General features: G+C 37.8%; 2 protein-coding genes across 2 annotated transcripts in view; one reads left to right on the top strand and one right to left on the bottom strand.

Annotated features, from left to right (window-relative positions):
* Positions 1-26,679, top strand: part of COL9A1 (collagen type IX alpha 1 chain) — a 63,087-nt gene extending 36,408 nt beyond the window's left edge. The window contains exons 22-38 of the mRNA XM_057368669.1: positions 240-293; positions 479-532; positions 639-692; positions 906-959; positions 2,058-2,102; positions 2,906-2,959; positions 3,055-3,108; positions 11,182-11,235; positions 11,978-12,049; positions 16,045-16,080; positions 16,183-16,227; positions 16,845-16,877; positions 19,015-19,161; positions 19,827-19,881; positions 21,757-21,945; positions 24,753-24,830; positions 26,038-26,679. Coding sequence (XP_057224652.1) covers positions 240-293; positions 479-532; positions 639-692; positions 906-959; positions 2,058-2,102; positions 2,906-2,959; positions 3,055-3,108; positions 11,182-11,235; positions 11,978-12,049; positions 16,045-16,080; positions 16,183-16,227; positions 16,845-16,877; positions 19,015-19,161; positions 19,827-19,881; positions 21,757-21,945; positions 24,753-24,830; positions 26,038-26,222 — 1,263 coding nt within the window. The 3' untranslated portion in view covers positions 26,223-26,679. The remainder of the gene's footprint in view (positions 1-239; positions 294-478; positions 533-638; positions 693-905; positions 960-2,057; positions 2,103-2,905; positions 2,960-3,054; positions 3,109-11,181; positions 11,236-11,977; positions 12,050-16,044; positions 16,081-16,182; positions 16,228-16,844; positions 16,878-19,014; positions 19,162-19,826; positions 19,882-21,756; positions 21,946-24,752; positions 24,831-26,037) is intronic.
* Positions 26,680-35,057: 8,378 nt separating this feature from the next.
* COL19A1 (collagen type XIX alpha 1 chain) lies at positions 35,058-208,003 on the bottom strand. Its single transcript, XM_057368851.1, has 50 exons — positions 207,884-208,003; positions 199,723-199,797; positions 199,131-199,230; positions 179,331-179,454; positions 178,660-178,935; positions 176,859-176,939; positions 174,477-174,602; positions 173,948-174,010; positions 165,600-165,653; positions 149,471-149,524; positions 144,352-144,396; positions 123,772-123,825; positions 116,659-116,712; positions 115,932-115,967; positions 103,672-103,719; positions 90,327-90,380; positions 82,521-82,574; positions 77,982-78,044; positions 77,165-77,209; positions 76,171-76,206; positions 75,237-75,272; positions 75,076-75,129; positions 73,083-73,136; positions 69,646-69,699; positions 68,314-68,403; positions 67,677-67,721; positions 67,493-67,570; positions 66,577-66,612; positions 66,424-66,477; positions 66,282-66,335; positions 64,662-64,703; positions 63,567-63,620; positions 62,671-62,724; positions 60,111-60,164; positions 59,137-59,190; positions 57,014-57,058; positions 56,340-56,390; positions 56,208-56,252; positions 55,344-55,370; positions 54,378-54,431; positions 51,759-51,803; positions 49,602-49,646; positions 49,435-49,497; positions 47,959-47,994; positions 47,767-47,811; positions 45,187-45,357; positions 44,201-44,267; positions 42,254-42,409; positions 35,738-35,815; positions 35,058-35,501 (listed from the first exon to the last, which is right to left on the bottom strand). The coding sequence occupies exons 1-50, from the start codon at positions 207,972-207,974 to the stop codon at positions 35,365-35,367; spliced, it is 3,411 nt and encodes a 1,136-aa protein (XP_057224834.1). The 5' UTR covers positions 207,975-208,003; the 3' UTR covers positions 35,058-35,364.
* Between the last annotated feature and the right edge of the window lie 17,331 nt (positions 208,004-225,334).

Here is a 225,334-nt window from a genome sequence, read left to right as displayed (position 1 = left end):
TGCATTAAACAAACAACATCCTTTGCTCAGACACTCCTGAAATCCCAGCTGATTGCTTGAGCTCTGTTTTCTGAAATGCTGCAGTTTTAAGAAACCGTTTTTTAAATATAGTGTGATCTTTGAGATGTCTTCTTTCCCTTAATGTGAATTGTACTTGTTGATTTTCTGAGAGTGATAGCTACAAAATAGAAGAAAATTTATTCTGGTGTTATTTCTAAAACATTAATTTTTTTCTTTAGGGGGATCAGGGACAGAGAGGTCCACTAGGAGAGACAGGTCCGAAAGGAGAAAGGGTGAGCACAGACAAATTTTTACTCTTGCTGACTTGCAAACATATGTTACTTAAGAGCATATAAACAGTGTATAACTGGTACTCTCAAAATTATACCTGTCTGAATGAGTATGTGTTGATACCCTTTTAATCTGTCATTTCAATATCTTTAGCCTAATTTTTAAAAATTATTGTTGTTATTCTTAGGGTCCTCAAGGTACGAGAGGAATAAACGGCCTCCCTGGGCCTAAAGGAGAGCCTGTATGTATATTTAATTTCTTCATTTGCTTCATGTGATGCTAATTTGTATACAAATGCTTGGGCAAAATCTCTTCAAAATTTACATTAATTTTTTTCTTTTTTCAAGGGCCTGCCAGGAGTTGATGGCCGTGAAGGGATTCCTGGAATGCCTGGAGCAAAAGTAAGGCACAACTGGCATATGTCTGAGCTTTGGTARTGCCCTAGATTTGTTCACTCATTTGTGGCTGCTACTCATGGCTTTATGCACATTATTAGGGTAATTGAATTAACATTCCTATACTAGAKATCCAAAAGTATGTCAACTCTGTGTTCCAGAAATAAAATTTTCCCTCATGTTTGATTTGCATAAATTACAACTTAAAATGTTTTACAGGGTGAACCAGGAAAGCCTGGGGCTCCAGGTGATGCAGGGCTCCAGGGATTGCCAGTAAGTGTCAGGTATTTTACCTTTGAAAGGTGGGCTCAGTTTAAACCATAGAAAGGGTGTGTATAGGTGATTTGACTGATATTGGAGTAATTCAAGTGAAAATATAAGCAAAAGGCCCAGGGGGTGTGCATAATGCAAGGGGAAATTCTGCTATGTGCATGGAAAACCTTTGTACAAAATTCTGGATTTCATTATGGTGCCATTGCGAGGAACTTGGTCTCACAAAACGTTTGTGCCAGGAYATGACTCCTGTGGTGTTTCTCCTCTCTGAGACCCTGTGGATACTGTGGTGTGACTCCAAAAATTAGGGCTGGTCTCATTGTGTTGAATAGGGCCAAGCCATTGCCAGGCTGAGCAGGARCAGCTGACCTGCCAGTCTAACTAACACATCTTACATCAACAATCATCCTCTGATGTTTCTCTGGCTCAGAACCTCTGGAATGCATCACGCTCGTGCTTCTTTCTGTGTGTGGGGTGGTGTTCTCCAGTGCATCCCCCTGTGGTGTACTCACAGGGAATCAGTGGTGCTTTATGGGCTCTTGCAAAAGGTAATCCTTGTGCATTCACTAAGGAAGCCTGAAAACTGTGCCAATTATCAAAGATGAAATAGAAACCTCTTTAAAACACTTTGCTATAGGAGTAATTGCTGTGAGGAATAGTGAAGGAGCTGTTTTAAAACAGAACTGGAAGTAAGTTTATAATACTAAATGAACTCTTAGGCTTGAAGACAATTTGGTAAAAACTTCCTTGCTATGAGCTGTTGCAGAGAACTGAGGAGGGAATGGAGAGTGTCCAGAGGCATCTGTTAAATTCTGCACCTCCTGTCTCAGCATCCTGGGACAAGCATGTATTTCTAGTCTGAGCTGGAAAAAATGACAACTCCTCACTTTCCCATGCTTCTGTTGCAATTTGTGAAGAATAATACTCCTTATCTGTTACTCTGTAAGCAGAAAGAATTCAAGCTTGGTCCGTTATTGAATAAAAGTGCTTCAATATCAAGKTAAAAGGATTAGAAATACTCAAGCATGAGATAGATGTTTTTTAGCACCATTTCCAATCCTCTTAACAACAAATAAATATAAATCTTAATTCTTTCAGGGTTTGCCAGGCTCTCCAGGTATGAAAGGCATTCCTGGCCCAAAGGTAAAACATCCTAAGTATTGTCTTTCTTATAATACTGTATTTGTACTTACCAAGTTCTAAATTATTCAATAAAATTGTACTTTCTCTTGTGCTAAGAGACAAGCCTTAGGCTGAGAGAATTGAATCAATTTTTTTAATCAACTTTAGCTTGTGCATTTTCCTTATTCTTGTGCTACATRATGTGGTTTTCATTATTCTAGGCATTAAATAATAGCTTAAAAAGGCCATTTCATTTTAAATTTGTGGAAGTCATTGCTAGAGGAAGCTTGTGACATGCCTACCTCMCTACAGTTTGGAATGAATGTTCTTGTAATAAGAATAATATTTATAGCCACCCTAATTTGATTCAATCACAGAGGTTGTTATCTCTATTTAGGTAGCACCAAATTGCAGCATCAATTTCAATTTAGTTTAAAAAATTGTTGTAAGATTGAGACTGGAATGTTTCAGACAATGATGTTTGAGTTTAGYTATAAGTAATTGAAAAAGAAAACTAGACTGAGACATGATTTTTGTCTGAAATTACATGGAATGATATTGCCTTCTGTGATTTGAAAGCAGCAATCAAATCTATTTGGGATTTGTCAGCACATGAACAGCAAAGGAACTGAAATACGGCTTTTGAAAAATTAGATAGAAGAGTTTGGTCAAAGTTAAAAGAACACTAAAAATAAGGCAGAAGTTAAAAAAATAACACAGGCTGTTTTTTTAGACCTTATTGCTTTCCTTTTTAAAATTTTTTCTTTGAAAATGCATGAGGAAACCATTGTCTTGGCTAATATTTTTCATCTTCTGTCCAACAGGGTARTAGAGGTCCTCCTGGGGTGCCAGGGTTAATGGGAAATCCTGGTAAACAGGTAAAACTATTTATCTTATACGAACGATCTCAAACAATGTGTAAAAAATATCACTTTTCAAATTTGTTGCATTTCAAATTTGTCCCCCAAAACAGGGTCAACAGGGCCCAGAGGGAGAAGCMGGTCCAACAGGACCCCGAGGACCACCAGTAAGTATGGAATAAATTTCTAAGTGAAAATATGTAAAATTGCAGTGTCTCAAGATAGGGTTGTTGAAACTAACCACAAGATAAAATTATTATTCATCATAAGTTCTAATTTTTGAGGTAAATAGGAGTTCTTTAGCCCCCTTTAGGAGGATGTGCATCATCACAGAGAAATACAGTCCTCTGTATGTCTGATAATGTCCTGTGATTGGTTTTGCCTTTGGTGAAAAGTTAAAATTTAAACCTTTGTTTATATTCTCCTTATCTTTGTTTTTAAATATGCTGAGYAAAAGCCCAAACAGAGGGAATGAGTGTGATTTGTGACATAAAGCTGGAGCCATACTCCTGTTCTTCCACTGCACCCCTYTGGTTGGCATTATGAACATAGATATTATGGCATGAAGGATAGCATTTATCTTTAATTGAAAATCCTGACGTYGTAATTTCTTTCCCTGGAGATTTTCCTTTACACTAGAAAGATTTGGAAAACKGGAGAAATTGCTTCTGGGAAGGTAGCTTGCTGCAGGAAATAAATCTGCTAACAAAAGTGACTGATGGCCTTTGCTAAGGCTCAGTTTTGAAGACAAAGGACAGCTGGATACTGGGGAGTGTTGGTTACTGCTTTCTGATTCTCTCWAGAGGGGATCTGACATGATTTGAAGCTCCATAAGGCTGATCTAATTTCCCTTTGCTGTTAATCTTTCTGGATGGAGAGGGATGAGAGGGTCAGTGATTTGAAGAAAATTTTCATGCACAAATATTCACTCTGATGACATTAACAAGGCTCCAGGCTCTGCAAGCAATTGCTTTTTCAGGCTTCTCTCTCACTGATGCCCTAGGAATAGTTTGCTGGAATTTTCTGAGCTTCTGCTATCATGACACAAGTTTTGCTCAAGCAGTTGTAGGGTTATTCTCATACAAGGCTTAGTGAGCTGTCTGTGATATACTTCTAAGGGTCAGGAATAACTTTAAATTACCTCCTACACATGCACCAGTAGTCAGCCAAGCAACAGATTCCATTTTCTTCTAGTTTTCTTCTGTGGTTTGTGCTACCGTGTGCTAGATGCATTAATTCATGAGATCACATTTATTTTGGACAGTCTTTGCATGACTGCTGTGTCCGCAGCTGCCCAAGGACGATACAAAAAGAGGATTATAAGGACACTTACCAGGATAGAATTACAGCTATCTTCATCCTCCCAAATACCCAATTTGCAAACATTTATTTTTTGCTTTTTGAGTTTAAAAGTGTTGGGTGCACTAGGAAAATTTTTCAGCTTTGTTCTTAGGCTGATGTTGTACACTTGTGACAGGAACAAGAATTATAATTGAATCAGACCAAAGTAATTGCCCACTCTGATAATGCACTGTAATCTGCTGAACTATTCTTTTAATCCTTTCAATGTGAGCATGAATTTACAAAATCAGCAGTCCGTAGAACAGAGGTTGACACACGAGGTTAATTATAAGTAACCCTGTAGATGGACAGAAATGCTTAATGCAGAATAAATACAGTGATTTTTCCCTTTATCACTCTAGAGACCAGCAAGACATCTGGATTACTTGCCTTTATTTTCTTTGTGTTTACCAAGTGCAGTCATTTTAGAAAACATGTAAACATTAGGACCAAAGCATAGAAAAAAAAAACTTTTGGTCAATACCACATGGAGAAAGGAAGTAAATGATTGATTATAAAGTTTGTATGAGATGCATCAAACAGTAATCAACCTCTCATCTGTAGTTCCCTTAAAGCCTTGAATAATAATAGTAATAATATATTGGCTTCCATTACTTTAAGACTACAGGCAGCATATGACTAGAATAACTTTATTTTTTGGATTTTTTTGAGGAACACTATATCTACACAAAAAAGGGGGCTGATGAGGGTTTTTTTTTTTTGTTTAGGAATGACAGAGGATTGAACTATTGAACTTAAGAAAGCTTTGGTCTAAGCTGAGTCAATATTTATTTCCAGGGCAGAATAAAGAATGTTTTCTCTTTCTTCTGCAACATGCACAGGTAGCAGATACATTTGAACTTCAGCTTTTTGGATTCTGCCCTGCATTTCTAGGAAAAATAAAAATTCTGCTGTTTAAACAATTCTATGTGCCGTGATTTTCCAACTCCTAAAACTAGAAAATTTGACAATAAGTCAAGAAAAGCAATTACAATTGTTCTAAAGAAAATTTTTCCTTTTTTTCTTTACTATTTTGAAATTTCCCCACAGCTTTAATGCTTGCTGGTTTTTGACCAAAGCTACATAACTAAACACTTACAAAGCCTGAGAACTTGTAGTTACTATTCAGGTATTTTTCTTGGCCTATTCTTACTTTGAATCATCCGCTTTAGCACTCACTTCAGTTCTTTTCTTTCACCTTTACCCCTTTGTTCCATTTCATTCTTGGAATAGAAGACTTATGTAGAAGTCAAGAGTGGTGGGGCTTATTCCTTTTGGAAGGAAAAAAACCCTTGATATTTTGCAGGATATGGGGAATTTCAGTCCCTTGATGTATTGTTTGCACAGCRACAGCCACACGAAACCCTTTTCACTTCCCTATTTCATTTACCCCCGTTCTTCGTGTTGCAGCTGGGTAAGGCAGCATGGCTGGTAGCTCCAGGAGGGCCAGAACTCCAGAGGAAAGAACATCTGGTGGAGATTTGTGGGGGATAACAAGGCTGGCTCTCCTGTGGCCAGCAGGCTGGTATCTGCATTAGGGAAAACCAACGTGCCTACTTTTGTGCTATATTTAAAAATCACATGGTTTTTCAGTGTAATCTACCAAGAAAAGACATTTTTGGAGAGATTTTTTCACTTCACCTAATGTGAAGTTTTTTAAAAGTTACACAAGCGAGCGCTATCATCAGCGACTCTGTGGGACAAATAATGTTTCTGTACTGTTTGCCAAGTAACTTGTGGAGCCCTCTAGCCTAAACCATGATATTTCAGAGAACTTTTATTGTTTAACAACTGTTGGAATGTAGTTGGAAAGATGTTGTTTCTAAACAGCAGATGCAGATTTTGGCCTTTCGTGAGTCTGTAAACATTTACGATTTCACAGGGAAAATACTAAATATTTGAAAACAAGATTGATAACTCTAATTAAAAACTCATGGCAAGCTCATTTATTGGAAGACTTTTTCCTCACCTCTGACAAAAATCGCTAGGAGAAAATGGCTTAAAATAGTATGTTATTGCTTTTCCTTAAAAACTTCAACTGGCCTCTGAGTGGGTGGGTGGAAAAGGAAGTTTTTCTGTTCATGTGCTCAGTAAACCAAAAAAACAACTGGAGCTATATGAAAATGTTGCCTTTCATTTCTAAATGAAACATATTCTCCACTACTCGTATTGTTGGTTAACATTATATGTTTGCTTCACATTAGTCTAACCAATCCAAGTAATGACCAAACTCATTTGTGATTTAAACCTTTCTAAGTCAGTCATCATGGCAGGTGGTCCACAGGAAGGAATTCTCAAATCAGTGGAATTTAGTCATTCTCTCTCTAAGCTGCTTAACCATTTTCTTTCATATTTGCTGAGTAATCTAATTTAGAGTCTGCAGAAAATACTGACCCCTGCCTCTGCTTTTTCACCCCTTCCTTTTCTTCAGCCATTTGACCTACAAATTGCCAACATTTGGAGAACCTGCACTGCCCCCTGTGGTTTTGCAAAAAGCTTGCAATATTGAAGTAATCATTTAAAGTTCAATACTTGTCTAACAAATTGAGCAAGCTTGATGTGTATGCAGGCCAGCACTGGTATATGTTATTTTGTAATTAGGAAGTAACAGATGTTTTCCCAACATTAGCAACAGAGGCTAAATATCCAGCTGCCTAAGATTTGGTACCATAGCCCCTCTGAGAGACTTCTGAATCAACTGGACTGGCTTCCTCTCCACAAGTGCCTTTGTCTCATTATAAAGAGGTAGTCTGGAGAATACCTTGGATTTAGTGCTCAAATGTCAGACATCTTAAAGTTAGAGGAAAATGCTGTTTTCAGCATCTTAACTTACTTTCAGCTAAATAATTTTCTAGTCTTTAAAGATACTTTTGTCCTGCCTATGCTGAAATGCAACTTTGGTTACTCTAACACTACAATTAAAATGTAGCTTTTCTAATTTTTTTTTTTTACATGACTGCAACTGGATTAGTGGGGCACTTTTCCTCTCACACTTGCAGACTACAGACCCCAGTAAAACTTGATAAGCTGCAAGCCTCTTCAGTTCTCATAGTATCCACCCCTGTCATCCTAAAGGATGTGGACATTTTCTTGTCTGATACCTCTTTGTTTACCCCTCCACCTCAAATAACTTTCTTTGACTTTTGGGCATGGTAGACCTGTGGATGTCAGCAGATACCACAATGATGGCTTCTTCTAAGCAGTGTAGGGAGTAASCTGGGCAAAAAATGGATTTATTATGGAGCTAGTGTACCAAAGCTGTCCTAGACTTCAATTAACGCTGTAGACRTGGTCAGAATGAAAAGGTCTTTGTCCTCTATCACTTTTGAAGAGAATGGCAGCTAGTGGGTTGCTGCTTGTGCCCAAAGCATGGCATGGTAAGAGGAGAGAGCATTTCATGCTACATCTACCTCTTGCCACTACCCTGAACAGTATAATTTAATTATTACCCTGGAAAAATTGCGAAGGTACATTTAAAATCGCAGAGAAAGTTACTTGTATATTTACTCTTCTATGAAATAATAGTTTGCATTCTTGGACACTTTTCAATAGTGTATTGAGGGTCAAAGAGTCCTGTTGATGCTTCTATGAATAAATCCTTGAACTTAAATGAGTATTTCCTCTGAGATTTTACGTGACAAAAAAATTGGTAAGTTTAAATCTCACAAGTATATAATTGATAAATGGGCTACATTTTGCAAAAAACTTTGAATATGAAGTTTTAAATAATCCAAAATATACTTTTTTATTCTTCTTTACTCTGCACAGATTTAATTCTCTATTGGCACTGCTATGACATATATTATTAAAACAAKTTTTTTAAGTAGAAAAGGGTTATTACAATATATGCTGTGGATTACCTCTCAAGTGATTCTAATTAGTGTTTCAATTTTCTGGGCAGCTAAGTTAGATGCAAATTACCTGGGGTRTATTTTCATTCTTATTGTTCYACTCTTTTGATGAACAGGAAATCAATAAGCTAGTGAAACTGATTTAGCATGCAAATACATTCTGTCACTGTTTGTGAGAATTCTAGAAAAGAATCAAGTCTTCAAAATTTCAATGAGGATGAAAAGYATCCCATAAAACCTAAAGGAAGGYCTGCTGTAAATTCTGTRAGGGTCTCTTATRTATGGTACATTCAAAGGCTGAAYGTAGATCTAACASAACTGTGAGAGAGGCATGAAATCTTCATTTAAATATGCCRAGTGGTCCAGCAATTGTGCTTTGGAACAAAGGGAAGGAAAAATTTGTTGTAACCACAGTCTAGCATAGGAGCTGTGGAAGGGCTGCATTCTGGTGATGTTCAGACTTGCAGCACTGTGCTACCATTTCACACAGACCTTTTGCATGTGCCTTTTCCTAGAGGCATGGGATGTTCACCAGCATGCATCCAAGCTGGTCTGTCCCAGCTCAYTCCAAACTGGAGTGGCTGCTTTCCCTCCTTAAGCGTTTCACCTCTAGGAAAAGTAGGGATTTTGAAGTGTGTCAAAAGTGTATAAAACCATGCAGATTCTGGCTGTTTTTGTTAAAACCAGTGCAGCATGCCTGTTGATGTGTGGGTGGCCTGAAGCTGTGCACTGGTTCACAGAGGGCTGCTGTACAAGAAAGGCAGGCTGAGGACATGGCCAAACTGCCCTCTGCTCTGATTATTGGCTGTAGTGGCMTCCAGCACAGAGGAACATTTCATCTGACCGAGTACAGTTGTCAACACCTGAACCAGTTATTACAGAAACCCTCTTGTAGGCTGTGGGGAAAATGCGGGTGCTTCCAGGACATGTCTTGTATTTTAAACGTTTACATGACGGCATTTCAAGATGCCTTTTTTCCTTCAGATCCATGAGTAATCAGCTTCATGTATATCCTATCCTAAGGCCATTTCAATCAGCTGTAACTTGGAGGAAGCTTTACAGTCTTTCTAGTTATGTCACAGGCCAATGGGATTCCTRTTTCTTTGGGTCCCAGTTGGTCTCTTACTTGCTAAAACACAACTGCAGATCTTGCAGTGGTGGCCSATAGTTTGAAGCAGTCTGTCCTTGCTAACATAACATCAATGTTTACAGCAAATACTATGCATTTGTATTCCTGTTTTCTGCATACTAACCTCTATTTTGACTTCAAAAAAGCACTGTGTTTGACAAAGTGCCTGTGATGTGCATTTGACAAAAGATTTTTTCTCCATTTGAAACAAAATGAAAGAGTTTTCTTGAATTTTGTATGACCAGCAGAGCTTCYGATGTGCTTGAGAGGTTTATTAAATTATTTTAACTCTATGAATGTTATACTTCTTTTGTTTCATCTTTGTATACCAATGACTGTTGTGACAATGACGTGAGAAGACAAGTTTCTAATGCTGATCATAATTTTAGTCTTCCACTTYCCTGCATCAGAAATGTAACAGTATTCCAGGTCAGAGATGTAGTTCAGAGTTTTGTGATTAAATAAAATGTTAATTCATGTTCTGGGTTGTAAGATGAAGGTGAGTTAAGGGACATTTTTCCTTTTTTTTTTTTTTTAATATATAAAAGCTTTTAGAAATTATGCAAAGTGCTTTCAAGTAATAGTTATTCTAAYACTGTAGAATATTTTGAAGGAAATGAATGGAAAACTCTATTTATGTTTGGTTCTGTGATCTCTCCAGGATACCTAATTATTTCTTGAATTGTAGAGTTAGCTTTCCTAAGCTTGTGTGAGAAGCTGTCACTGCATTTATGGCCTAGTGTAAAAGGCCATGTCTGTCATCTCCGTTTATTTAGTATGGTACAACATTTCTTATATTCAATAAGAATATTGTTCTTATTATGGAAAAAAWTCTATATTTAAAATTATCCCTTGCATACTGCACTCAAATGGATCTGTTTTTATCTAAAATTTTCTATGTTGTATAATAGTTTATCAACTTACATAGCTARTAACTTCAATTCTCAATGTTTTATGATCTTAAATGTTATATCTTGCTTGTATTGCAAACAGCCCTTATGTATTCATACACTGAAAGTAAGAGAAGTTTCTCAAGTAAGACGTAGACTTGTGTTGGGACATTGTTTAAATTTATCTGTCCAGGGATATGTCTGTMCATGTGAGAGTAAAGCTATAAAACYTATTGAGCTGTTCTGAARAGTTTWATCATAAGAGACAAAATATTTTGAGAAAGGTATTTTAGTTCAAGAATTGCTTAAAACCYTTGAAAGTTTGGCTCAGTGTCAGATTTATGCAGAATATATGTTCAAATGGCTGCATTAAGGAATGGAGTTGTAACACTAATGTGAATATGATGATCTGAATGGATAAACATGTCTGAAGTGAAGATATAAATATGCAGTAAAGCACACATTTATGCTTATCACTATTATAAATGGGGCTTTTTAAAGTTACCCTTCCCTATAACAGACTAGAAGTTTTTTAAACCTGATTAAGTTTGTCAAACATTATTTCTACATTTATTTTTCACATTTGTTCATTGTCCATTGGGGATCTGGTGCTTTAAATATGTGGTCATATAGGAGTTCAGGTGATGAAACTAAGCAAAAGCCCAAAGATAACTGTGCCTGCCAGAACTGTCATAGTGAAGTGAATGTGGTTGTGACAGGTAACTCTCAGCTGTGATCCCATGAAGGGAACTTCAYTGTGCTTAATCACTCAGCAAAATGAATTACTTGAATTATTTAMTGCCAAATAAATATTATATGCCGTTGTTGACTAAAAATGTTTACTCAGAAAGTTTCACTGGTTTTCTAGCACATGGTATTTTTGCACTATGAAAAAGAACTTTCAATTAAACCCAACTGCTAGGCAGTGTAAATCACTAAACATGAAGGAAAAAAAAAAAATCACACTTTGTTCCCTGATCACAGGAAGTATTTCAGGAAATAATGTTGTYCTTCTGTTTCTGCTTCCAGGGTAGCAGAGGGGAGACAGGTCCTGCAGGTCCTCCAGGTTTGCCAGGGAAATTGGTAAGCAGTTTATTTCCATATTCTGCACTCATATTTACTTTTAAGGAGCTGTGGTGTCGTCTGGAACTACACGTACCCATGTATCCATGCAGGGAACTGAAAATAACATTGAAATGAATGCTGGTTCAGTTTCTTTTTCAGTCCTCTGTGACTGTGCTAATATTAGAAAATGCTGTTTTAAAGTACATGAAGATGTGTGTGACTTCTTCTACTTAATAAACCCATAAATGCTATGATGTGCAAAGATGAGTTGCACATCCCTGTGTGGGCTGCGTGTACCTGGGAACAGGAGCRGGGAGAGCCTGGCTTTGTGCTGGCAGCTCCGTGAAACTGATGAATGGAGCACGTTGTAAATGTCCCCTTTTACTGGAGCTCCAGCAGTATTTACACAGTATCAGTCAGAAGTGTAGCTGGGGAGGTCTTGGCTCAAAGAACCCACTGTTACAGAGGAATGTGCAGATCRCAGAGTGCAAGACCTTGGGAACTGTTTTTAAGAGAAGCAGACTATCGTTCTGAGCCCTGTAAGTCATTTCTGTTGTGATTGTCAGCAATAAATTCATAAAAAGATTCTGTTTAAAGTGCTGAACTTTGGATCAGCCCTATTTGCATCAGATAATCCTCTTTCATCAWGTTAAGTCTGTTCTGGGAATAAGGTTCTGCCCAACCTGCTTCAGGGTATGACCCTTACTTGTTCATTCTAAACAAGACTGGCTAAGTTRACATCTTTGATGTATTTTCACAGGGTCCCCAGGGTAATATCGGACTTCCTGGACTGCCTGGTCCGCCGGGCCTTCCTGGTGGTAAAGGTGAYCGGGTAAGAAATGCACTCACATATGCAGACTGCAGTTTGATGTCAGTAGACATGATAAGTTGAGCACTGTTTTCAGTTTTTTCATATGTTTTCTGTCTTTTTTCTTATTTTGTATGTAGATATCTTAACTRCTTGAAAGTGGTACTCTGCGTGCCCATTAACTACTTGTAGCTCATAAACGTGTGCAGGAAAAGTCTTGGCAGTGTCACTTAAGGAGCTGAAATAAGATTATTGGTGTAAATATTGTTTTGGCTTGTTAAATTTGAGTCATTTAAAGACTTAAATTGTATTGCAGGTCATTGACACAGCCAGATTTGAAATGGTCAGTCAGGATTTGCAGTCACTGTAGAGCTTTGCAATACCAGCCTTCATCTAGAGTAGAAGTGATGCCTGCTACATGTCCTAGGACCTGCTATGGAAATGCACATGCTAATGCAACTGTTGAGACACCTATGCATACAAGCAGAACTGCAGGATATAAGTACTTCTAGTGTTTTGTTAAGAGGGACTAACTGGGCCCTGGAGGCCTCACATAACTGCAGAATATATCTAGCTTTGCTCAATAAATGTCAGTGAAGAGAGTACATAGAGCCAAAGATGTTTCTTATCTTCTCTTGGTTATAGGAGGCTGCAAAGGATGGAATACCCTTGCCAAACTTCTGACATCCTTGTTATAAAAATAGTCCCTTCTCTGCTGTGTTTCACCTATCTTACTTGAGGCACATGTACTTCAGTGTTAAATGAATCACACTTGTGAAGTGCCTCTTACATTCCCCTGACAAACAGGAGTTGACTGTCAGTCAGACAGGAGTACAACTGCTGTAGAATGTCTTAGTTGAACAGAGGAATCCTTGGTATGGTCCCAGCATCCATCGTAGGGTTTCTGGATAGGGCTTGCTGTCATCTTTGGCACTTTGGTACTTAAAAGCAAGCTTCTAAGTCTTCAATGTTGTTGAGGTGTTTTTTCATCTTTGTTTGGTTTTGTTTGGGTTTTTTTTTTGAATGCTGAGATCAGGAATACATGTTTCTAGTCACATGTAAGTATTGGCATAAAGCAGTCTCTTTTTATTAGATTTGTAATGATTCATGCTTTAGACTTCTCCAGAGAGAGATTGAAGGTGCTGAGGAAGCAAATGTGGAAGGAAAATAACTAACATTTGTTGCAGTGCTGACAACTTCCCTCCAGAGGTGCCTGATGTCCCTCATTTGCCATATRAAGAGTCTTGATCTTTGGGATAAAAAGTAGAATGTAGCTGTTACAACAATGTCTGTTGTAAGCAGACCTTGAGAGATTCAGGCTACAGCCAGGAGGTCTCTAGTTACCTAGCTGGCAGATGACAATAACTTGTACCTGGACTTTTTAAAAAACCTGAGGTCAGTTTAACACTCTGTGCAAATAACTGGAAGTTGAAAATGCTGTGCAAGGAATTATCCTGTGATTGCTTTTTAGCTCTCCAGTTGTATCTTTGATTCATATTTTGTTTTCAGTTGCATAGAGGTTGGAGTGAATTTTCTGGGGCAGGCTTAGCATTGCTGCAGCCTTGCCAGCAGCCCTCACTGCAGTGTGTATTCTAAGTCACAAGCCTGGAGAGCATTGGGCTTCCTCTTCCCTTCAGCTTTTGCAACTGCATCAGTCTTACACAAACAGCTTTGTCAGGTTGGAAATAGGCATCTCTGTAGCCTGTTAACCCCAATCTTTGAGTCAACCCCTTCTAGGAGTAAGTTCCAGGCTGAAGTAACCTTTTTTTTTTCCTTTCTGATTTCAAAACTTCATGGTTTTACACACAGGGATCCTATGAAGTTCTGTTGTGTAACTATATCTGCATGATAGAAGTTGATGTAAATAGCAGCCAGAAGCCAGTACAATTCATTAATTTGATTTATCAGTAGTCATTCTTGATCCCAAAACTGTTAAATATTGGGTACTATCTGTTGGCACCTTGTCAGCCTGCAGGTAATGACCATTTAAAGAATGAAACACCATTAAAGACACCAGCAGAAGTGTTTTTATTGAAGCAATATATAAAAGTGAGAGTTGACAAAATTCGATGGATATGATAATGACTGAATGTTACCAGCACGATATCATGTGCTAGTTGCAGGGTTGGTGTTCCTCTTTCCAAGCCCACATGGRTCAATCCTCATCATGTCACCCTGCTCCTGTGTGGGTTTTTGGGTTGGAAAAGTAAGTCACAGCTTAGGGCTTTGGCTCCTTTGGAACCTGAAGCAGACTGCCCCTGGTTTGGGYGAGGAGCTGAGTGCATCAGTGGCACACCTGACACAGTCTAGCAGGGAGAGCGGTACAAAGAATGGAAGAGCAATGCCTTACACTTCAGTGAACCTTATGGAGCAGTTACACCCACACCACACGGGTAATGGCCAAACCCCAGCATTCACCACTTAGGCTGTTTTTCATTCATGTATTTGGAACTGGTTTCAGACACTCAGGTTCTGTCTGTTTTAGTAAGTTAAACAGCACCAAGCTACATGCTAGACCTTGGCACTGCAGCATGATCCTTTATGCTGCTAAGCAGTTACAGTGGCCCTGATACAGTTTTGGATGATGCTGAGAGACAGGTTTGCAAACAATTCTTGGATATGATTTGAGAGGGATTTTTGGAAATAGATACTCACTAGGTCAAGAAAAGTGAGTATTTTCATGGATTGATACCTTGCCATATTTCCTCCATTGAAATTTTTTGAGTCAATAAAATATAGATTCAGATCTTTTCAGYTGTGGTTTTTATATTTGCTAATACAAACATTACAGGCCAAGGCTCACAAAAGCAATAGATTCCTCTATGTCAACCTTATCTATTGAAAGCTTCATTGCTCCAAAGGAGAGTAAGGGGAGGAAAAGAGCTCCCAAAATGATGTTAGGTTGGAAACAAATGTCTTTTTTGTGTTATTAGAAAAACATAACAAGGCACAATGTTGAGAGCACTTCAGACAAAATAGTTTCAGTGTTGTTTGACAAAGTCAGAATGTTAATAGTTCTGTGATTTATACTGCTTAGCTTTGTGGATAATTTAGTATTAGCTCTTCATCTTCAAGAACATGAGAACAAGTCAGAATTCATTAAATCTGTAAAAGTTTCACCAGTCTGTGTATCTATATCTTATGTGAATTTAATGGATCTCTGAAATGGGAGAGACTGCTGCATCTCTGTCTGTTTTACAAAAAAATATTACCATTCACAGTGATAGTTCTTTTGGAATTCATATCTTTGAGCATGTAAAGACTGAAAAGAATATTAAAAGAGTGGTATGACTGGTTTTCTAACAGAATACAAATACAAAAATGTTTTCCTAAAGGATATACTGTTCTACAGATATAATCATTTTGCTATAGAAAAAAAAKTACCTATGTTTGAAATTAATTAGGTCATTAATTTATTACTCTTTGTTTTCTGCCTGTTTAAACAAGTATGTTTTGTTAGAGGACTCTAGGATGAAACATAATCTAATTTCTTTTTAAAAAGAAATATTAACCGTAAGGTACAAGACCTTCAGCTTTGACTACAATGATCAAAATTCTAGACAYAGATTTGCTAAAAGACATTGAGAATTAAACAGCACACAAAACAAGATTGTGACTGGACTTGTGGGTGTCTCTCTGCTTATCCCACATTAGCAGGGCTAGTACASCCTACAGCAATATGGAAGGCATAATAGTGCTACACTTACTGGATTTATTTACTTATAGCTTCTAACTGAGCAGCTGCAAGAGCATTTGTCATGTAGAGGGGAGATCTGCTGTTTGACTGTCAGAATCTGTACTGTCCAGTGGATTATATATTCCATGCTAGTACTCACCTTCAGTCTGTCACCTAAATTACACAGGAAGATTTAAGTTCTTTCACTGTCGTTCTTAAAAATTTGCAGCTTTAAAGGTGTCTTGCAATAATGTGAGATTGTAGGATTGAATAACGTTTAGTATGTCTTTGAACCTGCAGTTTGAAATTCTGAATATATTTTTAAAAATCTTTAACCTTTTAGGGTTCGGTGGGTGAACCAGGACCAAAAGGTGAACAAGTAAGTCATGTTAGAGATCATGGGACTTTGAAGTCACAATATGAAATGCCACATCATGTTGACTAAATCTGAATGYTGACAGTATGTCTTTCTTTGATGTAGGGTGCACCTGGAGCAGAAGGAGATGCAGGAGAAAAGGGTGACTTAGTAAGGCACTTTTTTTTTTCTTTACCTGATCAAGTATTTTGTTATTGTTGTARATTAAAAATAAAAAGCATTGTTGGAGTGGTTCAAGCATTATCTTTTCATCATTGAAGGGCACACTTCAGTTTTGTACCAACTGTCCRTTGCAGACCACAGCAGCTCTGTTGGCCTAGTTACTCTTTCCTGTTGTTTGGAAAGCACTCTGAAATATGCTCTCTTAGGTGTACAGTGTTGTAGAGACTGCCTTGAAGGAAAGGATGTATCTCTGTGTGTGTAGGTATATGTATGTAGATGCATCCATAGAGAGAGATTCTATATGTATGTATATATATATATTTGTACACACACACACATGCATACACTGACAAATAAATTCTTGGTTTTCAAGGCAGTTGGGATGAGAGAGTAGTTTAATTCAGGTGAAACAGGAAGAGAGTTAATAGATATCCTTAATAACTCATACTTAAAAGGACTTATTTTGCATTGACTTTCCCTTTGGAAATACAATCTGCAGCTGGCTGTTAAGAGGAAAAATGGGCTGGAAGGAGGCTGTGGCACTGTGGTATTGCATATATATATATGTGCAGGCTCTCTTCTAATACAGTTTGTCTTATTTTTAGGGTGATATGGGATTACCAGGAGCAAAGGGAACTGTAAGTATAATGAATAGCATTGCCACMGAAATACAGAGAYCTTGTAGATCATATAGATGTTTTTYYKRWTYWAAAGGGAAAAAATGCAAGTGACAAGTTGAGGTCTTTGTCTTAGTTAAATTGAATGAATTTTATCAGCTTTTCTTCTGTTAAAATTTTGTATACAGTTAATATTAAAATGAATTAGCTTTGGAAATGAATTAGTTTCCTGAATTCTAACTMTGTAAAAGAGAACCATCATTCAGCAGCAGTTTTCTGGCCAACCAAGTTTTTTTTTTTTTTTTTAAGGAAAATGAATGCACTCTTTGTACAGAAGGTGTTGTATAGAAAGGAGGCTCAGTGCAGTGGCTGCATGCCACTGTTAAAAAGCTGGCAACAGTATTGTGATGTCTGTGAAACCAGAAGTATTTATGGCCCAGATTCCTTTAAAARATKATTAYTATTRTTTTATTATTTTTACTTASTATTTTATTTTATTTCAAAATKATAAYCTTGATGTGGAAGGTGAGCAGAAGCTTTTATGTCACAAGAAAAATAACYGGAGAGCTGAACTCATTCTTTTATTTCAGGATCACTGAAGAATTGGATTATTACAGCATCTGACAGTATGGGCTGTGACACAAAAATACCAACAGTTCTGCCTATGGGGAACTGGGGCTGAGCATAACAAAAAAACTGTGCTTGTGTTCTTAGTGTTCTGGGTAACTTYGGGGCTAAGCAAATGCAAGATAAAGAGTGTTTACTGCCAATGAAGATCATACAAGAAGGACATGAGGGATAGATAGAATAGGGGAGAAATCCATAATTTTATGCACCTAGATTTTTAAAATCTTCTTGTCTTGATGAGACCTGGGAGTGCTTGTCATCCCAGGGAGTTCGTTCACAGGAATGAGTAATCTGTCTGGGAACCTGATAACTCACCAGGCTGGGGGAGAAAGGAATGATGCCTTCCTGGCTGSATAAAAACAATTATTCTGTCTTAATATATCTATCGAAGCATATTGGATTTACTTCTGATAGGGATAGCAGTTAGCTGTCTGGAATGCAGCTCAGGTGGAACCGAAATGGCTCCATCTCGTGGTTTTAACTAATACCGCAACTAATTTGTTCTTCATTGCTTTCAGCAGGTGTTGCTCTTTTTTTCTTCCCCCAGTAGATTTGGAAAGTTGTGAGTGTGTAGGATTTTTTTCTTGCTTGTTTTGGGTTTTGTTGAGGTGACTTTTATTTTGTGGGGTTTTTTTTTTTGGTGTGTATTTTTTTTGTTTGTTCGGCTTGGCTCTGCTGGACATGGGGGAAGCTTTTGGCAGCTTTGCAGAGAAGTCATCCCTGTAGACCCCCTGCTGCCAGAACCTTGCCATGCAAACCAAATACAACAACTCAGAGGTGCCTGCTGGCACAGGTCTCACTCTACATGATATTTAACTCTTGGTAAATTTACCAGAGCAGAAGCTGTAGCTTTGCTCAGTGTACTTAAGTGGACATATTGACGTAGTCACATCAATCCCTTCATTCCCCAGGGGTCAGAAACAGCACTTTCTACCCATTCCCTGAGTGAAATAAGGAGGTACTGCATCTGTTCAGGCAGTTTGTCAATGTCAGTTGTGTGAGGATGTTCCTTCCCTCTGCCAGCAAACTCAAGCATCAGCACTAGAACTTGCTCTGGCTCTGACAGAGCAAACAAAGCAAAAATGTGTGTTCCCAAACGGCCTGGGGCTGCACAGTAGATAAAGGCATTTGGAGCAAACAGAGAACTGGAATTTATGTAACGTAAGCAGCACTTATGTCTAGAAATGTTGCATGTTGACTTGCATGAGGGCAGAGGTAGCAACCAAGTTCTAGAGATCTGTTCCTTGGCAAAAGCCCATCTTGAGTATGTCACTACATATTCTCATTTACCTCTTTTGGCAGAACAGATTACTTTTYCACTTCTCCCCTTTCAGTGAACAATACAGAACTCTTAAAAATCACGCAACTACCGACTCCACTTGCTTATTTAAAAGAAACCACCATTCAACAAGTGTACCTTTCAGCACTCATTGCTTTGCATTTGTGAATAGCTCCTGTTACCATTTGATGTGTAAGAATGAGTCTATCACTATGGCATCAGTCCATTGGAATTCCTCTCTTTCATTGTCAGGTTGGTAATCCTGGAGACCCTGGCTCCCGTGGGCCTGAGGGAAGTCGGGGACTGCCTGGCATGGAAGGGCCACGAGGCCCCCCTGGACCGCGAGGTTTGCAGGGTGAGCAGGGTGCCCCAGGCCTGCCTGGCAGCGAGGGCCCAGCTGTAAGTACTGTTTTCATGAAATTGCTATCTTTTGAGCATTTATCTRTCACTCACACCACTGCACTCCTTGTTTCCCATGTACACGTGCCAAACTGCAGTGCCACAGCAGTCTGAGTACAGGGTACCTCTAATCAGACACCTCTGCACACCAGAGYAATCTCAGGTTTAACACAGCAAGCCTTTCTGTGGTGTTTCAATTACTCATGAGCAGGGTTTACACAGCATCAAAACCTCTTCTGCTCCTTACACTGCCCCMTCAGTGAGTAGGTTGGAGGTTCACAAAAAACTGGAATGGGAGAGCTGACCCTAAGTGACCAAAGAGATATCCCAGACCATATGGCATCAYRCTCTGCAATTTAACCAGGGGAGASGTTGTAGGAGTGGTGAGCAACTGCTTCCATTTGTATCACTTCTCTTTTTGTTATTTTACTTTCTTCCTCTTCCCTTTCTTCTAACCCCTCCCTCTTGCTTTCCATTTATTAAACGTTTTTTCCTTCCTCCATCCCACTGGTGCAGGCTAAGGGTGTGAACAACTGTGTGGTGTTTTGCTGGCTGGGGCTAAACCGTGACAACTGGCCACCATTTTTTTTGCAGGAGGCACACTTATAAATGTAAGTGGGACATCAACTCTTTTATTGAAACTATTTTTTTTTTTTTAATCCTAGGGAAAAGAACCAAGCGATCAGCACATTAAGCAGGTTTGCATGAGRGTCATGCAAGGTAAATATGCTGAAAAGTATTTGATGTTCCTTGTGCATTTAAATTGGGATAATCTATTTCTGTGAAGATAATCAAGATTCTCCCCACTCTTACCCAGAACAAATTGCATGGCCTCAACATGGAACATGGCAGAAAATCTTTCCACATGYGGATGTGGACATACTATGAGGAAGTCCCTTATTTATACATACTTTGTAGTCTTACTTGTTGTGTTTACATACATGAAAGTATAAGCTTCACTGAMAGATTTTTAACATTTGTAATCACTGTTAGATTGTTGCAAACAAACCATGCAAAATAGGTAATGAGAGGAGTAATCCAGARAGAGGCTTTCTGGAGATAACATACTTTAAAATTAAAGCAATACAGAGATACTCAAAATCCTAATTATGTTTGCTGAGCTCTTGACATACACAGAAATCTAAAGCTTTTCTAATACGTTTGAGAGCATGGAATGTACTGAGCTGAGAAATTTATGCTGCCTTGTAAACACAAAAGAAACTTTCCACTACTKGCTATTGAAGATGCCTTTTGGGCTATTATGCCTCTGTAATGTTAAGAGTTTACAGAAAGATATTGCTGCTCATGATTTAAAAAATTTTCAGTAGTTGTCTCTGTTCTTGATACAGCTCAACAGGGTATTTTTTTCCAATTGTATAAGCAGGATAAAAAGGCCTTTTAAAGTGGTCTCTTGAAAGACAGYAATATTGAGGAGGCTTATTGTGAAATCAGATTTGGTGCTTGAATTTATTCATAACCATCAGAATTAACAGTGAAGACATTGGTGTGGGGGAAATCTAGACTGTCTTCATTGCACCCCTTTTGAAAGCTCCTGTAATTGTCCATACTGCCACATTCAAAAGAGAGAAAAACATAGGAATAGGAATCAATCCAAGTGAGTCCTTGGAACCTTGTCATCTTAAAGATAACTGTAGGTGAAGTTCAGCTGCTCAGGCTTTGCCTGCAGAGAGCTATTCCTTGTAAACCTGCTGGCTGTAATTCCTATTTAAATTCAGATCCTAACCCCCTGCATCCCATGCCACATCATCCTAATATTTCTCAGCTGTGGACACAAAGTAAGTAGTCTTTCCAAGTCCTGCAGACTTTAAAGCAAATGTCATATGAGTTGTGTGTGGCTGTATCCAGAAAAAATTATCTCTAAAGCATGTTTGGAAGAAGGATTTGAAGTCTAGAACAGAMACATTAAGGAAAGAGAGGACTGCTTTTATGCTGCTGGAGCAGTGGCCTGCAAGAAGGAGGAGCAAAAGGGAATAGCCAGCATAGACAGTCCTGAGGATTGGCAGGCTGATGCTATGGCTGCTGATTAGCAGCAAAGGTTCTGCTGATTTACTTTAAGAAAAGATCAGAATAAAATGGTCAAGTTTAAGGGTTTCTTTCCTTTGAAAAAAAAGGCCTGCAGTTACCAGGCAATATACATAACTGGCCTCATACTTTTCCCTTCTTGTGAAAATGGATCTTGGCAGGATTAACRTGTAGTAATGAAGAGAGCTATTTGCTCATGAAATTGCTGCCTCTTAAAAGAGTAAATTTCTTACAAATGGTTAAAATTCAAATGACATAGAAAATTATAGAGACATTTCTAAATGAACTATATTCATTTAAGTCATTTCACCCTATAAACATTAAGTTTATTTTGCAGAAAAATATTGCAGTCTTCCTGCACAGTGTGCCTATGCAGTTTGCCACTGGTAGTCCTAAGATAATATCTTGTATGTAATAAACAGAAAGTTTATTAGAAGGTGCTGTAGTGCAATCTGTCCGTTCCGTAGCAGCAAACACACATTCTTTTTCAGCGATCATGGGATCATTCCAATGTTCACTTACTCCTTAACTCTGACTTCCTTCTCATTGCAGAACAATTAGCTCAGCTGGCAGCCAGCCTTAGGAGGCCAGAATTTGGTGCTCCAGGTCTTCCTGGCCCACCTGGGCCACCAGGTGCTCCAGGACCTGCTGGTGAAAATGGKTTCCCAGGACAGCTTGGCCCCCGTGGACTGCCTGGCCTTAAAGGTCCCCCTGGTGAGATTGGTCGTAAAGGTCCTAAAGGTAAGGAATTCTCCAACTGGCTTTCATTTGGTGACTGCTTCCGTTTTGCTTTTTTGTTTTGCTTGTTTGGGTTTTTTGGTTGTTGTTTTGTTTTGTTTGTTGTTCCACTCTATTCTTGGTTTACAGGTTGTGGATGTACAGTGTAGACGTGAGGTCCAAAAAGATCCTGAGTTAGGAATGTAATCTTTTTGCTGTAACTTTGTGTCAGTTACCACAGTGATTAAACGTTCGCCTGGCCTTAGCAAGACTGGTTTAGAAATTTGGGTTTTAGYACATGAGAAACATGAAACCTCTAGAGTCCATGAGAGTGAGAATCAATATTAGGACTCTGACTCAGCTGCTTACTTCTAGTTCAGGGCAGGTGCCTGTCCTCTCACATTGTAGAAGCCATTTGATGACAAAACCCACTTGTGATTCCAGCGCTGATTCTCTTTCCTCCACTCAGCCTGGTTGTTGACCTCACTTCTGCAAGACTCATGGTCCTAAGAGCTAATGTAATCAGTCAGATTCATTCACTAAAATCTAGTCTACTTTTCTAAGTTCACCCAGTTTATCACATTACAAGGGACTGATAATAATCTGCCTTTTATTTGGGTATAATATTTGAGCCATTTAACATCATTGCACCAGGTGCTAGAGTCTATTGATTCTTTGGAAAGGACAATTCCATRATAAAATTGAATTACATTTTACACAAAATCTTTGATATAAGTTAATCTCTTCTATTCATGTCTGAGACATTCTATTCTCCTCCAGAGGATTACTGGGTAGAATTTTCTGCAAAGTCTGTGGACTACCATCTTGTATTAGTTTCTAWTCAGCAGTGATTTTGATTTGTTTTCTCAAAAGAAGGTCATATTTGAAAATTGTTTTCCTGCACAAAGCTGGTCTGTTGCTGGAGTAGAGTGTTTACKTTTGATTCAAGGTTTATTTGAAAGTAAAATTTGGAAAACCTTTGAGAGAGGGAATAGAATACAAACAAAGCAAAACTTAATAGCATCATTGGTGGGGCTTTGTTACTGTTTTAATTCCACATAATGTCATCTGCAGAAGAAATAAAAAGCAGAGAACAAAGGTGATGTATGGGGTATGCAAAATTCGATTTAACACAAAATTTGATTTAACACATCAGGCTATGTTGTGTTAATATTAAAAGAAAAAAATATACAGAGCATTAAATCCCCCCAAAACAAGATACTTAGTTTTGGTAGCATAACTGTCATCAAATTTCGAGCTATCTTACAGTAAACCTTGAAATACCATTAGAGATACGGGGGAGGTGGTGAATGCTCTCATATGCATGAGTTATCATGATGGTACATGGCAGACCTGAAAAGCCTCCCTGCTTCACTCCAAGTTCGTGGTACTTACCAGAGTTCCACAGAAGCCACAGGGATCAACTGATTCATCATAAGTTTGGAGAGCTGTCTGAGATTTGGGGTGAGTGGAAAAGGGTACTTGGACATTTSATAAAAAGGAAGAGGAAGATGTTGAGAATGGTTTAAAAAAAGATTACAATAAATAGGAGTTAGAAACACAGCAAAGTGTAACCATGGGGCACAGCAGAAGACATGAAGGTACAATGATATTAACAGCTGCAACAATGGCAGGATCAAAAAGAGGTGTCTCAAGGAAGGAGATTTAGTGATGTTAATGATCAATCTGGGTGAAGGATTATTTCTGTTCAGAAACAGAAACAARAAGTTGGAGATGATTGGGATAACAAGGAGTAAACACTATTCCACAGTGTGAGGTAGCTGGAAAAAGCAGAAGTACGTGTGGGTAACCTGAATCAGTGCTTCAAGTAGCTGTATTTGTAAAGCCAGATTTGATCTCCATGATGAAGTAGTCTGAAGCATGGAGATAAGATTCCTCCTCTAGTACCCTGTGTGTATCTTTTAATAAAACCTGGACTCTTGTGCTGACTCTTGTGTTCCTTTGCAGAACTTTCTTATTTTCTGCTGTGCTCTTTCTAGGCAAGCCAGAAACTCAGCAGTCTAATCTAACTTTCCTCACCCCAGTACAAGACAGTATTGAACTAAAATAAAGCTCACTCAAATATTATTTGGCATAAACTTGAGAGTTCTGACTTGCAGAAAAAAAAGGTAAAAAAACCCGCCAAATCAACATAAGGTATTCACAACTGGGAATATACATAGTGTTACAAACAGATACAGTGAACAGAATTGGAACTTTACAACCCAAGCAACAAAAATCCCTTCTTCTTAGTAAGATGATTCAGGTTTGGAGCAAGATATGGGCTTGAAGAAATGCTGGGTGTCCACCAAAGGAAAGTCTCAGTGATAATATTATGAGGAAAAATGTATTTCATGAAAGTAAAACAATGTCTTGTGTGGATATCAACAGAATACTGTTATCTGTGCAGCCACCTTCTCTTTTCTCCTCTGCACTGGCTGTCTCAAGGACGAACACTTGAGAATTTTTACTTCTTAGCTGAGCTTGTGTAGTTTTGCAGAAGCCACTAACCTCAGTCTGTATTCCAAAGAGCTTCAAGTCCTGGGACTGTGGTTTATTCTTGTTATATAGGCTGTGACATATTTCATGTAATACTTACTGTCCAGCTTTGGATGGTTTCTTTCCCCTTCCATCCTGTCTGCTTCTGAATATGGCTCAAATGGGTGAAAAAACCCAATCAAATCCGAAACATTTCACAAGGATTTGTCAGGACATCACTGAAAGATGCTAAGCTGAAATCTCTGCTTATTAACTGTTCACTTCTGAAAGAGAATTTACTGAAAATGATACTCCAGGCAAACTGTAACTAATGTTTCATGAACTTGCTTTAGGTGAACCAGGAGAAAGAGGAGATAGAGGATTTCCCGGCAGAGGCCTGAAAGGTTATCCTGGACCAAGAGGTCTTCCAGGTAAGTATAAGAGAGTGAGGATAAAGAAGAGATGTGTTAAAAATTGATTCCGAACTGACACCTCAAGTGCCTTGAAAAGGTAAAAGGAGTCTATTAAGCAATAAACTTCCCAATTACAGTGCTTCATAATTTTTATATCATAGGTGGTGATTCAGTCAGAAAGCATAATTAAAAACTTTTTTGCTAAAAAGCCAAAAGCTGCCACCTAATTTCTACACTGATATAAAGATTAGAAAAAAAGGCAAAGGAAGCATTTAAAAACCGAGACAATTACACACACATGAATAAAATTTGCCTCTTTTGATATAAATATGTATAATATATATAATAGGCMCATATGTAAAAAAGAAACAAAGGCCACAACCTCCAGATTATTTCACTGGCACGCAAAACAGTCTTGAAAATCGCCACTCATAATTTAGGGTATTGTTTTATTTCTGTGTTAATTAATGGCAGTGCTATGTAACAGGGCTCCAGGAGCGATTCCTGCCGATGGATGAAGCACAGCTGGCCTCTAGTGGCCAGGGAATGAACACAAACATGTTCTTTCCAGCGGTATTTCTACTAAGCACGTTTCTGCGTTTATATAGTGAGAGAAACTACCCAAATTTGCTGTCGTTGTGAAAAAGGGGAAGAAGTAGTTTAGTATTAACGGATTCACAGGGATTTCTCTGTGTGTAACTCAAGACTGTATTCTGTAGAAATCTATCATTGGAAGAAGCTTCCTGAAATCAMTGTACTTCCTTTCTTTGCTGAAGATTTAGAAGTAAAAAGCTACTTTGGATCTGCTGAGCACTAATCTATGCCTCTATTTCCCCAACCATCTGAAGGGAGAATAAAAATGAATTATTGGTATGTCCTKTTCCAGAGAGCTAATGAAACTCTCTGGTAGCAAGTAGCATCTGCCCTGCCCTGGGGAGTGGCAGCAGGGTTGGCTGAGTGCCCTGCAGAGCTTTGTACAGCAGCAGACCTTCACCGRTACAAGTGGAGAGCACTGGGACTGAAATGTCATTGCTGTAGCTGTGGAATCGCCCACTGGGGGTCTGGTAGAGGAAAACTGTCCCTGTRAGTTGGCACCCCCTTGAGAATCCCTGAGGGCAGTGCAAAGCCATCTTCATACAGCTTTTAAGGACAGGAGGTTCAGCAAAGCTAATTATGCTAAGCGAGTACATGCTGCCAATGTTTAGACCTGCATCCACTTTTTCAGGTGAACCAGGCAAAGCCAGCTACGGCAGGGACGGCCGCGATGGGGACCGAGGTCCCCCTGGGGTGGCCGGGCAGCCTGGAGTTCCCGGTCCCCCCGGCCCTCCTGGCCCGCCCGGGTACTGCGAGCCAGCGTCCTGCAGGATGCAGGCGGGACAGAGAGCGGGGAAGAACATGAAAGGACCCTGAGTGGGCAAAGTGCCACCCGGTGTCGGCATCAATTCACATCCTGCACAGACAGCTGAGGACAAAGTAACGAATGAAGGAGAAATGCAGATAAGGACAAACCTTTTAACCAAGGTTACAATAAGGTATTTTTAACACAGTGGTGGTTGTACGCTCTTCCAGAAGAAGTACTTAGCAACACAAGCTGGAACAATGGTGCTTACAGAAATAACCAGGTGCTGACTTCTGGCTCTTTCTCCTTTTGGGGTAATTAAAGGTATTTGTCTATTTTRTTTTGATTTTTGATTTTTTTTAATAAAGAGTTTCTGTGATTTTTTTTCTCCTCCCCTACTTAATTCTTATGTATGATGTACAGTGAAATAACATGCCTTCAGCCATCAAATAAAAAAAGGATAGTTTATTTACTGCAGCTGTAGCTATTCTTTTATATTTATRAAACAAATTCTAGCACATACCCTTCATGCACAGTCATAGCAATGTACGCATGTCTTGTACAGAATATGCTAATGCTCCTTCAGTTCTTAATTCAGTTACAGAATTGGGGGGTTGTTCTTATGAAACCTGCCATCTCTGGCATCATTTGTCTCTGTAAAGGTACAATCACTGGGTTCTCATGAATAACCCATGTGGAACAACCTCTTTATTTTTTACTCCAATTTGTGTTGCATTTGTAATTTCATACGAAGCCCATTTCAGCCTGCCTCCTTCTGTGTGAAATGAGAAGGCTTGCAGGCCCTGTGAAGGGAATTTTAAATATTAGAAATATGTAAATCTTCTGTAAAAGATTACAAACCTCCAAATAAAGAAATAGTTTTGTTTKKTTTTTTTTTGTGTGTATGGTTACATTCGCTACTGATAGCGAGAACAGCCAGAGGCAGCCATTAGATGGCCCAACTTACCTTTTTAGATACTCAGTTTTTAGATGAAAATGTGCAATGTCGATATTCTGCTCCCCCCGTATAAATTAAACTATTTGTGGTTTGACTTTACCTCTCTGAAGTTTATTCTCTCTCCAAGGCAACAGTGAAACCATCCTATGATATTTCTTTTCATTATTAGCCATCCAAATCTTCCCATATAAGCTTTGGCACACTTGTGTTAAGCATGGATTTTTATCCTAGCCCTGCACTCTCTGGTCATGTTCCAAAGAGTTGAGTTGTTTGCCATGTGGCAACAGAGAGAAATACMACAATCCATGGAGCTCTGCATTTTCGATGTAACATATAAGATAAAACAAAAGAGAAAAAGATGTGGTATAATGCAAACAACAAAAGGAATTACTGAAAAAAATAGTACCTAAACCTTCCTCAAACCAAACTGATCTCCTACATTAATATTGCAAGAAGTCACCAAAACAGGCAAATGCAAAGCATTTCATTCTTGGTGAAAAAATCCAGAATATTTCACGTGAGGTAAGTGGCTAGGGAACAMAAAAAGGTGTTTTCAAGAGTTTTTGAATTGGGTCAGTTTTTACTGACTTAGGGCATAGTCTTCAACAGTACTCCTTATGTAGTAGAACAAATAAAACTCCAGTAAAAAACTGTAATTTCACCAGCAAACTTTTATTTTTGCTATAAAGTGTGTAAAACCATTGAAAAGAAAAAAAATCCCACCTGATAACAAAATGAAAATACTGTTTTCTATATGTAATGGACAAATAAATGAATCAAAAGAAGCACCCTGCCCCCCCCATTTAAATACAATTGTGAAGTGCTTTAGAAAATACAGTCTGAATAATGCATGAAATTCCACAACGGAAGGAAACTCATGTAGGAGCAAAAATATTCATATCCAAAACCCAAACAAGAATTATKACAATCAAACAAATTCAACACTGAGAGTCAATTCAATGCAGARTCATTTTAAGCGGACATCTTAAGATTGTGACAGATTTTCTGCCTTCAAGCTGACTCACAGTTTTAACTTAAAATATAGAACTGAAGAAAAAATCCTCAGGCCCATTGTAAATCCCTATAGGATGTGTAGGTTAATCTAATTCTCAGTTACAAATCTTACATAAGAATGGAAAAGAGGTACTTGACAAATGGTAGACTGGACATTGTAACATATTAGAGACTGGATTTTTAGTAACAGCACATTCAAAGAAAAGGAATTTAGAAAATAAAGACAGGATTATGAATTTAAAACAAAGATGTATTGACTATGGCAATACAGAAAAAAAAAAGCTTTTAAAATAAATTTTGAAGAGACATTGCAAAGAGATTGAGAGGTWTCACAAGCCACTGTCAGCGTGCCACCAATTCTAACCAGATGCTCCTGGAATCTCTGTGAAATCCTGAGTAAAATCTTGTTCTCATCTCTTCCAGTCAGCATCATAAAATTCTGTGAGATTTACTGAACAAGAGACTAGTGAAAATCCCTTTCACCCATTATGATTTCTGGCACCACTTCCTATTCTGGAGGTTTAATTGTACTGTGAGAAATACGTTTTTTTAGCTACTCACTTCAGAAAAGACAAGAACCCAGAGAAAACTTATGATAACCAGTTCATAGAATTGTTTAGGTTGGATCCTTTAGGATCATTGAGTCTGTTAACCCGGCACAGCCAATAAATGTGATAACCTTGTGGGGTTACAGGGTTACCCCAGGTGGTGGATGAGGGAAGAGGGAATGACATCATCTATCAAAAGGATTTGATAAAGTCCTGCACAACATCCTTGTGTGTAAACTGGAGAGCCATGGATTTCACAGATGGACTTGGGTGGCCACACTCAAAGAGCTGGGGTCACTGGGAGCTGGGGTCACTGGCTCAGTGTCCAAGACCAGTTCCTCAGGGCTCCAGGGACCGGCACTGTTTAATGTCTTTGTTGGTGCCATGGACAGTGGGATCGAGAGCACCCTCAGCAAGTTTGCCAACAACACCAAGCTTGGTGCAGTCARTACCTGGAGAGAAGGGATGCTCCAGAGGGACATGGACAGGCTTGAGATGTGAGTCCAYGGGAACAAAAAACTCTTATTTTCAGAGACAACAGTGTTAGTTCTTCCTGGCAGAACAGGGCAGTTGTGCTCCATATACAAACACTGCACTGTGGTAAATATTGTTAAATTGCTTAGATAATTGGGTGAAATGTGTTTGCTTGACCTGCTCATCACTGTATTATTACTTGGCCACATGGCCTCTGCTTTCTTTATACTTAAAAAATGCAGCTGCTGCATCTCCTCTGCTCATGGGTCCCACATAGAGAAAAAATATCTGTATATTCTAGGGCATGTTACCTCTATATGATTTGCTACAGCTTCAGTTTTATTCCCCTCCTTCAATCTTTGCTTATCCCTGTTCTGTTTTGYTTGCTGCCTGTGCATGCAGGACGAGTAAACCCGGCAGCTTCAGACAACAAACAAAACAAGCTTGCTGAAGTCACTATGAAACTGGAAGAAAGCAAATCAAGTTAGTGGTCAAATTATTAGYTAGCCTCCTTTAAAATGTCACTGGCATTTTTCCTCCTGGGAGAGCTASGCAGCAAGAGAACAATGGAAATATCTGAAGTTCCCTAAAGTAAAAGAGTCAATTGCTTGAATAAAAGTGATTATCTCCTACTCGGGCAGGAAATTCATCTGCATTCAGAGAATATATTAACTTCCATAAATTATGTACATATTAAGACCAAGTTTTTTCACTTTTTTTTTTTTTTTTCCCTGCAGATTGAAGAGCCCTAAGTTTACCAGGCCTAGAAAGCACAAGCCTGACTTCAGTGTGGCCAAAATCCAACCCCTCCAAATTCAGCCAATCCACTCTGACCATTCCCCAGAGCTCACTGCAGTGGCTTTGTGTCTCTCCTTTCTCCTGTTTGCAGTTGCATCCTCCCTCTGGTGATTTGACACAGAAGGAAAAGCTGACATTTTTGACAGAGCCACAAACACAAAGTATGAGAAACATTTCCATTTCCATCCAGAATCCTGTTTTAGATGTACATGGCCACATAATAATGCAAAAAGCTACATTCCATCCACTTAATACATTTCCATTGAATCGAGCKTTAAATGTTGCAAACCAAAAATATAAAGAAGAAAGCAACCAGTCGGCATGTTCTGTGATTCATTCAGTGACATCTGCATACAATTCAGAAATGAAACAATACATAAAAGCAAGGTATGTCATTGAGAATCCTTCAAACATTCTGACTTGAAACAGAATATACTTACGTTAAAACTGCAGTAATTAATTAAATGAATTCATGTTTATAGAGTATCAGACTCAGAAAGAACCTGCTAAAAGACATGTACACTCCAATCTTTTTAGCCACAAACTTACTTTGATCTTGAATCTGTAACATTTGTCAGTGATTAGTATTTGAAACTCACATTTCCTTAAGGTAACCTGAAGCTTCAATTTTCCACTTCAATACCAACCACAACAAGGTTAGTGTTAAGCTTGTTCTCTGTGGCCTGCACCCACCTACGTGCATGGATGTGATTTAAACATCCATCCAGTACAATCAACTTGTAGAGGACATACCACATTTCAAGAAAAAATTTGCATGATTTGGTACATCTAGAAACAATGAAAAACTCAGCAAAAACACACCCCAAACCAACAATGTATTGATTTCTGAGTTACTTTTCTTGTACTAACATCTCACATTTGAGCAGCAGCTCTACTACAGTGGTAAAAGTTAAGATTAGGGACTGGTTTTATGTAGCCTATTTGGAGAAACAAGTTTATAAAATGTTAATTTAGCCAGTGGGATTTTTACAAGGTTTTCATATAGACATTCCAGAAAAAGACGAAAAAAACTGAGTGTACATAGACATGAAAAATAACATTTCACTCTTGCGAAAATGATCCAAAATATTTTGTGTGATTATCCATTAATTAAAAAACCCACTTATTTAACAAAGCTGTGCATATCTAATATCTACCATAACCCACAACTGTGAAGCGTAAGGGAAGGATGGATAATCAATCCTGTTTCTGTAGCACAGTGCTCTTTTAGCACTGAAACCAAATCCAGTTTAAGATAAGAATATTGGCTCTCAAAACCTTGCMAGGCTGCACTGCTGCCCAGCTGCACACAGGATGCCGCTGCAGTTTTTGCAAACCATAGGCGAGTCCCTCCTCCCCTGGAGACAAACATCATTGCAGGGGACATAAATGATACCTGAATGTGAGATGTCCCACCACTACATGTTGTTTTGTAACATACAYAAAGCAATATAATAATAAACACAAATAAAGTCTTAGCAATATTATCTGACAGTAATTACCCAATAAAGGCAGTGTTTCTGCAAATACTGCCATGCAAAATTAAAGAGATTTTAAAAAAAGAAAATAGAAAGAAATCTCAAGAACAAAATCAGAAAGACTGATTTTTGTGCTGTGAGGATATGCATGGCTGGATCAGCTCCTGCACTGCTGGTGACAAGCCTGGGCTGTAACCTTTGTACTGAAAGGATGCTTTGCACTCCACCGTGTGGACAGCAGAAGGTCTGCTGCAGCCTCGGGAAGCTCCCTCTTAGCCAGTTTCTTTACTTTCTTTAGGCAAACGGAGTAGTTCTGTACATAGCAATTTAAAGAAAATCCCAACACGCGCTTAATAGGTGATAAAGCAAATTGCCATAAAATACAATAGTCTGACGCTGAACCAGGATAAAGCTTAGAGAGGTTTTAAGAAAGCTTTAAACATTTTGTCAAAGTAATTTCACTTCTGAGTCTTGTTGCACATAAACAAACCCTAAGCCGAAAAAAAACACCTTTGCTACTGGAAAAAGTAATCCCTCATGTTTATTTCCTTGCAGGCCTTACTGCCACGTGAACTGCTCAAAACAGATACAAAACTGATAAAGCAAATTGCAAAATAGATTAGCATCCCCTCTTCCCTCCATGGCCTCATGCCCAAAATCTAACACCAGTCTGAAACCACGAAGAAATTTCAGGAGCCAAATCTGAAAACCATGCAGAAACATGTTTCCAGCTACACTCCACTTTCAATTCTAAAAATGTGAAGTAGGAGCAAGCCAGTGTGAAGTGAAGTTAAGCTGGGATTAACTCTGTTCTACCCTAGTGAATAAAGTGGCATCTTAAAATAGGTATTGAGATAGCCCATATAAAAATTACCCGTTTTCTCACATGAGAAAATGAAAGTGGGCTTTTAGTAAAATAAAAATAATGCAACAAGATAATTATCAAAGTTACCTACAAATCAACTGAAAGCATTCAAATACATTTTAGAAAGACCTTTATGTTTGAGCCTATAAAAAGAAAAAGGCATCTGTAGGAAACATAGATGAAAAAATAAAACTTCTTCAAATATAAAAAGTGTTCTGCTTTCCAATAARTTCAAGTAAATTAACATACAGCAATCGCATCTGGCAGATAACAGATGCTGGATTTCAGCAACCTAAAAGCCCCAAAATATACAGATACCACTAACGCGGTGCAAGGGTCTATGTACAGCCTTCCAGGACGGGGCTGCTTGGGAACCTCTAAGTCACCCAAGTTCTACCACAAGACAGCACCCTTTTCAGTATAATCACAGAAAATGAAGATTAGAACTAACTTATGAAGTAAAAAAATGTTTAGATTATTACATATATTGGAATTACTAGAGAAGTAGCAAAAAAAAAAAAAAAAAAAGAAAAAGGAAAATGTTCATGCAAGATACCTGACCAGCAGTTCCTTTTAGAGAATGGAAAGCAGTGTGTGGGGCTGTTCCTCCTGTGTGTCCATGTTCAGACACCGAGACCAGAGTTGTTGCAAGGCTGTACCCTCAGGGCAGGCAGATCCAGGGCCCCACAGCAGCCTCAGGGCTCTGTTTGCAGCGGCCTCGCCATTGCCGGCCCTCCCTCAGCCYCGGCTCCGAGGAGCAGGCCCGGAGAGGCCATCAGTGCCCAGAGACAGCCAGAACACGCTCCMCGGGCACAGCGGCTCTGCGATGGCAGCAGCGTGTGCTGAGCTGAGCTCGGGCAGCAGCGCTTGGCCCAAACACACCTTCACTCCGGAGAGACAGGCRCCCGCAGTGCCGAGGGTGTGCTGGCATGGAGAAGGGCAGCCATCGTCTCCCGAGGAATGAGGAGGTGAGAATAGGACGTGTGAGGGTTTGCCTGTGGGCTTTTCCCTGCCTCTCCCCATTCTCAGAAAGAACAGACAGCACCCTGGCCCCCCAAGGGCTTTGCCCTGCCTCTCCCCATTCTCAGAAAGCACAGACAGCACCCTGGCCCCCAAGGGCTCCCCAGCTGCAGGGTGTACTGCAGCTCCTCCAGGAGATGCTCTCACTGTATAAACACCGGTTTTCTGATGTCCTCTTTGCTGCTGTCCTCTCCCGTCCCAGGTGTTTACTCTCRGCCTGCCATCCCTATGTTTCCTTTAACATCCTTTTGTAGCAAGCACCTCCCCTGCTCCAAACACCTAAACACTGAAGGGGATGTGTGCTTTCCCTCTCAGAAATACCCTGAGCACCCCAGCTGCCTGGGTTAACGCTGTCACCTCTTGCTCTCACCTTGTTCCTCCACTCTATTCAGTACAAATCTCAGCGTGCTTCTTTTTCTAAAGACTACCCTCAGTCATTCCTTAGCTGTTTTTAAGCAAAACCCAGAAGTCAGTCAGATTAATGTATCACAACAATTGCTCTGGAAGCCAGCACTTCAAATTTGAAAATGCTTCCCTTGTCCCTCAGTACTGCTTGAACACAAAGTCATCAAAGCCACTTTCCTGCCTGATGTGGGTAAGTGACTGACTTCCTAACAATGGGGTAAGAGCCCTCAGCGTGGCTTTGTGCCACAGATGCATTTTGAGGTTGTAGGTTATAGATGTCTGTGTTCTCTCAATAGCACCTTCACTTTCTATTGTAYTGTACAAAATTCCACAGGGCTAACCCAGGATCTTCTAATAATAATCAGAAGTGAAATTCTGGCCACCCCTACTCCTTCCTTTTCAGAATCAGCCTCTGTGTGATTGATTTTTTTCCAGCTTTTCTTTTGCTCAACCCTTTGAGCTTTGTATTTTGTTCATCATTGAAATTGTTCCTGTAGCATTTACTAAACCCCTGAAAACTGGATGCTGTTGTTCTCTTGCCTTTCAAGGAGGGTTTTGCATTTTTTTCCAAATTTCTCATGAACTCAAGAAATTTTCTGCCACCAGTCATCAGGATCTGTGAGTTTTGCTCTCTACAGATTCCACGTTCTTCTCAAGCTTATTTCAGTATGCGATTATTGCAGGAGGAAGAGGAAAACAGTGCCACCACCAAGATTAGAGGCTTGAAGTTCCATCTTTGAACAATCTACTCGCCAGCCTCTGTCCCAGAGCAAGGGGACACCTTTGGTGACCAAGGCAGACTTCATGGCAAAGTACAGTGATTACAGGCCTTAATACCCTTCCTCAGCCCACATAAAGGCTGGAAGRTGTGCCAGCTCTCAGTCTGGAACACCACCAGCAGCCTCTTGCGGTTTAATATCTGGGGTATATGTAACCAAAACTAAAGAAACATACAAGCCCCGAGCTGGGACAAAATCCAGTCAGGRGAGGCACCTCCTGGAGCTATGCCTGGTGATTTTCCAGTCAGTCCGAAGCTCATCGTTGGATGGGATAAGGAGATCATAAACAMATCTCTGTTTCCTTCTTTGCCATCTTGATGTAACTGAAGTTGTGGGCAGCATTCCTGGAGGATGGCAGASCCTTTCCAGAAGGTGTGCTGGAGCCTCCTTGAGGGATATGAAYGTTTTTAGTCTAAGCAGAGTTCCCAGTGCTCCAGCTCAGGTCCTGCATTCGCCATGAACACGTATGCTTTGCAACTTCAGAAATGTATTTTTTCCCTTTCAAATTCACCACCAGCAAGAAAAATAAAGCCAGCTTACACATGGAGGCATACATAATGTCTTAAGTTATAATAAAATAATTTTTTTGTTTGAAGAAAGAAGTTTATGAAGATTATTTGGGCCTATTTTCTGTTCTAAGCAAAATAAATATGAGAAACAACACATGGAATGCACTCTGGAAAATAAATTGACATCATGTCATCATTATGACACTGCAAATAACAGAAAAAGGCTCAATTTTGTGCCTTACAAATTATCTATATTCGATGCAGTGTCAAGAGAAAAAAATAAAAATGCACCAAATGTTTCAAAACTTAACTTATTGGGAAGAGTGAAAAGTGACGGTGAACCCAAGTGTCTGGGGAGAGGGTTTTTATTTCCTGCTGGTGCGTGACCGAGTCTGTGATACGTGGTAATAGCAATCTGCKGGATTGCATCTCCCGTTGGGTCCCGGTGGCCCCTGCGGTCCCGGTGAGCCTGGTGTCCCTGGTGGGCCTGGCAGGCCAGAAGCTGGTGAAACAAAGGTAGAATTAGCAGAGTCCTCACCAGAGCACGCACAGTGCCCTGCATTTCATCACTGACATCAGCTGCACTCTAGCACATCCACGAGAAGGCAGGTGGGGGTGACCTCACGCTACAACCCAGCTCGGCAGGAAAAGCAGGAGTGCAAAACCCATGTTAAAAACGGGAGAAAGGCCTGTTAGTTCATAAACAGCAATAGCAGAAATAAATCTGGAGACTTGTACCTGCAGGGCCAGGTGATCCAGGGTTACCAGGCAGTCCAATTCCAGGCTCGCCTCTTTCCCCTTTCTGTCCTCTATAACCTACACAGAATAAAGATATGGAAATAAGAGCACCCTCTTATTTTAAGCACTGATCTCCTGTATATCTTGTTGACAGGAAATTACCAAGACAAATATAATTGGGAAAGCACATGCTCTCTCCTCCTTTTCAGAAAGTTTGTGGTTTTTTTTTTTTTCTTCTGAGACAGCTCTTTAGTTTATAAATTCCTTCTGGAAAATATGAGCATTTCTAGCAGTAACTGTCGCATCCTCTGTCAAAAGACTCTTGTTTTGTTCACTAGCTGGACCTTTCCCCAAGATTTTACGTTACCTTCCAGAAATTTCTCTAACAAAGAGCCRAATGCAGACTTTACCTTCTCTGTTCTGCATAAACCCTTACACTTGCAATTTTTAGACTGTGAACTGGTAGTTTTATGCCTATGTGAAAGAAGACCCACTCTGTGGCCAGCGTTGTCCAGCTGCCCTCATGTGAACTGAGGCATCTTTGGAGATTGTGCTGATTTTGGCTTCGAAGCTTACTTTGACCTAAAGAGCTGCATCATTAATAAGCTGTGATTACTAATTATATTTTGAGTACTTGAGTCCTTTTCCTTCACAGCCCATAGTTTTGTATTTACCTAAGCTTCCACCTTCTCAGGGGCTGCAACTCATGCCCAACCTGTTACTTTCTCCTTGAACTGTTTTAAAAAAGTTTTATTAGTGGTAAACACTCTGGCTCTTTTAGAGCAGAGGACTCGAGGCTATTGGTTAAACATTTTCCTTGTTATTTCAAATTAGGAATCCATATACAAATGTACCTGTTCTGTTCAGATAATGAAAATTACGCAGGAGAGAGGATGAAAGCTTTTTTAAAGGAACAAGCATGACACCTGCCACAAACCCTTACTTCCAAATGGCTTACTAGGAAACCCTCTTCTGTCCCCAGTCCCTGAGATGCTGGCATGAAGGTGACAGAAGTTGAAGATTCATTTGCTGATTTCTGGTCACATTTGGAATGAAATTTGTCCYGCTTCAGGGACCAGTATATTTCTAGCATCATCTATGTCATGCAGTAAAGTATTGAGTTCTTGCTCTTGTGAAAAACATAGTTTGAATTAAAAGAGAAGAGCACAGCCAAAACAATCCACCTGATGTCTTATGAAGATTAACTGGCACTGGCAGGTGGATGGCAAAGGTTGTCTTGTCAGTGCTGTGGTCTAYGGCATCATTGCTATCTTACAGGATATTCCAGAAGGAAATTACTTTGAGGGCTGTGGGTTCCAATTCAGGGTTGTTACAACAGACATAATGCAATAGGAATGTACACAGAGAATTCAAGCTTTCTATTACACACAAACTCATTATACACTTTRGTAGAAAGTCTGTTACAATCATTTCAGCTTTCAAAACAGAGCATCAATCATCTTACTCTTCTCTCAGCACCGCAGCAAGGAAAATACAGTGAGGAAAACCATCACAAAAATGCATGCAGAGTGCCACACGACATAACTAAAGGAAATCAACAATTTAAAGCCTCACAGAAACCCAAATGTAAATTAATCATGCATTCTGGTCACCAAGTTGTGTTAAAATTATACAAGGCATATAAAAACACACAAGGTATAAAGACTCAGGAAAAGGAATATGCAGGCATTTGTGTTGGATTTTCAATCTTGGATTTACTCTCCAATGACCACAGTAGTATTTACATCTACATCAAGTTGGTTTSCTCTGAAAAATCTTGTGCAAGTTGTAATATTGCTACTTTTTWAAAGCTCAATCATACAACCACAGGATCCATTAGATATCCTGTTTATTTTATACTTCTCAATATTTTTTAACTTACAGTCAACAGTTACATTGCATTTCTCACTACAAACCCAGTTAACTGTAATTTTACAAAACAGTGCTGGCACTAATTATTTGTTTTGCATTTCTTTAGTTACGATGAAAAGAGGGAAATCACAGCATATATCACATTTACAATCTCCATGATAACCATTACTGCAGATCTCTGACACACAGCAATCAAAAATGAGCGAGATAGACTGAATAATTCTGTAAACATCACTGGAATACAAGACAATAAGGAAAAAAACCACCCACAGTAGGACAAAGAGCAGCCTGCCAATGCAAATACATGGGCCAGGGCAGTGATAAACCATTACTGGCTGTATCCAAACACACATGCAAGGGTGGAGTTTATACACAGTGGCAGGTAAGCTCTGCTAGCACTGAAGTTCAATACAAAAATTCCCAGATATCTTGTCTAACAATAARGCTTTATTTGACAGGATGCAAGGATATTAATAAGCAGACTTAYATGTAAACAACGTGAACACTGTGAAAAGTGTCATGTGTCATTCTGGCAGAAGAGTATTTAATTTTTAATGAGGTATATTTTACTCAGAAGCAGGGCCATAATTGCACCTCTAGAGGATATCACCTTCTTTCTGAGCTTAGACTGACAAAGTCATACAGTCAAAGGAAAATATTACCATACACATAAATCAGATTTTGATTTATTGTTTTTAATGTAAAGGCACATATAAGATGCTATCTACTTTTCTTGGTAGAATTACAATTCCATAAGAGGCACCTGCTTAATTCAAAAGGTAATTGYTTTAGCAGAGCCCTTCACTCGGGTTCCAGAAGTTTTGTTTTGATTTCTGCAACCCCAAAGTTCTGTTATTATAAACATGTACCCAACGTGGGTAGTATGACAAAGACTTGGTAGCAGTATGTAGCAAGTTTGTGTTCAAAGAGGTGAGCTGCTGCTCACAGATGAGTAGGAACAGCTGGAACACAGCTCTCAGTTTGGTGCTCCTCACAAACATCRTGGTCAAAAGTGTCACTTTTGAAAAGTGTCACCACAACACCCTYGGCTCTATATGGAAATGACACAAGYTCATGTGTATGAACTCAGAGGTAAAAGGTATTCAAACTGCTCCAGAAGGTATTCCACCTATGCCATGGAGACCCTCTTCCATCAGCATGGACAATGCAGTACCTGAAGCGAACATGTCAAGTATCCAGAGAAATCTGAAGTTCTTTAACAAAAATAAAAGGAAAAAATATGACCCCAACGGGGAACAATAAGAACAAAGTATCCACTGCGTTTCACTGTGCAAATACTTTGTTTTCTTAAAAAGACTTCGAGGCAACAGAGAGGATGCCAAGATGAAGCCCTCTCAATCAGCCACCAATACATGTTTTGAATTCCTTCTATGTGTTACATTTCTCTCAGCTGAGAGGGAGCAGCTGGGTTTCAGATTAAAATAAAAAAGTTTAATTTCAATCTCCACAGCAGAGAACATTTCACAGGAGACATCTCATGAAACTAGTGAGGATATCTCAGAAGAGTGATTGTGTCTAGCCAACACCAACTATAATGGGTTCCTGATGTCAGCCAAGGTTTCTACATGCTTCCACCATACAAATTAATAATTAAAATAAGAAACATAAATTTCACAATAGACAATACCAATAAAGATAAGAAGCTTTTGCTGTTCAYTGCATGGTATTTTTATTTTCTGAGCTGTGATGTCGGATTCCTTGAGGCTACCACAAGTTATGAGTACCTATAAAAATTAATTTCCTTAATTTGCTAGAAAGAGTGAATTTTAACTAGGATGAAATGTCTTCTCTATTGAGGAAAAAAAATYAAGTCATATTAACATAAAGGATCTCCGGATTGCTAAATTATCCCAAGAAACATTTCATCTAATGGACCAAAATTCACTTACAATTACAATTTGAAAAATCCAGTTAAGTCAGTGGAGATAACTGAGCTAGATCCTCTAACACGACAAGTGACTGTTTAACTCTAACACCTGACAAGCAGAGAGGYGACATTGATACAGCTTGTTTGTAAAGTCTTGAAATAAACTTACTAATTCTCTGGGAGACATTAGCATACTTTAAAACTCATACTGAATAAAGTTTCCCTGTTCTCCCTTAAGGAGATGCTGTACATTTCACTAGTAACACTACTCAAATTATCAGCTTGCTGATGCATATGCCATAGGTTATTTTTAAAAGGAATATACATTTATATATGTAAATCTTCCATTTGCTATTTGAATACCAATTACGTGCTTCATAATTTAAGCTGCAATTCTCTGTTGTGTTTTGCTTGCATGCTGTATTTTTAATGAGACCATCCTACAAATTATATTTACCTGAGCCACTGRAAAGTATCTGAGGAACGCTATGAACAACCTTGCTGAAGCTCAGCAGGTAAAAATTCTGGACTTCCTTAGAAAGGAATGACTCCATGTGTAAGACTCTAACAATTCTTTAAATACTCATTTTGAAAACCATGCCTACACTTCCAAAATTAGTATCTATGTTGTCTGCTTCTGGAGTAGCCCTCCACATATTGGGTTGCTGTGCAGAAGGAGATTCTGTTGGAATCCAGCTAAATCCTTCCTGACCAGTTTTCAGGGGCAGTGGCACCATGCTCAGGGGGGATGGAGGGACCCCTGTGAACCCACAAATGAAGTTGAATGCCTCCCCAAACACACAGTAGCATCTGCCTTTCCAGCTGGCTGGCTCTAGCAGGCTCTGCATGCAGCATCATGAACAGGACATGTTCACAGAGGTCCAAATGCTCACCAAAAGCATCTAYGGCTTCTCGCTGTCTGTGTGGCACAAGTGACTCACTGCCAGCCCAGACACGTATTATGGCACACAGCAAATCCCTGATCCCTGCAGCTGGCAATCTGGGCTGCACCAAGTAAGGAGTGTCTATCAGTCAGTACCACGTGTGTAACAGGACTTGTGCACACAGCATGCTACCTTGGTGGCCTCAGCCACACATGCACATAATGTGCTTCTCCAAGAAGTCTTGTTTGCTATGTATTTTATGGCTGAAGACAAGCTGGAATATAAAAGAATACTTTTCAATCTGCTCAGCGATTTGAATTTCTTTTTACTCTTGGCACAAAGCAATAACATGCACAGGCACAACTGAGGAAGGTGTGAAAAATATTTGTAAGTGTGCTTCTCTCACAGGACTGCCTCTTATTCTCAGYATAAAAAGGAGGCAAGGTACAMTTTYGGTTTTCTTTCCTTGGAAGTRTAATTTCTTTTGATGCATTAGAAAAGTAAGGGCTTCTCATTTAGCTTACCTTTTACTAATCAAAAAGAAGTATTAAGAATATCTGTAAAACAAATGGAAATCCCGTGTACATGGGGCATTATTTTACTTAAGCATAATGTATGGAAAAGCATGGTTTTTTTGTTTTTTTCAAGCATAGCTATCATCTTTTAGTCTTGATGCTCACTAGCTGGAAATGAAACCTAGAACATTTCACTTCCCAGAAGCATCTGAGACCGTCCAGTACAAACATCATCATTGAACAATTTTGCACTGATGTTGAAGGTGACTRTTTGCAGTGATCTGAATATTTAGGTAATGATGAAGTCAGTGTTGTAAGATTCTAAGCCTTTTATTTTTTTCCTTGATCCTTTATTCTTGTTCTTCTCATTCTGAGCTCATCACATTTTTCAAGCTTCTGTCAGGGTTTGCGCTTATCAGTGTTAGTAAGTCCTTATTCTTCTGATAGCTTTAGGATCCACACATCTTCAGCTTTGCTCTCATGTTCTTCATTCCAGTCTGACTTGCTCTGACTCCAGAGCAGACCAAACTAACAAAAGATAATAAAGAACTACCTACAGATCAACTGCAAATTACATATTACCCACCCACAAAATATTATTCATCAATAAATTCTATGTTCCTTTTAGTCTGTTTTCCATTTCCTTTTAGCCTCTGAAAGGCTGACTCTCCAGCCGAGCACAACTACAATGAACCTGCATCCCTCAAAGCTGCTTTTGCAGTAGAAGACAGTTCAGAGAAACAAGAGTCCTATGCTGTCCAAGTGCATTGCAATGCACAAAYTACTGTTTGGGGTATAATGAAAAATTGATTACTCTTTTTTTTTTTTTGTGACAATAGATTTCATCACTGTAAGAATTAATTCAGYAATACTTCGGTTTTCACTGCTTCTTAAAGAAGAATATTTGCCTTCAGTTTTYCCTTCCCTGTATTGTCTCAGGATCAAAGCTGAAAGCACTCAGACTAGGAGATCAAATCCTCTTTCTTAAATAAGATGGTCTCAATATGGAGCTGGATCTAAATAACTAGAGTGCTGACATTGTTTTTCTTCCTTATTCAAGTATTTTGTAGAAAACAAGTAACTGTTACAATAGTTCTGTCACATTTAAATATCTGTCAATRATTACCTTTATAACTGATTAGAATCAAATGCACTGATTAGGAGTTTTTAATCAATAAAATCCACACATTTACTATGGGTTAATATTTAGATCTGGTCTGGAAAAACATAAGTACATAAGTTTAAAAGTTAATTATTAGAAAGCTAGATAGGTAATCCTTGTCTTATTTAATAATCATTAGCAAGTGTATAAGAATTTCAAGATACAACTAACAGGAATATATTTTGGAATTCCTACCTTGAATTCCACGTTCGCCTGGTGGCCCTGGCAAACCATCCTTTCCTGGTGGCCCTGGTGACCCATCTTTTCCTGGGGGCCCTGGTTTTCCRTGAGCTTGGGAGGCAAGCATTGCAGCAGGCAGCTTCAGCTGGGATACAAATTGAGCCATCCTTTCTTCATTAATCAAAGACAAAAAAAGAAGTGGGTAAGAAATCTGCTAGCAACACATGGGAAAAAAATCCCAAAGCCCCACCTAAAGTTTCTGGAAGTGAGGTATTTTACCCTTCTTAATGTCAAGGTATTAAATGCTCCAAAAAACACTGGCAACTTCAGTTCCAACTCAGATTCATGTCTGAGTCTTTACCCTTTGAAACAATCAGAATGAATTTGYATTAAAATTTCTATTACTACTCTCTGTCACTAAAGTATTCCAATATTTCAAAYGACTTCTGACTCCTGTTCATGGAAGTTAAAACAGACAGAATGATCAGTACTTAACACACTGATGGAAAGCTACCTTATGTGTTTGTAGCTCATATTAAGCTGCAAAATAGAGATTAAATACTGCGAGCAGTTCTTGGAATGTGCTGCAACCCCAGAAGCAATCATAAAAAATCTGAAAGTGCTCAGCAAAGATTATTAATTGTGGATATATCAAAATAGAAATGTTCATACTGCTTGGATAAAGCACCCTTGGTAACATTTTAGTGTTCCTTAGAGGTAGATARAAGAGGTACTAACCTTGGCTCTGTCACATTTATACCACATTAAACCCCTAAACATTCCACAATTTAGTGGGTATTTACTGCGCTGGAGCTTTATGATTTAAGAAAAGAATTAGACTAGAGAAGAGTGGGCATCAAACAAAAGAGAAAGAAGTTGGTAGAAAGTAGGCAAAATGAAAAARTGCCAAAAACAGAAGATCTGTGGGAACAGTAGTGAGGTGTAGAAAATGGAAMAGCTATGAAGACAAAACTCCAACATTCCCTGAAGGCAGGACACTTTCTAACACTYTATTTTTGTGAATAAAAATACTTTTTACCATTCCATCTGAATGGGAAAAGGAGGTGACTTTGTTCAACAAACTACTCCTGAAATACATAGTAGGTTGAACTCCTGAGGGGTAGCACCCTGGGGAAGGGTGCAAATACACAAAATAATAACCTTGTTATAAAGAGAAAAAGTGCCTGAACAGACAAGAAAAGTCTCAAGCTTTGTATCATTTCTTTTATCCCTAAAAGATGATTTGTATTGACAAAATAGCAAAGCATATTGAAGACATAAGAAATACATTTTGCAATGGAAAAAAGCTACTGTTAAGGGGTGTTCAAGCAGAATCTTGTGTCAGAGACATCTATTTGAGCCACAGCTAAGGAATGCTGGGGAAGAAAAATATTCCTTTTCAGATTAAGGACTCATTTAAGAAATCTTACACAATACCAAGACCTTGGCTGAATCTGATACTTGCCTAAAACTGTGCAGAAGATGGTGGTCTGACAGGGAGCTCTGGAACTCTGCAGGGATATTTGCTGAGAAAACTGCACAGCAATTTAGACCTATATGACTGAAAGCTGTCAAGACTTTCCCTCATTTAGACAGTCAGRAACTAAGTAGGCAAAATAATTAGGTATTTCTATGGTCTCTGCTTTTCAGTAACTCTTCAATGCCCCAATGGTCTGTTGCATATACATGTATGTGCAGTGATATATGATACAAATCTGTATCTACAGTGATGCACACCTATGCTTGCCATCATGATTTGGAGGAGACTGTCTTTCAACGCTAATCTTTTACATAAAGCAATACTCTGGTGAACAGATACTCTAACTTCTAAYTGAACAAAACTATGTGAAGTAGATTTTTAAACAGCTACAGCAACAAATGCTAAATCCAACACAAGTTAAATGATATGTAAAGAAATTTTCAGCAGAATTTAATATTTAGTTGTATGATACCTTTTCTTACCTTCAAAAACCTTAAGAACCTCTTGTCTGATATATTTTTTTATTTCTTCAAGTGAAAATGCATCAGCCTGATGAGGAAAAAGAAAGGTGATATGTATCAAAAGAACATACAGAGGGCACTTGATGATGCTACGAAGATAAGAAATGCTCAAATTAGCATTACAAATAGAAACCTTTCACCAACAAATAAGTATTTTGATATTTTTTTATGCTATTTACTTAACTGCAAAGGCCACTTTACTGCAACATTACAATACTGTAAAAGACACTAATGGCCTGAAGCGGGAGAGGCACTCCCAGCTCCAAGATGAGCAGGATGTGATGTGCAAGGAAATTAACTTGCACAAGGCAGTAAAGGATGTCCACGGACACCAATTGCTTTASTCCCCTTTTGCACTGCATCTGCCAGCTTCTCACCTGCCCTGGGGACTGACTGCTCTGCTGCACAGCTGACCAGGGCAGAAACACAGCACCAATAAATTCACTGCAAAAGTGTTTTAGAGCTTTACCTTTTCTGAGTGAGGTTAAAAAGGACCCATACCACGGATGTGTGTGCCTGTGTGCACAGGCAGACAAATTGAGACATCTAAAATGGACAAACAGCATTTCATTGTCTTTTTAAATGCTGATTTYTGTTCTATTGAGAATTAATTTTGGCTGCTTCCTTTCCATTTGGAGTTGCAAAGGCTTAGACTTTAAATCTTATGCATGTGGAAAATGTGACAATTAACTATACTGAGTAGCCATATTGATATGCAGAAACTAAATAATTAAAGTTTATCCATAGCAGATGTTTAAAAAAATAATTAAAAATAACTGCCTGATCACCTGAGTGTATTTGTTTCCACCTTAACTGAACACTGAAATTATCTGAGCAAAATCCTCAGTTTTTCTAATACTGTGATATTGCTCAGTTGAACTTCCAATGCTCAGCACATGCTACCTTCACACTGTCTGAATTCACAAGGCAAACCAATATTTACTTACTGGAAACCCTGGGGGTCCTGGTGAGCCTGGGGGACCTTGATGACCTGGTGATCCTGGGTAGCCTCTGTCTCCTGGAGGGCCAACAGGACCCACATCCCCCTTTTGTCCTGATGGGCCAGGTTTCCCTCGTTCACCCTGTGGACCTCTGTCGCCTGGAATACCCTGATCTCCCTGTGTAAAATAAAAGCAGAAAGAAAACAATTGCACATAGTGGAGCAAACTTGAAAARTCACTCGAGAATGCTAAACAAAAAAATTCTTGCCTGTTCAGAAACTGATTGAGTCAATGCAGGGAAGATGATTTTACAGACTGAACCTTCTCTTTAAAAATACATTTTGTTTTCTTGCACTTTTGATGTTGAAGTAAAAAAAAACTAACTTGAATCTGTAACCCACTTTTCAAGGACAGAATTTGAGTATAGAAAGTTTYTAGCTCTTGTAATGGTCTGGAAATGTCAATTACGGCATAGGTAAAATTTAGATGCTCAAATTCACATGGGCACAAGACACCAGGATTTTTCCTCTTTCTCTAGAAGCCCACTATTTTATGTTTTCTTTCACACAAAATTTTTCTTAATCAAAGTTTGTACCTGTACCTAAAGGCAGCCTAGGAAGATGCTGCAGAGGGTCTTTTAACAAGGGCATGTAGTGACAGGACAASGGGGAATGGCTTCAGACTTAAAAGGAAYRGGTTTAGATGAAATAYTCAGAAGAAATTCTTTGCTGTGAGGATGATGAGGCACTGGACAATTGTCCAGAGAAGCTTTGGATGCTTCAACCCTGGAAGTRTTCAAGGCCAGGCTGGATGGGGCTTGGAGCAACCTGATCTCATGAAAGGTGTCCCTGCCCATGGCAGGGTGGGTAGAATTGATGATCTTTAAAGGCACYTTCCAGCCCAGGCCTTTCTATGATTCTGTGAGATATAATTTTTCAGGTTTATAACCCTMCAGAGAGGTGGAGACAGCTCTTCTGTTAGAGATAAAGAAAAAGGCAGATTTCTTTAGAACCATGGTGCGATGGCAGAGTGAAGCTGATGTTTTTCTTCTACACAGTCCACATTTTACAGGCTGCCAATGTGTAGGAGTGAAATCAAATACTACAGCAACTTTTCAAACAAGCATTTTTAACTGCCTCCAGTGTTTTCTTTGTGTTTTGAAAAAGGTCCTTGTAAAAATTCATAAAAGTAGGACATATCTTCCTCCAGATTTCTCTTTAAACTGTCCACTCGCAATTGTACAAAACTCAGGACTTTTGCATTTTGTGATCGATGCCTAAGATACTGATTTATTCAGTCCTTCTTGTTTCTAGTGTTCTCCCACCTTTTGTAGTTTATCTTGTACCAAATTCAGTGCAGAAAGAACTGCTGTTTTCCCTGGGTTTCTACCTGCTCTTGTCCATCAGGTTCACATCCTGTGATTGAGGTATGCAGATAACRGCAATAAATGAGCCAGGCATTAGTACTCTTATCTGTTGAAATTAYTTGAAAACTAATTGGTATAAACCATGTTTTCAGCTAGCTTATCACTCAGTTTATAAAACAGTAATAACAGCAGTGCTTGGTCACTCAAAKGATATATAAGATTATTTCAGCCCAGGTGGCTTATTCCTTCTTAAAATKGATTCTATGAGGGCATTCAWATATTAGACAAGAAAACCTCAAGCRTTTTATTCTGTCCTTCCAATTTTSATGCTTCTGTTTTCTRCAACAGCTGGTCTCAAACAGAAGGAGAATGCTGTACAGCAGTAATAATAACGGCTGCAATAAAACCTTGACTTAATTTCTGTAATCACTGCAATTTCTTTCACAGATGGAGACCTGTGTCCTTAGAGGCAAAACCAGAACATTGTAAACAGTTATTTTTTAAGGGATGATAGTTTTTGTAATAATAGTTAAACCCTCAGTGTCTCTTTAATGTCATAAAGCAACATTTCCTTTTCCAGATTAAACAGATTCTTTTCTGATTCATCAAATAAATGTGGTATCCATTGGATTAGGACATCATTACTCTAGCAGCATTATAACAAGATCATCTTTCATACATTTTTATATATATATATGTATACACAAATATATACACACATATATATATATAAAACCTCACCTCTCACTTCCTGTAATCATTCCTCTTCACCATGATCTTGTTACCATGAACAGAACTGTCTGAAGGCTTTGGGAAGCAGTCAGGTATTGCACTGGCATTGCTGCTGCCTAAGTGTGACAAAYCTGTTTTATATAATACATGATTTGTCTTTGTGACATTGAAAGGATGACAACAGGGCAGGTTTGTAGCTTTTGTGAAGTCTGACAACACAACAGGATTAGCTGCTTTCCAATTTTCACCTATTGATCAATTTACACTGTCCAGCCCAACTGTGTTAGAAAGTCTATAAAATGTGTTTTTCCTCTAAATGCAGAAGCCAATTCAACTCTAATTACCTAAAATAGTGTCTAGGACTAAACGTCTTAGATGTCTGGATGACTACCTGAAGTTCACAAGAGAATTACTGATTTTGCCTAAGGGAAAGATGCTGATGAGGTGTTCAGATGCTCAGTAAAAAAGTTATCATGATAGGGACTTACACGTTCTCCTTTGGGTCCTCTGTCTCCTGGCCTCCCCACAGCACCCTAAAAAATGTTGTTTGAAAAAAGATAAACTTATTACTTAAAAGCTTTGTTGCATATACATGTGTTAGCAGAATGGAAAGCAACTCTCAAGGATTAACAGCTATAATATCCGTGAAGAATAAAATATATAAAAGCATGTTTTCTTACCGGGGGACCTGGCAATCCATCTTTTCCATTGATTCCCTATGAAAAAAATGCAATATGTTTATGTATTTTAAAAATATAAAGGGTAAAGCTCAATGTTTAGTGCCATATCAATAAGTAYTCTGAAGCTGCAGAAACAGCACTTTGTGTGGCTACAATATAGAAATACAAACAGCATCAAGATGTRCATGAAATCTAATGAGCACCCAGCTTCAAATGACAGATTATAGGGAAATTTTGCAAATGTGGAATATTTGTGGACATGTACATGCACATTTTCAGTCCCAGCTAGTCATAACCATGGGAAAGATTTCTTTTACTACCCTTCTGCTGTTACAGAGATTATGCCTTACTATTCTGTGTCCAGATCCATTCTTTGGTCATGAGGACTTGTAGCATGGCAAGGTTTTGGTCTCCTGGGCTATACCTATTTCCTTCCTAAAAGAAGGTGGTTGYACTCATAGCACCTGCTGGAAACCATTCCAGGCCCACGTTATCCTCCAGACTGGAAYGTGGCATGATCTGAGAGTCCTAATTGGAATGGGCCAAAATAATGTCAAAGTGTATATTAACAACTGCACAAGGCCAGATAACTGCAAGATAAATGCTCTGGCAGTGTTTAATTTAGCAGGTTGTTTATGGATCTGCACACGTAGCAAACTCACAGCTGTTTCCCTGAGTGAGAAAGGAKGACTTGCATGAGCAGAGACATCACCAACATTTCTTTCCTCTCTTAAACAGCAAAGTGGAGTTTTGCACAGATTAGGCACCTTGGGTTAATTTCCTGCTGTAGATACAGAACTTGGCTCATCTTTCAAGGCAGAAGGGTAACTTGCTGACAAGCTGCAAAGGTCTGCTTCTAATGCTCATCCCCAAAACACCAAGGTTCAGGGGAGATAATGAATTCTGCACTACCCTTGCTGAACCCCTTCTAGAATATAAACTCAGTCTTTTTAAAGCAGTTCAGACAGTGCTGACTACACTGCTGTCACACTTYTAGTATATAAAGAGATCAGATTAGACATCTCCTAAGTGAGCACTAAATGCCTCAGCTGCAGTGTTGCATCACCTGTATACAGAAGAGTCACAAAGTTTACTCAGTCATGAAGCACACGCTTCTCTATCTAAACTGAAACTGAGAACCTGTCCAGCCATCCCATCCTTTACTGACTGTGTTGAGTTCCTGGGTTCAAACTCTCTCCCTGGAAAAAGTACAGGAGGAACCTTTATGTCAACAAGATCCAAATGACCTTCATAAGACCTTTCAAGACAACAGCTCAGTACATTAACTATTAAAAGACCACAATACCAGGAATTCTTTTCTGGATGACTGATGTTGAGCACTGCAGCTCTGCATGTTCTTCACACGTTACCTACTCCAACACAAAGCAAGATGCAATGTCTTTCTTTTGTAACTTCTGATAAACTAAGACACATCCTTTTGTAACAAACACACATATTCAGTATYAAATTGCTTACTGGTTTTCCTTGTGGCCCTTCTGGACCAGGGAAGCCTATATCTCCTATAGGCCCTCTTTCACCCTACGAAAGAACATAACACATGTATAAATCTGCATGAAAAATSTTGTATTAGGTGACTGAAATATTTGTTATTGTAAGAATCCAGAACTGAAAGCTGTACTTACAGGTTCTCCTGGCATCCCTGGCGACCCAGGAGATCCCGGCTTCCCCTGCAAAAAGAGAACATTACAGATTCAAATCAGTAGGAAGCCAAAAAAAATTTGAGAGAATAGCTATATGTGAGTGAAATATTAATGTTATTGTTCATTAATGCTTTGAAATACAAAAATGAAATATTTTACCACTTTTTTCATATTTAATGAAGAATCTGGCTCTTGTGTTAAATATTGCTCAATCCTTTGATTTTCTTTACCCTTCCTGAACACTGAGGTATTTTAATGAAATTTTCTTTCACAACACCATGATTTCCATCTTGAGAAGTCAGTCAAATCGAAGTTTTTCCCTGTATATGTAAAATCAAGAGTTTTTTTCCTTCAGATATTTTCTAGTCCTGATTTTTTTTTTTTTTTTTGCATGTGACTTTACTACTGACTTAATGCCTTTTGTAAATTTTCCTCATGCTCTTTTTTGGCCACTTTTTATGTTCAGCCTGCCAGAAGTCACAATCTCTTCACTTATGACATCATTTAAATGCTGATTTTAAATACCTCTTTTAATTAGRATGCTTTTCTTTTAACAATTTGAATCTACATTTCCTGGAAATATCCTTAGACCAGATCCTCAGGTGACTTGTACAAGTGAGGGACCAAACCCACCAACACCAGAGACAACTTTGRGAACAGCAGGACTGAGGGTTTGTGTTGAGGAAATAGGCATTGGTGGCAATGCTTGCAGAATCCCAGTCCAAGCTTCCCTGACAATCCCAGTAATCTCAGCAAAACACCACAGAGAAAATAAGAGATTTATATTTTCAGATGGGAAAAAGGGTTCACTATTCAATCTAGAGAATAAGGACAGGTAAGGAAGACAAATTGTTTTCCAGTAAGATATGTGGAGATGTCTCAAACTTATCTAGACTACTGAAAAAATTTCATCTCGCATGTCTACTACTTTGTTGATCAAAACTCCTTAGCATAAAATGTAAAAGTAAGCAATTTATTTCAGGAGAAAATATTTTATTTCAGTGGATTTTACTAGAACGAAATATAATCAACAGAATGCAACTCCATCAGTGATGGAGAGACCTCATTAAATATTTCATACCCAACTTGAATARAGAACAATAGAGATCCAATAATTTGGAACATATCCAGCTGGAAATTCATAGGAAGTGAACAAATGTGATAATTCTAACCAGCTACAGCATTATTACTATTAACAGTGTAAAATCTGTTTCAGAATAACAAACTTTGAAACTCTTATATCTGCTATGAAACTCAGGGAAATACTTTTCCCCTTACATGTGCATTTTTTTTAGGAGAACCCAATGAAATTAGGCTATTGAAGATGATGTTCTCTCTTGGAACTCACAATAAATAGACTAAATCAGTGGCTAATGGAAATGGGAGTGCATAGACACAAACTTCTCTTTRTTTCATGAAACAGATATTTATAATTTAAACAGCTCCGGAATGTATTGGTAGCTGCCAAATTTAATAATAAATCTATTTGCATATAAATAACTCCATATTGCTTCCTGAAATATAGATAAACCTTTTTATTAAACTGTGAATGCAATCTAATATCTTCATTTCCTTTAAGAACACAAATGAATAATTACAATTTCAATTTATCATTAGTTACATTTACTTTCACCTACAACAAAGTTTCTCTGTGACTTTCAGAAACTTCTCTGAATACCACATGTAAATAGCTGACAAACTATTCCCCTAAAGCAAATGTTTGATCGACTYGATATGCAGATCCTTGTGGACTGCAAGAACTAATATTCATAATTYTTCTTTGTGATAGAAAGATGCTCAGAAATTTGTGCATGCCCAGGAACAYAGAAAACAACTTTATCTGTATTAAGCAGAAGCAATGAGAAGAATCTCATAATTTCTTAACTAAACATACGCAGATTCAAATTCCAGCATTATCATTTATTCACACAACTCACCCTTGTCATTTTAATAATAATATGAACACTTGTGCTATTAAAACTCTAATTTCTTTAGGGAAAACATATAATCTTCATACCTGCCTCTAAAGCATGGTCCAAACTCTGGTTTTCCATAATGATTGAGATTACAGCTTGGCACCTTGCCTGACCTGGTTTTTAGCTTCTAAAAACCTGAGTTTTCTTTAATGTATATACTTACCGGTGTCCCCGACACTCCTGGTGCGCCGGCTGGTCCTCGGTCACCCTGAAGAAAAGATAAATCTATGTTTAAAYGACAACAGTCAAAACAGAAGTTTGTTGGTGGATTCCCATTAAAACCTGAGGAAGGATTATTCAGTGAACTGAAAATGAGGACAAGAACCAGACTAAATGCTAATATTTATCTGTGCCACTGGCTCATTTTTACAGACTTGAAGAAGTAACCAAAATCCTTTGTTTAGGTTCTCTTATATAATGTTTCCCTTTAACTCTGCTTGAGGCCTCACTAGAAAAGGGATGGAAAGTCCCTGACTAATCTGTAGTTCTCCAAATAATTATAATTTGTGGTCATGACAATGACCAAAATTTACACAGGGTAATTCACTTTCATATCAACAYGCCCATATTTAAGATGTACCTTTCAAAGAAGTTTCTGCTTTCGCACTACCCAGTCATCCATTTACTACAAGTCAGTGTTCTCTGTTTGCTTGTGCCATGGCCCTTTCAGGACAAAATTTCTCTTTTATAGCACACAGCCACTTTCATCTGTGCTTTAAGCTAGGACAGTGTTGTTTTTTTGGGTGGAACTTATGAGTCACAAATTCATCTTTCTTGACAGAACTGTAACCCAAAGCAGACAGACAGAGCTCAACAAGTGCTACAACTCTACACAGAGGAATCTACCCACTGCTGACGTGTTGGTCTGCAACACTATGCTCTGTTAGTGTAATGTTGGTAAAAATGTCAGAAAAAAATCCATCTCCTTGTTTCCATATTCATAGCAGAAAAGTCCTGGCACTGTTAAAGCTATTCTAACATGAGAATATTTTTCTGAGATGAGTTTATGTTACCTGGAGCAGATTTGCTAAAGCTCTGTAAAGRTAGCCACAGCCATGTTGTGCTGTGCAGAAGTGTTGGGAAGTGTTGGGATTTCTGGTTTCTGTTCTTATAAGGAATTATGGTTTGTCTCATCCTCACCATTTCATTCAGGTGCACAATGACACTGCTGGTGACTGGAGACACTTCAACTGCTTTACACAAGGTGTAACAGGTGACAAGTTAAATATCTGACCTCGTGTCCCAGGGAAGAGCTCACAGCACACAGCTCCACCTCTCGTGCTYTGGAGGCTGGCAGAAATCACTCAGAGAGGAACCCCACACACACCTCTGGAACACTGAGTGGGATCCCTGAGCAGCTGCAGCAGGCAGGGCACGCTGTCTGGAGCACTGCACTCTGCCTCAGGGCTTATTCTGGACATAAACGCTTTCTCCCTGTATGCTGGCTAAGACAGTGAAACTAGAAATTCCGAACACTTCTCTTGAAACTCTTTGTTTTTTCTTGTCAGGATTATTCTGGTCCTTTCAGCAATGTGGCTTGCAGCACAGCTGCACAAAMCACTGTCAGCACAGCTGAAGGAAGGGGCACTTAATCCACCGGACATAAAATTCTTAGGGCAGTTCATGAAATTATCATGAAATTACAGCCAATGTTGTCTGTTGAAGATGGCATCCTGCTACACAGAGGTGCATAACAGCTCTAAATTAAAACCCATCATGCGCTATCCGGCTGGTACTGCCAGGCTCTGAGATTCTGTTAATTTATTTGTGCCAAAAATGTGGAATTCTGACCAAATTTAGTTAAGGAAACGRTATTTTTACTTTGGGAGAGGGCCAAACACTGACTTAACTGGTTTRTGGGATCTGATCCATTGCTTATTCCCTTTATTTAATTCCTGTCCCTACTTTGTCTCAGTTAACCTGTAATGTCTCCCTGTGTTTGTTCATTCTGAAATAAGACTAGTCTTTAATTGCTTGTAAATTGTAGACTCCCAGAGCAAGAACCATCTCATGTAATTTAAGCACCTAGTATATACCCATCCTAGATCTTGTCACTGCCCCCTCTCTGAGCAAGTGGGAATAATCCACAGTGATATTGAGAGAGAAACTTTTAATTTACATTGCTTTGTGATGAAAAAGAAGTTTCAGTCAACTGTTTTTGTATGAAGTCGCTGAATAGCATAATTCAAAAAGCTGAAAATATTTCATTTGCAAAAAAGGTTGACTTTTTTCCTCTTCAGTTTAGCAGACATGGGCAAAACAAAACTGGTTTTGTTGACAGAAAACATATACACACATTTTTAAAAAAAAWTATCTGCTAAGTGTTTTGTACTTTGCTATATTTAGAAATGAAWACCAACATCTTGACTTTTTTAGCCTTTCATGAAAACCTTTCTTTAAATGCATAATCAGCCTCCACAATTAGAAAGCAAAAGGCTGAGAATAAGACAGATGGACTGTAAGCATAAGGTGATGTTCAAGAGACAAGAGGAACTACACACAGAAAACTACTAACTATACTATCACCAAGTATAGTAGAATTCTACCAAGAATATTACAAGACCTCCTACACACAWTTTTTCATTTGCAGAAAATGAAATTTTATGTTCAGTGAGTATATGATTTACACCCACAGCAAAGCAAAAAATGAAAATATAAATAAAGATTTTTCACACAGAATCATTAACTTACACATGAAAAATAAATCAAACAAGGCTTCAGAAAATATTTAGTTGCAGATAACGGCCACTAAGAAGTCATGACTTCTCTTTAAGAATCTTACCTTTTCCCCTGGAAGTCCTTCCAGTCCTGGTAATCCCATCGGTCCTGGATCTCCCTGTTTTTTCATTTTTTTTTAAGTAAAAGATTGCATACATTAGCATTTCTGTACTCTACATGGGAAATGTTGAACAGCAAGCAACAGCAGATTATTATTTACCCATTATTAGGTAAACAAATTTTGTTATGCCCTGTTTTACTGATTTGCAAACTAAGCTTTTCCCAGAGGCTCTGGGTGAGTATTTGKCTCAATGGTTTAATTTTGATGAAAAATGTAATATGGAAGACTCCACTCCAGGGCTCTTGCAAGCCATKGTCACCTCTGAAGCACCTCCAGGCAGCAGAGCCCTGGGGTGTGAGCAGAAATTGCCAACCAGAGAATCAACCCCCAAGCAATTTGGTGCTCTGCTCCCCAAACAAAGGCTGCTCTGCAGCAAGGGACAACAGGCTGGATCTCTGGGTAGCTCCTCAAGTTTTGAACGAAAACTGTAAACATTCTCTGCTGGAGAAATCAGCTTAACATGCAGAGTAGGGACRTCCTTTTCAWTTTTTTTTKAAAGGAAAATGATAATTTAACATGGACATTTAAAATACAGCCAACAATTSCAGTATTTCAGCAATTCTTAGTTAAATCAAAAGACATGGCAAATTGCTGACTGGATTTCCTGAAGTCTGACAGATCTCACTTTTCACACATAAACTCTGTTAGTTGGTGTTTTCTGAGTAGGAAGGGGATGCTRGTACAGAAAGGTGTATTCAGCTTTCAGGCATTACGGTGAAACAAAAAAAGAGGATTTGTGAGTTTTTTTGAAAACAGATTATTAAACTGCTTCAGAAAACTGTCTCACAACTCCATGTTTTGCTGTAACTGCTGAGAGGTTTTGGTTTGGGTTTCTTATTGTCCTTAAGAAATACCACGTGTCAAACTACTTGAGGAATTTTCTAACAAGAACAAAAAATACACACATACCACTGTTCCAGGATCTCCTTTTGGACCCTGMAAAAATAACAAACAAACACCAAAACAAGCCACATTTAAAGAAGAACAGTTACACAATCAGATGGGTTTTTCAAAGGCCAGCATTATGAGTATACTTTGCTAATGCAGTTATTTTAGAACCATTATTAATTCCTGYCCTCTCAGCTGATTAATTTAGTACAAAATCTTAGTAATATTTTGGGTTTTGTTTTGCTGTTCCAGAATACAGACAAAGGCAGCTCTGTTTTTTGGTGCCAGCCCATAACTGTGCTTACCAGAGAGACAATAATCTCAAAACAGAACTTGCCTATGATGCTAAAAAAGGAGGAGGATGTAAATAAGTGCACAGCATCTTTGGCTCCACAGAACCAAAGCAACAGTGTCCAGCTGCAAGGTGCTRCATCTGCAGTGTGAGAGACACCAGCCCAAAATATAATTCTTTGGTTTACACATTTTTCTGCCCTGTTGTGACATGTAATGACCCAGATCAGAATTTACGAGCTTCTCATTTCTGGCACCAAATTTAATCCACTACAAACTATGCCTCCATGAACAGTAAGTACAATATTACACATTTTTGGATAATAAGACACTTTCACTAAAGAGTCCAATACCAAATTATGTTCCATTTCTGCAGTCTTTACTTTGTGAGGATGAAATGCCTTAATCAAAATAAACCACTGTCCAAAATGGGCTAAAATGGTTGGTAAACACATAAAATCACAGACTTTTCTATACAACAATCATATCCTTGTTTTTTAAATCTTTCACAAATAACCCAAATTCCATGCAGCTAACCAACCTCTGTTTCTGTGTCAATTAGCTATTAGAAATTAGATTTCTGAGAGCACTTACCGGAGGCCCTGGTGGACCTGGATAACTAGGGACACTCACACCTCCCTGTAACAGCAAGTTTAGAAGTTGAGTTGGGCCAAAATGAGGTGGGGATTGAAAAAAAAAAAAGCAATTAACATTAAAGAGAAATACCTGCAGTTTATATAAGCTGCTCATTCCATTTCTTTCATTGTAAGGCATACCCTTTAAAGCATAAAAACCAAGTAAGTGTCATTTATGAATTATAAAGGCAGAACTATCGTCCTGTTCCAAGTCCTGTCGTTCAGCAAAGCTGTGGTATCCTTCTTGTTCTCAGTTTATAAAAGATTCAAGATTTCAGAAGAACATAAGATACACACAAACACAGCTTGACACTTCTTTTTTTTTTTAATTATAAAGCCAGAAATCTGTGAATTTCTCAGTGAACATTATATTTTGAGATTTATTATTAGAATTCTCTAGGATACATTTTTTTTAGGTACTATTCCAGTTAATTTGAAGTCCAGTGACCTCCACAGACTTTCCCTAGGTTACCTGGGTTCTCTGATATAAAGTATCCAATCTGWCAATTTTACTGTAATAATATTGGATACCAAGGTTAACTAATTTGAGCAGGTTTCTAAGATGGCTTTAGTGATCTGAACTCACTCAGTGATGAATTGCAAGAAAAGAAAATATGGAAAAGAGAAACCTTTAGGAAAAAAGACACTGTCACCTTCCAGCAATATTAATTTTTATTAGATCAACAGTCAGTTCTTTATATTACATATTACTCACAAGTATGTTGTTCCTAAAATAAATTCAAGATATAAAACAAAATGTCTCACCGGAGGCCCAGGTGGTCCAGGTTTCCCAGGAGAACCTTCACTTCCCTAGTACAGCAAGAGATTCATGTAACTCATTTACTGTAACTGCCCACATCTATTCCACACTCAAGCTATGATGACCATAATGACAATAAACAAGAGATACAGTCAATAAGAGCAGGTAATATCAAGAATAAATCCTCCTGCAATGTTCCTGCTTAAGCTTTAGGGTGGGTATGAATCATTACTTTGCACTAGTTTTTATTTTAGTAGTTACTTTAGCTGCTTTATGTGTAGTAACTTCCTTATGGCAAAATAGCAGTGATAACCTGGGTTGGGWAACATTTCCTATGTACCACGAGGGAAAGGAAGGAAAAAAAAAAAGAGTTGTTAATGTGAATTTCTAAGGAAACGGCAGATAAAAGTTAACATTCATTCTATGCTTTGTAYATTATTTTGCAAAAGCCAGTCCTCAGTTGATCATTCATATGTAAATAAGGAATAGCTATGGTTTCAGATGCTCAGTTTCCTTAGAAATATATTGAATATTAACTAAGATTTTTTTTTAAGAACCTTCTTTTTAAGATAAATAATTAATATCTTTTTGGTTTTTATTGTAAAACATTAATCTGTTGTTATCTGTATTTGTGGCCTATTCTGCTGTTGTGTACTTAATTGCTCATACAGAAAAAAACATAGCTTCTGAGATTTTTCCCCAGCAGAATCATGGGGTCTGTGAATACTAGAGAGTTACAAAGGTTTCAGTTTAAAATTTCCCAAACAATCTTTTCAAAATCTCACCACTACAATTCAGATAAATACACTGTGTAATTTAAAACAAGTCTGTCAGAATTTTTCACATCTGACTTTGTTGGATCTTATTAAATATATGTCAGTGAGACACTTAAGTCACAAATTTAAAATTACTAAGKTGGCAGAAGTCAAGCTAAGTGTTCAATGCCAATAATTAGCAGAAAAATATTATTCTGATAAACATTTATACTAGAATAATTTCCAAATGGCCCTGTTAATTGATAGAAACTGTCAGCCTCTCAACAGTGGTTTGGAGAACTTAATGGGGAATTRAAATACTATTACTTTAGAAAGCACATTATGTGACTAGTTCTCAAGCGTGTCCCAGATGAAAGAAGGAGGAGAAAATTCCTGGGGCTATATTTCAATTTACTTCATTTCTCTACAGCCATCTGAGTTTTGCCCTTTTAGAATGATGASACAAAAATTGTAGAGCAGGAGCTTCTCATTGCTTCTCATTGTGGTGAATTGTGAACAAGGAACTAACAAAGATCTGTGTTCTGCATTCAGTTATATAGAAAGGAAGTAAGTGGAGTAAATTTTTGTTACTGTGATCTGCAAAGATTTGATTGTCATTCAAATTTTGCACTGAAATAATTTTAGACCTTTACAAAATAATTTTCTTTATTATTCATACCAAAATTTTGTATGGTATTAGGAACCCACACATGGATGTGGTTTTGCTATGYCTGGAACATTCCAGAGCACTATTGAAAAGAAAGCTGTATTCATATGCTAAAYGTAGAACATGTCCCAGAAAGTATTTTGCAGCAAAGTTTGTCTCTGCTTTACTGCACTGATCTGAGGTACCTAAGAACTGAATTTGACCTTTTAGTTATAACGGATAACATCAAGCTCCTGATAAAGAGCGTGTAAGAGTTTGAAAAAAGCAGTGCTAGAAGAGAGTAAATTAAGTATAAAGGAGGCTTACATATTTTTTCAGAATAACTGAAACCCAGTAACTGTCAGTACTTGTGCAATTACTTTTGAGTATAATACTGGTAAAAGAATGAGAAGCACAGCAAGCACTTGGTAATCACATTCTATTTCATAAATATATTTTCACTTTACTGAAGTTAACATAATGTGTTATACTCAGAGAAAACTCTCTGCAAGTTACGTATACCACAAGGGCTGCACTTGAAAAATATAAGCCCACATGCACAGCACTGATTGGGGAAAGCACATGTTTTGAAACACAAATAAAAATTTGAAATGTATGCCACATTCTTGTTTGCACTCTTGCGTTTGTTTAAAAAAGCCCCAAAACAAAGTGTAATGGGATGGCAAAACCTTCACAGACCTTTACTAAGGACAAAAAGAAGGAATACCTTTTCGCCTTTTGYTCCAGCTGGACCAGGATGTCCAGGTCTTCCTGGGACTCCCTGCACAACACAGATTTGTGTAAGTTAGGAAGGAATGAAACACAGTATTTTTGCAGTGTAACTAAGTTTTTCAAACTTGTGCTTTTTGAAGGTTGTTTAAACTTCATTATGCTTCTCCTTCAGGTTTAAATATTTCTCTTCTCTTTGATACAAGAGCTGTGTTCTCCTCATAAGTCTGTTGAAGGGTAAAATTGTGTTTGCTGTTKCATTTTCACCTTGGCAAACTAACTGTGCTGACCCTAATTGGCACATCTTCACACTGCTCAAAATCATGTTACTKCTAAAATGCCTATTTATACATTCCACATTAAACTTCTCAAATGTGATACAATATTTGAAAGAAGTATTGGTATTGTCATGAAAGTTAGGAATGAATAATGATCAAACTAATGTGATTCCATCCCATATGAATAAAAGARTATTTTAAAAAGTTTCAGAGGACATTTGCCGGTAATACCAGCAATTTTAATGATATATTTCAGTGTCTTTAAATATTGTCAGCTTCTYCTCATAATTTGTCTTTGAATTGTGAAGCCAAGTAATTACTTGGTTTTGGCCCTAAGTTTCTTTTCTCAGAATGACTAGCTGGAATTATTTTTAGGTTTTATTACTAACATGACTCTAACTTGGGTAAAGATGCATAATTCACTGCAAGTTTGCATGCCAYAAATCATGTAACCACACAGATTCTCCAGTAATGCCAAAACTTCAAACCTATTTAAGTTATATAAACTTTGAGACCAGACAATTACATTGTATTTTCAATAATATCAACACCAGGATAATTTACTTTAGAAGAGTCAGAATGGGTAAAAATTTATTATTACTCTCTTAAAAGACAAAAGAAAGGACAAGAAATCAGGCAGTTGTAGCAATCCCTGCAGAAATCAATGAGATCAGAGGTGAYACCCCACACTTACGGATGGGCCACTGGGTCCTGATAGGCCTGGCAGTCCAGGAGCACCTTGAAGACCCTGGAGAATGAAAGAGCACATGTATAGTTTCTTTTCCTCTTACACCTCAAAAATAATTATATTCAGCATGTCCAGCAGTACTACAASTAAATGACATYGCATTTTCTTCTAAAACGTAGGCATTATTTTTAGTAAAGGCTGAAAAAAATACCCCACCAGGCAGCATCACTGAGCCAGGTTAAAAAGGCAACTTCTTGCTTGAGTGATAAACACCACTTGTCCTTCAACCTTTCACATTGTTAGAGTRTATTTTGTAAATATTTTTGTCTTTAGTTGTGCAGAGAAGAACAGATGTCTAGTTTTTTCCTCAGAGATTAATCTTCTATTTTCTTTTACTCAAAGGCATTTTTTTTTCTGGTGAGAAGACATTTACTCAGGCTTCTCAATATTACCTGATGCTATCTAAATGAAATTATGCTTTCTGCCTCATTTTTGATTTGTTTTTTTTTGATTATTGAACATGACAGTTTRCATAGCATTTAATAATCTGCTTTCCTGTTTGTATTCTATTTGATTGTCTGAAAATCAATGGACTCTGGTATCCACTTACTAAACATAACAGCTCTGCAACTCATTACAGTGGACAGAGGTGGGATTTGAGGCAAACCTGTCTGTCACTGGAAGTCTTTCCTCTGCCACACCAGGCTTAGGTACAATTTTAGACATGAAAGAGTCATGTACTAATGAGAGGTAATTGCTCCTGGTTCTCCCTATAATCACACAGGGAAACAGATAATTCTAAGCAGTGATTAATTTCCTTTGTCCATCCTCTGACAAGAAGAATCGCCTCAGAAAACCTTTATTTCTCATTTTAAATGCAGTGTTGAAGAAGGAATGGCTAAGGAAGCAGCCTAGAAAACCACAGAGGTCAGGAGCCCTGAAATAGGTGCTCTGAGGGAGAGACTGATGGAAAAGTTTGAAAAAGAAATAAATCAGCAAAAATATAGAGCTGGAGAGACATTGATTTTCCTTTCTTGCTCCTATACACAAAGGACATTGATTCACCTCTGCAGCTTTTCAGAGTGGCAAGATAACTGYTAATGTGCTCTCCGTGCCTTTCCAACTACTTTACTCTGATGGTACATTTACATRGAAAATTAATGTGAAGCCAAAGAAACATTTTCTCTAATTCTTACTACTGGTATTAAGAAAACCCTCCCCTGAAAAAAAGAGTGCTTTGAAAATGAAGATAACAAGTTCAACAAAGATTAAAGGGGGATTAGAAAGCAAGGAAGTTAATGAGCATATTTCAAAGGGCTAGAGGTGGGCTTCCCAATCTTTCATCTGATTTCTACCCATTCCAACTAAATAATAAAAATTAAAATTTTAAAATTTGTAAAAAAAATTCCATTTAAAACCTTTTCATACATGTTTCTGAAAAAATGATTCAGTTGCACCCTCGTGACATCATAATCAAAAGCTGCTGCAGAACATTGAAAATATCAGAGCTAAGGCAGCTCACCAGCTCTCAGATGGTGAAGAATCATTAGTAACTAACTTATTAACACAACATTAATGAAAAATGTACTATGAATTTTCCATAGACTCCTTTAAAAAATCTGCCAGGGAYAAACTTGCTGTTACTTTATTAGTTTTTAATTGCCTGGAATATCTTATTTGGGTCTCAGCCTTTTAACATTATTTGAATTGTCAAAATTGTTTTGCTAATGCCTCACCCTGCTAGGGGTAACTCCTAGAGGTGGCCTATAGGGCACATAATGTGCTACTTTCCCATTTATTCTTTAAGTAAAATTCTACATGAAATTTTAACTCCTCAGTTGACTAAGGCCACTTGGAAATTCATTTATTTATCCAGATTAATTTGCCTAATGGCTTCTGCTGTGGTGATGTTCTCTTTTGTTGCACAGATATCGCTTTTGAAATGTTAACTGCAAATATTTCAATTTAAAAGGAAAGCTGTACCACCTATTTAGGCTTTGGCATCACAAGTAATTTGGCTTTTTTCCCTTCTCCATAAAGACATAAAAATAACTCTAAAAATGCACCATACAATGCAAAATACTGTAAATACTTTAAATTCAGCCTATTTGAATATTTTCAGTTTCCACTTAATAGTAGCTGCTGCTATGACTGTTCCCATCAGATTATTTTGCTTAATGAAAGGTTTTCAAAAGTGAATTCYAAAGGGGAACCAACAAAATGAAAGCAAATATGTTACAAACATGAAGTATTTTTGGAAAATATTTGGCATTAGCCTATTTATTGCTCTATCCTATATCCTTAAAATTTAGCATGTAACRTATGTGAGGCTTTAAAATATACAAATCAGCAAAAATTCACAGATAAAAATGAAATAGATGTTATTTAATTGAATAATAACATTTAATCTTGTTGAAAAATCAGAATCAAGAGCCATTTATGCAATACATGACTATCTCAGCAATTTAAAATAACTAAATAACATTCTGTGCATTTCATTTTCAGTCTCGGTCTTTTCTTAGGTTCAGGTAAGGATGCAACCTCTGTAGAAATGAAGTAATTTTACCTCATCRCCCTTCTCTCCTGCAAGCCCAGGAAATCCACGTTCACCTTTGCTTCCCTATGAAAACATAACATTCAAGCAAATATTTTGTATTAGAGAACAATGAATTTCATGCTCTGTAGGGCATTTTATGACCCACGTTTTATATATGCTAGCACGATGCCCTTATATCCACAGTGCCTATAACCTGAAAACAAAGGCTCAAAACTATCAGAAAACTTTAWAATGCACCTCCCAGCAAGGTGAAARGAAATGAGTCGTTTGTACCTCGGAGGCAAATTGGTCAAAAGGCCTGATGGAGACATTAACCCCAAAGAGCTTTAATGCTTGCTGAAATGGAGAAAGCTCACTTCCATGGGATTAGGCTCAATGACAGGAGATATCTGTGTGCTGAACCATGTGGTTTTTGATCCAGTTTCAGTGAATCAGGATTTTGATCGATGTCAGTGACACTTCAAGCCCCAGGGAAATGGCTGTGTCACTCCCATGGGAACAGGGTGCAAAGGGACAGGGTGCTCCAGCTGTTCCACACTCGAGGGAGACACAGGAAATTTGCTTCTTCACTGCAGGATTTTCATTTGACTGGCTCACCTAAAATGAGCCTATTGACAGCAATGCACTACTGGGCAGTCAGACCTGTCAGCTTCCATGGAGGCATGACACAGAAAAGCTATCTGGGCCTGGACTCAGCTCAGGCTATTCTGCTCACTTAACCTGGAGAAAAGGCAAACTGACACATGAAGAAGCCTGAAACAAAAAAAATCATTTCAACCTCTAGGCTGCTCAGATGCCACAGGGATATGGATCAGACAAAAAAGTCAGGATTGGCAAAGGTAAGAACCTGGCCTTTGCTCTTAACAAGAAATGAAGAAGTGAAAAGCAGTCTCTTCAAAACTTACCTTTGGTCCTTCTCTGCCAGGAATGCCTGGAGGACCTCTTGTGCCAGGATCACCCTGAGGCAGATAGAAAGCAAAGTGACAAATATTCTTATGACATAGATCTGATCCATGCAGACTGACAGATGCACATGGTTTCCTTCCTGCCATTCTGACAATCCCTTCACTTTACCCCAAAGCCTTCTGTTCAGCCCTTGCTTGATTATGAGCCATATACTTGTTCAAAGAGTGTTCCTCGTTTTCCTCCCCATCTCTCATACTCTCTATTCAAACCATGCTAACATGGATAACTTCATTTTGGATATTCCCAGATACAGCTCTGCTTAGGTTTCAGCAGACCATCTTCCTTTTAAGGACTAGGGAGAGATGAAGGCTATTTGTTACCCTCTCCAGTTTCAAATCTATAGTTATTTAAAAGTAAATGATCCCGGCTTTGCTGAGAGAAGCACTTGCCAGCTAAATTACAATCACACAGAACTGCAAACCACACAACACAGAGAAATGAAGAATGAAACATAAAGAATCAGCAAAGAGGTAGAAGAGCATGTACASCAGAGAGACAGTCAAATTACAAACAGAAAGACCTAAAACAAATCAGATTTGGAAATGAGAAAGTCAATAAACCCTAAGTACATGTATTAATAAAGGACAGTAGAAATGATGTGTGCTTTTCATACCGAAATCCTCCAGAGCACAATTTTAATTTCAGGATATTGCGGAACACTTCAAATTTCATTATTTTTCAAAATAATATCTTAGACATTCTGGACTATTTTCCCATTTGGTATATTATTGAAATYAATGCTACACAGTAAAGTGAACAAGGTATATTTGTAGCAATTCATACTGTGGACTGGGTGTGCTGARTAGGCACTTGCTGCCTACTATCTCACATGCTGTTCATACAATATTTTGCAAAATTTCCAAAAAATACATTTCTTGAGTATTTTTAAAAAACAAAACAAAAATCAGCAAAAACCACAATTCTGTTTTAGGTCAGCCCTCTAAGTCAGAATCGAACCTAGAGAAGCTTTTAGGTGCACAGTTTTGTTTAAAAAGAAAAAAAAAAAAAGGTATTTAATCGCTGATAAAGTTTACCTTCAGTATAGCACCCATGTCTCCCACAAGTGGAAGTGCAACCTGAAATTAAAAAAGACAGCTGARGTTAATATTTTACATAGCACTATTACTTCTGATATGTACTCATGTCTTCTAAACTTTATATTGTTACACATAGAGCTGATCATCTATGTATTGGTTGAAGTTATTTTCTAATAAATACTCACTCAAAAGAAAAAACATGTTTTCAAATATGATTAAATATCACAGTCTATCCAACCTCTCAACTGTAATTATTCACCACAATTTCAATGAAGTTTCCCAAACCACGACAACAGCATAACTCCTGAACATACTAACATTGTTGTTTTTATAGCATATTGGCAGCAACTTGATGTTACTGGAATGTCTCACATTTTCACMTGATTATTTTCAATTGTTTTTCTCCTCCTTCCTCCTAGGTTTTGACTCTACTCTCAGCTGCAGCACAAATTCTGGAGATGCCAAAGCTAACTTGACCAAAGTAGCTCAGATACTGGAAATAATCCAGCTACACCAACACAAACAACATATACAGTATTTTTTCCTGCCAATAAACATTAATAATTAGGGTTTATCTCCTCGGTCTCTGTTACATTGCTGCCAATACTAAAGCTGACTCTTTTAAAGATCRATGAATCTACACTGTACTGAAGCACATCCCAGATTTCCAATATCTGCCATTAAACTTTTATTTCAAGACCCCCTGTAAAAAACTAATTGCACAGAACCCTAAGCCCTCAGTGTGAAAGGGTCCTAACCCCAGCTGCAAAGAGCACACGTGTACAAGAGCAAGCTGACTGCCTTTTTGCATTCCAGCCTGACTGCAAATATCCTCTGTCGAGCCCTAACTCTGTGTGCTGATCTCTGAAGAAGTGTGTGATATATCCTAGAACTTTGAAAATGTTAAAWTGGCCTTAATTCTCCAGATTCACTCTTGCTTGCTACATTTTCCTTCAAAAAAAGTTCTTTCCAAAGAGAAGAATATTTCAAGAGAGCAAAAGGCAATAATTATCCAGTTTGTGAGTTTTACCATTTAGACCTGTCTGTTTAATAGCAGCATCTAATATTTTACTTACATTTAGTTTACAATGCACTGTGCCTTCCAGACATATTCTACTTATGGATTTTGGTTTTCCTTATTAAGCACTTTATGCTCATCTGTCTCATGTTAAATCTTGTTGACTTCAGAAAGCCTCTGAATTTTGATTGTATCTTCAAAAAGTCAGCAATCTTTCCCACTCCAATTTCAGAGTTTGTGTATACTTTCCCAAATCAAATTATATCACTGACAAGAACTGARAATGGGACAGACCTCTCTTTCCAAGTTTGATCATTATCTATTGAGAGATGCTCAGATCCATGATTTTTGATAAGCATTAACTACTTGGTATCTAATTCTAAGCATTTTTTTCTTGCTTAAAGAAACATCATGAAGACAGTCTCAGTTTTATCGAAGCCAAGGTATATAACATGACTGTTTTCCTGTCTTTTCCAAGAAAGTATTTTGACTTTATCTTCATTTTACTGGTTCTTCTAGATTTGCTATGCCATCYCACCTCATATAAATCTAAAATATTTGCACCAAAGCAAATGCAAAAGCTTGCCCTGTATACGTACAGGATCACCTGGAGGGCCTGGTAGTCCTGGTTTTCCATCTCTTCCTGGAGTGCCCTAGAAACAAATATAAAACTTGATGGCATTAAATCAATGACGAGGGACATACTACTTTTTCTTGTATATAGAGAAAACTGTCACTTACATTAATACCAGGGGTACCTGGAGTTCCTGGTAATCCTGGAGGTCCCCTAGGGCCCTAAGRGTACAAAAGGTCATTTAGGATGTAAAAATATTATTCCTGTAAAATTCTTGAACTAAATTAATCTTTTTGTATGGAAGAARACTTATACTCTACCTGCACACCTGCTGATCCAGTTGGACCTTTGGGACCCTGCAAGAAAACTCCAAAGTTTCACTTTCTGGGATAAGGGAGATGAAGTTCATTAAAAAATGATGAAYGTAGGATATTTATGCAGTTTTCACTTCAAAAAACACTTGTTCTAAAGTGTGGCTTTAAATCCAAATCTAATTTTGCCATAATTAGAGACCTCAAGACTTCGCGGATAYTCTTTTTTAAGCAATTCCAAAAATTAATAATCTTTGGATGGTGGTGAAACTTGATATTTAGCAAGGAGAGCCATAAAAAAAGCTAATGAGCAGTTGAATAAAACCCGATTTTTATAGATACACATAGGTAACTTCTAAAATTCAGATTTGAAAATATTGTAGCTGAAAAAATTATCTTAAGGATTATTATTTTAGATTAAGAACTGAGGGTCAATATCTAGTCACCTTTCAAAAACACTTTCTTTTTTTCCCAGGGTACTGTCCCTAAACTGAATTGTATCAGCTGATACACTTTGTTCAACTGAAGAGAGATTGCCTCAGTCACTGGAGTAAAAGTCTTGTAATAATGTACCACCTACAAGGTACACTGTCAGTATCAGCAAATTTTTTTTACTGAATACTCTGAAGACACTGCAGATGGCTTTATTTAAAGGCATTAAAAAGCAAGAAACCTGGGACACAAGCTGAATAATCAAAACAGTTATTGCTGTACAAATTATTCACCATCAATGCTTTAGATGTCTGCATAAACTCGCTTCATGTTTGAATTTGAGCTGCACAGCAACCCTTGAAGCAATCTGGGAGTTGGGAGTCAAGCCAGAAGAGAGTTCAAGGCATGGCTTTTAATGATGCTTTGTTTGCTTATTGCAGTTTGTCAATGATGCACAGTGRGAAGCCCAAATTGTGGGTGTTGATTTACTTACTGGTGATCCCTGAATGCCTATTCCAGGGGGCCCCATCTCCCCAGGTGCTCCCTGCACACCAGGCAGTCCTCTTTCTCCCTGTGAAAGGTACAAGGCTTTCCATCACAACAGCTCTGGAAAGATRAACTACCATATCAGCTTTTAGAAAATATTTTTAGAAACAGAAATAAAGTATTTTGTATACCTTTGGTCCCCTTGGACCTGGGTTTCCAGGAACACCAGTGGGACCCTAAAAGAAACCCAAAACAAAATAAAACAAARAAAGAAAAAAAAGTTTTGAAATCCAAGAGACTAGCTGCATTTTATTGCCAAAATTAGCCATCCTTTAGAAATACATTATGACAAGTTTACCTGTATTCCCTGTTAGTGTCAGTGTCACTAGGATCATGTGTGAGTCTTGCACYGTTTCTAGACTATATTTTAATGCACTTATAATACCACTGAAACATACGTTTCTATTTTGAAATTACAGTTAAAATACTTGCTTTGTGGCTTTAAACTGGAAATGAGCAGATGTACATTGGGTATTAGGAAGAAATTCTTTACTGTGAGGGTGGTGAGGCCTGGAACAGGTTACTMAGAGAAGTTGTGGATTCCCCACCCCTGGAAGTGTTCATGACCAGGCTGGATGGGGCTTTGAGCAACTTGCTCTAGTGGGAAGTGTTCCTGTCCATGGCAAGGGGTTGGAGCTGGATGATCTTTAACTTATCTTCCAACCCAAGCCATTCTATGATTTCTTTCATTGCAGAGTGAGAATCCTTTCACAGTTCCCCCTGCAGGAAATAAAATCAGATTATGAACCTTCCAGATTATGAACTTACTGGTGTTCCAGGCACACTTGGTCCAGGAGGCCCCATATCACCTTTTGGACCTGGATGTCCAGGTGGTCCCATAATTCCACCAGGATCACCCTACAAAATAAATCTGAATCACTAATTGAAATGTGAGAATTTTCCCCTATGAAAAAGCTCTAAATATTATCAAGACATGAATACTATCATAGAAAGTGACAGTAGTTTGAGAAGATATGGAGAAGAAAAAAAAGCCCCTGATATTTTCCTTCAAAAAGTTTCCRAAYTGGAGACAYGGACCATMTAACCATTAAYAGTAACCAGTATCCTCTTGGTTTTCCATGCTTGCAATTCAGCTGATCCMCATTTCTGGTTCCCCAGGCCCCTAATATGCTGGTTGTCATTAAACCCTGCCAACTAATTCATAGCAACAGCTGGACCAACAGCTGTCTCTCCCCAGCAATCAACCACTGGTGCTAAACCTGGGGTCTTCAGTGTGTTCCTTTTCACACCTCTGTTCCCTATTTCAGCACAGGCAGTGTCTCTTGCACCGTATCTCTAAGCTCCTGCTGCTGACACAGTGAATTTGTGCCTTTTATTATGCTGTCCTCTTGCYTTTTGCAGGCTCCTGCAACAYCCTCTGTGATTYTTTCTKAATCCTCTACTTCCCATTTTGCAAGAGGAGTACATTTTTGTCCTTGTTCTAGTTGTTTTCTTTGCCTTTCGTTCAGTTCACTTCTTCAAACTGGATTTTACTGGTTTCCCCTGTACCCCACAATGCATAAATATCACAACACATCACACAGCTCAGAGCACACCTGTACATCCTCTTTTCTCTCCTTCTTTACATTCAGTACATACACACATAACTTTTAGCTCTTGTTGATGCAGCTGAATTCTAAGGGATTTCWACACAGCAAAATACAATGTCCTAAAGAAATCCAGCTTTGGCTCACATCTGAGACARTGTAGCTGCCCTAGAGCTCTGCCAAGATGAACAGGTCTCACTGTGAAGTGGGATTTTACACATTAGTCTGGGTAGGAAACCACACTGAAATGCTTGTTCTGTAGTCAGGACATTTCTGCACTGTACAGATTCAATGTAAGGTGCAGTCCAACCTCCTTGAAATATTACTTAAATTATTAATCTAAAGAGCAAATGGGTTGCCAAACTGGCCCAAAGCATCTCCAAATGCAGAGATGTTTCTCCTTCAAGACACAGGGGGTTGCTGCTGGTACATTTTAAAATCTCTTCATACAGCAGCCACACAGATACACTACTGAAGGATGGAAGGTTACTGTTGAAGTGACAATTTAAAATGCTTTAACATATCAAGTTTAATTAAAACACTTWAAACATACCTTGTCTCCTTTAATTCCTGGGTTTCCTGGTACCCCATGCTCTCCTGGTACGCCCTGGAATTAATAAAAACAGAACTGTACATTTTTATAGCCATTCCCTTAATGGTTATATAAAAATACAGATGCAAATGAGTTTACACTGGATCATTTGCTTTGCATTAGTATTGACCCCAAATGTTAAAGACTGTAAGTTAATGAATGCATCTTTAATTAAATATATGAATCATTTTTCTTTAAGTGAAAATGCAATCATCAAGATTATTTTTCTAGACCCTCTCATGGCAGAATGGCAGAGACCAAAAGGTTTATTTCTTGTTTCAAAGTAATTCCAAGTSTTGAAAATAATTTTTTCAAGCAAGGCAGTAGCACATAAAAACTTGAATTTTAAGTAAGTGTCTCATCTTTCTTGCCCATGGAGGGCTGTATGATTTCCTGTACTAGTTAATTATTCAAACTGGTATCTTAAAAGCCTCAACAAATTCCTACTCCTTCACATTATTTAATCCAACAAATCCTTTTAAATATTTTARATATGTAATGGACAGTCAAACATTTTCAGTAAATAAAGTGGATTCCAGCCTTTCTTTTGTTTAAATCTTCTCATCTTTCGCATTTTGATTTTAACTTCAGTATTTTTCCTTGTTCTTTTCATGAAGGATTTTTATAAATGCAGAGAACTAAAGACAAATGAAAAAGATTAAAATCTAAATAGAAGCTATTTAAATAAGTAAGGCTTAATTAAGTTCTCTTACTATACTGTAACAAATACAGTAAACTTTTTCCATGACCCTTCAATGTTATTCAACCAAATATTTAGTCGAGTGYTTTATTAAGAATACCAGAAATTTTCACAGTAAAGGACAAAATTGCTCAAGCTGAACAGTAAAATCTAAGTATTAAACTTTAGCTGGACTGAAAAATGAACTTTCTAAGAAAAAGACAGGGAAACACATACTGTTTTAATTTTCCTTCACAGCGTAAAACAGTTTTGTGAACACTGACATATGACAGATGACAAYATTTTCATGCCAGCAGTGATTGTTTAGCAGCTGTGTTTGCTTTCTCTGCTGCCTTCTGTACTTAATACAGGCAGAMAGCTACTTGTTTCACCCAGTCATCCAAACTAAAAGCATAAGAAAGAAAAAAAAGTATCCTAATGAAGAATATTCTGCTTATACCAACAGAAAGTCATTATAAAAAATGGAAATTTAAATTGTCTCATCATGACCAACCCTATCCACTTTGGATRTTGGTATAAAATACATACAGTCTCTTTTCTCTCTCTTCTTTCCTAAGGATTTATCAATCTTTTTTTGTTTGGTTGGACCAAGCTCAAGTGGTTTCTTAGGAAAAAAAAATTAAGTAATTCTTATCTGCTAGATGATTCTCCAATGATGTATATTAATGTAAAACAATTTTCAAACTTCCATAATTGTCAACATACTGCATTAAATGAATTTTTAGTCTATAATGTTTCATCTTTAGATGATAAAACAAGGAGCTTGCAGGTAAGCACAGTGTCTCTATAATATATTTAAATTTATGTTTTTACACACTAGAATTTTATGCACAAGTAAGAGTTCAGGATTATCTACATCTAGGACTTACATATATTATATCTAGTATTTATCTGTTCATAATGCCACTTGATCAAAGATCCATCAGAACAGCAGTTTCAAAAGAGACAATTCCCACTCAAGTGGGATGATGGCAACACAAGCAAGAGAGAAATGCTGTATTTTGTTATCTTTCACAGTAGGATTGGTGATTTATATRAAAAGAAACACAGCAGATGAGGCTTACAAACCAAGTAAGGTAAATCTAAGATAGGTAAATCAGACATAATTGAAAAAAAAATGGGCCTCAGCTGAGTAGGAAAATAAGATACAAAGAAATGGTCAATAAATGACACAGTATAAAAAGGCTTCATGCAGATTTAAATGCTTGTGGTTTTTTCCCTTGTCAAGAGCTGAAGATGCTGAACTCCACTGGTCACCTGGCTTATATCCCTCAGACTTTTAACAGGCCAACAATAAAAAGTCTGCCAGCTGTGTACCACTCAGAAGGTATTTTAATATTAATAAGTTATATGACTTAAAAGTCTGTTCAAATTAAGAGTTCTCTTCCACAATGTAGTCTCAGAGCACGTGTGGAAGCGCCTAAGACAAAATGCAGCAACACCAACCTCTAGATGCTTCTGYTGGTAGAGAAAAGATAAAACCAAACCCACACACACAGAGCAATGATTGAAACCCCAGTCCTTTTCAAGTGAGTGGCTGAACTGCTAGGCTAAAGCTAAGCTTTTTATTGTCTGCTTTTCTTGACCTACTTCTCGGATTGAACCACTTTTTCCTCCAAGATGCTMTTTAAAAGCCATTTTATGGTTCACGGAAGAAGGGAAGTACAAGAACCAAGATGAAGGGGTAAGTGCTCCATGTGACATCAGTAGTGTTGTGGACTGAGGCACGGGGAATTAGACAGAACATTTTTTTTTTCACACTGGAAGAGGAATTGTGCCATAGTTTGGAAGGGAGACAGGCAGCCACRGCCAGAAGACTCTTCTGCTATATGTGGGTGTCAAATCAAATGCACAGGGCACTTTCAAGCTGAGTATAACAGTGATTAGCAGTTTAAGGTGTTTCCTGGAGAAGCCAGACTGGATTGACATTTCACCCGTGCTCTTCCTGCCCAGAGGCACCAGGGTTAAAGGTGTGCTGGATTTTGGGAGAGGTGCCTACCAGTTTGAGAAACCTCAACCAGCCAGCAGACACATCAGCCTCCTGACCAGTGGCACAATTGTTACAGGTACAATAAAATCCTCATGAAGGAGACTCCCATCACCTTGACAACCCCTAATCAGCTGGCAGACCTGAATGTGGGGCACCCAAAAATGCTGTAACTACAGGAACATTCAGACTCTGCTGAGACACAGCACTGCTTGACACTCCCAACCCAGCAGTTTAGCAYCCACAAGCACACTGCACCTCTGGGGAGCCTTGGCCAGCAACCTCTGTGCCTGGCAACTCTGAGCAGCTGCACAACACAAACCAAAACACCTTGCTGCTCAACCAACCCAGCTCAACAATTGCCCTGCTGGAACGGGAAGTCAGGACCCAATGAACAGAATGATAACAGGGCAGTGAGGGAGAGATAATCCACAAGGGTAAAATCTCCCTTTTCAGTGGCTTTTAAATGAACCCTAATATCCAGATCCACTTCAGGCTGTCAAACCCTGTCAGAAGCAGGACATTCATGGTTTGCTGAAACTCATGATAATGCCTGTTGAGGGAGGCATCCCATCCTAAAGTGCTTCATCACCTTATTGCTACAGCACCACCCACAAATGGAGCACCTATGGGAGTTACTGTGGCACTGCAGCATTGGCTAACTGCTCACACAGCACACTGCTACAGCTGGAGAAATGGAAAAATACATACAACTTCTCCTGGCAGTCCCCTGGGTCCAACAGGTCCTGGAGGGCCTTGCAGTCCCTGTGAAATGATAAAAAACACACCTGAGGTAAGAGTTAATATACTGTAATATGGTGCAAAGTATTCTTATATATAAATTTATTAAAATATCCGGCATTAAGAATTACCTTCCACATGGAGTAGGAAGTACAGAGTTTGCTCATTCTCCCTTACTCGAATGTTAAGTTCAAAAAGTTGTGTGGACTGGTATGTACACAAAGTATGTACACAAAGCAAATACAAGTAAATACAAAGGGAATACCTAAAAGGAGAGACATAAGAAAAGAATAAATCAAAATTTCAAGAAAAATTTTTAAGACAATTATTTTGTGGCTTCCATAGCTATGTTCATTCTCACAGGGCCTTCTTTTCATGGTCTAAAATCCAGATACTATCCAACACGAATAGTGTTGGGCAGCAGCCAGATTTAACAGTTTCTAATTCTACATTTATTTGGTACAATTGAAGGCATCCTGAGAGATGCTTAAGAATGCTTGTGCTTCAGTTACTTTCTTCACAGAATCACACAAATGGCACAATGGGTAAAGCTGGAAGGGACCACAGTGGGTTAGCTAGCTCAACTTTTCCTGCTCAAGCATTCTAGATCACATTGCAGAATCTCTTCAATGTCTCCCGTGAGGGAGACTCCACAAACTCCCTGGGCTATCTGTTCCAATGCTCAGTCACCTGCTCAGTCACCTTCCTCACATTCAGGCGGAACTTCCTGTGCACCAGTTTCTGCCCATTGCCTCTTGTCCTTTTTAGCACCACTGAGAAGAGCCTGGAAATCTCAACACCACTGTTTAGATTCTTACAGACATTGATGAGGTCCCCTTCCAGTTGACTTTTCTCAATCCTGAACAGGTCCAGCTCCTGCAGCCTTTCCTTGTAAGAGAGATGCTCCAGCTCCTACTGGACCCACTCCAGGAGCTCCATGTCCCTCTTATCCTGAGGAGCCCAGAACTGGACACAGAACTCCAGATGTGCCTCACCAGGGCTGAGTAGAAGGGAAGGTTCACCTCCCTCGACCTGCTGGCAATGCTCTTCCTAATATAACCCAGGACACCATTGGCCTTCTTGGCCACAAGAGCACTGCTGGCTCTCAGACAGCTTGTTGTCCACCAGGACCCCCAGCTCCTTCTCCACAGAGCTGCTTTCCAGCTGGCTGYYCCCTKGGGTTMTTCCTCCCCAGRTGCAAGACCCTGCTCTTCYSTTTGTTGAGTTTCAGACAGKTCTCCAACCTGTTGAAGACCTCCTGAAGGGCTGCACGGCCCCATGAGGAATTCACCACTTGTCCCAGCTTTGTGTGTAGGGAACTTGCTGARGAGGGCTCTCCTCCTTTTTGCAAGTCCTTGATGAACAMATTAAACAATACTGGGCCCAGCATTGAGCCCTGGTGGACACCACCAGTGACAGGCCTCCAACTGGACCCCATGTCACCAATTACGACCCTGTGGGGTCTGCACTTCAACCAGCTCTCAGCCACCTCACTGTCCACTCACCCAGTCCACACCTCCTGAGTTTGCCCACGAGGACAGACTCAAAGCAAAATGATGACTGCTTTGACATTACAAGCTGTCTCACAGGATTAAACAAAGGAACTGCTAAGGTACTGACACAAGTTACTCCTTGCCTCACGGATGGAGGTATTGGCACTGGTTACTCCTTTGCCTCACTGATGGATAAAGACAATACACCCAGCTACCGGGAAATACGTACTTCCAAAATGGGTGATTGTMTTTTTAAGTGACAAAAATCATACTTGAGCATTGCTTAAATATTCCTTTCTGAGTAACAGAGAGCAACAAGAACTTTATGTAAAATGTAAAGTTTATGTAAAATAGCCATGATCCAAGCATAAGCTTTTGATATAAACTACTTGTGTTCTTTGACCATTACTACTAGCTAAAGAGTTGATAGCAGCAGAGTCCTCTTACATAACAGGATAGAATGCAGTTACCTTTAGTCCTGGACTTCCAATAAGGCCAGGTGGTCCAGGGTCTCCCATTTCACCCTAATGATATTGTTTGAGAAAACAAAAAAAAGCTGTTTACTGCTGTGTCTCCCAGTCTCAGCTATGCACACTGGCAGTGTATATAGCGTGTGTAAGTAAAAAAATACCTTATTTCCTTTTGATCCTTCCATTCCAGGCTCTCCCTGAAAATAGTAAATACAACTGTAAGAAGTTAGAAATTTAACTAAGATCAACCAAGAGTTTAATCTGGTATTTTAAAATATTGTAAATACAGTTGGCAAACCTAAATATTGAAAAAACATCAAGAATTTCTGATGCCTTGTGCATACTCTGAAAGTCATTCCTCTTGCAACCTGATTTTGTTGGCAGGTTTTCCCAATGCTTTAAAGGAAAAATGTTTGAAAACACTGCATTTGCTTAAGAGCTTTCCCASACAAAAGCCTATTCTTCACCATTACATCTCTTCTGGTGCACAGYAGTCACCTCCAAAACCACACATTATTACAATAGAACATATTACAATATGTTAATCACAAATATCTGAGCAACCTTGAGTTTTAGATTAAAAAACATAACCAGCTTTTGTCAGATATTGTAAGAGAAGAYAAGATTAATTAAAAATAACTAACAWAGGTAAAGAAACTCTTACAGAATGAGTGTTCTGAAAACACAAAGAGTGTTCTCAAATAACAAAGAAGTTCAGCACACATAAAATGGCTATATGAGAACAGCCTGATGTTAGATGACACACTGGTGGCATCAAAACAGTACAGCTCAGGCCACATAAAACTTTGTGAGAAAGCTGAAAAAAGAACCTTCAGGGAATAAAAAAAAAAAAAGGCATGTGCTTTAAACTCAGTTCATGGACCATACCAGCAACAGAGATGCTGAGGAACAGGGCATCTCTTATTTATAACCCATGAGACCTTGATGCACATGTAAGGAGACATACATATGCTATCCCACATAACCCTTGAATCTAATGAATATGTACAAAGAAAAGAATTACAGAATGAATACAGTATGAAAGTTATCCCAAATGTAMATTATTCACATCAGTTCAAAACATGCTATACTTACTGGATCTCCCTTATCACCTTTCTCAGAAGGTTCTCCCTAAGGAAATATAGGGAAAAGGTTAACACAGATTTTAAATAATATGGTAAATAGTCCACATTTCTGGTTTAGATGGAGAGTCCTGGAAAAAGTGTCTATTTAAATCTGTCAAAAATACAAATATATGGGCTACAAAAGTTTACTTGAGGGATGATGTTGATTTAATTCCAAGACCATGACACCTGTGATCCTTTTAAGCAGGAGCACAAGGGAGGATCAAGAACAGAACTAAAGAGAGTGATCCTGCATCCAAATCTGAACAATTCTTAAACACAAGTGCTTTATAACACACAAAATCATAAACCTATGATACCAACAGAGCAAAAATAACATTTCTGTCTGCATGAAAACTATTCATACACAAGGATATGACCAAAAAAAACCAACTGAAAGCCTCACAGCTGAATGGCAAAACACTTGTTAATCAGTAKATGGAGAACTGTACATCACACGTTCCAAGAAAAGAAAAATACACACCTGTTCCTCAGTAACAACCCCATCTCAATCATACTGGAAAATTTACGCTTAAACTAAAAGACACTMAATTAGAATGTTTATTTGTAAATTTTAATCATTTAAAGATTTATGTTTTTTCATATAGATACTGAAGACGGCATTAGTAACTTGAAAAAGTATTACTGGCACCTAATTCATGAGGCAGTCTCTGATGATAAATTTATATAAAATAATTTTGAACKGGTATTATGTAAAAGTCTGAATGTTTTGAAAGCTAAGGACTTTGTGAGCTGGTAGAACAGGGAAATTTACTTGCATATGCATATACCATCACCCCCCAATGAGGGGCTTGAATAAAGTGCTAAGGACTTTTAGAGATTGACAAGTTCTCCAAATATATTTTCTTGATCCCCTCTGTATTTTACAAGATTTCATTCATAGTGAGTACATTTAGACAACTTCTAGTATAATACATGAGTACAGAGGTGAGGAATTGACTTACCTTTTCTCCTTTTGCTCCAGTCATTCCCAATTCTCCTTTTGGGCCCTTTTAACAAAATTAATTGTATTCAGAATGTTTCTATTCTGGTAAATGTCAACAAACCCCTCCTCTTCTTTAACTGTACTTTGTTCTGTGTGGGCCACAAAATCTTAACTATTACAATGGAAATCAAGCTTCAAACATCTGCAAATGAATTTAAATGACCATTTTCTACAGCAGATCTGCAGGCTTCTCAATAAAATCTTGTCAATCCGTCCCAAATCCAGAGCACTTGTCTGTTCTCTTACAAGTTTGAAAGGCATGCAATTGTTAAAATATCGGTCAGCTATTTACACAGGACAGATTACTACAAACCATATAGTGCCATATGGTGTGGATTCAGAATTTGACTTCCATTTAATTTTTGGAGGCTAAAATTGTAGAGAAATTTTGCAATTATATTGCTGCTACAGATAAACTGGTTTAAATATTAGTTATTTACTATTCGGCATATTTTTTGAATGTCAACTTTTTCACTCTTTCCCACTTAACTGGCAGYGCAGCTCATTTGACTCCTCAGACAGCATTATAGAAACCAYACATAAYTCTTTCAGCATTTTCCTTTTCTATYTATACTAGAGGAGAAAGGATCAGATGCTGCTGTAGCAGGACAGTGCAATGAGCTGGCTATTGGACCACACAGATCAAAGTGACAGTCATCTCAAAAASCTATTCCCTCAAAGCCCATTGTGATAAATCAAAGACACTGTGTTAAGGGTGGTAGAGACAGGTTAGATGGGCACTATGAAACATCTCCAAATTCATCCCAAATGCTTACAATGTCTCCCTTCTGGCCTTTAAGTCCAGGAGTCTCAAGTAATTCTAGTAGTTTTGTATCACTCTGGAAAGAAAAATCACCACAAAGATCAGAAAACAGAAAATGTCACCATTTACTTACAGTAATTTATTTATTTACAGTAAAAATTTCTTGTAATTTACCAGCTTCTGTAAATTCAGAAATCCTAATTTACTACTAGAAAGGCATAATAAATGCCTATGCAGTACAGCTAGGTAGTGTTTTGCAGAACACATCCTTTATCATGCATATACACTCTTGCCAGACTAGCAGAAGATGAACAAAAGCATAAAAAGGAAATGTCTGTGTTGAATATTGCTATGCAAATCTGTGATTTTTTAAGCTCAACACAAAGAACATATTTTTATGCTCATTGTTACAATACATTTCTCAATTATGTTAGAAAAGAACAAAAAAACCCAAGAGCTTTTTACTTTGGAACAGCATGAAATGCAAAAAAAAAAGGCAGAGCTAATTTAAGTCTACCACAATAGTAAGACAAAGGAGAGGGATTGAACACGATCAACAGGCTCCTCACAGTGCTCTTCAGACAAGCCAGAGAGATTAAAGGAGCAGGGGTTCAGGTTGTATACTTGCTCAGATGATATTGCACTGCTTTTATTTACTCTTCTGTACAAGGTAAAGACACAATAAAATACAAAGCAAACCCTTTCCTTTTTACAAAGTCACACTCAGACTTCCTAAGGGGAACATGTTTTTTTTTGTAACAACAAAGGAAAAAGCAACAAAAACCCAATGAGCAGAAAAACGAGCTCCAGTCTAGACCCAAGGAATCCAAGTCCTAGAACMTGTGCCATTGGGCTGAGCAGGAACCCTGAGCTGGCCAAATCCCCTMGCCATGTTCCAGCTTCCATATCTCTAAGATGGGAAAACATCCTGATGAATAAAAGTGCCATTTACAACTTTATCTTAATTGTTGCATAAGTCTAAACATATATATTGAATAAAATCAAGAATTATTTTAGAAATTCTGATTTCCTGATGGATTTTAGGGGTCTTTAGGGTTTGTACCACTGTTAACACACTAATTATCAAAACCAGCTTCAGAGCAAGAGGCAGATACCCAGACACCTGAGTATTGAGGAGAATAGTTGACTTCCAGTGGACAGAGAACAATCCAGGTGTCTGTTAGTATGAGTACACTACAAATTATGATTTATAATCAGTTGGGGATTTTTTCATGCATACATAGAGGAAAAAAATTAAAAAAGAAAAAGGCTATTAGACCAAATACCCACCTTTATGGCCTTTGCATTTTTATAGGTAACTTCCTCTTTACAACCAAATGTAAATGAAATATACCAAAGCAAAAAAAAAAACCCAAAAACCAAAACAAAACAAAAAAACCAAGAAGAAAACCTTACAAAGTTAATAATGAGTTATTCCAGAATAATCTAAAATTRCTATGAATTATAATGATCTTAAAACATTTCCTGAACAGATTGTGCTGTAGTTTCAATTTCTTTGTGTTGTGGTTTACTTTTTATTTTTATGCGTTGGAGAACATTTTAGATTAAACTGATCTGTACAGCCTTTCCAAAGATGTTTAGAAATAAGTTTGGCTAAATGACTTAATATCCATGTATGGAAAATTGGTAAGTAAGAAGGCTGACAGAGGCCTTGAGAACCCAAGTAAAGGATAACACAGGACTGAGAGCACATAAATGCAAATCATGAGCCATCATTTATCCATCTCTGAAGGAATGTAACACACAGCWCAGGGCAGAACTGGTTTCTTGGCAAAAGGAAGAGAACAAAATGCATTTATCGAACACATGCAAAGCATCTCATTTACGCTGRAAGCACAAAAGGCATAACAAGAAGRAATATAAAAATAGTCYCASGCYTTGYAGGAGCAGGCACAAAGGAAGAATGAGGGAAGCAACGCTCCAGCACTGTCTCCCACCCTATTAAGGATCAATGCTACCACTTATCCTCAGCAGGTTCCTCTCACCTTCATTAAACAAAGACTGCTGATCTTGGTTTGCTGTTCAGCACAATTTGCTGCTGCAATCAGCAATTGTATTTATAGTGCTCTCTTTCACTGTATACATRGATCAAGTAAATTATGCTTTTAAAGGCTTGCACTCCAGCCTCCTTAAAGATCACTCTGATAAAGTGATTGATGCTGACCCAGAAAAGTCCTGGTTGCAATAAATTATTTAAATWCATTGTGCAATTACCAATACTTATCACAGCCATCAGAAATTACAATTCACAAATCAAAAAAATTGAAAATATTCTGCTAAGAAAAAGAAATTAGAGAAACAGAAAAAAATGTTAYTAATTATGATGTGTCTTAAGAGCCACTACATTTCTTGGTATCAGTTTCTCATGGTTCCTAGAAATACCCACACGAAGAAGCCACACTAATATCTTCAGGGAAAAAAAAAGGTGTTAAAATACCTATAACAATTAAAATGTGGCCAATATGTAAACACTTTAAACACCAAACCAAAATAAGACCTTGTGAGATTCTTGAGAACATAGAAAAAATGATGCAAAATGACACAACCATTCCCTGTGCTAAAAGGAATCTCAAAAACCTCCAAATATCACTCAAATACCATTTTATGATTGCAAATGACTGAGGCACACTGCAAACTCAATACTGGGATTTGAAAGACTGCTGGATGTCTCCAAGGTGATGTGGACAGAATCAGATTTTGTCATACTATGCAACAGCATGGGGGGAAAAGGCAAGTTAGTGGTGCATGAATCTGTCTAAGTGAATCGAAGGCAAAGCAGAGAAGCTGTCCTTTRCTTTGAAGCCCTCTTTGTCTTGTCCTTGATGGGAATATCCCATTCCCATCATAAAATGTAGAGGAATTAATACATTTGTTGTAGCAGTGGAGTCTTAAGTTGACTCTTGGAGGCCCTGAATATTTAGTCAAATAAATTTTGCATGTTTAAAACCTTCTACTTGAATCAGAAAGCCAACTCCTCTTTCATCTGGAATCAAACAGCATTTCCTGGTTGAACAGTTAACTGCCCATGACAGTCATTAAAATCGTCAAACTACACAGCTGAAGTAAGAAGAAAGTTGGTAAGGTGTACAGGATTGAAAAGATTGTTAATTTACAGACACGGACCAGCTGGTCTAAATTTTTTTCCGGAATATTGTTAATTAGGAAATATAAGCCACCTTAAAATACTTAGAGCCTTGCAATGATAAGAAGCGTGATTTTTGGAGACAGATGTGRATCATTTCCTGAAGATCACCACTGTCTGTATTTCCTCTTGCAAAATTAATCTTAAAAGGACTATAAGGATAAAGGAGAKTCATAAGGCAGAGGTGGGGAATGAGTTACAATAAATATGGTATTGATAAAGGAAACAGTGCCAGGAAAAAGAAACTGGTAAGGAAACCAAAGGTGAAAACCGAAATACATAAAACTTCAACACATTTGTATGGAATAGCAGACCAAATACAGAAACTAAGTCTCCAGGCATGAAAATGCTCTATGCTTAATTCCAAATACATGTATCTAAGGTGATACACTGATTTGGAATGGATTAAATACCAGAAAWAACAGACAAATCCCTTCAGTGACAAAAGCAGCTGGAAGGGTATGTTTGATCTGAATTTAACTCCAGAATTCCTATTCAAGGGAAGATTTTACCACTCATCTGCGAATGTTATGTAAGAAAAACACCCTGAATASATGTGCTCTTTATAGTAATGCATTCCAATATTGAAAGAAATTAATGTCCTCCAGGCTTGACCTGCMTGACTTAAGTTGTGATACACACATTAACCATTATACTGGGTAAATAATGCTGTAATAGTGCATCATCAATCTTTGAATGAAATAGTTTTCTGGTCAGATAGGTTTCACACTCCCAAATCAATTAAACAAACTTCTGTATTCTCTTACAATGGCAGGCACTACCACTGCTTAAATAATTTTAAATATCTGCAGTAAGAATGTAAAAGGTCTGTCCCGCTGAACACCATCCTGTGCAATTTTAACTTTTTTTTGCTATTAAGTTCTTTTAGCTGCAGGTGGTTTTATAATTAACACAATATTTTTATCAGTCCATAATAAAAACATAAGGAAAATTCTTATGGACTGCTAGCAGATCTCTTCAAAATTGTGCCTCCTTGTCTTTCTGTTTTATTCTTAGAATCATGAGAGTTGGTCAAGAAAGAAATGCCAAGCGCAGTTTAGTGCAATTAGGTTTAGAAATGGGGAGCTGGTGCTTCATGCTAACAGCTAGGTGGTCCACACAGCTCCTTTTTGGGTTATACCGGGCAAAAATAAGTGAGTAGAGGATGGATGGGTGGCAGTACACACGGTAGCAAGATAGATGGCACACCAGGAATGTGACTGGATTGTGGATTGAGATTGTAAAGGAATGCAGACATGGGGCAGGGAAGAAATCACCTTTTGAATTAATTTGGAATTAATTTGGTTCACGCAGATCAAAACTGTAGTAGTTTGTACCTTAGATACTTAAGTTATAAACTCACACAGACATTAAATCAAGTCTCCATACCTCATTATAATGCATGCTCAATGATTCCAGAATTCCTTTTAGTCCAGAAGGACCCTATATGGAAAAATGTACATCAGAAGGTCATTTWAATTTAACTAATTTTACTTTACATATCTGTATTTAAAGAGCAATGAGTATGTAAAAGAGCTTTGATTTTTATTTGAGTGTAYGGTAAATTATTTTCTGTAACTCCATTATTTCTTTTCTTCTGGCCCAGAGGAAGAAGAAAGTTAGTTTTTAAATCTCTGGTTTTTGAAAACCAGTGACTTAGTTCCAAGTGATTTGGTCTATCAGAGAAGGTAGTAGTAAAATCCATACCAATTTTAATACAGTCCCTTCTGGTATGAACAACATTCTTGTTCTGCAGCATTTTAAAACTCTTTCTGCTAACTCAAAGCACAAGTTCTGATGTAGAAGCAGTGGCTAATGTGAGTAAACAGATAGATTTTTAACTTGAGAGTACAGTAGCTGAAATTGAGGAATGCCAGAATTCTCCAGAATGTTAACTTCCTAGTTTTATTAGCATTGCAAGTTTGTATTAAACTGATACCTTTCATCAAGAAATTCAACAAACGAAAAAGGAACTTCCTGCTCAGATGAACACTCAAGACAGAGAGACTGAAAAATGTGCTGGGAAAACATTTTTGAACATTAAACCCCCCACTTTTAGACACAGTCTGCCAAAAAACATGCCCTAYATGACATTTTTTAAGTTTGATGGATACAGCAGGACACAAAGTACAGTCAAGGACATGCAAACTAAGACTCAATTAAATTTACAAATTTAATTGTAAATTTGTAATTACAAATTTAACTCTCTTTGAGTTGAAGCTTTCACATAATGCAATATGAACTACAGCTAGTCATGATGGCTGTAAAAAACAGTTGCCTGTATTAATAAGATTACAATATATTCATGTAAGTCATTTAACCTGATTGACCAGGGCACAAAAGCAACTCTCCTCCTCTGGGGCTTCTTATAATTACAGTTTACGCTCTGCAGCTTTTGTCTTAATGAAGACATTAGGAAAATTTGGAAGCCACATGAAACATCTCAGGTGTCTCACTGCCTCCTTCCTCCTGACATCAGAAGAGATACAAGGCCATAAARTTTTACATTCATGTTATTTGGAAGTGAATTGTCACTTCAAATTTATGTCAAAAATTAGATCAATAGAGTCATGATGTTTTCACTGAGATCTCACTCTACTCTGATTTCTGAAGTTAATGGCAGAACATTTACTTTGATATCCATATTAAAGCTAGCAATCCAGAACTGGGACTGAAGTGTGACTGCCTAGATGCCTCAACTTCAACACTGTAAATCTGCTGTGTTGATTCCTTGAACCCAGGATCCTTGCACAACTCTGAAATCCTGMAAGGAGTCAAAAATAACAACTCATTCTCCCTTTGCATTTGACACCTTGTTCCATGGCTCTTTTACTGTTTTTCCACGACTGAAACTGCTACAGTCACATAACCCAGGAAGAACTCAATGCTGTATCTGTCATCAAACACAAACTCTCAGATACTCTTTGAACATAAAATAAATATCTTTGACAGGATTTAAAGTGCATTGTACATGCCACAGCTTTGAAAAAGAGACATAACATTAAAAGGCCCCAGAATTGTGTCATGACTGAGACAGTCARAGAGAACTTTAGGCATTTGGGTTGCATTCTTGACTATGCCACAGCCCTTGTGTTACCAGTTTAGTACTTCTGTTTTCAAAAAATTGACATAAATTCAATAATTTTATCTTTCCTTCATTCTTTCAACAATAAAAAAACTAGTAAAACAAGTGTACAACAGAAAATATTTTTATTCAAGACTTTTTCTTTCCCTTAACCATAGTGTCTTTTCTTCCACAGYTTCACTGCACTAATTTAGTTGAACAATCCACTCTCAAGTCTCTACAAAGAAAGAACCAGCAGCATTGGTTCGAAAGTGGAGAAGCAATGAAATTAACAGCACTTGAAGAATTATTGTACCAGCAGTTTCTAGCTTGTGAATGAGAATTTTGCACATCTGCCACTTTGAAGCTCACTTGAGCGGGGTTTCCTTTTTCTTTTTTAATATCAAGTTGTATAATTGAGAGAAGTGAAGCACACAGAGAGTACAGTTGCATGAATAAGAAAAGAACTGAAAATGTGTCCTGATTGTTTTCCAAAATTGCAAACAGGTTTCAGATGTTATTTCYACAGACAAGGCGAATAGAAGGGAATAGAAACACAGGTGCTTTAAGGGAAATTGCTCCAAACTGTGAAATTACTGGGGTTTACAATATATTTTCCTCCCTTAACTTTTATAGTTCATCTGCATTTCTGTGAAGATGAGACTGTTGAAAAAGTCTAGCCAATCTCACAGTCCATGCATAAAATGGGTAACAAGTAAATTGCACTGTTTGAATCTCAAGAATGGGCCATTTCRGAGAACACAGCCTGCAAGTGACTCAGCGCTGTTACTTTATCCTTGTATTTCACATTGGTGCCTGCCCATTAAAATAAGACTYTGCTTTTCTGATTATTTTAATGCAAAACATCGTGAAACTCATCAGTGCACATGACCAATATCGTGTAACTATTGCAAAGTGCAAATGGAAAGAATGATGAAGGCGTGATGTCTGCCAYGACAGAATACAAGAAACAAAATTACATTTTGATATGGATAAAGAAAACTTAATGCATAGAAACAAGCAATATTTCCAACCTTTGCCAGCCATTCCCACACTATYATGTAAGCATTTCCAATATTCTTCTAAGAAGCCGATGAAAGTCCAGGAAAACCAGAAATGCTACTGACAATTTTAACTTATCATTGCTTTGATTTATTCTTTATTATAATTAAGTGATAACATTCACTCRCTTTCAAAATAGTGATAGAGAAATGACAGTATTTCCTGAGGCAGAGGAAATTAAATTTTCAAGGTGAAGTGCTGGCTATTTAAGATTACTAGTTTGGTGGCACTGACATATGTATTGAATCCCAAGACCAAAAGTGCATGCAATTAAATGAAGTTCAAGTGAACTTCTCTGCTGAGTCACGTGTAATACAGGCAAAAATGAAACCCTATTTTAGTTTAAAACTTTAAGGAGCAACACAAAGTTAATCTTCCAAGCAAAATACTTGAGAAGATAACAGATACAAAGTTGAGCCTCTTGCAAAGGTAAATGATAAACTGAATTATGAACTTCAAGGGGTATAGCAATTGTGAAATTAATCCATTACAACCATCCATGGTTGAAAACAATAGCTTAGCTTGGGATATATTGATTTAAGAGCATGAATAATTGTAATTATAGTTTACTACCCTGTGATTTAGCACACTCTGAGTTTCATTCCCACCTCTGCCACAGACAGGTTGAACAGGCAGTCCTTACATTTCTCACCTTTAGAAATCAGTGCTGACAACTGATTTCACTTCAGCCAGACAACAACTGGRCAAAAATCAGACTGACCTCAAAGAATTCAGTTATCCTGGTGCAAGTCTGTAGCACAACTCTAGCTTAGGACTCTTTTGATTTAAAAAAAGGGTAAATCACTAAAATGGGARCTATTGAGAAATGGAATTCCTCCAGTCATAACAGTTCCAGTAGAGACAGAGAAAATTCAGACAGAAACAATAAAGTTAACCCTCAATGGAGAGATGAGTATAACTACTTTTTCTGTYCTCTAGCCCACCTATGTAAATATATATACCTGATGATTTGTGCAAAGGTATAAATAAATMAATAAATAACMCTCCAACCTCAACAGTGACAGACATTRGTCAGCCATTTTCCTGGTAGAACAAACAGAAAAATAAATTATCTCATCTTAAGAGAACTCCACACAAAATGAGRCAGAAAGTAATTCTACAACCCAGGACAGAAAAGCACTTTGCCTAAGTGAAGAGTACAAAATTGGGCCTGTASCACCTTAGGCTGAGGATATCAAGGTGAGATACATTTCATACATTGTAGTGCAGGTGACAGAATCCTGAAAGAGACTGCCCWGAGAGGTGGTGGAGTTTTYCTTGCTGGAAGAATGATGCTGGAAGATGATACAAGAATCAACTGGACACAACCCTGAGCTTTCAGATGACCCTGCTTGAGCAGGGARGTTGTATCAGATAACCCACACAGACCCCTTCCAATCCTACTCATKCTGTGATTCTGWAATTCTGTAATTTKCTTTTAAAATAAAAAGTTGTGGTATCTAGAAAGTCAATGCATTATACATAATGCAAAACAAGCTGTGGTCTGCTGGGAACCCCTTCTCTGTTGCTGAATCCTACAGGCTTTTGTTAGCAGCTATGGCAGAAGAAAGCAATCAGCTCAGTTCTGAAGTCTGATCAAAATGCTGTTCTTACAACCTCATAGMATCCTATTATCATAGTAATTCTTTTTGTTTCATAAAATCAGCATTTCCATTTCAGTGAAGAGCCAWGCCGAGCAGGGYRACAGMRTATGAAAGASACAGTCTCTGTTTCAGAAGACTTTAGAAGAAAATGGAAGTAGGCAAATATATAAAATACATTTGAAGGGTACAGAGATCTTGATTTTACAATTACAATTTTCAGAATGCTTGTGAGAGCAAAGTGAATGTTGTGTTTAACAGAAGATTTTCACTGCTATCCAGGCACTTTAAAAGTGGAGAAAGGGTCAAAAAGCACTAGAGGGAGCTGCTGCTCCACTTGTGTTCTTGCGTTCAGCACAAATYGCTACGCACTGGATTGAGACAGGTGTGATCACACATCTCGGCTCTCCTGCGCTGAAATAACAGAACAGTACTCAAAACCAACATCAGACAGCAAGGATGAAACTGCGAATTCTGAACCAGAAGGGAMTCAAAGAACACTTTAAAAGTCTATAATATATAATAGACTTAAAGCAAATACTCAAAGGAGGAATACATTCTGTAGGTTTACAGAAATATTTTTTATAGCCGATCAATAAAAATCTTCATTGACTCCTTGCCTTTTGTGAGCACAGGATTTGCTCCAAAGGGAAAAAAAATGACATAAAAGAAAGGATAAGGGAAAAATGACACAAAAGAAAGGATATCTGGAAGAAATTTCATGGAAGTCCCACTTAAACTGAGCTGTTTCATTACCAGGTGCCAATCAATCTGTGTTTCTGACAGTGATACAGGTTTTTAACCGAAGCTGTGCAGATGATATTAAGGGACTAGAAATTCACTCCAAGCATTAATTTTACTAAAAGAAAATCCCAGAAATTAGGTTAGGAATAAAAAGAAAAGAGATGAGATCCTGAGAGAAGGTTAAAAAAGTCTTAAATGCTGCCATGACACAAGTTCATTTTTGACTGTTAGAAGGAGAATTTACAATCCTGGCACATGAAGGCACAGCATGCATGCTAACTGCAATTTTCGCAACTTCACATTTTTCCTTAATTTTATCCYTGGTCTTTCCCCAGAAAAATCCCTACGTGCACACACTGTTATTTGGACAGTCCTTCATAAAAAAAAAAACAAACAAAAAAACCCTGCATATTGTACCCTGTCCTGTACAACGTCTTCCTCAAAGAGGCAGAACTTTCCTTCTCGCAGTTTTTGCATTTTTTTTTTGCCAGTACTGAGCACTTAACTGTTCTAATATCTAAATTAAATACTTAACATCATGCCATAAACTGATAAACAAATTAGGTAAATTTATTCATTTCAAACACCTACTGTATGCTGTAGCCACCCTAACAACTAATGACTGAATCTTCTTTTTCTCAAAAACAAATTTCATCTTCTTTTGAAACATCAGTGAAAACCATTTATAGTGGAGAATCTAACTTTTATGTTTTCAGTCAGTCTGTTAACCACTTTATACCCTGTGTATGCCAAACTTGTGACAGCAACCACCCTGCAGGTGTGACTGTTTGCACTTTGGAAAGGCCAAAGCAAAGGCTAACAATGCACGAAGAAGCTGCCTGCTGTTAGGAGAGAAGGGTAACTGGAAGCACAGCAAAACTGAATATGGCTTGAGCCTTGAAAAGGAGAGGGGAATGATGGATCACCTTGAAGGTTTTCTTGGTGCACACAAACTGTGGCAATAGGAAATGGGAAATATGGGGATAGTGCCAATGCATGTTAGCAGGCATTACTGCTTTAGAGTGGGGCTTTTCTGTGTGTTCTCAGTGTTGGAAGAGGAACASGGGATGGTGGTATAGCTGTATCCAAAGAGGGGAGTGCACCAAKATAGTCACACCAGAAACAAATACTTTTAACCAATATTTAGGCTGTGGCTGCTTKAGGAATGCTTTTCTGTATGTAGTGCTAGGCTACAGTGCCCAATACAGAGCTCCTTGGAGTGATGTTGCCATGCTGACAAAGTTGAGCTTTCCACTTGCTGTAAGAAAATCTGAAACACGTCCCAGTAATAAAAGCGCAATTTAGCTTCCACTCAAGATTTCTGGTGTATCTGTCAAGGATCATACAGCTCCACAAGCCTGACCTGCCAGCAAATCTAGGATGGCAGAAATCTTTAACAGAGAAACAGCTTTTCACTGGCTCACAAAAAGCTAAGTAGACTAGGGCTAACACTGACCTCTGCTACAGTCTGCTTTTTTATCCTTTAAAGGTTATTTTTGGCACTTGCATTAAGGAAGATCCTGCATCACTCCTTTCCTCTGTTTGGCCTCCTCCAGTCTGCAGGACCATTTCAGTACTAGGACTGCAAAAGAACTCAAACAAGCAAGGCTGGTCAATATGACTACACCCAGGGGAGAAGAGTGAGAGGGAGGGATTTTTAACTGTTTGGTTTTACGCAGGATAAATTAATTCCATCATAAAATACTCTTTTTGAACACATTTTGAAAGAAAAAATATTTATGAAATTTATGCAGTTTTTGTTTTCGATGAGGGTAGATGACATCTGCTTCATTTTAGTCATTTTATCCCATGCAGCAGTGCATTATTCTGCTCTCTACATATAAGATGAGATTGAAGAATATGAATCACATGTTCAGATGCACAAACCACTAGCCTTTATCCATTTCAGGTAAGCAAAAGAAGGGATTATGAATTTTTTGTTTATATTAAGAATGTAAAGCAGCTGAGGTTTACTYAATCCAAAATGTTTTGTATTTGTGCATGACAGCATTTTTACAATAAACATATAGAGAGATTTTACAAATACAACCAAGTCTTTCTCTACCAAAAGAAGGCTGCATTCATTGAAGACTAATATACATCCATGCCTGACTTGAATTTTAAATCCTTTATCTTAAAAAAAAAAGAAGACGAAAAAGAAAATCCCAAACCTCTTAGATCTGAGCTAAACCCTTTAGTTCTTCATATTACAAATCCTTTCATAAAGTCATGTATTTCTTAATCTTTTTAATTCTTCAGTCAACTCATTTGAACTACAGCTGAATGCTCATTCCAGTGCTGGCTATAATCCTCTCCACCATTCAGACAGTTGGCACATGCTTCACACAGTCCTTCATCTTTCAAATTACCCCTCTGAGACAGAAATTATCCCTTCTTCTACAGAGCATCACGCATTTTGCAAAGGGAATGAATGCAAAGTATTCACAGCATACATGGCCAGTCTTTCTTTGAAATGCCAATTTCTGTTTCCTCTGCTGAAGTTTCCATCTTGTTTTTTCCCTCCTGTGTAGTCACACATACTTGTGGACGCAGCTTTTTTGTTTTTGTTGTATCAAAAGAGTACCAGTAGGCTGTTTGATACAGTAGAGTACACACAGATCAATTATTTGCAACTATAATTATGATCCAGTAACCTGCTATAAAAAAGCTAACAAAATCCGAGGACAGAGTGAAAATTTCCCATTCCCCTTGTTAGTTACTCACAGGAGGTCCTGGTGGCCCGGGTTTTCCTGGAAGGCCTGGTTTGCCTCTTCTCCCCTGGAAACAAAAAACATTTATAAATGCTGTGGTTAGGGCTTACTTGGAATAAGAATTTTAAGAAAAGATTTATTGCCTTACGTATTAGTAAAAAAAAAACCAAACAAAACAAAACACATCCAAAATGAATACTCTGTATCAGTCGCTGCAACACTATCTAATTTGAGTAGTTCTAGGATTGCCTTTAGTAGTTATGACAAACTTTATCTGCATCCCTGTAACATTTMTAGTCACATTTTAAAGCTTTGTCTCAAATGTCAGTGCACATTCATAAGCTATTAAAAAAGCACCTTGATGAGGTGCAAAGAAATTGTATTTRTCTGAATACACCAGAGCTTGGGATGCTAAGCTGTGCTCCAGCAGAAGGACTTTGGCAGCAGAAATCCGTACATATGTGCAATATAACCCAATTTACAAACACCCTTACCCTTCCCTGGGATGTGAGAACCAGCACAAAAGGCAGAGATTTATTTGCAAAAACAATCCACCTTCTTTGTGCAATTACTACCATCTGTGTATACATAATGCACATGCAAAACCATTTGCATTAAAACTTAAAGTCCATAAACGTCTACTTAAGGGAGACTTTCCACTCAGTTTCTAAAAAAAACATGCATATGTAACTATTACAATTTTTTAGTACAGAGTTTGCTTGAACAACTGTTTTCACACWAGCTTTTTTTTAGGAAAATAACCATAAAAATGTTAGTAATTTACATCTTTATTGTCAAGCTGAAATGTGATGCACATTTTTTAGAAACAACAGCTGAGAACAACTAATGTCTAGGTGCAAATGGTAAAGAAAAAAAAGTATTATATCCATTAAGAGCAAAGTCTTCCCTTGCATATGGCAAATGTAAATTAACATAAAGCATTAGGGGGATGTCCTGGTGAAAACTTGGCTTTAAAAGGGAAATAATTAAAATTCTTGCTGACAGCTCACAATTAACACAYAGGGATATTTCTGCAAGCTATGGTCCCTATTCTAAGTCTGTTTCTGTATTTTATCTAATAACAGTCTCACACAGACTGCAGAAGTAATCTCAGGAACAGTAAGTGAAATTCAGTTTTGCTATTTCCTGATGAGAGCCCCAATCTGTAGGAAAACACTCTCATGCTCTGCATTTCATTAATCTTCATCTATGCTGAGGCGAAGAAGATGATGAGAGAAAGGGTGGAAAATCCCTCTCCCTCACACCCTGCAGCTCTCCAGGGTAACCTCTTGCCTAGAAGCCACAAAAAGGTAGGTATTTAAAGCCCTTCAAGCTGAAGAACAATCAGAGCAAAGRCGGTGTGGATGTGTTTCAGCCACTGGGTTGTGCCACACAACCTTCACACTGCCACCACGCTTTTATCAATGCCCTCAGTCAGTCACTGTGTTTTAAGGGCAGCGTGAAACAAAACCACCTCAGCATATTTGGAGTGCCAAATTCCTGGGTCTTAACTAGCTGAGACATATGTTATGTGCTGAGCTGTTTAATCCCACCAGTACTTGCACATGCAGGGCTCGWACTGGGGCAGCTCAGGGTAAATTTTTAGAACCAAAATACAGTACCAGGTGCCCAGACTGGGCTCAGGGCTGTTCTGGCCTTACCACCCACCCCCAGCGTGTCCTCTGCAGCCCTGGGACCAGCTAGAGCTGGGAACCCCATCTGGGCTAAGGTGGAGCAGCTTCTGACTTKGGTCAGTGCAGTGAGAAATTGAGGAGATTGCCTGGCCTGACAGGGCACAGCACAGGGAAAGGCACACAGGCACAAGGAAAGGGGGCTGCAGGTAGCTACATCTACACCTTTGGGTTGACCTCCACTCTGGAAATACAGGTGGAAATATAATATTTCCTGCTTTTTTTTTTATTTATTTATTTTTTTTTTAAAGTAAACTTCCCTTAGAAAGTATGAAAAATAGATTGAGTGGTAATAATGGAATAAAGAGAAATTGCTCCATAAAATTTTAAAATAGTACCTCTGAGTTACAATGATCTACAGAGTTGACTTCTTGAAGCACCTTCCTTTTCCTGTTTGAACTTATTTAAAGTATCCTGAAGATGACACTTAAAATCATAGCAGTCTAAACAAAGTATCAAGGAAGTGTCAGGATGAAGAAGGCAGGGCTTTGACTGGCAGACACAACTGTGAACGAGGTGTTAATTACACAGGAAAACATGGAATATGTTGGGAAGGCAATTTTATCTCTGTTTACAAGACGAGCTAAAATGTGATTTATGACATAGCAAAGACAAAACTTGAACTTCCTGAAAAAACAGTTATAAAAAAAAAAGAAATTGCTGGTTGTTATTTTTCACTGTCATTTATTAATTACTAGAACACACACCCAGTGAAACACAGAAAAAACATTTGACCCACTTTTTATCAAATTATTATTTTTATCTAATTATTTTTATCTAATTATTTTTATCTAATTATTTTTATCTAATTATTAGTCATTATGCAATGTTGCATGTAAAACAACCACACAGATCAGTATGAGGCATAAGCTTTTTATAGAGTAATAAAAGTACTTTTTTTGCCTCCGAGAACCTTTATAAACTGTCTGGTATTTTAAATTTAATACAGAAATATATGAAAGGCCACTACCTATCAGCAATGCCTTTCAGATACAGAGCCTGCAATGTTAGGAATACCCAAGGCTCCACCCACTTGTCAGCACTACTGCTTCTCTAGGACTTCTCAGCATCAGCAGGGGAAAAATATATATATATATATATATATATATATATATATATATATAATGGCAACAGTGGAAGTAGAAAAAAAAATAGTTTTTATTTTTGTTTAGGGTAATTAAAACAATTAGAAGAATGTTTTTGACAAGCCCATTACGATGTTGCCGTGAGCAGACCCTGAGCCAGACCATGACTAAATATTTACAGTTTGATTTTGAGCCATGCTTCTGGCAAGAAAGAAGTGAAAAACATCTCAGTGTCCTCTCTGGTTCGCAGAGTGGGCTTAGCAGAGAGCCACAGCTCCCATCTCCTGCTCAGCAGAGGRTCCTGGCAGCAGGGAGAGATGGACTCAGTGCCACACTGCTGTGCAAAGGGCTTGCAGCCTGCACAGGAGCCATGTTACCTGTATTTAGCTGAGAYTACTGAGCAAATATTAAGGTCATAAAACCACTCAAAATAGAAATAAATATCCTGAGCATCACATCCTTCTTTTAACTAAATAAAAAATGCAATACAACCTAACACTAACTTAATAACTATATGTAGTGTCAACAAGTTGTTTGATGCTACTTAGAATATCTGATGACCAGAACAGTTGCTGGTTATCTCCTTTGTACTACACACATTTTTGCTGGCAATGAATGTGGTAAGTTTTCTAAATGTTACTGATATTGTATGCTGTCCCCTTGACTCCTGAAATGCCTGCCCCCCACTAATTGGTACAGCTGGCTACTTCCCTCTTTCCCAAAGGACAGGCTTGAGCTAGATCGTTCAAATAACCAATCATTCAAATAACAACTGCTTGGTTAGGGGCAAAAAGAGATAAAATACTAAAAATAAAGTAAATGAGAAATCATGTGCTTCAGGAAACCCAGCTGAGTGCCTAGCCGAAGTACATGGTCAGCTGCATTCCTTATTCCTCTCTTTCTTCACCCCCTTTGTAAATTGGAATGACTTGATGAGCTTTGGAAAGCTGCTGCTCCTTGCACAGGCTTTGTGCTCTGGTTCTGACTGCTGCCCCTGGGCACCGCTGCAGGTCCAACACACAGTGCAAGAATTAAAAAGCTGAATGGTAAACCCCTGCTGCATYGTGTCATATCCATCTATTCACATCCCTCTAACTTTAGAGGAGTAAGATCTCTAATCGTGGTGTTTAAAAATAAACCAAGGATTATTTAAGGATAAAATCAAGCAGTTACGTAGGAACGCTGGCATGATTTAGGGAATTAATAATTTAAAGAATCTACACTTGAGTATGAAGGAAAAAGTTCTTAGGATAAGCTCATGTGAATTTTCAAGGGAAAGTGCTAATTAGTGGTTCTTGAAACACATCATCACATTTCAAAACRGGAACTAGTTCTAGGGAAAGTAGAAATCCGGGCTTTAAAGTCTTAACTCCTGTAGTGTTGTGCAAGATTAATGAGGTTTATGCAATTTGTTTTCCAAGCTAATCTAAGATTCTCTTGGTTAATCCTCAAAACCAGAGTGACAAAGGCACAGACAAAACCAAAACAGGAGGTAGGTGGGGAGTAAAGACCCCAAATCTCAGAGTTCCCAACCGACAGCACCCTGGGTACCCAAATGGAGCCACACAAGTGGAGCTCTGGGCACTTAAGGATGTTTCTCCAGATGCCAAAGTTGCCCGAAGTTGCCAAACAAGTTCCAGTGCCTACACTAACTCAGATCATAGCAAGGGTTTGGATATTCTCTCCCCTAAATTGAAAATCTATGTTGCAGACAATGAAACCTTTTTAACTTCRGTAATACAGTGTTAGGACTTGAATGTGCAATTCATTCTTCAATCGTATTAACTTTGGCCTTGAGGACATATTATGGTAACCATTATATTCTAAATTAACCTCTGTATTAATGTTAAACCTGAACAAAATGACAAAAGGAAATAAGGCCAGAAGGCAAGAAATTAAGCAGTTTGCAGAAATCAAGTGCAAGTCTGTTCCTCATATCCCACTAAAGCCTTTCACAGAAACACGGCTCACAGAAGAATGGAGCACACAGAGCCTAATCCCCTGTTTTGGGAGAAAAGTCAGTAGGGAGCTCCTCACTAATGCAGTAGCACTCCTGCATTCCATCTTGGGTTTCCAAAACCATTTTAGGAATTATTTACAAAATCTCTAGTTTCTTCATTGTGAAACTAATACAATGCTAAAAGGGAACGYCTAGCCAGACTACAGAAAATTCAAATGCATTTAACAAACAAACAAACAAAAAATCCTTTAAACAGGCATAGCAATGTTAAGAAGTCAAATGCCACAACCTATTTTGCCAACAAATCACAGTTATGGACAAAATCCATCAAAATTTTTCAAGTATATCCATAAAAGCCCAATTTTAAATCATAATAATTGAAAGAAATAGTTTTCAACTATATTTAGATAGTTTATACCTTAATTTTTAATTATGAAATATAAGTTCTTTTTCTCTAAGGTTTCTATACCCTTTGCTAAAATACATTGAAAGAAATAACAATAGAATATTTGGAAGAGCACCTGAAAATTCTAAATGAGCCTCTTAAAAGTCAAGCCATTTCTGCTATTACATTAAAAGTTAGATTTTAATCTCTTCAGTGGAAATTAACAGGGGAAAACCCAGAATTTTTATAACTGACAAATCTCTTTTTAGCATTCTAAATCACAACCTTTTCATTCAATTTTTAAATACCACCATGGGAAAAATAAATATTTTTAAGCTGTACCCTATTTTACTGAATAGATACTTCAAGGTATAGACATTGTGGGAGAAAAACTGTTTTACATTAAGAATTTTTGGACGCTTAAATGTCAGAGCAAAGGAACATACAGAATTCTAACTTCTAGATTAAATCAGATYGGAGCTTTGCATGCCTAAAAACAACTTACACCAAAGTCAAGAAGGACTGAGAAGATTAAAAGAGATTCCAAAACTCCAGAGCTTTAGCTGTGAAGAAAATGTTTTGCATTGTGCCAGGAGGCTGACCTGCAATGCAGACATTATCACTGCTCTGTAAAGTTTGTTTTACAATTGGTTAAGTACAACATTTGCTCACTGAACTAGAAAACAAGTTATGTCAGAGAAATATTTAAGTTYGATAAATCAGATAAATGAATAATTCAGATAAAACTGAAGTAATTTTGATATCACTCTAAATAATTATGTTAAGAAAATCTAACAGCTCTCYATCCATTTATTTATGAAGATTTTACACTCTGTCATAATAACTTTATTCATGCTTGATTAGGAAAACTTGAAATCTGAGAGAGTAAACTGATTGTTAACATAAGGCCAAAAAAGTTGCAATTCCACAAGGTCCCTTCAAAGGTGTAATTTTAGTGAAATCAATGCTGAAATGCTAGATTTGACAACAGACTCTCAATTTTATGAGGTGTTTAATTTATTGCTAAGATAATGCTAAAATAACTTCCTCTTAAGTGAAGTATTTGGTATTATAAACACATCTATTGGAAATAAGGAAGTTATTTCAAAAATATTTACTTCAGGACACCTGCAACATCCCAAGGAATACGGAGTCAAGAATACAGATGTGATGTTGTAGAAAGATTTGTAAATACTTGAACTCAATTCACCACTGGAGCCAGAAAAACTACCATGATGGAAAAATGATCTGTTTAAATACATGTAAGAGATTTAAAAAAAAAAAAATCGTATTAATCCACAAAAATGAGRTTGTTGGCAGCTCTGCAGAGAATAAGCTAGAGCTAGTCAAACAAAAACCACAGAATTGTCTGGATTGGAGGGAACTCTTGAGCTCACTTAGTATAATCCCTGTCCTCAAGCAGGATCAACTGTCCAGCACTGGGTCTACTTAGCTTCTGAATATCACCACAGATGGACACTCCATAAATTCTCCCGGAAACCTGCATCACTATTTGATGAACTTCACAATAAGAAAGTGCTTTCTTGTGTTCAGACAGAATTTTCTGGGCCGGGGTGGGGGGGGGGTGTGTTGTTTTGGTTTTGTTTTTTTTTAAATTTTTTTGCTCATTGCCGCTCGTCCTGTCACCAACTACTACGGAGGAGAATGTGTCTCCCTCTCCTTATTCCCTCGCATCAGGAATTTACACAGAGGGATTAGATTCCCACTGRGCTTTCTCCAGGCTGAAGAGTCCCAGCTCTCTCAGTCCCTCCTTTCAACTAAGTGTCTCCAGTGGCACTTTGTGGCTCTGTGCTAGACCCCCCCAGGATGTCTCTCTTTCATGAGCTGGTTCCCTGACCTGATGGCAATGCTCTCTCAAATGCAAGCCAGGATATTGCTGGCCTTTTTTATGCCACAAGGATGTGCTGCTGGCTCATGGTCTGCTTTTTGTCCAAATCGTTCTACACAAAGCATTCTTCCAGACAGTTTGTTTCCAGTGTATGCTGACACCTGGGGTTATTCCTCCCTAGGTGCTGAATTTTGTATTTGCCCTTGTTGCATTTCACGTGGTTTCTCCTGTCCCAGTTCTCTGCTACATTCTGTCCCATTTTCTACGCTGTTAAGGAGGACACTGGACAGTTTTGGCCCCAGCAGTAGCCCTGGGATACAACTCCTGTCTCCACCTGGACATTGTGCCACTACAGACAAATCTCTGGACCTTGTTCTTCAGGTGGTTTTCAATCCACCTCACTATCCACCCATCTAACCCGCCCTTTGTCWGCTTGTCTACAAAGACAAAATTATGGGAGACAAAGTCAAAGGCTTTGCTAAAGCWGAGGCTGACATCCCCTGCTCACTTCATCCACCTAGCTACTCACATCATAGCAGAAAGCAGTGTATTTGATCAAGCAAGATTTCCCTTTCCTGAGTCCATGCAGACCATCCCAATCACCTTCTTGTCCTCCACGTGCTTGGAAACAGTTTCCAGGAAGATTTCCTGTTTCACATTCCCAGGGATTGAGGTGAAGCCTATTGGCCTTTAGTTCCCTGCACTTTTCTTTGTGATGACAGAAGTGATATTTGCTCTTTTCCAATCTCCAGGAGCCTCTCTCAGTCACCAAGACCATTCAAAACAACCAAGGGAGGATTGTAATGTGTGGAGCCCCATGGACACAGACAGCTGTGTTCTCTATCTGGGTRCAAAAGTCTGACAGCAAACAAGTGTCAGTGCTCCTTCAGCAGCACTTGGGTCCTGCCTTGTGACCACCATCTCAAGAAAGTTTGCTGGCCTCTTCTCTGTGCCCTCCTGCACGAGCTGCTGTGCCACCTGCTGCATCCACTGCCACTCGTGCCACTGCTCCAGAGGCTGCTCTGTCACAGTCCCCATCCCTGCACGGGTCACAGGGGTGCCTGACCCTCCCTGCTCACAAGGAACAAGGGCTGCAGGCACCCGCTGCTCAAAAACAGTGATGGAGTTTGGTRAGAGCTGCTAGAGCTACCCTCACCTTACCCTTACCTGGAAACCACAGAGGCTTCCCAAAAGCACCCAAATCCTAGCAAAAGTGCCCAGGAGCTTAAGAAGGCATCAAGAGAATTGTAAAGGAGCAGAAACTGCTGCAMAAACTGCTGGGCATTTTAGCTGCATGCTGGGCYTGGCTCTTCCACAGGCCAGCTGAAAATGAAAAATGACCCTGTCTAGATTTCATAGAATAGCTGCCTAGCAAAATTGCCTTGATCCTTCACATGAAGAAAATTTCTGGAATCCAGTATTTTAAAATATGTCATATTTTAAAAATGGAATAATTTTCAGAAAAAGCAATATCTGTAAGTATGCATCAGGTTCAGGGAAAATCTAATGGCTGCTAAAAAGATATCCAGCTGGAATTAAACATTGTGAGACATTTGGAATTTTATGTTGGAAATATAAACTTCACTGCATAGYAAAGGCAGAGTCTGGAAAAATCCATCCAGCCTGTAAACTATAGGTAGTAGAAATTTTTACAAATACACAGCAACATGATAAAATTATTTGAAGACTTTAGAAATTTTTTGCATGGGAGCTGAAGGCTCCTAGTTGAGTATTTTCAAAAAATTAATGAAATAGTGATTTGATTATAGAGAAAAAAAATCTAAATACCATTCTAATATAAAGAAGGCATTAAAAAAATCAGTTGTTGGAGGGTAGTGGAGGATTAGCTACATTCTCAGTGTAGGCAATACATATACAAAATGCATATTTTGAAATGTGGGATTGACAGGAAATACTGGAAGAAAGAAATCAAGAAGATGTACAAAGAATCTGTCATTGATGCTCTTTCAAGTGGAAACTGGACTTMTGCAAAAGATGTGCTCACCTAGAAAGAGCAGGATTGTTGAGAAAAATAATAGTTCTGCATAACACAGGGATCTATGAAGATGGCACAGGTGCCCAGTGTGGTTTAAATTCCATGCAATGCTAGGTTAGTACCTGATCTTAATATTTCTTGTGAGTCAGTAATATCGGAACAGGGACTTTTCTGAGCAATGTGCAATAACCTTCTGAAGCTCCTGATGTCATTCTGAGCACTTGTGCAATAGGATCAAGTTGCTGCAGCAGTAACATGCCTGACTGGAGCCAATGTGATGGACCCTGAACTATGGATGGACGCAGTTCCTGCCCACAGAGTTGTCTAGAATTTCTCATGCAGGAATGAGAAGCTGTTTCTGGCCCACTTCTTTCAGTGACCAGAACTAAAACCAGAAGCTCCCACTGAGCAAGGTCTCATGTCTAACAAACCACTTCAATCAGGATAAAAAACCCGAAAACGTTATACAAAGTCACTACTTTCAGAGCAAGAGGAAACACTGACCTTTTAAAAGAGCAAATGCTTAAGGGCTCCTTGAGCCCACAGGAAAGCCCAAGAGCTCAGCATTGACTAACAGATGTGAATGGCAGGGGGTATCTTGGCCAAGGAGAAACATAAGGGCACTACAAGCTCATAGTATCTTCAGCGAACAAGGTCAAATTTTCTATCACAATACAGATGCCCTTTAAATGAGAATTATATAAGTCACAGGTTGACTGAAGAATCCGAAATAAGTTCACTGTGTGTTCTCGGAATATGGCCAAGTTGTAATATAAACCAATACTCTTGATAAACGCTAGACTATTGATCTATTTTCTTATTCAGAAAAGGAGTATTTATGCATTTTGCTACTAGAGCAGTATGGGAGAAACAAAATGCTTACGAATCCAATTTTTATTTATCATCACACTAACTGTTCTCCATGACTCCATTACTTCAACTTTTTAGCAAGTTCACAATTTTCTCTTAAAGAGAGCCAAAAAATATAACATGCATCCTGACACAGGGTCCTTTAATGCTGCACAAAACCAGTCAAAGAACTCTAAGGGCTTCATTTCTCTCCTTCTGAATGATCTCCCCACACTACATTTCTGTAAACTCATCATACTAGTATACCACTTTCTGCAGACCTGTTTACTCTTTAGGACATCTGAAAGGCATCAGGGAGACCAACTAAGAAAATATTTCTCTCACTTCTGCCATCAATTTCCATTGCTGACCATCATTTAAAACAAGTAAGAACTTAAACTGCTCTTTGATGCAGGAGCAAGATTATAACCCAGGGTGATCATACAGCAGTAATACATCAGATCACCAAGACACATAAAATGACATAATCAGTATTTTAATAACCATGCACCACATAACTCTTATCTACAGTGCATCTATCAGACAAAAGCTGTTACCACTTTATTACAAAAAAGGTATTGATCCCCCTTTCATTTGAAATAAATAAACCACTGACATCATCTAATTAAGTGGTGATGTAAATTTGCTTTTCTAAACCTATTTGATGTATATGTCAGTAGGCATTTTAAGGTTGACGTAACTTTCGACTCAAAAACTACAGTTAGTTATCTTTATGTTTATTATAACTACATGTATTCTATTTCCATATTAATTATTATATGTATTTTTATGATCTAATTTTTAATGCGGATTACTCCTGTAAGGTGAAAGAAATACTAATACTCAGACTTATTCCKCTTAATAGGGGTATAATTTTCCTAGTTCCCTCTTTAGTGAATGCAGGGAGATGGGTACCTGCTCTGGGACAGGGCACTTTTGGTATTTCTTAGTTGTTCTAATATTAAACCCTTATCTGGATTGATGCAATACAACCTCACTTAAAACCCTCTGAAAATTAAAATGCATGCTGTTTTCCTTACCTTTCTATTCATTTTCTGTTACCATTTACCTGTTACTAGCTCTTACATGAACCTTTTATGTTTCTTCAATTACCCCCTTAACACTCTCCTTAATTCTCTCCAGTTCTTTACATCTTGCTTCAACGTGTMTTATGAGGTCTGTAGGTTACACACTTCATGATTCCCCTCTCAACTCCTCACTAACCTAAGACCAATTTTCAAAGGAGTTGAACACTTAAAAATGTTCCTAAGTGGAAATTAAAATTTTGAATATAGCAAGTACAGCATGAATGGAAATTAGTAAAAAAAAAAAAAAAAAAAAAAAAAAAAAAAAAAAAAAAAAAAAAAAAAAAAAAAAAAAAAAAAAAAAAAAAAAAAAAGTTGATGTTCTCAAAGTGTGGCATCCAAACTGAACAGATACTCTCAGGTGTTTCTGAAGTGGCTTCTTTTTCCCTAATATGTTACAGTTCCAGTCTTCAGAATGGACACAATATCAATTTCAGGTCTGAATAATACTTGGAGAAAAAAATATTAGCTGGCTACACACTCAATAACATGCTTTAATCTTCAAAAGACAGCCCATGAGAAATGCAGTAACTTCGTATAATGTGAAAGAATTGGAGGATCTGYTGGAAGTTGAACAGAGGAACACGACATCTATAATTGAATAAAAAGGAGCATTTAATAGCCATTAGATGTGCACTGTCCTGTTTGTCATTAAACAGAGCAGAGATCTTGTTACAAATGGTATGTTATTGTGTAATTAAATGTATTGGAAATGGAAAAGCACATGGGAGTTGAATTAAGAGTGCCAACAATGTTGTTAATGGCTGGGCGGGAGCAGCCAGAGAAGGAGCATTGTTGTGAGCATCTCACTGGCAGAGAGATAAAGACAGATGCTGAGGCTCCACCGCCTGCTGCTCCCCTTGTTTGGCTGAAGGCAGCTGCGTGCATGGCGAGATTACAAAACCATCAGCGCTCCTGTTTTTAGAGATGCTGCAGTGTGACAGCAGCTCAGTTTTATGAGTGAGCAGGAAAACGCCTRTGATGAGTGTATCAACCCACAAATTTCTACCGCGAAATGGAAAAAAATTAAGAAGTGTTTCCAAATCCATTTATCCACCATTAAATATAATACAGTGTGTTAACTGAATTTTTCCATGAAAAAATGAAGATGTTCCAAGAGTGAAGTTTCTGACACACAGGAATAGTTATGGCTGTTCCTAAAGGAGAAGTATGTATTTTTTGCAGATTCAATACTCCACAGAAAAATTCTAAAATATGATAAAACTGGATACAGATATCTTTTCATGGTATCCTGTATATTTAATTGCATAACTGTAACAGTCATGGTAATTATAAAATCCTTCATAAGGATGTTAATATGGCAGTAAATATGCTTTAATAACATACTCATCACACAATTTTGGATTCTCCATTACTACCCTGACTTTTTCTGAACAAGTTCTCAATCCTTAATGAGAGACCTAAATAAACTCAGCTTTCATATCTTCATGTTCAATTTAAACAGAATTTAGTACTGTTTTCAAAACTTACAGACCAACATTAAACAYAGCTTTGGGGCCTAGGCATCATTACTCACTAGTCTTCTGTTAGTTTTAATACTATATTGGAATAATTAAATTAGCCTTTAAAAATTCACTGTAGTTTACTGAGATCAATGATGAGAAACACTAAATCCTTTTACTTCAGATATTTAAATTGAGATACTGAATATCAAGGTGCCTAAATAAAACAAGAATTATTATTGAGACACAACCGCAAAACTGAAAACTGGACATACGCTTAACTCATAAAAATATTTAAATCCTAAAGTCTTAATATCTTCCCTAACTTTTAGGAACATACTAGATCATAAATTTACAAAACTTCATTAATTTTTGCAATCATGCAATCATAAACATTTGTTATTTGTTCTAATGTATTATCAAATTCCATAAGTCAGGGCAAATAAGAACAGAACATGGAGAAACCAGTTAGCCAATTACTTACTTATATTAAAATTCTGAATAACCAAAGGTTTATTTCTTATATTTGGCATATTCTTCCCCCCCAATCCCCTTTACTGTATCATATGCTTTTATGTTAGGCACTGACACTTGCATAATGGCATCTAAAATACCTGGGTCAATAGTACTGGTTTCTGTTAATATTTAGACAATAACCCTAAATTCGTATTTTTATATACGTTRGATGTTGTAAGGTATAGTTCATCCGTGCTAAAAAATGAAAACTGCAAAGTTTATTCCACTTAAAACTACAGCAGAAACAGACCGCACTAACACAATATAATACATCTGTGCTGCCAGTCATTAAAACACTTTAGATGGTTGAAATTGTTAAATCTCCTTCAACTGAGGAGAAACCTCAAGTGTCAAGGCTCAGTTTGTTGTCAGCATGCTTCATACTCAGCTGCTACCTTCCCATTTTTTATTAGTGCTTAGGCAGAAGTTGCACATCAAGCTGTTAGCACACTCAGCAGTTGTTCACCAAGTTTACTCACCCTTTGACCTTCTTTGCCAGGTGGACCTTGGGGACCCTCCAGCAGACCCTGAAAATACAAACATTAAACAATTATAACATTCAGTGCTATTTTCATCCTCARTTTTTCTATAGGAGTAAGACTAATCCAGAGATCCAGATGGCAAGACAAGGAATTTATTTCTAATAATAAAAATTGGTTATTCACCACTATTCATTCATTGTCAAATTAAGGTGCAAGAAAAAGTGCAAACAGTAATTATTAATCACATTCCATCATATAAAGGCTGAATCCTTTGAAACAGAAGAGGTAAGTCAGAACTAATTAAGCATACTTATATTCAACTGCAATACAAAAAGTGATTTATCTTGTTAAGTTAGGATGCCATAAAAAATGAAAAAAAGTTATTTTAAATGAAAGACAACTTACTCTACAACTCAAATTCAAATATAGACACTGAAGGGGGAGGGRAAGGCAGGGAAATGGAACTAAATATAGCAGAAGGCCTTATGCTTGCTTTATCCTAAAAATCAACCCTGTGCTGCTTCCTCTGCAGGTCTGGCTTGGTTTTTCAAAACACTTCAGTCCCTTTTCTCTCTGTCCCCTGACCAGACACAGGAGCTTTTGAGTGTTTTGAATATATCCTTGACTTGTGAGCCTTCCTTCGGAACTCAGTGCAAGGATCTGCCTTTTTCAGTCACAGACCAAATCACAGATCAGGCCTGGTGCTTTGGGGCTTTAATTTTATATCTGATTAATGTACAATATAATAATAAAGCCTTCAAATAACATCTCAGAACAACTTAGAACAGTCATTCCCCCCACTCCCTCTTTACTTCATGAGTCACCTTGGAAAACAATTTAAAAAAATTACTCTGTGGAAGCAATCCAATTTCCATTATAGCAACAAGAAATGTGAAATCTGTTTCAATGTAATCAGCAAAGAATATGTAACAGTTCTGCTTTGTGTAATTAAAATGTCTTACATGTTATATTGCATATGCTTACAGGATGTCACAAAATTAAAGAACTTGCATTTTGTTTATTTAAGAATTTGAAATATTAAAATATTAAAATCTTTAAAATTACTCAGACTCATGTATTGCTTCAGCTTGAGTTATATCTTCGGTCAAAATCAAACTTGTAATTTAGAATCAATTACATGTATTTATTAGCCCAATAAGGGTGAACTGAGGCCCCAACAATCATGATTTTTAAAAGTACCTAGATTTCTAGAAATGAATTTAAGAAGTTCATTTATGATCTCTAATTCCCAAGATAAACTTAAGAAAGTAAGTAGGCATTCCAAAGCTACTAGCTCAGATATCTTCTGTAATGTTTTAAGTCGATTAAAATGTAGTCTGACTTCAATTTCAAAAAGATGCAGTCACTTCAAGAGCTTTTCCACTCCTGTCATTTCCACACTTTCARACACTGAAGCTAAAATTATATCTCAGACAGTATTTCACTACAGGGTGTTTCTCCTATTATTTCAATTTATAATGTAAAGAGGATAAAGTTTAGGATTTTTTGCAAAGTTTATGCACACCATTTCCATCTTTCACCGYAAGTTTATGGAACTAAAATATGCATGAGAATGTTGTGTCCAGCAAATAACATCACGGTAAGTTAATTACGTGCAAGCTATGTAGCTTATACGTACAAAACCCCATACAGCAGTATGTCAGTGTGACCTCTGCAAAGCTTCTTCACTTTCTCATCAAGGTAGTGTGGAACTTGCAGAGTGTTCTGTCTAACTGTGAGCAATGTTCTAATTAGGTAAAGAAACTCTGGGAATTCAGGAAGCGGTGGAATTTTGTTTTGTTAATCTTTCATTTTAGTGACAACTTTATGCAGATGAATGAGATGAAAACCCGTAATGTCTGTTTTATGGGGGAGGAAATACTTAGCTTCACATATCTGTACAATAAGGCTCCAAGGGGACAAGAATTACACAAGAATGTAACTGCACAATAGTGATAATTAATAGCCAACATTTTTATCCAACAAGTACTTTCATTCTTTTACTTCTCTCTGAAATATTATTGTCAAGAAAAAGGAACTAGATAAGGAGATTTATCTTCAAGGAAAGGGAGGAGAGCTGTGTACAATTGGTGGCCAGGCAGGGAGGACTCCCCTGTACAAGGAGCCACATCCTGATATTGTAACTGATGTAAAAGTTCACACCAGCTTCAGTGGGATCTTTGGCTTAAAAAGTGATAGGACAACATGGGCCATGGCTAACAGCTCTAAAACTGGACTAACGTGGCCAAAGTAACAACTTAGCAATGCTATCTCTGCTCAACACTCACTGAAAGAGAGCCTGGAAAAATAACTGCAGAAGAAACCTGCAGGAGAAATCAAAAAGAAACCTTCTGCAGTGAATTCTGTTCAAACACATGAATAAAACATCTATCACTGAACTCCTATAGTATTTGGCAACAAATAGAAATACATGTTTGTAGGAAGGCAGACTAAAGTATCTAGTAAGGTCTCATTCCTATTTAATTTCTGGAGATCTTCCTTTGGAGATGAAAGATCAGATTTGACTCCCTCAAACCATGGATAGCACAGTTGGTCAGAGGAGCCAACCACTGCAGATAAAGTGCTAGAATATAGACTGAATACACTATTTATATCTATCTGTGGTAGATGGGATATGCTGGGGATTGTGTTCAAAGCATTTATGTCAGAAGGCACTCTATTCCACATGTACAATCTCCCCAGGAAAACAACATCCAAAGCAATTAAAATCATAGACACGATGGCTTGGGTTGGAAGGGACCTTTAAAGGTCATTTAGTCCAACCCTCCTGCAAAGAGCAGGATTATCTTCAACTAGATCAGRTTTCTCAAAGASCCATCCAACCTGGATGTGAATGTTTGCAGGGAAGGGGCAGCACCCACCAGCTCTATGGGCAATCTGCTGCAGTGTTTTACCACCCTTGTTGTAAAAAAACTTCTTTATCATATCTAACCTCCTTCAATTTAATACCCCCTGCAGTTTCATCCCCTGTCCTACCTCAACAGGCTCAGCTGAAGTCTGTCCCCACCTTTACCCTTCAGATATTGAAAGGCAGTTGAAAACATTCACTGTGTGCCACTGTCACTCAGATACTCTAGAACTGTCAAGAGCATGGGTATGGCAATGAGCAAAAGAAAATATCAGAACTGCACAAGGCATTGTGAGGTACAAAACCAGCTGATTCGTGTGACATCTGGCTGGCAGGAAAATATGATGCATCCTTCGAGGTGACCTAACATGGGATTTTCCTGACTCTACTAGGCCACCTTTGAGGCTGGAAGGTGGTAGCCTTCTACCTGCTTCATGGAGCAGCGAATTAAAATAACTTGGACAGTCTATAAAGCTGGTTCCTGTCATGGACCAAGCAACTCCCTTGGAGTTACGTACCTGAAAAAGCTTGAGAACCGTGATGTGTAAATGTCTCAAACATTACCATATAACTTGGGTAAAATAAAAGTCAGTGAACTGGAGATGCTCTTAAGTGCATCTGAAACCTAGCAACTCTATCACAGTAACTGAGGATGGCTATGAAGAGACATGAAACATGGGTAGGCACAAGAGGGTTGTACAAAATCTTGAAAATGAAGAGCAGAAACTTGTGAATTCCTTTCTAAGAGGTAAACTGCAAGGGAAGTGTTGACAAGGGAAAACATGCTGGTTAGAATACAGAATAGAAAAAGCAAGCACACTATGAAGAACATGCAGACAGATATTTAAACAAAACATCATCAAAGCTTAGTCGTATTTGAGGGAAACTAGGAAAAAAGAAGTTTAAAAATGCTATATTAGAATGTTTGCTCTTAAAAGAACTCGTACTGAAAATGTCTGTCAGAATTAACATTTCAGTATTTGAACAGCTAATATTATTTCAAGTATCAGAAGATAAAAACTAGTAAGAATTATTGAACTTGAGACAGTAAAAGAAAAAGATGTTAAGAAGTGATAGAAAAATCAGCTAACAGTTCAGCTGGGTAAGCTGCTTCAAGTTTCAGAAGCTGTTCATCTAAAGTGTATGAGCATGGAGCTATCAGGAACCGCTTAATGTAGAAAGGCTAAAATCCYGTGATGTGACTCTAGAGGTACAAAAACATTTTTAAAAACCTGATACATCATAACAAGAATCTGCAGAGACAAGGTGGAGGCATCGTTCATAAATTTAGTAGTGCAGAGTAATTGCCTTAGAACCAAACCCAACCGAAGGTTTTATTGTGACCCCGGAGTGAAACAAATTAAAAAAAAAAATAAAATCCAGTTGAAGTGGAATAGTGAGGTTACTTAAAGCTTTTATCCATGTTACTTTTCATGAAAGATAATGGTTGATGCCAAGAGAGCAAAGTATTAGACAAGTACATATATTTTTGGTATTCTGAAAGTTGCTTCAAAACATAGCTGGTAGTTTTTTGAAGCAGAAGGGTAGACAGCTACCTTATGTACTTGTTGTAGTGTTGCTGGAATACATTCTGGGCTGGAATATGTTTCCTTCTCAACACAAATTAAATACAATACGAATGCTAGCAATAACAATGTAGGTCTAATTAAGGCATAAAAATTATTTCATTTATAGATTGGGTTTTGTGTTCTATATGCAAGCTATTCTCGTCCAGTTTTTCCTCACTATGAATTCCAGCAAACACATGACCTCAATTTTTACAGAATAAATGCTACTAGACAGGGAAAAAAATGCATATAATTTAGTGAGTTAAACAAAGACAAAGTCTAAATTAGGTATGCAGAAATGCCTTGTGGTAATTTGTTAACCATTTGAACATGGGAGCTTTTTTAATGATATAACTTGCTACTTCAAAAAGACCTAGCTATAAGAGAWACGATTTTGCCAAACTATTCCAAAACATTATTTTGATAAAAGAAAGGAAGAGTTCCACTGAAACAACATCAACACTAAAACATTTTTGAAAGCAAACTGGCAGACAATTCCCACTGCAGGGGATTTGAGTTCTTTAAAGTGCAGCTTTCATCAAGACAAAGAAAAGCCATCAAACTGTTGAATTACATATTCAATGGCCCCACTGTAAACTCCACAAGTATAGAGCACAGTAATCAAGAGTCAAGTAAAACGTGACCACAGATTTCCARATTCCTGACATTACACAAAGGGTGGTGACAGTGAAGAACTGCAGCCTGACTTGAAGAGCACTCCCCAGCTGCCCAAATACTACTTATGGGATAGATGGCACTGCTGTGGCTGCACTGATGCTGTCACAGCATCCCAGACAGGATGCAACAAGGTGCAGTTCAGTAGGTCTTAAACACATCCCCTTATCTGGAGCTGTTTGTTGAGAATAAGTTCTGGAGGTATTTGTAGAGAATAAGTTCTGCTGTGTAGGTGGTGATTGTCACTATGATCCTTCTACCCTATTTTGACAATATTTTCCTCTTTGGCCTGTTTGTACCATACTGAGAGTAAATTAATTCCTTCCTCTCTGGTAAAAACAGACTATCACCCTCAGCAAGCAGAGGAACTGAAATATGAATAACTTCCCTGAGTCAAGATGGGCAAAGTATTGGTTTTTCAGGTATCTTCAAAGCAGTTTACTTGCTCCTGTGCTTCTGTCCTAACTTGAACCCCAGACAGGGAAGACCTTAAAATACAATAGTTTCCTTTTCTTGTCCAAAAGACTGTCCATCACCACCCACACGGAAGCCCAGAGAGCTTGCAGACACACCTCACTGTTACAAACATGTTAGAATGGGGAAAATGGCACAGGAAAATCACAGAAGGATGACTAATTTCCTGTTGTATTACCATTTATGAAGGAARTTAAGACTATCCCTATCTTAAGCATTCCAAACATGGCCTGATCTTGTTCACATCCTTACTGAAGTATGATGGGACAGCAAGTGGAAACATTTGTACACCATGCTTGGCCTCTTAAACTTACTGCAGTGACAATACTGTTTTGCTGCTACACCCCTTTTATTTCTGAACTGCTTTCAATTCATTTACTTCCATGGGAAAGGAGACAGCATTCAGCAGAAGTATTTCAGTCTGCCAGAAAGCATGATAAGCTGCATTTTCATGATAATTTATTACTGGAGAAAACAGAAAATATGTTCCTCACTGATGGGATTATTCTTTGGGCTTGGCCATTTCTTTAGCTCTCTCTATTACTTKAAATGTACTTTCCTTTAGAGACAGTAATTTCAAAGGGAAATCGGAAGGTTAATTTCACACCAGTTCACACTTCATGGACCTWGTACTTTTAATGAAAATAGTTCTATTTGCTAAGCAAAAAAAGTAGCATTTAAAATTCTGAGGAGTAAATCAAAATTATTCATTACATTCGTATCTACCGCATATGGGACAATTCTCAAATCACTGTTSTAATGAAGGACATAGAAGTCACATTCATGCCAGTTTATCAGAGTAGGACTTTTTGAAAAACAAATTTGCTGTAAGGTTAAGACTTCCATCTTCACTTGTGCCTTCAGCATCAGTATTACTGCACAAAGAAGATAAAAACCAGACTGTAACTGCTAAAACATCTTCTATTTCACTAAAGAGGTAATCTTAATAGCATCTTCTTCTGYAATTAAAAAATGTTTTTTGAAAAAGAGAATATTTGTAAGTTATACCATGAGAGTTAGAGATCACTATATTTTATGTAAAAGAASTGAACAGTTTAGTACTTTCAGGAAATACAGCTCCATTAAAAAAGCTTAGATAGATAAATTACAGATTTTGCTTAAACTAAGTGTATGAAAAGAAGAGATTAAGAATTAAAATATAATTTTGAGTCTTTACTTTCTTCAGTTAAATAGAATTGCTTTCCTTTACGTCATTACACGAAAAGGAAGTGGGGGTAATATTATTTGAGTTGCTTACTACTGGAGAGCATGTGTCCCTTCCTTTAGCTTCACATGAATAAGTGAGGAGAAAGCTGTGCAATCTGTTGCTGATGTTTGTTTAGGAAGGGGAGAGCCAAAAGTTACAGTGGAGCTTGCCCAGACCTGAATCTGCAGCTCCCTCCCACAGCCGCCTCCACACGGCACTTGTGCGCCAGCTTCCTTGGGATCGATTTAACCAGCCCTCGGAGCCAACATTCCAAATATCTGTTTAGTAAGCAACTCCTGGGGACTTCTGTCTGTGACCGACTTAAGCCTGGGCTTCTGAGTAAACACTTGGTGCCATCTGGGTGACTATTTTATAACTCCTGAAAGGGATAGGTTCGCAGGAACGTACGGACGGACGCTCGTTTTCCTCAGGAACTAAAAGCAGCGTATCGAGTGTCGAGAGGAATAGTTCCCATATATTTTACAAGAGATGGCTGTGCTACCTTCCCTCACCTGTCACTCTTGTGACACGGCACGCACAGGCTTAAGCTGGGGATACCAGAGGGGGCAAGCTGCAGAGCCAGCTGTGACCCTGCAGAACGCAGGCCCCAGCTTCTGCCACTAAATCCCGCATCTTGACAAAACCACACTAYGGAGCATTACAATCCCTCCTTTTTATTTTCACTCCCTGAAAGTTCTTCAGCTACAGTGAAATTTATCAGGGAACTTAAATCTTAAACATTCCCCACATATTGCTGCATAAAGTGGATAATAAAGGAGAAAAGTTCAAAATATATTCCCAGAATTTAGTCACAAGACACCTGAAAAGTACTAAAGAAAAGAGATATCTATTACTTACAGAGCAATTCAGAATACAGCAGAGAAATTGAAGGCATCATAAAGAAAGGGTAAGAATCAATCATGACTTTGGATTACTCCCATAAAATTACCACCATGACTGAGAAGGAAAAAATAAATATGTATATCTGAACTTGGGTAGTGTTAACTGACGCACAGAAACACAGGGAAACTTTACATCCCTAATAAAAGGGCTCAAATACTCACAAATACATGTCAAATTTGCATGAATAATGCCCAAGTCAAACAAATATACTTAGAACTATTAAAATTGTTAATTTCATTAGGATCCAATGTAAAGCCTATAAACTTTGTCATATATTTCTTCTTAGAGTTTAGCATATTTTGTGTTACAATGCTGTTTCTTTTCYCTAATTCTTCATGCATGATTGATGAAATTGTATTAACAAGACTCCCATATGTGYCTTAAAGAAATGCAGAGACACATGCAATTCTAATCCCATCTCTTGCTGAATTCTCTGCTATAGCTGCAAGTGAGAAGTTTTGTTAAGTGCTCATGTTAGGATTTCAGTGTGAAATCTTCTGTTAATTCATGTCAAACAGGAAGATCCAGAGCTCTATATTTTTCAGATGCACTTTCTGAGGTATGAAATTCCAATTTCAAACTCATAAAATAATTTTTGCCTCTTAAACGCAGTGGTATTGTTTTGCCTGCWTTGCAGTTTGGCATATGCTCATCTACCTAATAGGTTGTTACAGCTGTTAAGTATTCATGAATACTGCCTTGAAGTATCCCTCCTTCCATACTATAATGGCTATATCTGTCAGTTGAACATTTAAATATACTTTTTTTTTTCTCCAAGTACCAATCAATTCATTCTCTTCTATATTTTCTCATGTTTCCCACGCTTCTGAGCCGTGGGGGATTTCCTACTCATCAAGGTTGCACAAAGGCTTTTAGAACCAGAGTCACTGACATTTTTCAGACTTTTGCAGGTGCCAATAGCACAGACAAAAGAAGAAACAAGACTTTCTACTGCTTGCTGTGCCATAAATGTGTATATTGCCTACAGGCTGCTCCCCTTGGATCAACCAGCTGCTGCAGTGAAGGAGTCTCAGTCTTTAGCTGAGAATTCACACTCCCTGTGCTAAGGACACAAGCATGGTACAGGTCRGTGTTTGGGGAGAATATTCTGAGCTTGAGCAACACCACCGATTGTCATGTTTGTACTGAAATCAGAATATATGATAAACCTCATTCAGCCAATTCCACTGATGCATGATTCCTTTGGAAAGAGAAAGGGATGGAAAAGCTGCACAGGGYAGTAGAACTCTATCGTGCCATCATTTCACACCTGTCTCAGGATGCAATTGCACTGGGGCAGAAGGTCGATGACCCAGGCCCAGCTGTCCAGCTTGAGCAAAACCAAGTCCCTTTTAATATTCTCTCTCTTCCTGCCCAAAAGTCATATTTAGGACTTAGTTATAACAGTGTGTCATCATTTTCATTCCTCTTCCCACCCTGCCCCCTGACATAATTATTCATTTATCTTTTGGATAAGAATAAATAATTTTCATATTAGGAAAAAATAAAAATTACTAGAAGCAGAAGATAAATTTATGACATTATGCCTGAGTCCCAAATRAATGGAACATGTTAAAACTTTAACAGGATTCATAACTGAAACACTTGCGTCATATTTTGGCTATAACAGCATGAATGGTTCTGTCACAGCAAGTTCTCATTAAGTGACACATGAACCATGATATTATCTGACCTACTATTTATTCACAGCAAGATATGGCATCTTCCTTTCACGTTTATATATTGCAGGATTCACTGCCACACAGAAGTCACACAAATAAAACCACTCTGAAAACTGAATTTTCCCYTAGCCACCATCACTCATGTCATTCATGTTCTTTTAGCTCCTGCCAACAGAAGCGCACARCTATTTACAGTGGCAGAGGGAGAAAGCCTTCCTGCTGGGCCRTATATTCCCACACTGCTGTAATCTGTCTTCAAACTGCTAAACCCATTCACACTCACTCTTGTCTACATCAGCTACTAACATCCCTCTAAACACTGTGTCTGCTTTCCTATAAATTTAATTCTTTACTTTTAAAAAGTGTGAAGATGACCCTCAGTGAATACATCAACAAAGAGACATCTTGCTGTTCTGGAATCGACTGAACTGGAACATTCCCACAGCATTCTGTAATCAAAGAAATGCAATTCTTTGACAGTCCTTTTTATGAAATTGTATCACTTCAGGTCAGAAGAAGTAAGTTCAGTCAGTCTGAAAACAGCCTCTGATTCAGCTTCAGTGCCCTGGCAGGCAGGAGGGCCACCCATGTCCTGGGGGGCATCAGGCACAGCATCACCAGCCGGGCAAGGGAGGGGATTGTCCCGCTCTGCTCTGACCTGGGGCGGCCTCACCTCCAGTGCTGGGGGCAGTTTTGGGTGCCACAAGGTAAGAAAGACATTAAACTGTTAGAGAGTGACCAAAGGAGGGCAACAAAGATGGTGAAGGGCCTTGAGGGGAAGCTGTGAGGAGCAGCTGAGGGCACTTGGTCTGTTCAGCCTGGARGAGACTGAGRKKAGACCTCAGTGCAGTTACAACTTCCTCATGAGGGGAAGAGGAGGGGCAGGCACTGATCTCTTCTCTGTGATGACCATTACAGGACCAAGGGAATGGCCTGGAGCTGTGTCAGGGGAGGCTTAGGCTAAGCCTAAGAGAAAAATTAGAGATAAATTCTTCCCCCAGAGGGTGGTTGGGCACTGGAAYAGGCTCCCCAGGGAACGGGTCACAGCACAGCCTGACAGAGTTCAAAAAGCTTTTGGACAATGCTCTTGGGCACGTGSTGTGACTCTTGGGGAGGGGCTGTGCAGGGCAGGGATTTGGACTCTACCCTTGTGGGTGCCTTACAATGCAGCTTTTTCTGGGATTCTTGATATCATACTACTGACCTCTGAATATGATTCCCAGGAAATCTTAGGAGAAAGTGTCCACAACTGCAACTTTAGACAAGGAACACATTAAAAAAAGAGACCTAACATACCCAGGTATTTCTATCAAAACAGATGTACTAATTGTTCTGTTTTTTACATAAAAGTATGCTCACAAGGATTTCCTATGGTCTTACAGCACACACAGATATTCTCAGGTTTTTTCCCTGCCTTGCCTTCAGTCATGTCCTATTCCTATTTCAGTGATCCCTTCAAGGACTGTAAGAATGTTATCTAAAGCAAGATATACTCCAATGCATCTATCTATTRCAGTAAAAATCCTATTGCAGGTTACTAACAATATTTTGATAATATATTAACTCTTCCAACACAGTTTGTACATTCAAGAACTAATGAACATAAATGGACCTTTTTACCTCTAGCAAGACATGAACTGCTGCAAAGAGTCACTGATCTTGGGACACAACACCAACTTCTTCCCAGGAAATCAAGATACAGGATGTTAGATTTCATAATCCAAAAACCAAGAACTCTAAAATATTGTAACCTAATTTTGACAGCTTAAGTGCAGAATTTATCTTTATCGTAGGGATCTCTGGTTAAATCCTTCAGTGTTTGTAAGATCTAATGGAGATCCTTGATGCTACAGTCTTGGAAACTGAGAGGAAAAAGACAATATACAATCATTTACACTATGAATGATAGTTCTTTTGAAGTCTATTTAGGATTACATGGGTAATAKGAGTAGTGGAGATGTAGTTCTTAACACTAAGTCTGGGGTAGAGTTACTCATGTTGTGAATGTACAGCCTGGGAATTTGGAAGCTTTAGTCTTTTTTTTTTTATTTTTTTTTTCATTTGTACCACACTCTTTTGCACTTTGAATTGCATTTTGAATTGTTTTTGCCCAAATACTGTTCTGTTCTGAATGGGAGGGCCTTTCACCTCAGCTCATAAGTGAAACCACTAGAATTCAAGCAGGATTTATTACTTTAAAGAAAACAAGACATGTCCTGGAGAGTTTTGGGGACACTTTTCTTCAGGCTTTGTACATGCTTGGGGCCKGCATCTTTACAAGAAATTAACATATTCCACCATCTACACAGCACTGTTTAGCCAGAATGCAATACATGAGTCAGTTCTATTTTCTGGTGTACCAGAACCATAGAAAAACCCTGTTAAATACACACTTGAGAGGTCTTTTCTTGATGCTTAAAAAACAGCTAATCATCATGTCTGACATCATACCCCCTTTGKTTTTTTTCAGTAAATCATAGGAAAGTGAATAAATTAATTAATGACCAAATTAGTGACACAGTCCAACACAATATTGTAAAAGCATTGATCATTTTTGCAAGCTTTTACTGAAAAATGTTTTTCCCTAAAAAACAAGAGAATTTTTCACTTTAACAAGCCTATACAGTTTATACTCAGAATAAACAACATCATATCCTTGTTAGCATTTGGTGGGAAACAAGATGTTTTAAACCTGCTTATTTTTTTTCATATTTATAGAATTCCCTTCACAAGTCCTACAGAAAATGCAGAGGCACTCWGAAGAATGAAACTTGACTTTTAGGTTTATTAGTGGAAGTATTTACATCGCAAATAGGTGAAAACCATGCAGCATTTCTTAGGGATTTTGTTTTGGCTGATTTTGTTTTACATGTACTCACACTCARTGCAGCTGGTCCTGGAGGTCCTGCATCTCCCTGGTTAAAACAGGAGAGGAAATAAATTACAATCTCTTCAGTAATACATATTTAACCTCTAGACCTTTTCRAGAATATGCAGCACTGCAGAAGTAATTTCAGTACAATCATCAAACATGTTGATTATGAAAATATGCAAGTAAAGTGATATTCTTCTCCAGAAATGGCATCGATATACACAGTTCACTACAGGTTAAAGGGAAAAAAAATGCCAGGCCTCTGCATAAATGAATCACAGCTTAAAAAAAGCAATCCTTCAAAACACATTTCCATATGTCAAGTTACAAGATGCAGCTTACATGCACAAGGTGGATGCTGAAGTCAGTGTGACAGCTCACATATGTAAAGACAWCTGACTGTGTAAATATTCACAGGATTAGGTCACTGAGGTACAAATCACATCTGAGACCTTCAGGTTTGGTTCATGGGAGCAAATTAGTGCACCCAGAGAGCATTTTAAAACACCAAATTTAGGTTCTTGCTCAGAACTCCTTTTAGAGTTTGTTGTGATAAAGCTTTCTTGTCTTTTGAATTTACTGGTAGTCAGCCTGTCCTCATATTCCTCAACTCTTCAGCTGCACAAATGGCAGCAGGGGGTGTTTGCCACACATAGTCATGGCAATGTGCTCAAAATTGAAGAATATCATACTCACTCACATATATATACATCTTCATAGATCAAAAAAGGTACCTTTTCTCCTTTTGGACCAGCCAGACCAGGACTACCAGGATCACCTTTTAGTCCCTGCGCGAGAAATGCATATTTCTTGTCATCAATAAAAAGCGTTGGACAAAATTCTATAGTACTGTGAATTAGTACATGCTAAACAAATAAATTAGTATATACTAAACAAATAAGACTTAAAATTCTATCCCTTTATTAGTACTATCTCAAAATTCTTTATTTTCATTACTTTGTGAACAGAAAAACATCTATYCAAGACCACCTGTCTTCAACATATAATTAAACATATGAAGCCAATCTACTTTATTGTACCTCATTATGGTAAGTAATGAGTAGAAATGCAAAGATCCTTTTCAGTCCCGGTAGGTTTTTGTCTTGTGTGGCCAACAAAGATAAAATTGAATACTAGACAAAGTGCTAGCACATTCACTTGAACACTGATAAAATTGGGAAAGAGGCAGAGGTGGCTRAAGAACTGCAGATTCTGTGTTTCAAGCAGCAGTGCTGAAATGGTGAGCTCCAGGAAGGTACAGCTCAGAGCTGCTGCACATCTTCCAACACTCTCATTTTCACCAGTGTTCAAAAAGGCAATTTAGAGCAGTAATCAATTCCTTCATACATCCTTTTTTACTTCTGCCTTTAGCTGGAGAAGCAAATAGCACTGCCTAGCCTTACACATTACACACACAGCCCACAGGATCAGAGTGGTTTGGGTTGGAAGGGAYTTCTAAGGAYCATCTGGTTCAACCTCCYSTGCAGCAAACAGGRWCATTGYCAATTGGATCAGGTTGTTCAGAGCCCTGTTCAACCCAATCTTGAATGTTTCCCGGGATGGGGCATCTGCAACCTCTCTGAGAAACCTTGCCCAGTTTTCACATTTTCATTGTAAAGTATTTTCTACTTACGCCTAGTCTGAACCCACCCTCTACAATATTTCTTATACAATTCTCYCCCCCAAGAAGTTCTCACCAGAAGCACCCAAAAAACCACCCGTAAAATATCTTTACTATCCAGTGCAAAATGTTTGTTGCCCTCTCCTTGCTGCAAAACAAATGGAAAAATRAGCGGTTTCATAGTATGGCCAGCAAATTCAAGCCATTCTATAGCAATGAATGAACTTAATTYTCATGTTAGGACAAACCTACCAGGAATTCACTTTTGCTTAAGCCAAGGGATTCGTTCTGTGCCTTCTTTTTGATCACTGCTTTAGTGGCATGAGAGACCATGCACACTGAAAGTCAGAGACACCTCTACAAGTTCAAAGATTGTACTGAGAAAAAAAGTGACAACAACAATAGGCAAAACAGGACTGAATCATAACAGGATACTCCACAAGTAGGCCACCACCATTATTATTCTGGAGGTTAAACAGGTCAAGGATAGAAAAGATTCATTYACATCTGAATTAGAGTTTACAAACTGAAGTTCTTCCCGCATCCCTTTTTGTCCTTGCAAACTCTCTTCCTCAGTTTGCAATTATTAGGAAGATAGAGACAACTGGCACAAAAATGGTAACTAACATCTGTGCCTTGGTGGGTACAGAAACATGAAATCAGTSAGTGTTCTAAATACTGCGTATTTGTGCAACTTCACTTCCTGCTAAAATTACATTAATTCACCATCTGGAAGGAACATCATTTAGAACTATATGAGCATTTAAGTACCCACTTTGGATTAAATTTGTGGTTGTTGTAAATACCCCTGATTTAGCTTTGATTTGTTCTTTATTARGCTTGCCAAATATGTAATAGTTAAATCAGAAGTAGTTTTGCTGTTTGAACTTAAAAAATGTAATAGGCAGATGGATTCAAAAACCAAGCCAAAAAATTGCTTTCTTTCTACAATCTGCATATTTATGACAGAGCTTTAATATTGTCTCCATTTGCTACATTTTACTTTACACCTCCTTCTGAAAGACTGCATAAAACACAACCAATCCATATTCTTAAAGCCATTTTAAGGAATTTTCAGGTATGCAAAGGATATGGATTTGGTTCAAAACCAATATTAGCAAACCAGCAGTGGAACAATAGTTACAAGTTTAAGAATTAGCTCTTAGGCTCTATRTTTACAGAAGACAGAAGATAAGGCTAAAAAAAAAAAATCTGCAACTCACAGATGGTGACATATATCTGTGTCTCCACTGAATAGAAAAGGCAACTGCAGATCAAAAATACTGAGCCTAAGCCATCCGTTTTCAAGATATGAACCACATTTTTTCCTAACTGCTGTGTTTAAGCTTTTAGTAGGGTTCCTGCAAGAGCATCTCAATGAGGTGAGCAGTCTGACAGCTACTGCAGAGGTGATGACCCCAGCAATTGACCTCGAATAAAAAGGACAAGGAGAAATTAYATGCTTTACAAGAAACCTTCCAGTGTTTGAAGGAGGATTTTTAAGGACCCAGTGTTACAGATGAATTAAAAGTATTTCTTGTTCTCCTACACATTATRTATGTATTAAAAAAATATTATAATGCTGGTAAGTTCCAGACACAGTGAATGCTTGCAAAAACCACATCTGGGATCGCACCATGCCTATTCTTCCCTACAGTCACCCTTTTGATGCTGCTGAGAGGTTGAGCTGCTGCTCGCTGTCCCTGAAATGCCACAGGAATTCCTGTGCCAAGTCAAAAGTGCAGCCCCTTTTAGCATRGTACTGTAGGGTATCCTGTCTCTGGGAGACCAGAACAGGATGCTTCAGTAAAATGAATGTGGTTATCCAAACAGATATAATTTGGATGATTTTAGACYAAGCCTTAAGTTAGAAAAGCTCATTTTCTGCAGTGTTGAAGGAGAACAAGGTCAGTTTTGAAAACAAACAAATTTCTATTGATCTAAGGAGTCTGTTACCAGTCTGCCAGGAATTCAAGAACAGATTAAAAATTCCAGCTGCTCTCAAAACAGGGAGTAAATTAATTGGGTATTGAATTCTATCCCAGTCTAATTCTAGCTTTTTGGGACTAATATAATAATATACATTTGTGAGTTCATGAACAGTCTTCAGCTGATTCGTTTTCTCATCTAAAAGGACAACAGCTTGGTCTTTTTACAGGTCACAATAAACTTACATTATGGCTCCTCTATGGAAGCCAAAAGGTAAAGTAAGCACTAGAATATGCATGTATAAGGCAAATTTAAAGTGTACTAGATAACAACACTGGAAATAGCAGAAATGAGAAATTTCATACATATATATAAAAATTAAGACTGATAACTACAACATGATTTCCAGCCAATAGAGAAATTAGTGGAACAAACCAGAGGACTCCATCCTCCAGCAGTTCCTTGCAGGAGCCAAATGTTGCCTACTGGAATCGCACCTATTTGTACAGCATAAACTGCACATATGTGGCAGCAGAAAATGTAGTAAGATTGCCATAATATTTTTAGGAGAACTGGTTTTTAACTCTAAAAGACACCCTTTGGGGAAAACTTCATTTGTTATTTGCAATTCCATGGCCTTCATTAGATTAATCTAGTTCAATGTCGCATCAGGTTGAAATCTCCTAGAAAAACATATATTATCTAATGTATTGAAATGTAGAACACAACCCAACATGAACAACAATGTGCAACTACATTATTATAGATCAGGTCGCTTATCTTGGAAACACTCCAACCACTAAGAACATATTCTTCTCAGAGCAGCCTTAAAATATTAGTTAACAACCTCTTCAAAGTCAGGCATTGTACAATGCCAACTTGTATATGTTGGGATAACTTTTCTCATTTAGCAAAATGTTTTCATAGCTACAAACAATACACATGTTTCAGTTTCTGTCTCATATACTTTTAAATATTGGCACTGCTATTTTCTCATTAATGGAATTCCAAAACTTCAAATTGGTACACTACTAGAATCTTGTACTACTTTTGTTCCTAACAGAATTCTCAGACTGTAAAAAAACATAATCACAAATTTCTTTTTCTCAAGCAATAGGATTCTTCCCTTCCTATCCACATATTTCCTTACAATGCTAATACTAAGAGAGTTTCAGTGATAAAGATTTTATTTTCATTTCAGTTCCACAGTCAGACATATGAATAAAAAAGAGAACTTATTCCACAGATAGTTTCACGGATATTTATATTGCAAATTTGTCCTTATTCCACACAGGATATGAGTGTTTTTATCAGTTTCTTTCAGACAGTTTATCTAGGAAGCTCCACTTGCTACAGTGATATAAATGACAGCATTATTACAGAATCACAGAATCATTAAAGTTGGAAAAGACTTCCAATATCAAGTCCAACCTTTCACTGATAACCAGTTAGCTTGATAATTAGCTTTCACTGATAATCAGTTAGCTGATAATTAGCTTGTCAGCTAAACCAGATAATTCGTTACTCCTCAGCTACAAAAAGTAGACAGGTCTCACACCCAACTGTAAACAAAATATCCAACTGAATGGGAAAGGGAAACCCCAACTGTAAACCAAAATATCCAAAAGAATGGTGAAGGGAAACAACATGTAATAAAATTACAGGATTATGTGGCAGCAACGTGCCCCCCGAGKTTAATGTCAAGTGGCTAAAAGAGTCTCCAGGGATGACAGAGACACATTCAAGAAAACTGGCTTTTCATCCTGTAAAGGCAAATACCTGCTTACAGACATGTACTACAGAAGCACTATATCAGTAATACACCAAGTTATTTATAACTACTCCTCAAGAAACTAAAAACACAATGGCAAACACATTAGTAGTATTTATAGAAAGTATTCATGTTGTCAGATGGATTTTGAATCATGTCCCAGGCTGGGACATGGCATTGTAGATCTTGGCTCAGATTACTGGACTGATAAACTGGGAATGTGTAGAACAGTTAAATATATTCACAGTTCCCACCTCCAAACCTGGTTCTCAATGAGATTAACTGAGCCACTTAGCACAACCAGTGAGAGAAGAGGGAATTAAAACTTTCTAGGTATATCATCACTGCAGCCTAGTTTACAAATCAGGTCTGGCTCTCCCTCTGTCATGTTACTTCTTTCTAGCAAGAACTTTCTGTATCGCTAAGAAAACACAAGTAGCAACAGCAAGCAAAAGTTTTCTGTGACACCTACTTTTCTGATTCTGATTAAAATACATTCAAATATGTTTCTACCATTTGTTCAAGATAAAATGTTCAGTCATCAACTTCAAGTTCTTGTGAGGATGGAAACCCTCACTCCCCCAGGCAGAGACAACAGCTGCCAGCAGGCAATGCCACCAGCTTTAAGCGTTTTTAGGCTTTCTTTATAGAGCACTGCAGATTACACCAATGTAAGTAGATTATTTCAGAAATATCAGATGTTATATTTCTGTATGCAGAGCAAGTCAGAGAGACTCTGATAGCAACCAGGAGTCAATGACACAGAGTCCAAGACTGGCATCTCCATGCAYAGTGATAACTGACTTTAAAGTATTTAACGTAAGTGTTGTTAAAAAGGAATCATGTGTGGATTCAAACAATACAATGTCATACTGYCATGTGCAGTTTTACTTCTGTTTTAATGTTTTAATGACAGTTCCCACAATAATAATAATAATAATAATCTACCATTTACTGACACATTACAACAGTTCAGTAAATATTTAAAAATATAAATGATCAGTAATTTTTACTTTCACAGTGCCACTATGTTAAATACGTCCTAGAGTTAATCAGATAYTTGGTATACCTTGCTCTTTCTAAAAGGTTGATGGAACAAGATCTCATGTAGTAAAGGAGATCATGTAAGACCAACATAGAAATGTCACCAGAGCTATGGAAAGAACCACAGATGTGTTTTTTCCATGCTGTCAGCATATATCCATGCATGAGAGAAGTATATGGTTCACCTTTACAGACAGGCAGGCTACAAGAGAATACCTCTTCAAATACCTAAATGTAGTTTCAGTTTAGTACACAGTGTATGTTCTCACATAAAGGACATCCACTGTTACTTAAAAATAGCCTGATTGAGCCAGCATTAAAATATAATAACCTAGAAGAGGGAAAATATTTTTATGGTTACAGTGTGTGCAGAAAGCCAGGTGATGTAAAAAGTGTTATGATTATGCAGTTTGTTCTACTGCATTTTCAGTAGACTCAGCTAGACTGCCATAGAATTTGCTGACCCTTTTATTCTTTTGGTAAAGATCTTTAAACAAGTATTGCTGAATGTTTTTTTCCAAATCTTGTATGGATTCTAGTCCTAATGTCAGACACTCCCCATCTGCAAGATGCTCTCYGCCTTCAACAATGCACTGCAACCAGAGAGCCAAGAGCATCCACCATTAAAATCTAAAGCCAGGGTAASCCCCAGAAGGAGAACAACAGGAAGAGGGTTTAAAGAAAACAGCTTGCTTGTCTTTATTATTATGGCTTTAAAAATCTTTCTTTTTGAAATCATGCTGGTTGTCTATTTTAGTATTTAATTGAAAAAAAAATCTGATTTTTTCCCTTTCATCTTGGTTTCATATATACAAAAATAAATGAAAATTTAAGAATAGGCAAAAGTAAGATTTATTTTATAGTCACACCTACAGTGCAGGCACAGGTTCAAACTTGAATGTGAACTCAGTCATCAGGATTATCCAGTATTCTTAGATACAGATTTATGCTACCTTAAATATGGACCAGTCCAATTAACTATGTAGGCAGTCAAATCTGGCAGTGAAAAAAAATTTAAATTTTGATTCTATCACAAGAGACACATGGCACAGTGGCACAGAGCCACCCAGAAGAGGCTAACAGCTTGTGTATTTTCTTTGTCAGAAACCAAAGCTACCAAASCATAGCTTTACCCTGCCTGTAAAAATACCATTTTTTTCCCAGCAGATTATCTAACAAGGAATGAGTCTCATCTATATTATGTTTAATCCCCATACTCACTTCAGTTTATCGCATGAGTCATCAGCAGAAATATCATGGAACTTACCAGATYCTTACCCACACCCCTCCTAACATGAAGCCCTAAGAAATCCTGTGTCACATGAATGCATCTCTTCTTCCCAAAACATCTTGTGGATGTTAAATCTCCAGGCACAGACAATTTCTAAATCCATCACTCTCCTTACAAAAAGTCTGAATCACATTTCTTAACTATCCACCSAGAAGTTTGTTGCTTGACTGTTTCATTATCGTTCTGTTTACCTCTGTTCCTTGAAGGCCTTCTGGTCCTGGTTCTCCTTTATCTCCTTTTTCACCCTAAAAGAATGAATATTTATTTTATTATATATACTCAAGGCAAATACTAACCCATGGTGCTTTTTAACAGGAAAAGTATTTTACCACTGTGGTTTGTTCTACAGATATATTGCTGGTTGCACAAGCAAAACAATKTCTTACATTCCAACAGAAATTCTTTACAAATAAATATCTGTGAAAAAAGTCTAGCACACAGATAGATACAGTTCTCTATACTTCATAGTGTCATTGAACAACCATAAAGACTCACCACAGAAGAAAAACAGTCTTGTTTCTTGCTGTATTTCAAGAATGTGGTGGTAAAACAGAAATTTATACCAGGGAATTTAGTTTTTGAAAATCATAATCTTGATATTACAGTATTTTTTTTTATTCTGAGACTCAATTTTGTTTTCAGATACTTAAAATAAATGTTTATTTTAAAAGTCCTCAATATTGTCATCTGCCTTTGACTCATGCTGGTATATGGCTCACTGTTTGCATTTGAAGAATGGAAACAATTTTCRTTCTGAAAATTTTCTTAGAAGTATGAATATGAACAACATTATTAWTCAAAAGAAAAAAAATGGTTAGAAGGTTCCTTCAGAATTGACTATAGCTGGTTCCTGAGTTTAGTCATGAAACACTGACTGCAAAATACAATATTCTTTGTAGCATACATGAAAGAATTCAGTTCCATATTGACTCCAACAACCATGCTATTCTAGTTAACACATGTTTCATCAAAGTAAATAAAATACACCTAATGTAAATAATGCTAAAGAAGCATATTTAAGGGAAAAATCTCTTCCACAAGCAACTAGCTAAAAAGCTCTATAACTGCATCTCTGTTCCTCAACTGGTGTTTGTAAAATCATAATAAATAATCATAAAGTAACATAATTCTGATAGAAGTGCAAGGATTGAATTTTAATTAGAGTCCAAGCTCTTCATATGAACCAAAGAAAATAAAAATATCTTCATTGAMTTTCCATTATCTCCAGGGGACTACATTTGTCTGAGCAGAACCTATTCATTATATCAGCATCATCTTCATAATTCTGTTAGGTAAATGGCATTGAGCTGAGATCATTCAGCTAACTCCATTTGTGACACAGCCCTGATTCGAAACTATTCCTCCAGTGGCAATGACAGAGGGCATTTCATCTAATAATCAATTTTGCAAAATGAGTTTGTATGAGCTTTACTGGACAACTGAAGCCTACCAACAAATTAGCAGCAGCAAACTGTGAATTTAATAATCCCACTCACAAGATGGCTTTGCTGGTTCATTGTTTCCATTTTAATACATCTTGTTGGTAAGAAACTTAATGCTACACACATTAGCTTGAATCATAGTGTTCAGGCTTTCCCTCAAGTATTCTCTTTCTTGCTGGTCAACCCCCCCAAAAAAACCCCACCAGATAAATCTGCATTTACCGCAAAATTCAAATGACACCAAACAGTTACAGGAATTTAACAATTATTATTTTAGTATGTTTAAACTATAGAGTCCTCTTTGTTCTATGGATTAAGACACTGGTTAAGATAATAATTTTCTTTCACTGTCAGTTAAAAAAAAAGCCAGCTGAAATCCCAAGCGTATGACTCTTTTTAAATAGCGCACTTAAACTTTTAGAAGAACTGCAAAAATGACATTTTACTTTTCATCACTGTGACACACTGAACATTTAACACTGCTTTTGGGATATTTCAACTAGTAGCAGTTACACTGCCACAATCTTGCAACAGTTATAAAGGCACAATCATATATTTGACACCTATCTCCTCATCTGAATATATTTCTAGAAGATTTACAAATCATTTCAATTTATGGAACAGKTTTTTTTTCTGTGGCTTGTGTATCTGCTTTCACATTTTAAGAAAAAATGATGCAAATATGTACAGACTTGCTTCAGAAGTAATAGCATCCTTTAAATGCCTTCATGCACAGGTRAAAACCTAAGGTAAGAGCATCTTGTCAAAATCTGTTATGCAATGTCTCCATTGACAAAAAAAGCTAAACAGAGAGTCTAACTAAAAGATGACTGTCCCCTCACCCTCCCTGATCATTTGCCTCGATGTGATTGGAGCAGGATGTGCTGGTGGAGGTGCCTTTTCCTCTACAGCAGACAGACAGTAACTTCAAAACGCCACCAGGCAGCTCTGGATACACACAAGTGTGACTGGTGAATGCAGGGAAGAAAGAAACCTCCCTTTCCTTATGATTTACACAATATTTGCATTTAAGATGTTTCTCAGCTTCTTCGACAAAATGACAAAAAGCACCCCCTGTTAATGTGCCTTGGACCTCTGCAGAGTCCATGGCTTTCTGCCAGGTGTGAGACTTTGCTATGAACATATTCTGATTTTTTAATGGAGTACACAATTTGTACTTGCCAAGCCTGTTGTATGGTATGTCTGTGTTCTCAGTGAAGCCAGAATTCAAACCAAGCAGAGGTCCAATTTTAACAATTTATTCTCACGAGAACTAAGCCAAGTCATGCTCATTTCTGTCTTTATGGAGCACACTATACTGCATAATTAACAGCTTCAACTCCAGCCAATTTGCAGAGTTGATGAAGCCACTCTGCAGTGTAGAGGAGGCTGGTAATAATCAACACTGTGGCTTTGTGGCATTGTACCTTAAAGATTAACAAAAAAGAGAGAAACGTRTTAATTTTGTTTTATATGAAATGCYCCTGCCTGCTTATACTACATTCAGATGAGACAATTAAAAACTATTTATTGCAAAAACAGGATGAAAAAACTCTGAAAGTGTCAAGCCTTTTTTATTAGTTAACTAAAACCAACCCAATGTAACACTGAATTATTTGTATTTCTTCGGGTGAATCCTGCATTCCATTACCCTGATAGAACAAGCTGATGGGGTTGCTCCAGAATAAGTGCTGGGAGGGATTCAGTCTGCTGTATGTAATCGTGGATGCATTGAATTCAGTGATAGCATTCTTTAATTAGAGCCAGGGGTTCATCCACAGCCTCTGCAAGATGAGAGCACCAGCCTCCAACTCACTGTCCACCAAGACTGCCTCATTCTCCTTGCCCGCTATTTCCCCCAKGTTAGAAAGGCAAAGTATTTGTAAATACAATACATTAATACCTAAATCTGACCTAAAAAGATAAAAATTTATCTGCAACATTACCCTGTTAATGGTATGAATCAAAAATTCCTGGTATCATCTCTGGGAGCAATTTTAATGTGCCATTGTTAACACTTGCTGAATTCCTCTCTGAAGTATGCAAGCTATATAACATCACTAAGTCAGTGCAGACACCTTGTACTTTTTAATCTCTGAAACTCCACGATTTCACCTACATATCTTTAAGACAGTTATGAACTGTTATTTTATTAATACATTTTTGTGTAATGCTACAGCTCTGTCTCAGCAGAATGCTCTACTTGAATTTTCTTTTCTTGCAACCATTTCTCCATAGTTTCTTTTAAACTGATCTCARCTCATAACAATGCTTATTGATTTTTCTTGAGAAAGTTATCAATTAAAAAAATCTAAATCTTCAGTTAAAAAACACCCAACCTTTGTTTCTTTTTGATTTTCTGATAGATGTCAGAAGATGTGCACCCCAACAATATTCTTACTGTCAGACCTGTAAATCTTCAGATCATTAGACAGTATGCTTTAGGAAAGCAGCAAACAGAGAGTAAGAACCTCAGGACTGCTGAGACACTGTACCATGTAAAAGGAGCAGAAAACAAAGCAAACTAATGATTTTGCTTCAGTTCAGACTGGGAAGAATTATACAAGAAAAYGTAAGAGTGATTCAAGAAGCTCATTATCAAACAGGCTGTAGCTCTGCAGTACATAAGAATATTTCCTAAGCAGGGTCAGAAAGAGATAGCACGATACACTGCAGAAACACTCTTCTAGAAAATTAAAATCAACAGCAATCATTAGGAAGGATGTCACCTTGAAGCCTGTGTCTTCCCAAGCCCCCTTATTTAGGATACTCAGAAAAAGAAATAAACCAGATCACAAAATTTCAAAGGGATCAGACAGCTCACTAGATACACTTATCAAGAAAAAAAATGACCAAAACCCTTCTGATTCAAAATTGTTCCACCACTGTCTTGTGAAAGAGTCCTAAACAAATGTTATGCCTGAACACACTGGATACCAAGTCAGGAGAATGATCTTTTCTTCCYGCTCTTTTTATGTTAGACTGAGCAATACTGAAAATATTCAAAATAGCTAATTACTGCTTGGTGTCACGTGTCACATTCCATGCATCACAAGCAGGCTCTAACATTTCTAACCAGAGAGAAAGGCAAATCACCACCTCAGCTGAGGGCAAAACCTTAGGCACAGGACAATCTGAATCTAAACCAGCCCAAGGCTCCAAAGCTGCACCAATGAACTGCCTTCTTCTGCCAGCAGGAATGAGGCAGCCATCCATTTGAATTCTTTGTAGAAAAATCTTAAAATGCAAAATTATTTGGATCAATTAGAACATCAATCAAAAAAAGAAAAAAAACAGCCTAAAAAAATCCAACTCAAACCCACATCCAATAAAAGTTTTAGTGTAGGGCTCTCCAAATGGAGAAATCTAACGCCTAAAAACCAAGAATAAGCCCTGTAGCAGTACTGCAGAAAAGCATCTTGGTATTGCTATGGATCATACAGTGCACGGAAATCTATAACATAAAGACATTCTTAAAAGGCTAAACTCCATTCTCCATTTGTCAAATGCAATTTGAAAAAAACCTTAAATATTCTAGATTACTTGCCACTGATGAGAACAGTGAAAAACAGTTAGTGCTGCTAGGTCAGGGCATCATATTTTCTGCTCTTCCCCAAAGTAGAATGATGGAAAGGGTGAAAAAAAAAAGTTAGGACAAACAAATGAACACAGGAGATGCTGATGGATCTCAAATATGGGAGAAAATGCTATAAATGGGACATCAATGTTTACATACTGCCAATATAAATAATAGATTTCACTTGTAGCCAAAAGGAATTTTAAGGTATGGGAGATCAAATTTGTATTAAAAAGACAGAGAAGTACTGTAATGATCTAAGATTAGAGTGAATTTACCCTGACTGTAGATTTTGCTTGAGAATGCTCTAAGACTTGATGATACTCCATTGTAGGCATGTCTGCATGTGGCTGTGGTAGTTTAAACCCTAAATACCCTTCCAGGACAACATTTCCTCTCAACTGCTCCTTGGTTCTGCTATAGTTGTTCTCTCTTGAAAAATGTGTCAAAGTCACATGACAAAATAGTTTCAGCTTTTCTTACGATCATGTCCTTGCTAAATAAAGATTACAGTGTTTGCACGAGGTGCATGTCTTAAGTAGCCAAAACTCTCTCATTTATTAAATAAATTATCTTTTTGTCATGAAGGCATGGAAGGACAGACAAACATTAATACAAAAGCCAACAATATAAAGAATGAAAATATGACTGAGATGTATGTTCTGTCCATGTGCCATTTTTGCCGATAGTATGAGGTCAGAGATACAGAACAGCAAAGTAAAAATTAAACCAAGTAATACAGATGAAACGGGAGTAGACTGATAAACCCATTCTGAAGAGCTAGCACCCTCTTTGGACTGAAGGACTCTATCCACTTTCATTCAAGTAGTTTAGGTATACTTTTCTTTCTCATATATTCTTCATGGAAGTTCAACTCTCCCATTGCAACATGCAAAAACACTGATTTCTATAAGAGTCTGCTAATTCCATGCCACCCTGACAGGCAATAAAGTGTCCTCAGTCACTGTCTTAATKAAAACATTTATAACTTAGCCTAGAAAACTATGATTGAGAACTAAACCTTAAAGAATGTCCAATTTCATTATTTCATATCTGGAAAATGCCACAGCAAGGCCACCAGCAATGCCTTATTGAAAACACAGRTGAACAATCCTATGATCTCTTGTGTGTATTCCAGACCTCTGAATCTCGCCTTGGTTCTTCTCTTCAAAGTAACTCTGTCTTGTGGAAATGTACGAGACTGCCTAACCTTCCCTAGTGCTGAGCAGAGCTAGTAAAGAGCATTAATGAAATGAATACTAAAAGAAATTAAAATATACTGTGAAAAGTGGAAAAAATAAGATACACATACACCTTTTCATCTAAGAGACTTGTTAAGGTAAAAGAAACATAAAGACACAACTTCATCCTTTTGGGTAACAGATATTAGCCAGCACAAGAAATAAAAATACTGAGAYTTTGGCTAATCTTGCTTGCTACATTGTATGCAAAACTGATCACAATCTCACATTTAGTTTGTTTTTCAACAATAAATGTCCCAACATAAATAGTAGTGTGTGTTTGTCCCAATTGTGCTTAAGATGTTTACATTGAGTTTTCTTTCTGCCACATGAAATTTAGTTGTCATCTTTTGCTAACTTTTCTTTGTATACTATCCTGCCATGGCTCATCCTGTCATGACCRTTTCAATTACTTTTTCTTTTCCTTCAAGCCTTTCAATGTCAAGGAGAAAAATATTAACAAATTCAACAATCAAAACTTTACTCTTTATAGTATTTATTTGATCATAGATTCCCAGACCTAACTTTAAAGAAAAATTCTTAACCCAAGATTAAGTTTTATTCATGGAAATCAGAAAAATAGTACAAGCTAAGGCTGAGCTATCTGAAAGTGGAGTTTCAGCCTCCTATATAATGTATTCCTAACATTCACTTGAATATATTAGTACTCCCTTAAGAAAGTATCATCAATTCAGTAAAATGTGTCTATAAGGAAGAGTTACTAAGCTTTTTCATGGTGATCTTCATTTGCAAATGATACTTGGTATTCCTGTGCAGAGGCTTTAGTGGGCGCAAGTAGCTTTCTAAAATAACTCAGGACTTCCCAGAAAGACCCACTATATATTTTAAAAATTCAAAACCCTGCCATTCTGAGTAGTAATGGATGTTCTGGTCTTTACTCACTCCATCTGGCTGAATTCTACAATGAAGTCTACACACAGAATATAATTCCAAATTAAAAATGGGAGTACTGCACATCCTTTATCGTGCTACAACTTTCTCCATAATCCAAAAGCAAAAGGCTTTCCAAACTAAAGAGAGTCCTGAATTCAGTCAGACAGCTCCTGCATGCATGTTTCTATGCAGAGGCCATACAGGGTACACTCATGGTCCAGTTTTCCTCCCCTTCTGCAGTGTCTCTGGCTAATCTCATCTGCAAATATAAAATCAACAATCAGTTCTATGAGTCATCAGTTACATCCAGACCTGACTCCTGGCCAAGAGCATGTCTTAACTTTCCAGTACCTCATATCTAATCTATGTTTGAATTGTTTAAAATATTGCTTTCAACGTTTTTAACTTGAGAAAGCTTCCTCTTTTGTCACTGTAAAAATACACTAATTCTGTTGGTCAACAAGAACTGGAATGAACTTGAAGTGAATGTCTCAGATATAAAGCACATCCAGACCATAGCAAAAACCTTTTCTTCTCTCTACACAGCTTCCACATTGATCCAGGCTATTTTCACAAATACTCCCTCATCCTGCTCTCACCCATTAGGAATATCATCACTAAAACATTGTTCACCATTTATCTTCTCCTTTGATGCTTCTCATGCACACACACTTAAATACCAGGACATCAAATTGCAAACTTCAGTGCACAAGTTGGCATTGCAAGGCTTACACGAGATCATACCATTTATCCCCATTCAAAACCATTCTCTTCAACCCAATTCTTCTCTGGTGTTATGAACACAAAATCTGCCCAATAGGTTTACATCACCTTTCATATTATTTAATTTTTAACTAGCCAACCAGCTCTGTTGTTCTGTAGATAGCCAYCTTCTGTCTAAATTCTTACATTTTAATTATAATATCCTTTGGTTTAAATAAATAATCTGCTTTTTGTACATTGCCCAACACAAGGGAATCAKAATATGATTAAACTTGCACAAATACCTGAGCTTTTGTAGGATTTTTTTCTTWTATCACTCAGGAACAAAACTAATAGCTAAATTTGGCTCTAAGTTTCCCTCACTGGATTCCTCWGCAATTTTAAACTTAGATATCTTGTGTATCTATCAATATAATAAAAACCTTGAAAGAAAAAAACTGCCTCATTTAATGAGTATGTTATTTTTCCATCTCTTAAGTAAATACTAGAAATGGATTTGACTTTCAGTTACAATTGTTTAAAAATTCTATCTGCCTTTTAGTGGGGAGGTTTCTGTTTATACCGGCTTAGTGTTAGTATTGAATGAAGGTTTTTCCGTGGGAGGAATAAACCAGTTTCTTTTCAGGGCTTGTCTCCTACAGCAACCGAAAGCCAATCTGTTCTTGACAGCAGTTGACAAATAGTATTGCTTTCACAGAATGTAGTATTTTTTAGACACAGAAGCTTTCATGGTTTTGGCAGGGTATTGCTATTGTTATTTATAYTCTAAAAGATGTTCTGCAGATGGTTAAAAAGCCACGTCAAGTGCACAAGCTGATGGACTGCTATGTCTTTTCTGCCAAAGGTTACCCCTCCAGCTTTATTTCTGTCACATGATAACCAGAATAGTCTTTTCTGTAGCTGTGACTATTAACCATGTTCATCAGCCCCACACAGACAGCARTATCAGTTATCTCTATTTTCCTAGACTACAATGAGTAATTTATTAAGGTCACAGAAATGCATACTTTAGACCAGGAAACTGGTGTTGAAGCTCTCACAAACCCCAGTACAGTTTAAAGACATGGTATGTTCAGTATTCTGATGGATATTTATCTGAGATAGAGACTTGATCTGTGTTCAAAATAAACACACCTTGCTGAGTCAGATTTCACTAAGGTCTGTTCAAAATATGATTAGAAAAGYAGGAAATTTCTGCCCTTTGCACAAAACTTAGTAATAGAGATTTAATGCAGGAAGTTTTTTCTCCTTTTGAGATGATCAAAATCAACAGCTCCCCCTTTCCTGGCAGATGTCTTGTATGGGTTTCAGCCCAGATGTGTTGTATGGGTACCATACACAGAAACAATTCTATTTCTCTTCTAGCAGAATCACTGTGCAGCGAAGTGCAAACAATCAACACGTCTAGAATAAATAGGTGTGACAATGCTCTGCAGCCTACTGAATGGACAGAATTATCATTAGAAAGGTCATCCTGGGAAATCTGAACTGCATCTACTGGCCATCTRCCAACAACAGAAGGAGTTTTACTTGCTGCTGGTCTTCAACAAGTACATAATACTGAAAAGTGTACCAGGACAAAGCCTTTTCTTCATCTGTGCAAAATACATACTGGCCTTGCCACACCAGGAAGATCAGTGATATGGTCCCTGTAGACATCAAGACAGTTCAGTCTTCACCTACTGTCACAGAAAGTCTCAGCAGCTATCGCAAATTAGTTGCTCCTCTAAGCCAGYTTTTTTGGCTTCTTATACACAAGTTTAAAAATACACAAAGACGATGAATGAGCATACTGCAAAAAGTAGCATCCTAAAGCTGCTGATTGTGTTAGCTTCATTAGCACATCCTTCTGTACTATTTACCATTCTTGATCTTCTGTGCAGATCCTTTATAACAGTCTTAACACCCTTGACTTCCACGTTGTATTACATCAGATTTTCTTCAAAGTATTTTTTACATGTGTCCATGTGAGCATAGAGAGTGTCACAGAAATGATTTACGGACAAAATGGCAAGAGTCCTCAATGTTAACACCACATTTTGTTGGAGCTATTCCAAACTGACACTGAAGGAACTTTAGTCAGGTTTCATGAATTCAAGAGCCATTACCTAAGCTACTTTAGGCTTGTTTYCAAAGTACACCTTCCAGTGTAGCTTTATCCAAAAGGAATCATAATGCTCTTCTCCAACYCAGAAACTTATCTGTATAGGTCTGTAGCACCTTTTAGYTACTAAAACATGCCTATTATTCKGAAATACCYTTGTTGCTGAAGAATAGGCACATAYCAGTCTACAGAAACAGAAAGTGCTGGGATACAAACCCAGTAAAAAGAGGTACTTTTTTTGGTCTAAACAGTTCCCTGACTTGRTTATTTTACTAGGAATCACACAAACAGTTGCAATAGCAGCGCAYAGGGATCCTGGGGATAGGAAGAAGCAACTGGAAAGAAGGAGACTGGGAAGGAAGACYATTTTTATCACTGACAGTATTACGYTAACAAACATCAACTACTGCTAAGTGAAGAAAAAAAGAAGTGCTTTGGAGACTTAAATATACTTAAAGATGTATATTGTTGACTTGTAGAAACATCCACATTTGCCTCTGCAGGTTGTAGAAGATTTTCCTGCTCACATGGACACACTGAGTTCTATTTTTAGTATATTAATGGAAACAGTTCTGTCATCTCCTCTTCTACAGTGACCGATGTGTAGAGCCATTTTATTGTTTCTTCTTTAATCAAACTTCTTTCAACAAGAATTCGAATACTTTTCATTGTGAACAGCTCTCACTCATAATTGCAAAAGCCGATATACAGAGCCCATTGACTTTAACTTGTTTAAGAAAAAGGGGATAGACTTAGATKACGTTAAAAAAAGAAAYTGTTTRCTATCARAGCAGTGAGSCACTGGAACAGGCTACCCAGAGAAGTTGTAGATATCCAATCCCTGCAAGTGTTCAGGGCCAGGTTGGACAAGGCTTTGAGCAACCTGGTCTAGTGTAAGATGTCCCTGCCCATGGYAGGAAAATTGGAACTAAATGAGGTTTAAGGCTCTTTCCAACACAAACCATTCCATGATTCTGTGATTYCACCTACGAATTTAGGTTCTTACACTCATGCATATTTTAGAAATATTGCTCAAAAGAATTTTTAAAGAGCTCTCACAATATGAGGCCAAACAGTAAGAATTACAAGGCTGCATTAGCATGTATGCAATTTATGTGAAATGGTATTTTCACATATTGCAACATTAATACTCCTTATTAGATTATTCTATTGGTTCTTCTCATTAGATACCTGTCACTACACTCTTTTCCATAAAGAATAATCTTCTGCAGCAGTACRTACAACCTAATTTCACTGACAGTTACACTGCAGAGTACTGATGGCCTCCTTGCTGTGGAGCCTCGCCAGCTCTGTCTCACAGTGTATTTTTGCTCCTCAATTGCCAGAAATCGCCTCCCTTTTGAAAGAAAGAAGACTCACATGTCACAAGATCTCATTTTGGTATGTTAAAGTGATGCAGTGCACCTGCCAGAAAGGATTCAGTTGTGCTTAGTCTCTCTTGCTGCAACACCTTCCTTCACCAGAGCCTCCTTGCTGGCTTGAAGTTCTGGTAAAAGAAGCATTCCTTTAAAAACTGCACAAGAATTAAACCAGAAGTGATTGAATTTAGAAATCTATTACTAGGTAGGTTACTAAATATTTTCATGATTGTACTCTATTTCCTGCAAGGGGATGACTTATTCTAGTACACACATAAATATGTGTGCAAACACACAAGTTTAATAGTGTAAATGTACATTTTCAACTGGAAATTGAGGAAATACACTCAAACTCATCACCAGATTTGCAACTAAGAAAAAAATATCCCACCGAGGTTACTTTGCAAGAAAAAAAACAAAAAGAGAATTACAGCCACGTTAAACAACATTAATTTGTTGTCCTGGTTAACTATAAGACAATATCAGTGATATTACCTAGTGTTATCCAGAACCCAGAAGATGTTTAAGGAGCTGAAGTATTCATGTTATGGTACATTGTACCTGCAATGACTCTCACAGCAGTTCCAGTTAAAGACAACTCTTGCTTCAACATTATTATTTAAAGGCATTGGTGAAATCTAAACAGCCTTTGAAAAAGTCAAGGAGGCAAACAGAATGGACAAATCTGCCTATGGGTGGGTGTCTGTGCAACAGGAAGGGTAAATTAAGAGCCAGAGAAAGAAAGTAAGAGAGAAGGAACAAGTAATCCAGAACATGTAACAAAAGTAGCAAGCAGATAAAAGAAAATACAGAAACAGTAATATGAAAATAAGTTTGAATAAAAATGACTGGAACTTCAGTTTGAATAAAAATGACTGATTGAACTTCAATCAGACCTATTTCTCTGACACTACCTTGTGGAAACACTCATATGTTTGGCTATTTCCAGGCTTCTCTCTAATCCAATTCAGGGCACATTTAATTTGCAAATTATTTCCACTCTGGCATTTCTTATCTCTTGATTCAGCAATCATCTTTTTTAAAATTCAATTCATATTAATAAATGGTAAACAACAAAAGTAATCTGTCATAATGAATAAGGCCCTTCACCAAAGTTGATCTGTGGAGGCAGAAGACAGAATGTTTTAATTCACCACAATAAACTTTACCCCTCGAGCTAAAGGACTCGGTAGCTGAGGCAGATGATGAACACTCTCTCTGGTGAGCCAAAAGCACAGCCTGAGCTGTGGGACACCTTCCACTCACCACAGAATAAAATCAATTCACTAGCCAAGTTGACAGAAAGCAAGGAAAACAGAAATTCTGTATTCTACTTTTGGTTCTGAAAAGGAAGAGTTCCTACTTACAGACCCCACAGCTCCTGGAAGGCAGCACAGTCAAATTGAGRAGTTAGGGTGCGCCAGAAATCTCAGGTTTATTCCTAAATATTGCTGATGTACCTCACTCTGTCTTCAGAATTACTCTCAGTCYCTTCCATCTCTCTCCGAAATACACACATGCATGTTGTCCATTCTTCCTGCTTTTCCCAAGTCACCCACTTAAGATCCATGCCCATCCCCACCGTCCCTCCTGCACAGAGGTGCCCTGACCCAAGCCCCAGCATTCACCCTACTGGTGCTGTGCAACCCTCACAGTTATTAAATGGGAACTGGGAGGGACCTCAAAATGTCTACTTAGACAGAGGATGATGCTGTGCTCTCTACCAGTGCCAATGGACATTTCTCTCCTCCTCCAGAATATTTTCTCAGCTGTTAAATGTGCATCATTCCATACAGGAAAGAATTGTTACAATAACTTAAAATTTATCACCAGGCTCAAGAAGTGTTTAGGCAGTTGTACTCAACATGTGCAAACGGCCATTTTCAGAACCTATGAGTACCTTTCTAATGCCAAAAGTCCTCCACACCTGTCAAATATTACATTTCTAATATAAGGCAGAAACAGCTTGAGAGTCCACACCAGCATTTATGTATTGGCAAAATCAGTTTCCCACTCATGTCATCCTCAGCAAGATTTGGAGTGTTGACACTCAAACCTCAGAGAAAACCATTTTGAAGTACATGACAAGCAGGTGAAGATACCAAATTATACAGGATAAAACAGATGAGGATGAACTGTGAMAAACTCAATACAGGGATTATAAGATGAAATGACATGGCAAAGGGACAAATGGAGTTCAATGTAGCTATACAACAAACAATGAAGACTGTGAAATCCTTATATTCCCTGTGTAGCCATAACCTGTGAACCCAAACACAACTTCCTAAATGCAGTGACTGGTAATGGCCAGCTCAAAAGGATCTTTTAAGTGAGATCTTGAGGCCACACTCAAAGCTAAAAAGAAGGATAGAAAAGTCCCTGTGGGGAGACATGAAGGCACAAAGAATAAACAAAAGCATTTCACTGTGATATTATGTAGACTGAAGTTCTTGTCTTTTCCGCCTTTAAACACTGGAACACAACTAAGTAATACAYAGAAGCAACTAGTAAGGGTGATCTAATACAGAACATTTTTCATAGCTGGAGATACCACACAGGCTGGTGTTCTTGAACTTGAAAGAAACAGCTCAGGAATGCATAATAGAAGCTTATTGGTTCTCAAYTGGTACTGAAAAGAACAGGGATCTTCCAAAAGAAGTCGGGGACACCAAATAAAATTAAGAGGAAGCAGGTTCCAAATAAACGAAAGGAAGTATTTCTTCAGACACAAAGATAAACGGTGTAATTCCTCACCACAGGATATTGCAGATGCTCAAAGTTTACATGAATCCAAGTGAAAACYGTACTTGCTAGTGGGAGAAAAGTCCATTGAAGACTACTAAAGTCACTGAAAGCACATCTGCTGAGATGCAGTCTCAAATAATTGAGGGCAGGAAGAGCACTATATTTGCTTAGTTTGTCCTCATGCTTTTCCCCAGGGCACCACTTCTATCATTAGAAGCAGGATGCTGAGCTTGCTGAACCTTTAATCTGACCAAATGGGCATGTGAAAGTGAATTAAACAGTGATACAGCTTGGGACCTGGAGCTTGGTCATCTACAGCATTTAATYGACAGATCCCAGCTGAAGGTTTTTTGCAGACATTTTAATGAGCCCAATTAGCRTTTCCTCATGTAATTCCCAGGCAAAGTTCAAAAGTTAGCACAGGCTAGGGACTATTCCCCACAGACACTATTGATTAAGCCTGTTTTAAAGGGAAAAAGCTTTAAWCAATAGGAAGATGGCCAGATCAAGCCAAATACCACAGAACTGCTTGATAAGCCCTGGCAATGTTTAGATTAGTAGGATGCCAATGTGACTGCATTTATTTCAGGGATAGACTTCCTGTAGAATTACTAAAYTTTTCCTTTTGCCCAGAATATCTCAGATTACACATGATCTGCTTGGTAACAAAATAAATCTCAAATAAAAACTCAGCACATTTAACCTCGTATGACTTCATGAAAAAAAAAAAAACCCATCTAAAATGCTACCCAAACCAGGGTGCAAAGAGGTGACTAAATCATCAGAGGATGAGAAAGAGAAAACTCTTATACTTCCCTATATAGTATTAGGAGAGAAGTATGAAAAAAACTGTTCACATTTATATCCAGCTGGTAAAGCACTCGGTCTTGCCTGCATGAAATAGGATTTCAAGGTTTTCAAAAGTTCTTCTCCCTACCCCAAAGCAGTAAAGTAGCTGCTTTGATGGTTAGCACAGGTAACYGCCAAATTTCAGCACGCTGGCACCAACTTCACCTACATCCAAACAAACTAGGGAATAGGACCCTAAATCTAAAATGCAAATTGCACATTATTCCATTAGTCCAAAAACATTCCGACCAACAGGTAGTGTCTATGGTTACACCAAGACTTGCAGCTTATGGAATCTACTCTTCTAATCTTTTGCTCAGACTGAAGCATTTCTAGCAGAATATACAGCTCATAAACAAAAGCACTCATTAATAGCCAGGTTTACTAACTGCTTCTCTCAGTTGTAGTTTTTGATTGTTTTTAATGGTTGACCTTTGAGGTTCATGAATTGTCTCCTATCTATGCCCAATAGCTTCTATTTTTCAAGTAAATTGGAAGCCTCCCCAGTGCTCGAGGTGTCTGGGACACGAGAACAGAAACACTAAATAACGGCTGATTTCAAACCAGCATGTTAGACCTAGGAAAGGTGATTGCTTCTTCATTTACTTATGCTTATTTAAGAAAAACAAAAGACTGCACCTGGGGACACACTGGAAGTTTAAAGCCTTGTGTGTTCTGAATGGATAGAAGATAGACAGAAGCGTATTTTATTAAGTGTGATAGGATGAAGTAGAAAATGTTGAACCTCCAGGAAATCTTCTTGACACTAAGATCTATTAGGAATTGTCTTCTAAAGGAAATGGATGAAGCCCTATTTCCTGGGATAATTCAAATTGTACTTCAAAAAATAGTAAATATATACAAAGAACATCCTGCGTTTAGAAGAAAATTAAGCAGATGAAATCTTTTTTTACATTTAGGCTGGAAAAGCCCCAGACTCTTCCTTTCTTTTCACATGTATACACAGGCAAAAGCACAATTAAGACATGCAACATGTAAAGATAAGATAATGAAACTCTGGACATAATAAATAACTATCATTATGGTTTTATTCTCAATRTTTCCTTTAGCCTAATACATGTAACTTTTTAATTAATATTATTTTACTGAGAAGAATTAAACATAAAATTAGAGAACTTTACCAAAGATCAAGTGAATACAGGTGCATATCACAGCATATAAACTGCTACATAGCTCAGGTCCAGTGACATCCAGTTTTAAAATCCTCAGTTTCAAGTGCGAGATGAAAGGGAATATTCTTCATGAAGGAAAGCAGCCAATCCAGCAAAACTGCAATTGAAGAGTCCCTCTCCAGAGCACAGAAATCCTCCTACTGTCACAGCTCCTGAGTATTCTGAGATAMCAGCTAGTCCTGTGATTTCCTCACATAACAGCATACCTTACTTGCCTCTCTGACTTAAAACAGAAAAAAGGATTTTATACTAGAATTTTGAAATAGYTAAGCAAGGCAAGGAATTTAAGATTCCCAGCTCCATGAAATTACTATTATCTATCAGTGACAAACCATGTTTGCTCAGTTATAACTGACATGTAAATGTGTTGGCTGTTTTATCACCACTATTTCAAATAAAATTTAGATTTGTTCCAGACATGCTGACAAACGTTAATGAAATCTATTTGGCGTTCACATTCCATGTGTTCCAGAAAATTGAATTCTCAGTGTTCTAACTCACTGACACAAATAACAATAACTGTGAGGTGTAATAAAGAAAACACAGATTCTAACCAAAAAGTTGGACAAGATGATAGAAAAAACGGGGAACTTGGTTAAAGAGTACAACTGGAGTGACCAGAGGAAGCAATAACCAGGAGGAAAGAGAATTAATTCCAGATTTAACAAAGGGAAAAGTCAACTTAGAGGTTATTTGTTTAATTRGTTGTTTAGGCTGGACATTAGAAAAAGGTTCTTCACAGGAGGAGTGACTGGGCATTGGAATGGGCTATCCAGGGAGGTGGTGGCATCACCATCCTTGGAAGTATTTAAAAAAATACTGGATGTGGCACTCAGTGCCATGGTCCAGTTGATGAGGTAGTGTTAGGTTATAAGCTGGACTCAATCTCAAAGGAATTTTCCAGCCTAGGTAATTCTGTGATTCAGAATTTGGGCCTGTTCCAACTCCCAAGAGATGCACATACTTCTAGTATCAAAATAAGTAATAATAATAGGTCTCAGGTCTTGAAACCTACAGAGGCTGAAATCCAGATCCAAACCTGTTAATCAGGCCAGGTTGCTCAGGATTTGTCTTGAAAACCTCAAGGAAAAGCTGCTGCTGCAAAACTGCTTTGGGCAATTTGTTCCACAGCTTCACTGTCCTATCACAGGAAACTATTAACTGGACATCAAAAACAAGTATATATGTTCAAAGAGAAACGGTCTTGCTGTTCTCTGTGCTTATCCAATTAGAAATAAGTGTGATTTCTTGCATAATTTTGATGCTATTAACAGAAAATGGCAAAGTCATTTAAGATAATCTCATTTCCYGTGTTTTCATGAAGCAAGCCTTTATTTTATTCCCTTTTGCTTTACCAGGATAAAAAGTRCAGACCACTGGAAGAGGAAATTACTTCCGTAATAAACAAAAGAATTAAAATTAAAAACCCTTTCCTAAAGGCTACATAGCATCTTCCTTGCTGCACTTCCAGGCCACTKCTCTGCATGCACTACAGATGCACAAACAGACCATTCCTGTCCTCCTCACAGCAATATTATGTATGTGAAGTCTTTTTAAATATTTCTTTTCAGCTGATGCTACATKAAGAGTCGATCATGCAATCCTTCTCAAAGGTTCTGTATTCCTGAGCCATTCTCAGTGCTYGCCTTTCAAAATCTTGAAGCCATATTAATACCAAATAGCACAGGACTTTTTAATTAGTGTTGCAGACAACATTTCACTTTAGACCACATTAGTAAAAGTCTTTTAGTTGCAATTTTATTTACCTTTATTCAGCTTCTGATCTAAATAATTGATTTGGRTTTTTTGCAGTTCAGATTTATTCTCCCCTACAAGTAATTTCTTGCTCTTACTCTTTCTATGTTTGATGCTCTTTATTTTTTTACAGGCTACATATCTGATTTACCAAGAACATTCTGGATTTTAAGGTATTCTTCCAGTTATTGTCAGCACCTTCTGACTTCCTATCGTCATGAAATGTAAGTCATATTTTCTATCCTATACCATAAAATTAAAATTCTAAGCAGTATTAGAAAGAGAACAGATCCACATGACATAATCTGCCCTCTTGGCAGCAAACCAATTAAAACTGCTCTCAGTATATACTTTTTCAGTCATGCTATAAAAGGGTAAATCAATGTTTTTGTTGCAGTTATAAGACTATCATGTAAGACTGTCATTAAGTAACAGAAAGAAAACAGAATACAAAGCAGAATTAAAATAAATTCACAGAGAGYATTTCCCTTGGAGGGAAAACTTGCAGCATAATACCTGCACACAGTCTGTATCTCCCTTACCACTACTGACTTCTGTAGCAGAAAACCAAGTTCAACCATGAGCAAAACCAGAGGAAGGCAGAACAAGACTTTTGGATTCCTCAAGAAGAACCAAGTGTGGCAGAGAAACCCTTAAACAGCCTACATACAAGAAGATCCCTCAATAATTTACATTATTGGTGCTTCCCATAACTATAATGTACMAATGATCACCACTGCCACCTCAGTTGTTTATGTCTCTCTGATGTTCCCAAGGCTTGCTCTGCCAAAGCAGAACCTAATACAATAAACAACTATTTTCATCTGGTGAAACAAGAGGTATAAGGCTGAGTTGGTCAAGTATTCAATCCTATGGAATGACAGGRTCACTAAATCAAAAACACGGGATGGTTCATTTCCATGTACTTCTGGGGAGAGTTTGGAATGGCAAATATCCCATGCTGAGGCAGCTGTGTTCCACCCTAGGTGATAAATTGCAAAACTAACTCTGCAAAAATTTTGTTCCTTAATATGCATTATGAGGCAGAATTTTTGGTAATAGGAAAACTTTCCATTTCAGGCTTTGTAATCACACGCATTACACACAAATTAGTACAACTATTTTATTTTGTGCTGCTATGTTAAAATGCAAATGTATTGATAACTGTTTTATACTGGAGTTTAGTAGCTGAAACTCTRCACTGTTATTCTTAAACAACCATTTGAATTGAAGATGAACTGAATAACTGCTAAAGACCCAATTTCTAGAACCTTAAAACATGCACTTTCCACACAAATGACATGTGTAGCTTCTGATGAGAGCCCAAATTATTTTGAGTGATCACTGGTAAATAAAGATCCTTCCAATCTTTTATTTCCTTTAATTTGAAGGACAGTTGAATGCACCATTAATGGTTACACTGGAAGTATTTTAAAATGGGATCTTTCAATTATCCTCTGAATTCATGAGGGAAAAAGAAAAAAATATGGGCTAAACATGCTGATTCAGCTTACACATAAGAAAAATGTGACTGCCAGTGGTTGGGTCATTTTATCTCTGCTTTAAAATAAGGGAAATCAAGCAAAGAGAGTGGCAGCAACAGCTGGAACCATGTGCCTGTGCCCAAACACGATTTATTCATAAAACYCGAGGAGAGCACAGCACAGCTGCAGAGCAATTATGGGGAGGAAGAAAAAARAGAAAAAATCCACAAGCCCTTCAGAATTGATGAATAATGATACTACCGAGGAAATAAGATCTGTCAGTGGAGTTGGAAACACTCAAGCTTAACAAGTCCTTTTTTTTTTTTTTTAAAGGCTGAATCCTCACATTATAAATGTTAGTTGCTGTGGATGCTGGTTTTTACTTCTGATAATTCTTCCTTCTTGGTTAGTTGGATACTTCCTCCTAAAAAACCCTCCACATTTTAAATCTGCTTCAATTCTGTTAATACATAGCATGCTTTCTTTAAAATATGAACACTGGAAAGCTGTCTGACACTTCTGAATAGGTATAGTGGGTGAGTGAATATATCCATGTCCAATGCAGCCTAACTCACAAATATATTGCACTTCTTTAAATTCACAAGCTGCCACCTACTCTCTATTTTCATCAGTCTGAATATTGCCAGAATAGCAGTTTCTGTCATTCTTCAGCTTTATGAGATATAAATTCAGCAGAAATGCTTTTCTGCATCCTTTTTAGACAGTGGGCTGAAGCACAGAGAAACTAYCTATGATTCAAAAAAAGACTTATTTCAGGTTACCTAATCCAAACCAGCCAAAACTAGTGAGAAACCAGTAAACAGGCTGGAACACGGTTAAGAACCAAAGTTACAACCATAAACTGGTTATGGTTATCACCACTGTTACCATAAACAGTTATCACCACTGTTACCATAATTCCCCAGACAAGTGCATGTCTGGCTCTTCCTTCCACTCGTCCCTCAACACAGATTCACTTGCCTCCGATGACCTGGAAGACTTACCTGTCAGAAGCCATTCAAGAAGATTGAGTTGCAACATCTAAAGCCACCCAGTGCTGGCATTTTCTCAGCCAAAACGACCTTCCACAATTGCCAGTTTAGCTCCCATTTTAATACAAGCCATTGAACTATTTCTGGCCACTGCAGAAGTTCTGTTGGCTTCTTATAAAAGTTTTTCTTAGGGGGGAAAAAACAAATCTAAAAGAATGCCAAATGGCGCACAGTAAACACATAAAGAACTCCATATTCTTAAGCATTTACATAGCAAAAATTTAAGAATTTTATTAATTAAAGGGTTCAGGAAGACCTTGAGAACAAAGCTCTGCTTGGCTGGCTATGTATCAAATTGTTAAACCAATAAATAATACGGACAGAGTAGTTTACCTTTTCACCTTCTTCACCTTTACTACCTGGAAAACCACGTTCACCCTGGAACACAAAAGGATAAAATACAAATCTCAAACATAAACATTGTTCAAGTAATTGTATGCTTTCAAATAATTTTGCTGTGCTGAACTTTCATTACAAGACAAAAATGAAATAATTTGGATGTTAACTGTCTCTTTTTCAAAAAGGTGTGAAATATTTACAAAAAATGATACGGCTTTTCTGTAGTTTTGTCAATTAATAGGAGTAATTTCTTTCTCCATTCATCCTAAGGGRTTTTCTCAGCTTTAAAAATTCTCAACTTTTTATTGATCCTARACCTGGTTATTACAGTCCTTCTATTCTTCARCAGAACMAATTTTAATACATTTATTCCTATKAATACTTTCATTTTAATTTTTAAAYATRACTAGTCAACTGTGAAGGTCTCCAACTCAGATCAATTGAAAAATATAAAGATATGATTTATGAAAAGAAAAACAATTTCTTTTACATTGGAAACCATATCAAATTAGCCAAGTATTAACAAACCAAAACAAGTAACAAAGAAAGTTTTCTCTTTCTCACAGAAGGGGTAAGTTTTAAAATATTAACTCAAGCTCAGGTTATTTCAGCGCACTGAATTCTTTGTTTGATGCTATTTCAATAAAAAAGGCCTGTTATAATGCTCTTTCCAGCTCCAGTTTTCTAACTTTTAGCTCAGAAAAGGATCAAAGTGTACAATCTTACTATGAWAGAATTTTCATCAAATACAGTCTGCACTCTGTCTATATTATACAAGAATAACACCTACTTTAGGTTTTTATTCATTTATACTTGCATGTTTTGTGAGACCTTTGGAAGACAGCTGGACAAAATTACATACAGGCAGCACAAACATGACCTAATTAAAAAAATCCAAACTTTCTCCCTCAAACCATCCAGTCTTTGCCAGTCTTCTGATTCAGTCTCACGGCCTCAATACAACACACATGATTTTTATACATTTGTAGACTAAAAGAGTGGAAAATTTCCAAAGTAAAGCTTATGGTGTTTTTTAAAATTCCTTTAAAAAAATTAGACATAGCAATGTTTAAACATTCTTTCACCCTTCAGAGTGTGTAATTTCCTTAAATAGAATTCTAAGGTTTAAGTGTGTTCAACTAGAACAGCTGGCTATAACTTGCAAAATTTCTAGAAGCATTTGTCAGATCTTTCAAGTAATGTATACTGATCGTATACTACACATCAGGGAACTAAATTCAAAGCTTTGCAGGTATGCAGAAGTATAAATTATAAAACAGTTCTGGACTTTTCATCGCCCACCTACAGTGGCTGCCTTTTGCTTTTTCCTTTGGTGGGTGTGGCTCATACAATCAACAGCTCAATTTTAGAAGCAAGCCCAAGACTAAGCATGCAAAATGGTGCCCAGTGAAATAAACTTCCGTATGTCCTCACCTAAAAATGAGAGGCTAATTTCTGAAATAATTTACAAATGAATACGATTTCTGTTCTGTTCATCTAGTTTCCTTTCTTTATGAAAGGTCGGACCAGATATTGTTTTGAAGCCACTTCCAGCCTGGGTTGTTCTATGATTCCCATTCTTCCCCAGATGTTGGATAGAYACCCAACACAGCTAACACTTATTTTAATGAATTCATGGAAGTGTTTTCTTAATGTAACTTTCCCATTTGTGTATTTACTCAATCYCAAATTCATTATACAAAAATTATTCTGAGTGTCAGCATTTCTCTGATTGTMGCTTGTGTTCATTGCTTCTCATCCTTTCATAGTACACCTCTGRTAAGAGTCTGACTCAGGCTTCTCCACACGCAGCAAGTACTTACAGACAGCAATGAGTCTGCACATCACCCACCCACCCCCACTTTCCAAATCACCTCCCCTTGAAGCCCAGCTCCCTCAGCCTCCCCTCTTACACCATGGGCTCCAAGCCCTGGCCATCAYAGCAGGCTCTGCAGGACTCACCCCAATGAGCTGCTCTTTATCCTCTCCARGGAGCTCCAGAGTGGATGCAGAACTCCAGATGAGGTCTCACAAGCACTCACCAATCACTGCCCCTGATCTGCCAGACATGCACCTGCTAAGGCTGCCCAAGATGCCTTCAACCTTACTCAAAACACAGGCATCCAGCAGGACTCCCAGCTCCCTATCTGTAGAGCCGCAATCTGGAAATTTGGCACCTGACCTGTACTGTGGCATGAAGCTATTCCATCTCAGAGGCAGGACTTTGCATTTGTCTTTGCTTAACTGGATGAGTTCTGGGTYAGCTCATTTCTGCAGCATGTTGAGAGTATCCTTCCTGCCCCACCTTCCACTGCTCTACRTCCCCACATTTGATAACACCCACAAGCTTGCTGAGAACCCCAWCATCAACATTATTAATAAATAGATTAAATAATATTTACCCCAGGATTGCCTCATGGACACTAGTTATTAGGTAGCAGTCAGACTGCATCATTCCACCTTTGACCCCAATCTTCTACCCACTGTTGTCCATTTATCCAGTCAGAACCTCACAGTTTCTAGTATCATTGGMTGTCTGAAGATTGTGTCAAGAGCCTGGCTGAAATCAAGACATACAGCATTAACTGCTCTCCCCTAATCCATGCTGACAGTCATTTTATCAGAGCAGGCAAGAGGGTTGGTCAGTCTGATTTGTCCTTGGTAAAYCCACGCTGGCTGTTCACAGTCACCTTCCAGTCCTTCCTGTGTTCAGACATGACTTACAGCATTTGCTAYATAATGTTTCCAGGGACGGAGGTGAGGGTGAGTGGCCTACAGTTCAATGGATCCTTCTTTAAGATGGACATGATGTTTGCTTGTTTGCAGTCATCAGTGACCTTCCCTAGTCATCATAATTTTTTGGTAATGACAGAGGGCAGCTCTGCAGTGACATCAGCCAGCTGCCCCAGCACCCCTGGATGCATAATATTTGGTTTCTTGCAAACATCCAAGTAGCTTAAGTGCTCCTTAACACTCTCTTCTCYCTTCAATGGGCAAGGGTTCATCATCACACTCTCTGCTAGCATGCTTCAGTAACCTGGGAGGTCTGAGGGCAATACTTATTAGGGAAACAAATAAGGTGAAAAAAAAAATTGGATACTGTTGGCCTTTTCCATGTCCCGCACCCCATTAAGCAGGTCAATGTTTTCTTTAGCTTTCTTTTTGCTACGGATATACTTAACAGAAGCCCTTTGTGTTATCCTTAAACTCTCTCATTGGTTTCAATTCCAGATGAGTYTCTGGTTTCCTCACTCCATCACCACATGCTCTGGCAGTGTTTCTGAATTCCTACTGGGTAGCTCACTCCTGCTTCCACTGTTKCCTTTCTTTTCTGTCTGAGGTCAGTCAGAAGCATCTTGTTCATCCATGCTGACCTTCTGCCATACTCACTCAACTCCCTGTAAAGCAGCATGGAGTGTTCTTGGGGTTTTAGGAAGCTGTCCTTGAAGGCTCACCAGCTGGTCTCAGGTTCACAGGATGGTCTCAATCATTCCTTGGCTTCCTCTTTGCCAAATTTCTGCCCTTGAAACTCAGATGCTCAGATGTTTTCTAGGCTCCTGAACATAAACGAATTCCCTGCTGGACTCTGTCTGGTTTCTCCGCATTTTCTTGTGGAAGTAAAGGTGGACTAGTCCCCCAAACATGACACAGCATACCAAGAACCACCAAGCAAAGAAGCAAAAATATCTACCCTGCTCTGCTAGGTGTAGTTTTAATTGTACAATCCAATATTTGGTTTATTTTATTCCAGTAGAACACTGTTAGCTCCCAATTCAGTCTCATGTCTACCTCCCCATAATTTTCAGCAATGCTGCTGTTCAACCAGTCAACTCTCTGCCTGTACCAATGCTAGTGATTAACTAATGCCTTATGTTTCAGAATTTATCTAGATTTTTTGCACATATTTGAATTTAAAAAAAAAAAACAAAACAACAAATTAGAGAAGATCAGTACTATAGTCCACAAAATATAGATAAAGAAGCTTAGGAAATTTCCTGTTGACAGCACAAAACAAGAAAGAACAGTATTAGCCACCGGTAACTTACAAAGAATTCAAATRCTGCAGAAATAAAAAAGTGAAATTTGAAAAGTAACACATTTATGACTGACTTAAATTCTCCTTTTGGTGGCAAAATTTTCATATTAAGCTATGCAAAATGTTTCATCACACAAGTTTTTCCTGGACAATCCTTGATTGCTTGTCTTGATACTCACTGCAGGACTGCTGGTCTGATTTTCAGTGTTTTAAATATGCCTGCAGTACAAATCAGCGAGATCCTGGCTTTGGATGTAGAAATTGATAGACTGTGGTAAGCTTGCTGCTGAACAAAATGCTGGCTACCTCATCTGCAGAAAATAAGTTCCTTCCTTCCTTCCCCCTGTGCTATATTACAGGAAGTATCTGCCCTCAAGATACACAAATTGCATCAAGGTCATGTTGCATAACATTTTCTTGAAATTTTAATAACAACAAAATAATCGGTTTTTTTTTGTGTGGTCTCTTAATTTGTTGAAGCAGCAGAGCTATTTCCCCTACAACTTTGCTAAAAGGAATTAGCTGGACATGCACTGGGATTTAATTCCAAATATTTGCCATTAAAAACAGCTGCAATTGACAAAAAATCTGACCATGGAAAGAGAATATTTTAACAAGTATTACAAACAAGGCCTATAATACATGTCTCTTTTTGCAAGTTCTGGCCTTCCTACAATATTCCACTTCTGGAAAGGAGCAAAAGATTAAAATGGAGGAGAGGAAGAAGTGCTGCTCCTCATCTCATTTTGCTGAGATCTCAAGATTCTCAAATTCCAAATTTTTGAATCTGCAGTCTTGTACTTGGGAAAGACTTGCATAGTTTGAAGACTCAGGCAACTGTTCTTAAGGCAAAATAATACTGCTGGGCAGGTTTGTACCACAGCACCACGTTCTTTCTCTTTGGAAAGAGAAGCCAATAGTAAACCTCCTACGTCACATTATGCAACTTAGAAACTGGATATGTAATTCAAGTACAATTTAGATAGATAYGGGACAGATGGTAAAAAATATGTTGAGACTGCAAATGGTTAGAATGAAACTTTTGTTTGTTGGGTATTCATGTGGTTTCTTTTCTACCTGGGAACCAGTAAGATTGTGTTTGCCAAGAGCATGTACTAAGCCAGCTTCCCCCTGAAACAAARTGTACACAGCCATCATCTCACAGACCTACCTCATGACAGCTAAATTAAGAGAAAAAGGCATCTCAGCACGGATTGCTTCTCATTCCTTTCCTATGGAGTAGCTGATTTCTAGGGTTATTTATGTCTGCCAACTTGTATTTGGTTAATATCTTTTTCACTTTGAAAATAATAGCCATTAACAATTACAGGTTATCTAATTCTGCAGCAGATATAGCTGTAGGTTGCTTCGGACAACTGGACAACAACAACAACAAAAAATAGAGCATTTTGATCACATGAAAAGCTTTCTAAAGCTTGATTTCAGGCCCTATTTAGAAGAAGACACTCCAGAAGACACTGCACACTACCTAAGTACCTAAAACCCTAACAAGTGTACCACAGCTTCCACTGTCTCCCCAACACCTATCAGGAACYGGAGCACACAGGGATCTACCTTAAACCAAAGATCTGACAGGGAGCTGTTCCTACAAAGCTGACTGCTGGTTTCCAGGCTCTGCTCAGAGGTGTTTCAGATCTTTCCTTCATCTCCAAGTGCCCAGCTTACTCAGCAGGTAGAAATGCAAACCTTGATCCTCTGTGACCAGGCAGGCTTGTCCTATTTCCCAATTGAATGTTCTGTATATGCTGTTCATTTACTGTGTCCTTTAACACATGTTTTTTAAAAAGAGCAAATAAGTCATCTGCACTGTTGACTGTCACCCCTGGCTCCCAAATGACTTTATCCTTACACTGCCCATGAAAATTAAGAATCTGATTTGAGTTTGCGAATTCTATTCAGGGAACTAGATGCTTGAAAGTTACATTCCAAAACTAAGCATAAGTAAAACATATTGTTAATCAAAAATGCTTTTAAAAGATTACTATTCAAGCTGAGTAATACAGTAAACTTCATTTTCAATATTTGAATAAGAAGTATTTCAACAAGASAAAAAAATAAATCAAGAACTCTAAGTTGAGAGCTAGAGACAATTCAATTCTGCATTTAATATATAGCTTTGCAAGGAAAAGGTATAGTTAAAAGCCTAATAATATCTCATTTGGAATTAAAATATCAAATACTGCTGTAAATTCTTTTTCTATTCCTTCTTAGCAAAGTGTATTAAATAATTACAGAYCTAGTGAGAATCCAGCTCTGCCACTCAAGCCTAAGAACCACCCTCCATTTACAGATTCATGAAATATGCCACCGTGAAGTACATTAATTCTTGTCATAATTAAACTATAGTCACTGAGCTAAATTCTGGTAGAACTCATCTGTGCTCATATAACTTCAAATAGGAGCTTAGAAGACTTAAGAAAAGAATCTAAAACGAAATGCTTTCTCCATTCCATTCATGGATCTTATGTCCTTGACAGAAGTTGGCCCCAGTAACTTGCACACCACCCAACCGAGTTTTCTGTCCAAGCCAGTATTCAGCAACAAAAGAAAGTTTTGAAAGTTCACTTGTTTGATTCCAAGCCAAGCAGGAGACAAACGCCTCACAGACACAAAAAGAACAGAGACAAAGGAAAAACTCCAGTCTCACTTAAAAACAGAAAGAGCCAATAAAAGAGTGATTATTCATCAAAATGATACAAATAACTAAGCATAACTAAGCAAATAAATACAAAGCCCTTATGACATACAACAATTAAAATACATCTTAAAATAGCTTGCTAAAATGGCATTTTTGTAACTCCTACTCATGGCACAGTTTCCAACATCTTTCCAGCTCRTCTATGTAACAATATGTCGTAGTGTACTGGGGAAAAAATTGAATTAATCATTATAAGTAATCCTTAGCCCTTCATTTTCTCTAGATTTACAGGATGAATTGTGAAAAATTCTTCATAGTCTGTTACCAGATAATAACATTTAACTTCCCTGCTATACGGGATTACTGTAAACTAGAAAAMCACCCCCAAAATACAGTCACGGTATTTTTTGTGGAGACAAGCCATAGGTTTTCCGTCTTGCATCGTTTAATCAGTGTTCTACAAATCATTATTTCTTCAACACAACAATGCAAAAATACGTTCCTACATCAATATTAACAGTATTGATTCTTATTAAATTTGAAATGATTGATGCTGTGATTGCCTTAACTGTTTWGGAAATATGTGGTATATTTATAAACATGATATTTAATATATTTATAAGGTATTTATTTTGCAGGTTGTAATTGCACTCTATACCTTATATAGAGACTTGGTTCACACCTAAGAGTATTGAAGGTAGAGTAAGGTGCTTTGTGTCCGTGCACTTAACAACCTTCTTAGAATGCATTCACATCAGTTTTTGTACCTTGACTGCCACATTTAGCTATTTCCCCTCCCTAAATAAAGGAATTTCACACTAAAAAAAATAAAAATAAAAGGAGAAGCTATCTTAACACAAAAGGTAACACAGGTGAACTTTATCAGGAGCACTGTTACCTGTATTGTCAAACAACATGGTGCCAAAAAATGAATTAGGAATCACATTACCTAAACAAAAACAAAACAAAATGAACCAAAAAAATACTGTTGAAAGTAACTTTTATCAATCACTTGGAAWGCGTTTTGCTATTTGTACTATTTTAGGCACTAACAAGATTTACAGTGGCAAACATGCCAGAACTTCATGAAATTCTCTTCAAGGCTGGGAAAGYAAAACAATTACTGTAAAATACTTCTAGCACTTTTCAGACATGATTCCATGAAATTAGAAAAAACACAAAAACAAAGCCACCAAGAAGCAGTCAGATGCTTCTCCATTTGCAATATGAAAACCAAATATTTTTATTTTTAAATTTACTGGGGCACTGCCAGCTTCTTGATTTACAAAACAGGCTTGGTACTCTAGGGTTACTAGCAAGGAAACTCCTCTTAATAGAAGGAAAATCAGCATGGTCAAACACTACATAGTGTTTTGATAATTTATGGATATGCGCCTTCCATTAGTCTAAGCATGCCAGACCCTTGGAATAATCTAATAGCCTGGTGTTTTAAAATGAGGACAACTATTTTTAGCACTGCAGAAATGGAGCGGAATGTTCAACAATGTACTGTCAGTGGGCTTGAGCAGCATCCTCTGCCGTGGAGCACGTACCCAGTGCAGAGCCACCAACAGGGGCAGAGCTTTGCCTTGAGCAGATAAAAATCCCACACCAATTACAGTCSATTACATGACACCTTTCTTAGCCTATCAGATTATTTCCTTGTTTCTTTAAAAAGGCTYATGTGGATGGTAAGGATCACCTGACAGAATATTAGTTACATTAAAATATATTCAAAAGATATTTATTCAAACTTGCCCCATGAATTTCCTGGATTAGTTGTGTCAAGAAGTTTCTGTTGAACATCATGACATTTTGGCTTCACTGCATCTGCCAAGTCCCTTTTGGTTACTGCTGAGCTACCAGCACTTCCTGACTACTTGCTCAGTGCTATTCTTTGATGCAAACTTGATCTATGTGAGGAAGAATAAGATCCTCCCTTAAAATAACCTGATGAGGAAGGGCTTGTGACAGGTAAATAGTTCATTTCCTTTGCTCCATCCTGCTTCCACAGCAGTCCAGTGGAGCAGATACACCATGGTTTGACCAAGGGGGTCAGGGCAGGGTAGAGAACTCACGTTAAGTAACTGCACWAGAGAAAGGTGAATGACAATAACCCTACTGATCTTATTTGTGTATGGTAACATAGACTGAGTTCAGGAGACACCAATTTTTCCTCATTCCCATTCCTTCCTGTTACCCATCTTTGGGACAAGACTGATTTGCCTTTCCATTCAGGCAATTAGATGTTAATATACTCCATATTAAATGACACTTGAAAATCGAGGGTTTGGTGCTTCATATTCAGACCAAACCATCAGCAGTCCAAGGTAGCTCAAAGTATCAGAGAACATGGCCACAGGGCTCCTTAYTCCTTACACAGGCTGCACTTTCTTTAGTTGGCATTTTTTCCTTGTTTTTGCTATTGGCATGTCTTAAAAAGCACACAACTCACACAATATCTATATTCAAATACATAAATTATTTCATACATAAAGTACATAAGTCAAAAGCTTGCTCCTATATTTTCCTTYCACAGGTTATTTCTACCCAACAGAAGAAATCAGGGAAGTTATTCTGAAAAAAACAAAGATGAAAGGAGCACCAATTTATTGTCATGCACAACTAACTACAGGCAGGTATACTGCCTTTTTTTCTTTTTTTYCTCTTTTCTTTGGTAATAAACTGACTGAAGCTTTTGGAACATATGTCAAGGACTGGTTTCTGTGCCATCAAAAAGATATCAGCAGAAGCAGAGCCTCTGCTGTCAGGAGGTTTTCTTTCTGCATTTGGCAAATACAAGTGGCATTCACTGCTAGTGCATGTCCTTGAAGAGGTGACAGCTTAAAAATGCAACGTTGACACAAATTAGACATGGGCTTGATAACAATCCAGTTCAGTTGACCTACAACATCACAGACAGAACATTAAAAAAATGCAAACAAAATCCACAAGAACATTTCCTGTAGAGTAGTAAGAATGGGCAAATAGACTTCTGGTTGAAAAAAGCTCTCAAGGTTTTTATGGTCTTATAGATGAGCAGTTTAGAAAATTACATCTAGCCAGCTGGTTATTTCCCTTATCTGAAGCAGTACAGTAGAAAAAAGTTTGAGGTGATCTTATACTCATGGACAACTTATAGTTTATTGCAACTATGTTTTTCCCCTTACAGCAGATCTGTCAAAAGGAAAATTGCCTGACCTATGCACCATCTATTAATTTATTGTTAATCCAACCATAAGATGGTGTTAAAGCAAATCTAAATCCTATTAAAGTTTCAACAGAACTGGAAATTAATCTAATTTGCCTTGCTCAAATAATATTTGAAATGCAATMATGCTAAATGTATGTTAAAAAGCATTATTCAAGATGAACATATTGCTGAGGTCTTTCAAAAATAATACAACGTATTATGACTATTATACTCAACATAACAGATGRACTCCAGGTTTACATTAGGAATGTGCAAACAGCACTGGTCAACCTCTTAGATCTCAGAGGCTACCCTTTATTAGAAAACCATTATCCTCATCATCACTGTCCATTTACACAGTCTGAAGATTCAGGAGGCAGATTCTCAGCTGGTACAAATAGAAATTTACACTCAAAAAAATCTGTCCCACAGACCATTAAATATTAACTTCAGTRTTTAATCACACAGAAATGAAATTTTAAAAAGCAGTAGAAAAAGTAAGCATTTAGTGTGAATCAGAAGTAAACAGAATGGCATAAAGACTGAAATTTGTAATCTAAGAATTAATTCCTATGAGTACTTTTTTTGAAAGGCCATATTTTTGGTGTGCTTGTATCTCTTTTCATCTACTGATCAATAAAGCAGTTCAAGGCACAGCTTCCAGGTGTCCACTTGCACATAGATTTTTGAGGCTCTCCAAAGAAACATCTCTCCTCACTTCCAAAACAGTGCTTTTTGACATGTCCTGTGTTTTGGAGACAGATTAAGAGGATATASCAACCACCTATCTAATACTCCAACTCACCTAGACTAACCTGAGAATCTGGGATCACCAGATGGACCATCAGCACTGGAGCCCTGGAGCTGCTCCYTAAAGTTCTCTCTATTTCTATAAATTCTGAGCACCTCTGTGGGTAATGATGACATCTCAGCCTAGCAGGGTTATAATTTTCCCTTTGAGGCCTTTTCTTAATCTCTCTGAGGCTTATCAGCATATTCTGAATCTGCACACCGTGGGATGCCTGACAGAAAGCAGCTCATCTGCGATCTGAGGGACACAGACTTTTTGYGCAAGTTTTTAACTATTCTGTGAAGTGGACAGCTAAATAATTATTTCTTGAGATATTATTGTCAATAGCTACAAATAATATACTATGCATCTTCCATGTGCAAAGGTAACAGGTTACAACTATTAAAAGAAATTAATTATTAAGTAATTTCTCCTGTCTAATGTCTTTTTTCAAACTAAAATCATGTTATTTTCATCTGYAGGGGACAATCAGAAGAGCTTCCATTCACAACAGAAAAGAAGCATAGTRAAAGGGGTGTTAATTCTGAAGAAAAAGCATTAACTGACTAACATCTCAGTATCTGTTAAAAAAAAAAAAAATCTGTCTTGTGTGAGGTACTTGTTAAACACAAATCAAACACCTGTCACCCAGCTGGGCCACGTGTGTCACTGCTGAGCCATCTGCAGGAACACACCCGTGCCAGTTGCTTTACTTAGTGTGGCCTGGGAACAAGAATCCATTAGACAGAAAGTCAACAGTGGAATTAGCAGCACTTTTTCTTTTAGTGCCCTTCCACTTACTTGTTTGACTTCTTGTGTTTCTATTTTTGGGAGCCTCATGCCAGAGCAACAGTGCTGACTGCTGATTAGACAAGACTTGGCCCAGCCTCAGCGTGTCACATTGATTTAATCGGTTCAGACTTGAAACATGCAGGATGGATCTTAGGTGTTTATAAATACTGGCTAGCAGTGAGAACTAAAAAAATAAAAATACATTCTGGTTTGTAGTACCTATGAATGATTTTACTATATTAATAAAATGGAGTTTTTATTTCCAACGGTTTGGTAGCTATGAGTTTATAAGAGCAAATTACATTGGATTGAGAATATAAAACCTGTATTATAATTTTAGGGAGTTAGGAGGGAAGAAGAATATTCATTAATATTAAAGATGCATATCTGAGCTGCACTTACTTAAATATTAACAATACAACTCACCCACTAAAAAAAGGGCAAAGGAAGAGTTAACGGGCCACAAGTCACAGCRGCCAAAAGTATAATCTACAACCTCTACACAATTTGCATATGAATAAACTTTCTACTATATGAAACTAAGAATTAAAAAAAATATCTAATGTGCTACTCATAATAGGAGTTCCTACCTAGGGACAAGCTCCTCTWATATATAATAAAAATGAAGAACAATAACATAAGTTATCCATAATTATCCTAATATAGATAGGATATCACTGGTTCATCAGATCCAAAAATCTAGTATTCTGTGAAGTTCAATACCAAGTCCCTCAGGAGAAGACAAACAGAACTTAGCAAAATGTGTCAGACAAGCTGTACAATGAGGCTGCACAGTGAGAAAGTTCCTTCCTCCCCAATTAGTCCATTTCCTGCAACACACTACTGCCAACTTTTACAGTGCAATAATGGGTATTTTTCTTAAAGCTCTGCATTCTGATGAGATGTGGAAAGTTCAGAATAACCATTTCAAAACCTACCATTTCTAGCCCTCACAAATGAAGGGGRAAAAAAAAACCATACAAGACTAAAATCTATGTGTCACAGAAACCTTCCAGAAAGAATCCAATAAATACAATTTATGAACAATGGGAGAAGCCTCCTCAAGCCTCCCCCCRCCCTTTCAAGGTCTATAAGGTCCCGACTGAGGCTTTTCAGAACCCCAGAGCCAGGCAGACTCACAGCTAGAGTATTCATGACTCTGATTGAGGAACAAAGAGCTGCTTTTAATGACCACATTATTTAACAGGCGCATTATGTTTTACTTCCACGTTACATAAGAGGCTAACAAAGGCCTGCCCTGCATGGCAGCGTGCCAYGCTCCACTTTGCTCCCAGACCCGTCTGAAATGAACCGTGACCCTTGGTGGCTTTGGCCACACCTCACGTGGCATCACAAAGGCGGCTGCTGCTCTCCAGGCCCCGCGAGTGGCCGCGCTCTGCTGGTTCTTCCAGCTCCAACGCAAATCCCGGAGGGCACATTCACCTCCCTCYCTTATCTCACCAGTGTCACTCGCCTGGAGGATGCCAAGCAATACAAGCAGCAATGTCTGGCTCCAAAAACACATTTGTACTTYTGTTCTACCGAGACATACTAATCTGATTTTGAGGGAACCCGTGAGAGCACAGAAGACAATGCTGTAACTTTACTCAGATGGGACTGAGGCGTATTTTCTTTCCCCTCAAAAAGCAATGATTCTTTAATTAAAAAATGAAGTCTCTGCTCACCAACACCTACAGCAGTCACCAGCACCATTCCAGAATGGAAATAACACCCAAGCAGTGTCACTGCATGCCAGGTAATTTGATTCCACAGAGCCTTCTATCAAGAACTGAACTGAACTGCTGTCATTTAGGCTAGGAATTGAAAGACCAGAGAGCTCAACAGTTCCTGGAGTTGTGAACTGCAAAAATCACCTAATAAGGCAAAAATAAGTCAGCACAGCAGACAGCTCTCTGGAATCAAATTTATGATCAAAGGCTATTCAAAACACTTTCTTGTAATGCTAAGGAGAGAGCAAGAGCAAGGGAGCAAGAACTATACATAGTTGAAATACACTCTAAACCATTATGTTTTCTGAAGCAATGAAACAAGTTTCAGAAAACATAATGGTTTAGAGTGTATTTTCCAAGTAAGATAACTTATTTTATTAACTTTATTTTTAAGCATATTTATACATCACACATCTATTGWGATCTATTTTCTCCTGAAATAAGATGTTTATTAACTATACACTAAGATATCATTGAAAACACAAAAAGAATACAAAACTTGTAGAAAATTTGCTGATGCAATAGATGGCATCCAACTGCCTGATTTGCCATTGCCCACAATTCTGAAGCTCAAGATTTCAAACTTAGTGGTAATAAATTTTCCAGTTATACCACCATTATCTTTCTTTTTTTTTTTGAGGCTAATCCATGTAATTGTTTATCCATAAAAATTACATTTTAAAAATTTGCACTGTTATTTCCTGTTAGAAGTTGTTTCAGCTTTACATTCTTATATCTCACCACTCTCCTGCTTTGAAAAGATTTCCAATGTCAAATATTTTTCCTAGGTTACAGATTGTATTATTTTGTTTCTCTTAGAGACTCCAGAGTAAAGCAGCACAAAGATTTTTCAGAATTTATATAACTAACAGAATTTACAGCCATACATGATCTAAGAATATTGACATATAACTGATTAGCAGTGATGGGAGGTCATAAATTGGATGGCACTGAATAAAAGACAKACAAACTGAGTAAGATGGCTTTAAGCAGTACCTATCCAGTGCTCCACRTATATTTTGGAAGTTTTCTCAAAGATGCTGATGAGCTACTTGGGAAATATCCTGATTCCTGTCAGGGATCTGTACAGGACATGAAATGTGGAAAGCAACATGTCCAGAGATCTTTCAAGACAGCTGCAAGGAAAAAGACTACATTACTGCAAGCTCAGCACCAATGTCTCCTCAGATTTGTACATTTACATGAGTGATTAATGCTCCAGAAGCATATGCTGAACTGGCATGACAGGCCAGATATCCATGGCTCTTCTGCAAAATCAAATATGCCCTGGAAAATTCTAGAGTTTCCATGGCCTAGMTGAGGCAATGGGGAAAGCAGGTCAATGGTTACAAGGATCTTCATGATGACATGTTTTGATTTGGATGTACCTTTAACAAGTTTCCGGTTGTGGATTTCATGACATAGCTGGCTCTGAAGCCCTGAGCCTGCAGTAACTCAGTACGGGTATTGAAAACATCTCTGAAAGCAATTTGAAGCTACACTACCATGTAATTTTATTTTTTTTTCCAAATTTTAAGTTCACATATAGAAATTACATCATGTTGGAAAACAGAGCATTGGCCATTTCTAGGCCATGTTTTATATCAAGTTTAAATCACATATTTAAAAAAAAACCAACAAAAATCAAAACAAAACAAAAAAAAAACCCCAAACTTTTAATGCAGAAGTTTTCAAGTTCATTTTCACAGGTACCACTAAGGGAAAGGAGAGCTCTTCCCACCAGGCAGTGCAAAGTGGACCATTCAGGACTGTTTTGATGGACACTGGGCTGTTTTGATGCAGCATTCATTCCACAAATGGTATCTATATCATGCTTTGGTTAGYCCTTCACTAATAATTTCCTTACCTGTATCAAATCTAAAGAGAACCCCATTCCAAAAGGACAATCACATTTATCAAAAATGAAATCATCACTGTTTGGTTTCCAGATCAGTTAAAATTGAAGACAGCACAGTGACACTGGACTTGACAAAACTGCAGTTCCAGGTAACTATAGGACACACACAGTTAAATAAGGAAAAATACCACTTCAAGCAGCATTATTTATTCTAGTACTGTTATCTTCTAGCTCACAAAACGTTTAAGTTCATGTGCAATTTATTAGGACATCATCACAAATACACGTGCTTGAAAAAAAGGACTAATCCTTTTGCAGGTACCTCCCGAACAGTTTCATGTAAACCCCATTTCATGTAAACTTCATTTTCCTGACACAAACTACAAATGGCACTCTTAGAGTTGGCAGAGCTCTAGAAATGTACATTTCATTTTTTCTCTGGTCTGACTTTCAACAAATTCTCTGGTCTGACTTTCAACTTTCAACAAATTAAGTTGCGTAGCAGTAAACACTTTTTGATTTGCGTATTCTCTTTTCGGTCTAAATTTTTGTATTAATTTACTGCAGGAGCATCTATAGAGTGCATTAGCAAATGCACAGCATATTGAATATCTCACAGCTTCAAGCTCACATACAACACCAGCTATTTTAAAAAGCTTACTCAATATATTTAATGTTTTAGGAATATGGTTCATAATCTAGATTGCAAAAATTAGTGCAAAAAATAAAACAGCAATATTAAGCCATTTGAAAGTTCAAATATTCAAAGTGAATATTGCCACAAGTATTTCACAAAATATAGTTTAAGAAACATAGATACATCACCTCCACCACTGTGACCTCTATACTATAAATTGCATACTATGAATCATAAGAAAGCAATTACTAGAGAGGTGTGGATAAAGGGGAATGGACAAACCCAGTTTAATTTCACAAATGTTCTGAATTACCTTTCTACCTACATCAGTTGTATTTTTTAGAATGTAGTCACTGATTAAGAAAAAAAAAATTCATAATAGAAAAGAATAGAAAAATACAGAAAGTCCAAGAACAGAGCAAATAACTGACTTTCCTTAGCTTGAGTCCTTTGAGCCTTATGGCCATCAGCACATCCTCAGAAGCACAAGGTTTTTTTGGCTAGCAGGACTCACAACACACATCAGCCATAGAATCATTAAGGTTGGAGAAGACCTCTAGGATCAGTCCAACCATTAACCAACACTGCCAACTTCATCATGAAACCATGTCACCAACTGCCACGTTTCTGAAAACTTCAAGGGATGTTGACTTAAACCATTTCCCTGGACAGCCTATTCCAATGACTCATCACCCTTTKGGTGAAGAAGTTTTTCCTAGTATGCAATCTAAACCTCCCCTGGTGCAATTTGAGGCCATTTTCTCTTATCTTTTCACTTTTTACTGGAAGAAGAGACCAACACTCACCAGAACCTCCTCTCAYGTACTTGGAGGTACCTGGAAATACACCATAAAAGGAGGATCACAGAATCACAGAAAGGCTTGTGTTGAAACAGATCTTACAGGTCATCTAGTTCACTCCTCTGCCATGGGCAGGGATGCCACCCATTAGATCAGGTTGCTCAGGACCCCATGCAACCTGACCTTGAACACTTCACAGCTTCTCTGGGCAACCTGTTCCAGTACTCCACCACCCTCTGAGCAAAGAACTTCTTAACATCTAAAGGAAGTTATCTAAAATGCTCAGTTTAAAACCTAAATCTATCTAAATACTTCAGTTTAAAACCATCCCCCCTTGTCCTACCATTACCTGCCCATGTAAAAGTAAACCATGTAAACAACTCTTTCTTGTTGCCATAATGAGTCTAACTGCTAGRTCAGGATTGGTTAATTTGTGGAGCCTGATCTGCAACAGATAGGTGACTTTCATAATATACATTAAAGCAGTCCAGTCACCTCAAACCTCCACTTCAGGGGCAGATTTAATTTCTCATGCCATAAGCAGCACTCTGGCTGCAATGTAGTTATACTAAATGGCTTCAGAAGCATATCCAGAGGCAATATCACTTGCTAATCACCAAGAAGTAGGCTAACACAGTGCTTCCTTCAACACTGTTCCCACRGACTTTGCTGAACATTGCCAGAAGGACAGAGCCGAAGGCCTGACACACTTTAGGGATTCTGATTAACCATGACTGCCAGTTGTTCTTGTACCAGAGTTTGACAGATACCTTGAAGAAGTGTCCCCAGAAGGCTGRGCAACAAATCAGTCCTGATAGCAGGAAAGGGATCATTCCACTGTATTCCATCTCTTCTGATAGCCTCCTAAGGAAGCAAGTTTCCCTCCAAGGGAAGACTACTGCCCTYTTATTTTAAAATGATAAACAAATATCTCAGAACTATCTCTTCTGATAATCTCAAGAATTTGTCCTGTTGCCCCAAGAAGGCTTTACTACTTAAAAGAAAAATCTCTTATGACAGTTCCCTGAAAAAGGGATGGGGATGAAGGAAGTAGATAGGTGGRCATCAAGTAGACAGTGACATATGTAATGGTGCTGATTATCTACTGTGTTTTGATTTCAGGGGCCTGAGGCAGGGCTCCACAGGGTCTGCAATAGATTCTTAACTCTCAGGATTGGTCRTAAGCATCATCACACTGACTGCTTTTAACCTGAAGGCAGATGAGACAACAGACACTTTTGGAGACAACCTCATTTTTTTTACTTTGACAGCTTATAARAACTGAAAAATCCACAAAACTGCAGAATTATGGGCAGAACATTCCTTTGTTTACTTTAGGGTTTTAAGGCTATTCTTATGTTATCCGAGAGTCATCAAGATCTAAACGATGTTTTCTGTATTAGCCTTCAGCAGATTTAGCCTCTTGATGGGCAAGAACCTTAGAAGTCTGCACTACTTACTTGTGCACCTATTGACTAGCAAACTGTCACAAACCCACTGCAGCACTTAGTGAATGCRAAATTATGCTCTCAGTGACAGTATGTCTTAAAAGTGACTGAAGGCCAAGTGTCACAATTGGAGACTGAACAATTATCACACTTAAGATCCTTGAAACTCAAGGCAATATAGATGTCTCACTGTTTAATGAGCATGAAGAAATGTTTTGGGAGATTCTCCTGTTAAGAGAGATAAGTAATAAAGTCCATTGCATAACATTATTCTAAGTTAAGTTTTTCATGGTGTCAGGTATGTTTGAGATAATCAATCTTAAGAAGCATGACTTTGAACAGTTTATCTCATTCTAAGGTAAATATCTAAAATAGATCAAATGTATTGATATTGTTGCTTGCACAAAACAAAAGGAGTAAAATCTATTGCTTATTTATTCTCTGAATCTTTCCCCAGGGAATGAAGAATAAGCAAAAGAGTACTGCAGTGGATAAGTTTTGGGTGCATTAGTTCTTTAAAGTATCAAACTTAAATTACATTAAAAAAGGGTATAATTTCTTTTTCCTTCTTCCTGCTTCTARCTAATGACTAGGGCACATCTGCACAAAGCTCAGAAATACAAAAACTTAAGAAACCGTAAGAATAGCCATACCAAGCAATTTAACATCTCCAGTAATAGAGATGTTGAAGGCTTTAAGAGGATAAACAAAGAGCAGTAGCTCCTCAGAATGCTCTCCCAACACTGCACAATCTGCACCTCAACATCCTGGTATGAGGCAGATGTCTTCGCAAACAATAGTGATTAAGAGTATTTTTATCATAGAATATGCTGAGGTACAAGGGCGCCATCAGGAGCTTCAAGTCCAATTCCTSGCACARAACACCCCRGGAATCCCACCCTGAGCCTGAGGGTGTTGTCCAAACACTTMTTGAACTCAGACAGGTTTGGTGCTCCTCCTCCACTTTGTTGTCTTTAACTCTAGGTACRATGTTAACATCCACAACGCCACACTTAAAGAAGCACAAAAATAAAAGACTCTACAAATTTATATKGTTCTTGATGCATTACCTGAGAAACACATGTTAACCCATTCACAACATAAGGAAAATATTCATTCTAGCTCCAGAAAGGAGCTAATGCAYACAGCACTGCACTACTCAGCACACACATGAAAACACCAGCTAGCAGAAGCTGGGGAGCTGGATCTCAGTTTCTTCATCTAGCTATGCATGTACAAAATACTTGGCTTCCTTTTATTACTTTAAAACTCTTCAGATTTGACAGCTTCATATTTCATGCTAGTTCATTTTAAATTTGCAACGATGGTATTTTATATAGGCTGAAGTAAAAGAATGGTAATGTTCAGAAAAAGTACGTCTTGATATTAAATATGATCTGACTATTGAGCTTCATATAAACTAACAGGAGCTTTGGGATTTGGCCTGACAATGAATTTGCAAGGCGCTTAGCAAAAAAACCCAAACAATATTAACCATGGAAACCATAATAATAATAACTTGGACTGGAAAAGCAACACAGCCTGGTAAGTTTAAAGTAAGATAACATCAGAGCAGGAGCTACAGAAAGTGCCAAGGGAAAACACAGCTTCATTCTAGGTCAATCTCAATCTACAATGCCTTACAATCACTCTTTCCATTAATTCACATCTAGGAGCACAGTAAAGTAAAACACTGTCTATCTGGATCAAATCAAAGGTTTCTCCAGTCAATTATAGGACTACAATCGTGGCAACAGCAGATGTCTACAGAAAAATGTAACAGCAGGGCAGCCATAAAGACTTCTCCAGCAGCTTTCCCAGACTACAGCCTCTTGGAGTTCAAGAAYTTTCAGACAAGCAAACTGATACACTCCATGGATTTTTACTCCATTAATTTTCCAACACTTTTTCAGACTTTTCAAGTTSTGTGACAGTATTCAAACTGTAATATTGTAACAGGGAAAAAGAGCCCTTTCTATCCTTTTTGAACTTGCTGTCAGATAGGTTCGATGCTCTAATTCACACACCGAAGAATAAAATAAATAAATAAATCAGTCCCTATTAATCTTTTCTGCTCCATTCAGGACTGTACAGAGAACAGAATATGTCAACATTTTTTCTTATTTGAGCTAGAAGTTGCCCAGTGTTCATGATCACTCTTGACACCTCTGAATCTTTTCTGGTATTATTAGACTCACACTGAGATGTAAGAACTGTATGCATCATTCGAATTCCTGTATAATACAGATCCATTAAAATTGTGACATTAAAATGCTTCTGCTTTTAGTAATTCTTTCTAGTAATTCCTAAATATTGTTTTTTTTAACTAGTACTAAACAGTGAATCCAGGTTTTCCTTGATCTGTAATTCCAAGATCACTTTCCTGAAYAGCAATAGCTAGTCCAGAGTCTGACATRAAATGCATGATGCTTCCTTTGTTTTCATCCACATCCTTGACTATTGCTTTCTCTGAGTTATTTATACCATTGACAATTCAGTCCCTCATTTTGCAAAGTCCTTTGAGCAGCTTTGCAGTCTGTTCTCCATTTTTCCATATTCAACTTAACATGAGTAGCAAATACCTTGACTTTAACTCAGAACTTTGGCAATGTTATACATCTGCCTCCCATTTTTAACAAATCACAATTTGAGACATAGTAAATAAAAATAAAAAACAGTTTCATAATTCTGTATCCTGTAAAACCACGGATTTTAAACCTGACAACAACAAGCTCTTTCCTCAGTTTTATGAGAGCCATCTCCATATTGAAAACGCTAGATTTTAAACTTACAGACTTCCTCTAATACAGGTAAGTAGTAATGAACCAAGTAAATGCATACAACTTTCTTAATTTGCACACTAACATTCTGAAACAAAGTGAAACTTATCCTTGAAGACACAGGTAGGCTGGCATGCTTTCCCAGCCATGGCTATTCCAAATCTTTGATTAAAGTCAGTGGTGCCTATCTCAAGCTCTACCAAGCAGAATGTTGGGTGCACAAGAGCTCTTCTCAAAGCTTGCAGAGCACAAACTGGGCAAGTGGAACAAACAGCTACCTTTAACTCTGTATATAATCCCCACTTCTTGGAAAAAAACCCACCAAACAAACACATCTGCAGACAATGCTACTGATCTGAAAAGCTTTTTCAGTGTGCTACAAAAATATGGCAGTGCAGGTAAGAAATTCATTTTCTAGCAGAAGTGCTCTACCCTCCCATTTCTGTAAATAATTACAGAGAGGCCACTGACTGAACACTTCCTGTGTGTTAAATCACACATCAACATACATGAACATACCTTTTCACCAGGCAGACCAGCAACACCATCCGGTCCTTTCACACCCATCTCACCCTGAAAAACAAAATAATCAATTAGAAGCTCTAAAGACTTCTGAGGTTCGTAACAACTACTCCAGTCATATCAGATTCATCAGAAATGCATCTTCTACMTGATCTTTAAGTAAAGCATCCACTGTGGAGGAGGATGCCTTACATGTAACACTAAAATCAGCAAAACAAATAAATTTTAAAACACCTATACTGTCAATTAATACCTTMATCTGACAAATAATTGCACATCCACATTTCCATGAAAGCAAATCCACTAATTTTAAAGGAATTCATTGCAGCAGAGTGAAACCAAGAGGGTCCATTTTCAGTTCTACACTGAGAAAGCTCAACACGTAATACAGATCTGTCTAAAGTCATGGAACTGCAATATTTTTGAAAGAAAATAAAAAAAAAAGAAACTTTAAATTCAGCTCCGCACTCCCTCCCTTTTAGCCTCTCAGAGAAACCAAACCAAACCTCAGAGAAACCAAACCAAACCATAAGCAATCTATAAGAGAAAATTTTAGTTTGGAGAGACAAAATGACTGACTTGATCACGTGAGTTATGGAAGATCCCAGCAGCTGTAAATTAGACCATAAGTCTTAAAAATGACATAAGAAACATCAAACTCAGAAATTTTGCCAAATAATATCAAGTATAAGGTTTAAAAAATTGAAAATAAAAAGCTTTTGGTTGCTAGAGGTATACAACAAAAGCACTGAAACAATATAGGCTTCATTTAAAAACAAAACATCAGGTGTGTCTACTTGTACCAATAAAAGAACATCCTCCAGCAAGAAAAGCATTGTAGCTCTATTCTGAAATGAAGTTATTRAAGTTTTAAAAGGGCAGTGACATTGGCAAGAAGTACACAACAACAGTGTTTGTCATATTCCAGAATCATAAAGGTTAAAAAAACCCCTCCAGGATCATCAAGTCCAACCTTTGACTGAACACCACCACCACGTCAATGGGATCACAGCCCCAAGTGCCACATCCAGTCATTGCTTGAACACTTCCAGGTACAGTGACTCCATTACTTCCCTGAGCAGCTGATTGCAGTGATTGATCACCTTTTCAGAGAAGAAATTCTTCCGGACATCCAACTTGAACCTCCTGTGGCACAGCCTGAGGCCATTCCTTCTTGTCCTGCCACTGGCTCTCTTGGAGCAGACTCTGACCCCCACTTGGCTATGCCCTCCCTTCAGGCAGTTGTGGAGAGCAACAAGGTCACCCCTGAGACTCCTTTTCTCCAGCCTAAATAACCCCACCTCCCTCAGGTGCTCCACAAGACTTGTGCTCACTGAGCATGCCCTCGATCCCCTCACCCAGATCATGGATAGATATTAAAGAGCTCCATCTCAGAAATAGCCCAGAATCCTGTCTGTGCAAATAGCATGAATTCACTGGCACTTTGAAAGAYAAAGGTTACCTTATCTAATCACCCACAGAGTGACTCTCTTATCTGTGCATCCTCTGTTCCCTGATGCCACTTGCCAGTATTTTAATAGACCAGAACTACTTTGTTACCTTCAGCAGTGTATTTTTATACACTGTATAGTCTAAAATTACACAGCCTGCTGCACGCCAGGAAGCCTTTAGCCTGCATGACTTACTAGCCAATTAACCAAGGTATGTTTACAYTTCTGTTCCACTAACTGCAGACAGGCTCCCCATCTTGAAGACAATTATTTTCTAGAGCAAATTAGATCTTCAAGTTATGCTTCTAATTGTGATTTTTATTAACCACAGGCTGAAAGGTTGTAGTTTTTCATGCTTTTATGAATATAAATATCAGATACTATAGGTATCTAGCAGTATTCATACAAACAGCATGACAGACTAAAACTAAAAATAGAGCAAATGCATCTTTACCTTTTTTTTTTTAATGGTATTTTCTTTTCCATCTGCAGATCTTAAAGCCCTTCATGAAAGTGAAGGATATGATGCCAGGAAAAACAGTAATTAAGGTGTAGTAGCAGTTAGTAAGGTGGTCAAATTAGCAGTACAATGCTGAGATTTATAGGTTATGAGGTACRCACAGTGTAACAACACCCAAAGGTAGAACTGGGAGCTGTAAAACTACTGCCAGGATTTACTRAGGGTGACAGTGAAAACCCTTTTCAACTGAGTATAAGCTATTCATTGAATAAAATTCTTATGCCGTAGCACATTTTTTCASAGTGGGATCTGTTGCAAGCAATAGGATGGCTATCATACTTTTGACAATTYATTTTCGGTAAAATCACAGACAGTGTGGAAATTCAGCAGGTTGATACTAAAAAATTAAAGAAAAARTGCTTCCGTCAACTTTCCATGAAGCCAAGATAAAAAAAATTCTTATAAAGTGTTTGCAGACCACAAACATGCTTCTTTCCAAAGTCACCAGCCTTCAATCTCAGGTGGAAATGATTTTACACATCTGAGTCTGCCTGCAGTCCTACACTTGTGATCATTTTCAYAATAATGATTGAGAGAGTTTCAAAAGCTTTGACCTTTACCTSTGTGCACCTTGAAGTCTTTATTGAGCACACCTGGTGTAGAACTAGAAATGCTTGTAACAGACACAAAATMCAGTCATGGASARCAGAGAYAGCCTACAGGTAAATGTGCTGATAGAGAAAATGACAGACTGATAATTARTTAACAAATTACAGTCCTTGCTCATATAAAGCCAAAACCCATTCTTTTAAGACACATTTAAACACATTATTTTCCCTCCTAAGTGCATGTCTATTTACAAAGTATTTACAATGTTATATGCTGTGGGACTAATTTACCACAGAAACATTTAATCTTGTACTAATCTGGGACAGATGATGATTTTAATACTAAGATAAAAGCAAATGCACATAACAGAGTGGCATTAAMATGGCCTGGAGCACACACAGCTATAGTATTGCATTGCAACACTGCTCTTGTCTACAGTGCAGGACATATTAGTTCAGATAAAAGGAGTGATATACATCAGTTGTCAAAAYACCCCTTAGTCTTAATCAGGTTTGGTTTGGTAAGATTTGATTAAGCAAATTAGCTTTCCCAGTTGTCATCTCTGTATATGCATTATGTTGTGGTTTAATCCCAGACAGCAACWGAGCCCCAGGCACCACTCGCTCATTTCCAGCCCCGGGTCAGATGGGGAAGAGGAATGGAAGAGTGAAAATGAGAAAGTCTGTGACTTGAGATAAAGACAGCTTAATRGGGAAAGCAAAAGCCACACACACAAGCAAAGCAAAACAAGGAATTAATTCACTGCTTCTCAGGGACAGGCAGGTGTTCAGCCATCTCCAGGAAAGCAGAGCTCCATCWCATGTAATGGTGACTTAGGAAGACAAATGTCATCACTCCAGATGTCCCCTCTCTTCCTCCTCCTTCCCACTGTTTTATACACTGAGCAGGACACCATGTGTAGGTATGGAATATCCCTTTCATATCTGGGGTCACATGTCCTGGCTGTGTCCCCWCCCCAACTCCTCGTGCACCCCACCCTCCTCACTGCTGGGGTACCGTGAGGAACAGAAAAGACCTTGACACTGTGCAAGCACTKCTTGGCAATAATGAAAATGTCTCTGTGTTAGCAACCCTGTTTCCAGCACAAATCCAAAACACAGCCCCATACTGGCACAGTGAACAAAATTAATTCAGTCTCAACTAAAACCAGGACACAACATCACCAGAAATGACCAGGTTTAAAAAAAAAAAAAAAGTGTATTATTAATGAGAAAGAACAAATAAATTCACACTCAGAGAATGTGTTAAGAAAAGGAAAACTCATCCCAAAGGCAGAGTTTTCCTGGTTCTGTGGGACCAGCAGGGAGCAGAGAGACCAGGAAATATCACCCCCATTACTCCCAGCACAGCCCCCAGCTGTGCTCTGTCCTGTCAGTGCAGGGGCTCAGCCTCACCATGGCCTGATCTGGGTGTTACTGGTTTAACCCCTGCACTGCTGGCTCCCCTGCTTCAGCCTCAGCTCTAGAGTGACCTCCCTGGGGAAGGGTGACATTCCCCCACACCTCTGAGCACCTCACAGTGGTGAGGACTCACTGCCACCATCTCCACTCCTCAGGAAGACTTAAACTCAGGGCTGAGACAAATACTGGAATGGAAAATACGGTAACATAGAAAAGAAGTCTACATTTCAGAATTTCTTATAAGAAAAAAATCAAGTTGCATTACTGATTATATTTTCCCTTATAAATTTGATAACTTGGACTATTAGAAGGTAAACCATAAGTTGGACAACCCATAAATTCTTCGGTTTTCAAGCAYGAAATGTTTCCTTCTGTTTACTGTAAGATTTTATTCAATTAAATATACTGGCAACTCCTGATTTTATCATAACTGACAGCCAGTCATATTTTGCTCTATTTTCTTCTTTTTCTTGCATTCCAGCTTCCAGGTCCCTATCAACAACCTCTGCAACAAAGACTGACCGAGAAAGGAACCATTCTCAAGGCTGCATAATACAACAGATATGCTTTTTTAGGTGGAATCAAGTGGACTGGATTTTAAGAGGAAATTCAGAGGAGCAGGAAATAAAGTCTAGCAAGGAAAATAGGCAGAAAGAGCAGTTCAAACACTTCATTTGTTCTCCAGGAGTTATTTTTTCATATCGTTCTGTTACAAATATTTTCCTAATGCAATAATATATTGCATAAACCTATCTCTACTAATCCCAAAATAGCCATTTTAATTTCTCTTTCCTTAAGTAAAATTTAAATTAGTGAAGTTGAATAGCAATAAATTTCTCCATGGTGTGCATCAACAGGCATTTTAATATTTGAAAGCAGTCTGCCTCCAGCTTTTCGGCCCCTACTGCACTTACAGCATTAACCAATGACCTATTAACACAGCTTGGATTGGTTTAATGTCCTATCAAAATATTTAATTCTGTTTAGATTCCAATTTAAAATATTTCATTGGCACTAAGTCTGCTTAAAAGAAGTAAAAATAGAAAACATAGTTTTTTAGCCCCTTTAGAGAGAAAATCAGTTTATATGTTCAGCACATATGTAATCATTCCAATTACAGTCATCCCTATTCTGTCTTTCTGAAGAATTTCCACATATTGAGGACAAAACAGGACTTTACAATATTATCAAAAGACATTTGCTAACAACAAATATGTTTGTAAGACTCTGAGAAGCTATAGACCATGCTGAAGTAGCAGAAGTTGCTTCCAAAAGAGAAAACACAGTAAATTTCTCACTCAGATCAGCAGAAGAGAAACCCCAGATCCACAGCAGATATCAAAATGTGTTAAATCACAGGAGACTTCCAGCTGACTTGTGTCCACTTGCAATTTTTGAAATACACTGTGCTAGGAATCAAGCTGCCTTGAGAGTAACACAGCAGATTATTTAGGCATAGCCTAAATTGTACACTTAGTAAATAGCAAATAAAGCCGGTCCTGGTGACTAATTATTGAGAAATTGAAGAGCAGGAGGTGGGCCCTTGCTGCAGAAGCTGAATTTCCAACAAAAATATTCTTCAGAGCAAACCAACTCCTTCATGCCCAAAGTACCAGAGACAATGCTTTTGAGTGAAGAACTGTCCTCATRAAGTCACAGTGGAAGGGCAGGTATGCAAACAGGAAGTTTATTCACACAAATGGCATCATTTTGATCAGTGATGCTCCTGTGCATTCTCATGCACAGCTTGCCAGAGATACTTCAATATTTGCATGAATGTTTGTTCCAGTGAAAATACAGCATTTCAGTCCTTTGGGCCTGCAATATACTCTGGACTTTGCCTCAGACCTGTTCAGAGGTACTAAGATACCAAGAGTACAGGAATGAAGTGGAAATAGGCTAACAATTAAATTCAGAGTGTCCAAAATGGCTTACAAGCTATCATAWTTTATACTGGTGATAGTTCAGATGTTCCTGAACAGTCTCTTAGGGTACAATTAGACTGAAGGGCAATTTTGGGGGGCTTGAATATAGACTAATATCAGTTTGTGTAGGCAGAGACTTCCTTGTCAATCCCATAGCAACAAAAATACATGTAAATTCAATYGTACAATTAATTGAAGTGGAAGGGAAATTGGAATTGTTGTGCTGAGAAAGAGATAATATCAACAAAACCAGAAATTTTTCATGAAAGAAAGTAAAAAATTAACATTTTCATTTGGATACTGCAATGACAACAGCATTTAAATATAGTTAGTTGGATGCCTATAGTAAAAGAAACAATAAAATGAGAAGCTGAGCACAAGAAAAGGGGGAAACTGGCTTAGGAACCACACACAACTCAGACAAGTCCTGTTTTTGGATAAATGGCCTGCAAAGTTATCAAGAAGCTGCCTACACAAAACACTCAGCTAGAGTCTTAGTTTCCTTTACACAAATAAATCATGTATCCTACATAGCTGGAATGTTCTGGAGTCTTTCTGCCTCTTCAGGTCTAATTACTGATGTAACAAGGCCACCATTGAGAGTGAGCCTTACTGAAGACTGGTAAATGCAGAGGCAATAAGAAAAACGGCACTAAAATCTCAGAGAATGTTGCATTCAGCTCCATCATGGCAGGCACCATTCAACACAGGATTTGTTTGCTCCCAAAGGTCAGYGAGCCAATCTTGATCACAGTCGTATTGTACTCTCCATCCAACCCCCTACTCCATCCCCTCTAAAAAGAAAAAAAATCTACCCACTACAGGCTAGGAAGTAACAATTACTGGTCAAATATAAGAAAAGTTCAAATTAAGTTTTCTACCTGCTTGCTGTACTACCCCTGACTTTAACCTGTTGATTCATTCAATTTTGGTAAAGGACATTCATAAATGTCAACATACTCTCTTCAGGCTGAACTGCTGRGTGCAGCAGGGTTAATTGACTCTTAAACAGTCCCATGCATAGAGAATCCAAGCAATGAGGCTCTTTTTGTAAAACAAGGGGAAGAACAGAACCAGAAGTCACCACAGACACTCACATGCTTTATTTTGAGGCACTACACTGAGCATTGTAAATATTGCTAATTGGCTGGGAGATTAAAAGTTAAAAAAAAAAAAATCAGCATTGTGAAGTCTCCTTTCTCATCTTAGTAGCAATAATAGTCTAAATGGATCAGGTCAGGAGCAGAAGAGCAGTTTCCCAAACAAATGCTAGGAAACTCCCTGTGCTGGTAATTTAGGCGAAAACTAAAAAGTGACAATTGTTTGATACACCCAGACCTAGGATCAAAGTGGTTAAGTTTGAAAACTGAAAGGAGTCCTAGGTTCTGCTGGACTACAGAAACTATCACGACTAAACTTCTTTTTTCACCTAAAGATACAGCTTGTATCAAAAGTGAAATATATATTGGAGGGGAGAAGTTGRTGAGGGGGGACAACAATATAATATCAAGGAATGCTCTTAATTTCACTCACCTGTGCAGATAAACCCTCTCAGAACTGGACCTTTTTCAGCCAGATAGCACAGTTGTAGGAACAATGCTGGCTGCCTTCACTAACTATTCCAGACCCCATATTAAATGATTTGCTGCAAGGTGGATGCTGGATTAGGATACCTCCATCCTAACCTCTGGATCAGGAAATTCTAGGCATCTTCCTTWCACATTTCACATTCCCTGAACTCAWTTCCTAYCCYACTRTCTTTCKGGCAGATCTGCAATAGTTTRTTSAAGCTGCCCCCTCTATTATTGCACAGAAAACACATTTCCAGACACGTCTGAATTCAGCATCCTCCAGCAAAATTTAAGGAATGGACTGTAAAGGGAAAACCTCTGACATGTTGATCTATATTATTAGGAAATCCCCAAGCTACATAGCATAAGAATGTCATGGTAAACATTACAGAAAAATTCACAACAGGCCCAAGGAAAGGACTGACTAGYCTGTCCTAGAGACTTGACAGTGTCAGATCCTTCTCTCTTCCCAATTAAGAAAGTTTCAGGTATGAGTGTTGCCAAAGAATACACCGAGGTCCTATTTCATACCCTCCTACGGATGATTGCAAGGATGAATCCGCCACCGGGATTCTGTCCATCAGCAGTGATGTAGACACATGATACAGAAAAATTCTTGTCAGACTATATAGATGACTTCTGTATAGGGCATGGTGTCAGGGCTGGGAGCCATGTGCTTCCCAGGCAGGTAAACTGTGCACCACAGAGTTCATGAGGTGACCCCAAAGTCAGGAGCTTTAGGATGCTTGGCAGGAAGCTCGCAGGCAGAGCCAGATGCTGACTGAGAAAGGATCTAACCTGTGTTCAGGTACATTCCTTTAAAAAATAACAAAATCCATATAATTCCTATTTTAGGAAGATAAGCCAAATATAAAGACTTGAAAGAGAGAATGCAAGTGATATTTTACCTTTTCACCTTTCTCTCCTTTCTGGCCTGGCAAACCAGCTACTCCAGGCAATCCTGCTTCTCCCTGATTTTAAAAGAAATAAAAAAGTCAACAAAGTAGATCTAAAATATATTTGGTTTGGTTTCCTGTCTTTGTCACAAATGCCTAACAAAGCAAATGACTCAATAAATATAGTGCAACACCCAGGAGAAGTWTTAAAAGAAAACAAACATTATGTAGAATATAATTTATTCTCAAGTAAAAACATTTACACTAAATATAATGCCTAAATATAATTCTCATTTTTACCACAGTACTTTTTGGGGTGTGTATGCAAACAATTAAACCTTACTGACCTCTCTGATTTTTCAGTAACTAAATCCAAAACGTACTGTTTCTTAAATGGGAAATACAATGTAAGTACATTACGACACTACAAACCTGCAATGTAATTTCATGAATGCAGAAAAAAAAAAAACAAACAACTGTTTTTATACCTAGAAGGATCAAACAGTATGATGCAGTAAAARGCAATAGGAAAACTTTATACTTTATTTGGAAAGCAGTAGCATCTCTGTGCAGATTCTTGCTGCATTCCTGGAAGCGTGTATATTTTGCTGGCATGAACAGTCACTGGTGATGAAGTCGTAGCCAGTAACTTCTCCGCTCGTGGGCACTAGAATAAAAAGATTTTCTGATTTTTGGTCCATTTTGGTTAAGAGGTAAATACCATCCAAACACTAATTTTAAGTTACCTTCTCTTTTTTTATACTCCTGTTCAAACCATATATGGAAAATGATGACAATTACCARACAGAGAAAAAAGTAATAAAAAAATGAATTCTAGACACTGTAATCCTTCTGTTCTAAAATCGATGTCAGTTAAAACTGATATGGCTGCCCCACTTCTTTCTTCCAAAAGAGCCCAGACAGAGGAATAAAGTCTCTCAAAATTAGAAGTAGTGAAAGAGAAAATGCCCATGGGGAAAAAAAAAACCAAAAAACACTGTACCTCCTAATCTCATCTTGTCCTCTCCCCCACCCCAAAAGGCTAAATATAAGAGTGAGTGCTAAGGAAAATTTCCTTGTGTTTAGATGTTTGGGTTTTTTTGGAGAGTTTGTTTGTTTGTCTTGTTTTTGGGTTCGGTTTTTTTGTGTGTGTGTGGGGGGGGGTTTGTTTGTGGGTTTTTTTGTTTGGTTCTGGGGTTTATTTTTGTTTTGTTTTGGTTTGTTTGGTTTGTTTGTTTTTGTCATTAAACACTTCTGGCCTACATACTTTGGAAACAAACAAAAAAGCCCTGAAGCCAAGAKTCACCTGTCTGTGACTCCTGAGAACTGTGCCAGCCTGAAGAAACACTACAGGACAAGYCAACAGAACCTGATGAATTTCAGCAGCTCTCATTAAGATGTAATGAGGTTTCCTCTGAGCCTTCTGTCAGAGAAATTCCCACAGGATTTACTGCTCAGGGTAGAAAGTTGTATCCAAGTGTAAATTCTTTCCCTTAAACTAGTCAAAATGTAGCCATTATAATGGGTAGRGAAGTAATGAAAAAATAAATCTGAAAATGTCATGCTAGTTTCAATATGGAAGTCATTAACAAGTAGTCCACCATTTCTTACATCCTAAACATAAGACAATACAAATGAAACTGAAGATGCTTTTAGCTATGTAGCTGAATTAATGTTTAAGTGTTATTAATAAAAGACTATTGTTGAGTTTTTTGTGTTCATATACAATTAGGGTTTATTTTGTCCTTGCTTTTTTTTTTACTACTGTGTCAATAACTGCTCAATAAATTGTATTTCCTAGCACCAAGTGGAACCCACAGAAATTTCATTCAGTCTACTTTTCCATAAGCTTATACATTCAAGAGGAAGCCTGCATTATTATCAAGAATATATTCAGAAATATATTTGAACTATAAATCATTATTTAAAACTGAAATTTCCCCCTGAAATTAGATYATGTTTCTTTGATGCTCCTGAGCACCAAGTTGTCAGTTCCCAGAGTCTTCTGCTCCTCTCTTCTCGGGCAAATTTCTCCCTGCAATCCAGGGACACTTTMCCCTGTCTCTTTGCGGATGGAATCAATCAGTCTTTCCACACACTCTGGGATTTTTGGTGACTACAAGCTTTGTGGGGATGGCACTGTCCACTGCCTCAGAGGAGCCTGGCCTTACAGATTACTTGTACCTAGCAGACCAATAATTTAACACAGTCTTTCTTTGTGGTATCTTTTTCATTTTAATGGGCTAGATTCAGCAAAACAATTACATCTACACCTTCAAACATTTCTATGATTCTACTGTCTTCCAGTTTTCCTCATGTTAAACAACATACACATGTCAGCATGTGGGTTATAAAGAAGAAACTAATTCAGAGAATCACCAAGGCTGGAAGAGACTTTTAGGATCAAGTCCAACAGTCAACATAGCACTATAACTTGTGAATTATGAAAGCCCATTTCTCCATCTTACTGTATTAAAATAAAGAAAACATGCTCAACACCATCGTATTTTCCTTCTCTTCCACTGTCATGAAGAYTCTTTCATGGGCTTTGTTTACACCATCTGTAAAGCTTCACAAGATGCAACTGTCACTGAAATGACCTCTGTTCTTTGAAGCCATCCTCAAGTCATTGTAGTGATCTGTTTCCTATGCTCTGAAGCTTCTTCAGTTACTAATTAGACATTAATCAATGTTAAGAAATGCATTTAAAAAGCACTAGCAGCACCTAGTGCCTTTTGCTGATGTTTCACTGTGCCAATTATTTAGGGAGCAAGAAACTATGTACCATGACTCCAGATACCGAATTCATTTTTAGAAGATAATTAAACTAACACCTCTATTGAAATTTCTTTACAACTCTTTAGTAAGAAACAATAARGCAATTTCTTTTGTATTAACATTTGAATTTTAAAAGGCAGCTTACCAAGTCTGCAGATATTTCACAACACGTATCTTCCGCTGCAAGTTGTGAATTACAATAAACTGCTAAGTGATGAAGTTCAATCTATTAAGAAATACAAAAGAAATGAATATAAGGTGTAAAAAATGATGCATTATGGCATGCTTTTTCTTATCTTGGCACAGTAAACTTTCTCTTTGAAAGACTGCATATTCCCGAAATGCTAGAAGAATATAAATCCAAAACAATTTCACAGCTCCTCATTTAAGGAAAAAATTATGCCATCTAATACTTTGATGTAAACCACATTTTGGGTTTCATTTATTTTCATGTAAGCTGCATCTGTCTGTATTGGTCTTGCTATATCACCCAGGCATTTTAACTTGGTAGACATCATCTGCAAACCTTCTTTTCAAGAATGTAATTTTCCTCTGCAGGGAACTAGAGAAWAGGTTTTATAAGCTCTCTATCACAKGCTTCYATYGCTTTGGAYACACCTTTGTCTGGACATTACCACTAAACCACCTAAAGAGCAAAAATCTCWAATTCTGTACACAGAGCCTCTRTTTCAGAGACTTTGGGTGGATTGGTGAAATGAGAAGTAAGCAATTTTAACTAGTTAATCTTGTCCTCATATGCCTCTTTCTGCATCAGTTTTATATTCTCCTAATCTCCCTCTTGCACTTGGTGTTGAGAAGAGTGACTGTTGGTACAGGAACTGTTCTGTTACCTTCATCAACTTTAAGCCCATAATGTTTTCCTGCAAATGTGGAAATAACAGTTGACAACTTCCACTCAGAATTATCCAGCTTATGCCATGCAACCAACACAAAAGTTTTTTCTCCTGCATGCTATTTAGAAATGAGGAGACTGTATGCACATTTCAAATAACATGGAACTCAAATCTTAGAAAATATAATGAAGCATGAGCTTGGCTCCATTAAAGAAGAGCTCTGAGTCCAGGCCAAAGTGCTTAGTGCCCCACAAGAATGATTCCTCCTGCAGTGTTAGCTTTGCAGTTACAGTGTGCTATTTTCATCCGGGACCCAACAGCGTTCACAATACCATCGCATTTTTTCGATGGTCCCTGTRAACTCTAAGGCAGACCCTAAACCTGGTAGCTGCACGTCAGTGTATTTAAAACAAACTGACCTTTCCTGAAGATTTCAAGTCACTTTCTGTGAGCTCTCTGCATGAGGAAATAGAAGAGAGCATTCCTGGGACAGAACACAACCCAGAACATTGTGGGGTTTCCTTGTGTAGTTTTTGCACCAAAGGCTGAAGGAAACATATCAACCACCAACTAATCCCTCCCTCCTGGATAAGGAAGAGACAACTCTGAACAATGTAGCCCTATTTCTACATAGATGAATTACTCTAGAAAACCTCCATACAGARGTAATCCTTAATTATTTTGTGTCTCCCCTTCATCTAAGTGTAACAGATGACTGATACAAACTTATAAATGAATCTCATCAAAAATGCAAGRAAAAAAAATAGCACTGCACGTTATCTTTAAACATAGAAATAATATGTCTATGGTAATTAGGTGTCTCTTTCTTCAAATTAAATACAGAAAAACAGACTTCTAAAACCAGGACTGAATTTCATGCAGTTACTTTRGTAACAGCTTTGTCTTAGCAGATGCTACAGCACTGAATAATGTTTAGAGAAAAACACTTAAGGACTTCAAATTAAGAATACACACTCAAAAATAATGACTGGGTTTAAACATTTTATCAGCATGATTCTTTACAACTGTGTTAGTAAAAGCATGGCTAAAGCATTACTTCAAGTTATCTGTTTTTCTTTCCATACTACTCACATCTACAGGCTTATCATCCGCAGCACGAGAAGCAATCAGTGTCCTTCCCTGCAAGTCAATGGTGAATTTTTCATCAGTCTGCTTTCTCTCAATTAAATTACAATCCAAATAGAGGGAAATGACCCCTGACTGCACGCTAATACCAAGCTTATGCCACTGCCGATCAAACAATGGATAAATTTCTCGACTCTTAAAAGTGTAGTGCAGTATATTTCCCTGAGCAGATTTGGTCATATACTCCACCACCTTTTTTGTACCATCCAGAAGGACAGAGATCTGAAAGCAAGATAAAATAAAAGAARTGGTCATTTAAAAGTTAGAAGAAATAAGCACATGCATAAACTCTATATAATAAAAATATTTCATCTRCATACATTGGGCAAGGATTATGTTGTGAAGCATTCTTGCAGGTAACTTGGTAAATATATATCAGCTATAAATCATARCATGCATTTCATTCTATTTTCAGTCTAAGCTATATTTGCTAAGCTTAGAATAGATTTTGCTAAATTTCTACARCAAATTATCAATTATTTCAGAGGAGTCTGTCTATCACATATAAACTTCTGCTAAATCCAGTAATGAAACACCCATTAGTATATGTACCATATTGCATGGGGGAGAAAAGAATAAGAAACTTATTGAAGAAATAAATCAAAGATGACTCTAACCTCAGGTGTGTCATACTGATTTAAAACTTGCCATATATACCAACGCTCTTTCTTGGTATTTCGCCGTATACGGAACGTAGCAATTAGAGAATATTCYTCAGGAAACCCATTTGGAAATACTTGCCTGGAACAGGAGGGAGGAAAAAGATTTATTATTATTCTCATACCAACAACCGCTGCTTAAAAGGAACGAACAGAAATAATACCTGGTGAAAACARGAAGTCAAACACTTGTTCTCACTCATACAAATTCAGAGGCTTCAGCATTCAGAAGTGTTTCTTCTCAAAAGCATAATTCAGTCTCTTTGTAAGAATGAATGACTGAKAATTCTGTTAATTAATTTTTGCTATTTTTCAGCATCTGTGATTATCACAAATAGGAGTCTAAAAAGAAATTATGCAAAGTGAATGCCTGACATGAAAGTATTTTAAAATATGGCATTTCCCAATTTACTGCCTGGGATACTTGAGTAAGTTTTTTAGAGGATTTATGCAATAATCCCCATCCTTGGAGACTTTCAAAACACAGCTGGACAGGGCTCAAAATAACCTCATCTGACTTTCAAGTTGGTCCTGCTTTGAGCAGGGATTTGATCCTGTGACCTCCCTGGGCAATGACTCGGACATCTTGAGCATCAGGACAGCTGGACTTTAGCAAGCTTGAAGAAAAATAAGTAACGCATTTTAGAACATATTATTTGCTGTCATTTGGTTTTGTTATTCCTATCTTACCTAAGATACATCATTGTCTCTAAAAAAAAAKGTCTGGCATATATCACGGAATGCACTGCAACATCACTTCTATGAACTATTTGAAAAGTTTGTATTTCACAAAAACCAAAACTGTACTTCAACTCTACAGACTTTGGTAACCATTAAATATACACTAATTCTGAACTAAATAAATTAGTATGGTACAATCAACTTTTTTTCATTTGAAGGTTCTGCCTTTCAAATTATTTCTTGTCTAAGACAGAGGTAAGAAAATTAAAGCCACAGATCTCTACACAACACAGGAGTAGCTAAAGTGTTCACATTGCTGTTTGCAAACAGTTATCCATGATGCAAAAAACATTTCCTGGATCAGAGCTCAGGAAACCTAAGGACCCCATGCAGCAGAAAAATTTATTCCAATTCTATTTTCCACAATCATATGAAGTAAATGGCTTAGTTCTAAAAAAATACAAATGGGATTATAATTAAACAGCAATGTGCTATAAAGCTTCTATTAAGAACAAAACAAAAGCAAGGGAACAACAAAGGTAGAGGGAAAGAAAAAGCAAAGCACTACAGCTGATGAAACAATAACCCCACAACCCTCCTGGAAATTATTGCACTTAAGATCTCAGGGAAAATGCCTCCTGTGCAGAGAAGCCTGCTCTAAATCCTGCCAAACAGCTTCTTTAAGGACTAGCACCTATTTAAGTTCCTTATGTGGGAATCACACTTCTTTGGCTTATTTCCCACAGCTGATTCCTGTTTTATCCCAGGACCAAATTGGCTGCTGTCCCACATTGTTAGTGGACCCACATGCTGTTGTACAGCTATAGACATTGGAATGTCAAAAGGCTAGGCAAAAGAGAATAGACTTGGCTGTACTTAGATTTAGATTTTGTACTATGTACTTCAAATATAGAATGAAGAATATGTTTCATGATTTAAAAAAAAAAAAAATACCTTCACTGGGAATGAGTGTGTCACTGCAGAACAATAAACTATCTAGACATGGGATCAGCCCTGTGGTTTACCACACCCCAGGCAGGCTAAGGAGATGGTATCTCAGGTTTACAGCTGCAAGCTAGACAGGATATCTGGCTGTGGGAGCATCTGATTAGCTCTCCAAAATCAATTAGCTTTCCCAGCTATGTTCCATATAGGAGACACAGGGGAATTCACATTAATGGGCAAAGGACAGACTGTGGAAGAGAAATGATCAGAAATCTTCATCAAATGATAGGAGGGGAAACCATGATTGCGACCCTAAGTCTGGAAAACAAAGAGAAGCAGTCTTTGGGCATGGTAGAACTATTTTCTATGCGCATGCACACCTTCTCCTCTATCACTTCTTATTGTAAGCCTTCCTAACACTCTTAGAGACATCTGGATGTATGATAAWACCAAGTCTTCTAAAACCATGTTTCAGAATTTTCTCAAATAAGTTTGGTTGTGTGAGTATACATGATATAAAATGACCTTCCTTAAATGTTTATCAAACCATTCAGRACACAAAACAAGAGCTAAGGTGTGGGCCAGCATTAAGAAAACCAGCAGGAGTTCAGTCTAACTTCTCTTAACCTTTGAGCTGACAAAGAAAACTCTTTTGGGAGAAATGAGAAAAGCAGAGAAGATCAAATAAATTCCTAAGGGCACTACACTGATTTCAGTGAAGTCAACTAAAGAGACAAGGGACAACCTGAAATTGTATCAGGTTACTCTAAGTCCTCTCCTGCTGAGTTTTGGAAGTATCTAGAATGGAAATTATTCCACAACTCTTTGGGAAACCTGTTCCAGTGCCTGGCCAACAAACAGCCCAAATTCAATCTACAAGTACTGTATACCAGAGATATAACTTAACAGAAGCTTTATCCTTATTTTGAAAAGGATCATTGGTACCTATATGAAGATTCCTTGGTAGCCAAAAAGTCATTAAAGGATGATTTAAAGTATGCACTTAAAACTCAACCCTTCCAGCCAGATGGTGAACATGAAAAGGAACAAAATGATGGGACAAAATATGCAGAAAACTAGCAGGCTGTATGCTACCATACACAATTTCCCCTACGCTCATGCTCCCTGAATGGCCTCAAGTGACTGTGATAGAATAAAAAAGTACACATAGAGCACCAAAGTGGCTTGGGTACAGATGATCAGTAACACACTTGAGKGATATTTATTACTACGGTCTCTTCTGCTCTGTAAAATCAGTTAAAAATCCTCAAAAACAGGCAAAGTATGTGTATGTTTGAAACAAGAAATACATAATGACATTTGATGGGAAAAACACAGGACGTAACAGAAACGTGAATATAAAAGCTCATGTTGGAACATGAGAAAAGCCAAACCAAAATTTTATAGAATATTGAATTTAAAGTTCAGAATTTCTTTGAATGTTTAATATAGTGCTTCACCTGATCACATTTACAAACATTTAAAATCTGATAAAACTTATGGAATATTACATTCAGGGTGAAAACAATAAAGGAGCAGCATTAAAGGTTAATAAAAACGGCAAAAACAAGTTGTTCTTCATGTCGACGGCTAAAAAACTCTGTCGCAGTGTATTTACTCTTTCCACGTGGCACAGGATAAAAGCAGTAAGAAAAGGAGAGAGAAAGGGTGAAGGAAACCGACACCATGCTCACCTCTAAGTCTGCAGATGTACAGACAGAACAAACAGAGAACGTGAATTTGGGATAGTGGATTATGGTGTCTGCAGCAAAAGCAGTAAGAGAGATAATGGGTTTTAAGCAAGCTATGCTGTTACAAAAACATGGATAGTAACTGGTTAGTGTGAGAATTCATCTATTAAGACAAGACAAAAGAACTTACAAATTAACATAGAAAAGCAGATGAGGGTATTCTTGGTATCTGATCTCTCAATCAGATGTCTTTTTGGACAACAGTGTCTGAACCAAATTATATATCCTGGGAGCAAAAAATCTGAGATCTCCATGAAAAGGAAATATTCTTTTCAGTGGAACAACAGTTAAATTCCCCCATTCTTGTTAAAGTTCCTTACCAAAGCAGCCATCCTTGCCCAATGACTGCTCGAACCTTTAACGCTATTAAAAAGGTGTTTTCTTCCTCTTCTACACTCAGAACACTTATGAGTGCTGTGGTTTACGCTAAATTTAATGCTTTCCAAGCTTTCTATGTGTGATTTAAGMACAGTCAATGGCACCTCTGGGGACACAGGCAATGTTCTGGCATCTCTACCCACATCTTTGAGTCACAATGAAAYTTGGGTGGGAGTAACATGCCTGTCTGCTTAAGCCATGGTGCTTCTAAACTTGCCTGAATTTATGCCCAGATGTGGGGGGAAATCAGCTGTCCAAAATTATTCATTTTTGGTGCCACTAGGGGTTGGGTGGTGCTTGAGAGTGGGCAATTTGAATTATTCTCAGACTCAGGCGCCCAGAGTCTGACTAAATTGTACGCTAGGTGGAATTCTGACAGTTTGACTCTCTCCCTCTGTCCATATTGTCAGTAGTGCATAATAAAAAATTAAAGTTGATGAATGGAGCACTATGTTCTCAAAGCRAAGCACACCCTTGGTGGAAACTACTGGAAACAATAGCAGGAATTGAACATGAACTGAACACAGAGGTTTGAATTTTACACCACCCTGGCCTGCTGGACTGAGATGTACTGCAAATCACAGAGGCCCCAGCTGGCAAATTGAGGAGACCATCAATAACCAGCAGGAAGATTCCCAGCAATACAAGGTTTTAGATTGTACAGAGATATGTTACAAATCCATACATTCAGGTACTCTTAATGATTCACTCGTCGAAACATGAGGCAGATGCAGCCAAAAAGGTAATAAATACACACCAGTGTTGTTGCAAAAACTGTATGCCACTCTGTCAAAACATTTGTATACACAATGTTCCAAAGGTTTTACTGTATTTTCCTCATTTTTTATTGGATTAAGTGTAGCCATAATCTTTCCTAAAAATAGGTGTATATTATGACTATACATTATGAAGTTACCAGAAGAGCAGTGACAGGAGGGTTTTATGAACACTACCACTGTATTTGTGCATACCTTCCACTGTTTATATAGATTAAGTAGAAAATGTTTTTGCAAAATATTTTCTTCATTTGTTTCCTCAAAAGTTCTGAAATGCAGATACCAGCTGGAGCTGCTAGTGCTACCATACTAAAAGAAGTAATTATGAATGAATTAACTGTGTAATCACTGTGCTATAAACAGTTTTAGTTCTATCTTTGTAAAGCAGCATTGAGTTACCCATATCAAATTTAGTAAGGCAATCCTTTATTTACCTTTTGTTTTTATTTTTAAAAAAAGCACTAATGGAAAAGCAGCATCTATTTTTAAATCTTATGAACCCTAATTGTTCCATACCGAATGAGAATACACTACAGTGYATGATAAACTTCCGTATTTACAAGTATCAATGAAGCCTGCAGCTTGCTGTATATCCTCCAAGAAGAGAAAGATGAGCCAACTTACATTTCCTGAGAGTGAAGTGAGAGATGCTTAGAGTTTATGGCAAGACATATCTTTTCCAGCTGACATATACCATTACCTGTTATATGTCACTTGTAACATGACAATGTTACAATAATTTGGTGACTAGAGCTCAAGGAGTTAGCTTAGAAAACTTTCCTATGTTGGGTAATAATTTATTTAGCACTTTGTTGATGGAGACACTGAAATATTAACCCTTTCATGTTTGGAAAGGGTTTAAACGCAGATCTATTATTAACAAAAAAAACCAAAAAAACTTAGGTGAGCTAAATACAAAAATCACCATATTAATCCAAGTATTTTTACAACAAATCGTTATATTTTGGATTCTCATTTTTTACCTAACTTGACTGATAAAATGGGAGAACAGGAATGAACTAACCAGAACAATTTACCAATCCCTGCCTAGAAAGGGTATTTCAAATTCTTTTMAAATAAAAGCTAAGAACAGCTGTCTTTTCTGTCAGAATAAGAAATAATTTCCTTCCCATCCATCTTCCTCAAATCACATTAAGATGCACTATATAGTTTCATGTTACATTAGGCCTCAAGTTGTTTTCATACGACACATTATATGATGCAACTCAAGGGAAACTATTCAGACAGCTTAAGAGTTATTAATTACTTAGGGAGAGCTCAACCTACCCATGAACTGCTCTGCTGAAAGCAAAGCTGCAGATTATTTTAACACTGAGAAGAGGGATTTACCTAATATTTCATATACTTCAGCATGCCTCTGCATTCATTTACAGAACATGTATAGATTAGCTGACTCTTAATATACAGGTTGTTCAGGAATTGGCTTTCACTCCAAAAAATTTTCAAATTTTCAAAGGGCATTTGAAAAAAGACTGGTTTGAAAGAAGGAAAGAAATACCAGAACCATTATGCCTATGCAAAGTACTTTCACCCTAGGGTTTCCAGCATTATTCTGTATMCTTATTTACAGGAATTATTGGTAAACTCCTGGCCCTAATGAAATCAAAGGCTAGTCTTCCTTTGATTTTAAAGATGTCAGACTGTCAGCTTTGCAAGTTTAGCTTATTTCTGTGCAATTTAAGTTTTCTGAAAATAAAAATCAGAAGCGATAAAAACAACACAATTAAAAGTAGTTATATATAATAATGGACACTGGAAATGCAACTATTTTTCTTCTCTTTTTCCTAAGTAGAATTCTGCTAAAGTTTTGAGAAATTTCAGGTCAACATAAAGAATTTTGGAGTCTTAACTCACGCAAGGCARCTTACAGCACTTTCGATAAAGTTACACGCTTTCTGGTTTGAGCAGCATGAGGCAAAGGGATATCAGAAAGTGTTGTCCGATTGCATGATTCAGGGAAAGCAGATGGAGAGGAAATGTTTTTCCCCTGTGTGAAAGAAATAGAGTCCCATGTTTTTCCTTCTGTGTTACCCACTTTTCAATTTGTTCTCTCATCATCCAAGCAAAAAAAACCCAGTCTGGCAAGACCTCTGTTCAGCATAAGTAGCAGCAGTACCCATCTACACCAAAAGTATAAAAATAACCAAGAGAAAATCATCTCTTTTGAACTCTCATCATTTCSTGTTGGGAATTACACTCTTCCCAGATATATACCTCATTCTACTCTCCTTTCAGTACTGACATACAGAACTTCAGACACGTGCATCCCCCATCCCCAGTTCTCTAACAGGTTTCTACTCCTGYGATTCACTTTAGGGACTGAAACCACCCAGGAAAACATGGTTTTATTGTTCAGCAAGAACATCCCAGAAACCTTCAGTGCTCTTCCTTCCTCAGAACAACACTAGGTTGCCCCTATCGAGAAATTTACTCAGGTCTGACATAGTTCTCACAAGCAACACATTAAAAAAAAAAATATTAACAAAACCTTCTCTTAGAGGATTAACAGCAGAATCCAGAGAAGTGTGATGATCTGTCCTTTTCTTCAGTCGGTTTGTGATTGTCTTCAAAAACACAATCTTCGTTCCAAATTTAAAACCAAGATATGCTTAAGAGAATGACAGAGATTTGTCTTCACCTCATTTGCAAAGAATTGCATCAAGTATTTTGGTTTTTAGAGGYTATGCAAAAAATGCCCCTTTGCTCTTCCAAATATCCTAAAATCCAGTTGTGGTTCTTTTTCATAAATGGCAACCATCAAGAGAAGAGGATGAGAACTTAAAACACTTTAAAAGGAACAAAGTGTTATTCTAAAAGGAGTAACACTTTGRATATTTCCTTCAACATCTACCCATGTTTTTATTTGACATTTTAGGAGCYGTTCTGTAACACACGTAGTACTCCCAGAAATGGAACAAACACAACAGGTCTAGTTGTTAGTCTGCTATTTGTCAGACTCTGTGGTCAATGATATATTAAGTTCTTATGCTAAATATGATTATCTACAGCAAAATGAAATTATTCAGCTGATCAAGAAACCCTCTGAAGATGTTAATGAAAATAAATTAGGGTAACCTCTGACAGGCAACTGACAGACAAAATTGCTCTGCGTACATTTTTACATGCTTCCCACCCTGCTGCAAGACCTATGGTATAGTATTAATTATTTGTACATTTAAATGGTTGCTAATGTCTAAAAAAGCAAAGAAAATACAGAGTACAACTGACAATTTGTCTATTGCAGGCCATGGTCACTCAGTCTGAAGACAGAGAGAAAAAAGCACTTTGTATTATGGAAAGGAGTGATGACATCAGTAACTACTTAAGTTTATATAGCCATATAATATCCCCTATACGAGGAAGAAATCTCAGCATCCATTTCCCCTMAGACATTTGTACAGACACCTAGAGACACTGATTCCACAAACAGAATTGTCTCTTTAGCTTGGTACACAGGAGGGCGAGTCAGCTCCAGCAGAGCTTCAYGCTGAGAGCCTCACACCCTTCCACTTCTCACGCTGGGGTTTTGGAGGGCACCTTGTGTATTTCTGCATGACATCATGATACCCAACCTAAAAACGTTGTTTCCATAGAACACTCAATTTCTTCCTGTTTAGTCTCCCCTCATCCCCATCCCAAACTCCTGGTAGCCTTCACAATGAATCAATGGAACAAGTGCTAGCGAAGTGAACTGCTGATTACACTTAGAACAGGCTCTCCCTTTCCTTCCCGGCTCATTCTGCCAAGTCCTAGACAGCCCTGGCTGATGGCAAAGGGCAAAACCATCTCACAGGCCAGTGTCCCTCTGGTGAAAATGCCSAGTGCTCACAGTGAACCCAACAGCATGGCTGGCAGTGGAAAGGGAGAGCTAYGACTGCTGTTGGGAGTGCAGCTGCACCAAACTAAGAGGTGCTTTCTTTCCCAACCTCAARTAATTGTCTGGATAATTAGCCTCATCCCCTTCAGCACACAGGACTGCCTATAAATAAACTCTTTCCTGGCTAAAGTTGCAAAGAGGCTGTGCAAAGAAGTGCTTCAGAAAAAAAGGCACAGGCAAGAGWAAGGTACTACAGCCTACAACTCTGTCATAAATGGGTGTATCTACCTCTCTTGGTTCCAACTGATCTCCCCGAAAAAGAAGGCCTAAGTAGTGAAGACTGAGTCACCAACAGAAGAGTTCCAAGTAAGAAGGAGGGTTAATGATAGCAGGGTTAGACCTTAAAAAGTAGCTGTCAGCTACAAGAGTAAAGCTACAGCTAGAACATGCTTTTACTTTAACACTCCCTACACACAGCATGACTAGTCTATGCATATTTAAGCCTGGTGTTCAGCACACTGTTAGAAGGATAATTAGGTAAATAATGTGCTCTTTTACATATATAAAAATTGTTAACATTTACGGATTTTAAGTGAATGAATATGGAAAATAAAAGATCAGAAACCTTATTTGSTACACATCAGAAGACTTACTAGCACTTTGAGAAACTGGGAATTACTTTTCTTAAATCTCAGGACTTAGATGATCTAATTCATGTTCAGTTTAAAAAAACCCAGAAATTTAAAAATGCTTCTTTAATTTTGAATTGATAGTACAGCCCATTCTCTGCATACACAGCTTAGTCTGCAACTCCCACAATTTCTGTAATAATGAGATTTTTTGTAAACTCCAGATTAAATGGGGTTAAAAAAAMCCTGTTTAAAAATACCCACATTGCTTTCTGCTGACTCATAACTRTATTTATCAGGATGGACCAAAAACCTGTGACTTGCTAACCCTGTTACTATCAGACCCAACTGGGAAAGGGCCAGGTATTCCCTTTAAAGTGCTAGGGGAGAAACAAAAACCAAAGCTTATAAAGAGAGATGAGGTCTTGCATCTGGCTCAAGACAGAGGTGTTGAGAGGTCACCTCAAGCAGTGATATGGGTAAGTCAATAAACATTTTATTTAGATTAATTTTAAGCKTCACATCACAAGAACACACCAAACCCAACTTGAAAGAACACTGAATATGACTGGGAGTCCTTCCCAGACTGGGGAATCRAACTAGGTGTCATATCCAAATAAGGAAGCTTGATATGCTAGGAATTCACAAACTTTCCTCAAAACAGTGAAGGCTCCACAGCAGAAAAGCTTTGCATTAAACCAATGTATCAACTATAACAACTTGAGGTTAATTTCCACGCAATTTCCATGCAAAATCAGAACTGRAATGAACAATGACCATTCTTTTCAACATTAAGGCTGAGATTGAGATGTGTGCTGCTGCTGAAAATTCTAAGAACACTGTATTACTGAGTGCATATATCAGACTAGCAGATAAAATGCAGAAAAGTTGTAACAGCAAAGAAAATACCATTATTATCACCAATATTTTGCATTAAATGATAAGCATGCAAAGAGATGCAATATTTTGTAAATTTTTGAAAGGAAACACCTAGATCACTCATCATCCTATTACAAAACCTGCATTTTGATGAATTCGCTCTCATCCTCTAATTTATGTGGTTGACAACGCAATTACAGACCTGATATTATGGGGAATTATATTCTCAAGGAAGAAAACCTGTTAGAAATACAGTTTATAACATAATCATAAAACCCCAGCATAGCTGAGGTTGGAAGGAACCTCTGGAGGTCACCTGTTCCAACCCCCCAGCTTATGCAGGATCGTGTAGAGCCAGCTGGGTAAGGACACACATTTACTTGTGTGTTAGAACAAAATCAACATAAGCTKTTTAAGGAGAAGGCATTTAATTGTGATTAAAAAGATAGGATACTGTAAGAAATGTACTCTTAGGCATAACATGAATTCATATCAGTAATGCTAACTTATTTTTAAAGAGAAACAAGAAGTAAGGCTATGTTATAACTCTTTGATCTTCCAAGAACTCTAATTGGTTAATGAGTCATGATTTTCCTTTCCATGAAATCATATCAGCTATCTTGAATCACAAAATGTTTTTTTAGTGCTCCTWACACTTTCACAACAAACCAGTCTCAAGCTTATGTAATTTCCTGGTAGCATAGCCTATCTGTCTCCACATACTAACAGTAATGCAATTATTTATCACTTTCTAAATTTAAAGCAAGTCCTGTGGAAAGGAAAATGGCCTATCAAAAAAAGAAATAATTTCAAAGTGTATGCTCCTTTTTGACTTAACAGATATCTGATGGCATTTCCTTTTCAGACATTCAAGTCATCATATACAGCTTCATTACTACACCACTGCTAGAACTTACATTTTATATTTAGTCCTGTTGTAGTACATTTTCTTCCAGTGCATCTGTCCATATGATTATTATTAGTTACTGTCTTTATCACATATTGTCCACAGTTCATATTAGAATAAAACTTCATGTGTTAAACATTCTCTATTCTCAACAACTTAATCTCACAGGAGATATTAAAAAAAAAAAACCCAAGAAACTACTTCAAGAGAASACTCAGCTCCCAAAACGGCTTGTTTCCAAATACCACTTTTACCTAAAAAATGAGAGAGCATTATCTACTAATTCTGTATAAGTCACTGCTGGATGTCAATCCTGAGAAAGAGCAACAATTTAGTGGTCCAATTGCATGTGCTATACTTCAAAGTAAATGGATCCACCACGGAGAGYTCTCAGTGCAAGAACTGGACTTGGAAGGGCACTTTTTTCTTTCCTGTAAGTCTTGGCAATCAGTTCCTGTTATTGCATGCATTCCTGGTGCATACTTTTATACTTTTTGTTTAGTTTCATAGATTAATTTAAACTGGCAGTCATCTATGATTCAGCACCCTCACGTAAGAGACAGATCTAGTAATGGGATAGAAAGTATGTGGGGAGTCACAGCTCCTTGATGATGCTATTTGTGTTGTTACTTCTCAGGAGTGGTCTAAAGCAAATCCCACATTCCTTAACCAATTGATATTTTATGGGACGTGTATTCTAAAGTACTTGGGTAAATCAACACTGTTCACCATAAATTATGAGCATGCATATYTCTCACCAAACTCTCACAGAATCACAGAATTGTTAAGGCTGGAAAAGACTTTTAAGTTCATCAAGTCCAACCTTGCACCCACCACCATGTCCACCAATAAACCACACTCTCAAGTGCCAGAATCRTATGTTTTYRAACACTTCCAGGGATGAAGACTTCACAACATCCCTGGGCAATTTGTTTCAATGCTTTACAAACCTTTCAATGAAAAAAGACTCATAACATCTAATCTTCAGCAGAACTCTCAGCAGATTTCACAAAGAAAACTGAGTAAAAGAGGTAAATCAAAATTTATCAAGGACTTCAACATTAACATTGTTAATACATCAATAATTAGTAGTCTAATCCCTAAAATAAAAGATATATGAATTTTCCAATGAAAACTAAAAGCATAATGCCATATTAGGAGCCATCAACAAGTTATTCAAAGCCTAAATTGTCATGCCCAATCCCAGAGTATTTATAGGATTTATTTTTTTTAAATAGAATTCTGAGATACTGCAACTAGTCACACTGCCTAAATCCAAAAATAACATGATCTCTTGCATATGGTTCTGTTAATATACCAATATCTGTACATCAGGCCTTGTTTCTATAGATTACAGATTGCTTTTCAAGCTGAAGTTTATTAAATCATTCCAAGTTTTCAAATGAGTTTGTGGCATGACAAATATTCACTTGAGGCAGGCAAGACTGCAATCAGCAAACTCTATACGCCTATGACTGAACTCAAATTGTTACCAAGTGAAATTGATACCAAGTGAAAAACCSAGAGCATGGACTGTACCGTCCATTCAAAATTAAAGAACCATATTTAAAAATTTTGTCAATATATCTCCATAAATAAAAAAACACCTCATGGCATGATGATAAAAACTGCAAATAGCTAACCACACAGAAATGCTAGAGGCCAAAAATCTTTCAGAACAAAATGAAAATAAATGAAAATCAGCGTAATGAAAAAAACACAAGGCAGTTTCACTGTGAGACAGACCATGAACTAATTTTAGATATAAAACCTAAAAGCTCAAGAGGCAAGGTGGGGGAAGGGTATGGTATCTACTACATTTTTTAACAAAAAAGCCCCAGTATAAACACAGACATATCAGCACAAACATCTTTTTGTAGGTACAACTTTAGTTTAGAGGAGAAATGCCTGGCATAGCTAAAGCAAACTAGATTTCACAGCGTTAAATCACAAAAACCAGAAAAAGAGAGGTCTGATTTATTACAGGACTGTTTGCTGTTTTGTTTTCTTTCCAGTTTGCTGATAAATGACTTTTGAAGCATGTGGCACCATTGCTTCAGCTAGAGAAATTATACACATTTTATAAAGACACTTGAATCCTCTCAGCTCATCAGCAAAACTGATAAATGAACTTTCAGTCTGCATATGCAACATAATGGGGCTACAGTCTATCCTCAGCTGCATGCATTATGCCCAGTAAATATCACAGAATTCTGTGTGATTGCACATACCATGGCTGTAGATACCTGCAGCTATTCTGGTTTTCCAAGAAACTTCACCTGCACTGATTTTGCAACTGTACTTTTGTTCTAGGATTATCAAATGCAGACCTTGTTAAAGACTTAGATCTGCATCCTGTTGGTATTCATTTTTGACAGACTTTTGCTTCAAAAAAGGTGGCCAAGATAAACCAAGTCAACATTGCAAAGATTTTAAAAATCAACATGTTTGGCAAGGAGCAAGAGGCATGTAAACTTTTCTCWAAGTTCCCCACACTCTGGCATCACTTAAGGCTCCTTCAGCTAATGTACTGGGARACTGAACAACCTCTGGCAGAATCTGTGTCCATTTTTCTCAACAAAGGTCATTGAGAAGGATCTAAAAATCATAAGGGTCTAAAAACCAGGTAAATTGCTTCTGCTGAATCTAGAAATCTAGTAAAACAATAACTTTGTTTAGCATTTGCAGTATCTATGAAAATACATGTTTTAGATTTTGCTGTCTTAAGCAAAAAGAAAACTGAAAAACAGTTTTAGCATCCAGATCAGATGAAAATAGAAAGGAATTCCCTRCAGGAATACATAGCAAAAGTGAAATTGCAGATGCCGTTGTTTTAATCRGGACACTGGGATTGTTTTCCACAGGGCAGGTTAATCCATTAGAAATGAAGGTTCAGTTTCAGGGTTTGTTTTAGCTAAAGGCAGTGCTGCTGGGATGTGGGGCATGTTCCCCCTTCCCCACTGTGACTGCTKGAGAYGACACAGCCAYAGGGATCAGCYGCCAGCCCCACTGAGCASAGAGGTTGATACCCATGTGGARGAAGTGAGACAAGGCTGAGARCTGGAGAYTGGSTCTGGGARAGCAAACTCCTAATTTGATTTTCTTGCAGATAATAATTTTGGCTGGACAGATTTGTTTACTGCCCACGATGAGGCAYACAGGATTCCACACAAACACTGAGGGTCTCCTCCTGCACACTCCCATTGTGGACCATGCCCTTAAAGTACACATTGCTCAAAAGCCTCTTCCCTTTATTTGCAAGTGCTTTACGGCAAGAGGATCATCACTGGGACAAAAATGGAAAAGAAAGATTCTATTTCATCCAACAGCATTTTACCAATTCAACTGGTACGACACTGCGCCACTAAGTGCTCCACTGTCAGGGGAACACATCACAGATCAAAGAATTCCAATTTGTTACAGTCAGTGGCTTAATTAAAATAGATTTTCTSTCTGTTCCCTCACAGCATGCTTTTAATTTAAGTACTATACATTTTTAAATGTACTCTTCCCCTCTGCCACCTCTGTCTTTACCTTTGCTTTCCCAATTCTTTCTGCACAGTAAATTACATATTAAATTGTAGGATGATTCATACTCAATACAGACATTCAAATCCATTAATATCTGAACGATGAACTTCTATAAAGTTGCCGTATTTCTTGTAAATTGTCAGGTAGGAACAAACCCAAAAACGCAGAAACACATTCACATGTGATTATCCTTTAAAGAAGCATTGATCTGTCATTTTACACATTAGTAAGTCCCATTTTTCTCCTTAGTTGTGGAATTAAATAATTGGTATTTGCAAGGTAGGTACAGCACCAATTTGTTCTTTCGACAATAATCACTGTATTTTCCTTCTTTTTAATTTCTAACATGCATAACTTTTGAAGTTTCTGGAAATAAACACAAAATACAATATTTCAAGAAAAAGAAAGATTGAATCACTACAGCTTCTGATCCACTGCTTTGAAAGACCTGAAGAAGCATCAGAACTTGTACTAAATTCAGGTTCCCACACTCAGGCAGMAAATTCCAAAGACAAGGCCTTTTTCTTGAAAATACCCTGCAACCAAAATACCAGACATTTCGGTCTTAGCATTGTTGGCTCTAACTACTGAAATGACCTCAAATAAATAAATGATATAGCAAAGGAGAGGTGTTTTCTTACATAAACATGTAATATTTTAACAGACTAAATGCTAGCAGGACTTTGTGTGAGCACAGATAAAAGCTGGTTTGAGTAATTGCAACTACTGCCTCAAAATTGGGACAGTATCTCACTGCCTTTTTCAGTCATGCTTTAAAAATTGTCAATGATTATTTTTTTAAACCCGTGATTTTCACATTTATTCTATGTTATATTTAAGAAATAGGTATAAAACTTCCTAAAATATGTCTTAAAATATTTTTCAAGAAGACCGCTGAGACAGATTCTGCTGCTCAAAACAAATGCCATGTGCAAAAATAATAAAAACTCATGAGGACATTCATGGAGAGCTGAAGTTTATGGAAAGGAACTCGGTATTTTTTAGTTTGGTGAAGAGAGAGGTCTCAGCAGACACAGCCAGAGGACAGACAGCAAAGTCAGTGGTTGCAAAACCACGTAGAGATAGGTGGTTTTGGGAAAGCAAATTGCTGGCTATGAAAAGGCTCCTAACAGTGAGCACAGAAAGCCCCTCCCTTGATGCCAGCTGTGCGCTAGAAAATTGGAATTCCCTTCACTTTGTTTTTCAGGTAAAAAGGTTAGCACTAAAAACAAACAGAAACCCCCACATAAATACCCTYTCATCACTGATTTCTGTTCTCAGCAGAAAGAATCCTCCTGCCTAGAATTCACTGAGGCAAGTGGGAATAGTATTTCTTCCTCCAGTAACTGCACATCCCAAGGAGGTGAAACACTTTCTCTGAAATAGGGCCCAAGCCACAGCTCTTCTGGCAGCAGAGAGTAACAACACTGCTGGTGGAGCTTGTAGTCCAAATACAGTCAAAATCCAAGCTCTTTTGTAGTCTCTTACAATGAAAGGGGAAGAATTCCTGAAAGAGTTGGGAGAGTAAATCCAACTGCTGTAACTCAGATCATTTAACAGCCAGCTATGATAATCTCCTCAGTAAATTAATATGGTTTGTCAAGCCAAACAAACTGCAAAATAAGAAAGCTGTGACTGTGCCATGAAGATTTGCTAATCACGAACATCCATTTCAAAAACGTTCTGAAACTCAGCCGAAATCAGCTTATTATCTCCTTTATTGGTGCTTTCAGAAGAGGGAAAAAAATGGCCCACAGCAACCCAGAAAAGTGAGAATGACGAACAACTGATGTCTGATGCATCTTTAGAGAAAGACAGTGAAATTAATTCATCATAGAGCTATTTATGCTAAGGCAACTGAAGAACAAAGATTGGCCTAAAAGGCCAGTATGGAATACTGCTGGCAGGTCTAAAGGAACGCTATCAGCACAAAACCCTGTACYCCTTTGTCAGCAAGCTCTGTGCCACACTGGAATACACAACACAGGTAGTACATGTTGAAGACTGGAGAAAAAAATATGACTTTATAGTGTATTTGCCTCAGATAAGACTAAACCATGATATAATTACTATTATAAGATGTTTCTATCGTTTATGACCACRTTAAGACTGTCTGCCTAACACGATAGCATTTTACTAAGAATTCCTTTATGACTCAAAAGCTCAGTTACACTACTTTCTTCAGAAATAACTTCTGTCAAAGTCCACACAAGAACTGCAGTAAGCAATTCRCAGTTTTAAGCAGGAAAATATTACTGGCATTACGTTAATAATTAACAGYCATTTACATAAAACACAAGAAAAGCTATCCATCTGCTATCACAAGACAAAATATGTGTAGAACTCCACCGCAGAAAGAGATAAAGACCTATAGCTGAAGTCCAACATAAATAAACGTAATCAATTTCCCAAGCTGACAGTGCATTGTAAATTATTTACAACATATAAATAGGTGAAACACTACTCCAGGTCCATTGAAAAAAACCAAAATGGCATCACAGAAGAAAAATGGCCCAGCATAGCTCTCTATTACCCACACTACAACTGAATGAATGAAATGCAAGAGGAGATGTGCCAAGATACTTGATACTTGCTAGTCAGCTTAATCAGATACTCTCAATTTCCTGCAGGATGGATRACAAACACTGTTCTGCTCCTTACTGCACGCCACGTGTACTAAAATATTTTCTGAGGTAGAATGATCCTGAAAGCCATCTAATAACACAAGGGGTCTGGAAACACACAACCTGACATAATGTAWGAGAGGTAGATTTAAATAAAAATAATTAATTAAAAGATATTGTACATGGGTAACTGAGATCATAAATTATAAGGTTATGATGACAGATACTCAAGTTTATGACTATCCTTCATTGTAACCCTACCATCTCAAAATCCAAAACCTGATTTTGTGCTCCTGACTGCCTTCTGCCCTTATTTTTAAAAGTCATCACAGAAGTTCAGAAGAGTGTAAAATAAAACACGCTTTAAACAATTTTTTTAAAATATTGTTCAAACTGCCATCTCAAAATCAGAAAATCCATTTTATATTCAACAAACTGATATAGTTAAGAATAGAACTCACTTTTTTAATTATGTGCATTTCTGTGAAGAAAGGTTAATAAAAAGTAAGCAAGACTATTGCCATGAAGAACTAGGACTTAACAGAAATTCTGCAATGCTTGAATGTTGTTGAAAATTCTTGTAGCCTTTTTATTATTCAGGAAGGTGTATGTAAGAGGAACTTCCACAGCAAGCTGACTGYGAATCTTATCTTGTACCTCATTATCATCAATAACATGACACCAATTTTCTGCATAACTATATTAATACATTAGCACTGATATGCATTTTATTAATAATCATTTCAGTTGCTTAATCCAGCCAAAGTTTTCATCCATGAGATAYGCATATTTAAGGGCAAACTAGAAAGATCTTTCTCTTTAGTTTTTCTTTCATGAGGATACACAGAAGAAAATAACGGAGGGAGAGCAATGTGAGAACCAAGGGACCATGAAAGCCAAGCCACCTCCCTTCCAGGCTCACCCTTAACTGAAATTATTTAGCCCCCACCCCAGTTACACTGACAATGAAGAAAAACTAGCCATTCTTCTCTCCCTTCAAAAGGTTGATGAAACAAAATATAGGGAAAAATATAAAATGAAAAAAAAAAAAACCCCAAAAAAAAGCATTGTGACTTTCTGAAGTATTTTCCTCGCCGTTGCTAATAGTTAGGGCTTTGCTAGGTCACAGCTATCAGCCATGGTGAGAACTCCCCATTTTCAGTGCCTTCACTAATAAGTGGTTTCCAAAAGAAGAAAAAACACAGATATTATTATTCAGGCCTACTAAATAAAGCCAAGAAAAAAARCTTTATGTTTTTTAACCTCAGCATCACCTCTCAGACCACTTCCAAAAACACTCAGAAATTTTTAGAAATCAATACTTTGAATCAAGAATTTTACCTCAAAGTAATATGAATTTTAAATAAATCACTCTTTTACAATTTCTAGCTCCTCTCTCCATTTTGCCACTGATTTTCTTTCTCTTTCAAAACAGTCAGCTTGCAAACTGCATTTCTTAGCACTACTTACTTAGCTCCTTATTCCTAAAGGAAAATAGCTCCACATTTTTTGTTACTKCCTTGATTTTCTACTCTTCTGTAGTCCCATGTTTCCCTCAAACCCCCATACATTGGGGGAAAAAAAAAGGAAAAAACCTGAAATATTAATTAATTTTTTTAAAGTATGTTTTCTTACTAAAAATCTCTCAAAATATTTTTAGCAAAGACATTTATGGCTGTCACYTAATTTCTCCTGTTTCTCTTTTAAAGACAACCTGGATAATACAGGAAAGGTCCAATAAAAAGAGAACTTCTTGTATACTGTAAGAGCACTTACAGTATCTAAYACATCAGAAAAACTTGGAGAATCTAAATATTCTAAATTGCTAGATAAATCCTTTCTTTAATCATGCTCCTCTCACAAAGATCAYTTTGTGTTGTGTCTAGGTAGCTCCAGTTCTTCTCCTCTTCCTTCCCCCTGGCCTCATGCTGATTACAGTCCCTCTCTGCTATGCCCAGGAGCCAAGCAAAGGGGAAATCCAAGCACCAGGTGTATTTTTTTACTAGGCAAGCTGGAGCCAGACCTCTTGCAACAGAAAATACCCAACCTGAAGATATTGGAATACAGTTGCTTCCCTCGTCACCACAGGAACAYGCTGTACAGAAACCAGCCCCATGACTCAGAGCACATCTCAACCAAGAAGCTCTGAGATGATCCTCGYTCTCCACTGAGCACAGGGAACTTGAAACTACATTCCTAACTGCTTCTTGACATTTCCCTGTCCCTATGCAAACTTAAGTCCATCCAATCCAATTGTGCCTTACTCTCTTTCACCGTCTTTTTGATTTTTCATGCAGTCTCTGCTTTTCATCCCATCCTAGAATGCCAGAATGCCTAATTTCTCTTCTACAGAGTACCTACAATWCTGTTTCTGCTCAAGGGCAAGATGTGAATTACAGGAAAATAAAAAAAATATMATTGAAGGAAAAGGTGATACTGTCTCTCTTTTTAATTCCGTAATGAAAGAGAGGACAGACAACTTCAGTGGAGGGAAATTAGTATACTTCCTATCATACCATGAAAGTTATTTGTTTCCTTTGTTTTATAAATAGTTAAGTATTAACAGTAGAATTTTCAGTGTCTGAATCATGATATGAGAAAGTGCTATTTACAATTTACTTACTACCTAGATACTCCCAGATTCTAGAAGAAAARCACCTCAAAATCAAAATGCTTTCACAGAAGAAGCTGAAAATGTCTGAAAACAGATATACTGCTTTCTCTGGCATCCTTTGGACACATGCTCAGTGATTCAGTTAATCAGCAGCACTRAGTCTGAGATCAATCTTTTAAAGCTAAGTATAAAAGTAGTATCTTACCTTGTATTTCTGACGAGAGGTGCACTTCCCAGTTTAAAACAGATCTTTTCTGCTCCACAGGATGTTTGCCTTAAAGAAAAACTTTCTGCCAGATCAAACCCTGTAAAAAGTGATACAATATGATACAATTTAATGGAATTTAAAAATATTAAGTAAATAATGCATTTCAGCATACTTGCATAGAAGCATATTAGCATTTCTAGAATGCAGGCTGACAAGATATTTTGAAAAGCAGAACTTGAAATCAGAGAAACTTTCGCTATTCATTTTATTTAAGTTATTCATGCAAAATTTACTTGGCAGGTGACTTTGTAAGCTGAAAACTGCATTTGTGAGTTCCTTTTATCATCTGAACTGATAAGAATACAGGATAACTGGAAAAAAACATGAAAATTAGTGTAGCTACTAAACTTGAACCAATACTTTCCAGCAAAAACACGTTCTGAACCTCCCCTTCCTAAGAGCAGCAGCAGCTTTTGGTGCTTGGGGATGGCATTTGTCCTATCCTTTAATTTCAAAGGCAGCTTCAGACTATGATTACTTCCAGTATTAGCCAATTAATACAGATACCCATATTAGCTCAGTTATTTACCTGAAACACCATGACTGTCTCTGTTGATTTGTTTGTGATGACGGGTGACTGTTTTCATTAAAGGACACAAAGCACCTTTAAGAGAACACAGTTTAGTATCTATTATAAAATGTTATCAAACTAAAATAAATAAAACAAACTATCATGACACTGATGGTAATATTGACAAGAATGTTTCTTTAGGATATAAAAAGCAGCAATAAACCAAATTACAAAATCTAAATGAGAGCAGTTTTTATATTACACTTTCAATAATRTAAGCAGAGAGAATTTGTACCACATTTTAATTCAGCTGCCTTTGGTTAAAGTTCAAATAAGCAATATAGCCAGAAGAAAACCATTAAAWTCTTACCACGCTGTTTCCATTTACAACACCCTATAAAGCAGTAACATCTGTTCCAACTTCTTTTATTTCTGACTGTATTATTAGAAAATATTTTTCCCCCATTAATGAATATGAAACAATATTACATTAAAAAAAAAGGCCTCAAAATTAGGCACGGGAGTAAGTCTGAAACAAAGTACTTCTGTAAATGAACAGAAGGTACAACTACGTGGAACATGGTAAACTGAGGTTAAATATACCTGAACCCTTAGATAAAACACTGTATCATTAATATGCAATATCTTACTTGCATGAAGTCCTTTATGTTCTTCTTTTAATTGATATATAGTAATGCCCACTTTAAAGAAGTAAATACAGACAATTGTCACTTTTGTGCAGGGGTCAGAAACAAGGCTCACTATTTAACAAGTTTTGCTAATTATCCTGCTAAATCCAAATAAAACTAGCAAATGAAAGATGACAAATAATGATATTTGGCCTGTAAGCTTATTGAGAACAGAGTTTTGTGAGCTGATGCAACTAAAAACATGTCGAAGGTGTATCTGAAGTTGCTGAACAGTGAAGGTCAAGGCACTTTCTGAAGCATTATTTCAATGAAAAAAGTAAGAAATGTTCTACTATCAATGTGGAAATCACATATATTTAAATGTTTCTTAAGAGCATCCAGACCAAACGCTAGCATTCAAAATTGCTCTATTTGTAATCTCAAAGCATGTGAAATTTGTCATTAATTCTGTAGTTACATAGAAAGCATATTATCCTTCAAAAAACACTCATAAGTATATTTTAGTATTTGATCTGGATTAAGAATAGCTAATTGGAAATAACTAGTAAAAATGAAACTAGATTATGTAATACAGACACAAAGATGCCTCCTGATAATATAGTTAATGAAAGTTATATCTACTCCTTTAAAGAACAGAACGGGCGAAACTGTTTTCTTCCTTCAGTAAGATTAATTAAATTCTATGTCCTTCACATGTACAATTACAATTATAACCAAGATTTTACTGTTACAAGTAACATCACAGATTAATTTACTTCTTAGGCTCTAAGAGAATAATTTTTTTTTTTTTGCCTCATATAGATCCATAAATATATGTCCATATACATGTTCTTCCCTATACAGATAGATAGAGTTTCAAGATAAATGAGATGAAACATACGCATGAAAAACTGCAAATTCCCTTTCCCCAGAAAAGATGCTGAACTGTAAAGAAGAATCATGTTGAAAACTCTGAAGTGAAATCGTTCATCACTCTTGATTTGCAGGAAGTTTTATATAGTGAGAAACTTATTTGCTTTTCTTCACAGTATAAAAAAATGTTTTACATAGTTTTATTTCATATAGTTTTTATATTTTTATAGTGAGAAAAGCATTCACTTTTCTTCACAGCTTTGTTGTTCRTGGTAACATCGCAACTTCAAAACACCAGTTGATACTTACACACACAGTATGGGACAGAAACAGGTTCACCTTAGATACCCTTTAGTCTATGAACCTCAACTTTCAATCATACACAGACTATTAAACTATAGRCTCCTATATACAGCCACTCTAAAACAATGACATTATGGTAGATTTACATAAGTACAGCTCTAAGAAATAAGCTGGCTTAAAGGAAGCCATTTATGGCTGAAGGCACAAAAGAATGCCAGACATACATGGGCGGATATTTTCCTTAAGTCTGTTTTCTACCCAGGATTTTTTTTCAATAATATTCAATAAATGTCAAGGCAGATTCTCTTTTTGGTTAAATTGTTGACAATACCTATAATAAGAGACTTACTGCTGATTTTACCCTAAACTGACATAAGCTTTAGAGAACCTGGGAGAAAAATGTGCTTTGTTTTTTTCAGCATTAACTTAGATGAGTGTTGAGCAGTGAAAGACTRGACAGTTTCAGCTTATTCCCTGCAGCCACTTTCTTCCAAGCCCAAATAAAGACTCAAGCCTTAATTTTTGTGTTATCCAGATGATAGCAACGATTCCTCACATGCCACAGACTGAACTGTGGACCTATTTTTACCAGTGGCATAACAGTCACAGCACAGACAGGCCATTTAAGTGATAGTTATTTGTTTGTCTTCCACATCGCCAGAAGAACGGAAAGAGGTACTGTCAATCTTCTACCGCATGCTGTTGATGCACTCCTTCATCCAATGCTATTCTTTTTACCAGAGAACTAAGGGAAAACTCTCAAATAAYAAGACCAAGCCCTCTCCATACCAAGGCTGACAACTTTCATTACTACAGATTGATGAAAATTCTTTCTACAGTTGCAGCTCACACAGTTAACCTCTTCCATGATTTTTAGTACTGCTATCAGATCCTCAAAGTTTCCTTAGCCTGAGACAAAACAGACAATTGGCCCATTCAACATGTGGATAGCTGAATGAGGAGTTCTACATGAAGATACTCAGGAAAGGAAAAGAACAAGATAAACTCTTACTGCTAATCCAGGTAAGGAAACCATGAACCTACCTGCCCTTAAAACAATGAGTTCTAGGTATGAGTTTATTCATATAAAATCAATCTAAAAATTTTGTAAATATTAATTTATGCAAAGAAGATACATCCCAGATCATTGTCCTCTCTCTCTCCAGTAGGATGACAGTAAGAATTTTTTGTTTGTTTTCCAATAGCATTATGAAAAAAAAAAAAAAAAAAAAAAAAAAAAAGGCACTGCATCTAGACACATCTGTTGCAGCATGTAATGGCGTGTTCCAAATTCCTGGAATGATTGGGACACCTGTTGAAGCACACTTCAACTTCCATCTAGGCACCATACTCAACTTCCCATTCCATGCAAAGGAGGACAGAAGAGACTGTGGTGTGTGCTTCAGTCTCCCTCTTACAAATATCTCGTGTGGACTTCCTGAGTGGGCACTGTAACTTCCAAAAGGCAGCCTTGGCTTCCCTAGATCAAGTGTAACCTGTAATGCCTAGATTCACTTTACAAGTACTTATGTGCTACTTTGTAATTAAACTTCCTGTTCAGGTGAAGTTTTTAGCTGCCATCTGTGACATGTACATTGCAAGAGTACTGAAGCTTCCACCAGTGAGCATGACCAGCCTAATGAATGCAGCCAAAGASCAAAACCCAATCCAACATACACCCACATCCTATGTCGACTTAAGCTTCAAGCAGAAACCCATACTAGCCAAGATTTTTTTCTCATACTCTTACTGGATCAGGCTTCATAAACACAGACATAGGTAACCTTCAGAGCTTACTACACRCTTGCAAATATAAGCAATGACATTTAGTGAGTCTACCTCAGAGGTACGCATGCTGAAGGTCAAGAATTCAGATTTCCTACATACCTGTAGCCTCAAGTATAGAGGCACCAGGAAAGAAGATGTGATTTTTTTGTATTCCCTTTCTTCACTCTGTAAGGAAGATCATATTACATTACAACATATATGTCAATTAAGACAAGGCTGGGAAGAATGAAGGAAACATGATTCAGTCAACTTCTAGTCTGGTGACTATTTAGATGGTTATGAAGTAACATAACAGCACTGGTAGGCAGAAATAAGAAATCCAAGCAATGGAGTTCAAGGGTAGGGTTACTCATGCTAGACCCCTGGAGAACTATATTCTCTCATGAAGAAGAGGAATTAGTAAAAAAACAGGTCTTCGTATCATTTGAGACAACCAGGACCACTTCACCAAGGGCAAGTCTTGCATGAGTAACCCAGTGGACTTGTACAATGGAGGGACTACATCACTGGACAAGGGAAGAGCTATGGATGTCATCTGGACTTCTGYAAGACCTCTGGCACGGTTCCCACAATGTCTCTGAACTGGAGACATAMGGATTTGATGGGCAGACTGCTTGATGGATGAAGAATTGGTTGGATAGCCACATCCAGAGGGGAGTGGTCAACTGCTCAATGTCCAGATGGAAATCAGTGACAAGTGATGTCCTATATTGGGACCAAAGTTATTAAATAACTGCATTCATGACACAGATGAAGGGATTGAGTGGTCCCTCAGCAAATTTGCAGATGACACGAAGCTGGGTGGTGCAGTTGACACACCTGAAGGACAGGATGCCGTCCAGAGGGAGCTAGACAAGSTTGAGAATTGGGCCCAGGGGGAAGCTCATGAGCTCAACAAGGTCGTGAGGTGCTGCACCTCATGAGTCAGGGCAATGCCCAGTATCRAAACAGRAAACACTCATGGATGAAAAGCTGTAGATCAGCTGATGGTGTGTGCTCACAGCTCAGAAAGCCCATCAAAAGAAGCATGGCCAATGGGTCAAGAGAGGTGATTGTGCCCATCAGCTCTCATGAGACCCACCCAGCTGAAGTACTGCAGCGTGTTCAGAGCCCCAACACAACAAAAACATGGACCTGCTGGAGCAGGTGCAAAGGAAGGTCACAAAAATTATCAGAGAGCTGCAGTATCTCTCCTGAGAGTTAGGGCTGTTCAGCCTGGAGAAGGCAAGGCTTCATGGAGACCTTACTCAAGCCTTCCAGCCAGCAGGCCTATGAGAAAGATGGGGACAGACTTTTCATCAGGCCCTGTTGTGACAGGCCAAGGGGTAATGGTTTTCAACTAAAGAAGTTAGATTTTGATCAGACTATACAATGATGGTGGTGAAACACTGGATCAGGTTGCCCAGAGAGGTGGTAGATGCCCCATCCATGGAAATGTTCAAGGCCAGGTTGGATGGGAATATCAGGAATATGAATACATTGTACATGAGAGTTACTGTAGTGTCACTACCTTGATTTTGAGAAGTATCTAGCTGTACTAAAACATTAAAACCAAAAAGGAGAATTGATGTGCATACTTGAAACCTCTCACTGTATTTGGGTTAAAGTGCCTATCCAAAATTATGGGTCATAGCCAATACTTTTCACAACAAATTCCATGTCAAAAGGCAACGGCAATTCACCATGCSTTACAGTCCCAGGACTTTGTTTATACAACATTTTTCATGGATTAGCGAGTGACTTTAAGAAACAGTAATTGTAAAAGAAAGTTGAAAAAGAAGTAATGATCTGGGAATGAGACAAAGTATTAATACTCTTGATAAAAAGCATTCGGGAACGATCAAATTAGAACTTCATGCGTCACTACAGAAAGAGTTCACGTCTGAACTCAAACCCCAAATTATCCCAATAATAATAAGTTGACACCATGAAGAAAATATTCTTGAAGTCAGATCAAAAATATGCCTGTGGAAAACTCATGAACCCTCTCCCCTCAGATTAGCTATATTCCATCATGAGAAGTGAGTGCTTCCTTCTAACGAACACTCAGTATATCAAAATCTCTGGACAAGTGAGAACTGAAAGAAATCCTTGATGCAAATGTAACCGTTACTGACATGTTTAGAGACAAAGGATTGCTCCAAGAAGATACAGCATACCCTCTCAGCCTCTGACTCTTTTATTCAATACTGGTATTTACTTATTACAATATTGACCCAAGGAATAAGTCACAAGTATATTCAGCATGCCTGAGAGCTCAGAAYGTGCTCCCCTTCACTTGCACACAAGTTAATCCTTTCCTTAACACACTTCTTTCCCTCACCCCCCTCAAACTTACTCTAATTTATGTTTTTCTGTATATTTGAAGCCATTCCTTTACATTCAAGTAGATCAGGTGAGAAATTTCAGGATCCAAMTAGAGATCCTACCACAATGGTTGGTTGGAAAAGCTTTCATATTAGCAGTGAGAAATAAATGTTATTCATATGTTGTTGAAGGAAGAAAACCAAAAAGATAGTCTAGGCAGACACTGAAGGACAGATGCTGATTCAAACAGAACTGGTACATAGGAGACAACAAAGGCCCAAGAGTGACCGAAYGCATGATAGAAAAACAAAAATCTTTAGATATTACTAGCTTCTTGATGTAAGCACATTTCCAATCATTAACAGATTCATCTGCATACAAATGATCAAACTGGAACAGGACAACTTTGCAATACAGAGTACTAGGTTCAGCGGAAAAGGGCAGATTAACAAATAGGTTGGCACAAAGTCTATACCATTTTTACTGCTGCTCTGTTACTTGGTCCATTATTTCCCAACTCCTGCTTTCTGGCCTATAGCTTGTATTTCTTTTCTGGATGATAACCATTCCTACAAACTCTAGTAGAGTTTCTTTCCTGTTATCAACTGGAGGCTTAACTCTGGGCTTAATTCAAACACCTGCTGTTGGCAGAACTCTCAAGCTGGCAGCTCTCTACTTGTTATTCCTCACCATCTGCCTGTACCACCACAAACGGAAGAACTGCACGCCATCAGTTACTCACAGGAKAGGTTCAATCTCTCCTCTTCTTCCTAGCAGTTCAATTGGACCCATATTTGATCCATTTGTGGCAATCAGGTTAAGGAAAACTACAACTTCCCYGCTGGCTGCTTAGCCACAAACTTCCAACAGAATGTAATGCACAGCTCAGATGCACTGCTTATTAGCACTTCAGTGTGTCTGCCACCTCTTCTGCGGCTGGCCCAACTTTTAACAAGTCATCATTTCATTAGAAAAATAAAATAAAAGAGACAGCGCTTCCATAAATTTTACCTTCACATTTTTCAATTTATATAGTTAGGGAACCTTCTGTWCTCACACCATTTCAGCATTTTACAAACTTCCCTTCTGCAACCCACCACCTAGTAATGGCAGAGAATAAAACGTATTTTGCTTCTTTCAGACACAATGATTTCACAGCTATGATGCAGGCTTGCTCTCTCAGAGGGTTTGAGAACATTTCAGCAGTAGAGCACTTAGCCTCCCTGCCCCAAAAATGTAAGGGGAAAAAAGACTTTGACTTAAATTCAGACTCTTCATGATGCATTATTATTACCTCAGAGCCCACACATTACACTTATCATTTATTCATTATTACTACTTATAGTTGCCAGGAGTAGTAAAAGAATTATAATCCTAGTAATGGATTTTTAAAATTTCCTGGGCCTGAGTTTCAAATCTTTTATTGAGATGCCAAGTTGTTACATATGTGTAGTTCCTATTATCCTCCATAGGATTTCTGGAAAGGAACAGCATTACCAAGAGTTAATTTCATTTTTGAGAAAAAGCCCCRACTCACTTTAAATAGCAATTAGCTATGTTATCCTTTCTAATAATTATAGAAAAATTATAGTAAGTTGRAATACATGCTAAGGCTGAGCAATTCTAGAAAACTGATGTTCCTYATTTGACAAGCACACATGTTGTGTCTTATCACAGAATTTACCACATTCTGGAGAGTTAACATAGAGTTTAAGTGAGAACACCAGATAACATGTGGAAAGTAAAAGAAGAAAACAGAGCAATATGAGAAAATTCGCAGAAGATGCGTAGCAACACCTTTAAAGTTAAACACTATCATTACATTCCTTTCCCCCCTCTTAGGAAGAAGGCTTTTTTTTAGCTCTGCATGTGTGAAATGTATGACCCATTCTAGTGCTTAGATTAAGTATAGGTGTGGTTAACATGAACATTAGATTGTTTAAGTCAATGTGATAGCTAGTCTGCTCATGACTTTGTTCACAGAAGTTTTGCAAGCTCCGATTTATAATCTGTTTTGTATGGTAGGAAAATAAAAGTAGAAAACAAAACTCCTAGGAACTACAACTACCTCCAAACATGAATCTTCCAACTACAGGAAGCAGAAAAGCTGTTTTGGAACTGCTTCAAACTTAGGATATTTCAGAAAAGAGATTTAAAACTTGTCTAATTGTATGTGTTCATATTGTTAATTTTCTATATGGTGGTGTTATTTGATAAATAAAATTTCAGTACTGATATTTATGCCTTTGGTGTGTGATGGACAAGAAAAGTGGAGGTACCTGTCTGGTCACTGACAGCCACGGGAGCAGAAACAGGAAGGAGGAAGACTGCCRTACAAAGCCAAACTGTGCAGGATCCAATGTACTTCATCTCCTCCTGGACACATGTGAACAAACAGCTACAAATCTGAAACAAAAAATGAGCACATTTAGAACAATGCCATCTTATTCTTCTCACCTAACCCTGCCAGAAAACTACAAACTAAAAACTTCTTAACRGTGGAGAGGAAGTTGCTAGTTACATACGAGCATTCAATTTATCTGTTTAAGGAGCTGCAAAAAAGAGAATTATGTCAGTTTAGGAATAAATGATAAATATACTACTTTTTAGATTTTTATTAATAAACCCACGCTTTAGAAATACTAACGGAGAAACATTAACTGTAAGGGCACTGAATTTTCACTTCATTAGTAATTACTAATTTTCTTTTATATTGCTCCTCAAATTATTTTTCAATTTTCAATATACTACCTAAACTGTTCGGTGTTGTAACACTTCCAGTGACTGCTGAAGTAGTCCTTAAACTGAAGTAAGTCAACATGCAATCCTTTGGGTTTAACCAAAAAAGAAACCAAAATATGGTATTCCTCCACCTTGCAAAGTGCCTATAGCAGTCTACACTGAATTTCCAGTTTAAATCTCACAAAAGTAGTCTGGCTTCAACAACATAAACTAGTACTGTCATTAGAGGACAAAAGAYTTCTTCTCAGCCAACTGCAATGTATAAACACACGTGAATTTAATGTAACACAGAAAACATCCAATATTTTTCTAATCACATTTTCTATAAGAAAAGCAAATCACATACCTAAGATGCAATTTTTATAATAATTTTTGCAAGGCACCTTATTCATCATCAGAGCTATTCTGTCATGTACTGACAGCAGCTACATCATGATTAACTTTTCAAGCCTTCCCACCARCAGCAAAGCGCATACATGCTCAAATAAATTATCATTTAATTTCCTGCACCTGCTTTACAAGCAGGCATCGGCAATTCAGTAGGGCTGCCGCTCCAGAGGTCTGGCTTTCTTGGAGGGCTCTGAACACCGACACCGCCACCCCCTCGCTGCCGCCGCACCTCCGGGCTTGGGTCCTCTCCCTCCGGCTGCTCCAGGAGGCTCCGCTCCCCGCACAACCTGCGCACCGAAGCCTACAAGCGCCTGTGGAGGGACCCGAGCCCTCGGCAGCTCACACTCTAACTCGGCAGTGCCGGCAGCTTCATTTCTCTTGGATCGAGCCGCGTTTGCCGGCGGGAGGGCTCAAGGCTCCGGGCGGGAAGGCGAGCGGGCAGCTCTCCGGCGCGGCTGGGCGGGCACCCGGGCAGCACCCCCGCCCCGCAGCCCGAGCCCGCTCTCCGGCTCCCGGCTCCGCGCCTCCCCGGCCCCGCCACGGGCTCCCGCCCCGTCTCCCCGGACCCTGCCTGCGGCGCCGGGAGCCCGGCGAGCGAGCGAGGGGCAGGCGCCCGCCGCCGCTTCCTCCGCAGCCCCGGGGCGGAGCGGGGCCGGGAGCCCGCCCGGGCCGGTGGCGCCTGCGAGCGGGGCGGCCCCGGTACCCGGTACCGCGGGGCGCTGCGGCGGCACCTGCGCCGGGCCAGCAGGTGAGGGACCGCGGCGAGCTGGCCCCATCCGATCGGACTCGGCTCGGGGCATCCCCGGCTGTGGCCGAGAGCTGCGGCCGGCGCGGTGCCCCCTCCCCGCAGGGCACTGCCCGCCCGTGCCGCCGCTCACTCACCAGAGCGCTCCCACCAACTGCACGCAGCCCACCCGCACGCCTGCTAATTACAAGGACACGCACGCTAAGAGGTAGGTTTTTAAATGTAAATATATGCACAATCAGCATTGTGGCAACTCGCAACAGTTTAATCAGTTTTGTAAATTAGTGCTCATTTAGCAAAGCTGTTTTTATTAGCATATCTTAGCATGTACCTATAGTCACCCACAGCATATATAGTATATTTACACCATCATGAGTAGAATACTATAGCACAGGCTGATTGCAGGGCATTAAAATCTTACGGTATACATCATGTTTGTGTAGACATAGTTAATATTAGCAGTGATAAACTTTWATGGCAATTGTGGAAATCAAAACCAAAACCTCATGAACAAAAACACGACAAAACAAGCCAGGAATAGTGTAGCGTGTGAGTGTGCACATGTAAAATGTTTAGACAATTGACTATAAATAATGAGTGGCTTACCTTTAATTTCTTTATTAATCTGTCYCCCAGAAGCACTGAAAATGCCTGTACAGAGCTGCTGTAGTGCCGAGGAGTTGCTGGAGTGAGTCTCCAAAGAGTGGTAGAGGGGGATGCAGCTCTGTCCTTATTAGTCTCACACAGTGTGACCCTCCCACTCAGTGAGCACAGAATACTCTGCAAGAAAGAGCAAACAGCCACCCAGACACAGATTTTACATAATCATATATATATATCCTAAGTCAGGTAACAATGTAAGAAGTGTTTGCGTTTTTTTCTCCTTCCCCCTACCTCTCAAAACGCCGCCCCCCTCCCCCCCTCCCAGTTCCATAAATTAGAGTGCCATGGTATGAATGCACGAGTGAAAGAGTATCTGGTTTCTAGCTGTAAAGAACCAATTATGTACATTATTACGCTGGCAGAAACTAGCTTTTATCTTTTAAGTGTAAGCATACATTAATTTTATATACTTTTATATACTTCATCATAAATTTAAAAATCAGCCGCACAAGAAACCAAGAGAGTATGCCTATTTATGGCACTGATGCTGTAATGCACAGTGAATTACAGAAATTTGTTTTGCCTTTTTTAAAAGCTATCATTTACAAACCTGAATGTTCTTGCACCTGTAATATCATCTGTCTGTGATGAAATGGTGAGACTGAGCACTGCCACTGGCTCTTGTCTGAATGCGCCAAACTGCACTTTTTTTGGGTTCTCCGAGTGTGCTTGTGGCAGTTTTCTGTATTGCATTTTAGAGATGTGAACCAGATTGAAGGACGGAGAGACGTAAAATGACTGGAAATACATTTACAGAAGACAGAGTAGGGCTTTAGTTAAACCTGTGTCATTTATATATATATATATCCAAGACATATTTTACCTTTTTCCAGTTGAATCATTCTGACAGTGGGGAAAAAAGGAAGGTGGTCATTATGAAAATTTATCATAGAAGSCAATTTAGCCCATTGGTCTTCAGTTCAGAAAATTCATAGGGTAAACTTTTTTATAGTCCCAGCTCCCATACCCCAAATCCTCCCACCCACTCACCAGATTTTGGAGTGTGTTTCCTCATTTCAGTCAAGATAACTAGCCAGGATAACCAACAAATCACATGGAAAGACACGATTATCTTCCTGGTTTGAATTTCAAAACAGTTGTTGTTCTTCCCAACTTAGAATCACAAGAGAAAGATGAAATTGCAGCTTATGTACACGTCTGCTAGGGTGTTTTATTCTGCAGCTTTGCCACAGACTTGTGGTGTAACTTTAGGCAAGTCACACTTCTTGCTTGCTCATTCTGTAAATTATAGAAAGTAAAGCTGTCTTACCTCTCAGAGTGAGGTGCAAGAGCCCAACCCCACAGCTGACAAATCATCGGAGCACTCTTCTTCCCCTTCAGACAGTTCATTTGATAAATGCTTCAGTGTTGAGCCCTAATTCTGTGTTTCAAGTGAAGTTGTGAGATCCYCAGTTGAAAGACCCTTTGTAAAAGCTCTGCCCCTAGTGAAAGGCATCATCATTTTTTTAGAGAACTGCATTTCTCATTGCTTTTTCAAGCTACAAAATTCTAAAAAAAAAAATTTTTTTACTTCATTTTGTATGTCCTAAATACCTGGATTCATCTGCCTTACATGAATATACACAGTCTCATCAATTTGAATCAAATACAAGTTCTGAAGTAGCTAAGTATTTTAATTGCATAAGAGTTTGCACATACAGTCATCAGTTCATCCTTTAAAGAAATATTTCTGTCTCTTAAAATTTCAGTATTCCTTCAAAGTCCAGACCCAAATAGAGTCTTCATTTCCTGTGAAGCAAAATGAAACAATTCCTAACGCAAGGCTGTTGCTTCATTTACCAAGATATTAACACTACAAGTAGAAAATAAAATACCTTATTTGGACCATGCCAACTTCAAAAAACGCTCTACATCCACATAAAAGCAGTAAGTAGAAGAATTAGAAATTGCTACAACCTCCCCTGACTAACAYTTAAACTTCCTGTACTCTGGGCCAGATCTTCAACTAAACAGGGTTATTCTAGTTCACATAAATCAGAGGAATTACAGTGGTTTATACTAGCTGAGGAGCACCACATTAGGGACTGCCATCATTTGTATTTATGGACTACACTGTTCACATTAATAAAAACAGTTTGAATGACTGACATGAAAATTGGGAACAAGAAAAACCTTACTGTTTAAAAACCTTGTCATGACCCCCAAAAAATGCCTTCTCTCTGCCTCCGGAATAAAAGAAGCAAAGATGCCACTGGCAAAACATATTTTGTTGCCATAAACAGCTTAGAAATCCCAAACACCTGAACTCTTCTTCACCTGCAGGAGCTGATGCATTCCAGAGAAAACGTCTATATGTTGTCTTATCTGCTTTAAATCCAGGAAGTRCTGGAAAACTGATGATCTAAGCTGAAGCACCAGCAGYAAATGGRTGATATCCCATCTTGTCTTTGCAGTAACACATTTTTCCAGCTACCTCAGAGTTTAGCTAAAGCACACAGAAGACAGAATTAGACCTGGATCCAGGAAAGAATCAAGGCAAATACASCAAGAAGCAGAAAAAAGGGAAATTTAGGTTTGAAGCCATACTTAGCACAGACATGCAGAGAATGTTTCATCTCTGCGCCAAGGGGAAACTGCTCCACTGAACAGCTTTTACTACAACTGCRGTTGTAGGCAAGACGCAGGGGAAAAGGTGAGAGAACTGGGGGGCTGAGGCATTGACTTATTTTTGTAGAAAATTTTTCTTTATTGCTAACACTTGCTTTCACCCTTTGTTTCTTTTTTTTGTCATGATTAGATATCCAAACCAGCCAAGTTGCATAATTCACTCTGTCTGTGCAGTGTTAACAGATTTGTCTCCATCTCGTTAGACCCACATTTTAAACTGTTGCGTACAACAACACATATGCAGGAATGAAGCTGTAAACTTGGACAAAACTCTTTAAAAGCAGCAGTATCCTGCTTGAAAAAAAATTTGTAAAGGGAGATTCATTTGAAACTCCCCTTACCACACTGTTTCTCACTGAATGTAGTGCTCAGTATTTCTGTTCCGTTGTGGAAGCCCTTATGTGGCATTGTTCCTTGCCAGATGATCCTTTCTGCCCTCTGCAAGATTTGCCGGTCACGACAACTGCATTCCACTGAAGCAATTAAAATATAAATGCTTTTAAATACRTGAGACTGAACTATAGTGAACTTAGACGAAACAGGTGGAATCCCAGCCCTGGGGAAGTTAATGGAAATTTTAACATTGATGTAAATGGAGCAAAAATGTCACTCAAATGAGGGCACTTTGGCAAAAATTACATAGAAAGGGAATTATTTATATGCATGTGCACACATACTAAGCACTGCTAAGCCAACAGAAAAGCTGGATGTCACTTCATTTCTGCTATAGGAGACGAAAAGAGGAAAAAAACCAACTGCTACTTCTTCTTCTGCATACTTAAGCAGCACTTGGCTTTTCAGTAGAGGGGCCAAAATAAAATAAATACAGAGAGAAAACTTATCACTATACTTTTGGGGTATTCGTTGTCTTGGCTCAGGCATTTTCATACTCTTTGACACTTTACAGCATGTCTTAACCAATTTTTAATAAATTTAATTATACAGCAAACCCCCCCCCCCCCCTTTATCTTCAATTCCAATACCAGTGATAAACCCAACTTCAGAAAAATAATGTGAGATGTTGCATCATTCACAATGTTATAATGTTATCTGATCCTAATATATTTCATATTTTAATAGTGGCAATTTAATTCCAAATGTATACATTTCAAAGTAAATAAATCAATGTCTGATACATGGCTTATATTTACCAGTTGCAAACATGCCAACAGCAAAGTTTAAGATCCTACAAATAGACTAGGCTGTATAAGACCTGCAGGCTTAATGGGCAGCATTATTTCAGCTCAGAGGGCTGAATACTCTATGCGTGTTTTCTTTTAACTTGAGCAAGATGAAGCATAGATTTTAAATTGTAACAAGTATGTGTAAGAGTTTTGGAGTCTCAGTGTCTCCTACTATTGTGTCCTTTCTAACCAGCTAATTTGCCCAAATATTATTTAAAAATTGAATACTGCCACAATTAATAACCCACTTCTAGGTTCAGTTACAAAGAGTTTCAAATTTTCAGAAAGTAACTTCTATAAATTTGCATGYGCCATACTAACTGATATATAATGAGCATCGGTTTTATCAACATAGGAGCTACAATTATATTAACACATCCAGGATTCTGAGTTAATGCAGYGCTATTTAATATTTTGCTATTTTAATGCTCAGTTTCAATACTGTCAAGCAGCATAAAAATGAAGTAATAAAATGACAAGTATTTTATTCATATTTATTACTGAATAAATAGGCACAATAATCTAGAAAGTCGTAATAAGAACATGTTTAATCTGTATCTCTGTATTCACATACTTTATTTGGTTCTCATCTAGAAGTAATATTCTCAGGGTTTAACCATTACACTTTTAAGTTAGTAGTTTTGTAGATTTATGTAGGCTTCCTGTCTGCCTAGAGCTATCTAGGTATCTGATGTGAAAGAACTCCAAATTCCATAGCTTCTAAAAGGCTGCAGCTAGAAGTAAGACACATACATGCAAAAAGAGAAGAAAAAGATCTGGCTGTCACATGCCCTCTAAACCAGCCTACTGACCTATATATATAYAGCAAGTCAACATCCTCTGTCACCCTGTGTATATATGTATTATTGGGAGCTGAGGATTTCAGCACTGAAAGAAAATGACAGTCCAAAGGAAGAACCTAGCAGACTGTGTTTGCATGACTATTTGTATGTTTATGCACTGCGATTCAAATAAATTTTACTGTTTACTAGGAATGCAAAATCCAATGCTACCTCCTAGAAAGGCCTCAATTTAAACAAATGGAAGGTTCTTAAAACAAATATAGCCATKTAATGTATCAAGAGTAACATTTGCCTTAATCTCTAAATTGTTTATTTTTGGCATGTCAAATCTGGTTTGTACACAATGGAGAAATTTAATTTTGGAGCAAGGCCAAGTGATTTAGCATGAACATGCCATTTTGATGAAGCCTGGAGGTGCTACAAGCTGTTTTGGTTTCTTCCCCTTTCCTGGTAAGTGGAATCCAGATATATCATACTGGTTATTTTAATTGTGTACTTAATCTTGCCAATTAGCCATTGACCAGTTGTGTTGGAACCAATTATTAATGCTGGAACCAACTATATTCAGACAGCTTAGAGTGGCATCCTGCAACTATTTAGTAGGCCTATATTACCACGTGAAAAAAATTCACATTCTGCCTAGTATAAGCACATGACAGTGGGTTTCAGATAAAGCAGGTAGAGTGAAAGAGAACGGAGAGAGAGAGATGAATTAGAGAGGGGGAGAGAGAAAACAAAAAAAAGGAAGAGAGAGATCAGCAGTTCTGGCTCCAGCATTGATGCATCTGATGTGCCCACGTATCTTGGAGGTATTTTTTGTAGGTAAGTTCCCCCTGCCCTAGAGCTGTTTCTTGCTTTCTAAGTAAATTAGTTATCATGTGCAATTCTTTCTTCTAGACCTTTCTAGAAATGGGTCAGAGGGCTTCACGGGTTTTGGGTGGTTTTGATCCTCCTTACAGTCCATGCCAGCTTCTTGACCTCATTCTTGTGCCAGTGTTGTACGGCATTGCGCCTATCTGCAGGAGACAAAATGAGGACGTTTTTCCCAGAAAAGTGCTGCCTCACCTCCATATGCCCCCCCCCCTCCTTCTCCAGCCACATCTTGTTCTTTCTCACAGTATATTATTACCAACAATCCTTGGTTGGCTCCATCACTATCAGTGCCTGAGAYGTACACATTATCGCTTTATCTTCTGGGCTCATTCAGGGGAAAGACACATTTCACAAAGAAACATTTTTTGGTAACAAAATTGTGTTTGTCCAAATTTTTTTTTAGTATGAATAATCATAGCTTGACATGCTTTCAAACCTATTTGTGAAGAAGTAATTTTGGTTCATGTGTTAAAACTAAAAGGTCAGATTCGTGAACGAATAAGAACTCACAAACTGTTCTAGGACTGAGTTGCTCAAACATTAATCAGCAACATCAAGCTTGTCTCTCCTATTGCAATATTATAACATTTCCCAGGACTTAGAATCGAGGTTTCTTCTTTAAGGAACTGTTAATATGTTACAGATACTTCACTGGTCTTTTGGGAACTTTAAAATTTACTTCAACAGAGGATTGACTCCTGGAGAATAAAATTAGAAAAGAAATTGCTGAAACAAACCAAGCCCGTTGGCAGGAGTAAAAAAAAAAACAAACAAAAAACCAAACAATAAAAACCAACCCTAACCACAAAAGGCCTGTAAGAAGAATACATAACCAAAAACAAGAGCTTGCACGAGGCACACATTTGTTCTTTTACAGGGTTTATCATTCCCACAGAATTATTTCTTGCAATCAGAATCTAGGTTTGACTGCCAAATTAGACTAGCCTAGTTCCAAATGACAAATCTGGCAAGCCTCCTTCAGAGTCCTCCTTAGTACTGAGCTTTGCTGCATAAATCAGGGGGAGTCAGAGCGCATCCCGTGGCTGCCTGTGGTACATCCCAGCAAACCTCTGGAGAAGTGTTCCCAGTGCACGAGAAAAAGGCTGTGTACATCCAAGCACACTTCTGCAATTACTGCAAGACAAAAGATTACASATATTCCCTTGATTTTCTGTGTTCCTGGGCTGTGAAGACCGCAGAGTTACTTAACCAAAAGTAATTTAATTACAAGTTTAAATCCAGATTTAAGCATTATCACTTCAGGTCAGGGGAATTGTGAAAGTGCGTTATGTTCCTGTCTATACGTGTAAGCAAACAGCACGTGGAGTGAAACCTGAATGCAAGTCATGTGAGGCACCTGAGATGTCTAAACTGAAGGTGTCATTTCCCTTGGGAAGTACAGATTTGGGATTAACTGCTTTTACCAATGTCTCTCTTGATTTTAAAGTGACAGTGTTCCCAACTTCAACCTGACACCTTAGTTTCTGAATTGAATCTCTGCATGGTTAAAGGTTTTATAGAATCTWTGGACTTTCATTCAGTTTAAATAAACTTTGGGACCAGCACGGCTTTTACATGTCTTTATAAAAGGTAGTCTTATGCACTTAGGAATATTTATATTCTTTTTATTACTAAAATTTAACTACAAAAATGACCTACACTATTTCAACACATTTTCATAATTATGTAAATKGTTCACAAAGTAAATTGAGCTGACACTAATAAATTGAGTCAAATTCTATGTGCAGAGGACTTAAATGAATATTCCTCAAGCATTGCTTGCAGCGTACATGATTAAATAAGAATTTTCAGTTACATCTACATAAGGCCCTTCCATTTACAATCAGAGCAACTCTCCTCAAGAGTTTCATTAACACAAACTTACTTTGGCCTATAGCAAAGGTGTACATATATTTTCTAAATATAAACTAATTTTATTATCTAAGAGATAATAAAAAATTATGTAGTATTTTCAGTGGAGGACTTTCACTCCTGTGGTTTTATCAGATTATGAAAGATAAACAAAACAATTTGTAAAAGAGCATTCTCGACTTGTGTTTTAGATGGTCTCAGGCAGTACTGGCAGGTCGTCATAACTGCTCATATCCCCACCTTACTCATGTCCTTAGTTAATTCAGAAGTTTTAAATACTTTTCAGTTTATGCCCTTGACATCACATTGAGTTCAAACACTGTCCCATCAAACTCCCCAATCCTCTGCCTTGCCTGCATGAGGGAAGCTTGTCGCTAGACTGGAGAAACAAGGCAAGGAAAACCATACAAGGAAAAGGGGCAGGAGGCAGGATGATATTTAACACATGCAGTGTTATCAGTGCTCACCTATGTAAACTTAAGTATCTAAAAAATAAAGCATCAAATTAATTTAGTGATTTCCTGATCTTTGAATTGTTACCTGTATGAGAGGCAGGAGCTGAGGCAGTAAGACAAAAAGAAAGAAACAGAAGTGAAAATTAAGATTGTAAGGTGTTCTTTGATACACAGTAGTCAAATGGATTGGGCTAGATTCCTTTTCATCTCTTTGTTAATGAAACCAAACCTAATCTTGATGCAATCAGATTAATTCAACCTCTTCCCATGAATAATACTATGCAAGGCAGTTTTTTTTTAGATGTTAATAATTTTAGAGTCCTGTAAGTTTTTCTGTGTATCAGTAAATGGAGACAACAGTGAACCATCATGATATGGTTCGTTCCAGATCTATAAGTGGGAATGGACAAAAAACCCTCTAAAAATCAGACTGAATTAAGGATTGGATCTCACTTTTCTGATGTAGCCAAGGGATATGCTTTTGATGCCTAAGAAATATTTAAGCCTTAATTAATCCATAATTATGGGAAGCCATGATTTCACCATCTTCCCCCATATATCAGCTTCTTTTCTTTGAAGTTAAAATGTGTATTAAAATATCTTTATAACTTTGAGAGAGTTGAGAAGTGCATTTGACAATGATTTACAGAAATCTTTCATCATTAAGAACAAGAACGCCATAAGACAGGAAAAAATAAAAACAAAAGAAATACCCTTTATTAGTAAAATAATACAATGAAGAGAGCCCCCTGAAAATAGCTTTATCAACGAAATTTCTGCTTTAGTAGCATTGAGGAAAAAATGACACCATGGTTCACTTAAAAACGGAAACTTTTAAAGCATATTAAAAAGCCTTATCTAGAAATAATTTTTTTGTCATTCCTTTTCTTAGTTTTTCCTGAAATAAACTTTCTCCCGCAGGACTGATCCAGTTCCATTAATTACCTCACCTTCTGCTGTCAGATTTGCTTATTTAGCTCATGGTTGTTCTCTCCTTTGTTGCTTGCAGGATGCCACTGCTATAGAGCTCCACTCTAGAATCTCATGGGAAAGAAAGAGCAAAAGARAACTAGAAAGTCAGTGCAAGTAAAACAGTTTTTTCTGCTGAGCGTGGGGAGTGTTGGTAAGTTTTTTTTATTTAGAGTGAAATTTTGAATTCACTAAGTTGGTGTATGCTTTGGCATAGACTTCATTTGGGCCAGAACATCACACCTGCCATCTATGACCTCCCTTTAGTTGCTGTTGCTGTGAGTTATGAGTATTGGAGACTTCAATCAAGCCAGGATTTCACTMTAAACAGAGCTCTTCCAGTCATCCTCAGAGAGAGGGCAATTAAAAAATAAATATACCAGAAAGAGTCTGCTTGCTTGGATTATGCCTTCATCTGTTAAATAACGTTATGGTATCAGAAGTCTTATTTCTATGTACGAACTTAGGCTGTTTCAACTCTTTCTGAATAACAAAGATGGATTGAGGAGCTTTTGTTTCATTTAATCTCTTTTTTTTTTTTGCTACAAAGCACTGTGGTTTTGTGGTAGGTGTRTTTTTTGGTTGGTTGATTTGAGTCTTTTTTCTGGAACCATTCCTGCTCATTGACATCAATTAGCAAGCAGAATGCTTGGATGGTGGAAGCTAACAAACACAATGGCATAGTTACACAATCAATACCATATAAAGCAGTAACACAGCTGCACTACTGCTACTTAACGTTTCTTTCTGTTAAATACCATTTTTTAAAAGCCATCCCAGTGTGGGCAAGCTATTGTTACCTCTCTTAAAAAGTTTCAACTTTCCAAAATGTTGTGTAGTGCTCAGTATGGTTAGTCCTGCAGTAATTGCTCCTGCAAGTGAAACCTTATATTTGATTTCACTGGATCACCTTTTTCATGGGCAATCTAAATCACCCTACAGAAATGGACACACCATTATTTCCTACTCAATCATTTTCAAGTCAACTGCAAGCTATTCACAATGTTTTCTAGCTGAGGAGAGCAAAGCCTTGCRCTCAATTTACTGATGTTTATCTAGCAGTAATGTGATAGTTTTGCAGCGGGCCAGCTGAGCAATCTCCAAATTTTAAGGGAATGTTCTAAGTATATGTGAGAACATTATTTTTMTGACAACTGGAAAACTGGAATGGGAAAAGTAGGATTGAAACAAATTTTGAAGTTGCTTAGCAATGCCTCATCTAACTTGTAACTGCTTATTTTTCAAAAATACTTGATTAGTTGCTACTATCATTCAGAGCTGCTTTCTCTCACAAAAATTTGCCCTGAGACTATGCTGCAGACCTGTTTTATGTATAGAAACAGATTGTAGTGTCAGTCACATGAATACCCTCAAAAAACCAGTATAGATATATCTAGAAAGCCCCTGTTGTGAAGGAGAAAAGAGCTAGTAACAACAAAAATTAATGCTTTAGATTTATTCAGAAATTTATCCTTTGGATGTCAGGTGGGATTAAAAAAAGTGCTCSTATTTTCAACACATTGATGTACTGCATTATTTGAATGATGCCAAAAGTCAGCACAACTAAAACCCAAATGGAATCAAATCTGGAAAATCTGCAGTGGCTAGGGCTTCAAAGGTCATCAACCATACATGAACGAAGATGATGATGAATGAAATAATAATCTTAATACAAATACTTAAACATTGAAAAATATTTTAAATCAACCTAAAGAATGCTAGAAAATAACACACACTGAGTATGCTACATAAAAGAGCACAAAAATACAAATTAAATTAATTTATGAAAGACCAACAAGTGTAAGTTATGTTGTAGGAAACAAGGCAAAACATACCTGTTAGATTACCTGTAACATTATAGAGTCCATACAATGGAGACTGTGCCCAAACATGGCAAAGTTGAACTGATACCCAGTATAACAAACAAATGAAAATACAGTGATTACACYAGGTAAGTCAGGGAAAAAAATAAGCAATATCTACAACAGAATTACTTTATCTGTTTAAGATGTGCTGATATGATGTGCTACAAAAATACCAACCGAAAGCAAGTCAGGTCTTTGAAAGCCTCCAAGGAGGGGAGGCTACATCTCTGCAGACATCTTACTCCTCTGCTTGACTGTCCTCATGACAAAGATTTCTTTTCATATTGAGTTGGAAACTYTCTTATTTCCACTTGTGCCCTCCCGTCATCCTCCCATTGTGTGCTTTCAAACCACTCAGTCTCATTTTTTTCAATGACCTTGCCCTGCGTGTCAGCTGCTATTAGGTGTCCTGAAGACTTTTCCATGCTCAGTCCCATGCMAAAAAATACCCTCCTGTAATAGCAGGTATGCTGACACAGAAAGCAAATTGTGTCTTCCTTGCAGACTGTATTTACACCTTCTATGCAGCCAACATGGAAAAACCAAGATAATGTTAGCCAAAAAATGACAGTCAAAAAATTTGTCTACCAACAAAGCTGGATATGTTTTTCAACTCTTCATACCAGATTCCCACCAGGGTTTTTCTTCTTGGAGTGRCTGAAACCATGCTTTGTGGGATAACTTTGCTTCTACACAAAATATGGCCTGTGCCTATGATTCTTTCGGGCACTGTCTCTTTCCTCTGGTTAAAACTTTGGAGATGCAGCCAACAGTTACCTTAAACAGAGCAATATTTCTCGTAGTCTTTTTAAATTTGGTGACTACAAGAAAGCAGATGATAACCCAGTGAATAAAAATAAATGGAAAAGTTTTTAATATCAAAGCAAGTACATACACAAAATAAATACATAATCATTTAAGTGAATACCTGCCATACATCATTTTACAAAAAATASATTTCTAGTATTTTGCACTGAAAAGTACTATCTGTATCACTTTTTTTAGTGCCAAAAACCAGACAGAATCTGGCTATAGACCTGAGCATTTCAATGATGAGGCAAAATAGTTGCTGGAATAAAGGAAGGAGAACCAAGGTCTCTCAGTATATAAAAGAGAGACAGGATTTTACAAACTCCTATTAGCATGTCTGTCATGCAATAAGAGACCAACTCACTGGAAGATGAAGGTGAAAAGACAAGATTTATTGAATTTCTTGAATTACCAAGTTCATCAGAATTCAGAATGGAAATGCTGTGGTTGCAAGTATTGGAAAGAATRTATTAGATAAGTTAGTCATATGATAACAGAATTCTTTCTTCAATATATAGTGAAGAAGCAGAGTTTCCGTAAGCTCTAGTTGTGCATATCCACAAAAATGGAAATTTTTGTGATGGCACTGAACCATAGGCTTGAATGCTTTGAAAAGCAATGGTGCCATCAATAGTGACAGAGCTTGACAAAASTAAGATTTGGAACAACCCATTTTAGTTTTGAAAAATTTGATTTAAGGCTGATACATGCTTAAMTTTAAAATGATAAATCATTCATATATTACACACCAACTCCCGAAGTTGTTGCTATGCTAAAACTTCTGCGGAAATGCGAAATTTCTCCAAGTAATGCATGTAAGATTTGGCTCTCCTGAGATCTCTGGCAAACCTCCTGCGTGGAAAGGACTCTGGAGAGCTGCACCGCGGGAGCCCTCTGGTGGAGGAGAGGGGAAAATGCCCCGAATCGCCAAACGCCGGGCAAGGCTTCTGCCGCTTAGACGGGATTTTTATAGCTAAAATCGCAGTGATTTGTAATCATTAATAAGTTAAAACTTATTAATTTAGATCATCGATTACCACATTTTGAGTTTCGATATCASTCTTCCTGTATTAATACTGGCTGTTTCCATTTCTTCCTCCAATGATTATTCAACTTTAACCGAAATGGGAAGGTAGCTTGCCTGCAGGAAATGAATTAAACAGGAGGAGTACACTAAACTAAATCCATGTCAAAATCATAGAAGAAAAAGTACTACTGTAACGTGTCCATCTCTGCTGTTTCCATTGTTAGATAGAGAGAATATTAAGTCTTAGTAGTAGTTTGAAGCTCCATTCTTTACAGTCATAGAATGGTTTGGGTTGGAAGTGACCTTAAAGGTCATTTAGCTCCAAACCCCCTGCCATGGACAGGGACACCTTGCACTAGACCAGGATGCTTAAAGCCCCACCCAACTTGGGCTTGAACACTGCCAGCATTGTGCATCTACAACTTCTCTAGGAAAACTGTTCCAGTGCCAGAATCAGTTCTTTTAACTTCAGGTTTAAAAAGTTTTTGTCTAAGGTTACTGGCATATGCAGAGCAGTGCTTGTTTGTATTCACTGACAACTAAATGACAAATGATCCACATAGCACCAAACCACACATTTYAGATAGAACAAAATTGGCAGAAAATAAAATTATTTGCTCTTCTGTGAAGTCAACGCTACAGAGGTAACTATTGCTATGCCACTCCTGATCAAAAAGGCCTTAATGGCAAAACTTTACAGTCAGTACTCATAATCTCATGCCATTCTTCCTCTCTGGGATATTGCTTTGTACTRTTGCCCTACTATTCAATTCCTGGTGCAAGTGCTGAGAATAATGATTTCCTCTGCATTCTCCAAAATGTTATCTTCTATCTAAATACAGTTGCTGTGTCAGTGGCATTAATCATTGACATGTTCAGGTAGGAAGTGACTCTTGGGACCTTTCTTGTCCAACCTCTGCGCAAAGCAGGGTCACAATGAATCCAGACCAGTTTTCTCAAGGTTTTATCAATCAAATTTTGTAAACCTTCAAGAATAGGTATTGTAAATCCTATCTGGGTTACTTGCTCCACTGGTTAATTACCCTTACACTTTTTTTCCTTTCATATATCCAATCACATCCTCCTATTTTAATTTACATTTACTGTCTCTTCTCCTAAGGTGCCCCATGACTCCAYTGTCTGGACAGTGTCCATGCCAGCCTGTTCTTGAGGCCCAAAACTGTCCCTTCTGTGGGCTGAACAAGCTCAGCTCCCTCCCCTCTCCACATGAAACAAGGGTTACACGCTCAGACACSCTGGTGACCCTCCCCTGAACCCACTCCAGTTTATCTGTCTGTTTCTTGAACTGAGAAAATTAGGTTCATCAACTTTCTCTTAACATATGGAAGCATTCAGCCTACCTTTTTCCTTGTTTTGAAATAACAGGCAACTTTTTTGCTCCYGGGTATGGGCTTAAGGCCTATTTTGAGAGATGAGGCTCACCTGCTTTACTGTTCATTATAATATAAAAATAACCTCTTCTAAGCTGCTAGACAGCCCTTAATGCTCAGGATTCTTTATGCAGTCCATATGCTAGTTTTAAATAATATAGATGGCTTTGAGTCAGTCTTCTGAGCCAGAAGAAATTCACCTTTATCATGATTACCYGCTAACACCATCAAATCAACAAACCCCAGCCTTTGTTGATGTCCTAGAACAGGCATACTGAGTTCAACTCATTGAAAGATAATAAGTGAAATGACTGAAAGACTGTACAGCTTCCTATATTGACCTTTTAGTGCCAACAGCAAACCCTTTGGAAAATGGGGAAAGCTGAAAGATCTTCCTTTGCAAATCCTGTCCCTTCTGGCACTGGAGGCTGGAGGCTGCTTTTCTGTACGAGTACATAATACTTCTTGACAGACCTCTCATCCATGAATTTCTCTATTAATTTTTAATATGCATACTTTGTATTCAAATCATCCTGTGTTAAGAGTGTGTTTTTGTTTAAATTTTAGGAAGCATTCTCTTTCTAAGTCTGCTGCTTTTTTTTTATGAGCATGACTAATTGTTCTCTGTTCCTTGTGCCAGTCAGAACCTTTAAAATTCTATTACTTCTCCTTGAGCAGCATATTTTTCARGATGGTGATTCCAAATTGCTTCCTTTTTTTCTGTGCACAAGAAGGTATTCCCCACTTTGTTCACACTTATCATCCCCTAAACTATCTAAAATTCAGTGTAACTTTTTGWCATGGACATGAAAGCAGCTCACTGTTCATGGAACGTAAAGATGATTAYACTCTGCCCTTCTTAGTAGCATCAWTWCTGAGCTAAACTTACYGGCAKCTCTTCMATTAAATTCAGGGGGTCAGAATTTAATTTAWTGTTTTGCTTASTTTCCATCTTGTTTCCTCAGTCCATCCTGGGAAGATCTCGAAACATTTTCGTTCCAAGTTTATGCTTTGGTTGGAGTTTTCTCATGTACAAAAAACAAGCAGTATCTTAAAGAGTTTTGGACAAACATACAGAAAACAGTTCTTTGGATGTCCTAATATGATGAAACAGTCAGTTCATTATTTGACTACTACCATAAAAATACTGTGCAATTCTCTTTTTTCTTCTGAAAACATCAGCCTGAAAGTTTCATGGGAATACACCATTCACACTCATTTTTGTTGTGGGAATGTTCACACATTTATGTTGTAGAAGTTTCCATTGCTTTTGTTCTTAACAGTTCATACAGAACTAAAATTTACATACAGGA

Source organism: Malurus melanocephalus, unplaced genomic scaffold, assembly GCF_030028575.1.
Source record: "Malurus melanocephalus ecotype Western Australia unplaced genomic scaffold, MMel_1.1 scaffold_4, whole genome shotgun sequence".
NCBI lineage: Eukaryota > Metazoa > Chordata > Aves > Passeriformes > Maluridae > Malurus > Malurus melanocephalus.
The sequence above is the reverse complement of the archived record's forward strand: the minus strand, read 5'-3'. Positions and strand labels throughout refer to the sequence as shown.